Source organism: Vipera berus, assembly GCF_964194415.1.
Source record: "Vipera berus genome assembly, chromosome: 12".
Lineage (NCBI taxonomy): Eukaryota > Metazoa > Chordata > Lepidosauria > Squamata > Viperidae > Vipera > Vipera berus.
In genome coordinates, this window is record NC_138215.1 from 13,896,915 (window position 1) to 14,151,736 (window position 254,822).

Genomic DNA, 254,822 nt, shown 5'->3' on the forward strand with positions numbered 1-254,822 from the left:
CGCGCAACAGAGTGAGCGCCTGTTACTCGTCCCAGCTTCTGCCAACCTAGCAGTTCGAAAGCACGTAAAAATGCAAGTAGAAAAATAGGGACCACTCCGGTGGGAAGGTAACAGCGTTCCGTGCGCCTTTGGCGTCTAGTCATGCCAGCCACATGACCACGGAGACGTCCTCGGACAAGCGCTGGCTCTTCGGCTTTGAAACGGAGATGAGCACCGGCCCCTAGAGTCGGAAACGACTAGCACGCATGTGCGGGGGAACCTTTACCTTTACCTTTACCTTTACCTTTAGGGTCATACGTTGAGGACAACCTGTACAAAGAAAGTAAATTGTTTTTTTAAAGACTGAGTTGTGATACCATTGGTGAGAGAAAAAGATGGACCACCAACACGTAACTTGGCATCCTGACAATTTCAGGATTTTCTTTCCTTGCTTCAAATGTCTGATCTCCGTTTACTTTATTCTCTGCACTTAAATGTTGATGGTGGGGTTCGTTTTTTTTTAATTATTAAAAAAAGGAGTTATTTAGAAGCCACCGTTGTTTTACAAGCCCCCTACACATCTCAGGACTGTTGTTCTGCTCGCCCTGGCTGTAATTTTTCTTGTCTTGTGGCCTGTGGTTTTGAAGGTGACCTTCACTTGCTCGCCTATTCAAAAGGCAGGAAAGGCTTAACAATACTGCGCATTGTGCTAGCTAGTGAAATATTTATAAGCCACCTTTCGGTAACAAATCTATCCAAGCAAACAAAGGAGAAGGATAAAAATAAAAACAGGGCATTAATGATTTATTCTAGGACCCATTTAAAATGTCAAATATGCTAGACCTCCTCCCTTGTCCTTCCCTGGGGGTCCTTCTCTGCTGCTTCTTAGTCAACTCAGCTGACAGAAGAACATCGTCCCAAATCTTCCCATCCTTCTTTTGATGGCTGAAATCCCAGAAGGCAGAGGAGGGGGCGGGGGTGGGAAGCAGCAATTCAGGATCAGAACCTGGAGGGATGTTGCAAAAACCTTTCCTTGTGTCCTTTCAGCTTTTTGGGTTGATCTCTGCTTTGTGTAAACGGTTGGTGGTGCAGGATGTACAACCGTGGCAGAGGATTAAATATGATTTGATTTGATAATGTGCCCTGAAGTCCTCCTTTCAAGAGCTTCTGCCCTAGTTTGGTCCTTCTGGTCTTCCAAAGATCCATCACCACTGAAACTTTGCCGCTGGTCCTCCTCTCTTCTCTTGCCTTCTGTCTTTCTCAGCATTAGCGCTTTCTCCAAAGAGTTAGGTCCTTGCATAATGTGTCCGTAGTAGGATAATTTGAGCCTGGTAAATGTATGTCTCGAGTGAGAATTCCTTTTTTCAGCTTGATGATCCATTGGTTTGTTTTCTTGGCAGTCCACGGTATTCTCCGGAGTCTTCTCCAGCGTCGAAGCTGACCGTATTCTTTCTATCCTAACAGAATAACAAGAGTTGGAAGGGGCCTTGGAGGTCTTCTACTGCAGTCTCTGCTCAGGCAGGAGAGCCTAGACCAGGGGTAGGGAACCTTGGCTCTTTTATGAGTCGTGGACTTCAACTCCCAGAATTCCTGACTCAGCATAGCTGGTTCAGGAATTCTGGGTATTGAAGTCCACGAGTCATAAAGGAGCCAAGGTTCCCTACCCCTGCCCTATACCATTTCAGACAAATAGCTGCCCAGCTTCTTCTTAAAAGCCTCTGGAGATGGAGCACCCACAACCTCTGAAGGCAAGCCGTTCCACTGGTTGATTGTTCTTACTGTGCAGGAAATTTCTGCTTAGTTCTAGGTTGCTTCTCTCCTTGATCATTTTCCATCCGTTGTGTCTTGTCTTGCCTTCTGGTGTTTTGGAAAAAAAGGTTGCCCCCCTCTTCTTTGTGGCAGCCCCTCAAAATATTGGAACACTGCTATCGTGTCCCTGTCAAGGCTGAATTGCTAAGATGCCTGCTAACTTCTATTGCTACTCAACTTTCCACACAGGGACTATGAGAGCCAAGGTCACTAACGCAGGTGTCTGACGGAGATGTGGACCGTTCTCATAACAAACCAAAGAAGTACAGTATGATTGGGCAACATGAACATTTGATGGGTGGGGGGTTATGGAAAGCTATTGTTAACTGGGCAGATTTTCGCGCGGGAAAACCGGAACTGGTTTTGCTCCTTCAGTACTGAGATGTGCCTTCAATAAAGTTTATCTTTTATGGCACTTCAAAGCCTTGAAGATTCCTTCATTTTGAATTCACTGTCCGGATGGTTGAAAGTCACCTCTAGATCTTCTTCTCACTAGAGTAGACTAGACCAGTTGTCCTCAACCTTGGCAACTTTAAGACTTGTGGACTTCAACTCCCAGAATTCCTCAGCCAGCAAAAGCATCCAGTGGCCAAAGATACTGTGCAATAAAAATGGGAAGATAAGAAAACCCACCAGAGGAGATGCAAATGACAAAAGTAGACTTTGGGTTTCTGTGCGTTCCATGCACACCAGCATGCATATCTTTGCAGTCCACAATTCTGATTTCAGAAAATAAAACTTTAGTTTTTCTTTTTTAAAAATTGTTGTCAAGAGGAACTCCGCTATTCTGATCCCTGAAGGTCAGTGCCCAGAAAACCACTTTAATTGCTTTTTAAAATAGAACATGAGATAGAAATATTTTATGTGAATGTTTAAATAAAATGCTGTGTAGGTTCAATTTTTTTCAAAATAATGGAGAGAGGTTAGAGGAAATGACTTCCTCCTTGGCACCGGCTTCTAAAAAAAAAACCCCATCCAGAGTGGAAGTGCTTGGAGTGAGTATCCTGATTTAGCACTCATTTGCATATAATTATATATAGCTGTTAAGGGCAATTCCAGGCATGTGGGAAGGACCAGTGCCTGCTCTCTCATACAGGGTTTAATTTGTCTCTTTTGGGTTCTAAAGGGGAGAAAAATGAAGAAAACGGGAAATCCTACTTTTCCTCATGGTTAAAAGGCATTATTGCAGAAACAGATGAGCTTCGGAGTTTGAGTAAGGGGAAGGGAACCATTTAATTCGGTGGTCAAGTCACGGTGGCTGAGCCAAGCCACTTTTAGGGTAGTTGTGAGCATGAAATGGGACAATCCCAGATGTCCGATAACTTGGAAGGAAACCATGAGGCTGGTCTGCTGCATAATCTTTATAGCCTCATGGAATGTCATTTCGATACCTTGGTGGCTTTTGCGCCATGTAATCCAAGTTACGCCTGTCCAAAATTTAGGATTTTTGGAAAAAGTTGTTCACAAAAAGACATAGGGCAGGAGACCATCTCCCTTGGAACACAGTTTCCAGTCACCGACAATATCTCTGTCCAGAGAAGAAATTTTTCTCTAGACCTCACCATGAAATAAATCTGCTAAGCATAAAATGTTCCACCATTCCTCTCCTTTTATTCCAGCAAATAGATTTGGCCTGGGAGGAAAGATTGGTGAACAAGGGTCTCTCTCTGCTTGAAGGTTGGTGACGTATAGCTAGTCCTTAACTTATAAGTTTGTTTAAAGGAAAAGGTAAAGGTAAAGGTTCTCCCGCACATGTGTGCTAGTCGTTTCCAATTCTAGGGCCCGGTGCTCATCTCCGTTTCAAAGCCGGAGAGCCACCGCTTGTCCCAGGACGTCTCCGTGGTCATGTGGCCGGCATGACTAGACGCCAAAGGCGCACGGAGCGCTGTTACCTTCCCACCGTAGCGGTCCCTATTTTTCTACTTGCATTTTTACGTGCTTTCAAACTGCTAGGTTGGCAGAAGCTGGGATGAGTAACAGGCGCTCACTCTGTTACGCGGCACTCGGGATTCGACCCGCCAAACCAAACCAAGCCACCATTCGGAGAATGCCGCTTGGTGGCTCCCAGGGGGAGAGCGTTCTCTGTGGGCGCGCCTGACCTATGGAACCATTTACTGGTTGAGCTCCAGATGGCTCCCGACCTTCGCTCCTTCCGACGCAATCTAAAAACATATCTATTTAAGCAATCCGGTCTGGTCTGATGGGTTTAATTTTAATTGTGGTTTTAACTTATCTTCTACATTTGGGCAGTAGGGCTTAATTTATTCTGAATTTTCTGTATTTGTGCATTTTGACATTTATGTCACTGTTCACCGCCCTGAGTCCTTAGGGAGAAGGGCGGTATACAAATCAAATAAATAAATAAATAAATAAATAAATAAACTGCTGACCTTCTGATCGACAAGCTCAGCGTCCTAACCCACTGAGCCACCGTGGTCCCTTCAGTTTGTTTAGTGATTATTCAAAGTTACAAGAGCAATGGAAATTCAATTACTGCAGGGAATAGAATAGAATAGAATAGAATAGAATAGAATAGAATAGAATAGAATAGAATAGAATAGAATAGAATAGAATCTGAAAGAGACCTTGGAGGTCTTCTAGTCCAGCCCCCTGCTGAAGCAGGAGAAACTATACCATCTCAGACAGGTCATTGTCTAGCTAGCCTCTTCTTAAAAATCTCCAGTGATGGAGCGCCTACGATTTCTGGAGGCAAGCTTTTTCCACTGGTTGATTGTCCTCACTCAGGAAGTTTATCCTCATTTCCAGGTTGTTTCTCTCTCTGATCACTTTCCAACCGTTGCTTCTCATCCTTCCCTCCGGTGCTTTGGAGAATAATGTGACCCCCTCATCTTTGCGGCAGCCCCTCAGATACTGGAACATGGCTATCATTTCTGCCCTATTTCTTCTTTTCTTTAGACTAGCCCAGGGGTAGGCAACCTCAGCTCTTTTATGACTCATGGACTTCAACTCCCAGAATTCCTGAGCCAGCCAAGCTGGCTCAGGAATTCTGGGAGTTGAAGTCCATGAGTCATAAAAGAGCCGAGGTTGCCTACCCCTGGACTAGCCAAACCCAAGTCCCGCAGCTGTTCTTCGTATGTTTTAGTCTCCAGTTAACCAGTTATTTTATAAGAGTTAAAGTGCAATAGATTTAATATTTTATTGTTGTTTGCATAAGGTAGACTATGATTGTTTGTATTTTTATACCCTGTATTGAGCTCTGGGAAGTCGGGGAAGGGGGAGGGGGAGGGAGGTGTTGGGGAGGTTTGGGGAGAGGGGAGGGGGTTGGGAGGGGTTTTGTCTTTTTAAAAAATGTATTGTGAAACTTTTCAATAAAAAAAAACACCAGTGGAACAGAAATTGACTTCAGAAGTTGTCCTGGAGGCTTTTAAGAAGAGACCGGACAGCCACCGGTCTGAAACGGTAGTGGGTCTTCTGCTTGAGCAGGGGGTTGGACTAGAAGACCTCCGAGATCCCTTCCAGCTCTATTCTGATTGATTGAAACCACGGATGAATTTCTTGGACTAGATTAATGAGCAGCTGCAGCAATTTGAGGAAAAGACCACTCAGTGATTTACCGGAAATCAGCATCAGCTTATAAAGGGAGAACTGTGGTTTGGTATCTGGTTTAATCCATCATCTTACACACATCTTGCAAATGATGTAATTTGAGCACCTAGGTTACCTTATTTGTACCCTTCGTGCGATCTCTTTAACATGTTATATTCCCTGTCCATGATGGTCTTACTCCTGAGTTTAAGGTCCCGAAATATTTCCGTTTTCAATAGCAAAAAAAAGTGTGTGTGCGTGCGTGTGTGTGCTGTTTGTTTGGTGTTACTTAGCATATTGAACCCTATCGGCCCTTGTAGCTGTCAACACTAATTTTAGTGAGTTCTCTGTTTTACATCTAGCTTACCTCTGGTTATTTTTCATTAAATCAGACGTGCATCTGTTAGCAGATTCTTCTCTGTGAAACCTTAAACTGTTGGTCTTTCAAGTGCCAATCACAACTGCTTCCCCCCCCCCCTTTTATAAACACTACAGCTAATTCTCACAAAATGATTGTCAAGGCTTAGCATCCTTAAACTGGGATCTGTGGAGGGAAAGGATCGTGTGTTAAACCAAATCCACAGCTCTCAGCTTCTCTATGTTCTTTTTAACAGCATATACATCTCGTAAACATATCCTGACTTGTAACCGAAAGCTTTTTAGTCATTCTTTTATAAAGGCGGGTTGTGTTTCTCATCTTCTCTTGTTGATACAGCAGCCTTTTTCTTTTCTTTTACCCTCCTCCTGCTGTAACCGCAGTACATGGTGGCATTTATACTCAGGGCCCGCGAATCTGTTTGTGATGCATCCTGCTGAGGAACTTAATCAAATGGCATTAAAAGGCTGTGTTCTTCCCACACTAATGGAGCTTATCAGATCCCCGATGAAGCTGAAGGGTTTCTAGGCATCTCTTGATAATAAGGCAGATTAGACTTAGCTCTGCCAGCTTCAGTCGTGATCTTGTATCTGTCAGGCACTTTTAGTTAGCCACTGAATTTGGATGACACACGAAAGGGCAGCCAAGTTGCTCTGCGGTTATTTTTATTATGTCGAGGCAGAGCTGCTAATGGGGTTTTCTGCCTCGTGTGCCAAACAGACCCGGTTCCTCCATTTGGCTGAGTTAATGCTTTATTAAACAAATCACCCTTGGACTGGGGTAACAGCATTGTAAGCCACGAGGCAGAATTCGCCAGATAACCGTTCGGGATTTAAACAACCCATCACTCCCAACACGATGATAGTTGACAGCTGCTACATGTAGACCACAGTTGAGCCCTAAATTTATGTTGCTAAGTGAGACAGGTATGTGAGTTTTGCCCCGTTTTACGACCTTTTGTGCCACGGTTGTTAAGTGAATCACTGCGGTTGGTAAGTTAGTAACCCGGTTGTTAAGTGAATCTGGCTTCCACACCGATATTTGCTTGTCAGAAGTTTGCAAACGTTGGATCACATGACCCCAGGCCAGCCGGCTCAGGAATTCTGGGAGTTGAAGTCCACCAAGTCATAAAAGAGCCAAGGTTGCCTACCCCCTGCTCCAGGCCATTGCAACCGTCATATGTATGAGTCAATTGACAAATGTCTGAATTTTGATCAAGTGGCCGTGGGGAATGCAGCAACGGTCGTAAGTGTGAGAAACGGTCCTAAGACGCTTTTTTCAGTCCCTTTGAAAGGTTGCTAAGTCAAGGATCTACCTAGCTGCGGCATTTGTTTTGCTTGCTTGGAGAATTCAGCTGAGTAGAACAGGAGGATGTTGAATAAAATAAATAAATAAATCCAGCCCTCCGTTGGGTGTTATTCTGCACTGTACATGCTAACCACCCACTTTGCTGAAATGTGAGCACAGGTATAATGGGACGCCGTTTAATTCTTAAACGAATTTCGCTTTAATGGAAAACCAAAAAGGGGCCTTCACAGAGCAGCAATGTTTTAACAATTATCTCCCTGTTTTGTGTGACATTTTAGCTTAATCGCTTGCAAATTAAACCGGAAGGGAAATCGCCCTCCGCAGATAAACACAGGAATAAGCCAGAGTGTAAACAAAATAAAAAGAAAACTGCAACCAGTGTTTTTTTTAACCCCTGTCATGACATATTACTGACGTTCATCACGGTGTTCCTCATTAGTAAGAAAACTAATCAGGACTCGGAGAAGATGGGCTCCCCTACGCAAAAGTCAAATTCTCCCGACGGCCCTGTATCCTTTTTAGCAAATTACAGATGTCAAAATAATAATAAAAAAAGCAGCCGAGTAGCAAACTCACAGCTTAGCTGCTACACCCTTGAACGTCACCGTCTCCTGACTTCTGGATTAAACGCATTGCATACAAACACATACAGATTTCTACGTGATGTACGGACACTGGAAACAGAATGAAACGAAAGTTGCCTTTGGAACCCTGCAGCGTCTCACTGCGAGGCTGAGACGCCAAGGCAGGCTGGCGTGCTAGTAGCGGCCGTACCGCGGCTCCTGGAAATAGGATCCGTAGCTGCGCGGCGGCCAGCCCTGTTGAGGAAAGGAAGGCTGTCCATGTTGGTGATGCTGGTAGTTAGCGCCGTAGCCCTTGTCGTGCCACTGATCAGACCTGTAGCCTCCCGGGTGGTCATAGCCGTGTCCCCTGTTTTGGAATTGGCGGCTGTCTCTAAATCTGTGAAAAAGGAAAGGCGGTATGCTAAGTCGCCGGACTTGTTTTCAGAGTCCGTCCCCGGCTGTATCCCAGCAGAGCGCATCCGTTACCAAGAAGGAAAATACCACAGGTAGTCCTTGATTTACCATCACGGCTGAGCCCAGCATTTATGTTGACATTTGTTAGGGTGAGTTTGGCCCCATTTTACGACCTTTCCTGCCACAGCTGTTGGGTAAATCACTGCAGCTGTGAAATTAGTTAACACCGTTGTTGTTACGTGAATCTGGCTTCCCCCCCATTGACTTTGCTCGTCAGAAGGTCGTAAAAGGGGATCACGTCACACACACACACACACACGGGACAGTGCAACGGTCATAAATATGAGTCAAGGGATTGGACTAGAAGGCCTCCAAGGTCCCTCCCAAGCCTTTTATTCTATATTCTTGCCAACTGAGACAGGCAGAAAAGGCAGTAACTTCAAACAAGCCTGGGAGGAGTTGTTGGGCAGGGCTGTTGCATTAACTGTGGCAGATCACGACCTGTTAGGTCTTCTCGGTATCTCAGCTCTCTTCACAAGAAAAGCTAACCTGCCCCAAAGACAAAGACAACATAAAACGCTATCTATTTCTGAAAGGCCACACCTGGTCCACCCTTCTTCCAGAGAGGCAAAGCCAAAGAAACAAGCTGTTCTGAAGACTTCATGGAACTTCTTGGTTGACGTCATCTACCCACCCACCCACCGGGTGCGGTAACACAACCAGAAAGAAGCCAACATTTTAACTTCTCTATGTGAGAACTTCTCTATATATCCAGAAGCACAAGAGAGCAGTTTTCCAAAGGAAAGCAATTCTTCTCTTATCGGAGCACACCAAACCACGCACTCTCCAGGCCGCAGAAAAACCTCTCTCCACGGAACCGGTCCCTGGTGCCCAAAATGTTGAGGACCTCCGACTTACACTGCTCAAGTTCCGTCTGGTGCCCAGGATCACCCTCGAGCTTGTCCTAGGACATGCGCACAGGAACACCTTGCAAAAACTAGGCTGCCTGACCTGTGCTACAGTGAGGCCTGGGCTGCGGCTGGCTATAGACCAGTGGTGGCGAACCTATGGCACGCGTGCCAAAGGCGGCACTCAGAGCCCTCTCTGTGGGCACGCTCGCCATGCCCCGGAGATGGCAACCGTCCCTCTTCAAGCAGCCACCCGCTAACTCGCTGAGGTCCCACGTGGCCGGAGGCAGCCTGGCATGGCTGGTTTTCCCTCCCCCCCATCCCATCCCTCCTGGCCTCGCATGCTCTCCTTTTCCTGGGCAAAACCCACTGCATCGCCTCCTCAGCTGTCGGCCGGCCATCCAGCTCGGAGGCGGCTTCTCTGAACTGCTGATGGCGGGTTGCGGAGCCCGAGTGCGCCAGTCGAGGGGCCGGCAGGCTGTGGCTGCTGACGGACACCGTTGGCCCCCGTGCGCTCGCTGGCCTCTGTGTGCGGGGGCCGATGGTGTCAAACAGCAACCGCCCCGGCCCTTACCTTGCCCCATGGCTATGGCGCCCCCACCCTGTCTCGCTTCACCCCGCAGGACGAGCCTCCTACCTACCGCCCTGCCTGCCAGAGACCCCCTGGATCTCCTCCATCCCTGCCCACCCCCCACAGGCGTCCCTCACCACAAGCAACATTGATGTGACCACGCCCACCTTGGCCACACTCACCCAATCTGCCATGACCACAGCCACGCCCACCCAGTGGGCCACACCCACCTGGCACCCGGCGATAGATAAGTGGGTTTTGGGTTGCAGTTTGGGCACTCGGTCTCTAAAAGGTTCGCCCTCACTGCTATAGACAATCCGGTTAGTTTCTTCAGACAGACACTCGTCTGAAAGGGTATAGGTTCTGCTGCTTGAGCAGGGGGCTGGACTAGAAGACCTCCAAGCTCCCTTCCCGCTCTATTCTCTTCGACCTTCTGTGACCTTCTGGCAAGCAAAGTGAATGGGAGAGCCAGATTCGCTTAACGACGGCGTTACTAATTTTAACAGCTGTAGCGATTTGCTTAACAACTGTGGCAAGAAAAGTTGTAAAATGGGGCAAAACTCGCTCAACGCATCTTTCACTTAGCGACAAAAGTTTGGGCCCAATTGTGGTCATTAAAGTCAAGGATTGCCTGTAGCAAACTTCATACATAGCATTTTTTTTTTCCATTTCACAATGGGGTCTCCACATTAAACTTCTCTAGAAACTCTCTCACACTTAAGCGAGGACTACTTCATGGTACTTTGCAGCCCAAGCACCCTGCGCATTGTGCAAATTCAGCCAGAAAAAGCACTAATACGGTGTTCATCTTTTTTTCCCATCAATGCAATTAAAAACTTTTTTTAAAATAATAATAATAATGCAAGTATAATACCGATCTCTGTATCGCTGGTGACCACCGGATCTATTTCGCCAGTCCTCTACTAAGGGAGGTGGATCAGCAGGGCGCTGAACATACTTCTGATACTCATCATCTTCTGAAGTGAATCGATGGGCAAACTTATTTTTGTAATTCTGGATGATCTCAAACACAGATGCCGCGCTTGGTTCGCTGAAACGTCAAAAGGCATCTCATGAAATGTCCGTAAAAGTTAAGAAATTAAAAGTTACCAACGAACTGGATTTCCAAGATGTCCTTTTTTAACAGAGGGCATTTTTATGGAAGAAAGGGAGAAGGCCAGACCCTGAAGATGAAAATCAAATACTTTGACCACCTAATGAAGAAGGACTCACTGGAGAAGAGCCTAATGCTGGGAAAGGTCGAGGGCAAGAGAAGAAGGGGACGACAGAGAATGAGGTGGCTGGATGGAGTCCCTGAAGCAGTAGGCGTGAGCTTAAATGGACTCCAGAAGATGGTAGAGGACAGGAAGGCCTGGAGGAATGTTGTCCATGGGGTCACGATGGGTCGGACGTGACTTCGCAACTAACAACAACAACAAAGTAAGGCCACACCTGGAATATTGCATCCGGTTTTGGTCCCCACATTACAAAAAAGATGTTGAGAGTTGGGAAAAAGTGCAAAGAAGACCAACTAAGATGATTAAAGGCCTGGAGACTAAAACATAGGAAGGACAGTTGCAGGATTTGGGTTTGGCTAGTCTAGAGAAAAGAAGGACTAGGGGAGTCTGAGAACATAGTCTCTGAACTCAGCCCCAATCCCTTTCAGCTACTGGTTCTAAAGCCCAAGCAGCCTTGCCAAAAACAACGCCATGTCCCAATTTACACACCACATGACACCACCGTTACTAAACGCTGGTTTGTCGATGAAGGCACAATTTGTTGAACTCACACATCATGCTAAAATAAGAGTCATCCCAAGCATCTTACACATTGTGTAAATTCAGCCAGAAAAAGCACTAATACGTTCACCTTTTTCCCCCATCAATACAATAAAAACCTTTTTTTAAAATAAATAAATAATGCAAGTATAATACCGATCTCTGTATCGCTGGTGACCACCGGATCTATTTCGCCAGTCCTCTACTAAGGGAGGTGGATCAGCAGGGCGCTGAACATACTTCTGATACTCCTCGTCTTCTGAAGTGAATCGATGGGCAAACTTATTTTTGTAATTCTGGAGGATCTCAAACACAGATGCCGCGCTTGGTTCGCTGAAACGTCAAAAGGCATCTCATGAAATGTCCGTAAAAGTTAAGAAATTAAAAGTTACCAACGAACTGGATTTCCAAGATGTCCTTTTTTTAACAGAGGGCATTTTTATGGAAGAAAGGGAGATAAAATGCAATCAATAAATATGCATTATACAGCTGAGGAAAATGGCTCGCTCGGACTTGGCTGAGGAACTGCTTATTTTGAAGCTGGAAACAACTTCTCAAATCATACAGAATAAAAACTGTACAATCTCTGATCCATCGGGTTGAATTAAGCTCTCCAGCCATCTATGGCACTTCACTCTTTCAATCTTCCGAGTATTTTATCTGCTTTGTTTACAGCCAATATACAGTATTTAGTTGTGTTCTTGCTGCAGTAAAGCAGGCTTTGCAAGTAATCACAGTGTGTCAATCTCCTGAAAGCCTGATTGATCCAACATAGAGCTGGAGTAGAAAACCTACACACACAGACACACACACACACACACAGAGACACAGACAGACACACAAAATCTAAAATGTATTTTGTTGTTTCCAATCAGTGGGACTCAGTGACATGTTTGACATTTAATCTTCTGCAGCTTTCAGTAATGTGAAAGAATATCAGCAATTGTGGGCAGGCTATTTATACAACTGCTACAGGAAACGTTTTCCTAGAAAACAAGGCTCCTATCCCAGTTTGTGACCAACCAGGTCATAATCTCTAGGTTATTCAGTTGCTTTTAGCTTATTGTAATCTTGTAAACTCATCCTCACGATAAATTTTCAAGGTAATTTATTTTACACACATTTTGGCTGATATTCGTGCAGGTACGTTTATTGCATGTTTCTTTATTCATTTATATCTCCCCTTTATTATTTTAGGGACACGGTGGCTCAGTGGGTTAGGACTCTGAGCTTGTTGATCAGAAGGTCGGCAGTTTGGCGGGTCGAATCCCGAGTGCCGCGTAGCAGAGTGAGCGCCTGTTACTTGTCCCAGCTTCTGCCAACCTAGCAGTTCGAAAGCACGTAAAAATGCAAGTAGAAAAATAGGGACCACTACGGTGGGAAGGTAACAGCGTTCCGTGCGCCTTTGGCGTCTAGTCATGCCGGCCACATGACCACAGAGACGTCCTCAGACAAGCGCTGGCTCTTCGGCTTTGAAACGGAGATGAGCACCAGCCCTTAGAGTTGGAAACGACTAGCATGCATGTGCGGGGGAACCTTTACCTTTACCTTTATTATTTTTAAAAATAATGCAGCGAACATATCCTCCTCTTGTTTTCCACCTCACCCTGAGAGGTGAGTTGGGCTGAGAGTAGGGACTGGCCCAAAGTCACCCAGTTGGCTTTCATGTCTAAGGCGGGACTAGAACTTAACAGTCTCCAGCTTTCTAGCCTGGTGCCTTAACTAATAGGCCTAATGTTGTTTTGCCCATGTATTGTATGGACCTAGCTACCTTGAACCTAAACCATTAATCTGTTTGCAAAGCTAGACTATTTCAGTTTATTCAAAAACCATGGATAAATAAGCCACAGATTAGTAGGGCGTCCATAAACATCTACAGCTGTTTACAGTTTTATTAACATTACCATTTATATAGAGGGTTTTTCCAATTTTTCTGTATGGAAATCCTTCTTAAAACTACAGCATTTGGAGAGCAGCTTACAATTAAAATGATTTTTTTAAAAGTAACCAAAATGTACAAACAGCGATAGTAAAGCAACAGCCATTGTGGTAAACATATTTGCCTTGGTGGAGCAGTGGGCTAATGCCTCCTTAAGTAACACCAGCTGCCTGCAATTAGTGCAGGTTCGAGTTCCACCAGGCTCAAGGTTGACTCAGCCTTCCATCCTTCCGAGGTAGGTAAAATGAGGACCCAGATTGTTGGGGGCAATAAGCTGACTTTGTAATAATGCCGTTTGGGGCCCCCCGAAAGCCCTAATAAGCAGGCATATACATAGAATGAAGGCTATTGCTAAGCACATTGGTTTGTGCTTAGATTGTAAGCCGCCCTGAGTCTTCGGAGAAGGGCAGGATATAAATGGGATTAAAATAAAACTAAATAAATATTTGAGGCACTATAAATAAACTAAGTTGTTATTATACCTATTATACAGGTCAGGAGGTAGCAAATACAGTTATTGAGAATTGTCTCTAATCTTAGACATAATATTTGGTCTCTTTGTCTTCATGCCCTTGAGCAAACAGAACAATGTGGGCAGATAAACTTTTATACTTCTCACTAGATCAGGGGTAGGCAACCTTGGCTCTTTTATGACTCGTGGACTTCAACTCCCAGAACAGCATAGCTGGCTCAGGAATTCTGGGAGTTGAAATCCACGAGTCATAAAAGAGCCAAGGTTGCCTACCCCTGCACTAGGCGATGTTTGTAAATCACTAACATAGTACATAGCCACATTTTTATCAGGACAGTGTGAAAGGAATTTGCATTCTGCATTTTGATCTCTCCAGCTATTTCGGGATGGTGTACACAAAACCCTGAAACATACCACAATTTAAGATAAATGGACTTTAACCACTGTAGAGGTAGCTCTACTTAGGTTTTATGGCTTGTTTTTCATCCTGCTCTCTGAGTTTTGGTTCTGCCTTTATGGTATCCACTGCGTAACTATGACGCCCCACGGATCCAACAAAATTTAAGATAAGGAAAATGTAACAGCCAGACCTGTTCATCCAGTCTTCAATTATAGGAGGTGGAATGGCAGAATGCTGAAGGTATTTCTGATATTCCTTATCCTCTGCAGTATATCGATCAGCAAACATGCTTTGATAATTCTGAACAACGTCAGTGGTAGAAGCCATTCTGGAATTCCTGAAAAGATATTTTTAAAAAACCCCACCATCTGTTATTTTCTGAAAAGAAAACACCTGTGTAAATGTTTAATTTGATATCGTCGACAATCTGGCTGTACAAAACCAGTTCAACATAAGTAAGCTTCTCTTTTCTATATTAAGTGATAGCCGTCCTTTAAGGATTGTCAGCCCGTGAAGCATATACTTAGTCTGAAAGAGTAACTAATGAACATACTGGAACATGCTATTTTGTTTCGAAGAAGAGCAAAACCAACAGCAGAGTGTTGTATACAATCTTCAGACACATTGCAAGCAGACAACAGGACAATCTTAAGAGGCATTTCAGAAAGTCAATTATCAGATTGTCATAGCTGCCCAACAAAAATAATTGAAAGTAACAGTCAAGAAAATGGTTTGAATCAAAGCAGAGAAGAAATTGAATAGAATACTCGGGCTGAAAGAAACACAGCTCTTGAGCCAAAGCAAAATACTTCATTTCCCATTCAACTATAAAAGGTAAAGGTAAAGGTTCCCCCGCACATGCGTGCTAGTCATTTCCGACTCTAGGGGCCGGTGCTCATCTCCGTTTCAAAGCCGAAGAGCCAGCGCTTGTCCGAGGACATCTCTGTGGTCATGTGGCCGGCATGACTAGACGCCAAAGGCGCACGGAACGCTGTTACCTTCCCACCGGGGTGGTCCCTATTTTTCTACTTGCATTTTTACGTGCTTTCGAAATGCTAGGTTGGCAGAAGCTGGGACGAGTAACAGGTGCTCACTCTGTTACGCGGCACTCGGGATTCGACCCGCCAAACTGCCGACCTTCTGATCAACAAGCTCAGTGTCCTAGCCCACTGAGCCACCGCGTCCCCTCATTCAACTATAGCCATGGAGAAAATTCTTGAGGTCTGTTGCCTTTGGGGATGATGACTTCACTGGATGCCCGTTCATTTCTGAGCAAATCTGTTCAGGACTGAACTTCAGAAGGGCAGGGGAAATATTTGCAGTTGCTGACACTAGAGCGAGAAGTCTAGCTGCTGGGAAATATCCAGCACCTTCTATTTTAAAAGTATGCATTGATCTAAGGATAGCGGTTAAGGCATCGGGCTAGAAACCAGAAGACCGTGAGTTGTAGTCCTGCCTTGGGGGCGAAGCCAGCTGCCTGCGTGACCTTAGGCCAGTCACTCCCACTCAGCCCTAGAAAGAAAGCAATGGCAAAGCAATTCCCCCCCCCAAAAAATGTCATGAAGACTGCAGGGACTAATCGAAAGCAGACTTGAAGGCACGCGCACGCACCAACATGCACATAAAATCTATGGAGTCTCTACCTATGAAAAAAGTACCTGTTATAAATGTTAATTCTGGAAAAAGCTTTGATGGCTACTAAACATTAGGGAGAATTCACTGTAATTTCTGCCATCAGAGGCAAGCAGGCTCTTTTAACCAACTGCAAAGGAAGAGAGGTGGGAGCAGGTTGTTGTTGTTGCCTGCCTTCCCTGTCTTGCTTTTTCCCCAGGATCTGTAGCTCGCTACGTGCTGTATAGGTCCAGAAATTACACAACGGCTCTGTCATCACACAATTACACAACGAGTCAGCGCGGGGGGGGGGTTGGGATCAGAGGGGTGGAAAAAGAAAGCCACCCTGATCTGAGCCAGATCCCGCTTCACCCTGCCCTTCCCTCTCCAAACGCTCTCCCGGGCGGGGGTGGGGTTGGGCAACGGCAGAATCCTTGCAAGATCCAGAGGACTAGCTCCTTGGCGCAAAAACCAAAACAATCCAGGGGGCGAAACATAAAGGAGACGCCAGTGAACGCCCGCAAGCCTGTTTTAAAGCCCCCCCCCCACACCAGGCTTTAAAATAAACAATTATTACTGCTGTTGTTATTATTCTTATCATCATCATTACGGTGATGATTGACCTTATTACCCACAAAGGGAGGTAAAGGGCAGAGATGACCCTCGCCTTCAGTCCAGTGCCGGGAGCCGCCTCCCTCCCTCCCTCACTTCCGCCCGTTCATCCCCGGACGTCCGGTTCCGCTTCGCTCCGCCTCCTGGAGGGCGGCCTCGAGTCGTCTCGGCGGGAGCGGGGGCGGGCCGATGGGCGGGGCTTCGGCACTCTATAAAAGGCCCGCTCGCCTCCCCAGAGCCTTGAGTTTGTGTTGATGCTGAGAGGGTTCGGTTGTTCCAGCTGTTGTGGGTCTTTTTTTGCTTTCTTTTTGTTTAAGCTGGAGGACTAGCTCTCCGTTCCAGCGAGGCAGAGGTGGAAGCAGGCTTCTCTTTAGGCAGTGGAGAAGTAAATCCCTCAGCCCGCTGGGCAAATTAGCCTCTAAAAGTTTACGGGATTTCCCTTCCGGATTGTGGTGGTGGTGTCTGGAGTTTGTCCTACGCCTCCCCTTAAAATAAGAAAAGGGACAGCCGTGCCCCGAGTAGGCTTGATTGGCAGGACATACTTGAGGTTAAGGCTGAGTTGGCCCTGGGGAGGGGGCAAAATTTAGGGGAGTGCTAAAATTGAAAGGACTGCTGAGAAGTGCAATGAAAAAAGAAAAAGCAGTAGTGATGCACGCTATGATCCAGTGTATTTCAGGCAAGGGTTGACGCATAGACCTTAACAATATCTACATACTGTGCAAAATGATGATGGGTTTTTAAATATGTTTTAATTTTTAAATTTTTAACTGTGTAGTTAATTTATTTTGGGGCTGTTATTTAATTCTTTTTTAATTTTTGTACTGTTGTTTTTTATTGTTGTTAGCCGCCCTGAGTCCTTCAGGAGATAGGGCGGCATATAAGTCCCATAAATAAATAAATAAAAAGAGACCAAAAAAAGGGATAAAAAAGAGACAAAAAAAGATCAAAACACCTCTTCGCCAGCAGTCAACACCCAGAGGAGCATAAGTCCAAAGTTAACAACAGACCAACAAGAAGTAAACAATACCTAAACCAAGGAGCAGCCAAAAAAGGTAACTGTAATCAGCTTAAAAACCAAAGAGTCCCTAATTCCCCACCCCAACATTGACAGGATAAGCTACTAGAATATAAACTAAGAGCAATTCGCATTCCTTCCTAGCACTGGTAATGTTGCCTAGTTTGGGTCATGAAATGTCTGCAAGAAAATAACCAAGCCCGAAGAGCACCAAAGACTCCTCATATCTTAGGACTGGACACCATACACCGTAAAAATGCTAACAAAATCTGGGGATAACTCCTTGGAAATCTTTGTTCCGTACAGGTGATTCTCAATTTATGACCACAATTGATCCCAAAATGTTACGTTGCTAAGTGAGACATTACCGTAAAAACGCTAACAAAATCTGGGGATAACTCCTTGGAAATCTTTGTTACGTACAGGTGATTCTCAATTTATGACCACAATTGATCCCAAAATGTTACGTTGCTAAGTGAGACATTTGTTAAGTGAGCTCGGCCCCCCTTTTACAACCTTCCTTGCCAGGTTGTTAAGTTGAATCGCTGCAATTGTTAGTCACACGGTTGGTTGTTGGCTTGTCGGAAGGTTGCAAAAGGGGATCCCGTGACCCCGGGACAAGGCCACCCTCATAAATATGAGTCAGTTGCCAAGGGTCTGAATTCTAATCATGTGACCTGGGGGATGCTGCAATGGTCATAAGTATGAAAAATGATCGTAAGTCCTTTTTCTCCAGTGCCGTTCTAACTTTGAACGGTCACTAAACAAAATGTTGTACGTCCTGGACTAACCTGTGTTAAATTACAGTCTCAGAACAGTTTTAAGGCTTCAATGTTCTCCTTATCCTGTAGCTCTGTCTGGACTCGATATTCATCACAAAATTGATATTATGTGTAGGGACTGGGAGTGTTACAATATCTTTTAAATAGACACTTTTTAAACAAACAAAAAATCCCCAGTTCCTGATAGACTGAATTTTCAAAACAATGCCTATTAGGAGAAGGCTTCTTAACCCTGACCTTTAAATGTTAACTCCTTGTGCTTGTTAAAAGTTGTTTTTATGCTGAAGAGCAGACATTTTTAAAATGCATTTCTGGAACCTTTGTTTTTAGAGATGAGTTTAACTCTTCCATAATATAATTCTTCCATTCCCTCTGCTTTCTAACAGTACCTTTTTTCCTTCCTTATAATGATGATTTTCCACTGGGGGATAGTATTATTAAGTTGGTATATCATATCGTTTCCCCGCATAGCGGGGAACTCTAATTCAAATCATTCTAGATTGAGATATTCTTACTCTTGCTGATTTGGGTACATTCCTCCAGTGTCAGTTACACCGTTACACCATGATAAAATCAAATTCAAAAAAGTAAGGGACTTCTTGGCATCTTGGCACCCAGATGAATCATCTATCAATAGAGATAAACCAGATTTACAACCATTCATTCAAAAGTGACAATAAAAAGTTAAGACTGTAGGCTGCTGGAGAAGATGTGTTCTGGTCTTCTTGTTCCTTAGGTTTTTTTTTATTTTCTCCTTTGAGTGGTGTGTAAATCTGCCTTATCTCTGTGTGCCTGTAGATGGCTATTTTGTCTAGGTGCCAAGCTTCCAGGAATTCTCTAATGTTCTTGGATTTAGCTTGGTCCTCAGCTGAAACTATGGTTGAGACTGTCCCTGTGTTGTGAACTTAAGAAATTCTCATGCCTTCTGATTGCTTGTTGGTGTTCACGGATGTGCTGTGTTGGTTTTATGCCTGTCTGTTACAATCGTTGCACTATAGATGTTCACTGATTCCTAGTTTTAGTGAATAATACAGTGAAAAATATATGTCATTTCACCATTAGACGGAAAGATTTAAGTCCCTGAGCTATGTTTCTATACATCCCTTCTCTGGATAGCAATTCCAAGGATCTTACTCTGACATTGTAGGGTTTTTCAATGTTTAAACAGAACATGGATCCTCCACTAAACAGATGATGCTCTGTAAGAGAGGATTTACACCTGTCAGTCTAAGCCTTTGTTCATTCATAGGAGGAGGAAGTTGTTTCAGATACGTTTGCCACTTTGCATTATTTATAAATAAATAAATAATAAAGGCAGAATAGAAATAAACAAAATAAATCCATCTAGAATCTCATTCTGGACCTGGAAACACATGAGCCAAATTCATGCAATATTTTTCCCCCATCAAGAGCAACTGTCTCTGACATGATGTCCTTTCCATATTTTGGAACAATAACCTCTCAGGGTTGCTGCCCAGACATATCTGGAAAACGACAGGTTGAAGGTAACTGACGTTGACTGTGTGTATAAGGGGAAAAGTCACGAGGCATTTTGGAAGTACATTTAAAACAGATGGACAAAGCAGCGGGAAAGCTGAGCCAAGTACATACCAGATGGACTTGGACGTATTTAAAGACTTGGGTGAACATTACTTTCCTACTCGGTGAACAAAAATCAAACTAACTTATCCTCAAATGATAATATGCAGACGCTGAGAAAGAGACTGTGAATTGTTCGCTTGCAGAAATCTCAGATATGCTTTGCGTTGTTTTGGGATAGAACAGGAAAAACTCTTAGTCTAAAAGACTAGGAATCCATACTAGTCCGTAACTGTAGAGTCTCTGGGAAAAGTGTAGAAAAGAGCAACAACGATGATTAGGAGGCTGGAGGCTAAAACACAGGAAGAACGGCTGCAGGAATTGGGGTTGTCTAGTGGAGGAGTTCCCAATCCCTGGCCTATAGCCCAGTACTGGGCCATAGCCTATTTGGAACTGGGCCACATGAGAGGTGGGCAGGCATGCATGCACAGCTCCACTCTCATAAGCGGCATGCCGGTGCACATGCTCAGTGACCCGCCACTAGCGTGAGTGGAGCTACATGTGCGTGCCAGCCCACAGCTTGTGCAACCTGGTTCCCCTCTCCCAGCCCCCCAGCCAGGCCACAAAGGTTGGGGGCTGCTGGTCTAGTGAAAAGGAGGAGTAGGGATGACATGAGAATAGTGTTCCAATGTTTGCGGGGCTGCCACAAAGAAGAGGGGGTTGACGTTATTTTCCAGAATGCAAGACAAGAAACAATGGATGGGAACTAATCAAGGAGAGGAGCAACCTAGAACTAAGGAGGAATTTCCTGACAGTGAGGACAATTAACCAGTGGAACACCCTGCCTCCAGAAGTTGTGGGTGCTCTTAAGAAGGATTGGACAGCCACTTGTCTGGAATGTTATGCTTGAACAGGGCGTGGACTAGAAGACCTCCAAGGTCCCTCCCAACTCTATTATTCTGTAAAGGATAATACTAAACCAAATGAACCATTGGTTTGACCTGGTATAAGTCAGCATGTAATAGGCCTGATATTTTAGCTCTCACAGGGTGTCAGTTGTGGTATCGTGTCTCCTCTTTCTTTCTATGCCATTTTCTTGTGAGATTTGTTTTCCAAGGCAAGGTTCTCTGCTTATTGTCTTCCAAAAATGGTGGCTGGTTATGGAACAGGGATGCTGTACTACAGAGGTCTTCAAACTCTGCCCTTTTATGACTCATGGACTTCAACTCCCAGAATTTCTCAGCCAGGCATGCTGGCTGAGGAATTCTGGGAGTTGAAGTCTATGAGTCATAAAAGGGCCGAGTTTGAAGACCCCTGCTGTACTAAATAGGCCAGGGGGTCTTCAAACATGGCCCTTTTATGACTTGTGGACTTCAACTCCCAGAATTCCTCAGCCAGGTGGAATTCTGGGAGTTGAAGTCCACAAGTCATAAAAGGGCCAGGTTTGAAGACCCCTGAAATAAAATAGGCTTTGGATCTAATCCAACATTCCTCTGTTATTGCCATTTAAAGAAGAAATACGGGGGTTGCCCGGTGTGGAAAAAAACAGTTGCAGAAATTAGTAGCTTGTTGCTAATAGCCATTTGGTAAGGACATGGGATTCATATTGTGACCCTTATGTTCGCTCACTACCAAATTGATCAAACCTAGGATATATTCTTCAGCCTGTTTGCTTAATAAATGGAATATACTAGTTAAAAGAATTGATTTAGACACGAAAGCCTAACAGTGCTTTTCCTAGTTCTTGAAGCCGTAATTTCAGCAATTGCCTCTTGCTTACAGTCCCTCCTATTATAGTCACCTTGTGCTTTGATTACTGCAGTGCACTATACATGGGACTACCCTTGGCAATCACCCCAAAGCCTCAGCTGGTCCAGATTACAACAGTGTGAGCAGTTACATATCTAGACCTCTGTTATGCGGATTTACCAAGGAACATCCACATACAGGTATTCAAGCTGTATCAATGTATTTTGGGGTGCAACACCAGGTCTTTTTCCGGAACTACGAAGCCCTTTGTGGCTCAAAGTCACGTTACTTGTAAGACAATCTACCTCCAATGACATCAGCCCATCCAGTAGGATCAAAGTTTTGATCCATCAGGATCAAAACTGACCCTGTGTAACAGTTTTGGAAAGCATTAAAGATCTGCCGTTGTTTTCAGGCATTTGATCTGGGATGATTTTTTTCTTTTGACAGCTCTAGGATTGTCTATTCTTCTGGATTCTTTCTGTTTTGTTTTATTGTGTGGTCTTTATAGATTTATTATTGTCATGGATCATGTACATCCTCCTCAAACACACGCTGAGGGCAGCAACAGAGATGGATAAAGATAATTAATGAATTGGTATTAAAAATTAATCGGTAGCATTTCAATTTGCAATACGCAGGCTTTACTGCGTGCAGGACGATGTCCCACGGAATTGAAAGAGGAAGCATTAAAATGTTAAAACTGTCTAGTTGGTTTGAAATATAAGCCTCTGTTCATTACATGAGTTTGGATTATGAATCTCTGATGACACAGAGATGGATATTTTAAGCAGATGTCTGCAATTTTTTTCTAAGGCATGGGGATTTGAGTGACAAGAGGCTGAGATTTCAAAATACTCAAATTACAGGCATATGCAAGAGGGAAAAAAATACTTTGCAGAATGAAATGGTTTTGTTATTTAATTAGCTTGGAGACGAGGCTGCCTTCTTCCGAAATTGCACAGCGTTGCTTTTCCTTTATAATATTCGATTTTGTTCTTCTGTAGTTTGCTGCTTTGTCTGTCAAAACATTCCAGACAACACACAGGCTGGAGAAGTTGGAAAGGCCTCTTAAAGAATATCATCCTGTGGGGCAACCTACTGAGTTTGCACAGCTAAGTGATATAATATGATCTCCTTGTTTGCATCTTGGCATGTTATATGACTCCTGCCAAATGGCTTTCTTCACTAAATCCAGGGTTAAATAAACTATGGCTTCGTGTGATGCTTGAACTGCATGTGGTCCACTTTGGCGACCTTCTGACAAGCAAAATTAACCGGGAAGCCAGCTCCACTTAACAACCGGGTTACTAACTTGCCAACTTCAGCGATTCACGTAACAACAATTTTTTAATTTAATTTTAACTGGGTTTTTTATTTTTCTCAGGGTTTTATTTAATCTTTTTAAATTTGTTTTAACGTTTGTATTGATTTTCTTTTAAATGCCCTGTAAACCGCCCTGAGTCCTTCGGGAAAGGGTGGTATATAAATCTAAATAAATAAATAAATAAACTGTGGCAAAAAAGGTCATAAAAAATGGGGCGAAACTCACTTTAGAACGGTCTCGCTTAACCACATGTTTTGCTCAATTGTGGTTGAGGACTGCCTGTACATTTGCCCCAAATGTAGAAGAATGCAACTGCTTTGTCTTAGATGCCTGTTTTTCAGAGTTTTAAGCAGACATTTCAGCTCCAAGCTGCACTTACAGAGTAGTGCTTGAAACCTCTTAAGGTTTTGTAACCCGAGGAGGGGGATGCAATTACAATCTGCGGCCTTGGTGATATGAAACAGCTTTGAACTTCCCTGGAGTGGTCTTTGATATCATGCCTGGGATAGAATTTCACTTTTAAGTTGCACTGTGAGTAGAATAGTTGCAACCCTTCTGTTTTAAGGTTGCATGGGTCTGATGGCCACAAGTGTGAGGGTATGCATTTAAAAAGCCGTCAAAAGGGCTTTGCTGGGAGGCAGGAAACAGTCATTTTGGACGGTCATAATGAAAAAGCCCACTTCTGCTCTCCTTGAGGCTCCTTCTGATGCCATCACTTAAATTTTGCCCTTCCTAGTCATTTGACTAATTGACGTGTTGCAAGTCACCCTAAAGCTGCCTCTTTTTAAAAACTGCATTATTTAAAGAGAAGTGAAAACCAATGAGAGAGAGAGAGAGAGAGAGATAGTAAACTACAGCTGCAATCCTAAATGCACTTTCCCAATTAATTGTCATTTTCCAGGCCTTTTTTTTTGCAGAACTATAGTTAGTCCTAGACTTACAAGTACAACTGAGTGCAAAATTTCCATTGCTACTAAGCGAGACGTTTGTTAAGTGAGTTTGCCCCAGTTTACCTTTCTGTCACAGTTGTTGGTGAATCACTGCAGTTAAGTTAGTAACCAGGTTGTTAAGTTGAATCTGGCTTCCTCCATTGACTTTGCTTGTCAGAAGGTCGCAAAAGGGTGTCACATGATCCCGGGGACACTGCGACAGTCATAAATATGAGTCAGTTGCCAAGCGGCCAAATTTGGGCCACATGACCATGGGGACGCCACAACCGTTGCAGGTCTGAGAAATGGTCATAACTCACTTTTTCAGTGCCGTTGTAACTTTGAATGGTCACTCAATGAACTGTTGTTAAGTCGAGGACTCCCTGTAATTCTTCCATCCCTAAACTGAATATTTCGTTGGTTGGGTTCGCGTTGCACGTAATCCCAAAGAGCGGACAAACTGAATCGTAATTTAGCATTGTGCATGAACTCAGTCTTTGGACTGAAAATCTTGGAATTCTTGAAGGATTTGACATTTGAAGTTTTTCTGAACTAGAGCCTCTTCCACCAGGTGTGCCCTAGCTGGCATTCTTCAAAAATTCAATCCTAATGGCTCTTTCTGTACTTTGAAATTGCCACTTGAGGCCCCGCCTAAATCAATCTCAAATATAAAGGTCGTGGGCTTTTAAAGCAAACTCATTCTTATATTTTACCCTGCTTGTCTTTATTTATTTATTTATTTATTTATTTATTTATTTATTTATTTATTTATTTATTTATTTATTTATTTTTATATACCGCCCTTTAAGTAGGGAATTCTGGGCGTTGGGGTCCACATCTATTAAAATTGCTGAAGTTGAGAATCCCTGATTTAGCCTAATGCATTTTGGCCCAGTGGATGATAGTTTCCTCACAGACAGAAATAATTTTGTCTCACACTTTTTTCTTCTGAGATGTCAAACTTTAAATAGCTTTATACGGCTGTGGTATTTCTAGATTTTCCTTGGGCAGCTGCTGCCTTTAACAACCGCTTGGTTTATTGTTTGCTGCCACATGATTTGGTATTGATTTTGTTTGTGCTTTCCCTGTGTGTCGCCATGAGAGATTCTTTTGATTGCAACGGGTTCCTACTGAAAAAGTGAATTTAAAGCAATCTTACTTACAAGACGTGATTTGCTGGAAAATACGTTTCTCTTTGAAACTTGGTTTCCTGCACCCAGGTGCTGTCCCTGCACCCCACTTCTGAAGCGTGGGAAGTTTTGGAGGGCCAGGAATGTACAAGGACTGTAGTTTAGAATTGTACTGGGTGGGGGGTAAGTTTGGCGATGTTTTTGTCGAACACCTCTTTAAAGTCTCCTTTGAGTCAAGCTGGATTCCTGCTGACCTCACCCAACAAGTCAGCACAGTTTTCTTGGCAACAGCATGGGACACGCTTTAAAAATTCTGAGATTTGTTGACTTTCCAAGCTAGCCTACAGCAACCTGACAATCCTCCCATCCAAATTCCAATCACGCCTCATTCTGCTTAGATTTCAAGCCTAAACAGGTTCCACCCCCTTCTGCTACTTTCATGGTGCACACAGTCTGCTGGTTGACTTGACTCAGAACATCGCCTCTCCCAATCCACATCTTCCTAACTGGATCCCTGGCTCTTTTACGATTTCTCAAAGGGACCAAACCAGCTCCCCCATTTCCATCCGTGGAATCTTCACTGATTTTGTTAGGCTCTGGGAAGAAAGGTGAGGAATCTTTGCAGGCGTCTCTGTTCAAGATCGTACAAGAATCGATTAAGAGAGGCTTGAGGCCATGAAGCCCCCTTTGTGGGCCACTCAATGCTCTGTTAAAGTGCAATGCAGGTGGGGTTGATTTAAGAGGATGCTACCCTAGTTGGGTTATGAAACTTCTGCAAGCAAACAGCCGAGCTCAGAGAGCACCAAGGACCCCACAGTTCAACCCCGAGCTAGAAATAGTCTCTTTTACAGATAGTCCCTGACTTATGACCACAACTGAGCCTAAAATTGCTGTGGCTAAGTGAGAAATTTGCCCTATTTTATGACTTTTCTTGCCCGATTGTTAAGGGAATCGCTGCAGTTAAATTAGCAATCGGGCTTCCCCACTGACTTCTCTTGTCAGAAGAGGATCACGTGACCCTGGGACGCTGCGACTGTCATAAATATGAAACAGTTGCCAGGCGTCTGAATTTTGATCACGCGACCACGAGGATGCTTTAGCGGTCGTAAGTGTGAAAAACGTTCATCCGTCACTGTTTCCAGTGCCATTGTAACTCCGAGCGGTCACTGAACAAACTCTTGTAAGTTGAGAGGACTACCTCCATTGGGGTTTACAGAAAGCCAGGCAACAACCAGCCTCGCTGCAGCCAGGACGAATCAGAAACCGATATAATAAATAAATCCTGAACCAGGATTTTGTTGATCCAGGATCAACCTCCCAAGAGCTTCCCTAGCTGAGCAAGGGAAACGCTGGCCACGAATCCTATCCGTCAGGGATCCGGTCCCAGCAGACCTGCGCAGTTCAGTTGACCAAAATCTCGGGGAACCACTCCACTATCCTGCTAGGATTTTGGGTGCTTTGAAGAGGTTGCTTTCAAGATGAAGAAAGAAAGGGAAAGGAAAGGAAAGGAAAAAAAAGAAAAGGAGAGTGAGAGAGAGAGAGAGAGAGAGAAAGAAAGAGAGAAAGAGAGAAAGAAAGAGAAAGAAAGAAAAAGAAAGAAAGAAAGAAAGAAAGAAAGAAAGAAAGAAAGAAAGAAAGAAAGAAAGAGAAAGAAAAAGAAAGAGAAAGAAAGAAAGAAAGAAAGAAAGAAAGAAAGAAAGAAAGAAAGAAAGAAAAAGAAAAAAAGAAAGGAAGGAAGGAAGGAAGAAAGGAAGAAAGAAAGAAGAAAGAAAGAAGAGAAAGAAAGGAAGAAAGAAAGAAAGAAAAAAGAGAAAGGAAGGAAGGAAGGAAGGAAGGAAGGAAGAAGAGAAAGAAAGAAAGAAAGAAAGAAAGAGAAAAAGAAAGAAAGAAAGAAAGAAAGAAAGAAAGAAAGAAAGAAAGAAAGAAAGAAAGAAAGAAAGAAAGAAAGAAAGAAAGAAAGAAAGAGCGGGAGGAGAGGAGGACAGAGAAAGATCGAGGAACTCATCCTTTAAGCGTTCATCTTCCAAGGCGGATTTAGTCGTATAGAATTAGCCACTAACAGCCTTGCCCGTCCAAAGGAAGGAAACCCGTCTCCGATTCCGCGCGCGCGCGCAGCGCCAAAGGGAAGGAACCCTCCCGATCCTACGCAGCAGCGCCGTCTGACACCAGCACCACCACCACCACCACGGCCGGGAACTTGCCAGCAGCAGCAGTTTCAGGGCGGCGGCGGCTCAGGATCGCGCGCAGCCAGAGCGCCCGGCTTGGCACGGCCCGCCCCTGGCCCCGCCTGCCCGCCGCCGCGTGCTGCCGGCTTCTCTCCGCCCTCTCGGCGAGTGGGAGGCGGCTGCGGGCGAAGCAGGTGGGACGAGCCGCTGGAGCCGCCGCCGCTGCCTGCCTGCCTGCCTGCCTGCCTGCCTGCCTGCCTGCCTGCCTGCCTGCCTGCCTGCCTGCCTGCTTTCCCTCGCCCAGCCGGCCCTTCCCGACCGCGCGGATCTCCCCGAGGCGCTTGGAGGGCCAGGGCAGAGCAGAGCGCAGCGCAGCGTCTGGCCAGGCCGTGGCCAGCCCGGGTGGCGAGCCCGGAGGACGCGCTCCTCTGACAGCTGGATGTGCGAGGTCGGGACGCGCCCCGCGCTGGCCGGCGGCGAGCGAGGGGGCGAGGAGACCCCGCCGGCCAGCGCGCTCTCGCCGCCCAGCTTCGCCGCCGGAGACAAGTGCCGGGAGATGGGGTGAGTCGGAGCTCCGAGCGCGCCGGGCTGGGCGCTCCCTCGGACGGAGACCCCGGAGCGGAGTCTCGAGGGGGGAACGGCAGGGCTGCCCGCCCGGCTGCCCCTTCCCTCCGGGGCAGTTCCGTCGGAGTTGGCGGGAGGCCGCCTTCCCCAAGCCAGGAACGCCGTCCGCGCCTCCTGGCCGTCCTTCCCCTTAGCTCGGCTAGCCGGACCGCCGTTGCCGTTGCTCTCAGCCAGCGGAGCTGCCCGGCCGGTGCTTCCCGGACGCCTTCCACTACAACACCCATCGTCCCGCCCGGAAAGTGCACCGTCCCCTCTCTCTCCGATCAGTTCAAGAGCGCGTCTTGTTGGGGCTGCCGTCGAAGGAAGCCCACCGGATCCCGGGCAGGGCAGCTGTGCGGCCCTCCAGATGTTGCGCCACCATCGCTGGCAACTCCCGGAAGAGAGGCCGGTGGGGCTTGGAAGGTCGTTCAACATCTGGAGGAGGGGACGCAGATCTCCCGCTGACGGTCCTGGGTGCTGAAACGTTGTCGGGAAGAAGGGAAGCGTCCTGTGATTCCCGAGGCGGCTGGGTGGAGGAGGCATGCCAGGTTTAGCAATGGAGAAACTTTTTTTTTTTAAAGGTGGTTTATCGTGTTGCCAGTTTACGGTTCAGCCAAGGCAGCTCTCCAAGGCGGAGGCTGTGCTCCACGAGGTTGGAGCACCCTTGGCAAGCTAGGACCAAGCCTGGTCTCTCGAACTGCGCCCCCCCCTCCCCTCCCCTCAGCAGATTTCAACCAGCAACCCTCTCAGGGGTTTAAAAGAGGGCTTACTTAAATCAGGGTGTTTTTTTTACCCTTAGGACCTGGAAAGAGCTGTGAAGAAGGCAAGCAGGTGTTTTCCTGAAAGCTGAAGCAAGGAGGGAGAAAAGGCTGTAACTGAAAGGGTGGGGTGGGATCCCTCCTCCCCCCACACCCCCAAATTTACAAGCCTTATCACAAACGAGTCAGCAGTTGAAGCGTTGCTAGATTCTGCCAGGAGGTTTTATGCAATGATGGAAGTCCTGGTGGGTTTCACTTAGATAAGAGAAAGGGGAGAAGGGGACAAATTGGAGTAACTGCTGCGTGAAATAAGGATAGCGGGCAAAGTCTGGACGCTCTCATTAAAATATCGATGCATTGGGGTGCGTTGTTCTTCCTCTTTCTTCCCTGGGTGTATATGACTCTCACGATGCCTTTGTAAAATAGATTAGGCTGAGAACCCGTGGCTGGTCTGAATTCACTCTGTGAGTTTGAAACAGAAGTAGATTTGGGGAGCCCTTACTTACTAGCTCTGTGTCCAGGCAGCGTTGAAGACTGAACCCTTCCTTTCCAACTCCCGTCCATGGTTGGCATTCTCATTTGAGGCAACGTCTTTCTGCAAATTCCAATTTAGCACTGCAGCTCTCGCTTACAGTATTTGTTTACCCATCCTAGTGAATTTTGTTGGATCAGACTGCCAGTTCCGGTACTGCAAGCCAGGATTTGCAGGGCTGGCTGTGAGCTCTGAGAATTGCATGTCCTCATGTCTTTTTAAGAATGCCAGCTTGTTAAAGACTGCCGAGCCTATTTGACTTCTGGAGTAGCCCTTGAATGCAATGGCGTAGGAATGACCGGTTCATGGTGCCGGACAAAAAAAAAAACCTAATTGCAGACTGTCACCCTCCAGTTTATTTATTTATTAAATGTATGTGCCATCTGCTTCACTATCCAGAAGGATTCTGGGTAGCTTACAATGGCGTAAAAGCCCAACGATGGAAACATTAAAAGCATTAGTTTTCATTAGGTTCTCTTTCGAACACTTGAGTTCCCCAATGGGAACTGTTTTGTCCAGTCTAAGCAATGCAGTTTCCAAACTTTTCGAAGTAGCTTGAAAAAGTAAGTAGGTGCGTGTGTCCATCATCCGTGTGCAAAAAAAGAAGAAAAAATGCATTTAGCCAGGTGTATCTGAAGAGTAGTTAGAGTTGTAGGAATTACATCCCAGGTAATTATGTCCGGGTGGGCACTTCTCAGATCTTGTGATCCTTTATTGTTACCCCTGCGCTCTATCTCTTTAGAAGCTTCTTCTGGTTCCAGACAAGGGTCTCAGGAGTTTTAAAACTATGAACCTGGACGCTCATCTAGGGCATTAAGGTTGTCTTGAATTAAGACTGAGGAGATGCTGGTTCAAATCCCTGACTCAGCCTGAAGCTCTCATTGACGAACTTTAACCAATCACCGAACCTATTTAATATGCTTAGCTGTGGTTTAAGGCAGGGGTCCCCAACACCAGGGCTGTGGACCTGTTCCGGGCCGTGACATGCTAGCAACCGGTCTGCGCAAACAAGCAAAGCCCCATCTGCAGGATATTGGCAGTGCAATAAACCAGGCCCCCTCCAGTCCACGGAAAAACATCTCTCCACGGAACCGGTCCCTGGTGCTCAAAAGCTTGGGGACCTCTGGTTTAAGTCTTGCATGAATCCAGGTATTGTGGTTTGTTTATCAGAATTCATGACTCAGTGTGTGATGCATAATGACTGTTCTCTAGGGGCTTTAGAGCTGAGAGTCTAATCTATTTCTGCCCAGAGCTCCTGGAACATAAATATAAGGACGTAATAAGGGGCAGCTGACAAATATATGGATTCCCCTTCCACTTGGATCAGGCTAACCCGTCAGGATAACGGCAATCATCTTCTGTTTTATGGCAGTCCTTCTAAAATAATGTCCCTTGATTAAGTCATAAAAATGACTGGTCAGTTGTAGTTTGTGTTATTTTGTCAAGTCCAGGCATGTGTTTCTGTTAGTGCTGAATTGGTTCCCAGGGCTACAAAAAAAAATGCCTCCCGAATATGGATTCTTGATGTAGACGTCAATGGCTCTTCAGATAATTGGATTGCTTGATTTTGCTGGCTGGTTGAATACATTGTTATTGGGGCTCCAAAGGAGCGCTTGGGAATTTGAGTTCAGGGGTCTTCAGACTTGGCCCCTTTATGACTTGTGGATTTCAACTACCGGAATTCTGGGAGTTGAAGTCCACCAATCATAAAAGGGCCAAGTTTGAAGACCCCTGTTCTAGTTACTTCGCTGTTTGCTAGGAATCTGCTTTCAAAGGCAAGTCTGTTGCAGAATCAATAAGATTTTTCCTTGCATTGAAACAAGCAGAGCGGTTCAAAGATTTTGGGATGTGAAGCCAACCCAAGTTGGAACTGCATTTCCGTTTTGGATGTAACGTCGGAATTTTGCAATGAAGAATGGGGTGGGGTTTTTTTGAATTTGGAACCATTGGGTTTCTAACATTTTTTTTTTTTAAAATCACCAGCGTTACATGGAATGGATTAGCTGGGGTTTCTTCTTTGCCCTCCATCTTTTTTTTCTTACTGTCAGTGAAAGAATACAGATATGACCTTGGGATTTTGAGAAAAGGAAGACCACATCCCCAGGGAAAACAGGGTGAGAAAGAAACTCAAGCTAGCCCCCTTTTGATTTTTCCTTAGTATAAGGTGGGACAAAATTTGTTGTTTTAGCTTACTACAATAAAAAGCATTCCTGCAGTGCTTACCAGGTCTGCTCCTTGCCCTGCCTACCTCAAAGAGCTGGTGTTTTTTCTTTTTCCCCTTTTTTTAAAAAAAACTTGTTTTTAAATACAGGTAGACTTCTGAATTTTGATCACGTGATCATGAGGATTTTTTTTCTCCAGGCCGTTGTAACTTTGAACGGTCAGTAAATGAACTTTTATAAGTCGAGGACTACCTGAATGTCCTAGAGAACAGGGTGTGTGTGTGTGTGTGTGTGTGTGTGTGTGTGAGTGATTCCTGTCTATTAACCTGTGATTCCTTCCTACTGTGTAAAGCCCAACACAAATGGGCAGGATCAAGGAAGCAACGATTGACACAGACTTCAGCTAACTTTTTCCAACTTTGGCCCTGAGATGGACATAGAATCCTGACACTTGTCAGAGAAATTTCCAACCCTCCTTTATAGTTAAGTCCATTAAGGTGGAATTTCCTTACAAACTGCAGTGATGCTTCACGCCTTTTTTTCTCACCTGGGCTAAGCGTTGACAGACTCGCTTTTATTTCTTGATTATTCGCGTCCCCTTTGCTTCTATTCCTTCCCAGATTCCCCCCCCCCGCAATCTCTTATTTGTTCTTACAAATGCTTCCAAGCTGTTAGAATACAGGTATTCCTCGGCTTACAACAGTTCATTTAGTGACCATTCAAAGATACAACGGCACTAAAGAAAAGGTGACTCATGACCGTTTTTCACAGTTGCAACCTTTTGTAGCATCGCCACAATCATGTGATCAAAATTCGGATGCTTGGCACCCTGGTTCGTAGTTATGACCGTTGCTTTGTCCCAAGGTCACGTAATCCCTTTTTTCAACCTTCGGACAAAGTCAATGGGGAAGCCGGATTAGCTGAACAACTGGGTTGCTAAATTACCAACTGCAGTGATCCACTTAACCAGTGAGGCAAGAACGGTCGTAAAATGGGAGTAAAGCCCGCTTAACCAATGTCTCACTTAACAGCATAAAGGTTGGGAATGTTGGATGAAACTGGCTCCAAGAAGGACGCCTCTCTGGTCAATGCTGGGGAAGGGGAAGGAGAAAGCATGAACTTTGCAAATTAGTGGACTTTGTGTGTGTCTGTGTGTGTGTGTGTGTGTGTGTGTGTCGTTGACCCCTTTTTCCCCACTGCCAAATGCAAGTTTTGACTAGTGTTTGTTCTTAGCGTTCTTTCATAGTATGCCCATGACTTAAAAATACAGGTAGCCCTCAACTTATGGCCACAATTGAACCCAAAATTTCTGTTGTTAAGTGAGACATTTGTTCAAGGAGCTTTGCCTGCATTTTACGACCTTTTGTGCCCACGGTTGTTAAGCGAATCGCTGCGGTTAATAAATTAGCAAACCAGTTGTTAAATGATTCTGGCTTCTTCCCCACTGACTTTGCTTTTGAGAAGGTCGCAAAAGGGTACCACGTGACACTGGGACACGGCGACCGTCATAAGTATGAACCAGTTGCCAAGCATCTGAATTTTGATCACCTGACCATCGGGGATGCTGCAAAGCACGTAACGGTGAAAAATGGTCATAAGTCACATTTTCCAGTGCCATTGTAACTTTGAACAGTCACTAAATGGACTGTTGTAAGTTGAGGACAACCTGTAATCTATAAAACTCAAAACACTTTAATGAGACGTTTGATGTTTGTATGTCACCATCCAAGTAGGGTATATTGGAATGAAGCCTAATGAATATAATCTTTACTCCCGATGTGAAAATCTTTAAATAACACTCCTGGTTTTATTAACTTGTGTCCCTGAGATAAATTATTATATTTTTTTTAAAAAAAACCCACATGCGCACATACCTTGACAAGCTGATAAAATAAAAGGTCATACAGGGATAATCCTTCTGAATAATTAAAAGCAACTTGGAAGCTACAGATTTATTTCAAGTTCCCTCTGTGCTTTAATTAGTTAATTCACATTAACTAATTGTTGCATTTAGACAGTTGGTTGCAAGAGCTATTTGCATGTAAGTAATCAGAATTCAGATGTGCGTTTTCCAGGGTTTTTTTTTTTTAGCCTTGAGGTCCTTAGGAAAGCTTCAAGCTTAATTAGCCTTCGTTGGAATTAAATTCCACTCTAGATGACAAAATGGCTTTTTAAGGACTGGATGCTCAACAGGATTATCCTCTCTCCTATCTTTCACAACTGGGCTGCACGTAGTGTTTTGCACGTAGTGTTTTGCACGTGACACAAACGCCATTAATCCTGCTCCTGTACAGGTGAGTGTGACCAGCATATTTGTAAATTCAGGAATGCTTATTGGAAACCCAGGGCTGGCAAGGTGTTCCTCTCCTGTGTACCTTTGAGGAACGCTATTCAGTAATGCCTTAGATATGGAACAATTCTTATGCTAATTGTTGGGCAGAAGTGTTGCATTGTAGTAGCTGAAGGAAGGAGAGATTGAAGAGTGTTGAACTGAAAGGCAGTATTTGATTTTTTAAAAAGAGGTTAGCTGACCAGTCGGTGAACAACATCTTAAACAAATAAAGGCTTATTTTTGGAGGGCACTGCTCTACTGTGAGGTTGGTGGGGACTGTTTGCTTCTATTTCTGCTGTCGCCAAACCATTAAGAAACCTTTATCTTTAACTTCGACAAGCAAAGCTTTAACTTGCTTTCGCTTTCAAAGGGCCTTGGGAATTTCACTGCAATGCCAGAAAATAAAAACAGCGGGCTTTAATTCTGCAAGAATTTGGACCGGTTGTCTCAGAGCAAGTTTTTGTAAGTTAAACTTTCCTTCTTGCAAGTTATGTCTCCTCAGTTGAAGTTGGTCGTGTGACTTGAGGTTTGAATAACTTTTGATTGTAATAAAGAGTTGATTTGATTTGAACTGATTGAAAAGGCAAAAGGTATTTTTGCCCAGTGTATAAAGCCAGCAGCTTGGTTTGAGGTTTCTGTGTGAATGGATAAGTTCTGCTTTTCATCCCATTTCTGTGGCTTTGAATGTTTCCCCCAGTCAGTGAGGATCCTTATGTTACACATAAAACAAGGGTATCCCCTAAAGTAGCATTTTGCAAGGAGCCGTGGGGGGGGTGCAGTGGTTAGAATGCAGTATTGCAGGCTAATTCTGCCCACTGCCAGTAGTTCGATCCTGACCGGCTCAAAGTTGACTCAGCCTTCCATCCTTTCGAGGTCTCTAAACTGAGGACCCAGATTGTTGGGGGCAATAGGCTAACTCTGTAAACTGCTTAGAGCAGGGGTAGGCAACCTTGGCTCTTTTATGACTCGTGGACTTCAACTCCCAGAATTCCTGAGCCAGCCATGCCATGCTGGCTCAGGAATTCTGGGAGTTGAAGTCCACGAGTCATAAAAGAGCCAAGGTTGCCTACCCATGGCTTAGAGGGTGCTGTAAAGCACTGTGAAATGGTGTACAAGTCTAAGTGTTATTGCTGTTTGGTTAGGTTGCAAGTGGATTTGTTAAAGGCTTGAGAAAAAGGAACACAGTTTGTTTCCTATAGTTGAAATGCTGTTGTACCCTGAAAGAGTCCAGCCTGTAATTATATTTCTGAATGTGGCAGGACAAGTGGCTTTGGCTTTCTTCAGCTAAGGCAAAGAAGCATTTAGCTTGTATTTCGGGACAGGGGGAGTCTTAATGTATAAAGAGCGAGTGAAAAAGATAATACTTGTGATATTTGTGAAGCCTTGGTAATGTGGCATTTTCAGAGAAAGATAGTGGAGACATTACGGAAAAAGCTGGTTGATGAGTTAATACAGACAGTCCTTACCTTTCAACCACAATTGAGCCCAAAATTTCTGTTGCTACGTGAGACATTTGTTAAGTGAATTTTGCTCCATTTTACAACCTTCCTTGCCATAGTCGCTCTATGAATCACTGTAGTTGTTCAATTAGTCAACCTGTTGTTAAGTCCATCTGGCTTCCCCATTGACTTTGCTTGTCAGAAGGTTGCCAAAGGGGATCACGTGACCCCTCGCAAACATGAGTCAGTTGCTAAGCACCTGAATTTTGATCACCTGACCATGGGGATGCTGCAACGGTCGTAAAGTGTGAAAACTGGTCATAAGTTAGTTTTTTTTTCAGTGCCGTTGTAATGGTCCCTAAATGAACTGTTGTAAATGGAGGACCACTTCTATCGCTTTGGTTCTCCTGGGTTTTAGGAAGGCTGGAAACGCGGGACGACTGGATGGATCGTTTGTGTGCAAAGGGCATCTGCTACTGTGCATCCTTTGGTTTGGAACGCTACTCAACATATGTCCTTAATCTTGCCAGTTCTGTTCTCCGGAAAATCACCCAGTTCACTGTGTTGAGCCAAAGGAGATACTCAAACGCGGAATTCCGTGCCAAAGGAAAGTGGCAGGTTGACAATCAGGATGACTTCCTCGTGACATTTTCCTTTGGCAGTTGAATGAGAGTCACTTTCCAGTATTTGAAGGAGGAAATAGTCTCTTCCTAAACTAAATGGAGACGTGTAAGGGACTTAATGATTTGAAAGCACTACGTTCCTCTTTCCTGTGACACATGTCGAGTGGGCAAAACAATATTGGTTGGTCTAAGTTCCTGACTGTGCTATCGTTCAGACCTTCAGATGATGGAGAGAGAACCTTTCGTAAGTGTCTGGAGTATTTTGGAGACATTCGGAAGGCTTATCTGCCTGGCCTCCAGAAGTAACCAGGATAGGTCTTCGGTAAAGTGAGGGGGAGTGGGATGTCTTTGCTTTTTCTCTGAAATGTCCTGAAATTTCTTGAGATGATGCTTAAGATGTTGAGAGTTTGTGGGGGGAAAATCAGAGAAGAGCAACTAAGATGATCCAAGGCCTGGAGTCTAAAACATACGAAGAACGGCTGCGGGACTTGGGTTTGGCTAGTCTAAAGAAAAGAAGAAATAGGAGAGACGCGATAGCAGTGTTCCAGTATCTGAGGGGCTGCCCCAAGGCAGAGGGGGGCAGGTTGTTCACCAGAGCACCAGAGGGAAGGACGAGAAACAATGGTTGGAAACTGATCAAAGAGAGAAGCAAGCTGGAATTAAGGAGAAAGTTCCTGACAGTGAGGACAATCAACCAGTGGAACAGCTTCCCTCCAGAGATCGTGGGCGCTCCATCACTGGAGGTATTTAAGAAGAGACTAGACAGTCATTTGTCTGAAATGGTATAGGTTCTCCTGGTTGAGCAGCGGGCTGGATTAGAAGACCTCCAAGGTCCCTTCCAGATCTATTCTATTCTAGATTTCACCTGATTGCAGTGATTTTGCTATTTTGCTATGAAATCCCAGGACACCTCATAGAAGGATGCTGAAAATCCATCGGATTTGGTACCTTACGAAATTGCCAAACTTCAGTAGCTGTGATGGTTCTTATTTGAAGGTTCACTGCCATGGGAGGAATGACACATTGGTTTAGAATGTGGTATTTCAGGCTGACTCTGCCCACGGCCTGGAGTTCGATCCTGACCAGCTGAAGGTTGACTCAGCCTCCTATCCTTCCGAGGTTGGTAAAATAAGGACCCAGATTGTTGGGGGGGTGTGTCAACATGCTGACTCTGTAAACTGCTTAGAGAGGGCTGCAAATCACTATGAAGCGGCACATAAGTCTAAGTCAGAGGTCTTCAAACTCGGCCCTTTTATGACTCATGGACTTCAACTCCCAGAATTCCTCAGCCAGGCACGCTGGCTGAGGAATTCTGGGAATTGAAGTCCATGAGTCATAAAAGGGCCGAGTTTGAAGACCCCTGGTCTTAAGTGCTATTGCTTTGTGTTAGCATAATGCACCAACTCTTGTGACTTGTCGACTTATCAGTTTCTGTCTTCACATCATGCATGAACCCAGCCAGCTGTGGCACACTCAGCAAACCATAGCTGGAACAGACCACGGCTTAGCACAGGGAGTCAACCCAGCCATTGATTGAGGGCCCTTCTTTCATAGATCAGCTTGAAGTAAATGAATGCTATAATGAGCCTGACAATATGATGGGTGGAATAGAGAGAACAGAAGTGTGTCTTTAGGACTACTCATCACCCAAGGCTGAAATTTATTTCGCCTGCCCATTTCTCTTGTTCCCAGCTCAGTCCCTTAACCATACCACGTTGGCTGTACCTCCCACCTGCTCATTCCAGCAAAAGAGGCTTACTTTGGATCCCGTCTGCCGAAGAACCTCAGCTGGCAGGGTCCAGGAGAAGAGCCTTTCCTGTTGTGGCCCCTGCTCTCTGGAATATTCTCCCACCGGAGGCGAGGTCCACCTCCACGCTCCTAGTCTTCCAGAAAACCAGTGGTGGGATTCAACCGGTTCGCACCAGTTCGGCAGAACCGGTAGCTAATTTTTTGTTGCCCAGGCGCAGAATGGACTTCCGGAAGTGGCATCCACACAGAGAACCGGTTGTTCCCATATTTGAATCCCACCGCTGCAGAAAAACCTGGCCTGAGGTTCTGACAACAGCATGCTAGTTTGAGGGTGGCTGACAGAGTAAAGAAGCTCCTTATCCCCAGGTCCTCCATCATCTTGGGTTTGTTTTAGCTTTCCAATTAAACTCTCCCAATTTTAGCTGTCTTGCACAGGCACGTCCCCGACTTACGACAGTTCATTTAGCAACCGTTCAAAGTTACGGCATCACTGGAAAAAAAGTGGCTTATATATGAGCGTTTTCCACACTTGCGACCATTTGCAGTCTCCACATGATCAAAATTCAGGCGCTTGGCCACCGACTCCTATTTATGACGGTTGCAGCACCACGCAATCCCCTATTGCGACCTTCCGACAAGCAGAGTCCGTGGGGGCATCCAGACTCCTTTAACAACGGTGCTGTTAATTTAAGAAGGGCAGGGATTCACTGAACGACGGGGGCAAGGAAGGCCGTCAGCTGGGGGCAAAAGTCCCTTGACAGATGTCTCGCTGAGCAACAGAGATGTTGGGCTTAATTGTCGTAAGTCGAGGACTTCCTTTGTCGCCTTTTTAAAAATTTGTTTGTTTGTTTGTTTCGGTAAGCTGCCCAAGAGTCACTGCGTTAGTGAGATGGGCGGCATAAAAAGTTAACAATCGATTAACAAGCAAACGGATAAATACTTGCGCTCTTCAAACAACAGCTGCCTACCTTGGCTGGGTTTTATGATCTGATGTTTACACAATTTACTCCCAGTTTCTGCACCGTCCAGAGTTACATTCCCCTTAAAATAAGCAAGGGAGGCTTTATTTTCTCCTAGCATTGCTAGGAACCAAAGAGCAAAGAAAAAGAAGGATTTTTCCTTTGGTTCTGATCTTTGCTAGGACTTCAGACTTCTTTCTGCCTTTTCTGCTCCTGTTATCTTTCCCTTGGGTCCCAAGTGTGGCTGGTACCTTACCGGTGATTCCGTGTTAACTCATCTGCTCGGAGACTTGCCTGTGAATTAGAAATATGCCTCTGCGTGGTTCTCCTCTTCTGCCACAGGCAGCCTCACAACTCTTGTGATGTGTCTGCCTTGGTGTTCTTGGTGCCTCTGCTGACCTAGGCTAGGTGGTCCTTGCTGGAGAAAAAAGACATATGGAAGCCTCCTACAGCCTTCCGGCTGAGTGGCATTATAACTCGCATCACCCCTAGTCAGCAAAGGGTGAGGTTGCTTAGGTTGTGATGGTGCACAGACATTTGTTTTAAGAAATGAGTCATGCCTGCTACTTGTCAGTCTGGCTTTGCATGAAATTGACCAGGGATCTGGGACATAGATTAAAAGCTGACAGCTTTTTTACGCAAAGCCCTGAGATGTAACTCATCTTTTGGCATGAGACAGCCTCCTCTGACTGTGTTCTAATCTACACAACTGGAACAACATTCCCCTTAGGCTTGCAGGCCCCCCCCCTCCCCATCTCACCCTCCCCGTCTTTAAAACAGTTGGGCTGAGAGAAAGAGGGACTAGCCCAGGGGTCTGCAACGTTGACAACTTTAAGGCTTGTGGACTTCAGCTGAAGGCCACAAGTCTTAAAGTTGTCAAGGTTACAGACCCCTGGACTAGCCCAAAGATGGCTTTCATGCCTAAGGCGAGACTAGAACTCAGAGTCTTCTGGCGATTGGCCCAAATTCACCCAGCTGGCTTTCATGGGACTAGAACTCTCAATCTCCTGGTTTTCAGGCTAGCTCCTTAACCACTATACCAAACTGGCTTATTCTAATGTTCTCGCTCGTCTAATGTCTGTCCCATGCCCAGGTCCAGATCTCAACTGAAAGAGATCTAGATCAGGATTTCTTAACCTCAGTAACTTTAAGATACAGTATGGAATTGGCTGGGGAATTCTGGGAGATGGAGTTCAAACATCTTAAGAGTTGTTGAGATAGATAAACCCTCATTTAAATTTCTTCCCATTCCCTCTGTAATCATAACCCAACACACCTCTACAACTTTACCTAAACAAGGTAGATTGAATGCAGAACAATAATGGTATGAATCAGCTTGAGGTCTTGTGGAGGTGTGCACCGACCCCATCTTCAAGGTCAACAGCATCCATTCATTCTCAGACTCAGGCAGTGGTTCCCATCCTGACCTCACCTAGATGGTGCCTTGTTGTCCTAATGATTGTTGGTTGGAATATCACCCATAGAGGAAGAGATAAGAAGGATTGCTCATGTCAATTCAGTTTTTTTAAAAAATTAAAAATGTATATGCATATTTGGGCGGAGTGCAGAGTTATTTTTAAAAACTTCACAGTTCTGTACATTCTTCATGGGAAGGGTTGCTATGGAAATGCAAATGTACTGGTTAGCATTTTTGGCATCTTGCCTGGTTCTTAGTCCAATAGTGCATTCATTCTTTGTCTATACCAAGATAAGAAAAGTGGGTGAAGATGAGGTGAACTTGGCATCAAACAGGAAGAGCACCGAGTTATAAATAAAAGACTTTGGGTCTTCTTTTAAAAAAATCTTGTTTGCACGTAGCATAACTGCAACAAAACCTTCCAAGTTTAAAACATAGTCAGGAGTCCTCCAGCATTTCTTGAACTGCTTTTCCAAAACTTGTTTGTTGCCAGAACCTGAGATAGGCAGTTGTTAGAAATGAAGTGTTTACTTCTTTCTTTGAAGAACTTTCCTTAAAGCTGACAGTTTTGCTTCAAGCGCTCCACATAATGATCTCAGGGTCAGGAAACGTGTAAAACCGCACCGGTTAATCAACTACAAAATTGAGCTGCAACTAAGATGATTAAAACCCTGGAGACCAACACATATGAAGAACGGTTGCATGATTTGGGTTTGGCTAGTCTAGAGAAAAGAAGGCCTAGCGATGGGGGGGGGGGAGGACATGATAGCAGTATTCCAGTATTTGAGAGGCTGCAAAAAGAGTAAGGGTCAACTTATTTTTCAAAGCACCAGAGGGCAGGACAAGAAATAATGGATGGAAACTAATCAAAGAAAGAAGCAACCTGGAATTAAGGAGAAACTTCCTAACACTGAGGACAATTAACTGTTCTGTACCAGCCTGCTACCGGCCCTGCAGAAAAAGCAGGGACAACCCCTTTACAAACGGCAAGAGGCTGGAATAGGCAAGAGGCTGCCAAATTTATTAACATAAAACAGACACCAACCATGAAACAGGAGCTATGAAACAGGAACTATTCAAGCGGTTGCCTTCAGCAAACCAGCCCTCCCACGCATTCCCCTTTTATACAGTTCAGGGCGTGGCTTCTCTCTGCCTCCTTCCGAGGTGCCCCATTGCCTTCCTCTGTTTACTCCTGATTGACTGCCTCCTGCGTCGGGCGTCCTTGAACAGGGCCAGCTGTGGGTCATCTTCATCCACGCTGTCAGGCTCACACAGCTGGGTCTGCGTCGTGACCAGGTGGGAGGGGCCTGGCTGAGGGCTCTGCGGAGCCTCAAGGCCATCATCAGCAAGCTCTCCAACACCCCCCCCTCCTCTGAGTCGTCCGACCCAACTGCCGAACCCACAGGCTGACCCTGAATCACAACATTAACTAGTTGAACAGCTTGCCACCAGAAGCTGTGAGTGCTTCATCACTGGAGGTTTTTAAGAAGAGACTGGACAATCACTTGTCTGAAATAGTATAGGCAGGGCTTTTTTTCTCATAGAACACTCAGAACGGAGTTCCAGCACCTTTTTTGGATGGAACCTTGTATGGTAGGCAAGGTGGGTTGTATGACATGTGTGAGTTCCGGCACCTTTTTCGTTTACAAAAAAAGCACTGAGTATAGTATCTCTTGCTTGACCAGAAGACCTCCAAGATCCCTTCCAGCTCTATTCTGATTGATTGATGGTGTATCCTAACATCACCTTTTCGCAGAAATAGAACATGAAACCTAGCTAGATCTCCATAAAGGAACATGTTACCATTCTAGTTCTAATTATTTCTCCAATTTTCCAATCGTCAGAATTCATCCATAAATAATAAAGAAAAAGCTGGTTTTTTTGCTTCAAAGAGTATACATCTGAATACCTAATCCAGACTACTAATTTTGTGGTGGGGGGGAAAAAGTGTACGAGGAAAAAAAAAAGAATTGAAAACTTGTGGCGTATTGAAATGTCAAGTTAAACTAAGACTTGCGAACTCTACAGCATATGCAGGAATTCTCATTTTTCTATTGATAAACTGAGCACTGGTGCACAATCTGTGGTCTGAGAATCAGATCCAGCCCTCAAAGTGTTTTTGCTCATTCTGTCAACCCACACTTCAGCTGCTTCCCATTTCAGTCCAGCAAATTAAAATTAAAACGTCGTGCTGTTAAGGCCAAATGGGATGGGAAAGAGTGGAATGGGGGTAGGTTAGGACAACGGTTTAAGAATAAGGCAGGTTTTGTGGTTTCTGTGTTCGACTCCACCCCTGCATTATCTTTTGCTCTGCCCACCTTTAGTATCTGCCCAGATTCACCTACTCATGCTCTCTCACACAATTAAGGCCTCTGTAGGGTGTAAGTTCCCTAATGTGAACATCTTCACACTCATCCCCTTAGTGTGAGTAAAACCTTAACTTAAGAGTGGTTTCTTTGAAATGAACTCATTTTGTGTAGGGTCCAATCTGGGCCGGTCACTCAGAAGACAAAACCTCTTGTCCCAGGTGACCGACCCGAATTGGATCCCACAACAATTTCCTGGGACACGTGCATTCACCTTCATTCATTTGGTAGGGTTTACTTTTCAATGATCCTTAAAATTCCCAGATTTCCCAGTAGAACACCACTTGAACACCACCGGCATTGACAAAAATCAGTCAATTGCAAAAGGCAACTTTGCTCAAAGTAGCTTACATCCTGCGATGATATCTGTAATGCCATCAAAGAACAACATCTGCCCTATCCCAGGTCCTTTGGAAGGACTCAATAGGTGGACAAAAATGCCAAATCCAGTCTAAACCTTTGGCTAGCTGTGTGAGGAACCATTCATTGCAATGATAGCAGAAGTTAAATGTTTAACTGCTGGAAGTTAAACAACTTTTGAATTTTGTCCTGTACAGTATTGTTTCTCAACCTTGACAACTTGAAGATGTGTAGACCCCCAACTCCCAGAATTCTCTCCCTCCCCCAACTCCCAGGGAATTCTGGGGGTTGAAGTCCACATGTCTTCACGTTGCCAAGCTTGAGAAACACTGCTGTAAGAGTTTTGTCTTCTTCTGTCCTTTTCTGCGGTCAAAACAGCTTCAGCATATTTTAAAGCATCTCCCAGCCTTACCTGACTGTGGAAATGGGATGAATGCAAATCTCAGCCCCCTCTTGGTTTTGATTTGTTTCCAAATGCATTGGAGCTGCAGCTGACCGCGCATTCAGGGAAGGGATTTGCTATCTCAGAGGCCATCACTTTCTTAGCCCTTCGCAAGCCCTGAGTCTTAAAAAAAAACAAAAAACGCCAAGCCCCAAATCCACACCGTGATCGTGGTTACAAAGAAGGGAAAACGAAGAAAGCAGACTGCCAAAACAGATGGCAGGAGAAGCGCAGATACTGTACTAACCTCCAAGGTTTGTTGGAACAGCCATGTTTTAGCAGTCTTCCGGAAGATGATTGAAGAAAAGATTTGGGGTGGGGGCTTATTCCAAGGAGACAAGGCAGCAGTGGAAAAATACTGTCCTCCCTGACTTTTCATCTCCCAAATTAAAGACCGTAGAAGCCACCTGTCCACAGCTTTGGAGCTACCTGCAAATCTATATAAGCAGTTTCCACTCCTTTTTAAAAATGGAAGGCGATCCTCTTCTGGGTTGTTGAGATAGAGGAGGAGGGATATTGGAGGATAGGTTGACCCTCCCCACCCCCACTCTTCTTTGTGGCAACCCCTTAGATAGCAGTGTTCCAGAGTGGGGTCAACTTGTTCTCCAACAGGCCGACCTGGACTGATGGAAGGGAGGTTCTCTTGATTTTGTTTTATTGTCTTTTTAATTGGACTATGTATGGGATGAGTCCTTTGGGAGATAGGGCGGCATACAAATCCAATAAATAAATAAATAAATAAATAAATAAATAAATAAATAAATAAATAAATAAATAATAAATAATTAATAAATAATAAATAAATAAAAAAAAAATTAAATAAACTTAAATAAACTTAAATAAAATTAAATAAAATAAATAAAATAAAAATAAACAAACAAACAAACAAATAAATAATACAGAAAGAAGGGCTGGGAGAAGGAGAAAAAGGGACACTTTCAGGGTGTCTTTGACTAAGCTCTCCACAACTTTCCCCTAACAGGCTTTTCTTTGAGGGTCCTGAGTTGAACCTTTTCTTCAGGGCTGTAGGAAACTGCCAGTCTGTTCTGAGAGAGTGAAATACGCCATTCGTCTCCCTGAGACGTGGATCAATTTGTAAGGGGCGAGATTTGCGTCCCTGGGCTCGGTGTCTCGCTGGTAAGGGGAAGGGTTGAATAGGTCTCTCGGTGTCTGTCTTCATCTGTTAGGATCAATATTTCAGAAGAAAGAGAGCCAAACCAATAATAATAATAATAATAATAATAATAATAATAATAATAATAATAATAATAATAATAATAATAATAATAAAAAATATAATATAATATAATATAATAATAATAAAATAATAATAATAATAATAATAATAATAATAATAATAATAATAATAATAATAATAATAATAATAATTAATAAACAAAAAGCTACTCTTCCCCCAGCCTCCGTTTGCTCTACTTTGACAGACTGGAAGTTTGCAATGCACAAATCAACGCTTAGGATTCGTCCGTTAAGACGGCTAACGTTGAAAGAATGCATTCTTGGCTGCTTTAAATCAGGACGCCGTAAAGGCCTTTATGCGTTTTTCCATAGCTTCGTAATGGGCAAAACTGTTCTAAATTTAGCCTCTTGTTCCGTGGCTAAACATGGGGAGAAGGTGATTGCTCAGAGGTGCAGTTTGCTTTTGCTGAAGGTCACACATCCACACTCTGGCCTCTGCAGGGAAGAATACAATCATGACATCCCCTTTTCCTCCCCCCCCCCCCCCGCCAGCATTTACCGGTCATTGTAAATCAAGAGTAGATACAGTTTGTTTCTCTTCATTTGTCTCAGTCTCTTGGGGATAGTCTTTTGCATGTCAAGATGGTCCTGGGGAGCTAAAAAAAAAAAAAGCAGTGAGGGCATCAGGAGTTAAATGCGACTATCAGGGAGCAAAGGCGTTCAGCCTATTGCAAAGTCATCATGAACATAATTTACGTGACACGTTTGCCTCCCAAGCTCAGACGATCATTTTGCTGCTGCTGCAGATTTCTTCCTTTGTGGGATGATGTCACGGCACACTGCGTTGTCATCTGATGTCACCCCGACGGCGCAGAGACGCCTTTGATGTGATGGTCTGATCTTTCTGACCGTCTTCTCTTGGGTTGCGTTCTTACAACCCCGTCCAGATTTAGCAGCTGCACATCTCTAAAAGTGCTGAGGTTGGATCGCGTCAATCTTTGTGGGTGAAGCTGCCCCCTAAGATTCATTTACGGTTTGGTGCAAGGATTCCTAATCGTGGCAACTTTAAGATGCGTGGACTTCAATCCCCAGAATTCCCCAGCCAGCCTGATGCCCTCACTGCTTTTTTTTTTTAGCTCACCAGGACCATCTTGACATGCAAAAGATTAGCCCCAAGAGACTGGATACTAGTGAAACACAAACTGTTTTTGTATTAAATGCCTCCATCTGGCTGACGATCTTACTATTTTGGGTGGTAGTAATTTATTAACTTCAACGAGCTTTTTCACTTTGTCCTTTAAGCAAAGGGTGTTTCTCCTCCCTTTCTCCCTTTTTTTTTTCTTCCCAGGCTTGGATAGGACAGTTACACTGAGCAGCATCCAACTCTGCATTAACAGTTTGCTTGCGTCAGTACTCTGAAGCATTTCCCCACCCCCCCACCCTCTTCTTCGTAGGATGCCTTTGAGTAAAAACTCTGCACAGGGCTAGCATACAGCTTAGAGTGTGCTTTTGTATATTTTGTTTACAAAGGTCTGTCCCGGGGTGGTTTGCCTAATGTCACGTAGCAATCACGCCATAAAAGCGACATTCTGAAAAAGCCCAGAGATCTGATCGTTTTCTTTTGTAACTGTGCGATGTGAAATTCAGGTAGTAAGTACAGATTGGCGTTACGATTATGGAGAGAAACCTGCATTTTGAGAAAGAATTGCTTTTAGTGGCTCAAAGTAACAGGGCCGGGTGTGTACAGGAGCGGGTTGATAAGTAAGGAAGCAAATAAGTTTATTGTTGTCACCAGAAACCATACCATGTGATCGTCAGTGGAGATTCTCAGTCATCCAGGTGGAGCTTGTCCCAAAGGTTCTGTTTTCAGGAAGCAACTGGGACTTTCTTGTTTTTCTTTTGAAGAAGTTTCGCTTCTCATCCAAGAAGCTTCTTCAGCTCTGACTGGATGATGGAGAAATGGAAGGATTTATGCTCCCTGCAGACAGCTGGTCATTTGCATCCTTTTAGAGAGTCGTTGAGGCCACTTGGAGGTTTATCTGTGTCCTCAAGGTCACCTGTGGGGTGCAAATGGGTGTGGAGCCTTCTTGGCTGCAGGATGTTTTCCACTCTGTGTCCCAGGCTCCACACACCTTTGCACTACTCAGGTGACCCTGAGGACGCAGGTAAGACTCCAAATGGACCCAAGGGTTCTCTAAAAGTATGCAAATTGACCAGCTGTCTGCAAGGAATATAAACCCTTCCCTTCCCCACCATCCAGTCAGAGCTGAAGAAGCTTCTTCCGATGAGAGGTGAAACGTCTTCAGAGAAAAAACAAGAAAGTACAGTTGCCTGCTGAAAAAGCACCTTTGGGACATAACATGTGAGATGCCGTAAAATACAATAAAACTCTGAATTTGTAAAATAAAGTTCAGATAGTCCTCAGCTTACAACTATTTGAAGTTGTAACTGCACCGGAAACAGTGACTTATGACTTATCCTCCACGGCCATGTTATCAAATTTGCATACTTGTGATGGCTGCAGCCTCCCCACACATCATGTGATCACCATCTGTGCCGTTCCCAGCCAACTCCCAACAAGCAAAGTCCGTGAGGGGCGTGGGATTAATGACTGCCGTGATTTACTTCACAAGCATGGCCAGAAAGGTAAAAATCGGGTGTGAATCACTTTTAACAACCACCTTGCTCGACCGCGGAAATTCTGATCTCAGGTGTTTTTTTTAATCCCATTTATATCCCGCCCTTCTCCGAAGACTCAGGGCGGCTTACAATCTAAGCACAAATCAAGTGAGCTTAGCAATAGCCTTCATTCTATGTATATGCCTGCTTATTATTAGGGCTTTCGCCCCCCCCAGCAGCATTATTACAAAGTCAGCTTATTGCCCCCAACAATCTGGGTCCTCATTTTACCTACCTGGGAAGGATGGAAGGCTGAGTCAACCTTGAGCCTGGTGGGACTCGAACCTGCACTAATTGCAGGCAGCTGGTGTTACTTAAGGAGGCATTAGCTCACTGCTCCACCAAGGCTCTTTTTTCAGTTCCAATGGTAAGTTGAGGACTTCCTCTATTCAAAGAAAAATTTAGATGTAAAAAAAAAAGGTTATAGCAAAATAAAGCCAAAGCTAGAGAGAAGAAAAAATAACTTAAAATATTGCTTTCTGAGTTTAAATAACAGCCAAGCCAAAAGAGCAACTTGGTTGCTGATGCGTCGGATCACATCTTCAGGAAGTTCATTCATGTGGATTTGAAGACGGTTCGCTTGAAGACAGGAGGAACTGGGGGTGAGGGATAACCACCCCCTTAAACCAAAATGGCGGAGCCTTTGGCCTTTGCAGCAATTTGACATCTTGCAATCTCCCATTTGGTCTTACAGCTTCCTGTCCGGAAAGCTCTGGGGCTAATAAAGGGAGATTTCTCTTGCTTCTGAAATAGTTTGGCTTTACTTGTCTCTTGCCGAGCGTTGCTAGTTGCCTGACATAGTTCCGTAGCCACCTCTTCTGGGGCGAACGAGCTCAAAGGATTGTGCTCAGAAAAGGGCCAGGGGTGTAGTTTAATTTGCATTTAGATTGAATTAAATTACACGAATTAAAGGCCGTTAACAGGGACACATCCTGCAGTGTCTCTAGGAGTAATCTCCTTCTGACAGATTCAAAAGTTGTCCCCAGACTGTAATTTGGTGGCAGCTTTGGTGGAAGAGCTTGGCGTGGGCCGCCTCCAAGATCCTTTTTTGGCCACGTGACTTTGGAGACTCTGATGGGGTGTGGTTTCGGGGGCGGGGGGGGCAACGACAGCCTTTTGCTGATGTATTCACAATTGGTGCTTTGAAAACTTCCAGAATTCCTCCTCTCCCTCAAATGGTTGGGTGGTTCTCCTGAAAAAGAACGGTTGTAGAAGCCTCCTGCTTCTGATCCTAAATATTTTTGACATATTTATTACATCGCCATCCTTCGAAGGAGCTCTGTGAGTCTCGTTTTATTTTATTTTTTTCCTTAACGACCACAGAATGACTTAGTTTTAGGCTGACAAATGTGTCCAGCTTAGGGAATCGTCCAGTGAGAATTTGTGACTCCTGGTGCTTAGTGTCCCAGTCAGGCTTGCTATATATCTCACTGCGAAGGAATTACAATTTTCATATATATATATATTTTCATCCTAAGCTACTATCTTCAGATTTTTTTTCCGTATGTCCTTCTTTTCTTTTATTTACATTCTGGGGCACTTGAGGGCAAATTCCTAAAGCTTTGGTGTCTTGGAACAATGGCTTTCAAGATGGCTGAGGTCATGCTTTATGAAAAAACAGGATATGGGTGTTTTAAATGTTTTTAATCACTCATTATTGATTAGGGAGATAGATGAGAATTTCCTCTGTAGTTTGACCAATATCCAGACCTAGTAAGCATGCATGAAGCTGGTCACTTCTGTGGCCGGGAGGTCTCAAAAATCCCTTCTGTAAGAAGGTAATAAACAGTGATGCAATTTTCAAAGAGGATCTCATTGTCAGCCTCAAACAGGAATTCTGGATGCATTCTGAAATGTACACTCAGCTGGTCTAGAGACCTGAAATGACTGGTGGTACAAAAATTCACGAGGGCATGAGTTCTGGGTGTTGTGACTTGCCCAGTAGTAATATAAGGGGATTTACCGCCCGGGCAATACCACATATTTAGTGGACCGATTCTAAAGATGGGCAGTTGGAAAAACACCACGTTCGGCTAGCTGGATGTGTGAGCTTCTTTGCATTGTGAAAGCTAAGATAAGAGAAAAACTGCATTCCAGGCCTTAGAAATTAATGAAGATAATCTTATACAAGGAAGGAAGAGGATACTTGCCGTTCAAAGACATTGTGAATTCATAAACAGCTGGGAGTTTGAAATCTGAGAGACAGAGCTGATATATTTATCTGTGGCATTTGGTTTCTCCTAATCACATGGGAAATATTAAAAAACTAGACGCATTGGACTCTCAGGTGTGGGCATGTCCTGGAAGGAACCAAAATCTTTGATGATGTCTCAGTGTAGAAGCATTGGCTCTTTTACTTTCACTCCTGACTTTTTATCCTGAATTGTTGTCTCCTTCCCATATTTTAAAAGGTAAAGGTAAAGGTTCCCCCGCACATGCGTGCTAGTCGATTCTGACTCTAGGGGCCAGTGCTCATCTCCGTTTCAAAGCCGAAGAGCCAGCGCTTGTCCGAGGACGTCTCCATGGTCATGTGGCTGGCATGACTAGACGCCAAAGGCGCACGGAACGCTGTTACCTTCCCACCATAGCGGTCCCTATTTTTCTACTTGCATGTTTAGGTGCTTTCGAACTACTAGGTTGGCAGAAGCTGGGACGAGTAACAGACTTTCACTCTGCTATGCAGCACTCGGGATTCGACCTGCCAAACTGCCAACCTTCTGATTGACAAGCTCAGCGTCCTAACACACTGAGCCACCTTGTCCCTTTCTCATATTTTAGGGTTGACTTAATCCGCGTCCATTGTTCAGGTATAGACTGCAGGCATTTTCATCTGTCCCAAACTCATTCCTCATTCCATTTCTCTTGTCCCTCCCTCTTCCAGAGAACAGCCCATCTTCACCACCAGAGCACATGTCTTCCAAATTGACCCCACCACCAAGAAGAACTGGGTTCCTGCAAGCAAACAAGCAGTTACTGTTTCCTACTTCTATGACGGCACAAGGAACAGCTATCGGATAATCAGTGTGGATGGAACCAAGGTAACCAGATAACCTCTGGCATGGCTTGTAGAACTGGGTTGTGGGCCACTCATCCATAATGGAACTCCCATGTACTAGTCTGCATTAACAGAGGGATAGAATCAAGATCACGTGGGGTGTTAATATCACCTTATAATGTCTTGGTAAGGCCACACATGGAATATCACATCCAGTTTTGGTTGCCACAATGTAAAAAAGGATGTTGAGACTCTGAAAAGAGTGCAGAGCAGAGCAACAAAGATGATTAGGGGACTGGAGGCTAAAACATAAGAAGAACAGTTGCAGGAATTGGCTATGTCTAGTTTAATGAAGAGAAATACTGGGGTGACATGATAGGAGTGTTCCAATATCTTAGTGGGGGCCACAAAGGGGAGGGGTCAACCTATTCTCCAAAGCATCTGAGGGCAGAACAGGAAGCAATGGATGGAAAGTGATCAAGGACAGAACCAACCCACAACTAAGGAGAAATTCCTGACGGAACAATTAATAGTGGAATAACTTGTCTCCAGAAGTTGTGGGTGCTCCAACACTGGAGGTTTTAAAGAAGAGATTGGACAGCCATTTGTGTGGAACAGTATAGGCCAGGGTCTCCTGCCTGAACCGGGGGTTGGACTTGAAGACCTCCAAGGTCTCTTACAACTCTTATTCTCTCATTCTGTTAGATTGATTAGTTGGAGTTGGAGATTTTAGGAGTCCCAGGAATGTAGACTTAACAGGGAAGTCAAGGCATCCCAAAATGAGACAGTGGCAAGCCATTTTGGTATTGCTGTGAAGAAAACTCCATCGATACACCCCTGTACTAACAAAAGAGTTGTTCATCTTGAAGTAAACTTTATAACATCCCATCTAAAGTTGGCACTTAGTCTGGAGGTTTTTCTGAGAGTGGATAAAGATAGATGTGTTTTGTGAGAATGATAGAAGTGGGCTAGATTATTTAAATTAGGCTATCATCATATTGTACATGAAAGGTTTTATAGTATTTATGTGAGTGGTGTTTTTTTTGGAATATTATAATTTATATGGCTGAAGGTCTTGTCTGAATGTGGGGGTGTACCAAATTAACAAATCAATAAACACATGTGATAAATTGATACAACTTTTAAAAATACCATGCGAACAATTTTGGGCAGTGGCCCTTGGTAAAGATCTCTGTATGTAGTTTGAAATCATAGTTTGCCCACTGCTGAATCCAGCAACACCAGGATTATGGGATTTAGGGAGAAATATATAAATGTGGAACAAGAAGAGTTCATTGGGTTATCTTTTTATAGTAGGATGCTCATGTTTTAGACAATAGTTATTTATCTTCTGGACAATTTTGTTTCCAACCTGGGGAGTAAATAGGTTGAGAATTGGTTTCCAGGTTACCTTTGGCTAACCAGATGATGCAACTGGTAGGCAATCTCTTAATGCAAAATAACTGTTCAGTGTACTTTGGCAGCCAGAATACACCTGTTAAAAGCAGTGGCATAGGAAGGGATTAAATAAGAATGTTTCTTTCTTGGGAATAGCATAGAATAGAATAGAATAGAATAGAATAGAATAGAATAGAATAGAATAGAATAGAATAGAATAGAATAGAATAGAATGGAATGGAATGGAATGGAATGGAATGGAATGGAATGGAATGGAGTGGAGTGGAGTGGAGTGGAGTGGAGTGGGATAGAATAGAATAGAATAGAATAGAATAGAATAGAATAGAATAGAATAGAATAGAATAGAATAGAATAGAATAGAATAGAATAGAATAGAATAGAGCTGGAAGGGACCTTGGAGGTCTTCTAGTCCAGCCCCCTGCTCAAGCAGGAGAACCTACACCGTCTCAGACAAGTGAATGTCTAGTCTCTTCTTAAAAATCTTTTAGAGAGCAGAGTTTTATCTTGTTGCTGTAGGCATGTGTTTACATTGGCTATTGGCTATAAGGAAAAACCTAATATAGTTATATCTAATTTTAATGGCTGCAGAGCAACTTCCTACATTTGTGGAGAAATGAATTCCAAGCTGGCTCAGGAATTCTGGGAGTTGAAGTCCACGAGTCGTAAAAGAGCCAAGGTTGCCTACCCCTGCCCTATACTGAATAAAGCAACTGAGGAAGAAGATAGAGGAAGACAATCAGAGCGTAGGGACTGGTTTGAAAATCCGCTTCCTGCATTTGATATATGATCCACAACAGCATACAGTAGTCCTTGACTTAACAACAGTTGGTTTAGTGACCATTCAAACTTACAACGGCCACTGAAAAAGAGACCGTTTTCCACACTTACGACCATTGCAGCATTCCCATGCTCATGTGATCAAAATTCAGACGCTGAATTATTATTATTATTATTATTATTATTATTATTATTATTATTATTATTATTATTATTATTATTATTATTATTATTATTATTATTATTATTATTATTATTATTATTATTATTATTATTATTATTTCTCTAGCAAGGCAAGGTGGATTTCCCCATGAGAAGCTTTGTGATGGGGTTGGCCTATTTGGGAAGTGCCCACTTGACCCTTACTATAAATTGGGGTGTTTCTAGCCCCAAGTAAAGACTTCTCTGTTTCCCCCAAACATATTAGGAAGCCATTGCAGAACCAATAAACGTGGCCTCTGTTGCCCGTTTTATTATATCTGCTATATTTGTTATCTCTACTTGTGGGGTTTCTTTAATCTCTCCCACACTGCTGCTTTTATTATTTATAATGTTTGGTGGTGTTGTGTCTATTTTTAATGAATGCATATACCCACCAGGAAGCTGTGGCTGTTAGGTGGTCTAGAAATCTGTTAAATAAATACATGAATGTCTGGTTTTTCACTGGGGCTGTAACACGCGGGAAAGGGTGGCTTAATCCTCCTTTCACCAGCTGTGGTCCAGAATGAAGCATTCCTGCCTTCGTCTTATTAGCTTCAGAGAAGAAGAAAAAAGCCGCAGGAGTAATTTGCATGTTGGCTTTAATAATCTCATCCCTAGGTAGTTGTTTAGAAGTAGGCAGCAGTAGAGCAAGAAGCAGGGCTGCGTTTGCAGATGTCAAAAATACTTCTGTACATCTTTCTCCTGGTAAGGATTTCAACAACAAGGAGTAGAAAAAAAAAGATTCACATAGGTTTGCATTAAAAAAAAAAGGCGATCAGGAAAATTACATTGGCTGTGAAAGTACCCGGTTGTGACAATTAAGAGAAAAGTACAGATCAGCTCATTACAATTAACCTAGATTGGAGTCCCCCTAGAATAACGGTGACCCAAAAGAATAAAGGTTGACTGAACGTCAGCAGTTCTCTTTTTCCCCCTCAAGAGGCATGCAAAGGTGAGACAACTGAAGCTTCTCCTTTTGTTGAAATAAGCAACTTGCAAAGCTGAAGAGTGTAGGGAGGACGCCTTGACTGCTTTTTGGTTTACTGTAGAACAGGTGGTGGTGCCATGGTTAGAATTGCAGTATTGCAAGCTAATTCTGCCCACTGCCAGGAGTTCAATCCTGACCAGCTCAAGGTTGACTCAGCCTTCCATCCTTCTGAGGTCAGTAAAATGAGGACCCAGATTGTTGGGGGCAAATATGCTGACTCTATAAACTGCTTAGAGAGGGCTGTAAAGCACTGTGAAGGGGTATATAAGTCTAAGGGCTATTGCCCTTTCCTTCCTTCCTTCCTTCCTTCCTTCCTTCCTTCCTTCCTTCCTTCCTTCCTTCCTTCCTTCCTTCCTTCCTTCCTTCCTTCCTTCCTTCCTTCCTTCCCATTGTGATGCAGTTCTTAGAATGCAGTATTGCAGGCTAATTCTGCCAACCACCAGGAGTTCAATCCTAACTGGCTCAAGGTTGACTCACCCTTCCATCCTTCTGAGGTTGGTAAAATGAGGACCCAGATTGTTGGGGATAATAGGCTGACTCTGTAAACCGCTTAGAGAGGGCTGTAAAGAGCTATGGAGTGGTATATACATCTATTACTATTGCTCTTTTAAAAAGTAGGCACAGTATACGTCTCTGTGCAAAGTCACATCCAACGGAGTGTGTTTGTACTCTCTTGTACAGTTCCAGTGGCTAGAGGGTGTTGAGTTGGCAGGCCTAGGATGTGCCAAGTGAGAATGTGTGAAGACCTTTGGCGGATCAGATTCATCACCTCCTAGACTGATTTTGTACTTGTGAGCTCTTACTCTCTTTTTCCCTCCTACATCTCACTTTGTGTACCAGCCACGGTATCTCATTTCTCCAGATGATGGAGGAAGCTGTGGAATATTCTTTTCTTCTGCAAGGACATTTATTGCTCACTGTTATAGTTCACTGGCGTTGTGCTGTGGGAAAAGTGACCTGATTTTCAATCCATAATGGACCTTGTTAGAAGCCAAAATTGTTTTACATCGTACAAGATGCTGAGACTCTAGATTGCAGAAAAGAGCAACCAAGATGATTAGGGGACTGGAGGCTAAATCACATGAAGAATGGTTGCAGGAACTGGGTACGTCTGGTTTAATGAAAAGCAGGACTCGAGGGGACATGATAGCAGTGTTATCTAAGGGGATGCTAGAAAGAAGAGAGGGTCAGTGTATTCTCCAAAGCACCTGAAGGCAGGACAAGAAGCAACGGATGGAAACTAATCAAGGAGAGAAGCAACCTAGAACTGAGGAGAAACTTCCTGACAGTGAGAGCAATCAACCAGTGAAATAGCTTGCCTCCAGAAGTTGTGGATGCTCCGATATTGAAGGTTTTCAAGAAGAGATTGGACAACTGGTTGTCTGAAATGGTATAAGGTCTCCTGCATGAGCAGGGGATTAGGACAGGAGCCCTCCAAGGTCCCTTCCAATTTTGTTACTCTGTCAATGCAAGTGTGTGAAGGAGAACTGTATATTTCATTCTTTTCCAAGGCAGATCGTAATGGGCCACCTACAGCTCTTCAGCTCGCCTAGCCTGATGCAGTTACAGATGGTCCTCGACTTATGGTTATTTGTTTAACGAGCATTCAGAGTTACACCGATGCCAGAAAAAGTGACTTATGGCCAGTCCCCACATTTAAGGGCTGCAGTCAAGTGATCAAAAATCAGGCACTTGGCAAACAGCAAGCACCTGACTTTTTACAAAGGTTGCAGTGTCCTGAGGCCATTTGCAAGCTTCTCGGGGGGGGGGGGTGTTTCCTACCAGCAAAGTCAATACGGGAAGTTGTGTTCAGTTAAAGACTGCATGATTTGCTTAACGATCATGGTGATTTGTTTAACAACTGCCACAAAGATGTTGTAAAACCACTCAATAACGGCCTCAGCTAGCAATGGAAGTTCTGGGGCCAATTGTGGTGATAGGTTTCCCTTCAAGTAGCCATGAACGTCTACTCCGGGGATCAGTGGCGACCGATCACCCGTCTAAGGTTGCCTTGGCTTTCAATGACTCCACTTCATTTATTTGTGTTACGAACAGATTCTTTGGGGATGCTGTGGAGGCTTCTGTTCTTTCCCTTCTACCAATTTACAACCTACAGAGCAAACAGAGTCTTGCTCTGTGTAGATGTTCTATCAAAAGATTTCTTTTTAAATTAAATTTTGCCTTATTTCTGTCGATTACCCTACTTGGCTGGAGCTCAATGTGGCTTCAGTCCTCCTCCTACGTTGTCCTGAATTTGTTCTCCTTGAAGGTATAGGAGCGACGTTTCGACGGAATCCCATCCGTCATCCTCAGGCTGGTGGCTTCAGCTTCCTTCTTCTGGGAGAAGCATGTGGTAGTGGCTGTTTGTTCCTCTTTTTTAAACTGCCAGAGGGGGTGTGTTCTGTGGGTGGAGGTGTGCTCTGATTGGGTGGGGGATTAGGTGTGTTCTGATTGGGTGGGAGTGTGTTTTGAATGGTGGGTGTATATATATGCACTGCTCAAAAAAATAAAGGGAACACTTAAACAACACAATGTACTGTATTTAATAGTAGGATGTCTTATCTTGTGTTCCCTTTATTTTTTTGAGCAATGCTGGACCACAACCTCCATCTCCCCCAGCCAGCATGATCGGTTGTCAAACTCACCGACGTAGATCTGTTCTCCATTAGTTGAATGGCATCAGACATAAAAGAAAACCTTATCATTATATTGGCGCATTAAAGCAGTTGTTCCAGGGTCTGGAAGATCATTCTTGGGAAAGATCCCTAGTGCAACTTCAAAAAAAAAAAAGTCTGTCAAATCCTCAAATAGTTTATCTCAGGTTTTATGTTTGGCAGTCAGCAAGCGCCACATGTTTTCATAATCGAAGAAGAGACGTGCTTAAAATGTGGATATAAATAGATAGTTACTGAGTGTTTGAGAACATGTCTAGTCCAATGGTGCTGGAGAGGACGGAGAATATATGTATTTTTAAAATTGATATATGTGTGTGCTGTGTCCTTGTCACAAACGTTGGTCGAATTCACCCATTGCACTAAGCCTCGATTTGCTTTAATGCTAGCACAGTTAGTCTTCGACAGTTCAGTTAGTGACCATTTGAAGGGACTTATGACCATTTTTCACACTTATGACCGTTTCAGCATCCCCATGGTCATGTGATTTACATTTGGATGCTGGACAACCGACTCACATTTATGACGGTTGCAGTGATCCCTGAAGTCATGTGAACCCCTTTTGTGACTTTCCGGGCAAGCAAAGTCCATGGGGAAGCCGGATTGACTCAACAACCGTGTTGCTAATTTAACACCTGCAGTGATTCACTCAACAAAGGTGGCAAGCAAAGTTGTAACATGGGGCAAAACTCCACTCAACACATTTCTCACTTAGCAACATCAATTCTGGGCTCCACTGTGGCCCTACGTCAAGGGTTACCTGTACATGGAAGAAGCTGCAGTTCAAAAAAAAAAGTGGGACTAAAAAAGTTCAACCAATCAATTCAAATATGCAGGGTAAGTGCATATCTCGCCTTGGCTCCACTCTTCAGTCAAACCCTGTTCTGCGCATGCGCACATGTACGCGCATGTGCACACATTTTTTGCGGCTCCCAGTTTTTCCTTTTGTGAGGGAACCGGTTCCGAGTGGCTCTTTCACTGTTTCAGGTTGCTGACCCCTGCCGCTTTATGACTTGTGGACTTCAACTCCCAGAATTCCTGAGCCAGCCATGCTGAGGGAAAAGGGAGAGTTTTCCAAGCTGAGCCATGCTGGCTCGGGAATTCTGGGAGTTGAAGTCCACGAGTCATAAAAGAGCCAAGGTTGCCTACCCACTAGGCCGCTTTATGACTTGTGGACCTCAACTCCCAGAATTCCTGAGCCAGCCATGCTGAGGGAAAAGGGAGAGGTTTCCAAGCTGAGCCTACCCATGTCAGCTAAACCAAAACCAGTCTGAAGAATTCACATGGATATTTAGTGCGTTGTCTGAACCCACCTCCTTTGTATGTTCTTTTTCCTACACCCACATGGGGGAAAGTCAGCATGACTTCTGGAAGCCAGGTCAACCTTATGACCAGGGACCGTTTTGGGGTATTGCTTTTAATCCATCCAGTTGCTTAATCATCCAGGACTAATCAAATTCTGGACAACAGCCTAAGCTTTGGGAATAGATGTGGCCTCATTCTCTCTTTTATAGTCTCTTGATTCTCCTCCAATCAGAATTTCCTTAATCGGAGCATGATCTCTCATTTGAGGACACGAATCACAGGCAAGCTATCCTGTGTCCTAGAATAAGCTGAATCAAATCATGGAAGATACAGCTGCCCACCCACCATCCAGAAATCAAGCAGAAATTTGATTTCTCTGTGATTTGGTCCACCTATTTTGTACGCCTGCCCTATCCAATGTGGCCTCCACGCAGATTCTCAGGTTGCCTTTGGTCATGGAGAAGTTATTTACACCCATTAAATCTGTTGTTGTTCCTTCCATTATCACCAATCCACAAAAGTCCTGCTTTTTTCCCCTTTGAGTTCAAACGCTGATTGCTTTTGACCACGATCTGTAGCTGTTTGCTTGTAATTACAAAGAATGGGTGTTGATTTTGCTTCCTCTGCTTTTTTCCTTTTTTTCCTACTTGCTAAATTTGGTTCCCCTGAATTTTTGAATTTCTTCCTTTTGCAACCCACAGGAAATCTTTTAAAAGCTCCTTCTGCTTCTTTGGGCAAACCACTTTGAAGTAACTTTAGGGGGGAAATTTTGAAAAAGCAGATGGTGGCGTTCCCCAAATCACCAGGCTGCCGTGCAAAGCATCCCTAAGCATCTCTTCTTGGTCCATGCTGCCTTTGTGTCTTTTGCTCTTCACAAAAAGAGGAGAGAATCGAGAACTCTAAAGGGTGAAACGGGGCTTATGTGAAACCATGATTTGAGAAGCTAAGTTTATGAGGATCTGGAAAACTTCTGAAACCATCTGATGTAATTTTATGGACTTGTGTATTCCTATGATAGGTACTTTAGATTACAGGGGTGGATTATATGAACAACAGGGCGCTTGGATGGCATCAGTGTTCCCATTTGAGGAGGGGGTCAAAATAAAGTATAAAATTTGAATGCACCACTTCCAATCCTTAACTGTCTTTTTCATCAGACAGTAAAAGAGAATCCAGCTGGCCTTTGTGGTCTTCCCTCCGAAGGAAGGAAGGAAGGAAGGAAGGAAGGAAGGAAGGAAGGAAGGAAGGGAGGGAGGGAGGGAGGAAGGGAGGGAGGGAGGGAGGGAGGGAAGAAGCAGAGGAAAGAGGAAAGGGAGGAAGGAAAGAGGGATGGCCTGCCTTTGTTTTATTTGAGTAAAACATAGATTCTAATGCATTAAATTTGGGCTGGAAAGTTTTTGTTTGGTTTTGTGCTATATATATATATATATATATATATATATATATATATATATATATATATATATATATATATATATGTATGTATATGCTATATATATAACTATATTGTCATTGTTCTTTGAAATCTATGCAACTGAACAAGGGCCCTTTTTGTTTTAATGCAAGTTTAATAAAGATTCAATGGGAAGAGAGTAAATAATGTTTTTCCAGTGGGCGAGGGGATACCTTATTTTATGCCCCATTTTTTTTTTGTATTGACATTGCCTTGGCACAGACACATTTGCAAACTTGGAAACTTTGCATCATTTGGAAGAAAGTGGCAGAATTAGCAGGAAGGAGGTGTGGTGGAGCAAATGGTTGGCTTCTCTCTTCTCCAGTAGCTTTGCACTGATCCACAGACAGCAATTTCCAGAACTCAAATCTAGAGATTTATTGCAGAATTCAGGCCTTCTTCAGCAAAACCACCCCACCGTACAACTCTTGAGTTGCCTTCAAAGAGGGCCTTGCCTTGCCCTGCATCAAAATGACAGCATTTTGTTCTCCTTGGTGACTTACTCAGATTGCACCTACCAGAATGTTTGTTCCTGAAGAGTTATCAGTGATGATAGACAAAATGTGGAAGGAACACCGGCCAGGTTGCCTTATGAGATTTTTATTGAACGATGCTAATTTTGTGCTGCAGCCCCCGAGTGTTAGCTTTACAAGGTCAAGCTCTTCAGTTCATGCAGCTTGATGTGATCCAATCTATTTCTGTTTATGTTGGGTATTTCTCAGTGGTCTGTCCAGCTGATTTTTTTTATTATTATTATTTTATTTTAGCGTTGCTGAATCAGTCACACGTAGTAAAACACAATATAAAATAAATGAAGAATCCTGCAGTGCTCTTAAATTTTGAATGCTGCTGCAGTATTGAATTTCGTAGGTGTTAAGTGAGCAACAACATTACTGTTTAAAATTAACAGTTTTCCTTCTGCCCCAAGAGTGTTCACAATGGCAAGCAAGTAAGACAACTTTTTATGAACATGCTTAAAAAAAATCATCAGTAATGATGAAGTGAACATTTTGTTGTGGAGTTGCTTAGATTGAGTGGCAATTTCGTGAAGAACATTTGAGGATAAGATTTTCATCAATTTGTATGAAAACAAAGCAAGGTCCGACTTCCAAAAAGATATTTAATTTCCAAATCAATCTATTTGTTTCCTTTGTTAAGAAAATTTATTAGAGTTCTTTTCCAACTGCGGTTTCCTTCAAAGAGAAGTCAGAAGTTGGCAATTGGATTCTACCACACAGAAGCATAGTTTCCAGATAACTATATTCAATCCTGATTCGCACATTGTTCTAAGTCAGAGCTTCTCAACCCCAACGACTTGGACTTCAACTCCCAAAATTTCCAGTCATCATGCTGACTTTGGAATTCTGGGAGCTGGCGTGCACACATTTTATACATTGCTGAGGTTGAGAAATAATGCTCTAAGTTGCGGACCAATTTGTTCATCATCTGCTTTTTGTAGCTTAATGCAATATGTGAACTTGACCAATGTGGTTGGTAAATCACAGTTGGTGACTTAATTTGTTATGCAAACCAGTCAGTTGGGGTCTAATGTATTTAATAAACTGTGGTTAAGCAAACTATTTCTCGTACTAATCAAATGCCCTTGTCATGTCGTTTTTCACAAGACCTAAAATATTTATACTATAAAACAGAGCAGGAGCTAGGCTTTCTATCTCATTTGATTCTCATTTTTCTCATGGCCAATAAATTTGTTAACACATAGATAAAACAGAAAGCCATTCCAAGAATGCCTCTTAAGTTCTGCTTAAGCCTCAGAAGGGACTTTAGGAAATAACCATGACAGCTGGCTGCAATGCAGAAGGGTGCCCCCACCAAAAGAAGTCAAAACAATGACACCAGTAAAACCTCACCAGTTCCTCTTCTGGGAAATGGGTATATTTTGACTGAAGCCTTACATTTTCTCAGCCCAAACTACGGGAACTCAATTAAGCAACAAACATATATTCTAACCAAGCAGGTGCTGAAATATGGCCAAACAGATGCATCCTGGTTGGTTTGGTGCCAGGCCACTGCCAACATTTATCTCAAAGAATGAATGTCATTTGTAAATTCCACCTTTCTTTGCCCTCACGCAGCTTCACAGAAGAATGCCAGGGAAAACAAATGCGAGCTTCTGTATATTAGTTAGATTTCAAAGGTCAAGACTTTCTCCTTTCTGGTAGATTCTGTGATTGCTTACGTAGACTATTCTTTGGGGTGGAACACAGTACGGGCATCTATAGTTATGGCTTGGCTAGGTGAGCAAGATTGACTTGATCTCCAGGCTCAATGGCTGGACATTTCATTGGAATCAATCCAAGTGCCATGGAGGAAAAGAACATCTCCAACTTCTCCAGACCCGATTCTTCAAGTCAGATATTAAGCATGTTGGCGTGGGTGGGAAGCTGGCTTGATTTTTCAGTCACTATATTTAGTTACAGTCTTAAGATGGCATTTTAGAAAGAAGCAGATGTTGTTTGTTAGCCATCTGCTAGCTTGACTTCCTTCCCCCATTTTCTCCAGATAAATACAGGGTTGATCAGGAAAGTTGAACACCTTGACCACGAATGTGGGTTGCTTAGCTGTGGTGGCACAGTGGTTAGAATACAGTATTGCAGTCTAACTCACTGCCCACAGCCAGGTGTTCGATCCTGACCGGCTCAAGATTGACTCAGCCTTTCATCCTTCTGAGGTCAGTAAAACAAGGACCCAGATTGTTGGGGGCAATAGGCTGACTCTATAAACCGCTTAGAGAGGGCTGTAAAGCACTGTGAAGCAGTATATAAATCTAAGTGCTATTGGTACTGCTATTAGTGCTGCCTCTTAGTAATATTGGAAAAATATTACTAAGTAATATTTCATCTTGCATGCAGTAGTCAATATAACCCCAACATAGAATTCCTTGTTTCCAAATTCCTAATGTTGCCTCCTTAAAAAGAATCTGGTTCTCTAAACTTGTTCCCGATCAAATTAACATTCAATTCAAATTTTATTTGTACAAGTACTTTTGGAGCTTGTATTGTATTTCTTTCCAAAACTTTATTTTTTTGCCATGACTTGTAGTAAAATGTTCCATCTTTCTGATGGTGCTTTCAGCATTTCTTGTTATATGCTTTGTCTACTGTAACAATCGTAGATGGAGTTACATGCTACCTGTAAAACATTTTGTACCAAGTTTTCCTTAAATTGCTTGGAGTAATTTTTTCCCCCGTAGTCCTTCACATTGATCCACTGAAATTACCTCTCTCTAATTTTGTATCTTCTTTCTCTTTGAATTTTTAATTCATTCCTTCTTCATGTCATATTTCAGTAGATCATCTTTGAATTCGTTGGTCTTGTGTTACATCTTACGCTGTAAATACAAGACTTCTACTAAACAGAGCCTGCAGCATAATTAGTGTTGTTTCTTTTTTTTATGTTTTAGCAGAGTTGTGGAAATTGGTATTTGTCTTTCATTTTCAAATCGCTGCAGATTCTACTTGCATATTCATTTCCAGTGTAACTTCTATAATGCTCCCAGCAATCTTCTCATTGCTGATTCTTCACTAATAATAATTGCTATTTGTAAAATGGTTTTGAGTGGTTGCATAGATGACATACCAACCTGAAAAGAAGGGTGATGTTTTATATGTATTACTGGTCATAATACTAAAAATAGGTCCTTACCAAAGGTCATTTCATGAGAGAATAGCTGGAGGTGAAATTTGAATGGGGACAACTTATATTTTCCAGTGGCTCTTTCCCAGGATTTGGCACTCTCTGCCAAGGGATGCCTAGCTAATTTCATTTCTGCTTGTACTACTTTTGTCAGTCACAAAGGTTCAGGAGAGATGTTGGCCTTTCATGCACCTTTCTGGCTGATCTAGCTTTTTTAACTGATACTTTAACTGCTTCCTCAAATGATAACGTTATCCTCTGTGAAATTATATATTCTTTTATTTCAGATGACAAGGGGCCTTCTTAAGCACCCAAAGTAGGAAGGCATGATCTACACTGATAAATGATTTCCATCTATGCATCTCGGGAGGTTACACGAGGCTGGCTCCTAGCAGTTATCAATGCCTCACTGAGTGAGGGGTACTTCCCTGCCGCCTTGAAAGAGGCGGTGGTAAGGCCCCTCCTCAAGAAACCGGCATTGGACCCAGCTGTTTTAAACAACTTCTGTCCTGTCTCCAACCTTCGCTTCCTGGTGAAGGTCGTTGAGAGCGTGGTGGCATGACAGCTCCCTTTGAACCTGGAGGAAGCTGAATATCTAGATCCGTACCAATCGGGTTTCAGACCCGGGCATAGCACGGAGACGGCATTGGTCGCGCTGGTGAATGATCTCTGGCGGGCCCGAGATAGAGGTTATTCTTCTGTCCTGGTCCTATTAGATCTATCAGCGGCTTTTGATACCATCGACCATGGTATCTTACTGCGTCGTCTTGAGGGGCTGGGAGTGGGAGGCACCGTTCTACGTTGGTTCTCCTCCTACCTCTCGGACCGTTCGCAGACGGTGTTGGCAGGAGGGCAGAGGTCAAGCCCTAGGCCTCTTAATTGTGGAGTGCCTCAGGGTTCGGTGCTCTCGCCCCTCCTGTTCAACATCTATATGAAGCCGCTGGGAGAGATCATCCGTAGCTTCGGGGTGAAATATCATCAATATGCTGATGATACCCAGCTATTCATCTCCACCCCGAACCAACCCAGTGATGCCCTCGATGTGATGTCCCGTTGTCTGGAAGCGGTACAGATTTGGATGGGAGAAAACAGGCTTCGACTCAACCCGGCCAAGACTGAGTGGCTGTACATACCGTCATCTCGTTTAGTCCAAGAGGTTCCATCTCTGACTATAGGAGGAGAGATGTTACCTCCCATTGATAAAGCACGCAATCTGGGCGTCCTCCTAGATTCACGACTCAGTTTTGAAGATCACATCGGAACCGTGGCTAGGGGGGCATTTGCCCAGATTCGTCTTATATACCAATTACGCCCCTTTTTGGACCGAGATGCCCTACGTACAGTCACCCACGCACTCGTTACCTCCCGTATTGATTACTGTAATGCTCTCTACATGGGGCTGCCCTTAAAGACCACCCGGAGGCTTCAGCTGGTGCAGAATGCAGCTGCGCGGGTTGTGATGGGAGCTTCCCGATACTCCCATATTACACCCCTCCTGCGGGAGCTGCATTGGCTACCAGTTGCCCTCCGGGTGAGATTTAAGGTGCTGGTACTTACCTTTAAAGCCCTACATGGCTTAGGTCCGGGATACTTGCAGGACCATCTGCTGCCGGGAACAAATTCCCATCGTCCAGTACGCTCACACAGAGAAGGCCTCCTCAGGGTACCGTCAGCTAGGCAATGTCGGCTGGCGACCCCCAGGGGGAGGGCCTTCTCTGTGGGAGCACCAACCCTATGGAATCAGCTTCCCCCTGAGCTTCGGATAGCCCAAAACCTCCAATCCTTTCGCCGCGGCCTCAAAACACACCTGTTCCACCAAGCTGACCTAGACTGACAGGCATCTTAATTAATTTATATTTAGTATTTTTAATTCATTTTTAAATTCTCTAATTTTTTATTGCACTGATGTTCTCAATTTCATTTATCTTGATTTATGCACTTATTATATGTTTTATTGTGAGCCGCCCTGAGTCCTTCAGGAGATAGGGCGGGATATAAATCCCATCAATAAATAAATAAATAAATAAATAAATTTAAAAACTCTCCTAGGGATTAGGGAATCCGAAACCACATCATATTCATTGTGATAATGGACTTTTGGACTGAACTCCCATTTGTAAGAAGATAACCAGATATCACAAGCAGAACAAATCTTGCTAAATCTTTCCTTGACAATTGGAACTCCACTGTGCCAGGAACTTCCAGCGCAATAACTGGCAATACATCTGGGAAATGGGAGATGGATATGAAAATCCAATAAAGCCTAACCTGAACGCTTCTGTCATTTATCAACTGTATTAAGCCCCAGAATAGGTGGGATGGGAAGAGTTCTGCTTTGCTGAGCATAGCGTGGGTTTCTTGGAAATGCCTCTTTGCCGTTCACTCTGAAAAAGATCTATTGGTATCTTCCTTTTGGCAATGAATAAAAATATGCCATTCCTTCATATGCTCATACGGGTAATATATTGGCCAATCTGGAGTTTCACATAACTGTCAGCACCCATGGGTGGTATTTCTGCCTTCTAAATGCTAGGCATTATTTGGCAACATGGAGAATATTTTCTAGATATTAAATAAGAAAAATAACAATAGCGCTTAGGCTTATATACCGCTTCACAGTGCTTTACAGCCTTCTCTAAGTGGTTTACAGAGTCAGCCTATTGCCCCCAACAATCTGGGTCTTCATTTTACCCACCTCAGAAGGAGGGAAAACTGAGTCAGCCTTGAGCCAGTCAGGATCGAACTGCTGGCATTGGACAGAGTTAACCTGCAATACTGCATTCTAACCACTGGGAAGGACGGAGGGAAGGAAAGTAGCAGTAGCATTTAGACTTACGTACCACTTCACAGTGCTTTACAGCTCTAAGTGGTTTACAAAGTCCTTCCTTCCTTCCTTCCTTCCTTCCTTCCTTCCTTCCTTCCTTCCTTCCTTCCTTCCTTCCTTCCTTCCTTCCTTCCTTCCTCCCTTCCTTCCTTCACAAGCAATAGCACTTAGATGTATATACTACTTCACAGTGCTTTACAGCCCTCTCTCAGTGGTTTACAGAGTCAGTATATAGCCCCCAACAATCTGGGTCCTCATTTTACTGACCTCGGAAGGATGGAAGGCTGAGTCAACCTTGAGCCAGTGAGTATCAAACTGCAGGCAGTGGGCAGAATTAGCCTGCATACTGCATCCTAACCACTGCACCAACACGGCTCTTAAGCTCATTGTTTGGAAGTACGGTGAACCCAAAGGGGCTTTTTCCAAAAGGCAGCTGGACTGTCTTGGTTATTTCCGTTGAAAATGTTTCGCTTCTCATCCAAGAAGATTCTTCAGTTCTTAAGAACTGAAGACGTTTCTTGGATGAGAGGTGAAATGTTTTCAGAGAAAAAAACCCCCCAAAAAAGTTCAGTTGACTTTTAGAAAAAGCCCCTTTGAGACAAACATGACCTGGATGATTGAGAATCTCCACAGACATGTATTCTGGACATTTTCTGTGAAATGTCTCTGCATTAAGTGGGCCAGATATTTTTATACCTTGCATACGGGTTTGTCTTCTAGGTTCTGGAACATGCTGGCTGGGGAATTCTGGGAGTTGAAGTCCACACATCTTAAAATTGCTAAGTTTGAGAAACACTGCTCTAGAGTAACCTTTTCTATCACTGGCCCTCTCCATAAAGGTAAAGGTAAAGGTTCCCCCGCACATGCGTGCTAGTCGTTTCCGACTCTAGGGGCCAGTGCTCATCTCCGTTTCAAAGCCGAAGAGCCAGCGCTTGTCCGAGGACGTCTCCGTGGTCATGTGGCCGGCATGACTGGACGCCAAAGGTGCACAAAACGCTGTTACCTTCCCACCGTAGTGGTCCCTATTTTTCTACTTGCATTTTTACGTGCTTTCGAACTGCTAGGTTGGCAGAAGCTGGGACGAGTAACAGGAGCTCACTCTGTTATGTGGCACTCGGGATTCGACCCACCAAACTGCCGACCTTCAGATCGACAAGCTCAGCGTCCCAACCCACTGAGCCACCGCATCCCTCTCCATAGGTGAAGAGAGTTCCTAGAATTCTGGACAATCTAAAATCTTGGTTTTTCTCTCTCTCTCTCTGTCTCACGCTCACGCACTGGTTCAGCAGATTCAGATGGAACAGACCAAATCTGGATCCATACATCTAATGTAATCCAAAAATTACATAGATTTGATGGACATCCCACACTTTTCTTTCCTTCGTTTTGGATCATCTAATTTAAATTTCGCTGTAAAATGGTTTCTGGGTTTTAGTCTCCATTTCAAATTATTTGAGTCTCCTTTGATAAAGACTGAAAAGGAGCAGAAGGGGACAATAAAAACCTAATTTCTACAAAAAACAGAAAATGCCATCTTGTTAAGAATGCTACAAGGCTTTATTTAAAAAAAAAAAAACAACACGCGCACCAAAGAAGCATCCAAACTCCCGCAAAGCAATTGCCTTTGTTTTCAGCAAAACTGAAAAACATCCAGTACTGTAGTCATTTGAAACGCATCAGAAGACGTACAGAAATTATTATAGCAGCTGGGGCGTGTAATATATACTTAATTTTGATGTCTTCCTGGAATGTTGATTCCGATTCAGGCTTTGCACATCTGTTGGTAACCAGGGAAGTGTATTAAAGAGAATTATGAGCCATTTCCTGGCAGGTTTGTAGAATGCCGTGGAGCAGTTAATCCTTCTCTGAATGAACGTGGTAAAGAGGACGGATGTATATAGTTGGGAGCCAGTTAATTGAGAATTAGTTGAAGTAGAAGGGAGTCAGCTCAAGCTAGCTCAGGGGTCTTCAAACTTGGCAACTTTAAGACTTGTGGACTTCAACTCCCAGAATTCCTCCTGCTCCTGCTGAGTTTACATACTAGCCCCTTAAAGCATCCCCAGGGTCACGTGATCAAAATTTGGACGCTTGGCGATGGGCTCATATTTATGAGGGTTGCGGTGTTCCCAAGTTCACGGGTTTGACCTTTTGTGACCTTCTGACAAGCAAAGTCTGACAACAACGGTCTTACTAATTTAACCGCTGCCGTGATTCACTTAGCAAACGCCGCAAGAGGAGTCGCGAACCGGGGCTAAGCTGACTCAACAAATTTCTCAGTTAGCAACATCAATTTTGAGCTCAGTTATTTCAGGGTTGTGTTTTCTGTTTGGTCATACCTGGTCATACCACCTGTGCAGCCTTTCCCATCTCTGTTGCAATAGGGGTGCAAAAGATTCCCGTCCGATTTGCTGGAGAGCAGCTGCTGGAGGGTTGGCAGTGTAGTCCTGTCCACGGAACACATTGAATCACATGAACTAACCGTCTATTTTTAGTTAGCTGTCAAGGTGTCTTTGCAAGAGAGTATTGTTTTGTTTGTTTTTCCCCACCCTCCTTTCTTACCTTCTTCTCTTGAGGGACAGTCAGCTTTACCACTTGTGTTGGCACTAATAATACTACTCAGTTCATCCATCTCAACCCCTGGCTAACTAAATGAGGATACTTTTTTTATTTGGTATAATGCCAAAAAAAGACTAATAAACAAAGCTTATAGTCGACTTTGCATGTAACAACAGCAGCAAGAATTATATTTGCGCAACACTGGAAAAATGATGGAATATACTAAGTTGATGTTGAATTTAATTACGGCAGCAAGACTTTTGATAGGATAGTATTGGAAAGAGGAACTGCCGACCATAGAAGAGTGGATTTTAAAGGTTTCCGATTTGGTCGAAATGGTGAAGATTTCGGCCTATTTGAAAGATTACTCGCAGGAACGCTATATTATGGAAGGGAGAAAATGAGAAAATAAGTATAGGGTTAAGAAGTTTTATATTTGAATAAGTCTTCTTTCTTCTTTCTTTATTTTTTTTTCTATATTGGTTTTTTTTATATATATATATATTTATGTATATTTAATATTACTAAGGTTTGTTTTATCCTATATAAGCTAGAGAGTGATAGATTTTAGAGTTTATGGTTGTTAGTATATGGTTGTTTATGATTGTTTTTTTTATATATACCTTGTACTTAGCTCTGGGAAGTCGGGGGGGGAGGGGGGAGGGGGGAGAGGAAGGGGGGGAGGGAGAAGGGGGGGGAGGGGGGATTTTTTAAGGGAAAAATTGTATGTTAAAACTTTTTAATAAAAAAAAAGAAAAAAAGAAAAATGAAGGAATACCATCAGATGAAGAAATAATGTAAAAAAAAATACTCGAATGTGCAGAGATGGACAGATTGACTATGAGACTGAAAGAAAAAGAAGAAACGGACTATTATCAAACGTGGGATTTATTTTACCATTGGTTGGAGGAAAGAAGAAAGAATTAGGAATTAAATATGTATTAGCATGTAAACCCAGACAGCATGTTGGTTGAAGAATTATTATTGTCAGTGCTTTTTTTGCAAAAGAAAAAGGTGCCGGAACTCACACATGTCATACAACCTGCCTTGCCTACCCTACAAGGTCCCATCCAAAAAAGGTGCCGGAACTCCGTTCTGAGCGTTCTATGAGAAAAAAAGCCCTGATTATTGTAAATAATATTGTAAAAGAATTTTAAAAAACCCTTATAAATGAGGATACTGAAGTCCTGTCTCATTGTCTGTTGCTGGGGAGATTTGGATGGGGGCAAAAGAGATTCCAGCTGAACAGCAGCAAGACTGAGGGGCTGTGAATTTGTGGTCCAGCTCGATGCCAAGAATATTTGTCTTTGTAATTCAGGATTGGATAATCGCGCTGCCCCAATCAAGAGTTGTCTTCAAAATTTATCTGAATACTTAACGCTTTGCAATCAGTTCTTTGGGGAATTACTGCTCCTGTGACAAGATGCAGGTCTGACGTTCTCGTTCCAATAACATGTTCTCTGTATGTTGTGTCTGTATTCCCTTTTCTCAGGTGATTATAAATAGCACCATCACACCTAACATGACTTTCACAAAAACATCCCAGAAGTTTGGCCAGTGGGCTGATAGCAGAGCCAACACTGTCTTTGGCCTGGGTTTTTCTTCTGAGCAGCAGCTGACAAAGGTAGGTAAATTAGAGTTTCCTTTTTTTTTTAATACGTTTGGGGGCGGTGGTTATTGTTGGGGTGTTTTTCCCCCCTCCTTTTTGGGAAGCTCTGCAGTAATCTCACCAAATTAAAAGAACAGACATATGGATCTAGTGGGAGTCTTACTGATCAATTTGAAGTTCTTCCGTTATTATTTTTTTCTTAATTAACAAGCAGCTTCTCCCTGAGAAGGTGATTAATTTCCTATAATTAGCTGGTGGGAAGTGGCTTGTGGGTGGTGCTAATGATCATTTTTCTATTTTAATTATTTGGGGGAAGCGTAATACTCTTATCGCTGCTTTGGGATAATCCCCCCCTTCAAATCGCTGTATGTGGGGCTCTTTATTTCTCTAGCCCATCCCAGGATGGATTCATTGGGGTAGACTTGATTATTTTAATTCTTCTCCCTTCAGTGACTACCAATAGAAAACTACCAAGTAGTCTTACTCCTCAAGCCAAGGAGATATTACTTGATTCATTCTTTTAGTTAGATCGCTAGTCCATCTTTCTTCCAGGAACTCTCATACTTCCTCTGGTGAGTGAGGTTTATCTCCTGAAAGCTAACACAATGGACTGAGACGTTGTTCTTTGGCCAACATGCTTTTTTTTCCCCCTGTATGTTTTGCATAATTGGCTGGGCTCAGACACCACACAAAGCTGAGTATCTCAAAACTCCAACCAGACCAGCAACAACAACAAAAATCTCATGGCTTAGCTTCACCCATCACAGGTTAAAGATGATGTGTTGAAACCAATAAGGACTGACATTGACCATCATCTGCAGGGCTGGCATAATACAACAAGTGGCAGGTAAATTGGCAAGAGAAGAGAAGAGACCAACTTTCCCTCTGTTGTTTAAGCAGGAGGGGACAAGGACGTAGCCCAGAAAGTAAAGTGCATTGGTTATTGTGTGGCTATAGCCTTTTTGAGTGTTTTTCAAAAGATGTCAAAGAAAGATTACTCTAACAGAGCCAAGTAATTGAGCAACAGCAGTTTGGTAATGAAGCCCTATGCCAATGATGGCGAACCTTTTAGAGACCGAGTGCCCAAACTGCAACCCAAAACCCACTTATGTATCGTCGGGTGCCGGGTGTATGTGGCCAATTGGATGGGTATGGTCCATTGGGTGGGTGTGGCTGAGGTGGTAACGGCAGACTGGGTGGGACTAAAAAATTCAATCAATTAATTCCAACTTTCCAAGATCTTTTTTTTCTCGCGAGAAGTTGAAAATGATTGATTGATTGAACTTTTTTTTTGCCCACAGCAGTAGAGGCCTAAAGCAAAAAGGTTTTATAATAGCCAGCTGAAGGCCTGGGACTGGGGCGATGGTGCGTGTGCCCATAGAGAGGGCTCTGTGTGCCACCTCTGGCACGCGTCCCATAGGTTCACCACCATGGACTTAGGGTTATCTATGTTTCCTGGTAAAATACATGGGAAAATCCCATTGGAGGAAAATTCCACTTAGGGTTAGGGTTAGGTCACCATGAACTCATAGAGCAAAATGGACATTGCCAACAAACCCGGAGTGCTTGGGTATGGTTAGGAGGACACTGACTTTACTAAGCTGTCTTATCTATGTTTCCTGGTAAAATCCCATTGGAGAAAAATTCCACTTAGGGTTAGGTCGCCATGAACCCATAGAGCAAAATGGACATCACCAACAAATTCGGAGTGCTTGGGTATGGTTAGGAGGACACTGACTTTACTAGGTTGTCTTATCTATGTTTCCTGGTAAAATACATGGGAAAATCCCATTGGAGGAAAATTCCACTTAGGGTTAGGGTTAGGTCACCATGAACACATAGTAGAGCAAAATGGACATCGCCATTTTTTTTGCACAGGGTGGCTGAGGCCTAAAGCAAAAAGGTTTTATAAAAACCTAGCTGAAGGCCTAGGACTGGGGCAATGGCAACAGAGAGGGCTCGCCACCACGGCCCTATGCTTTCCTTTTCTGCCTTGAGACAAAACTCAAAGTGCTTGTCCCTGCTCTAAAAGAGGCACTTATCTTGACACACAGTAAACAGGTCCTGTAAAAAAATGCAAAGCAATCAGCCATTAACAGCCTGAGATTGTATGGGCTCCCTCAATGAAATGCCCTTGAGCGTTCTAAGAATTCTCTGTTAATCATGCCATTCTCAACCTTGAAAGCTTGAAAGGCTATGAGATATTGGAGCAGAGGCCACACTGCCAGCCAATTCAGCTGCAACCTCCCCTATTTGATGGGGAGGGGAGGTCTGGTTATTGCACAGGCCAAAACTTTACGGAGTTTGCAGCCTTCCCGTGTGTGAATCAGCCCCTGCGTGCCTCAGATTTCCTTCTTTTCCTTTTTTTTCTAATTAGGAACAGGGGAGTCACTTTGTGGCTGAATGTATAATGCCTTCCCCCCCCCCCCCCCGGCAATGTTTTTCCATCTTTAGCTGTGATGGGAAGAACTGGTGACTGTGTCCTTAAACTATAGTTGACTTTGTTCACATTTGCACTTATTTTTTTTGATTTAATTGAACATGAAATCCATGACCATATAGTCCACAGGTCTGCAACCCGCGGCTCCGGAGTCGCATGCAGCTCTTTCAGCTGTCTCCTGCGGCTCCCAGTCCTCTGCCATGTGCAGTTCAAAAAAAAAAAAAGTGGGACTAAAAAAGTTCAACCAATCAATTCAAATATGCAGGGTAAGTGCATATCTCGCCTTGGCTCCACTCTTCAGTCAAACCCTGTTCTGCGCATGCGCGCATGTACGTGCATGTGCACACATTTTTTGCGGCTCCCAGTTTTTCCTTTTGTGAGGGAACCGGTTCCGAGTGGCTCTTTCACTGTTTCAGGTTGCTGACCCCTGATATAGTCAGTGGTCACCTATTTAATTATTTCCCTCTTCCAAAAAGAAAAGCACGGCAGTTGGTTAATAGTTTTCAGAAGACCCTGTGTTGTGCCATTCCAAACAGTCCAACATCTCAGGAGCAATTTTGAGTGCAAAAATGTTGACCAGGAGAATCCGTGTTTTACTTTGGGGCTGTGTCTGCTTTACTCCTACTGAAATGGGAGGGGGAAAATCTATGGAATCTCTAATGGAGAATTGTGGAGTCCTTGATGCTCTCTGAGCACGGTTGTTTTCTCGTAGGCATTTTGTTGCCCAACTTTGCCCAACTAGATGTAGTTAAATGCTTACAAGAAAACAACCAGGCTCAGAGAGCACCAAGGACAGTTCCATTTTTGAGCTTTCTCGTTATTCCCATCAGAAGCAACTACAAATTACAAATGTACAACATTCAAGACTGAGTGGGGGAAGGAAGATCAAAGGACAATCTAAGAAAATGGGGCTATGGAAGATACTCTGTGAATGTGGAGAAGAACAATCCATCTCACGTATGGGAAGGTGCATACGATGTCCTTCGATACGTACGATCACATGCTGGCGAGAGAAGTCTTGACCTACAAATATTCTTTTCTATCGGTAATGGAGAATTCTCAAAAACGTTGAGAAGTAGCAGTTTCCAGAATTCCTTAGGAAAAGTGAGCATTCTTCAAAGTGGGTGAAAAGCAGAGGTTTTCTTCAGGCTATTCTTTCCCTGAGAATACTGTCTCAAGACTGTGGAACTGCAGCTCCCATCAGCCCTGCTAATGAAGACGAATACTCCAATATAGCAGTTTGGGGAAAGCTGTTGAATAATTTCATAGTGGGCTGTTTAGTGACTGCAGAACAGAAGTGCAAGGCCTTGGTTGTCCTCTTCAGAGGTGGAGTTGATAAGCCTCTTAACTGGTTGCCTGTCAGTGAATGTCTTGGGGTCATTGAAATGCAGGCCTGCGATTCAGGGCTGGGTGCGCATCGGCAGTGTGCTTGTGCATATTTACAAAGCCAGTTTGGACTGCAGTACAACATTCTTTCTAATTTTTTCATTCTCGTCAATAGCTTTTCCAGTTTCACTTTGAGGCATGTGACTACGGTATTCTCAACTAATTCTTCTTAGGCCCTTAACCAGAACCACTACATTTTTCCCCCCATTATTCTCCCCCATCTGAGACTGATGAGAAAGATAAATAAGCTCTCACGGTTTTGTTTTTCCTCCAGAAAGCCTGAAGAAGGCTTCCCATTTCATCTGTGAATGGATCGTGGTACTTTTCCAAGTGAGTTCATACCGTCTGGCCTGGCCAAGTTGCTGGCGATCCCTCTACTGCTTGTGAAGCAACCCTGTGTGTGGCTACTCTGAAGGAAAGCCCCCTTTAGGTTCAAGCGTGTATAACCCCAGAAAATAAAATATGGGTGGTTGCCCGATTCTTCCTTCAAAACGAGAGGTTACCTGAAGTGTTATGTATGGGGATAATATAATATAGCAGCAGCTCATTGTGACCATCAGGTGGCACTGTACTGTATCTGGATTGGCTGGTAAGCGCTCGGCGGGAAAATCCAAATAAGGGATTGGCTGCCAGTGCACCTGGCCAAGTATATAAGGGGGTACAGGTAACCCCTTTGTTCGCTTCGGTACTGCTACCAATAAAGAGCTGCCATGCTGAGTCCATTGTCTGTTGTCTGACCATGCGGCCAAGAACCCACTACACAATATGAAGGAAATGTGTAATGATTTTTTTAGATGCCAGAAGTTGGAACTTGAGGACCTCTCAAGATGTTGAAACGATCTCTCAAATTCCTAGTAAGAATCTCCTGACGGATCTGGAGATTTTTAATTTTAATTTTTATTTTTTGAGGAAGATTGCTGTAAGATACCTCAAAAATAGTAGAGATATATCCGTAGCTACATATGGGTCGTAAAACCTGCCTTCCCACAGCTGTCAAAAGTCACCACCCGATGAATGTTCAAGATGACCCAGAAGGAAAATGATCAAACGTAGGAAAGTGTAATAAGATCCTTAATGAGCCAGCTTCATTTAATCGTCCATTTCTTGCCAGTTGCTTTTTGCAGAGATAATGGTGGTGGGGGAAAAATATTTTTTTTATTTTTTATTTATTTTAATTCCATTTATATCCCGCCCTTCTCCGAAGACTCAGGGCGGCTTACAAACTTAGCAGTAGCCTTCATTCTATGTATATGCCTGCTTATTAGGGCTTTCACACACACCCCAAGCGGCATTATTACAAAGTCAGCTTAATTGCCCCCAACAATCTGGGTCCTCATTTTACCTACCCCGGAAGGATGGAAGGCTGAGTCAACCTTGAGCCTGGTGGGACTCGAACCTGCACTAATTGCAGGCAGCTGGTGTTACTTAAGGAGGCATTAGCCCACTTGCTCCACCAAGGATATGCGTTTCCCTTTTCTCTCTCCTCAAATCTAGCAATAACTTTCACTAGATGGATTACACAAATCTAAGTTTTAAATGCGATCTCAGCCGCAGGGTAACTGGAAGGCTAACTGACAAATTATATTCACAGCCAGGATTTATAACTCTGCTTTCAAATGAATATTTATCCCCATTTTCACCCTGCCCTGTTACAGCCAAGAAAAGGATGCTTTGGTGGAAAATTGGAGGGGTGGGAGGGGGCCACAACCAAAGGGAGAGGGGAGAAAAAAAATAATGGTAATGAATGTTTGCACTTTCAGCTGAAACAAAAACATCTTTTTGGTTTCCTTTCTGCATTTTATTTGCTCTTTTATTGCTCTTCCTTCTCCCCCTCCCCTTTCTCATTTGCTGGGCTAATTGTAGGTTAGCGTGTGGGTGATCCGTAAAATGATGGGCAGTAGATTAAATCTTCCTTCCTTTGTATTTGCTCTACGTATTTCTCCTTCCACTTCCTCCTCCTCCTCCTCCTCCTTTCACCTTCATTTCTCCCCCCTCTTTCTCTTCTCCCTCCTCCTTCGTCTTTCTCCTTTCCTTCCTCCCCTTCATTTTCAGCCTCATCTCTTCCCTCTTCCTCCCTTCCTCTTCCACTTCTTCTTTCTCCTCCTCCTCCTCCTCCTCCTTTCTTTTTCTCCTCCCATTCATTTTCACCTTCATCTCTTCCCTCTCCTTTTCCCCTCCTTTCTCCTTCTCCTTTTTCCTCCTTCCCCCCTTCATTTTCTCCTTCCTCTCTTCCTCTCTCTTCTTTCTTTTCCTTCTCTTTTTCCTTCTCCTTCTCCTTCGCTGACGATGTTACCTAGTTTGGGTAATGAAACGTCTGCAGGAAAACAAACCAGCTGAGAATGAATATCAAGGACTTCTCCTCCTCCTCCTCCTCCTCCTCCTCCTCCTCCTCCTCCTCTTCCTCTTCCTCCTCCTCCCCCTCCCCCTTCCTCTCCTTCTCCTCTTTTAAGAAGCTTCAACTTCATTTCAGCAATGTACTGCACACTTGTTTTTGCCCCTCTTCATATTCTTAAAATTAGAATTATCCAGTCTTGTGGCAAAACAGAGGTCCACTGGTATCCATTAGAATACAGCTGGAGAAGTGGTTCTTGGACTTTGCATCCAAATGGTTTGGCACCAGTTTGCATCCAGATGTTATCTTTCAGCAACCCTGTTCTTATTAGTATAAAATCTTATGGCAAACCCCACCCCCCCCCAATAGTGTGCAGCACTCTGGAACCAAAGGTGCTCCTTTTGTTCACATGGGGGGGGGGAGAGGCAGTGTGTGACTCCTTGCCAAGTGCCAATAGCTGGAAAGAAAATAAGAGTAGTTGGTAATGAACTGCATGGTTTGTAGATTTTCGGGGTAGGAGTGGGAAATAGGATTTGCTGAACAACTGCAGGTGTTTTTGCATATAATAAACCATGAAGCATGGTTTGCAAGCCGCCAGCTAAGCAGGATTAGCTTGTTGGGTGAATTCTTAAAAGCCAGCAAATGCTACGTTAAAATAGTTGGACTCTAAGGCAGACGTCCCCGACCTTGACCACTTTATGACTTGTGGACTTCAACTCCCAGAATTCCTCAGCCAGCTGCTGGCTGAGGAATTCTGGGAGTTGAAGTCCACAAGTCATAAAGTGGCCCAAGGTTGGGGACCCCTGCTCTAAGGTGCTTTAGGACACTTTCTTATAGAGAAACAGAAAGTGCATTTATCTACCTTTTTCCAATGTCTGAGTATTATTTTTTTTCCTTTCCTACTCTTTCCTATTCATGGAGAAGAATTCAGAATTGGAGCAAGCTAATATATCTACTGAAGTCTTATGTCTGTGTATGCCTATCTTTATTGCAGTCTGTGACCCCAAGACATAACCCAATGTAAAATGCATTTTTTTTCCAAGTTCCATAGCTCTAGATCAGGGGTGTCAAACTCAATTTCATTGAGGGCCGCATCAGCATTGCGGTTGCCCTCAGGGGGCCGGGTGGGCGTGGCCTACTGGGTGGGCGTGGCTAGAGTGTGTATGGCCTACTGGGTGGGCGTGGCCAGCTCTACATCGTTCGCATCAAGGGTGCCTATGGGGGCCTGGGCAGGAGTGGGACAGATCTGAGGGTCTCTGGCAGAAGGAGGGTCTCTGGGCCAGGGCCAAGGCAGTGGGGGACGTTCCCTCACTGTTTCCAGGATGGCTTCGCGGGCCGCATGAAACCACTTCGCGGGCCGGATCTGGCCCCCGGGCCTTGTGTTTGACATGCCTGCTCTAGATAGAATCTCAAAATTAAGGCAATGTTTTGGTCCTTGTGTTCCCATTTTTAGTTTGCTGAGAAATTTCAGGAGGTGAAAGAAGCCGCCCGACTAGCCAGAGACCGGTCACAAGAAAAAATGGAAACTTCCAGTAACCATTCACAAGTAAGTCATGATCTGACACCTGTCTGAAAGGATACGGGGGTCTCCTGCTTGAGCAGGGGGCTGGACTAGAAGACCTCCGAGGTCCCTTCCAGCTGTATTCTGATTCTGTTTTCTGCTCTCTATTCAAGGATGCGGGAATGACTGATTTGTCGTATCAAGCTTGCAAAAGGCAAGACCGGCTTTTGACTGAAAGCTTGAAGAGCTTGAAATACATTTTAATAATTTAAAATAAAGCATTGGCTGAGAAAAAAAATAGATTTCCTGTAGATTGGCTGATTTTAAACATCGGGCTACAGTGTTCTTTCATCATCAAATTGTGATTTACTGCTCTGTTTGTGAATGCAGTCTTTGGCTTCTGGAGGTCAGAACTGAAGGTGATACTATGACATATGTAAAAAATCGGGGGCCTTGGTGCCCTCTGAGCTTGCTTGTTTTCTTGCAGATGTTTTATTAGCCAAACTAGCAAGAAAACATCAGCAAAAAAAAACAAAAAACACCAGGCTCAGAGAACTCCAAGGACCCCTCGTTTCAACCCCGAGCTACAAATATTCTCCTTTATTGGCATGTAAAAAATCACAGGAAGAACACGGTTGCTTTTGACTACAAAGAGGGGATCATATTGAAGCGTTTTAATCCTCCCAGCTCAGATTTAACTCTCCCCGTATTAAAAAAAAAAAGTTAACATTTCCTGAGAAAAAGATTCTCAATTTGTCCTCCTCTTCCCTTCTCATTTGCATTTCTTTACATACTAGGATTTTTATTTTATTTTATTTAAAAAAACAACAACACCTGACACTCTTTTTGTTTTGGGCTCTGAGCTGGCATGAATATATATATATAGAGAGAGAGAGGTTAAAACAACTGCCTAATGTGCAATCAGCCCAGGTTCGAATCTCAGAAGGGTATGGCTGACTGATGAGAACAAATAAGTTTGAAATGCATATCAGTCTCCCTTTAATTCTTTGTTAGCAATCCAAAAATATTTACACAAATATGAGCTGTCACGACTGTGATCACTGCCTGTGGATGGCCTTGGGTTAGGCTGAAACAGGAAATAAGATTTGTCCCATGTTTGGGGCCTAGCAAGGTGTTCTAAATACTTAACAAACACTTAATAACATGTTTGTGTGTGTGTGTGTGTGTGTGTGTGAAAGTACCTGAAAACCTGGCTTTGCCATCTAGACTTGGACCCCGATGAGGGCAACTACCCTAAAGGTGGTTAGTTAGTTAGTTTATGCGCTGGCCCCTTTTTAAAATGTAGCTTTCTGTTCATTTTCAATGCTTTTATTCTTACTGTTGAATGTTTGAATTTTTTTCATCGGTTTACATATGCTTTTACAATGTTTTGTAAGCCGTCCAGGCTTGCTTGACAGTGAAATGGGCAGCATATCAATTTAATAATGAAGATTTTAAAAATTTTAAATATTTTCAATAAGTAATAAGGTATTTTTTTTAAAAAAAAGTATTTTAAGGATTAACATTTAATACTGAAGATTTTTCCGGAATAGCGGGAGGGTGTGGATCTTGAGGGTGAGAACTGGGCTCACTCCAAAGATGATAAGAGGTGCTATTGTATGTTTTGCATACATCATCATCATCATCATCATCATCATCATCATCATCATCATCATCATTATTATTATTATTATTATTATTATTATTATTATTATTATTATTATTATTATTATTATTATTATTTAACACACCAAGAAGCGGAATGCCTCCGTTTTGATGGTTCTTCTTGCCCTCTTGAAATCTCCCCATGCAGGAATCTGGCCGTGAAACTCCGTGTTCTACTCGAGCGTCCAGTGTGAATGGAACGGATGATGAAAAAGCCTCACATGGGGGTCCGGCTGACGCGCAGCTAAAAATGGAAAACGACAAACTTAAGATTGCTCTGGCCCAGAGGTGACGCAATCTTCATGTCATGGCATGAACTATGGGTGACTCTTGTGACAAGATGTGGCAGCATTAAGAGGGAAAAAAAGAGGGAGAAGGCGACTACTCTTTGCAGCAGCAAATTTGTCCTCTGTTTAAGGACATGTTCTTTTCTCTTTTGTAAACTTAAAAATGAAGAGTACGATGATGGTGATGTTTTTCATTGTTGACCTGGTTGCTTCTGGGCTGAGAGTACATTCCTTGAATTTTACTGAACAAGAGTGTATTTCCTTCTTTTTAATGTGGACGTAAGAGTCGTCCGACTAGCGAGAAGGGTGGTATATCAATTTAATAAATAAATAAAAATATTTTAGTGAAGAAATGTTTTGCAAAGCTAAAAGAGGAACATGGGAAGGAAGGAAGAAAGAAAGGAAGGAAGGAAGGAAGGAAGGAAGGAAGGAAGGAAGGAAGGAAGGAAGGAAGGAAGGAAAAAAAGCTATAACAAAGGAAAAAATATTTAAAGAAGTGATTTTATTGCACTTATAGACCATCAATCTCATTTTCCTCTGTCAAAATTACATAATGTAGTTCTCTTTTCCCCATATGCATTCCCTTTTAATTGATAAATCCAGAAATCTCCAGTTCATTCTTCTCCATCTTCACCAAAAAGAAATGCAAAAAAGATTTTCAGTCTTTCATAAAAATAGTTGTAGTTTTTCTATCCCTGATCAAGCAAATCAAGCTAGCCATTTTTGCAAGTTCTACTATGCAGAGAAGACATTTCCCTCTGCGGGGATGGATAAATGGTGCGATCCTAAAAATCAAACAAAACGGTGCAATTGGATCGTATCCATTTTTGCTTCCGATGCCGCCGTTGTAGGGAGATAGTTATAACTGTAACTCTATGATGTGATCATGTTTTGAATTATAAAAGCTTCTGCTTCTTCTAAGAGCTTTTGAGGACCAAAGAACATCCAGCATCTGGTGGCTACATCTGGTGCTAGACAAACCCAACATAGCAATTTTTTTCAATTTGTTTTCAATTTTTGTCCTGGGAGAAGAGTCATGTCTTACATACCGAACAGATTCACACATTTCGCTTCATACCAGATTTATACAAGTTTAGGGCACATTTATATACCTCTTTCACGAGAATTCTTTTCAACCAGAAGTATGTAAAATAATTTACAATGCATAAAGCAAATTGTAGACATGTTTGGATAATGCTGATTCTTTTTGCAGCTTGAGAGGACTAAACAATATTAAATAATCATGACTGTGCCCTCTTTTAATTTGCAAGAGTGTAGGAATGCAACAAAGCGAGGAACCTAATGGCGATGTAATTTATTTTGTGTACCCTGAAGAATCCAAGGTGGAAGAGGGAGGGGGCGTTGTTCTTTTTTTGCTCCTTTTGAAAAAAAAAGACAAATCACAATTAAGCTTGCACTGACAAATTTCAAGAGTGCTTATGTGTATTTTGCCTTCCTTAGTACCTCCAATGTGAAGAAATGGGAAACAGAACTGCAGACGCTTAGAGAGAGCAATGCAAGACTCACAATGGCTCTCCAGGAATCGGCAGCCAGCATAGAACACTGGAAAAAGCAGTTTTCCATTTGTAAAGACGAAAATGATCAACTGCGGATCAAGGTATGGGATGCCATAAAATGAAAGCATCTGGGGTGTTTTTTTTGGTGTTGTTGTTTTTTTGCTATTATGGCTAAGACCCTCATTAAATCTGTTGAGGGTGAAGAGCTTAAAACTCTTTAAAGATGGAGGTTGCTTTTCTTCAGGTGTCCATCGAAATTGAATGGGTAATGATAACTTTTTCATTAGCAATAGCAATAGCATTTAGACTTATATACCGCCCCCTAGCGCTTTAGAGCACTCTCTGAGCAGTTTACAAATGTCAGCATCTTGGCCCCAGCCGTCTGGGTCCTCATTTTACTGACCTCGAAAGGATGGAATCTGGGTCAACCTTGAGCTCCGTCAGGCTTAAACTCCAGGCTATGGGCAGAGTTTGCCTGCTATACTGCGTTCTAACCACTGTGCCATCAGGACTCATTGTAAGAAGGGAGATACAGAGTCTACTTCAGGTACAAAGTTAAAGAGGTCATGTGTTTTCTTTCTTTAAGATTGAGGAGCTGGAAGAACAGTGCACTGAAATTGATAAGGAGCGCGATCGGAACGCACAGCTTAGCAGGCGTCTTCAGGAGCTGGAAACGGAACTTCAGGATAAAGAGTTGGTAGGTAAAGGCCACACCTGGAATACTGCATCCAATTTTAGTCACTACATTACAGGAAAGATGTTGAGACTTTGGAAACCGTGCAGAGAAGAGCAACTAAGGTGATTAAAGGCCTGGAGACTAAAACATGAAGAGCAGTTGCAAGATTTGGGCATGGCTAGTCTGGAGAAGAGAAAGACTAGGGGGTGATGTGATAGCAGTGTTCCAGTATTTGAGGGGCTGCCACAAAGAGGAGGGGCTCAATTTATTTTCCAAAGCACCAGAAGGTAGGACAAGAAACAATGGACGGAAACTAATCAAGGAGAGAAGCAACCTGGAATTAAGGAGAAAGTTCTTGACAGTGAGGACAATTAACCAGTGGAACAGCTGGCTTCCAGAAGTTGTGGGTGCTCCATCACTGGAGGCTTTTAAGAAGAGACTGGACAGCTACTTGTCTGGAATGGTATAGGGTCTCCTGCTTGAGCAGGGGGTTGGACTAGAAGACCTCCGAGGTCCCTTCCAGCTCTATTCTGATCGATTGAAAGCTGTGAATGGAAAGGAAGAGCTATCAGTTGCATGCTTGGTCAAGATGAATCTTTGGGAAGATAGAGATGCAAGGGGAAAGAATTACTGCATTGGGTCATCCTCATTCAGGCATTTGTTCACTCATTTCTGTTTTACTTTTGCCTTTAGAAGCTCAGAAAAGGCATATTTGCTCTCCCATCCTGTGAGGTAGCTTTGGTTAAGAGAGTGAATTACTGACTCATAGCCTTCCAGTAAGAGAGAGAGAGAGAGAGAGAGAGAGAGAGAGAGAGAGAGAGAGAGAGAGAGAGAGGGGCTTTGGTATACAGGTACTCCTTGACGTATGATGGTTGCTTAATGACTGTTTAAAATTATGATGAATCTGCCTAGGGCAGGGGTGTCAAACTCAATTTCATTGAGGGCCGCATCAGCATTGCGGTTGCCCTCAGGGGGCTGGGTGGGTATGGCCAGGGTGGGCGTGGCCTACTGGGTGGGTGTGGCTAAAGTGCATATGGCCTACTGGGTGGGTGTGGCCAGCTCTACATGGTTCGCATCAAGGGTGCCTATGGGGGCCTGGGCAGGAGTGGGACAGATCTGAGGGTCTCTGGCAGAAGGAGGGTCTCTGGGCCAGGGCCAAGGCAGTGGGGGCCGTTCCCTCACTGTTTCCAGGATGGCTTCGCGGGCCACATGAAACCACTTCGCGGGCCGAATCCGGCCCCCGGGCCTTGTGTTTGACATGTCTGGCCTAGGGGTACTTACAACCTGGATTTGTTCTTCTGCTGGTCACCCTCCTGTAGGAGATGACCAGGCTGAGCCTGAGGGTGGGGTCAAGCACATCATCAGTCTGGAGCCCCTACGCTCCCAAAAGAGATCTAAGTCCAGCTCCCCTTGAAGTTCATTGACTCTTTTTTTTAGTATAAAGATTTTATTATTTTTCTCTTACATACATGTATTAATTTTTCAACCAACGTGCTGTCTGGGTTTAACAATGCTAATACATATTCAATTCCTAATCCTTCATTCTTTCCTCTAACCATTGATAAAATAAATCCCAAGTCTGTTTCTTCTTTATCTTTCAATCTCATAGTTAATCTGTCCATCTCAGTGTATTCCAGTATTTTTCTGTTTATTTCTTCCTCTGGTATTGCACAAAGGTTATTCTTGCTGCTGTAGTCACATGTAAAATCAAATATAAGCTTATTGGAAAAAGATACATGCTTGGTTAGAAAAAAATATTAGGAGAACATGTTGATTTTAAACCTGAACTTTTCTTATTAGGTATAATGCCAGAAAAGATTAACAAATGATGTTCATTGACTCTTTATCTGGTACCAATTTGCCTTGACCATTAGCAGGTCAGATTCTTGCCGTACGTCGAGGACTTCCTGTACACCCAATCAGTTCAGACTAATAGAGGTTGACGCCCAGATTCAAACGTCTTCTGCCCATAAGCCTCAAAGGAAAAAGGAAAAAAAAAACAAGCCTTTTTCACCCAGCCTTCTCCACGGGCAATAGCACTCATAATAGTATTTCGTAACTCTCCAGACTTGTGAATAGGACGAGCTGCCTTTTCATTTGTTGGCGAGACTTTGCCAGCAGCACCCTGGGGTTAGCAAGCCCCAGCGAGTGCTAGACGAAAATCTAATTTTGCCTTTGCAAGACGGAAGCCCCGGTGTGAATTCCCCTCGGAAAGTGTGAGACGGGGGGGGGGGGAAGGAGCACCTTTGGAAATTTTCTGAGTGGGGATGCAAGGCCAGAAGGAGAGAGAGAGAGAAAAAAAAACCATTGCTTTTCCTCTTCAGCTGCAGACTATTCTTTTATATGCTGTTGTGGAATGGGTATGCCTTGAAGACAAGATGGGAAACAATGGGGGGTTTCTGAGTTCCCCCCTTTACACCCAAAATCCCCTCTTACAGGAAGCAGAGCCCTGTAGAGATTAATAAGCAGCAATATAGGCTTATGAAAATGCCACCTTTGCTAAATCAAGAAATCCTTGCTCTACCCAATTTGCTTCATTATTCCCCGCCCACAGTGGCCACTGAAAAGAATACCAGTTTGACCTAGTCATTAAGACATTAGGCTGGAAATCCAGAGACTGTGAGTTCTAGTCCCATCTTAGCCATGCTGAGTGATCTTGGGCCAATCACCAGGAGACTGTGAGTTCTAGTCCTGCCTTAGCCATTAAAGCCAGCTGAGTGACCCTGGGCCAATCACCAGGAGACTGTGAGTTATAGTCCTGCCTTAGCCATTAAAGCCAGATGAGTGATCCTGGGCCAATCACCAGGAGACTGTGAGTTCTAGTCCTGCCTTAGCCATTAAAGCCAGTTGAGTGACCTTGGGCCAATTACCAAAAGACCAGGACACTATGAATTCTAGTCCCGCCTTAGCCATGAAAGCCAGCTCGGTGACCTTGGACCAATCACCAGGAGACTGTGAGTTCTAGTCCTGCCTTAGCCATGAAAGCCAGCTGGGTGACTTTGACTCAGTCACCAGGAGACCATGAGTTCTAGTCCCACTGTACCCATCAAAACCAATGGGCTCATTTTGGGCCAGCCTCTCTCTTTCTGCCCAACCCACCACGTAGGACTGTTGCCATGGGGCAAGTAGGAGGAGGAAGTTATGTTGGAGATATTAGCTGTCTTGAGTAGTTTATAAAAATAATAAAGGCAGAATATAAACAAATGGGAAAAAATATATATTCCCCAGCTATTTAAAAATGCTATCTTCTGTCTTGCAGTTATAATGCTCATTACTCCCCTGTTAGCTAGTTGGCGCTGTTCTCTTGGCTGGTGCTGATTTGCTATTTTTAGGAAGAGCTTCTCTGGAACCAGTCCATCCCAAAACTGTCCCATTGGTGATGGAGGAGCTATTTAATGAAACCCCTTCCCCAACTAGTCTGGTTTTCTTCTTCAGGATGTTGCCTTGAAGGCTAAGAATCATCCTATTTTGTATCGAAGTCTTTTCTCATAGTGGATGTTGCTATTTTAATATATTCTCTTCCCTCGCACCGCCCAAGGGTAACACAACCTTTTAATGTATAAACATATCTATGTATTTGGACTATTTATTAAAGCAGAAGGTATCATTAAATGTTGAAATTATTGCTACGTTTGCAGTAAAGCACAGCAATAAGACATGTTTTCCCCTTAAGTTAACATTTTAATGATTCATTTCCTTCGACAGTGGAAAGTTCCCCAAACGCTCAGGTGCCAATGCTTTTTTCTAATATTTTCAATATATATTTAAGAAAGTGGGAAGGTGAGGATGTATATGATTATAATTTCATGGCATTCACATTTCTCTAGGAATTGGAAGATCTACGGAAACAGGGTGAAATTATACCTCAGCTCATGACAGAATGTGAAACGGTTTCTCAGAAATTGCAGGTATGAATAGTTATTAGTCCTTGGTAAAACACTTTGCGGCTTAAATAAAAGATTGCTTCAAACCTACAGCCAATATCTTTTTTTTCTTATGGGCAGGAGACAGGGCCAATGATTCATTCTGATATAAGTCAGGAGCGTGAAATTGGCTCTTAGTGAAGCCAATTCCAGGGATAAGGATTGAGAGCGGATAGTGCCTTAGGCATTGCTGAGCTATAATTCCCATCATCCCCCACCATTGGCCCTACTGGTTGTGGCTGCTGGTGGTTGCTTGTCATTCATCAATATCTTGATGAATGACATATAATGAAGCAGTGCCTGGCTGAGGAATTCTGGGAGTTGAAGTCCACAAGTCATAAAAGGGCCAAGTTTGAAGACCCCTGCTCTAGAGGGTTACAGATTCCTCACCTCTACAAGAAGTTGTGGCTGCTGGTGGTTCACCTTATTTATACATATAAGCTGTTCTTCCCATTCATGATTTGAAAACGTTCTTCCCGTTTTGAATGGAAATCACACAAACCGCCAAACTCACAAGGTAATGTCTAATCATCAGTGGTACGATATACCACTATATAGCATACGAAGAACAGTTAACAGGAATCGGGTATGTCTCGTCCAGGGGTAGGCAACCTTGGCTCTTTTATGACTCATGGACTTTAACTCCCAGAATTCCTGAGCCAGCCTGGCTGGCTCAGGAATTCTGGGAATTGAAGTCCACGAGTCATAAAAGAGCCAAGGTTGCCTACCCTTGGTCTAGTCGAATGAAAAGAAGGACTAAGGGAGACGTGATAGCCGAGTTGCAGTATATGAGGGGGTCGCTTCAAACTTTCTTTCTGTCTTGCCAGGTGGCTGAGAAGAGGAATAAAGACCTTGAAGAGAAAGTCAAAGCTTTAAGGACGGAAGTAGAAGAGAGCAAACACAGGCAGAATTACCTGAAGACAGAGCTGCAGACTTTTTTAGATGTCCTAGATGGAAAGATAGATGAATTGCAAGATTTTCGGCAAGGACTCTCCAAGCTGGGTGTCGACAATTAAGGGACAGCAACATTTTCCCCACCCCAAAATATTTGGCGTGCGTGTGTGTGCGTGTGTGTGTGTGTGTGTGTGTGTGTGTGTATGTGTATATGTGTTTTAAATCTAGGTATATGTTTCTACCAAAAGTGAAAAGATGGGTGTTCTTCCTTACAATGTGATTTGTACATAGAGGCTAAAGTCTTTTGTTTTTCACTTCTTTTTTTCCCCGTTCTAAAAATTACTCCTTGCTTCTTCCTTCTTTTCTTTAAGAAAGAGGTGACAATTTATTTATTTTTTAGATCTTACTGTTCTCGCCCATTCTGGGTTTGTAAACAAAGAGGGGGAGTTCTCTTGTCTCGGGAGATCTGGACCTCAATTTACCTTAATGTAAAGTTGCAGTTGCAGTGGGTGTTGTATGGAGATTTTGATTTAAGGCCTGTTGCAACTATAGCATTTCCAAAATGCTCAGCTGCTGCCAATTTATGCCTCATTTTATGGTGCAGGCAGCAGTGAAGATGGAACAGAGATTTTAGGAGCAACCACAAGGTAGCTCCCCTCCTCCTCCTCCTCTTCTCCTTCTCCTCCTCTTCCTCTTCCCCCTCCTCCTCCTTCTCTTTCTTCTTTTCTTCTCTTTTTCCTCCTCCTCCTTGAAATACCTGTGATGCCTTTTTCTAGAGGATTTGCCATGTTCCATGTGCACTTAAACCCACCCACCGACCCCCTTTTTTTATTGCAACGTATTAAGTGACGGTTCCCCTGTCACTTTTGGCAGAATGAATGTGCACTTTATGATGCCCTTGGTGAGTTTTTCTAAAAATGTGGATGATACGTTAGCTATTACACTATAGAGAAATTGGACTTCTTTTAACACATCTCACCCCAAATAATGATGGTGGGACCAAAAGGTACTCTACGGGAGTAGCCCAGTAGCCACTGTCTGTCACAAGAGGTTGGTGCAGAATTTTTGTATTCGGGATAGATGCATTTATTTTAAAACATTCATGATCTGCCTGGCTTGTAACAAGTAGATTTACTTGTGATGATCTACAATATATATAATAAACATCAGAGCAACAAAATGATAGGAGCCAGGTAAAATAAGGTGGTAAATTGAGTACTGGGTAGTGCATATGGTTCAAAGTACTACCATAATTCTGGATGAGGTTTTATTTAACAACAACAAAAAAAATTATTGGGTTTTATGTGGTGGCCTAATAAACGGGGTGAGAAGATATGAGATTTGAACATTTCTAGGTGTAATAGTATAAACATGTAGGATTTGATGGCTATGAGCAAAGAATAAACTGATTCTGTTCAGTTTCCAGAGCTAGCTTTCATCTTAAAACCTAGTCCTACCATCAGCAAAATCAGACAGTATCCTTGCAATTAAGCATAGATCTGCATTGTCCTAGATCAGAGGTCCCCAACCTTTTGGGCACCAGGGACCGGTTCCATGGAGAGAGGTTTTTCCACGGACCAGAGGGGGCGTGGTTTTGTGTGCTGCCTGCATCTCGTGGATGCAGGCTTCGCTGGTTTGCATGCCACGGACCAGTTCCGGTCCACGGACCAGGGGTTGGGGACCCTTGCTCCAAAGGGAAGATGCCAACCTATTTTGAAGCTTTGGCCTCTGGGTTTGCAAACCCTGCTTCATAAATCCAAACGAGTAGGGGCTGGTATTGCTCATTGCGGAGTGAAAACAAAGTAGCTTTCTTCATCTGTTCAAAAAAAGTTCTTCATCGTAGAAAAAGGAGAGAAGACAAAAGGATCCCAGGGTAGAGTACAGCCTCAAACTAAGAAATATGCAAAGATCCCTGTGCTGCTTTAGAGAGATTTTGAAGCATTGCCCTGATTTTGGTCATATATATGAATCCACAGTCCTAAACGATTAAGTCCATCCTTCATACCGCCATATCTATGAAATTAGCTCTTGTGCCCTTGATACAGAAGTCAGAGGGTCCTTGAATGTGCTCGGTCAGTCTAATGTTTTAGGTGAGGGGTAGGGAACCTTGGCTCTTTTATGACTTGTGGACTTCAACTCCCAGAATTCCTGAGTCAGTATGGCTGGTTCAGGAATTCTGGGTATTGAAGCCCACAAGTCATAAAAGAACCAAGGTTCCCTACCCCTGTTCTAGGTCAGTCAAATCTCCTTTGATTTTATGGCTTCCACGTTGCTAAAGCTGTGTTTGAATCCTACTAGGATCATTTTGTACATGCTTGCGTGCATAGGATGCCATAAGCATGGAATGCTTCCATTGTTCTGAATAGGTTGATACATCTTCATTCTAAAGATGTATATCTTAGCATCTTTAAGATGCGAGTCAAGTGTGATAGTCCTGTTTCCTCATTTTCCAGTGCAAAGAACGAAAAGAAATAAATCTGGCGCTCTTACATTTGGGCTTCCATCCTTGTTGACTTCCATTCTTGCTTAGAAGAGCTCGTTCGGCAGAAGACATAAAAGTCCTTTGTTGCAAAAGCTCACGGTGACTTTGGATTTCCCAGTTCTTCTTGAAACAACCTGTATTGAAAGCACTTTTCTGGAGGTGTTTGAACCCAATGCTTTTTTTTTTCCTTTGAAAATGTCAGCTAGGCACGTTCCTTTGAAAGCAATTATAAATCAGGTTCAGCTGAAGCCGAAGAAAGTTTTTAAAAAGTCGTATCATTTTTTTAAAAAATCTTTCTCATCAATTGTCTCAGCCATCGTAGGCTTTCTATCATTATTAGGTATGTGGATTTATAATGGAAAACATAGGACTTTTCTTTACGAGACTGGTGTTTTGTCACATTGATTTGCTTTATGGGCTTGCAATCTGGGTCAGATTATTTATAAAGTTGGCTTAAATGTTTATGACATTCGGGACTAATAAAATCTCATAGGTGAGAAATGATACTATAAGGCATCGGATAAAGAGCATTAGGAATATGCAGCTAATAATAACAGTCAACCTGGAGAGGGAAAAACGAGATTCTAAGCTGCTTATTCAAATATCCTCACAGATCACAGAATAATTTTATACTTTGACCTATTCTTGTGATCAGACCAGGCTGATCGGAAAGTAGCTTTTAAAAACAAGGTGCCTAATAATTGAAAAATGTTTATATGTGCATATCTGCATTTTCTTTTTCCTTGTTCCTTAGATTGTTCCTTGTTTTGGAACCTTCCCTTGTTTTAAGGAGATTAAGCCAGATTTTCTGTACAAGCAGAGAAATCAAAAGAGCACAGATTCTTAGAAATACAGGTAGTCCTTGACTTACGACCACCGCTGAGTGCAAAATTTGCATTGCTAAGTGAAACAGCTGTTAAGTGAATTTTGCACCATTTTTACGACCTTGCTTGCCACAGTTGTTCAGGGAATTAGGCTTCCCCACTGACTCTGCTTGTCAGAAGGTCCTAAAAGGGAGATCACGTGACCCCAGGATGCTGCAACCGTCATAATGTGAGTCATTTGCCAAGCATCTGAACTTTGATCGCGTGACCCTGGGGAGGCTGCAATGGTCGTAAGTCTGAAAAGCGGTCATAAGTCACTTTTTCCAGTGAATGGTCACTAAACAAAGTGCTGTAAGTCGAGGACTATCTGTAGGTCTAGAAATATCAAGTGGAATATCAGGTGATCTGTATCGCCCTTTAGCTTGACTCAGTTCAAATTGTTGGGTGGCTTCTATGATTTAGGGACATGAATGGGTGAATCACCTTATTTTCTAATACGGGTCAGCAATAATTTTATTTAGCCAAATGTTATCCAAGAAGATATGGTAGGATTGTCGGGAAAAATAAGGTGCACGCTGAATTCTCAATCCCGCATACAACTGTCTTGAATAAGTTACCTTTGGGAGCGACAGCACAGTCAGAATCCTGGGGAAAACAACCACTTCCATCTTTTTTTGTGTGTATTTTAAAATTGCGTTTTCACACACAGTGCATCAGCTTAAGGAAGTACTATATCCCTTCCTGGTAATTCACAAAGACCGGAAGATTTTAAGATGATCCCGAATCTTTAGACGTTACTACAGGTAGCCTTTGACTTACAACTGCAATTAGGACTGGAATTTCCGTTGCTAAGAGATGCAGCCATTAAGCGAATCACACCCAGTTTTATGACCTTTTTTTTTGCCACAGATGCTAAGCAAATCACTGCGGTTGTTAACCGAGTAATGTCATTAAATGAATCCGGCTTTCCCAGTTGACTTACCTTGTCAGAAGGCCCCTGGGAAGGTCACACCTGGTGCTCCAGGTGATCCAGGAAGCTGCAGCCTTTGTACAATACATGCCAGTTGCCATATTTGCAAGACCACAGTCACAACTATGAGGACTCGGTGTAAGTCACTTTTTTCAGTGTTGTTGTAACTTCAGTCACTAAATGAACGGTTATAAGTCAAGGACTCCCTGTATATAACTTTAGTAATCAATTTAGAACATGCTTTCCTTTTTACTGCTCAGAATAAAGTTTAGTAAAGTGCAAATTAACAGATGATCAGGGGAAATGCTATGGAATAAAGTGTATTTTTATCCAGATATATACAATATGGTTAATCAACCTGAAGAAATTATTTCAGGCTTATTGGAGTGAAATTGTCTTACCTTTGTTATCTGTTTGCTGTAAGCAAGGGAGGTTTTTTGTTGTTTTTTCTATTTCCATGTTAATTAATTTTCAGCACAGACTGATCTCTGAATTTCCTATGGTAGCAGTAAATCCTGGGGTTTTATATATATATTTGAAAAAAGCAAAATTTAAGGCAAAAAAAAATGACCTTTTGTGATTTTTATCTGATTTTATTGTATCATAGAGCTGGCTATGTAAATATATATCTATATAGTTTTAAGTTAAAAAAAAACCAACCAACCAACCAAACTCGTATACCGGTATTTATTCTGTTCTGGTTTAATCACTTTTCGATTTTTTTCCTGAATTACACATTCTTGGTGTAAGACAAGTTGGGGAAGTTTTTTTTTCTTACTAGCAAATCTAAGCTAGGGTTTAAACTGTTGCTGTAATATAGAACACACCTTAAGAGAGATGAATGCTGCATTTTTTTTTCTCCCTGGAAATATTGTTAGCAGCTCCTTTGCACAAAAATAACATTTGACCGAAGGAGCTTTTAGAGGGAGGACCTGTGTATTTGATCCAGGCTGTGAATCTCTGATTATCCAGTCTGTTAAGGAACAAACATACAACCACAGCTGAGACCACCATTTCCATTGCTAAGTGAATTGGTGGTTAAATGAATCATGTGGTCATTAAACAAACCCAGCCTCCCCCATTAAGTTTGCTTGTCAGAAGTCAGCTAGGAAAGCGGCCAGTGGTCATCAGATCATAAATACATACCAGTTGCCAAGCGCCCCTAACAGCCATAAGGGCAAAGGCTGGTCATAATTCATTTGTGTTCAGTGCTGCTGTAACTTCGAAAGTTTGCTAAACAAATGATTGTGAGTGGAGCATTAAAAAGGTAAAGGATCCCCCGCACGTGTGTGCTAGTCGTTTCCAACTCTAGGGGCCGGTGCTCATCTCAGTTTCAAAGCCGAAGAGCCAGCCCTTGTCCAAGGACGTCTCCGTGGTCATGTGGTCATGACTAGATGCCAAAGGTGCATGGAACGCTGTTTACCTTCCCACTGGAGTGGTCCCTATTTTTCTACTTGCACTTTTTACGTGCTTTCGAACTGCTAGGTTGGCAGAAGCTGGGACGCGTAACAGGCATTATCTGTGTACAAAAGATAATAGCTCAAGTAAATTGAAGTTAGCTATATGTCCATCCTTTTCACAGAGAGAGACCTTCCTCAATCGGGGACTGCCAACATAGAGAAGGGGTAGGAGGGAGACCCAGATAGCCATAGAAATGAGTTTATCCCTCGCCCGCTCATTCACCGGGTTGATGTCATGATGAAGGTCCTAGACCTGGAGGGAGAAGTCCCAGGTGCCACCCTTAGCTGCAGAAACTCCAGGATGCTTTTGCATCTGTTGCTCTTTCAGCCTCAAAGCCGGTGACCATCCAGTCAGAGCCGACGAAGCTTCTTGAATGAGAAGCGAAACGTCTTCAAAGAAAAACAAAGAAGTCCAGTTGCCTCCTGGAAAAGCATCTTTGGGACAACCAGGACCTGCATGACTGAGAATCTCCATAGACCTTTTTAGATCAATTGTACTTTTCTGAGCCCAGTCTACCACTCAAGGTTTCTCTCATAGGAAAAATGTTTGGTGGTAGATATCTATCAATCAATCAATCAAACAAACAAACTTCTTAACTGCCCACCTTCCTCACAGAGGGGATCTACATGTTTAGCACTGCAGTCTTTAAGATTTACCAAGACTTTCAAGAAGTCCTCTGTTTTTCTTGGCCCAAATTATTTTAGCAGGCTGCTTGCCAATGCAGGGAATTCTCTGGGCTGAGGCTGAAAAGGGTTGTTTTAATTAACCATGGCATAAAATCTTTTAGTTCTCCTTTCCCGCACCCTGAAGTTTCCTAGCAAATGAAGATGTGATTCAGAGGTTTTGTGTCCTGTCAATGTGGGCTGTGCACCAAAGGCAGACTAACAATGAAGCGGCTGGAATTCAGATTTGGGAAAGAAAAAAAAACAGTTGTCAAGAGAGAGATTGGATTTTGTGCGGTAAGTACCGTGTTTTATTGGCTAAAATTTCATTCTGATCCCACTCTTCTTCCCAAACTTTAGAGCCACAGGGACAATTGCATCATCTTTCACAACAGTTTGTGAAATTAGATTGCAACAGAGATCCAGCTTTTCAGTAAGTGTTGAGATTGTCTAAAAACACGTTGTATTGTAGATATACAAATGTGTGTGGTTCTGTCAACTTCTTGGATCAAGTTCCAATCATCGGTGTACAGGTCTATATCTGGGCCACATGTGTTTTAGGATCTGAAACAATCATTGGGTGGAAATCTACAATCCGAGGTCTTTTGTGAAAAAGTATACAAGGAAATGACTATGCTGCTTTTTGGCATCACAGCTTACTGTTTTTATTTTAATCGGGGGTGTTTTTATTAAGTTATGTCTAAATCCATAATAAAGATTTGCTCATGAACACGCAGGCAACAGAGTTTCATACCCTGAATTACATTTTTTAAAAAAATTATAAACAAAGCTGAAAGGACAAGTTGCTCCTTTGATCATCAATGGTAAAATAGTTAGGATGGTTAGTGGTAATGTAAATAAGCTGGCATATTTCACTGGACAAGATCTGTGAGTTATTTACTATTAGCTGCCTTTCCCTAAAATTTCATAACCTTTTTTCAAACCTACTTCCCTTTTTTTTGTAAAAAATATTCCTTGGTAATAAACCAAATTGTACTCCTAAATGTTGAGTAGGTTGTGATCTGATTCCCTTATTTTGATTTGGAAACATAGAGATATATTTCTTGATTTGACATAGCTTCAGCTGTGCCTGGGAAAAATGAACAGGCGTACCCTGAGGCCTACAAAGGTTGTTGAACTGTATCTCCCAGTGTCTGGCACTATCAGTCTTGCTAGTCAGAGTTGGCTGAGAGTTGTATTCCTCAGCAAAGTGTAGGGAGACAGGAACGCATTGTCTCCCCATACCGTAAAAATTGAGCTTAAAATTATTCTTTAAGAGAAATGAAATCCTTGCTAAGTGTGATGTGTGCTGGGAAGTGCTTTCAAATTTCATTCCAGGTGTCCCCGAGGTATGAGGATCCAATGCGTTCCTGTCTCCCTGACATTGCTGAGGAATACAACTTTCAGCCACCCTAGCTAGCAAGACTGATCGTGCCAGACTCTGGGAGATCTAGTTCAACAACCTTTGTAGGCCTCAGTACGAATGTCCTTTTTCCCCCCAGACACAAGGACAGTGTGTGTTTCATAACAGAAGCTTGTCTGACTAGCCCAGTGGTAGGCAACCTTTGCTCTTTTATGACTCATGGACTTCAACTCCCAGAATTCCTGAGTCAGCATAGTTGAAGTCCATGAGTCATAAAAGAGCCGAGGTTGCCTACCCCTGGACTAGCCAAACCTTTGCCCAGTACTAAGGCTAGAAAGTTCAGTCTGGAGCCCCTCTAGGGACAGTAAAGAGACATTCCAGCTTAGAATTGGTCTAGGGGAGCAAATATCTGAAGTCAAACCTTAGGTCTATATTTGTCGTTTCCCAAGGGAAGGCAAAGAGTTTGGCAGGATTCTTGTAATATAGGTAGTCAGCAATAAACTATTTGTGCCTGTTCATGGCATGATTTTTGTTGCTTGTACCTGACAGGCTAGTCTTCAACCTTAAGTCGGCAGTGTGTAGCTGTCTTATGTTTACAAGCCTTCCATGCAAATACGGTGGTGGCCCTTAGCACATCCTGGAAGCCATTCTCAGCCATTTCTCCCTGCCAAATGTTGCGTGGTTGAGAGTTGGATCTCAGCATCCCTAAGTGCTGCATGCCTAGCTGGAGGAACCAGTGGGGTTTCCACATCATTTACTTGGCTGTGATGACAAAACAGAATTGGAAATGCTTTCTTTTCCCTCACTTGGTGCCTACTGGTCTCTTCTCTTGCATCAAGCATCTTCTCACTGCTGTCACCAAGTCAGCAATCGCCTTGGGGTGGGGGGGGGACACGGCATCAGGGAGAACCCCCTAAAGGGTTCGAATTGGAGAGTGCTGCAGGAGGAATCCAGGCAACCACTGTTACTATGGCTACACACTACTGGGCGATGGTGTAGGCCTCAGGAACAGTTCTGAAACTGTCTCCTAATTATAGGATGCCAAGTCACCCCCTCAGAGCAACAGCTACCAAGTAAGTTTGACGGAAGAGGTCTCTCCCTTAGAAAAGCTAAACAGCTGCAAGGCAGAAGCCCTGCTCCCCAAACCACTCAAATATTTGTTGAAATGGATGTGTTATTGGAGATGACCCAACAGCCATACAGCCAGACACACAGCTTGTAAAACTATGCTCCTGGGCTGCTTTTCCTCTCTGAAGCGGGCCTATTCCTTTTTCCATCCCGGCCACAGAGGTATACATCATTTGGAGAAGTCCCAAGAGCTGGGTTGAGGTAGAAGAAGTAGGCCTATGGTAGCCCCAGGGTCAGGTCTAAAAACCAAGTTCGATCCATGGCTCTAATCAAGTCGCATCCTAGCACCAGAGTTCACTGAGTTCTTAGTTTGCATGCAAGCATTTTGGGGGTGGGTGAGGGAAAACCACCGCTCCCAACCAAATGATATTCAGGTTGTTCTGTGCCTCTCGATCAATTACGGCTCTTTGGAAAGGGCTTCTCGCTGTGTACTCCAATGCTAATTTTAATTGGCTTATTGGGAGGAGGAGGTGGAAGAGGCTGTGTAGGTGAGGAGAGCAGGGGAGCTGATAATTTGCAGTGCCTTCTTCTACAGCTCCGGGCCACTGTTATTGGAGCTAGTCTGAAGAGCAAGTTAAGACAGCCATGACTCACCCTTTAATGATATCGATTGGAACTAGTGCCAGCTGTAGCCTCGTAATGAAGAGCAGGGAAGATCGGGTCCCTACCTGACAAGATTCAAAAAACCCTTTTCCTCCCACTCTGGAGCCCAAATGCACAGTTGTTGTTGTTTTTTGGCTAAGCACCAAATCCGGTAGCCTCTCCAGGATTCACCCCTTTTCTTAGAGCTTTTGTGATAAGCAGTCCATTTTATCATATTGCTTTTTTCCCCCTCCTGTTTTCTTGCAGTAAGGAGGGTCCTCTTACTCGTCTGGGATTCCCGCGGCTGCCTAAGTGGGCCTGAGGTGTCTGCTGACTTCACACGTCATTAGAGTTCACTCACTTTGCCTTTCGTTTAAAAGCTACTCTCTTTGTAAATGGATATATGCTGCTTTCACTTGGTAGGCATTACTGAGACAGGAAAGAAGACACATTTCCTTCCCCTCGAGCAGGCAGTCGGTTTCACTGCTAATCCATTCCCGCTGTGAGGAGCCATTTCTAATCCTGCCTTCACTATTTCTAAGACCTGCATCAGGAACAAGCCTTCAGAATCTCTTTCAACCTGGGTGTCGGTGCAGATTCCCCATGCAAAAATTGGCAGAGGGTTATCTGGTTGGTTGCCTTCAGGAGGTTGGGGATGCCCAGTGCTTTTTTTGTAAAATAAAAAGGTGCCGGAACTCACACATGTCATACAACCTGCCTTGCCTACCCTACAAGGTTCCATCCAAAAAAGGTGCCGGAACTCCGTTCTGAGCGTTCTATGAAAAAAAAAAGCCCTGGGGATGCCCCACGGCAGGAGGTGTTTAAAAAGAGACTGGACAACCGTGTGTCTGAAATGGTATAGGTTTTCCTGCTTGAGCAGGGGTTGGACTAGAACAGAGGTCCCCAACCTTTTGGGCACCAGGGACCAGTTCCGTGGAGAGAGGTTTTTCCGCAGACCGGAGAGTGTGTGGCTTTGTGTGCTGCCTGCATCCCGCGGATGGGGCTTCACTTGTTTGTGCGGACCAGTTGCTGGCATGCCATGGCCCGGTACTGGTCCATGGACTGGGGGTTGGGGACCCCTGGACTAGAAGACCTCCAAGGTCCCTTCCAACTCTCTTATTCTGGAGTAAGAAACAACCAGACACAAAGATAAATTTTTCCCTATCACTATCACTCTGTTAAACAACTAATTCCCGCAACACTGTCTATGCTGTGGGATGTCAAACAACCTAGAAGGGCTGAATTACTTACTTACCTTCTCATCTGTCCTATTTCCTTAGATCCTTATGACTATAACTTGTTATATCTCATGATTTATGTTGATTGCTTTTATTAAGTATCCTATTGTGATTTATGTTGATTGCAATAGAATAGAATAGAATAGAATAGAATAGAATAGAATAGAATAGAATAGAATAGAATAGAATAGAATAGAATAGAATAGAATAGAATAGAATAGAATAGAATAGAATAGAATACTCTAGAATCAGAGCTGGGAGGGACCTTGGAGGTCTTCTAGTCCAGCCCCCTGCTCAAGCAGGAGAACCTATACCATCTCAGACAGGTGAATGACTAGTCTCTTCTTAAAAATCTCCAGTGATGGAAAACCCACGATTTCTAGAGGCAACTTCTGTTCCACTGGTTGATTGTCCTCACTGTCAGAAACTTTCTCCTTAATTCCAGGTTGCTTCTTTCCTTGATCAGTTTCCAACCACTGTTTCTCGTCCTTCCCTCTGGTGCTCTGGTGAACAACCTGGCCCCCTCTGCCTTGTGACAGCCCCTCAAATACTGGAACACTGCTATCACGTCTCCCCTATTTCTTCTTTTCTTTACACTAGCAGCTAGCCAAACCCAAGTCCCGCAGCTGTTCTTCGTATGTTTTGGTCTCCAAGCCTTTAGTATCCTATGACTACCACTGAATGTTACATCTATGATTTACGATTTGTATTTTATGATTATGATTATCCCTTGTTGCTTGTATGTACACGGAGCTTATGCACCAGAGACAAATTCCTTGGGTGTGTCCAATCACACTTGACCAATAAAGAATTCTAGAAATCACTGCCAGTGGAGCCACATTTAGCAGACCCACTTCTAGTTTTAGAAATGAGGTGAAGACTTTTCAAGCTTAATCAAATGTTTTAGTGATTAGAAGACCAATATCTTTGTGAAATATTCTGCCCGCGGTTTGATCTTTCGTAACTATTTTCATTCTTTAGGTTTCAGTTTAGATTTTCCGTACTTTATTCTAGAATTACTCAGAGCTGCCCAGAGTTGCCTCGTACCACTAATGGGAGGCATACAAATTTAATAACTAATAATAAAAAATTAATAATTACGGTAGCCACTATTCAGAAGCTGTGTCTGAAGCCAAGATTTGGAGCTTAGAATGGATGTGATGCTTCATGAAATAATAAAAACAATGATAACCTGTGCAGACATTTGTTTTTTTCTTTCAAGATTACAGCATTTTTAAATTACTGCATCTCTCATTAGGAGCATCAGTATCAGCATTTCTTGACCAAATATATATTCATAGAAATGGGGCAGTTGAAATCCTAAGGATCATCCAGAAAGTATGGAACAAAATTGCTTTTGTAAATGGTCTAATGCTCATATTCCTCTGTCTGCCTCCTGTTATGATTAATTCAGTATCTTTGCCTGGTAATTCTGTCAAGGAGGAGGTTAAATAAGGCTAACATTTGTTCTGTATTCTCTGCTTTGGCTAGGATGTGTTTCCTAACAAAACTGATTTCCCCCCACCCCCTCAGAGTTGGAGAAATGATTTACATTCTTCATAACTCCCCTCCCAATGTTGCCACTGAATTTTTTTAAAAAAATAATCCCCGATCTTCCAGCAGGGCATTGTGAAGACTTTCTGCCCTTGCAGAATTTTGGAAATACCAAAATGGAGAAAGAAGGAAATCATTTTCTTGTGGTAAAATGGCTTTTTACATGGAGTAGCCTTTTCTTTAAGTGCAGAGAAGAGCAACAAAGATGATCAGGGGACTGGAGGCCAAAACATATGAAGAACAGGTGCTGGAATTGGGCATGTTTCAATATCTCAGGGGCTGCCCCAAAGAAGAGGGAGTCAAGCTCTTCTCCAAAGCGCCTGAAGGCAGGACAAGAAGCAACGGATGGAAACTAATAGAGAGAAGCAACCTAGAACTGAGGAGTTAGAACAATTAATCAGTGGAACGACTTGCCTCCAGATGTTGTGGGTGCTCCCAACACTGGATGTTTTAAGAAGAGACTGGACAACCATTTGTTTGAAATGGTATAGAGATGCCTGCTTGAGCAGGGGTTGGACTAGAAGACCTCCAAAATCCCTTTCAACTCTGTTATTCTGTTATTCTAAGTAGCTGCTGGAGTTTCAACCCCATATTGGGTTTCTACCAAGTATTTCTAAGGCTATCTCATTTCTATTTTAAACCCTCAACTTAAATAACCTCAGCACTTACTTCTGTCACTGCTATCCTTCTGGAAAATTGCATTAGGCACTCATTTCTCCGAACCAAAATCCGAGACAAGCAAAACAAGAAGAATGGATGGATGTAGACCCACGGCAGTGGAGGAAAAGTCTTGTGAATGCATCACGAACTTGTCAAAGTGAGTGAATAAAATATCTTTAGAGGTACTCCATCTCTCAGGTCTAAAAAGAAAAATCAGCAATCGGCAGCAGTTTTCCGAATACAGAAGAAAGATTTGTAATGGAGCAAACCAAGGCCTATTTTTCATGTGTGTAACGATGCTAGCTAGACACCAGGGCTTTTTCAGATCTGTCTTTATCATTGCAGTTGCCTTTTAAGAATCAAAATCAGAGATGCCCGTGACCTGATCAAAAAATAGGTATATAAACTCCACAGAACAATTTAGTTCTCGCTGCTTGGAGGTTGTCCTCAGGTTATGTCATAAAACTCATTCAGTTACTGTTTGAAGTTACAATGGGGCACTTATGAGTCTGTAAACCTGTGGCTGTTGCAGCACCTCTGCAGCCAGGATTTACTTGACCACCAGGTCCCAGTCATGACTTGTGTGATCACCATTTGCAACCTTTTCTGCTGACTTCCTACATGCAAAGTCAAGACAGTCACAGTGGAGAAGCTGGTAGGAGAAATAACAAGTTGAAGCTTCTCCTGAGGAACCCTGGTTCAGAGTACAACAACCCAGGGACCTTGTACTATGCAGCACCTTCCCACCTGCCGATCCTCTACAGCTGCACTTAACTTCCTGTCCTCAAGTCTCACCCACTGGCCTATTCACCTAGGACTCTGCTCATTTCAAGTCCTCTCTTAACAACCCGTGTGGTCTCTTAAGTTACAACAGTTACCGGGACTTCTCTTGCAAAGCAATACGATCATGACCTCATCACTTATTAATGGAAATGAATTAATTTGCCTAATTTGCCTCATTCAATTGACTCAGGACAATATACAATATAAGCCAAGGACTATTCTAGACGAAGGTGTCCCTTCTCCATTTGCTTCCAAAATAAGCATGGACTATAAAACTAGGACGCGGTGGCTCAGTGGGTTAGGACGCTGAGCTTGTCGATCAGAAGGTCGGCAGTTTGGCGGGTCGAATCCTGAGTGCCGCGTAGCAGAGTGAGCGCCTGTTACTCGTCCCAGCTTCTGCCAACCTAGCAGTTCGAAAGGACATAAAAAATGCAAGTAGAAAAATAGGGACCACTGTGGTGGGAAGGTAACAGCGTTCCGTGCGCCTTTGGCGTCTAGTCATGCTGGCCACATGACCATGAAGACGTCCTCGGACAAAGCGCTGGCTCTTCGGCTTTGAAACGGAGATGAGCACCGGCCCCTAGAGTTGGAAATGACTAGCACGCATGTACGGGGGAACCTTTACCTTTACCTTATAAAACTAGATTTTATTTTCTACCTGGAAGTGAATTGGCATAGGTTTTATCATGTGTTATCCACCCCTACAGGAAATACCATATAAAATGCTAGTCCTATCATCTACCTGCTTGGAAAGCCAGGAATGCTTTGCTCGCCTACTCAAGCTCTTGCTTAAAATCTCCAGTGCTGTCTTGTGACCACCTATGTAATCTTTGGACTGGTCCCTAATGAAGGTAAGTCACCATGAAAAGTAGCATACGTTGAGTAGATACATTGAGCTGTACATGCCACAAGTAAAATGCTAAGAGTAAAATGACTACACAGCTGCCAATAATTCCCAAGGAGTTCAGTGATGCTTACTCTTGAGTAGATACACACAAGCACTGTATGTCTCCATCTGAGCATCCTGTTTGACAAAATACTATGCTGAGAACAACATAACACACATTACTCCAGGGTCTTCAAAGATGGAAGTTTATCACTGGCAATGTAAAAAAAAAGCACCACACTAGTATGTTTTAACCATATTGGGTCTTAAACGTGATTATTGGTGTACATTTTTTTTGTAAATTTAGAAACAAATACACATTATGAATTGGAAGAAAGTTTACAAAGATCTGAAAGGATTTTTTATCCAAGTTAAATTGGAAAGCTTTTTATTACAAGGTAAATATATATATTTCATTAGTGCCGTGTCCATGATTTTAGCATAAGGCAGAGGTAGGCAACCTTGGCTCTTTTATGACTTGTGGACTTCAACTCCCAGAATTCCTGAGCCAGCCATGTTGAGGGGAAAGGGAGAGGTTTCCAAGCTGAGCCATGCTGGCTCAGGAATTCTGGGAGTTGAAGTCCACCAGTCATAAAAGAGCCAAGGTTACCTATCCCTGAGGTAATGCTTAATTAATACACTGAAATGCCCTTAGGCAACCTTGGCTCTTTTATGACTCATGGACTTCAACTCCCAGAATTCCTGAGCCAGCCACGCTGAGGGGAAAGGGAGAGGTTTCCAAGCTGAGCCATGCTTGCTCAGGAATTCTGGGAGTTGAAGTCCACGAGTCATAAAAGAGCCAAGGTTGCCTAAGGGCATTTCAGTGTATTAATTAAGCATTACCTCAGGGATAGGTAACCTTGGCTCTTTTATGACTCGTGGACTTCAACTCCCAGAATTCCTGAGCCAGCCATGTTGAGGGGAAAGGGAGAGGTTTCCAAGCTGAGCCATGCTGGCTCAGGAATTCTGGGAGTTGAAGTCCACGAGTCATAAAAGAGCCCAGGTTGCCTACCCCTGGCATAAGATATTATGAGAGCTACAGTTGAAAACCATCTAGAGAACTAGAGATTCAGTCATCTCCTCTTGTACATTAGAATACTTGACGGATATAAACAGACATGTGTTAGAACTGTTGGAAAACGGTTAGTTTTACAATCGTTGGCTTTTGGGATGCATTAGAAATACTGCTAATTTAAAAAAAAGATTTAAGAATTCATTTTAAGCCTTCTGGTACAACTTAATACTGACATTGCAAACAGATGGTAAACAACAGATATTGGAGAGAAGTCTCGACACAATCAAGCTTGGAACATTCTGACATAGATCAAGAATATATTTCACCACATAGAAGAGATTTCGCATTTGGCACACTGGCAGGGTCACAAGAAATATTCAGAAATGCGAAATGTGGCAAAAGAGATGAGATATGCCATTTGTTCTGACGGGAAGTTGAAGTTCATTTTCGACATGGCTGAATTTAAGATTCTGGCCCTTGCAGACGAAGCATACATTAAATAATACGCTACTTCTGATCTCAGCCAATATTCCTAGTCAGTGGGATGGCGGTGAAGGTAATAAAGATGGGATTTGGCAAATGCAATAAGCCTGATGCAAATAAGACCCTATTCCAGGGGTAGGCAACCTTGGCTCTTTGCTGGCTCAGGAATTCTGGGAGTTCAAGTCCACGAGTCATAAAAGAGCCAAGGTTGCCTACCCCTGCCCTATTCCTTCATTGAGGTAGCCAAGTATAATGTGTAGACCAGGGGTCTTCAAACTTGGCCCCTTTATGACTTATGGACTTCCAACTCCCAGAATTCCTCCCAGAATGCCTGGCTGAGGGCCAAGTTTGAAGACCCCTGGGGTAGACGCTTCCAGGAGGGTTTCTGGTGTGGTGACATCACCCATCTCAGGATGCCTTGCTCTCAGCAGCTGAAGAGGATCCTAGATCCTTGAATGCACTCATTCCATACTGATGGGAAATTGATGATCTAGTTTTTTTTTGAAGAGATGAATAATCTGGCCAGTGTTGTTTTGAGAATTATTCCTACAGTTGAGTGTGTGTTTGTGTGTGTGTGTGTGTGTGTGTGTGTGTGTGTGTGTGTGTGAAGGCTTGGTGCTCTCCAAGCTTGGTTATTTTCTTGCAAACATTTCATTACCCAAACTACCGGTAAGTAACATCATCAGTGCTAGAGTAGACTAGTGCTGATGATGTCAACTAGTATGGATAATGAAACATCTGCAAGCAAACAACCAAACTCAGAGACCACCAAGGACCCCTTATTCCAACCCTGGGCTATAAATATTCTCCTTTATTGGTACAGTTGAGGTCCTCATCCACCAAATGAAACTAGCTTGTAGAGGTGAAATTATCCTGGAAAAGGGAAGCAGACTATTGATTGGTGATTCTTCATCACAGTTAATGATGGAGCTGTTCAAACAAGCAGGAGTGCCCAGCAATTGTTTGGGTTAGCAACCCCCACTTCAAGTCATAAGCTCTAACCTTCTTATATAAGTACTTTTGATATTTTTTCACAGACAAAAGTAAAAGCAGATACACATTTTGAAAGTATAGGATCATGGAAATAACCATAAAGGTCGTCTAGTCCAAATCCGTTGCTCGAAGCAAATTTCACTAGGACATTTCTGATGACCAACCAACCACTGCCTGAAGATCTCCAGTGAAGGAGGCCTGGATGACAACTCATAAAGTCTGGAAGTTCTTTGGTGTCTAATCTAAACCACCACCTTGCTGTTTTAACCACTGGTCCTGCTCTCTGGAGCAACAGAGGATAGGGCCACTCCCCTTTCTATATAACCTTCTTCAAGTGTCATGTCTCATTTGCAGCTAACCTGTTGCCATGATGGCACAGTGGTTAGAATACAGTATTGCAGGCTAATTCTGCCAAATGCCAGCAGTTCGATCCTGACCTGCTCAAGGTTGACTCAGCCTTCCACCCTTCCGAAGCTGGTAAAATGAGGACCCAGATTGTTGGGGGCAAGTTGCTGACTCTGTAAAGCACCGTGAAGGCTGTAAAGCACCGTGAAGCGGTATATAAGTGCTATTGTTAGTGCTAAACATACCCCAGTCTTTTACCTTTTTCTCATGGAGCTTTTTTTCTGGACCCCTCATCATCTTGATAGCTCTCCTCTGATCTATTATTTTTTTATGGTCTGAACTCTGTACTGAGACAAATCAGTACTTTTCTTTTTAAGGATGCATCACACTGCTGGTTCGTATTTTCCTTGTGGTCGACAAGGGCACCCGATCCCTCCCACATATATTACCAACAACTCAGGTCTCCCTGTCTTGGCCATGTTGAAAGAAGCCATTTCCATTTAAACTAAAACCCTTCTAGTCAGCAAATATTCGGTGTAACCAGGTCCATATTTTCATAGAAAAGAAAATATCCAAAGAGCTCACCTTTCACTGATCTAAGAATATGTAAAAGTTTTTTTTTTTCAAATGTGTCACGTGGCAATAATTTATCTCTGTCCCATGCACCTGAGGAGTAATTTCTGAGAATTCATTCATTCTCCTAGGACAATTTTAATGATGCTTTTGGAACAGGCTTAATCAAATGAATAGTGTTTCCATACAATAGTGTAAGTTTGGGCTGGGGCCAAGAGGGATTTTTTTTTAAATTAAATTGTCACTACCCCTGATCCCCTAAAGGGGTGCTGTGACCCCCTTGCAAAAAAGAGAAAGACAGAAAATGTGCAAACTTCAAAGCACAAAGCTCGGTGACAGTAAAGGATTTGTCCTAAATTTGCTTGACAGCTTGGAAACGTCTGACATTGATCAAGGAGCATTTCCTACACTTCTTCAGCTGCCCCAAAACTCCACAAGCGTTGCTGAGAATTCTGGGGTGCCCAATTCATGCAGGCAATAGCCAACTCGTTGGGCCACAAACCACTCTTGCCGTTTGGCATGCCTTTTCGGTTAGCTGTCTTCTCACCCAAGATTCCCTCATGAGCTTCTGAGGAGCTCTTGACCAGCCAACTGCTCTGTTAACTATTCCATTCCTCGCTGCTGCAGTCACCATTTTCATCCTCATCGGAGTCAGCTGAGACCTTCTTAATCCTCTGGATGGCTGCCTTGATGCTTTGCTCCAGTTCATTGCCGGAACCCTTCGCCACGCCTTCCTTGGGCTCTTGATTGACCTTCCGTAGTTTAACCCCTTGCCTAATGGCAGCAAAAATGCTCTCATTGAGAGAATTGCCACTGGAGGGTGCCTGTATGGGCAGATCCACTTTGCGAAGGAGGACTTCGCCACGCTTGAGGGAAGCCAAGACCTCATCCATGGTCCCTGAGGTGGAACAAGTTAAAACAATGTCATTCTTGGATGAAGAAAAAAACAACCCGAGGAGAAGGCTACCTAAGGCAGCCTTAATGTTGACTTCCAAGCCTGGTTTTTGTCAAAAACAGAGCTGCTTACTGGTCTATAATTTCCCAGAGGTAGCATTCTGTTTTATTTTACAGTCAATTATTGTGGAATAAATTTTTATTGCTTGTTTCTTTTGATATTCTATTTAGCGGGCTGGGGAATTCTGGGAGTTGAAGTCCACAAGTCTTAAAGTGGCCAAGTTTGAGGATCCCTGACTTAAGGGAACACCCTAGGCGAGAGACGCTGTGTTGCACACAAACACAGCAGCTTCAACCAAACCTTTGCATTTTATTTGCTATGCAAACGAGAGTATGTTGGATCTGCAGCTTTTCGAACTCCATTGTCCTTCAATGAGAACTCGGGCACGAATTTTTCTGATATTATGTGATAGAATATAATATCCGCTAATGTTTCTACAGGTAGTCCTCATTTTACAACAATGCATTTAGTGACCATTCAAAGTTACAACAGCATTGAAAAAAGGGACTTCTGATGATTTTCAATAAGGTTTTAATAGGTTTAATACTTATGACCATCGCCGCATCTCCACAGTCAGGTGATTTACATTCGGATGCTTGATAACTGACTCACATTTATGACGGCTGCAGTGTCCCGGGGTCACATGATCCATCTTTTGCGGCCTTCTGACAACAAAGTCAGTGTGGAAGCCAGGTTCACTTCACAACCGGGTTACTAATTTAACAACTGTAGCGATTCACTTAACAAAGGAGGCAAGAACAGTCGTAAAATGGGGCAAAACTCCTGTCTCCCTTAACTATAATTTTTGGCCTCAGTGGCCATAAGTTGAGGACTACCTGTAGTGTGTGCGTGCATGTGTGTGTGTGTGTACGGAAGAAAAAGAGCGCTCTATCCCTTTACCTGCATAATTCTTGGTTGGGCATCTGGATGCAACATCTGCTTTCTGCAAGGAAGTCTTGTCTTTAGCAGAGCCTTCGCACCCAAGAGGCCCCGGTTTATCTTGGGCGCCTGTGCTTTTGAGGCAAGCAGTCTGGACACTAGGCAGCGGTGGGGCTGGAGGAGGAAGAGGAGGAGGAGGAGGTGGGGGTGGGGGCACAGAGAGGGGTGCCCCACCCCCTTTCTTGGGAGGCTCCGGGCCATGTGGTGGCACAAAAATCTGGATCGGAACATCTCTGGAAGGCTTCCGACATGGTGCTTTGGAAGTCCTGACTTGTGCCGGATGGAGATTCCTGGATTGTTTGGCAGCTGGACCCTTCCGGATTGAACCAGCCTGGGGGGGAACTGCAGGAGGTCGTCGTGGTCCAGCCTGCTTGGAGTTGACGGGCTGAGAGCGGGAAGTCTTCAGCACAAACTCTGCAGGGCATTTCTGCAAGGTGAGAAGGTGTCAGTTTGGGGGAACTGCCCCTGACCAGCAGCCCGATTTGAAAACGGCAGGTGAGCTGGCTGCAATTAGTCCACTGTGGCTATCAAACCCTTGGACGTCTCAAACGTGCTTTTTCAAAAGGCAATTGGACTTTCTTGGTGTTTTGGGTTTTTTCCCCCTTGAAAAACGTTTCACTTCTCTTCCAAGAAGATTCCTCAGTCCATTGAGAACGGAAGAAGCTCCTGGGATGAGAAGAAAAATGTTCTTCAAGGGGAAAAAAAACAAAGGCATCCAGCTGCCTGTTGGAAAACCACCTGTGGTGCAACCATCACCTGGATGATTGAGACTCTCCATAGACAAACCCACAGACGTGTTTTCCGTATCCCATAGGTCCCTAAGAGTCGAGATGGTCTTCACGTAACATGCTCAGCCAGCTCAGTGAAAAGCCTAACAGTGTCATCTGTTTCGACATGGAAAGCTGGATGAATTGTTGACCTGGAGGAGGTTTCCCTCTGGCTTAGTATGATTCTTTCAACCCAGCCCTGTCTGTTTAGTTTATGATTTGATGTTTAAAAGCAAAGAGGGTCCAATCAGCAAGGACTTAGCTACTGTGCCCCTCCACCCACTTCTCCTTAACTCACAGTTTTGTAGCTTTTCCCAGCAGCCTCTGGCAGTTTAAAAGCAAAGAGGGTCCAATCAGCAAGGACTTAGCTACTGTGCCCCTCCACCCACTTCTCCTTAACTCACAGTTTTGTAGCTTTTCCCAGCAGCCTCTGGCAGTTTAAAAGCAAAGAGGGTCCAATCAGCAAGGACTTAGCTACTGTGCCCCTCCACCCACTTCTCCTTAACTCACAGTTTTGTAGCTTTTCCCAGCAGCCTCTGGCAGTTTAAAAGCAAAGAGGGTCCAATCAGCAAGGACTTAGCTACTGTGCCCCTCCACCCACTTCTCCTTAACATGACTGTAAACTAGGTGGAGCTTCAATCTGTTCTAGCAAGTCTCTTATTTAGAGTTATATCCAGAAGGCATGACAGCAACCCAGCAGCAACTAGAAAGACCTCATTTCCCCACCACCACCTCTGTGAAAGCAGCTCTTTGTGTCGAAAGATGAGCTTTATCGTTTTCCTGTACGTGCCACTTCCGTTGCGCTCTCATTCCAATATTCTCTTCCTAAACCACAGGGGCACAGTTGCATCAAGGTGACACGGATTAAATTCTGCGCAAAACCTATGGATGCCCTCCTTGTGGTTCCTAAATCCAGAGTTGTTATCTCATGACTGATGCTGTCCTTGCGGCTGACCAGGCCAGGCTACTAATAATCAGTCCTTGTGTCAGGACCCACCCCAAATCACGTCTTAGGAAGACAAAATTCTTGGAGTCAAGTCTATTCCAAAAAGAATCTTTACTATGACATGCTTGGTTGTAGGAAATGAGACAGGACTTAATATTATTCCATGAACTAACCCTTATATAGAGTTCCCGGTTTAACCCCCCTTAGCCCCATTTGGTCAGTCCCGCATCCTTTATCTCGTATCATCCCTCTCGTGGGAAAAAGGAACTTCATGTTTATTGCTCTCTTCCATGACACAAGCCAGATGCTAGCCCCCCCTTTTGTTTCCCCAGTTCAAAAGGCTTCTCCTTTCCTTTGAAATGCCTAATACCGGTTCAATACACATCCATTCTCTTCTCTTCGGGAGATGGCAGAATCCATGGAATAATGTTTTAAACATACATTTATGAATATGATATAAATGGATTCTGACACCTTGTTTCTATTTTCCGAAGCAAAATGTTCTGCAAGAGTGCTGAAGAACGAGATAAATTGTGATACTTGCCTCCTTGAATGATTTTAGCCTCTCCAGAGTTTTCTGCCGCTCCTCCTTTATCCAGGCTTTTTTCTTTTTCTCATCTTCTTTTCTCTTCTCTCTTTTCTGCGGGTTGAATGACAACCCTTAATGCACACATATAGAACTCTGTTTCCAGTGCAACTAAGTAGCTTCAAACATTGCAGTGTTAGATTATGGAATGGGCTCGGGGAAGGGAGAAGAGGAAAAAGGAGAGAAATTAAGGGTGTTGTGCAGTATTTCTGATCTGATATCCAAAAACCGCTCTGGAATCTGCCACACCTGAGTGCCACACCTGAAAGCAGCTGTGAAAGGCAGATGTGCAAATCTCAGGAAATGGCGTGGCTGCTTTAAGGAGTTACTGACAGATGCTATATTTGCACTCTTGCATGAAGCATTAACACACACAAAAAAAGTGATGCCCAGCCCTGGAATTTATATAGCATTAATTATGTCTACATAAATACCTCTTCCCTTCAACAGTTGATTACCTTGTTTAGATTCTCGTTTATTGGTCTGGGACCATAAATAAATGTTGTCATTATAGTTGTTGTTGTTAGGATTTCCCACGAGACCCACCCGCCCGTAAGCAATCCTAAGGTACATTTGCTTGGAGAAAACCAAAGCGCACGGCATGAAGCTTGCTTAGAAATGGACAGAAAGTAAGACTGCGCTCTCAGCTCCAAACTCCAGAAAACTGAAAGTCTGTAGCTAAGAGCAACATATAAACGGCATCACTCTAAAGAGGCAAAGAGGTCTCCTGTCCAGTTGTGTTCGACTCTAAAGTGCAGTGCACATCTCTGCTTCTTGGCTGAGGGAACCAGCGTCATCCCAAGACATTTCCATGGTCATATGAGCAGCATGACTCTATTCTGAAGTGCACAGAACGCTGTTACCTTCCCACCAAAGTGGTACCTATTTATCTACTTGCATTTAATAATAATAATAATAATAATAATAATAATAATAATAATAATAATAATAATAATAATAATAATAATAATAATAATAATAATAATAAAAAAGTTGGAAGGGACCTTGGAGGTCATCTAGTCCAACCCCCTGCTCAGGCAGGAAACCTTATACCATTTTGGACAAACGGCTGTCCGGTCTGTTCTTAAAAACCTCCAGTGTTGGAGCACCCACAACTTCTGAAGGCTTGCCTTTCCACTGGTTAATTGTTCTAACCGTCAGGAAATTCCTCCTTAGTTCTAGGTTGCTTCTCTCCTTGATTAGTTTCCATCTGTTGCTTCTTGTCCTGCCTTCGGGCGCTTTGGAGAATAGCTCGACTCCCTCCTCTTTGTGGAAGCCCCTGAGATATTGGAAGGCTGCTATCATGTCACCCCTAGTCCTTCTCTTCATTAAACTAGACTTACCCAATTCCAGCAGCTGTTCCTTGTATGTTTTAGTCTCCAGTCCCCTAATCATCTTCAAACTGCTAGGTGAGCAAGAACTGAGGCAAGGAACGGGAGCTCACCCGTCATGCGGTCGGGTCTCAAACCCTGGCTGTCAGCTCTCCAGATGAATAGCTCAGCATCTTTAACTACTGAGGCACTGCGCCAGTTTATACCCCGCATATACCAGTCTAGGGAGGCGGTGGCTCAGTGGGTTAGGACACTGAGCTTGTCGATCGGAAGGTCGGCAGTTGGGCGGGTCAAATCCCGAGTGCCGTGTAACAGAGTGAGCGCCTGTTACTCGTCCCAGCTTCTGCCAACCTAGCAGTTCGAAAGCACGTAAAAACGCAAGTAGAAAAATAGGGACCACTACGGTGGGAAGGTAACAGCGTTCCGTGCGCCTTTGGCATCTAGTCATGCCAGCCACATGACCACGGAGATGTCCTCGGACAAGCGCTGGCTCTTCGGCTTTGAAACGGAGATGAGCACTGCCCCCTAGAGTCGGAAACGACTAGCACGCATGTGCGGGGGAACCTTTACCTTTACCTTATACCAGTCTATATCAATCTATACCCCATCAAGTTGTCAGGTGCTACAGCTTCCAATGAACGGATGCCTTTCTGGTTTTGAAATAGCAGTAGCCATCCTGTATTATGAAAGCTACCTAGACTGCCTTCAAACTAAACTAAACAAAATAAAGTCTGCATTTTGTTGCTTTTTTGACACAGAGCACACTGGCCCCTATTATCCCTTGAAACAGAACGCTCTCTCTACTTTCCACTTCTCGATACATACAATCTGGATGCTGTGATGCTGTTGGAAGTAGCGTGTGGTCTCCTGTGCCTGCTGGAGCCTCAAATGCCGGCTCTCTTCACATTGGTCCTGGAGAGGAAAGAAATCAGTGTAAAAAATTCCACTGGCCGAAATCTGAAGATTCAGGCAGAAATTATTTACCATTGAATCAGAATGTCAGGTTCATAGTTTTGCAACTTTCCACTTGCCCTGAACTTTCTAAACAACAACAACAACAACAAGTCAAGCCCCCGTGCAAAGGATTACGGGAAAAAGTCATAACTTAGAATCATTTGCAAACAAAATTGTTCCAGCCCTAAGACCTGCCATCTCCAGGTAGGGTTGGAATACACCCTTGTTTGCAATTCTGGAGAGTTTCTCCCAACTGGTGATAATAAGGAGCTTGGTGGGGCAGCATCATGTTGGGGGGAAAAATTCTAATGGTCACTTCCAGGCAAGAAAAACGGATTCTCAACTGACTCTCATTAGTTAGATCTACTGCATGGGGAAAGGGGTTAGATTACGTACAGACTCTTGCTAACTGGTTGCATGTACTTTAGCCCCTGTTTATCAGCAGTAGGTTAACCCAGGGCCTCCTTGATGCCTTTGATCCTCTCTCCTGACCCAAGGGAGGCACTAATCCCCTGCCCCCACTTTGCTTAATAATTATTCCTTAATAAAAGGAATAATAGTGCAAGCAGCCATCCCCAATACCAGGCCAGCCTTCTTTTTTCATAGCTCTACAAATTCCATGCAAAAAGAATCAACGTTTCTGCCCAGATTCCCACATCCATATTTTTTAGACTGTTTTCTAATGTATGAATTATTGTCATAGTGTTTAATTTACACACTTTTTTTAGGGGGAAAAAACAACAACAACAGGAGCTACAGGGTCCGAAATCCTGGAGTTATGGATAACAGGGCTCCAAATTCATCTATCCTCAGACAGCCTGTGATCCTCCAATCTTATTGGTTGCTTTGGTTCCCGGGATCTTTCCTTCATCGCAATATGGGATGGTTATGCTAGGAGCTGTACTTCAGCAACATCTGAACTCCATATAGTTTAGAGATGTTAGGTCTAGCACAGGGGTGCCCATCCCCCGGGCCGTGGACCAGTACCAGGCCGTGGCATGCCAGAAACGGGTCCACACAAACAAGCAAAGCCCCATCCGTAGGATGCTGGCAGCACACAAGTCATGCACCCTCCGATCTGCGGAAAAACCTCTTCACGTAACTGATCCCCGGTGCCCAAAAGATTGGGGACCTCTGGTCTAGGAGATTCTGTTTTCCCAAAGTGGGAAATCCACCGCCTAAATTCTGGGTGTATTTTTTTCCAAGAAGAATCCAGAAGCATCCCAAGACTCAACAGATGTGCCACGTTTGTCCAAGGTTCCTCTTTCTGAACCAGTTACCTTTTTATTCCTGAGATACGCTCTCCTGGAGCAGATAATGCCCCGTTTTGTCTCCAGCTGCTGGGTCTTCTGCCTGAGCCGTGCCACCTCGGAAGAAGAGGCATGGCTTTCTTCCAGGGCCTGATCCATAGCTTCTAATTCCTCAGAGTTTTCACAGGTGTCATAATAGATCACTTCATCTTGGATCTCTATAGAAGGAGCAAGGATTTCGGTAAGTAAAATATGCACACGCACACACACACATCCTCTCCTGCCAGCTTTACTGCCTTGCTGGAAAACTCAAGACATTCGCTGATAGTTGTGGTCCTTTAATTCAGCTGAAGACTTGGGGCTTAGAGTAAGCAACCAGAAGTCTTTCACATACACTAATTAGTATCTAGTGCCTAATGCAGGGGTAGGCAACCTTGGCTCTTTTATGACTCGTGGACTTCTACTCCCAGAATTCCTGAGCCAGCACAGAGAATTCTGGGAGTTGAAGTCCACGAGTCATAAAAGAGGCAAGGTTGCCTAAAGGTAAAGGTAAAGGTTCCCCCACACATGCGTGCTAGTTGTTTCCAACTCTAGGGCCCGGTGCTCATCTCCATTTCAAAGCCGAAGAGCCAGCGCTTGTCCAAGGACGTCTCCGTGGTCATGTGGCCGGCATGACTAGACGCCAAAGGCGCACGGAGCGCTGTTACCTTCCCACCAGAGTGGTCCCTATTTTTCTACTTGCATTTTTACGTGCTTTCAAACTGCTAGGTTGGCAGAAGCTGGGACGAGTAACAAGCGCTCATTCTGTTACGCGGCACTCGGGATTCGACCCGCCAAACTGCTGACCTTCTGATCGACAAGCTCAGCGTCCTAACCCACTGAGCCACCACGTCCCCCGAGGTTGCCTACCCCTGGCCTAATGGATCATTAGGAGCAATGACTGATTTTCCATATGCATCCACTGTAAGTGGAGAATAGTGGCATTTGCAAAGAGCGGGCACAATGGTGATATATTTACAAAAGGGGCGGGGCTTCCGTCGTGACAGTTCATCTCTATCTTGCCTGTTTCAACATGCTGCTGGAGGAAGATTTATTTTGTTTGTTTTCCAGATTGGTATCTTCTGATTGCATTAGTAATACCTGGGGAATTATGTCTGTGGAGATTCTCAATCATCCAGGTCATGGTTGTCCCAAAGAGGCTTTTCCAAAAGCAGCTGGACTTTTGGGTGTGTGTGGGGGGGTGTTCCCTTGAAAACTTTGCATTTTGCATCCAAGAAGCTTCGTCAAGTTTTGAAGCGCTGTAGAAACTTCTTAGATGAGAAGTGAAATATTTTCAAAGAAAAAGAAAAAGAAAGTCCAGTTGCCTTATGGAAAAGCATCTTTGGGATCTGGGGAATTAGATAATGCAGTGCCTTAAGGCCGGGCTATAATTAAGAGATTGAAAAATTACAAACCTCCTTTTTTGCACTTTCTTTTCTGTGCTTTTTAAAAGAATCTTAAATTTGGAACAGTCAGATTTAAATGGTAGATTCTGTAGATAAATGTTACCTATTTTCCACTGCAATTTTCTCTGACATGTTTTTCCCCCCAAGCCTTTACCCCTCCCTCCTCCATAAATGCATTTATTGCATTGCAAAACTTGGAGAAATGCAGCAAAGGAAGAATTCTCCTGTTTTAATTGAGGGCCAACGAGAAATAGCGGGGCCGAGATTAAAATGCAAAGCATAGGCATTATCCTGTCTTCAGTCCTCACCTTTGATTTGCCTTCTCAAGGTCTCCAGCTGCGTAACCAACAACATTTCTTCATTCTTCAGTATTTCAAACTGTACCTCATACAGCTCCAACTGGGTTTCATAATACTCTAGTTCCAGTTTTTCCACCTGAGCCACGTCATTGTTCTGCTCACCGAGTGTCTCCATCTTGGGAAATTTCCAAACAAAACAGGAAACATCTTTAAGGCAACAAATATTACATGCAAAATGACACATTTGGGAGAGGGTGGTTGAGATGATAATGATGGGCAACTCTGTAGCATTCTAGAAGATGTAGAATTATCTGTATCCTAATTTTCATTCCCAATCCAGATCCAGGTATAGGATAGATGTGGCTTTGCATGCTCTCCTAGATGACACTGTTGGCACCTCGAGGGAGGTCGCACACTTTTTCTGATCCTTTTAGACTTTTTGATGGTTTTTGATATCATCAACCATGATATCTTGCTGGACTGCCTGGAGCAGGCGTCTTGGAATTCTGGGAGTTGACGTCCACAAGTCATAAAAGGGCCAAGTTTGAAGAGCCCTGGATTAATCCATCACAAATGCAATAAGGAAAATCTAAGTATAACCAAGTTCCATTGTCCCAGTTTGTTTTTTTCTAACATTTGACTTCACTGGTTGGTGTTCTGCCCATTTTCTTTTTCAGCTTCAGCGCTATTACAGTAAATGGACATGCTGTGTCAGAAAAAGCCTCTTGTCATATACTCTGAAAGCCTCTTATCACACTCTTATCAGAGTATGGATGCATATGGCAGAGGGGAACAGGAAGTGAGAGAAATATCCTTACCTGCTTTCTGATATCGACTCTTTTGTGTTTCAGGCACAATTCTCTGGCTCTCATATGCTGAAGGGTTTCTTTTGCTAGCAGATATTTTAAGTTTTCTAATCTTGGAGACACAGAGGCCCAGGCAGCTTGGCCAAATCGCTTTCGATCTTGCTCCATCTGTTTGTGCATTGCTGATGAACAGGTACGAAAGAAAAATGAAGCACAAGTAAGTCTCGGCTTGGCTAAAAAAAAGAATCTTGCACTTCCTTCTCCAGGAGAAGGAAAACATGTTTAAGGTATATAAAACGGGGAACGATATGGCCCAATAAAGTACTCTAAACAACTCTAAGAATTCGTTTTAAACATTTTGTTATGAATGGAATATACAAAAAGAGAAGGTCAAAGAACACAAGGCAGACCCAGAAAAAGATGGAAAGAAATTAACTGTGGCTGAGGCCACAAGAAGGACAAGAACCAGAACTTTGTGGAGGAGGAGGAGGAGGAGGAGGAGGAGGAGGAGGAGGAGGAGGAGGAGGAGGAGAAAGAAGAAGAAGAAGAAGAAGAAGAAGAAGAAGAAGAAGGAGGAGGAGGAGGAGGAGGAGGAGGAGGAGGAGGAGGAGGAGGAGGAGGAGGAGGAGGAGGAGGAGGAGAAGAAGAAGAAGAAGAAGAAGAAGAAGAAGAAGAAGAAGAAGAAGAAGAAGAAGAAGAAGAAGAAGAAGAAGAAGAAGAAGAAGAGCTTTGTGGAGGAGGAGGAGGAGGAGGAGGAGGAGGAGGAGGAGGAGGAGGAAGAAGAAGAAGAAGAAGAAGAAGAAGAAGAAGAAGAAGAAGAAGAAGAAGAAGAAGAAGAAGAAGAAGAAGAAGAAGAAGAAGAAGAAGAAGAAGAACTTTGTGGTGGTGGTGGAGGAGGAGGAGGAGGAGGAGGAGGAGGAAGAAGAAAAAGAAGAAGAAGAAGAAGAAGAAGAAGAAGAAGAAGAAGAAGAAGAAGAAGAAGAAGAAGAAGAAGAAGAAGAAGAAGAAGAAGAAGAAGAAATAACGAACGGAACTAGGAGTTGCTGAGGAAAGCAATTGTTACAAGTTGCTAAGGAATGGATCATCTCTCGATTTCAATATATTTAGGAGAAGGTAGCAAACAGATTCAGAAAGCCCCGATTTTCCATAGACCATACCTCGGGTTACCTGCTCTCCTACCCCTGGCCTATATTGCCACCATGGCCACCACTTTAGATTTTCTCAATGGAAGTCTGTTGTGCTCGTTGCCCTCTCACCTGCGAGTGCAGTCACAGTTTCCTTGAAGTAGCCAACTGTGATGTTTTGAATGGAGCACACGGCTTCCTCTGCCCGATCGGTCCATTCCTTGGCCTCTTTCTGCAAGGCTTCTATCCTTCTGGGGCCCAGTCGGTCCGCTTGCAAGGATTTCTGCAAGGATAGATATTTTAACATTTCTGTTCAAACTGGGGCCGATCATCAATTCCCAAAACCAAGAGGCTCCTCTTACAGTGGCACTCATCTCTTAACGCAGCTTCATTCCTCGCTATATCTTATCATCCGGGTCATGGTTGCCCCAAAGTTGCTTTTTCAAAAGACAAGTAGACTTTCTTGAGGGTTTTTTTCCCTTTGAAAACATTTCGCTTCTCATCCAAGAAGCTTCTTCAGTTCTGACTGAATGGTGAGGAACGGAAGGATTTACATTCTTTGCAGTCATCTGGTTGTTAGCACTCTGAAGGTTGGTTGTTAACTCTCTGGGAGTTGTTGAGGCCATTTGGGAGTTTACTGGTATCCTCAGAGTCAGTCAGAACTGAAGAAGCTTCTTGGACCAGAAGTGAAATATTTTCAAGGGAAAAAAACCAAGGAAGTCCCATTGCCTCTTGAAAAAAGCACCTTTGCGAGAAGCTTGAGAGAGATCTAGTCAAATTCTTGTGGTCCATAAATTGCAGCTGAACAGATTGTCCAAGAAAGCAGAAGTCATACTGTTTGAAGTGAACATGTGCAGCCCATGTGTTAGTTTTCAAGAAACAAAATTTAGTTTTCTCACACACAAATGAGCTTGTTCCCACGGGATTTTTAACTTTATCAGGAGGGTGGGTTAGCGCATGTTGGGACCTCTATAAATTAATCTCCAGGGAAAATATTGCTCAGCAAAACCCAAAGGACACAGAGTGCCTACTACCCCAAATCAAACTTGCATTTGCTGCTAATGCATTGTAAGCCCCAGTTGTTTTTTTCTGACATCTGCCCTGAATTTTTAATTTTGTCGGATGAAGAATCTCAAAAAACTCAAAAGCAGGATAGCGAGATGAAAAGATGATATCACCTTTTTGGCACTATTACCTATTGTACAAAAGAGGGAAATTCTGAAGGGATATTTTATAATATGAAAAGCTACGGTGATTGAAATCTGTACATCCTTAAGACTTGGAATAATTGTTGTTTTTTTTTTGAAAGAGTAAAAACTTACCCGAATCTCAAGTCTATATAATGTGGCCAGTTCTCTCATGTCTCGGAAAGGTAACAATAAATATTGATAGAATTCAGTTGCCACAGTGACCAGCTCCCAATAAGCTTCCTCTTCCTCCTTGTACAGCTCCATTAAATCTACCAGCTTAACAGCATCTTTGTGCTTGTGGAGAACCTACCAAGATGATAATAAAGTTTGAGAATAGAATAGAACAGAACAGAACAGAACAGAACAGAATAGACAGATTGTAGAATAGAATAGAATAGAACAGAATAGAATAGAATAGAACAGAACAGAACAGAACAGAACAGAATAGAATAGAATAGAATAGACAGATTGTAGAATAGAATAGAATAGAATAGAATAGAACAGAACAGAACAGAACAGAACAGAATAGAATAGAATAGAATAGAATAGAATAGAAAGTTCATTGTCACTTTAAATGTAAAGTAATCAGCATACATTAAAATGAAACAGTATTGCATTCAACTCTCAAAAAATACCATTATCCACATACCACACACATATATGACACAGAAAAATATCACAGTCTAGAATAGAAAAGAGCTGGAAGGGACCTTGGAGGTCTTCTAGTCCAGCCCCCTGCTCAAGCAGGAGAATTCTGGGAGTTGACGTCCACAAGACATAAAAGGGCCAAGTTTGAAGAGCCCTGGATTAATCCATCAGAAATGCAATAAGGAAAATCTAAGTATAACCAAGTTCCATTGTCCCAGAACCTATACCATCTCAGACAGGTGAACGTCTAGTTTCTTCTTAAAAATCTCCAGTGATGTAGCTCCCACGATTTCTGAAGAAAGCTGTTCCACTGGTTAATTGTCCTCACTGTCAGGAAGTTTCTCCTTAATTCCAGTGTCACAATCCATTTATATCACATTCATAAATGTATGTTTAAAACATTAATCCCCCCCCCCGGATTCTGCCATCTCCCGAGGAAGGAGGAGCGGATGTGGATTCAGGCTGCCTTAGGTTATTTCAAAGACCAAGGGAAACCTTTTGAACTGGGGGAACAAAGGGGAGGGGTAGGGAAGAAGGCATCTGGCCTGTGTCTCCATTTGAATCTGTAAAGGAAGAAGGCAATAACCATAAAGATCCGAAGTTCCCTTTTTCCCACGAAAGGGATGACACGAAGTAAATGATGGGGGGCTGACCAAATGGGGTTGAGGGAAGGGGGGTTGAACCGGGAACTCTTTATAAAGTTTCAATCTGTAAAACAATACCAGGTCCTGTCTTGTATTTCCACAACCAAACATGTCCTAGTAAAAATTCCTTTTGGACTAGAACTGACTCCAAGAGTTTTTGTTTTCCTAAGACGTGAATTTGGGTGGGTCCTGACATCCAGGTTGCTTCTCTCTTTGATCAGTTTCCAACCATTGTTTCTTGTCTTGCCCTCTGGTGCTTTGGAGAATAATTTGATGCCCTCTTCTTTGTGGCAGCTCCTCAAATATTGGAACACTGCTATCATATCTCCCCTATTTCTTCTTTTCTTTAGATTAGCCAAACTCAAGTCCCACAGCCGTTCTTCGTATGTTTTAGCCTCCAGGCCTTGGATCATCTTAGTTGCTGTTCTCTGAATTTTTTCCAAACTCTCTACATCTTTTTTGTGATACGGTGACCAAAATTGGCTGCAGTATTCCAGGTGTGGTCTCACTAGGGCTTTGTAAAGCGGTACTAACACTCCGCGTGATCTTGATTCTATGCCTCTGTTTAAGGCAACCCAGAATGGTATTCGCTTCTTTTGGTTGCTGCTGCACTAGTTTGAATGTATTGCAAGAGAGGCTGGATGCTGAGACCAGATGGCTGTTTTTGTTTTTGTTTTTAAGGAGAAGACAGTGCCAGGCTAACTTCTCACAGGCATGGAAAAATCTCATGGGGAGAAGGTACTGTAGAAGTTTAAATAAAACGATGTGCAAAGTGAAGCTTCTCCGCTCACCCCTTCCCCGAGAACATTGGCTCTTGTGTTGAAAACTGGCCAGAGACTCCAGAATAAAAGACTCTTTCGACATAAGCCAAGATGGGGTGCTGGCCAGCAAAGAGAAGGAACTGTCCACTGAAAGAACAGATGATGTTTTATGCTTTATCAGGTTCCATGTTCAAGGGCAGTGGGTCACCAGACCACGCAGTTCTACAGAAATGTCCCTGTTCAAGGAGCCTGTCAGGTTTTTAAGAAGAGACTGGACAGCCATTTGCCTGAAAAGGTATAAGGTTTCCTGCCTGAGCAGGGGGTTGGACTAGATGACCTCCAAGGTCCCTTCCAACTTTTTTTATTATTATTATTATTATTATTATTATTATTATTATTATTATTATTATTATTATTATTATTATTATCCATTTATATTTCATTTCTCACTGTGCAAATCTAAATCTCACCCCCTTTTACTGGATGCTGCCATTTTCCAAGGAGGGGAAGAGAAGGCAGGGTTGTTAAGAGCCATCTCTATCCCTTAGATGCAAAGTTTGTTTATTTAACCTGCCTGGAGGCCATCACAAAAGACCAGGGAAGAAACCCTTTGAACTACGAAGAACAAAGTAAAAGGGTGAGGGGGGGGAACTCTGGGTTGTATCTCCGACTGGAATGCGAAGGGGAGGAAGTAACAAGGTTGCAAATGTACTGATGTTTCTCTTTTCCCACGAGGGGTTTTGACACCTGAAACTTGACTGATCCGGGACTGACCAAATGGACTGAGGGGAGGGGTTTTGCTCTGCGACATTTTAAAAGTACCGACTTGCGAGACAGTTTCCAGATCCTGTCTAGAGTATCCACTGTCAACCCCATTTTAGTAAAAGTTCCTGTTGGACAACCTCGTCTCCAAGAGTTCTTCTTTCCTAAGATGTGGATTTGGGGTGGGTTCTGACAGAGCTATTCAAAACATCACCACGTCCAAACCAACCTTCTGTCAGATTGAGTTGAGGTCAGGCCGTCCCCCTAAATGGCTGCAGTCCTTCTTCTCTTCCCCCAACCCTATGCTCTCCCCACAAATCTATGGGGACGCTGAGGATGAAGAGGAATTAAAAGTCAAAAGGAATCTGATGAACAGGGAGGCTGGACTGCCCTCTTAGCTGCAGACTTTGACAAAAGTTGAAGTCCTGCGCTTTCTTTGCTTTGGCTTGTTGTCTGCTTCGTAAATGTGCTTTAAGGCTTACAGCAGTGTTTTTCAAGATTAGGAATTTTTATGATGTGCGGACATCAATGCCCACAGGCTGGGGGATTCTGGGCGTTGAAGTCCACTCCCCATAGACTTTTCTAAAGCTCAGAAACCCTGGCTTGGAGCAAAGGAAAGGGCAAACCGGCAGTACTCCAGAGGTTGCTGAACTACAACTGCTGGCATCTCTGGGGCATTACTCAGTATTCCTAAGGATGCTGGGAACTGTAGTTCAGAGGTCAGGAAGAGACTTTCCTGGACAACAGGACCCACCCATCAATCTCAGCTGGCTTAGTTTCAGCGCGGATTACTTTTTAGCCCATCTGGGTAGGGTGGGGGGGGGGTGTCTCCAAACTTGGCCGCTTTAAGACTTGTGGACTTCAACTCCCATGGCCGGCTGAGGAATTCTGGGAATTGGAAGTCCACAAGTCTTAAAGCGGCCAAGTTTGGAGACCCCTGGGGTAGGGAAACCAACCAACCAACCCGAAAGCTCCTGACTATAAGCCTCCCCCCTTTTTGAGGGGCTTTTTGACGCTTTGCCAAGTCAACCCCTCCCTCCCCTTCGCCCTTCCACGCCGTACCCCTCTCAAGGTCTCCTTGGCCGCGGTCAGCTGCCGCTTGAGGTTTTTCCTGCGGAACGCCTGCAGATGTTCAAAATACTCTTCCTCCTCCTCCTGATCGTGGGCGAAGAGCGAATCCAGGAGCGTCTTCCGTCCGCAGACTTCCAAGGCCCAGCCGAAGTAGGCTTCCAAGCGCCGGCACAGGCTCTCCAGCTCGCTCTCCCCCAAAACCGGGCAGCTGGGGAACAGCAGCGCCCAAAAGCCGCTGGGGGGGCCGGTCAGCGCAGGGGGCAGCGCGGGGAAGCAGGGCTCCAGCTGCTGGCTCAAAGCCGCCAGCTGCCGATGGACGCCCACCAAGGCCTGCGGGGAGTACAAGCCGGCCCAGCTCAGCCGCTGCTGGTCAACGGCCTCTTCTTCTTCTTCTTCCTCCTCTTCCTCCTCCTCCTCCTCTTCCTCCTCCTTCCCTCCGTCCTTCTCCGCGCCGGCTTGCTCTTGCAAAGTCCGGTTGTGACAAGTCACCGCGAACTTGCTCTCCACGGCGTTCCAAGCCACCAAGAAGCGCAGCTTGTGGGGGGGCTCGGGCCGGCCGAAAATGTCCTCCTTGATGGCCACCCAGCCTTCCAGGCTGTCCGGCTGCCCCTCCTCCAGCTCCATGGGCGGCCCCCGGGGATGCCCTTCAGCGGGGGTGGGGTGGGGTGGGGGGAGAAAAAAAAAGGAAAGGAAAGAAGGCGCTTCTTCCACCCACCGCCCCTCGCGCGCCCCGGGGGAAGGGGAGACTTCAAAGGGGTTCCCCCTCCCGCCGCGTTCTAGAACGCTCAGCAAACTTCGCTTCCCTTGGAACGAAAGGGAAAGTGTCCAGGATTGACAGCCCTGTTCGGTCGGCTTCCTCCTCTGACGCCACGCGCGCCTCTCTCGGCTCTTCATTGGCCGCCCAGCTTCGGAGAGGGTGGAGGGGGAAGCGAGCTGTGTACTGGCCGGGACGCGTGACTCCCTCGTCGGTCAACGAATCCCGAGTGGTCAGGGCAAGGCTTGGAGAGCTGCCTTTTCGGGACCACTGCCAGAGACGCCCGGCGCGGTCTCTTGTCTCTCCCACGCCCTTTTTTTTCTTTTTTTTTCTTTTTTTTTTTTTTGGCTATGATTTTAGGATTCGGTAACAAAGCCAGAAATTGTGAAGTACTGGAAAGCAGAGATTTTTCGTTCTTTGCTATCCATGAATAGAATTAGAAATAGAAATAGAAGTAGAAGTAGAAGTAGAATAGAGTAGAGTAGAGTAGAGTAGAGTAGAGTAGAGTAGAGTAGAGTAGAGTAGAGTAGAGTAGAGTAGAGTAGAGTAGAATAGAATAGAATAGAATAGAATAGAATAGAATATGAACAGACCAGACCAGAACAGAACAGAATAGAATAGAATAGAAATAGAGAAATAGAATAGAATGGGATAGAATAGAATATAGAATAGAATATAGAATGGAATGGAATGGAATGGAATGGAATGGAATGGAATGGAATGGAATAGAATAGAATAGAATAGAATAGAATAGAATAGAATAGAATAGAATAAGACCTTGGAGGTCTTCTAGTCCAGGAGACCCTTTACCATTTCGGACAAGTGACTGACTAGTCTCTTCTTGAAAATCTCCAGTGATGGAGCGCCCACGATTTCTGGAGGGAAGCTGTTCTGCTGGTTGATTGTCCTCACTGTCAGGAAGTTTCCCCTTAATTCCAAGTTGCTTCTCTCCTTGATCAGTTTCCAACCACTGTTTCTCATCCTTCCCTCGAGTGAACAACCTGGCCCCCTCTGCCTTGGGGCAGCCCTTCAGATACTGGCACACGGCTATCATGTCTCCCCTATTTCTTCTTTTCTTTAGACTAGCCAAACCTCAGCCCCCCAGCCGTTCTTTGTATGTTTCAGTCTCCAGGCCTTGGGTCATCTTAGTTGCTCTTCTTTGAATTTTTTCCAAGGTCTCAGCATCTTTTTTGTAGTATGGTGACCAAAATTGGTTGCAGAATTCCAGGTGTGGTCTCACTAGGGTTTTATAAAGCCGTACTGAAAATTGGTTCCACTGGGTCTTGGATCAGATTTGCATGAAAGGGAAAAAATATGTCCTCCAGCCATAACTGCAAGAGCAGTGCTGAATACATTGGAAATGAAACACATTGTGGTTTTAACGTGCTCATGTGTCGCAAGTACATCCCCCCCCCTTGCTGTAATAATACTCATTTTGAGTTTTGGCAATGATACCAAGCAGCTCAATTTTTCCAATGTTAGAAAGTGCAAGTTCTTCCACTAATTTACCTGTGGTCCTCTAAAGCAGGGGTCTCCAACCTTGGCAACTTTAAGACTTGTGGACTTCAACTCCCAGAGTGTCTCTTGGGATTCAAAATTTCCAGGCCACGATGTTTTCAATAGGATTTGGATGTGACATTTTCTTCCGTGACATTTAAGAGAGATTTCGTGGCAGGTGCTGATCTATCTTTACTCCCTTGCTAATAGTAGGCATGCTATTCATGTGGGGGGGGGGAGAAACACCCCTTGTCTAATGTTACAGCACTAAGTTTTCAGTTACAGAAAGATGGCAAGATCTTAAAAATCAAGTCTTGATATGGAGGAAGCGAAATGCGTCACTATCCTTTCACCATAAGAAGAAGTTATGGATCCTTAACCGAAAAGGCAAGTATTCTTTTTTAAGAACATAATTCCTCACTTTCAAAAAAGATGCAAATTTTTCAAGCTCAGCGGCTTAAAAATGCTGCCTCGGCGTTTGCGTGGAGTTATTCCCAATGCACAATCTTTCTTTAAGATCTCATAGCCGACTGAGTAATTTCAATTCAGGGCAATTGGACAACAGTGTTTCCTTTATAATACACCACACACACACACACACACACACAAAGGTATTTTCCCACATGCCTGCCGGAAATATTTTGAAATCTCTTCAGCATTTAGTTTTATAGATTGAACTGAAAGAAACGCTTGACTTTAGACTATAGAAGGTTGCTTAATGTTCCTTTGTCTCATCGATGCAACCTTGAACGGACACACTGCTTGAAATAGAAGAGGGAAATTTTGCTCTCTATTTGGAATCGATCTGATCTGTACTGTTGGAGTAGGTCCCTTGCCTTTATTTACTATTATTGTCTTTTCCTTGAGGTCCTCCGAGCAGGGAGAGGACTCTCATGGAGCCAGGCCTCTGACTTTGTCACGCTAAAATAGTACACATATTTCAGTAATAAGGTTAGCCAAATGTTTTCCTTGCTGTCCTTGACAGCAGACCAAGTTCTGAGACTCCCCCTTAGACCACGATGGCTTAAATCTGGTAACACAATTTCCTATCGTTCTGAAAGAGGAAAAAAAATTATATACAGGTAGTCGTTGACTTGTGGCTATAATGGAGCCCAACATTTCTGTGGCTAGGCGAGGCAATTGTTTAAGCGAGCTCTGCCCCTTTTTACAACCTTTCTTGTCACAGTTGTTCAGTGAATCACGGCCGCTGTTGTGAGTTAGTAACACTGTCGTTAAGCGAGTCTGTCTTTCCCCCCCATGACTTTGCTCGTCAGATGTTCACAAAAGGGGATCACATGATCCCGGGACACTGCGACCGTCATAAATATGAACCAGTTGCCAAGCATCTGAATTTTGATCATGTGACCCAGGGGAGGCTGTGACGGTTGTAAGTGTGAAAAATGGTCATAAGTCACTTTTTCCAGGGTTTCCCACTGTTTGTAACTTCAAACGGTCATTAAATGAACTGTTGTAAATTGAGGACTACCTGCATTGGAAGCCCAAAATAATGTAATAATAATAATAATAATAATAATAATAATAATAATAATAATAATAATAATAATAATAATAAGAAGAAGAAGAAGAAGAAGAAGAAGAAGAAGAAGAAGTTGGAAGGGACCTTGGAGGTCATCTAGTCCAACCCCCTGCTCAGGCAGGAAACCTTATACCATTTCAGGCAAATGTATTTTAAAAAGAAAAGAAATCCGCCAAAAAGGAAAGAAGCTAAACATACTAGGTCCATCGGCGTATATGATAGAATTTCTCCTACATAATACCATTGTTCCACTCCAGCAACCTCTGACTATCAGAAAATTAACTGGTGTTCTATATTTTTTTGATCCTTATTATCTGTATCCCAGGCATCCAGATCTTCCATGATGCATCCTGATACATCTCTGCTTTTTTCTTGACAAGAGAATGGAAGTGGGTTGATGTTACCTTCTTCCCAAAAGTTTACTCCAATTCCCAGTATTTCCAGTCTCACTGGATTTCCCTGGGGCCTCCTAATATGAATCAACCTGATCCTTCTTAGCTTTTTGAGATGTGAAATATATATTCCACTGTATGTTGTACTTTTATTGTTCTTACAGGGGTTTGATAGCAGAAAGTTGGCAGGCAGCCCACAAGGCCTTTTCTTGGCCTGTTGACTTGGTGTCCAATATTCTTTCTCCACAATGGACTCTCCATTGAAAAAGAACGAGCCGGACAGTCCCAGAGTTTATCACTTGGAACTTTATGATTCCCTTGAAGATTTCTTTCCTGAGGAACCATTTAGAAGGCGAGATCTGTCTGTGTGTGAAAACAGGGCCACCCAAGATGTAGAGCAGCAACGTGCACGTCATGTGGCGCGTCAGGATCAGCAACTCACAGACGATGGGAGAGAAGAGAATGACAAGGGTGACAATAATGTTCTCGAGGATAAGGATGAAAGCAGACAGTCCTTCCAAGGGAAAGAACTATATTGTATTACTTGCTGTGTTCCAGTGACAGCCTTTAATGGCAAGTGTAATAAACATCAAGAGCACGAAGTCATGTCTCTTGCGGCGGTGGTGGAAATCGCAAAGGTGAGGATGTTGTAAGCCGATCCTGGTTAGGAAGCAGGAAACATTTGGCTAAGGCAGTATTGCAAGATACCTAACCACGTTTTGTTTTGAAAGGATGAGCTTCAGAAAAACATTGGCCGGTTGGAAGATCAAATCGCTCACCTGGAGAGTTTTGCTAGCCACTTGGAGGAAATCTTTATTACTGTAGAGGTAAGATGCTCTCAGGAGCTAAGTTCATGGTTCTAAGTGAACTGGCAAGGAAGGTCCACCTTAGAGGTCCATCAGCCTCTTGCCATCTCATGCACGGATAAAGAAGAAGGTGTTATGGTTTGTTTCTTAGCAAGACAGAGATCTAAGACTTAACTGTTCAAAATCTGTCATTTGCCATCACAGGTCAAAATGTCACAAGGAGAAGCAGAGATGGTTAAATTGATCCCTTTGTCCAAAGAAGAGAATATACATACAGTAATTGCATTTGGAAATTGCTTCTGGATCTGTGCTTGCAATGGAGAAAAAAAAGAAACTTTGATTTTTGTTTTTGCTGATTAGATAGGCTTGTTGCTATCGAAATGGCTAATATACAGTGTATAAAAGTAAAAAGTTGAGGTTGTAATGTTATCTTCAACTATGCTAAAGGGAGTTGGAAGTCGGTGCTTTTTTTTTGTTCTTTTTCCCTTTTACTCCATATTTTCTCTTTTTCCCTCCTCCCCCCAAGTTTTCTATTACTTTTTAAAATCTCTCTTTCTCTTTTATACTTTGATAAACTAATAAACACGTAATAAATAGGAAAAATATCGTTAGCTCCAGGAATCCCAAGTTGCTGTCCTGTTCTGTTAATACCTCTTTACACCTTTATTCCTACCTGGTAGCAGGAATCTGTACCCTTTTTAAATATTGTTACTAAATATTTTTTTTTAATTCCATTTATATCCCGCCCTTCTCCGAAGACTCAGGGCGGCTTACAAGCTTAGCAGTTTATTAAGATATAATTGGCTCCTTACTTGCCATGACAGCATCTTACTTCTGGTAGATTTGTGCGTATAATCAGAAACTGGAGCCAGACAAAATCAAATGGAAAACTATCCAAATGAAAAACTATTTTGGTGAAAGTAATATTTTCAATATATTATCCCAAATAGGGACTACTACAGGACTATAAAAAGGGACTTTAATGAGTACAGCCTAGAGACTTCTCTAATCTAGCCAGATATATTTGAGTGTCATTGCCATAGCTCCAATCGTCATTAAATCTCTGGACGACTGTTTGGTAATTCCTACCTTAAGATATCCTTTTAATAATCCTCTAATACAGTGCTTCTCAACCTTGGCCACTTTAAGATGTGTGAACATCAACACCCAGAATTCCTGGGTGGCTGGGGAATTCTGGGAGTTGAAGTCCTCACATCTTAAAATGGCCAAGGTTGAGAAACAGTGCTCTAATATTTCTCTGGCAATCCAGCATTTTCTAATTTCTAGAATTTAGCAGAGTTCCATGGATTCTTTGCAGGAATCCAGGAGGGTTAAATTGGTGTTATATAAATAAAAGTGTGTATGTGTATATATATATATTTTCTTCCAGGAAAATTTTACCAGGCAGCAGCAGAACATTGAGAAGCATTACGAGGACATAATACAGATCCTTGAGCAACGCTATGAAGAAAATATGCAGGCTTTGGGGGAGGAGAAGAAAGAAAAGCTGGAAGCTTTGTACAAACAATTGGTCGACTGTGGAGAAAACCTGGATACTTGCAAAGATCTCATGGAAACCATCGAAAACCTTGACCAGGGTGAAAAAAAAGTGGAAGCCATCAAGGTATAGGAGAGAAAGAACCCATGACAAACTGGGTCCTTCAGTCTCAAAACAAATTGCTTTTGGGTTTGCTGAAAAGGAAGCACATAAGATAACATTGGTGGTGTTAGGAATACACTTGTTTGGGCAAAAAAGAAAGTTCAGTTACAAGAATGAACGTACAGTGGTACCTTGGTATCCAACAGCTTTGAAACTCATCAAATTGAGTACTCAACAAATTTTGATGTGAAAATTTTGTCCTGGTACTTATCGTTTGTTTGGTATTCAACACACAAGTTAGAACTTGTCTAGCTACATTATTCTTTGTGGAGGAAAAATTGTTTGGTACTCATCGCTTTTGGTACTCATCACCCCTCCCAGAACCAATGAATACCACTGTAGATCCAAAGCTTATATAGTGTTGCATCTAAGCCTGGTCAAGTATGAGCTTATGTTGTACAGGTAGTTCTTGATTTACAACCACAGTTATGATCAGAGTGACCCAGAGCACCTGACCTAAACCAGTGGGTCTCTGTAAGAATCACAGTTCTGGATTCTCTACTAAAAGGGCTATTATTTTGTCTTTCTTAAATTTGGAAACTGGTCAAAGAGAGAAGCAACCTGGAACTAAGGAGAAACTTCCTGACATTAAGGACAATCTACCAGTGAAACAGCTTGCCTCCAGAAATCATGGGCATTCCATCACTGGAGGTTTTTAAGAAGAGGCTAGATAGTCACTTGTCTGAGATGGTATTCTACTGCTTGAGCAGGGCGCTGGACTAGAAGATCTCTAAGGACCCTTCCAGCTCCTATTCTATTCTATTCTATTCTATTCTATTCTATTCTATTCTATTCTATTCTATTCTATTCTATTCTACTCTACTCTACTCTACTCTACTCTACTCTACTCTACTCTACTCTACTCTATTCAAATTATACCGTGCTGTTTGCAGTGGCCTTCTGAGATGGCATTTTATTTTACCTCCTCTGGGTTTGCATTGCTAGAGATATATTCTGCCATTTTATCAGATGACTCGTGGCATTTATGAAGACATTATTTCAATCTCTGCTTTGTGATTTCAATTCTCTAATGCAATTACTTGGTTAGACATATCAGGATATACTTTTGAGGAATCATGCCTAGGCTTTTGCCATGAAAATAATATAGCAATTTTAATCACGCATCTTGGAGAAAAAAGTCAGTGCATCATTATTACAAGTGTGTGTGTGTGTGTGTGTGTGTATGCATATGTCTCTGTGCATATGTAACATATTAGTGGGATCACCAATCTCTCTTTCTTCAACAGACTGCAGTTGCAACAATTCACAGGTAATACTGAAATATGAATTTTTAAGAGCTTTCCTTTCTGTAGTCATCCTACCACAGTGTTAAATTTGGCCTTAATGCTAGTTTACTCAGTAAACTACTCTTGAGAGCAATAGATATAATTTTACCTATATAAAATTATGGAAATACTTCTCTTAGTCTGATTTGGTACTAATTTGGCTTTCATTTCAGTGACAAGCAGCTGGCTTTCCATTTTCCTGTGATCTATATTGTTTTTAATTTCTGTTAATAATTACATAGCATTCTGAGATCTATTGATATGGGGTAGGGGAGTTACATAAATTAGCAAATAAATTCAAGTATGCTGGTGTCAGGCTTGCCATGAGGGTCAACAAGCAGAATGTTTCCCAGTTTTCAAACATTTACTACTGGGCTCTGTTATGTTTGGGATTATTAACTCCATATCAGCCTTACATACGTTTTAAAATTACCATGGATGTCAGTATTGAAACTCGCTGAGCAAATGGGCACATCCCACACGGTGATCTTGATGGTGACGGACCCTGGTGCTGTGGAGATTTGCCTAACTTTTCCCTATAATCTTTTAAACAGAAACCAGAAACTTGCTTACTTGTAATTGTAGTGGCTCAGTGGGTTAGGACGCTGAGCTTGTCGATCATATGGTCGGCAGTTTGGCGGGTCGAATCCCGACTGCCGCATAACAGAGTGAGCGCCTGTTACTCGTCCCAGCTTCTGCCAACCTAGCAGTTCGAAAGCACGTAAAAATGCAAGTAGAAAAATAGGGACCACTACGGTGGGAAGGTAACAGCGTTCCGTGCGCCTTTGGCGTCTAGTCATGCCGGCCACATGACCACGGAGACGTCCTCGGACAAGCGCTGGCTCTTCGGCTTTGAAGCGGAGATGAGCACCGGCCCCTAGAGTTGGAAACGACTAGCACGCATGTGCGGGGGAACCTTTACCTTTACCTTTAACCGTTCAGGATGAAGTGGTCAACAACAGATTAAAACAGTACAGCTTCTATGGGAAAAGGAAAGACAGAATTGACAGCCACTTGTCTGAAATGGATTAGGGCAAGGGTAGGCAACCTTGGCTCTTTTATGACTCGTGGACTTCAACTCCCAGGGGGTTGGACTAGAAGACCTCCAGGGTCCTTTCCAGCAATATGCTAGGAAACACTGTCTTATTTGAACTTGCCTGTATCCTTGAACTACTTTTTTTAAAAATTACATTACTTGGAAGTCTGAGGTTCTTAATGATCATATTTAATTTAATCTGGGCTTTTAATACTGTCTACTATGAATATTTCTTTTGTAAATGGATTCCATATAGAATAGAAGGGTGCGGCCCATGCGTTCCATCTATAATATAGTAGAAATGTTTTGTAGCAGCATAAGTCTTAACACGAGCCATCTCACGCTGATTTTTGTGGCATTTTCAGAGTGCACACCTTCTTGAAAAAGGATGTGAGTATAGATCTCTCAACTCCAGAAGAGTTTGAAGACAGAGTCATTGATTTCTCAGACATTCAGGAACTGTTGAAGTCCGTTAGCTTTTCCCCAAGTAAGTCCATTAGGATACCACAGACAAACAGTAGGTTGAGTTGGAAGCAGGTGACTTTATTTCCTAGACGATATGCTTTCAATGCATAATTTAGACTACTCAAACCTCTCCAGTGAAAAAACAGATCCAAATATATATCTTTATATATTTGGAGGACTTTCTTCTGCTTGAGAGACTCCTGGAGAATTTATAGTAGAGTTGCTCCAACTTCATACATCCAAGGCTTATATCATTCTCAGCATATCAGCAAATCTGGACAATCCATCAATTTGCAGAAAGTTAAAAAGAAGAAAGCCTCATAAATGAAACTTCCATGTCCTCAGCTGGCTTCAAAATTCTATCAGGGAAGGAAATGAAGAAGACATGTCCGGAATGTGCAACATGTTTCATCTAAAACATCTGTTCATGGTAGGCCTTGGATGATGTGCTGGAAGCCACACTCCAAAAAGTAGGCTAGGTTAATCAAGTAATTTTCGTCAAGCAAAAAGTAGACTTGGTCAAGAAAAATCAAGTAGGTCTGGTCAAGACAAGAAAAAAATAGTAATTTGAGTTAATAGACACTGAAGTTGGATGAAACATAATAAAATAGTAGAGTAGAGTAAAATAGAGTAGGGTAGGGTAGGGTAGGGTAGGGTAAGGTAGAGAATAGAATAGAATAGAATAGAATAGAATAGAATAGAATAGAATAGAATAGAATAGAATAGAATAGAATAGAATAGAATAGAATAGAATAGAATAGAATAGAATAGAAGAGAAGAGAAGAGAAGAGAAGAGAAGAGAAGAGAAGAGAAGAGAAGAGAATGCTTTATTTGGCCAAGTCTGGTTAAACACACATGGAATTTGTTTGTTTGTGACAAATGTAGCTAATACGATTTCTCGCTCAAAATGTGTGTCTCACAGAAGGTCATGGAAGTAATATGGACATTGGTAGAAATCTTCTCAGTTAAATCCCTTCCTGGTGCATAGCAGTTTTCACCAGTGAGCAAATGCGCAAGTCTAGTTTCCTGTCCTTTTCTGCAAATCTTAAAAGAGATTTCTCCCTTTCTGATTTCAGTCTCTACACCCCCTTGTGCACCAGTGATGAACGCTCAGGATCCCAATTCAGCTACTGGGACGTCTGTGAAAATTTGCTGGAGCTTTTTCTCAGACGATATTGTGGAAAGCTACCAACTCTATTACAAGCGAGTGAGCAATGACACATCAAGCATGGAGCAAGAAGGTAAAGAGACCAAAGCCAGATCAGGTAGAATGAAAAAAAATATATGTCTCTGACTAAACTCTTAATGACAACATCTGCCTTGAGGTAGATTTGCAAAGACAGAAATGGAGGTGGCATTTCCATGCTGGCAACCTGCTGATTTTATTGTGATTTTATCTGCTGCTTTTCTGATCAGCATCCTGATTGCTCTAGTAGTTAGTGGAGGTTTAATATATTTTACTTGTTATTTTGCCCCCAGGCCCTTAAATCTTTAGAATGTGAGCTCTGGAAATTAGCAAAGTGTCTATCCGGGAGCTACAAAACAATTTGTGGCTTGTTCGGTCCAAGCCTAGTTTAGAAAAAGAAAGACTGCAACATAATATGCTGTTATTCCAGAATGAAATAAGCTGTTACTTAAGAATCTGTGGCAGTTTCAAAGAACCCCTTAATTTTTTGTACTTTTCCATTGCAGAGTTTGAGCTAAATGTGAAAGAAAGCTACTGCACAGTCGCTCAACTGGTGCCTAACACACAATATGAATTTTGGGTAAAAGCAGTAAACAGAGCTGGGGTCAGCTCAGCGAGCGAAAGAGCCGTGTATATGACAGGTAAATGGCTTTTCATGTTATGTTTTGATTTAGGAAAACAATAACTTTTTATTGACCTATGCAAAGTGGGGACCAGGCTACCCAAAGCTCATTTTTTTTCCTAAACTGTGGGAGAGAGATTAAGATCACAATCCAATACTTGAAGGTTTATCCAGATGGTGCTGACTTTAGATAATAAATATTTCGCAAAAAGTCATGCTATTTAATTTGTTAACTAATAGTTTATTTTTTTAAAAAAAAGTTTCACCTTAATTATATAATAAACATGATCTATGTCCTCTACAGTTGTCTGTCTTTAGTTATGTCAAATGGTGGGGAAGAAGTTTAAATCAATATCTAGCTTTTAAACTGAATTTACTAAATTTTTAATTAAGTCATTTTAGGATGTGTTGTTGTTTTTTTAATTCCATTTATATCCCGCCCTTCTCTGAAGACTCAGGGCGGCTTACAAGCTTAGCAGCAGTTTTGAGTTGTTGGTTGCCTTGAATTCTCTTCCCAGCTGGAAAGGTAACCTAGAAATATTTTATTAGTGATTTGAGCCTTTGCTACTAGTAGACTAGATTTTCACTCAACGAAAAACAGCTTTCGTTTGTCAGTGCTTCAGAGGACTCCTGTATGGTGTGTGTTTTTAGCTCCTTTGCCACCTGTTATCAAAGAGAAGGTGATTCAGAGCTGTGAAAATGCTGCATTGGTGCAATGGGAATGTGGAAATATTAATCCAGTGGAATCCTACACTGTTGAATTATTTAAGATGGCTGGTGGAGATGGAGGAGACATTCTCACTGAGTAAGTTGCACAGGGTTTGATATGCACCTTTTCTACCCTATCATGACTTCATGGTCATTTTCAGTGATACTCTGGATCTTTTTAGTAGAATCATACAGTACTTGGGCACAAGGCTATGAAGCAGCCCTATTGAAAGCTTTGGGACTGCAGGTCCTAGGGAGCTCAAAAGAAACATTCATCCCCGTCAATCCAAGAACTACTTTTGCTGTGGTTATTTCCAAAATATTGCACTTGCCCAATAGGGATCAGCATTACAATGTAAGATCTAGAGTGTTTAGAACGTGACCAGGAAGAATACACCAAATTATAGATGAAATAGGTTTTTTCAATGGTTTTTGTTACCAAATAATGACTGCTCCAGGCCATTTCCTTCCTTCCTTCCTTCCTTCCTTCCTTCCTTCCTTCCTTCCTTCCTTCCTTCCTTCCTTCCTCCCTCCCTCCCTCCCTCCCTCCTCTTTTTCCTTCCTTCCTTCCTTCCCTCCCTCCCTCCCTCCCTCCTTTTTTCCCTTCCTTCCTTCCTTCCTTCCCTCCCTCCCTCCCTCCCTCTCTCCCTCCTCTTTTTCCTTCCTTCCTTCCTTCCTTCTTTCTTTCCCTCCCTCCCTCCTTTTTTCCTTCCTTCCTTCCTTCCTTCCTTCCTTCCTTCCTTCCTTCCTTCCTTCCTTCCTTCCTTCCTTCCTTCCCAGTGTGATGCAGTTCTTAGAATGCAGTATTGCAGGCTAATTCTGCCAACCACCAGGAGTTCAATCCTGACCGGCTCAAGGTTGACTCATCCTTCCATCCTTCTGAGGTTGGTAAAATGAGGACCCAGATTGTTGGGGACAATAGGCTGACTCTGTAAACTGCTTTCTTTCTTTCTTTCTTTCTTTCTTTCTTTCTTTCTTTCTTTCTTTCTTTCTTTCTTTCTTTCTTTCTTTCTTTCACTTTCTTTCACTTTCTTTCACTTTTCTGTCTGCAAACACACATACTATGTTAGTAAGAGAAATCAATGATTTCCTATTTGCCAATCTCTCAAAGGAAGCAGAGATTGGGGAGGGGGTGGGGTTCCTAACTCCCTCCCACCATTTCCTTGGTACTTTTGTTTTTCTCTGGTCAGTTTCATAATCCTTTGGGCAATTTCACAGACAGAAGATTGCTGTGATGTTTCTGCTATGCATGAGGATGGTCAACTTAGCCAGGGAGGCAAACGACCAATAGAGATTTTCAAAGGCATCCGTAGTGGGCTGTGCACTGGAGTAGATTTTCCCAGGTGGAAAAAAGCTATGATCAGTTAGCAAGTTTATGACTGAGCCAGTAATCATACTGATACCTTGTAAAGCTTGTTTAGCTCTTTCTTTCATGTTAATCTCTGATCTCGAATATGGTACAAAATAGAATTGGGAGGTAGCTTTCTCTGTTACTTCTCAACCCTTTCCGAGGTTCCCAGGATCACAAATAATTTGTTCCTCCTTTCAAAAGCGACTGTACGTAACCATGTTTTCCACTCCCCCACCCCCAGATCTGTTGTTGGAATTCCAAACTGTGAGGCACTGATTCAGCTGGAGCCAAGACAAAATTACCTTCTCTTTGTGAAGGCCATCAATATAGGAGGATCTAGTGAAAGGAGTCAGCCAACTTCTATCCTTAGCACAGGTAGGTAGTAAGAATGGACTCTTGGCAGGTACCCTTTGCAAATGGTGGCATCCTATTTTGCATTGCTTCCAGCAGTGCTTTTTTAAAAATGATTTTACTTCGTTTCCAAAAATAAGCAGAAGGTGAGGGGGGAAATCGAGAGATGCTGTGTGGAAAGAGCAGTTTGCCTGGCTTGTGAGGGTATCTCAGCACCCTTTGAAGGGAATCAAATGCTGTTCAAATAGGGGGGGAAAACAACAAAGTGGGGAACAGTTTGACATATACCTCCATTTCTTGCCCACCCACTTCCAAAAACACGTTATTCATTTTGGAATAAAACCACCCCCCTCTTTAGTAGTCTGAAAAATGGATGGTGAAAGCTGGAATGATGATATTCTTCCTCCAACTCTTCATTGCATTAAGTTGGCTCATGTTATAGTCAATATTGATAATTTACATAGCATCTCCTATGTGTCTGGAAGTATCCCGAAATGCCTCAGAGGAAGCAGAAAAAAGGAGAAGCCAATGAGGACATTAGGCTTATGCAGGTAATCTTCAACTTACAACATGGTTCGAAGTTACAATGGCACTGGAGACTTATGACCATTTTTCACACTTACAACCATCGCAACATCCCCATCGTCAGGTGATCGAAATTCACACGCTTGGCAACTGGCTCATATTTATGACGGTTGCAGTGTCCCCGAGGTCACGTGATCCCCTTTTGCAATCTTCTGACATGCAAAGTCAATGGAGAAGCCAGATTCGCTTAACAACCGCGTTACTAACAGCTGCAATGATTTGCTTAACAACTGTGGTAAGCTAGGTCGTAAAATGAGGCAAAACTCACTTAACCACTGACTCACTTAGCAACAAACGTTTTGGGCTCAATTGTGGTCATAGGTCAAGGACTATATATGTATGCTTTGACTAAGAGGTAGTCTAATCCAGGGCTTCCCAACCCCCGATCCGTGGACCGGTACCGAGCCACGACATGCCAGCAACCGGTCTGCACAAACAAGCAGAGCCCCATCCATGGGATGCAGGGAGCACACAAAGCCACGCACTCTCCAGTCCATGGAAAAACCTCTCTCCACAGAACTGGTGCGTGGTGCCCAAAAGGTTGGGGACCTCTGGTCTAATACAAGAGAATATCTATAACTCAGGGTCCTTGGTGCTTTCTGAGCTTGGTGGTCTTCTTGCAGACACTCCATTACTCAACTAGGAAGCATCAACAGTGCATTAATACTGGGGCATTGTTTACTTCTTGATTGTTGGTCTAGAGTTGCTCTTGGGGTTAATTTCTGCTATTCTGGGTGTTCTAGCACTGGTGATGTTACACAGTTGGGTAATGAAATATCTGCAAAAGAAAACCAACAAACTCAGAGAGTACCGAGAAATTTGCAGGTAGTCCAATCTGTTTCAAGGCAATACCTTGACTAGTCACAAAAAGCTTTGCTGAAAAAGTTAGTTTGGAGGAGGGCGGTGGGACTCTGCAAAAGTTCCAAGGGGAACTTCTGAGCACAAGGAGTAGTAAGCGAGTCCAAGCACTGAATAATTAGAACACGATTTCATTTCTCCGACAGGAACTGTATTTACCCTCAATGAAAGGACAGCTCATCCCTCGTTGTCCATCCTGGAAGATGGGCTGACACTGGTCTGCCACAAAACCAAGAGTGCCCCAAGTGACACACCCTTTGGTGAAGACAGTTTTACAAGGTTTGGGATCTTTATGCCTAGTCTGTGTTCTTTAATCCCATTTTATTGCTTCACTCTCCTTTCTTTTGAAAGGACCCAGGACCTCTGAAAATACACTTTGGACAGTGCAAAACTGCTTGCAACTGCTGAAAGCAAAAGGTGACCAACAGTTATAGGGGCTGGATTTTGTTTCTTTGCTTCTGTTGTTCTGATTCTGACTTGAGATATTGCATCTGTAGTTTAAAGGCAGCATAAATCTATTCTAAATAAAACAAGTAGTAACTATCATGGATAATAACATCAATACTGCTACTCCTAATTGATCATATAAGATCATCTCTCCAAATACCTTCTGGCTCGTGGCCAAGATCAGCTGTGAAGGCTGTCTTATTACCCAGGTCAACTCCTGTCAGGTACAAAAGTTCAGGACCACATGTGAAGTTTTAATTAAACTGATGCATTTACTAATCAGGCACAAGAATCTACTAAAAATAGTTAGGACAGTCTTGATGCTAGATAAGGGCCAATGGAATTCAAGAGGGATTGGACTTATTCCTCTTGTGGCTACATAGAGACTCTACGCTGATTCCTCTTTTGACTCCACCTCCAGGAGACTCCTTCTCCTACAATTCCAGGTTCACCTTATTTTGGAGTTGAAGAGCAGGATTTCTTCACGGCAGCTCCCAAGTTAGGATCTTAGGATCTTTCTCAAAAGGAAGAGAGTTGACTGCTTGAGTGGGGGGGGGGGAATCCTACTCCAAGCATATAGCCACATTCAATATCTCAAGCTGCACCTGTCCAGCTCCTGTGATATTCCGGGTTTCCTTATTTAATTGTCACTCTGCCATTTCTTCCCTGGAAATCTCAAAAATCCAATCATTTTATCCACAACTTAACTAATGCCCAAATTGGGGGATAACAAGATAATCCAGAAGATGACTCAATTCCATCAATAAAGGGAAAGTCTTGAAAATTGACCCATGTTCCCACCCACCACCACCCTCTCTTTTTTTTGATAGATCCATTGCTGTAATGGCATACCCGATCCCATTCCGAGGAAAACATTACTGGGAGGTCGACGTTGATGAGAACACTGAATATTGCATTGGGGTGGCTTTTGAAAATGTACCAAGAGATGATTACTTGGGAGCAAGCCATTCCTCCTGGTGCATGAAGCACACCATTGCGTCCTCCAGGTACAGCTTAATCTTAACCCTGGCGATGCCATTGCAACCAGCTTGCAAGATTTTATACTGCAGCTTCCCCTTACTTTCTGTGGATTTCCTAAACAGCTGAGGGCCCCATCCAGGACTACAAATCTCATAAACTCAAACAATGCTGGGAGTTGTGCTGCAGAGCCCCACTTCCCCACCCATCTTCAGAGATGCCTCCTAAGAAAAGAAATCAGGGGCTATTATTATTTGCCTTCTGCCTGACGAATTAGGCATAACTTGACCTGGTTCCATATGATAGGTAGGATCATCCCTTATCTCAGGACAAAAGATTAGGGCATTCAACAATAGAAGTATAGTACAGTCGCCTTGTGATCCAGTTCTTCTGAATTACTTTAAGCTCAGGGGCCAAAGAGGCTCAGATATGTATATACAGACACAGTTTCTCCTAAAGAGAACAAGTTGGTGAACATCTCAAGGTTTGGAGTACAGGTCTATAGTAGTAGGTCCTTCCCTGGGAACCCTTGTGTCAAGACTGATTTGCACTTCCACCTATATTCCGCTTTGCTTGCAGCTTGACAAAGAAAAGGGAGCAAGCATGGGGAGGGGGATTGAATCTGAACATTGTTGGTTCCCGGGAGACAGTGCTCCAGCCCAAGGACACATCGAGAGGACATCCTAGTGTGGCTCGCTGTTTCCCATAACAAAATGAACAGAAGTGATTGGTGGACGTAATGGACTGGGAGTGGCTCACAGAGAAAGGTGGAAATTAACTATGCTAGCTTTTGTGCGGAAAACTCAGAGCTGGTTTTGCTTCATCTGTGCCAATATAGTTTATTCAGTAAAGTTTATACTCTTGGTAAAATAATGTCCCAGGAGTTTTTTTTCCTGAATCTGCCAACTGGACATTTGACACCTTGTGGGCTATTAGAGTTGCCAAGGTTGGATACCCATGATTTAAAGCTTCTGGTGTGAAAATCTCTTTTTCCTTATGCAGCCACGTCTTTGAATTTCTCAATGATGGGATAACGCCCAACATCAAGATCACAGTTCCTCCTGAGAAGATTGGCCTTTTACTGGACTACGACGAAGGGACTCTCTCATTTTTTAATGCTGAGATCATGCAACACCTGTACACCTTCCACAACAACTTTCAAGATTTTGTGTGTCCCTGTTTTGCGGTGAAAGGCATTGGTGTGCTCAGGATTCGAAATGGTATCACAGTACCTCCACAAGTTGCTTTGTGATTCAGGATAGCAAGATGCAGCACACTTAATAAGCAATGTGGCACACTTCCAGCCTCCCCCTCCCAACCCTTTCTCTTTCTCCCCCCCCCCCAAACTTACTGTATTATTTATTTATTAATTTGATTAGTGTGGGAAACAGGACCGTATTGTTCATAAAGTAAATGCCGCTGAATACTTTAAAATGTGTCTCTTGCTGTTTATACACAAAAAACCCACTTAATCTGACCAGCTGGAATCCTAACAGCTTCATTTACACAAATGTTAATTAACCTGATGAGTTGTGAGAGTTGTTTTTTTTTTCATTTCCTAGTTTGACTCGCTTTGCAAACCCAGCCTGTTAGGCTAAATAATGACATTGGGTACTGCACATTCCAAGAAAATACTTTCATCTAGTATGCAATGTAAACATTTTGGATCAACATGTGACATACTTTTTCTTTATACTGTAAATCAGTGGTCCCCAACCTTTGCGGCTTGGCAGCCTGGCGGGAAGGGGCGGGGAGAGAAGGGAACTGGATCGCATGAGCGGTGGGCTGGTGCATACACACACAAACACAAACACACAAGTGCACAAGTTGAGCTGTGCACACTGTGCACATCAGCTTACCACTTGTGCAGCCCAGTTCTGAATAGGCCAGTGGTCTTCAAGCCATTCAGCCATTTCTGACTCTTGGCGATCCTATGGGCTAGGTCTTTCCACATCTTCCGATCTTGTATTTTGATTTATTCTATGCTCTAGCTGGTGTCAACTTTGATGGTGACCAGCCATCATGTTCTTTGGCAGCCTGGTTTCCTTTTACCGCTAACTCTTCCGAACATAATTGCTTTCTCCATTGGATTCCCTTGCATGGCGTGGCCAAAGTAAGCGAGACCCAGTTTTGTGATTTTTGCCTTCCAGTGACGTGCAATGTAATTCAAACCATATCCATTTCCCCTCTCTGCTCCTTCTTTGTTTAGCTCTTCAGCCATTGATTAAGTATAGAGTTTTTCACAGCTTCCTGTTGTTAATATATATTGCAGGTTTTAGTTGAGGGAAAACATGGATTAACCTGTGTCTGTAATAGTACGTCAGATGCCACTGTGAGTTTTCAAATCCACCCCTGTCACAAAAGTGCTTATCAAATACTGTTCTCATACCAACCCCTTAAACAAAAAGAAACCCCTTCAAGCATGGGTCATTTAATCATAAATAGGTCTCTTCCTTGCTTGCTACAATGCTTATATTTATCCAAGGACTTGCGCTAAGCTATAAAGTGATTTATCTGGTGTGTGCTTAGCATGGGAATAGAGTAGCTGACAAGGAATTGCATTTTTCAGCTAGCTGGAGAAAAATGAAATCCAGCCTCTGTTTCCAATTTAAAGGGCTGAAGCCAAAGATCAGTGTTTCAAGTTGGAAAGACAATGTGGCATCTTGTTGTAATCACACAATTCAAGAAGAATAAAGCTGGCGGGCCTCAAATAATCACAAATGTGTTTTTCCAGTGCTGTGTCTCCTGACTAAGCTGCTTAGGGACTAAGATGGAATGAGATAAAAGTATGTGTGTATACTATATGTGTTCAGATGAGTTTCATTGTGCGATTCCAGAGAGAATTGTGGCAGTAGAAGAGGGAAAATGGCTTTTCATCCATGCTTTCTTACTATATATGAAAATGATGGGTGACAGAGAGAGACAGAGAGAGAATAACTGTGAGTCAGAGAGAGAGAGAGAGAGATTGAGAGAGATAAAATTATATCTTATGCTGCTAAATTCTGAAATGAAAAAAAATTATAATCACAGAACTAGATTGGGATGGGATTGGATTCATAGGGGCAATTTTAGTGTTTAACGTCCTGACTGGTGAGTCACCGAATGCCTGAAACAGAGAATAAACAATTGTCTTTCATTTGTAATGTTTACAAAATCTACCTCCATGCCTGGCACTGAGTCGCTTCCAACCCTTATGGGAGGAAAGGCAGATGTCAAAAATGAGAATCTGATCAGATCAGCTGGATTTTAAAGGGAACTGTATACAAAATGCCTTGAAGTATTTTTCTCCCCCCCTCTTATTTAAATTATTTTCTGAAGAGGCAATATCATTAAGAAATAATGGCCTTCTTAGTGTCGATGGAGTTTCCCCACAATTGTATGCCATGCGCAATATATTACCATAATTGAGTCTAATATTAAAAAAGGAAAAATTGCCTTAAAAAAGAAATCAAATGGGCAAAATAGCATAAACAATCTAGATTTTCCAAAAAAAAATTATGACTGGGATTTAGTAGCCAAATATTTTCACAGTTTTTTGGTGTCTAACCTTTACTTGTCTAAAAAGAAAGTGCATTAACACCAAAGCACGGAGAATAATATAAGTGGCAAAGTATTATGCACTTAAATGAATGTGTCTTTGTATACCCATGTTTATTAGTGATAGTGAGCCAAAGATCTTACTTGGAGCCCGGCGATGGGGTGAACCCATTTTTGCCATCTTGATCTTGCTCTCTTTTGTGGTTCAAGGTTGACTTAGACTTCCATTCTTCCGAGGTTAGTAAAATAAAGAGCCAGATTGTTGGGACAATATGTTGACTCTGTAAGCTGCTTAGAGGGCTGTAAAGCACTAAGAAGCGGTATATAAGTCTAAGTGCTAAATGCTTTTGTTATTGCAGGCTAATTCTGGAGTTCGATGCTGACTGGCTCATGGTTGACTTAGCCTTCCATCTTTCTGAGGTCGATAAAAGAAGGACCCAGATTGTTTTGGGGGGGGTCAATATGCTGACTCTGTAAACTGCTTAGAGAGCGCTGTGAAGCGGTATATAAATCTGTGCTATGGCTAGAGCTATTTTTGTATTAATGCTGATTTCTGCATTGTGCAAAGCAGAACAGTAGATGGCAGGAGAGACTTGAAGTTCAGACATTGTTGAAGGCTTTGAGTTCTAGGCCCCTGGTTAGGTGTCAATATTCTTTGGATAAATAAATACATAGAAAGAAGTTGACTCAGTGACATGCATAGGTCTCCTGAAATCACCCTCCTAAACAAAAATATAGGAGAGGGTCTGTCTGGAAACCATGCCAAACTCAGCTTACCAAAAACATTTTGGAAGGTGCTAGATCTCCAAGATTTGCTAATAATCAACCCAACAGGGCAAATGAATTTTTCTTCCAGCGCAAAGAGAACAATTTCATCCTAGTAAAACTTTTAAGAATGTTCCATTCTTTCTCCAACTTCAGTGCTGGAAACCTTGGGTTAAATTGCTCCTCAGCAACAACTGTACAACCTCTGGCTGAAGATTTCCAGCATGGGAGAGTGAATCCATTTATTGTGCCTCCAGGCCATAGATTCTGTTGCTGACTTTCCTTTATCGTCTCCTTTCCTCGAATATTAAGGTAAAATCTCCCCTTTTGTAATGCAAGCTTGTTGAATTGAACCTTATCATTAGGTTTTTCTCTGCAGGAATTAAAACAAAATTAAAGGAGAGTTCAGATTTCTCCTCAAATGATAGTAATGGAGCCTGGAATTTCCAGTTGTAAGTTGAGGCATCCACAGAACCAACCTGATTTTGCATCTTTTTAGTGCTGATTGTATATTGTTTATGCCCTGGTTATTAAGAGAATCCATGCATTCGTATGGGTGTTTTTTGCCAGAAACCAGAAAAGGACATCATAAATTGCAGTCACATGATCACAGAATTTTCTGTTGCAACCATTCTAGAATCTAGTCTAATCTACTCTACTCTAGTCTATTATTATACTACTCTCCTCTACTTCCATTCCATTCCATTACTATTATTCATTACAATTCCACCGTTTCTTGTCATCTTTCATAGAGTTCAGATGCTCAGATACCCAGAGTTCAAACACTAATAGACACATGCAGCCCTTATATGGAATCTCTTTTGTCCTTGCGGATTTTGTTTCCTAAATATTTTTTCTACTTCTGCAAATCCTTTCAAGCACAATAGTTTCCCAGGACCCTTTTTAAATTGCCTAGTAATATCTTAACTCTGCACTTCAGTTTGCCCTTCAGATGTCCTAACTATAACACCTGTCATCTCCCTATGTAAAGATGTCCAAAAGCACCAGGTTGGAGAAGGCAGATAGATGCAGTCTGGGACCAGGGGCTAATTCTTGTTGAATGTCATGAATTACATACTTACAGAACCTTCATTGTTCACGAAGGACCGAAGGTCAAAGAAGAGACTCCTGAACTTTTGCACCCCCTGATCCAGCTGGAGTTCATACTTTATTCTTGGAAATGTCCCTTATTGACCTAGAGAAAAAGGCAGCTGTTCGATTCCCATATATGTAATCAACTGGCCTAAGAGACAATGTGTGAGCCAATTCTGCTGAGCCTCAATCAAATTTCTGAGATTCTTGTGTGGGAAAGGGCTTCTGTCAATGGCCAGATTTAAGGCATTCTTGGTTGATTGTGACTTAACAAAAGCCATGTTCTGGACTGCTGTTTCTCTTAAATTCCTTGTGTGTCTAACTACACTTGACCAAATAAAATATTATCCTACTCTACTCTACTCTACTCTACTCTACTCTACTCCTTTCCTTTCCTTTCCTTTCCTTTCCTTTCCTTTCCTTTCCTTTCCTTTCCTTTCCTTTCCTTTCCTTTCCTTTCCTTTCCTTTCCTTTCCTTTCCTGCCCTGCCCTGCCCTGCCCTGCCCTGCCCTGCCCTGCCCTGCCCTGCCTTGCCCCGCCCTACCCCACCCAACCCCACCCCACCCCACCATACTCTTCTGTTTTGTTCCCATTCCATTCCATTCTAGCACAGCTATCAAATGTTCAGATCTGAAACTTACAGCCTGCTCCCTTGCTTTTTATTCAGTTCCTTATCACTCATCCCAGGTTAGATGCCTCCTTTGGATTAAACAAAAATCAAACCGGTCTTCCCATCACTGATGTCTTTCAGACACATTGGTCTTAAACTCCTGGATACAAACATTTGGTTTCTAGCAATGTCACAGTCCAACTTCCAAATGCACCAGATTTCTTTGGTACTTAACAGTTCTTTCCCCAACCTATTTCCCCAACCTGAAGACCTATTTATTTGAACAAGCCGGTCTGGCCTGATGGGGGATGTGTTGGGGTTTTTTATTGTGGTTTTTTTACATTATTATTTATTGTTTTAGCTCGGGCTTTGTATTTAATTCTCTTTTTAACATTTGTACCTTGTATTTTATATGTGCCCTGTTCACCGCCCTGAGTCCTTCGGGAGAAGGGCGGTATACAAATATAATAAACTATAAACTATAAACCAAAACTAAATTTCAGCTTTAAGGCAGATTAGAAGAAGGGAAGATGAAAACTAGAATCTCTCTTCACATTGGGCCCCCAACTTCAATGGAACCATTTCCCCCTTATTGCTCTTAAATCTTATAGTAGCTACTTCAGGTCAAGGAGAACCAGGTGTCATCCAGAGTCACGCAAGAGTCTGGAGAAGGTCTTCCAGTTGGGGAATCCACAAATCAACCAGTTCTGTGCTCCAGGCTCCATACCGTTCATCTTGAAAGAAATGCATCAGTTCAGCCACCCAAGTCGCCCAATCGGGTGATGTTCCAGCTGCATATATGAAGGGGGGTCGAATGCCAACGTTCGTTAGTGGTTAATGTATAATGTTGGACTTTTCAGCTATAAGCAGCGCTACATAGTATCGTGAATAAATTCCACACTGTAAATATTTACAGAGTCAATACTGCATGTGTCAGAGATGTTTAATTACCTTGGGCTTGCGGTCTGTTGTGGTTCAAAGTAAATTTAGTACTAACAGTTCAGCTTGGCTTCTATTTCTCTCAGCCCCCATCCTCTCTTGCATCCACCCAAGCTGATGAATCAGTTGGACTTATTTAATATTTGTTTGGACTTGCTCTACACGGCGGCCCTTTTTTTTTCCTTCCCTCCCCCACGTCTTGCTAAATGACGTTCCGCTAATGAAGAATCAAAGCGTTTTTAATTCATCTGGCACGCATAACAATCACCTCACTCTATTTGGTTGTGTGTTCGTACCCAGTGTTACCCAGGTCACATGCTACGATGGTACAAAATGCTAAATCCTGATTAGTTTTAACCTTTGGTTAGTTTGTGCGTGGTTTTGTGGGATTCAGCGGCTGAGCTAAGTCAGTCAGTCGATGATGCTACTGTGTCAAGCCAGAATGTCAAATCAATTCGGCAATCAAGTCTGTTGTGCAAACTCAGTTGACTAGGTGTGCATGATTAGACATGCAGTTTTTAAAGTTGTAATAGTTTGGGGTCTCTACTCAATACAAATAAGCATGCAGAATGCTTTTAAAAAATCTGTGTACAAAATACTGAGCTTGTCAACCCTCCCCAACTCTCAATCATAATGAATATAAAAGGACGACTAGCATCAACCATTATAAAGAAAGCCAGTTTGGTGAGGTGATCAAGGTGCTGGCCTAGAAACCAGGAGTCAGTGAGTTCTACTCCCACCATAGGCATGAAAGCCAACTGGGTGACTTTGCCAATCATAGAAGAGGGTGAGTTCTAGTCCCACCTTAGGCATGAAAGCCAACTGGGTGACTTTGAACCAATCATAGAAGATGGTGAGTTCTAGTCCCGCCTTAGGCATGAAAGCCAACTGGGTGACTGAGCCAATCATAGAAGACGGTGAGTTCTAGTCCCACCTTAGGCATGAAAGCCAACTGGGTGACTTTGAGCCAATCATAGAAGACGGTGAGTTCTAGTCCCACCTTAGGCATGAAAGCCAACTGGGTGACTTTGAGCCAATCATAGAAGAGGGTGAGTTCTAGTCCTGCCTTAGGCATGAAAGCCAACTGGGTGACTTTGAGCCAGTCCCTCTTTCTCAGCCCAATCCACCTCACAGGACTGTTGTTGTGCAGAAAACAGCAGGAGACAATATTTTGTACACTGTCTTGAATCATACAAATAAAATATGGTTAATTGTTGTCCTGTTTTCTTGACTATAATAAAGAGAAGCAAAAGAAGTATTTGGCGACACACAATGGGGCATTTCAGAATTTGGTATCAGAAGTATTTGTAAAATTCCTCATACAATTGGTACTGTTTTAGTGGTTTTTTTAAGGAAAGTCACATCCAGAATTAAATACAAGTAGAAGGGTAGAAGCAAGAAAAATCCTTGATGATTTTGTTTGCCTTGCTTTGTTCAACACCATTGGCTATTGCTGCTTTGTGGGATGGGAATGAACCCGGTTCAAGAGCACAAGACTCCATTTGTATGTAGGACATCCCAGATTCACGTCACACGCAGCCAAGTGATCAGCAGTGCTCCCACAGCATTATCAGATGATACCCATGGGAGCCCAAAAATTAATTTCAAACAAAGAGGTGAGTTTGTGAGATGTGGTCATTTAATGAGATTTTGGTGGCATTTAATATTCTTGAGGCACCTGATAATTCTAAAGGCTGCTGAGCCCTGATTTTCAGGACATAAAAAGCCATCATCTCTGTTTACAAACCATAATGAACTCAAGTTCCAAAACACAATATGCCTTCAACAAAGATTTATAAATCAGGGGCTGGGTGTGCATCCCAGATGGTGCAATGAGTGAATTCCACAAATCTAAGACAGTTCTGTGCAGAAGAGTCTTACAGCTGCATTTCTGCTTTGCAGACTTGTTGAAAAGGCAGAAACGAATAATCCCAAACAACTCCAATTAGTTATTTCAATGAAGGGCGGGAAATCACATTAGTCAGAATGGGCTGGCCCTGCAACTTTGAGGAATAAATGGCACACATACAGTATACTTTAGAAGATCCATACTGTAAGTTTCCTGTATTTATTTCCTGCAGAGCTTTAATGTCCTTTCCTGTTGCCCATGTGATTCAGCTGTCCAGGAATGCTTCCAGAGAAATCAAATATTGATCAGGCAATGCTGAAATATTAACTACCATTTCGTTATTCATCATTTATGTTATTACTCCTTTCCTTTCTGTGTAATTCTTAGAGACAGGAAAGAATAAAAAAAAATAGACTCATCAACAAGAGATTTCTTTAAAAAATGCTGTCACTTCACTAAACTTCTAAGCTGCAGAAAGGTTTTAATTAAGGCAACCTGTCAGCCCATTAGATTAATTTGCTTAGGGAAATGATGCCACATTGCTCGGAAAACAACTCCGCAAAAAACTTTATAGTCATGCTGCTATCTCCAAGGACAGAAGAAAATAATGAGGAAGTCATGTAATTGCTGGAATCCTGATGCCAGTAAAAGGTTTGATGCCAATTTTTTTTTTACCAGCCAAGGATCAGTTCACCAACAGGCTCAAAAGTCGCCCTATTGGCTGAATAGGAAAGAGTTCCCTGCCTTATTACTGCTTTACGAATATTTGTGTTTGCACTGAACAACTCAAGAAGATTGAAGACCACTTTCAAGAAATAGGTACCCCGTTTTTTCCAGGCTAAAAAAAAAAGAGATCAAATAGCCCTGCAGTATCCTGTACCTCTACTTCTGACTATAACTCAGCCTTGGGAAAGGAGAAGAAATGGAGGTAACAGCGATTGCCTTATCTCCCATCTTGACTATGATCAAGGAGCGATGGTTCCATCAAGATTTATTGCAGGATTGCTTTGCCAATGATAGCAGCTTGATTCTGGAGGAGCGAAGGCCAGGTATTTGCACTGAAGTCACTACTCAGACCGGGGATAAGCGTCTGGGGCCCACTGATAATTGGACTGGAAGAACCATGCCTTCTAAGAGTAGAGGTCTTAATTTTTGCCACGGTTACGGCTCTGGATTCAGACAAGCACCTTTTGTGTGGAAAAACCTTTGGCTCAAGATCTAATCTTACAAGCTAAATCTAACTTCAGCAGTTGGGAGTCTTAAAAAGGAGTGGATAAATGGGAAAAGCCAGTTTGGTGTAGTGGTTAAGGCAGGGGTGTCAAACTCAATTTCATTGAAGGCCGCATCAGCATTGCAGTTGCCCTCAGGGGGCCGGGTGGGTATGGCCAGGGTGGGCGTGGCCTACTGGGTGGGCGTGGCTAGAGTGCGTGTGGCCTACTGGGTGGGCGTGGCCAGCTCTACATGGTTCGCATCAAGGGTGCCTATGGGGGCCTGGGCAGGAGTGGGACAGATCTGAGGGTCTCTGGCAGAAGGAGGGTCTCTGGGCCAAGGCAGTGGGAGCCGTTCCCTCACTGTTTCCAGGATGGCTTTGCGGGCCACATGAAACCACTTCGCGGGCCGGATTCGGCCCCTGGGCCTTGTGTTTGACATGTCTGTGTTAAGGCATCAGGCTAGGAACCAGGAGATTGTGAATTCTAGTGCCGCCTTAGTGCAGAGAAGAGCAAGAAAAAATGATTAGCTGGCCGAAAGCTAAAACATATGAAGAAGGGTTGCATGAATTGGGTATGTTTAGTTTATTGAAAAGAAGGATCAGAGGTGACATGATAGCAGTGTTCCAATATCTCAGGGGCTGCCCCAAAGAAGAGGGAATCAAGCTGTTCTCCAAAGGACCTGAAGGCAGGACAAGAAGCAATGGATGGAAACTAATCAAGGAGAGAAGCAACCTAGAACTAAGGAGAAACTTCCTGACAGTTAGAACAATTAATCAGTGGAACAACTCCAGACGTTGTGAATGCTCCAACACTGGAAGTTTTTAAGAAGAGACTGGACAGACATTTGACTGAAATGGTATAGGGTTTCCTGTCTGAGCAGGGGGTTGGACTAGAAGACCCCCAAGGTCCCTTCCAACTCTTGTTATTCTTAAGCACAAAAGCCAGCCGGGGCACTTTGGACCAATCACCAGGAGACAGTGAGTTCTATTCCCACCTTAGGCATGAAGCCAGCTGGGTGAACATGAGTCAGTCATTCTATCCCAGCCTGGGAAGCCGGCAAGGGCAAACCACTTCTGAAACCTCACCAAGAAAACTGCAGGGGCTGTCTAGCAATCCAAAAGAAGAAGAAGAAGAAGAAGGAGAAGGAGAAGGAGAAGGAGAAGGAGAAGGAGAAGAAGGAGAAGAAGGAGAAGAAGAAGAAGAAGAAGAAGAAGAAGAAGAAGAAGAAGAAGAAGAAGAAGAAGAAGAAGAAGAAGAAGAAGAAGAAGAAGAAGAAGAAGAAGAAGAAAAGCAGAGTTGATGGCACGCACAAATCAAACAAATAGAAAAAGAGGGAGGCAGAGGCCCCCATGGAAAAACATAAGAAATCTGCAAGAGGAAAGAGAAATGACAGCTTTAGACCACATACCTGAAAATAATGGTTCCTTGAGCCAAAAGGGGAAAAAAACCCTTTTTGGGAGGCTTAATTTCTCTAAAATTAATAGATGAGAGTGTGGAGCTGATTCAGGGAGGGAAAGAATTTGGAAGTTAGGATATTGTAGATACAGACCCATAAATTTCAGACCAATTTCCCCGCTCCCGTGGAAACCTATGCATTTCAGTGCTATTAATATATATGCATGTCCAAATCTGGAGTAATGGAAAGTTTTTGGGTTTCTCACAACACAGCTGAACACAACGGGTGTCTGACGCAATTCAACGGTGTGTCCTACTCCCCCCACCCCTAGTTTGCCCAAGGAATGAGGATTAAGAAGGAATAAACATTAATAATAATAATGATTTTCAAAAGTCAAGCTGCGTCAGTAGACGTACGTGAAGAACAAAGCAGGGAGAGAAGTTTCACGGTTTATTTTTAAAAGGAAGGGTTCAGTGGCCCATGAAATAGTGTGAGAGATTTTAAAAATAAATAAGGGGGAAATGGCTGAGAGGGAATGGCTAAAACTTTACAAAATATACATTTTTAACCCCACCTTTCCAGCCCACCCCACCCCTCCACCCCTCTTCTGCTCTCTGCTAGAAGAGTCTAGTCAGATTGCAAACATCTTGGAAATGTAGCATTTCTATTGTGTTGTGTTTTTTGTTTTGTTTTTTTTCATTTTTCTTAAAAATAAACTTTCAAGGCAAGAGCAGACATTTCTCAGGATGGGAACATAGCATACACTTCAAAGCAAGCCCATCATCCTCACCCCACACCCCACCCCCACTGGGCCTCTGGGGAGTACCTTGTGTAGGGTTTTGCAGAGTTATGCAGAAATCTGCCCTTTGGGGAGGTCTGGCTGATTTAAGTCTCAGAGACAGCGGGGAAAATGATAAAGGATACTTGGTGAAGGACAGCGGAGAACATTAATGATCACCGTACAACAGAGGCTGGGGATTTTCTAAGTTTTTTTTTTAAAGAATGGGCTGAGAAAGTCAATTAACCTGAAGAGTGCCTGAGTATCTACTGGCCACTAGTTGGACTTATTAGGTAAATGTAAAGGTTCCCCCGCACATGCGTGCTAGTCATTTCCGACTCTAAGGGCCAGTGCTCATCTCCGTTTCAAAGCCGAAGAGCCAGCACTTGTCCGAGGACGTCTCCGTGGTCATGTGGCCGGCATGACTAGACACCAAAGACGCACGGAACACAGTGGTCCCTATTTTTCTACTTGCATTTTTACGTGCTTTCAAACTGCTAGGTTGGCAGAAGCTGGGACGAGTAACAGGCGCTCACTGTTACGCAGCACTCGGGATTCGACCAGCCAAACTGCCGACCTTCTGATCGACAAGCTCAGCATCCTAACCCACTGAGCCACCGCGTCCGTATTAGTTGGACTTATTAGCCTGAGTCTAATATCCACAGTGGAGACGTAATAACAGAGCAAAGTTGTGTAATATTTTAAGTTTCTCACACACGTGTCTGATGAATGAGGCTCTTTTCGTGAATTGTGTTTTAGCTCAGCATCTTCTTTGCCTTCTCTGGGGAGTCCTCCACGACGTATTGCCACAACAGAGCCCAAACTTTCCGTTGTTAAGCAAGACAGCTTGTTGAGGCAGTTTTGCTCCACTTTTCTCGCCCCACGAGGACCACTGCAGTGAGTAACAAGGCTGTTAAGCAAATCCCCCACTGACCTTGCTTGTCAGAAGGTCGTAAAAGGAGATTGCCTGACTCCGGGACACTGCAACGGTCGTAAATGAGAGCCAGTTGCCAAGTGTCCAGATTTCGATCACGTGACCGTGGGGACGCGACAATGATCGTTAAGGGTGAAAATGAGTCGCTTTTTTTCACTGGGGTTGTAACTTTGTACGGTCACTAAACAAATGGCCGTAAGTGGAGTGGACTGCCCGTATTAGCAATTGCCACAACTCGGTTATCTTTACGAGCAGCCTGGTGGCCTTCCTCATTTTTTTCTCTGTGCAAAGGTCAGAGAAAAAGGGAGCCTCTTGCAAAAAAAAAATAATAAGGGGGCGGGATGTGCCTATTGAATCCACCATGCACGGATGCCCTTATTTTGAACTACTAAGCCAGCAGACAAGGTAGTCCAGAACATCCCCTTCGACCTTGGATAAGAACTCAAGACTTAGTTGTAGGTAGTCCCTGAACTTACAACAGCAATTGAGACCAGATTTTTTGTTGCTAAGTGATACAGTCGTAAAGCAAGGATGGGCAAGAGGGGTCTATGACAATTCACCACAGACAACTCGCTGCGGCCAGCTTGCCACATGTCCGTGGTCTACTTGCCACGGTCAACTCACTGCAGGGCGAGAGTTATACCGATATCAAAGAAACGGTGGAATAGAATCATCGAAGACAGGATGCAAAAGGAGGGGCAGAATGAAATGTGGATGGCCAAAATCCAAACGTTTTATTTATTTATTTAAAATAAATAGAATTGTTAAATTGTCCCACGGCGAGTTGCCCGTGGTGAGTTGTCCCATTCCATGTGCAAGAGGCGCCGGTCAGGAAGGGAATTGCAAAGGCTGCTTGTAACCATTATTCAGGGGCACAGTAACTTCAAAGGCTTGCTAAACAAATGGTTGTAACTTGAGGACTTTTTCTAATATAAAACCAACATAGCCATCAATTCCGCCCACCCACCCACCCACCCCTGCTTCCCATGTGCAATAAAAGGTCATATTCACTGCCCGCCCTTTTTGCAATCTGAGAAGAAAATGCACAATGAGTTAGGAATCATGAAAAACCGTTAACGGGTCTAGAGGTTGGCTTTGGCATTTATAGTCTTTATAAATTTTATAGAAAATATTCAACATCTAACAAAATAAATAAAACATATTTTAATCAGAGGGGCCTAACGATCAGCTTCAGAAAATCTACAGGGCAAGGGGGAAGGAGAGGCGTCCATTGGTTTGCTTCCGTTTGCGACTAAATTGTGAGAGAACTCTTTCGCAATAGTGCTCGGGATGCAGTGACCGCCCTTTCAGCGACGTGAAAAAATACAGTCAAGTCCATTTCAGAAGATTTAAAAAAAAGGAGAGCTCCTTCAGGAGGAGTTCGTATTGTCAGTGTCGGATTGTTCCATGTACCTGTTTCAGTTTTTATTGTATTGTTTTAGTGCTCATGATAAAGATTCTCATAACGTTTATGAGTTCCACACGGTGAGGAGCGTTTTTCTTCTCCTTCACTTGCTCTTCTAAAGAAACCATATGCTAAGAAGAGGGTCTCTCCAAACATCACCTCCAAGCATGCTGATATTGCGAGCAATTAGGCCCACCCTACAATTCTCTCTGAGGCGGGCATCCATCCAGTGTAATTCAGCTTGAAAAGTAGAGTCACCTCTTCCATTGCTAGATGATGGATGGAGAAGAGGGTCCTTCTGACCTTGAGGCTCTTCAGATTGTCCAACCTCCCCATGGCGGGGAACAAAAAAGGTCTTGGTGTCATCCCGAAGAGACCAAACCAATCTGAAAAATCGCAACCAAAGGCAAGTTTGAAGGAACCAGCTTCCTGAAAGACGATACACATGTCTGATGGTCTGATAGCTATTCAGGGGGTGCCCGAAGAGTCCTCAGCTTCTTCTCATCCAGCCCCTTCCAATACTTGAAGTTGTTGTCTAGGTGTTGCATCAGATTTGGTAGATCTGCAAAAGCTAGAAAAGACAACGGTAAAGTTATTGTCACCTTTGGTAACGGGTCCAAAGATTGGGAAAGTTGGGGGCTTGTTTTCTTAATTGTGAGGAGTGGGGGAGGCTATGGACCATCTACAGCTTCAGAGATGCAAGCTGTCCCTCCTTTTTGGTACCCCAGCCCCCCCCAGAGCTCTTCTTGATCATAAGGGCTGAAAACAGATGGGTGCCCATTTTTCATGATTTTGAGCTAGAAAGTAGCGATAGCAACAGCAATAAGATTTAGACTAATATACAGTCCCATAGCGCTTTATAGCACTCTCTGGCTGGTTTATTTATAATTATTATAAATAATAATAAATATTTATTATGTGCATATTGCCCCCAACAATCTGGAACCTCATTTTACTGCACTGGGAAGCATGGAAGGCTGAGCCAACTTTAAGCCCTGCTAGGATCAAATTCTAGGCTGTGGGCAGAGTTTTACCTCCACGACTGCCCTTTAATCATTACACCACAAGTGCTCATGAAACTTACCATCGAATAGAAACCATAAGATGGTCATGCTTTCTTAAAACAACAAACATCATTCCATACATTCACCTCAAACTCAATCCTATCCAAATGTGTATCCTCACCCTTCTCTAAAAATATTAAATCTTAGCTCTTGGTTATTACAATACTGAAAACAGAGTTAAGATCGTTTAGATTTGATATCCCTGTTTTTATGTTTCCCACCTGAAAACAGCAGAAAGCAACCTGCCAATTTTTAGTAGTATGTCACCAAGAGAGATATAAGATAAGATAACCTTTATTGTCATTTTTTTTTTACTATGGGCACATTGGCACACACTAAAAATGAAATTATATTGCTTGCTCTCAAAAGTGTACACATACATAACACGCATTTAAACGTGCTATATACAACATATCTACAAACCTACATCCTTACATATAAATATTAATCACTGTCCGTGTGGAATACATAGCAGAAAAAGGAAGCTTTAGAGTTCACAAAGTTAATACTGTATAGAACAAAACTGTGACTGAATTCAGAAGGAATTCAGAATAGGTCACACAGACACACACACACACACACACACACACACACACAAAACCTACCATATTTTCCGGCGTATAAGACGACTTTTTAACCCATGAAAATCATCTCAAAAGTTGGGGGGTCGTCTTATACGCCCAGTCGTCTTATACGCCGGAAAATACGGTATCCTGGAGCACAGGTTGCCCACTCTTGTCCTTGAGCAACTCAATCAGGACCATATGTTTCCCTCCCCCTCATAATCCTTCCGCAATCTAATCAGTAATGAAGAATAAGCAAAAGATGGACAGTTCCTACTGGTAGGTCATGAAAAAATGTTTTTTTCTCTCTCTTTCTTCTGTGTCAGGGAGAAGAAATGGCTTACCATCCCAAGCATCAAACATGTCCGTGATGAAATAATCAATGAATGACATTTGAGATTTAGGGATACTGCAAGTATTCCTGTCAAAAACCGGCATCACAACAGGTAAACCTTGCCTCTTCTCATCATCGGTCTACAAAAAAAAAAACAAAAAAAAACCCAATGCACACAATTATTTGGTTTATTACTACTAACAATATCTCCTCTAGTCCCATTAGTGCTGTGTATCTGAAACCGACAGGGAAGGAGCAAAGATCCACTTGTGTATTTGAGAAATACGACAACATGGCAAGAAACTGAAGTGTCATTGTTCGATTGAACAGGGCCACCAAAGAGGTTTAGAGGCCAGGAAAAGGTTCACCTTCACCTCCATTTTGTTTTTCATCTCCTGGGAAAAATGAAGACCGACATCCAGCGGGAATTTCTTCAGCTTTCTATCTTAGCTCACCTGTGCAAAATATTCCTCTGAGATGCGACCTGCCCACTCAATGCACTGTTCCAATGGACGGCAGGGGTTGGAAACATCAGCACACTTAATTAGCATCCTTTTGATCAGGATTCGATTCTCAGGAGACGTCAGGACATTTTTGATGGGATCACCATCGCCATTTGAACTCTTAGGAAAACACAATTTACAAATATTATTGTCAACTATGCTTCTCTCTCTCTCTCCCTCCCTCCCTCCCCGTCTCTCTCTCTCTCTCTCTCTCTCTCTCTCTCTCTCTCTCTCTCTCTCTCTCTCTCTCTCTCTCTCTCTCTCTCTCTCTCTCTCTCTCACCATAGATTCAGAATAGCTTTTGTCCAACTTCACCTGGCAATTAAGCTTCACTTTTTGGCACTGCAAGATGGAGACCAGGAACTGGCAAAATGGCGGCCTTAGATACTAAAGTGATGGTAACAGTTCCAGAATAACAGTTCTAGAATCATAGGAACATGAAGCTTGAAGGGCCACTATAAAAGCCAACTTTCTCCTCACTGTCAAAATTCAAATTATAGCATCCTTGATTGAACTCTTTTGCCCAAACACATCCAGTAAAGGGAGTTCAGCCATCAGTTCTATGGTTGAATGGAAACCTTGTCATTGAACTTTATTATTCTACTCTGGAACTACAAAGTACAAACCTTGATGCTTTTCTATACTTCAAAAGCGTCCCCCCAAGTCTTCTTTCTCAAGGTTAATCAACATATCCCGTACCCCCAACATTTTGTAGGGACTAGATTTCAGTTCCTTAATTATCCTTGTAGCTTTTCCCTGATCCTGGTTCAATCTATTCTCATCTTCCTTAAAGTGTGATGTCCAAAGTCATACTGCGATGGAATTTATTCAAAGCAGAATCAAGCAGAATACCTCTGTAACCCGGAACACGATTTTGTTTTTATATCCTTGTTTGTATTTACTGTATCAGATAGAGCGGGCTGGGTAAGCAGGTAGATTAATTTTTGATTTGCTTAAGCAATTCAGATGGGCGCACATTGATATTTACTCCAATTTACCTTTCCATTTCTGTAGAGAATCTCTGGAGAAATGTGTGAATTTTAAAGGAGGCTCATGAACGGGAAAGGTTGCTACACGCACACCCTACAAAGGGAGCGGTCACAGAATCTGGGCATCTCAGTTCCCATCCTAAGCTCAGCCTCTTCATGAGGTCATTTTTTTCCCCTCCCCAAATGATGTCTTCAAGAGCTTTCCAACATTCATCCAAAAACTGCTGGGATAACTAAAGGAATTGGAACTTCAGTTCCTGTTTTAAAATACTTGGGCCTGATCCAGTTTTTTGCTGAATAAATGGAAACAGTTCATGGATCTCTCAAAGAAGCTCTTTGTGAAGAGTGCAGAAATGCTTCTGCAAAGGCTGCTAAAAAGCCCTCCCAACACAGAGGAAGATTTCAATCCACCAAGCAAAAGTAAACAGCAGAGGAAAGGAAAAAAAAAAGCAAGAAAGGCTAAAGGGACCCTGAATTTTCAGCACGTCTTTTTCTCCCAGAACTTCAGAAAAGGCAAAGATTTCTTTCGCGAAGGAGATGAACTCTCAAAAAAGCATCACAGCATCCATTGGAAAAACGTCAAGTTAATTCTTCGGGAAAGGGTGGATCCCTGGTTTTTAAAATCCCAAATTTAGAAACTTCAAAAATCCCAAATTTTGAAAAGATTTCCTCCTCAGCTGTTGGCAGGAATGAAGTGGCAAACAGACCAAAAGCCACATCTTCCACAACACGGCACGTAGAAGTAGTAAAAGGCATAACTATTTCAAATTGGAATGAAACGAGTAAAGGCATTACCCTCCTCTTTTGTGACTCTGTGGTTTTAGGGTTCTAAGCTACCTTGACAAAAGTTACAGGCACATCTATGTAACGTAATGAAAATAAGCCAAGCGTGGCTTAATATGTTGTGGAATATGTTCCTCAGAGAATTAGGAGACATACTAACTAACAGCTTGTTTCAAGAGTACCTACTCTATTTGCTTGTTTACTAGATGTAGGAACCGGATGAGAGATTGCAGTTATCCCAAGGAGAGCCAATAAAATGTTCTGATTGAAGAAGAACTTGAACTTGGATTTTTCTGCTGAGAAAAGGAAATTATCTCCTTTTTGCAAAAGGAACACGGTTCATTCCTGGGTTCTTAGTCAGTCTTTGATCAACCTGAAGTAAGTCGAGGAATTCATTTCTAAATGTATAAGAGCCAGCTGCACTTTTGCTTTCCAAATCTACTTCTTGGTAGGACTGCTTACCCCATTGTCTTCAACGGCAGCCAACGGCTTGTTTATACTGTTGACAAATTTGTTGACGTGCTCAAAATGTTTGGTCATTTCCGTGGCCAAGACCATGTCAATAATGGCTTGTCGCAGTGTTCGGTATTCATTTCTAAATAAAGAAGAAAACGGGGAAAATAGGGGCAGGGTTTTAATATTTAACGGTAGGGTTTCAGGCAACATTGCGAAGAAAAAACCAACCTGACATTTAAGCCAGGGCTGGATCCGCTCTCGTTTCCTACGTGTGGCCCCTAAAACTTATCCAAAAGGTGTTCCTGAATTGTAATGCCGAATGCAGTGTTTCTCAACCTTGACAACTTTTAAGATGAGTGGACTTCCACTCCCAGAATTCCCCAGCCAGCTGAGGAAAGACTTGGAATTATGGGAGCTGCAGTCCAAAAGTCTAGAAGCCAATGGGGGAAAGTCTGGACCACGTCATTAATTGGACTCCATAGTTTTGCCTACAGACTGACTTCCAGACAGATTACTTTTCCTTGCTCCTTCCTACAGATTCCACCACGCTGATCTAGCTCTGGGCTGTGTTGCCTCCTGTCTCATTCCAACTCTGAGGAATGTGCTCCCTTGTTCCTGGGAAAGTGCTACTTCGTTGTAGTCACCACACATCTCCCCCTTCACAGGCACAATCCTTTCACAGATCTCCAATGAAAACATTTCCCTGCCTGTGGTAAATTAATTCTTGGAAAGAATTCATCTAGTCCAACCCCCTGCTCAAGCAGGAGAACCTATTACCATTTCAGACAAATGGCTGTCCAGTCTCTTCTTAAAAACTTCCAGTGTTGGAGCATTCACCACTTCTGGAGGCAGGTTGTTCCACTGATTAATTGTTCTAACTGTCAGGAAATTCCTCCTTAGTTCTAGGTTGCTTCTCTCCTTGATTAGTTTCCATCCGTTGCTTCTTGTCCTGCCTTCAGGTGCTTTGGAGAATAGCTTGACTCCCTCTCCTTTGGGGCAGCCCCTGAGATATTGGAACACTGCTATCATGTCACCCCTGCTCCTTTTCTTCATTAAACTAGATTGTCCAATATCCCTCTGCAGTATTTCTTTTTACATTGAAATTTTAAAAAAAAGATCCATCCTTTGCATTATTCTAACTACATGTATAAAATAATCCACATTCATTACACCTTTCCCCTCGAAATACTCTTTCCCCCCCTCCGTATTCTATCATCATGCAGTCAAAACAGATCCTTTTCAAAACTACGCCGGCAGTCTAGTTTTAAAGAATCGCGGTATTTTAGGAAACCTACCTCTCCATGTTTTTAAAAATGTTGCATTTATCATCCCGGGTGGTGATTTGGAAAGCCAGGGCTGCATGGTGGCTTTCCAACACAGCCGTGTCATTGTACAAAATGGCCAGTTCGCTTCCTGCATTGCACAGGAAAGAATTGGTTCGCCCCGGATGATCCACATCGTGGACGGTGGCAGCTATCAACGCAGCGACTTCATCAATGGGATCCAAGGTTTCCTGAGAAGAATAAGAGGGAGAGGCTGGGAGAGGCTCAGGAAGAGAGAGCCTAACGTCACAACGATGGATGCTGTAAGAGTTGTAGTTCAAGAATCTCCCCTCAGGAAATTTCAAGGCGCCTGGGGTGTGACTCATCAGTCACACCAAAAGTGGTTAGATGGTTGGCTTCCTTAGATATTGAACTACAGGTAGTCCTTGACTCAACGGCCACATGAGGTAAAATGAGGTAGTTGTTAAGTGAGTCTTGTCCTGTTTTACGACCTTTCTTGCCACAATTGTTAAGTGAATCCCTGCAGTTGTTAAGTTAATAACACAGTTGTTAAATGAGTCTGCCTTCCCCATTGACTTTGCTTGTCAGAAGGTTGCAAAAGGGGACCTATATGACCCCAGGACACCGCAACCATCATAAACATGAGACAGTTGCCAAGCACCTGGATTCTGATCACATGACTATGGGGGGGGGGGTTGTGGCAATGGACATAAGTGTGAAAAATGATCACACAAGTGCTGTTGTAACTTCAGTCACTAACTGAAAGGCTGTAAGTCAAGGGCTACCTGTATAACACCGATCCTATTGCAATTCTGTGGCATCCTAAATAAGGCAATTTTGTTATGGATTTACCCTAATTTTTTTCTCCTCTACTGTATTGTCCACACACACACACATATATATATACACACACACACACACACTGCTCAAAAAAATAAAGGGAACAGAAAATAAGGCATCCTACTATTAAATACAGTACATTGTGTTGTTTAAGTGTTCCCTTTATTTTTTGAGCAGTATATATATATATATATATATATATATATATATATATATATATATATATATATATATATATATATATATATATATATATAATAGGGACGCGGTGGCTCAGTGAGTTAGGACGCTGAACTTGTCGATTGGAAGGTCGGCAGTTTGGCGGGTCGAATCCCGAGTGCCGCGTAGCAGAGTGAGCGCCTGTTACTCGTCCCAGCTTCTGCCCACCTAGCAGTTCAAAAGCACGTAAAAATGCAAGTAGAAAAATAGGGACCACTACGGTGGGAAGGTAACAGCGTTCCGTGCGCCTTTGGCGTCTAGTCATGCCGGCCACATGACCACGGAGACGTCCTCGGACAAGCGCTGGCTCTTCGGCTTTGAAACGGAGATGAGCACCGGCCCCTAGAGTCGGAAACGACTAGCACGCATGTGCGGGGGAACCTTTACCTTTACCTTATATATATATATATATATATATATATATATATATATATATGTGTGTGTGTGTGTGTGTGTGTGTGTGTGTGTGTGTGTGTGTGTGTAAAATTTTTTTTTTTGGATTTATACAAATATGAGCTGTCACTGCTGTGACTACTGCCTGTGGATGGCCTTGGGTTAGGCTGAAACAGGAAATAAGATTTGTCCCATGTTTGGGGCCTAGCAAGGTGTTCTAAATACTTAACAAACACTTAATAACACACATATGTATGTGTGTGTGTGTGTGTGTAAATTTTTTTGGATTGCTGACAAAGAATTAAAGGGAGACTGATATGCATTTCAAACTTATTTGTTCTCATCAGTCAGCCATACCCTTCTGAGATTCGAACCTGGGCTGATTGCACATTAGGCATATACACATACACACACACATACACACACACACAGATAAAAGGGACACAGTGGCTCAGTGGGTTAGGACGCTGAGCTTGTCGATCAGAAGGTCGGCAGTTTGGCGGGTTGAATCCCGAGTGCTGCGTAGCAGAGTGAGCGCCTGTTACTCGTCCCAGCTTCTGCCAACCTAGCAGTTCGAAAGCACGTAAAAATCCAAGTAGAAAAATAGGGACCACTACGGTGGGAAGGTAACAGCGTTCCGTGCGCCTTTGGCGTCTAGTCATGCCGGCCACATCACCACGGAGACGTCCTCGGACAAGCGCTGGCTCTCCGGCTTTGAAACAGAGATGAGCACTGGCCCCTAGAGTCGGAAACGACTAGCACGCATGTGCGGGGGAACTTTTACCTTTATATACTGTATATATATATATACACACACACACACATATGTTTTTTTAGTGTTACATATCAGTGATCACATGACCTCTGTAGATGTCATACACTAAACAAAACAAACAAACAAATAGATAGATAAATTCCTCACACGGACCTGATATAAAACCCTGAGGTTCATGGACAAGATGCCTGAATGCCAAAGTATCCAGAAGTGTAAACCATCTTAAAGGCGGCAGTGGGGAACAACTTAGCAATAGGGAGGAAAAATTTCTAAAATAGCTCGATGAGAAATCAGCAGCAGCCACAAAATGCTATCTGGCAGATGGAAAATTGGAGGTTGGGAAAAGGAGCAGAGCATGAGAGGGAGCACCCTAAAATAAAGAGATGGTACGTTGAACTTTGACATTCCATCCATTGCTGCTTCCCATAAGTTATACTTGCGGATGGTTTGTTCCTGATGCAAGGAACAAACTCAGTGGAAGCTTCCTTTTTTTTTAAAAAAAAAATGCATTTCTTAGGCCACCCGAGCAGTTTCCTTGGAACACGATGCTTACGCAAACCTCAAATCTTGCTGATTATTTTTTTTATTTTTTTTATTTTAATTCCATTTATATCCCGCCCTTCTCCGAAGACTCAGGGCGGCTTACAAGCTTAGCAGTAGCCTTCATTCTATGTATATGCCTGCTTATTAGGGCTTTCACACACACCCCAAGCGGCATTATTACAAAGTCAGCTTATTGCCCCCAACAATCTGGGTCCTCATTTTACCTACCTGGGAAGGATGGAAGGCTGAGTCAACCTTGAGCCTGGTGGGACTCGAACCTGCACTAATTGCAGGCAGCTGGTGTTACTTAAGGAGGCATTAGCCCACTGCTCCACCAAGGCTGGATCTCCTGGAACAGTGATAGCCCAAGCGCTGTAAGATACATACTTTCTTTGGGGTTGTCCAGGCTTAGGAAGAGTGGATGCTGCAGATCCAAACTGATCTGAAGCTTACCAGCAGAGAATCCACTCTCTGCCTGCAGTTTAAATCCCAAATATCTGCAGATAGAAGCCACTGGTTGCAAATGGTGGGGAAACAGCTTTGCAAGGGACTTTGGGTTTCCTTATTCAGGTAGGCAACCCAAGGCCAGAGGAGGCAATAATCAGCTAAGGTTGTTTCCGAGTTTCTTTTCCTAAGCTACCAGAACTACAGGATAACAGAGTTGGAAGGGACCTTGGAGGTCTTCTAGTCCATCCCCCACTCCCACTAGGCAGGAAACCCTATACCAGGGGTCTTCAAACTTGGCCCTTTTAAGAGTTGTGGACTTCAACTCCCAGAATTCCTCAGCCAGGCATGTTGGCTGAGGAATTCTGGGAGTTGAAGTCCACAAGTCATAAAAGGGCCAAGTTTGAAGACCCCTGCCCTATACCATTTCAGACTAATGGCTGTCCAACCTCTTCTTGAAAACCTCCAGTGTTGGAGCACCCACAACTTCTGAAGGCAAGCCTTGCCACTGGTTAACTGTTCTGTCAGGAAGTTTCTCCTCACTGTAGTTCTAGGTTGCTTCTCTCCTTGAGTAGCTTCCATCCTGTGCTTCTTGTCTTTGCCTTCTTTTCCTGCCTGCTCTGGAGAGAGGCTGACCTCCCTCTCCTTTGTGGCAGCCCCTTAGACTTACTTTTGCTCTTTCCCAGACTTACCTTTACTCTTTCTTTAGAGAGGAAGTAGGCCGTGGCATGCAGCACGTCCGCCGAGTGGGTTGAATTGTGGTAAGAGTTGGAGAAGTGATAATTGGCTTCTATGACTTGCAACCAAGACCTCAGAGTAGACTCGGAGCAACCGAGAAACTCACAGATCCGAAAGCGGGCAAAGAGTTTGAGGCCAAGATAAACTAAAGGCCTGGAAGGGGGAGAAACAAAAGGGGGTGCTTCATTTTCCCATATTCTTACTGCATCAAAAGCAAAATAAACAGTAAGAGAAATAAGAGCCTGCGCCCAGGAGATCAATCTCTTCCAGACTGCTCCTACTCCTGTAACTTTCTTTGCTTCTCCTACAAACCTTTTATGAGTTGCAGCCTCCAATTCGAAAATATTAAAATCCCAATCTTCTTCATTTTCCATTGCTTGAGCTATGCTGGGCGGGATGTCGTTCAGGGAGATGGGCGAGATCAAACTGCCCGGTACTTGATGGGTTTCTAAAAAAACAAAGACACAGGGACGGAAGTATTACAGGCGCACCTGGAACTCGAATGAGAAAACAAAGCCAGGAAAGAGTAAGAGTAAGAGTAGGGATAGGAATAAGAAGGGGAGGGAGGGGAGGGAGGGAGGGAGGGAGGGAGGGAAGGAAGGAAGGAAGGAAGGAAGGAAGGAAGGAAGGAAGGAAGGAAGGAAGGAAGGAAGGAAGGAAGGAAGGAGGGAGGGAGGGAGGGAGGGAAGAAGGAAAGAAGAAGGGAGGGAGGGGGAGGGAAGGAAGGAAGGAAGGAAGGAAGGAAGGAAGGAAGGAAGGAAGGAGGGAGGGAGGGAGGGAGGAAAGAAAGAAAGAAGGGAAGGAGGGGGAGGGAAGGAAGGAAGGAAGGAAGGAAGGAAGGAAGGAAGGGAGAAGGAAGAGAGAAGGGATAAGGAAGGAAGGAAGAGATAAGGAAGGAAGGAAAAGGAAGAGAGGAAGGAAGGAAGGAAGGAAGGAAGGAAGGAAGGAAGGAAGGAAGGAAGGAAGGAAGGAAGGAAGGAAGGAAGGAAGGAAGGAAGGAAGAGATAAGGAAGGAAGGAAAAGGAAGAAAGGAAGAAAGAAAGAAAGGAAGGAAGGAAGGAAGGAAGGAAGGAAGGAAGGAAGGAAGGAAGGAAGGAAGAAGGAAGAGATAAGGAAGGAAGGAAAAGAGAGGAAGGAAGGAAGGAAAAGGAAGGAAGGAAGGAAGGAAAGAAACCCTATACCATTTCAGACAAATGGTTGTCCAGTCTCTTCTTAAAAACTTCCAGGGTTGGAGCACTTAAGAGCAACTTGATACAGGTAGTTCTTGACTTATGACAAACAGCTGAGCCCAAAATTTCCATTACTAAGTGAGACGGGTGTTAAGTGAGTTTTGTCCCACTCTAAGACTTTTCTCACCACAGTTGTTAAGGGGATGGCTGCAGCTGTTAATAACACAGTTGTTTAAGTGAATCTGGCTTTCCCATTGACTATGGCTTGTCAGAAGGTTGTCAAAGAGGATCACGTGACTCTGGGAACATTGCGACCATCATAAATGTGAACCAATTGCCAAGCTTCTGAATTCTGATCACCTGACCGTGGGGATGCTGCAATGGTCGTAAGTGTGAAAAACGGTCACGTCATTTTTCCCCAGTGCCTTTCTAACTTCGGTCATTAAATGAATGGTTGTAATTCAAGGACGATCTCTGTGATTCTCCTCTTCCCACTGGAAAGACCAACTCCATTAGCTGGAAGGTTTTTTTTGAGATGGCAAAAATGGTGAAAAATATGATCTGGCTTTTGTCATCACTTAGAGCAGAGGTCCCCAACCTTGGCAACTTTAAGACTTGTGGACTTCAACTCCCAGAATTCTGGGAGTTGACGTCCACAAGTCTTAAAGTTGCCCAGATTGGAGGCCCCTGACTTACAGCAGCTAAGGTGATGGGATGTGTCCTTATAAACACTGAAAAACTGGAGACCACTTTCTAGACCAAACGGCTTTGCTTTAGCCTCAAGAACTAATCTCCATATTCTTTCTTTCCTCCTCCTTCTGTTTTGTCTATTAGGTCTGCAAGCTGGCCTGCTATCTTCAAAATATTGACGAAACTTTAAGCTTCTTAGCAAACGAGATACCCTTTCAAAACTATATGCCTCTTTAAGATGGCATATTTAGCTTGACCAACCAGGGTGTGATGACACAGCAGCAATTACACAACCCTGCACATTGCTTATTATTTGTTTGTCTCTCTTCAAGATCATTTTTTTGGCTGTGCTACACCCAAAGTGAAATTATGGAAGGTCACACCTATTGAGTATGGTAAAGAGCGCTACTTACGCTTTGCAGATAATATGTATTCGTTCCCTGATAATCTTCGTAGTCCATCCTATTGAGTAAAGTTGAAAAAGAATGTAGAATGAAACCAAGACCCTTCTTTAATTTACCCTTTGGGGATATGTAACGGCACAAGGGGAATATAAATAGAGAAAATGTTGTTTGAACCCTCTATCCATCTCCATCTAGTCTAGAAGCAAGAAGCAGACTCTCAATTGGTTGAAGCGAAGCAAATTCTATTATCACTGATCCTAAAAGAAATGTGCTAATTATCACTTTTCCCCCTTTTAAAGACCCTGGAATTCCCTGCATCGGAGTGGACTTGGGGCAACTGGATGGAGCTGAGCATTTACTGGCCAGATGCCCTTCCTAATGCCTATGCGGTGTTCATAGCAATTAGTCATTGCGCCCAGAGAGACAATATCTGCTGCTACCAGGGATCGAACCCATAGCCTCCTGGTGGTGAGGTGGGAGCTCACCACCATACCACTCCTATGCTAATTATCACTTAACTGGCCTTCAAAATACCATGTGGAAAGCCCAGTAAAGTAGGTGGCTATAAGATCTAGGACAACGTTCACCATCTGGTACCCATCAAATGTAGCGAATTCAAATTCCACTGCCTTATCCATGAGGAACTTGGATGAGGAACTCTGGAGCTTTCTAGGTAGCAGAATTCCATTTATTGAGTTCCTTGGCTAAACAAACCTGCATGATCCAATTTTATCTATTTAAAAGAAGAGAGGCAAAATCAGGAGTGTTTCCAAGCAAGAGATTGCCTAATACTCCAGATTGGAAACCAATAAGATTTTCGTTTGTTTCGACTGCTTACTGTATTTTATGCTTATTTATTTATTAAATTGCCATGTCGCTCATCTCCCTTACAATGGGACTCTGATAAAAGCCTCCGGTGTCTTGGTCAAGAAGCCATCCATACATTTAAAAGCAAATTGAACTTTATGCATCTTCAAACTAAGAGTTTTGTAAAAGCTTTTTTTTTAAAAAAATAATAATAATAAGCGGGTCTTTCTGCTGAGCAGGCAAGCCGCTCATCAATTTAAAATAGGCTGGGCTTATCAGCAAGACGTTTCTAAATTATCCAGCTGAAGGCTGAGCTGATTTTCCACCTAAAACCGGTTTGGCTGATCAATGGAAGCCGCAAGAAACTCTTGTCAATATATTTGCAGACCTGCAGCTTGCACAGAAGCGACAGGCCGGGGATTCACTATCGTTGCAAGCTAGCTGCAGTGAGCAGATTTGAAGGCCATCAGCCTTCGAATATTTTGATTTTAATTACCGTCATCAAGCCACCGACAAGGTCATTTGTGTGTGGGTCTTCGTCTTTTGTGCCAAGCTGTGGAGAATACAACTCAGTAGTCCTCAAGATCTCCAGGACTCTATCCAATGCTTCGGCCACTGGCATGGGACTGCTTTCTTGAGCAGCGTTGATAATATTTATTACCTAAACAGGGGGGAAAAAAGAAATAACCCTATATTTACCTAAAGGGAATATGTTTTCCCTGAAATCATTTATCTTTCAAAAGTATGGGTCATCTAAATTTGCTGAGTATTATTCATTGATTGATTGATTGATTGATTGATTGATTGATTGATTCATTCATTCATTCATCCATCCATCCATCCATCCATCCATCCATCCATCCATCCATCCATTCATTCATTCATATCCAGCTTTTACTATTTTTACAAATAACTCAAGACAGCGAAGATATCCAATACACCTTCCTTTTCCTATTTTGCCCACAACAACAGCCTTATGAGGTGGGTTGGGCTGAGAGCAACACCAGGCAAAGACATGGGAGTTTTACAGCTGGAGAATTAAAGTTTCCAACAGATTGAAGTGACCTCACACAGGAGTGCCTTACCTTGGTTATAGGTGCCTCAATCGTCATGGAATGTATGCGGGCCATGGACGAGTGCCTCCTCTGAGAACCTCCTATGTGCGGAAAAAAATGAAGGGGCCCATGAGTTGGTGGCATTAGCTTCCCCAAACTGTTGCTCTTCTTACTGAATATTAGAGTTTTCTGCTCGCTGAAATATTTTACATTGCAACATAAAGCCAGCAAGCATCCTGTCCAGGGGCAAAGAATCAGGATCACATGATAGCTTTCAGTTAAACTAATTTAACTGCCTAGACCAAAGAATTTAGGCAACTAATGGTCAGAACTAAACTGGTACTAGATAAGAATCGATGGAATTTAAGATTTAGACCCGCTTGTGGGAACGCAATGATTCCAGGCTGATTGCTCCTTTGACTCCACCCCCAGGCTCTGCCTGATCTTGTGCACATCCAAATTTCACCAGCTGAGTCTGGCTGAAGTATAAAAACAGCAGCTGGGGGAACAGCATGCAGGCATTTGCCTAGCTAGACACCCAAAGTTTACATCACTGCAAAAAAAAAAATCCCCAAATGAAGACAAGCTTGTGTCATGGGTTTCGAAGGAAGCAGGAGACCCAAAGCTTCTGATTATTGAGAAGGTAATTTTTTAAGGGACATGGTGGCTCAGTGGGTTAGGACGCTGAGCTTGTCGATCAGATGGTCGGCAGTTTGGCGGGTCGAATCCCGAGTGCCGCGTAACAGAGTGAGCGCCTGTTACTCGTCCCAGCTTCTGCCAACCTAGCAGTTCGAAAGCACGTAAAAATGCAAGTAGAAAAATAGGGACCACTACGGTGGGAAGGTAACAGCGTTCCGTGCGCCTTTGGCATCTAGTCATGCCGGCCACATGACCACAGAGATATCCTCGGACAAGCCCTGGCTCTTCGGCTTTGAAACGGAGATGAGCACCGGCCCCCAGAGTCGGAAACGACTAGCACGCATGTGCGGGGGAACCTTTACCTTTACCTAATTTTAAAAAGGTAATTTTACAACAACAAAAAAAGCTAATCATATACCGTCACTGCCTCGAGAGGTAGTGGATCGGACATCAAGAGAGCCTTTTCTCCTGTCTTTGTGTCTGCAGGTCTGGATATCTGTAAAAACAAAGAAATTAGACCATGAGAAAGAACAGCTCTCTTCGCAAGAGGCGGGAATTCATGGCTGATCGTTCCTGAAGCTGGCCCCAAATTGTTAATCTTTTGACTTGGTCACTGGAAGCGGTTCTACTTGGTTCTATCCCGATGATAAGATTGATTCAGCCTTGAACTAAGAACATGAAATAAGTCTGCTGCAGGAAGCCCTCAACTTATGACCACGGTTGTTAAGCAAAGTGGTGGTTAAATGAATCGCACCTGAATTTACACTCTTTTTTTTTTGACATTGCTGTTAAACAAACCACTGCAGTTGCTAAATGGTTCATGTGGTCATTATGAGAATCAAGCTTCCCCCACTGACTTTCTTGTCAGGGATCAGCTGGGAAGATCGCAAAGGGTGATCCTATGGCTCTAGAACAGTGCAGTCGTTGTATGCCTGCTGTTTACCAAGCACCCAAATTTTGACCGCACAACTGTAGGGATGAGGTGATGGTTCTAAGTCCGAGGACTGGCTGAAAGTTGCTTTTTTCAGTGCCATTGTACCTTCAAATAGTCACTGAATGAAATGTTGTAAATCAAGGACTACCTACATTTTGTTGCTCCTTTTTATCCTGGAATAAACTAGCAGGAACAGAATTTGTACGTTTTTCTTTTCCAAAAAGTAAAGAAGTTCCTGACAGTGAGGACAATTAACCAATGGAACGGAAGTTACCTCCAGAAATCGTGGGCGCTCCATCACTGGACATTTTTTAAGAAGAGGCTGGACAGTCACTAGTCTGAGATGGTATAGGTTCTCCTGCTTGAGCGGGGGGCTGGACTAGATGACCTCCAAGGTCCCTTCCAGCTCTATTCTCTTCTAAATACAAATCCATCCAGAGGCTGTTTCTCCCCATGCAGCTTTTCCTATAATCACAAAAAATGTCCCACCCCATCCAACTCCTGAACGGACCAGTGTTTTGCTTTGGGGGGGGGTTATTATTTTTCTCTTCAGATTCAAAGAGAACAAACCTTACCGAGCCAAACTTTATTTCCCAAAGTGGACCAGATTAATGAAATTAGATTTTGTCTGACCTTACAAATACTAAATACAGTATCTACAGCCTGTCATAGCAGCAGCCAAACAAACATGCCCTTCGCAAGTTCTATTTCTAGCCAGGGTACAATTCAACTTCTGCCCTTTGATATATTAAATCTAAGTTATTGAAATTTTATCCATGATTATTACAGGGGGGAGTAAGCTAAATTGGAGTCCTACATAATGTACACATTGAAACAGTCAAGGTTTCTTCGATTCCCATCAGTTTTGAAACACAGCTGCCATTATTTGTACTTATTTAGTCTCCCTCCCAGGAAAGCATTATATTGCTATGTAAATATTATTGCTTTTCTTGAGCAGTTATCATCTCTGCTTCAGTCTCCTTGCTACAATTCCTACAGTCCGTGCATCGAAAGCTTGAGTTCTCAAACCACGGCTGCGTTCACACAATTTGCTGGGCCCAAACAAATACGTTACTTTACACATTAATGCAAAGGTAAGCTTAGTTCAGCCAACAAGCTAAAATTCCTGCAACCACAGAACCTCAGATAATTGGAGGGATTTGTATTAAGGTTTTCACTGTTAATATCTCTGATTCCAAAAAAACCACCCATTTTTTAAGAGGGAAAAAAGAACCACATCGACACAAAGTCAATTAAGAAAGAATAACAAAGCAATTATGGAAACGCAACCAATTTTGTGGAGTGTCAACATTATACCTGTCTGGGACTCGGCTTGCACCCGTTCGCAGATTTTTTCCGCCTATGAACGAATCAGAGCAAAAAAGGTACAATTAATCCAAGTTGTAAGAATCACCCCGGAATTACTTTTGTTTTTAAATTGTAAGGCACCAACAGTTGTTGAGGGGTTGAGTAGCCTTGAAACTGATTTGATTAAATAAATAAATCTATTATGTTTTATTATTATTCCTATTTAAGATTTAATCAGTTTGATTCACAGTTTGGGACTGGTAAAAACTTAACAGTTCAAGTCCTAACTAAGGACCTAAGAGCTATTAAGCTAGCCTTTAGGTATATAGGTAGTTCTGAGTAGGGTGGGGTTTTTTTGCAAAGTCAGGATATTTTGGTTTAATAAGTTCCCTTTGGGTATTGAGCTTCTATTACAGGAGTGTCAAACTCGCAACATCACGTGATGTGTCGCCACATATCGTATTTTTTCCCCCTATTGTCGGCAATGGGGTGGGCGTGGTTTTGCCATGACGCATGCGGCCCATGGGCTGGCAGTTTGACACCCCTGTTCTATTACTATGATTTCTTCCTTCACAGTCACTCAACTTCAATTTGCACATCATAATTTTTTGTTATTTTTTTTCTGCCTGTTTCTCTTCAATTCATGCATCACCTGGCATTGCAATAATAATGAACCAGACTTTTTTCTATTATTATTATCATCATCATCATCATCATCATCATCATCATCATCATCATCATCCCTTACCTTATTGTTGTCATTGCACGGTCTACTAAGTGACACGTAGTGTCTAATTTTTCTGCAGGAAGGAAACAGAAAGAATGGAATGAGAATAATTTTGGTCTCCAACTTGTCAGTGACTCCACTAGTCCTTTGCTCACAGCTAAACCTTGACTGCACAACAAGACTTACCCTCCCTGTCCAACAACAGGTATGATCTTCACATTTTGTTGTATGCTCTCGCCATTTTTCTTTTTGGTATAGTAAGTTCCTTGCCATTCCTGTAGATCGAGAAAGAGGAATGTTGTACCTTAAAAGATGGCCCATTCAAAGCAGATCTCTGACTCCTTGGCCCGCACTGATCTAGGATGGTTGCTTAAAGGAAAGCACTACTTGTGTGGGTTAGCAAACTAACTCTACCCTTTCCTGGCGTCGGCACAATGTTGTACCGTCTGCTACAACCTCCTACTGCGCTTCTGTTTGACTTTTTCTGTTGCTTAGCTCAGATGTTTCCCCTCTTGTCTGTTACCCATTTGGCATCTAACTGGAACCTTCTGTCGTATACATTACAGCTAATTACCCCTGAAGGCCACCAACGTTGAATTACAATTCTCATGAGATTTCCAGCTAGAGGTTGAAATTTTGGGAGCTATTAGCACCTGCATGCTGGATGCTGTTCAATGCTTCTTTAGTTCTTTAGTTCTGAAAAAAAATGGAATGTACTGATCCAAATAAAGCTCCCCCCGATAATTTGTAGGGTTGAAATGAGGGGTCCTTGGTGCTCTCCTCCTTGGTGCTCTCCGAGCTTGGTTGTTTTCTTGCAGATGTTTCATTACCCAAACTAACTATCTATAGACTAGCACCGATGATGTTAACTACTTGGGTAATGAAACGTCTGCAAGTAAACAAAGAGCCTTGGTGGAGCAGTAGGCTAATGCCTCCTTAAGTAACACCAGCTGCCTGCAATTAGTGCAGGTTCGCATCCCACCAGGCTCAAGGTTGACTCAGCCTTCCATCCTTCCGAGGTAGGTAAAATGAGGACCCAGATTGTTGGGGGCAATAAGCTGACTTTGTAATAATGCCGCTTGGGGTATGTGTGAAAGCCCTAATAAGCAGGCATATACATAGAATGAAGGCTACTGCTAAGCTTGTAAGCCGCCCAGAGTCTTCGGAGAAGGGCGGGATATAAATGGAATTAAATAAAATAAATAAATAAATAACCAAGCTCAGAGAGCACCAAGGACTCCTCCAAGCTCTACCCTTCCCTTCCCACTTCCATACCATCACTTGCAGTAATGGACTGCAACCTTCAAGTAGGGGGTGGCCCAAAAAGACCCATAGCCATGCTTCCCAACAGAGTCCCAAACTACAGCCAGTAACTTTGATCTATTGTAGACTAAACCCCAAACAAGTAATTTAAAAACAAAGAAGAAATATCAATAAATTCTCAGTGAAAGGCTTCTGCCTTACAAAGATATATTTTATCACCTTTCCTCTTCCCAATGAGAAAAGGCTAGAAATAAGAGACGGGCAGTTCTAGACCCACCTTTGGCCCAAACCCAGCTGGGGGAGCCATGGGCCAATCACTTTCTCTCGGCCCTAGGAAAGAAACAATGGCAAACCACTCTGAATAACCTTGCTACACAAAAACCAGGCCCATGCCTACCTTTTCAAACTTGATGCAAGAATTTATAGTGTCAAGGAAATCTGCTTTTTTTTCATTTGCAGGCACTTCTGTTAGTTCCTTTCCTACTAATTCGCCTTTCTGATAGCCCATTACCGCTTCAAAGGCAGGATTTACATACTGTGAAACAGTAAGAAAGACGAAACAAACGTAAGTGAGAATGTAAGAATTTCACTTAATTCATCCTGAGCACTGATCCAGTATTCAGCCTTGATGCAGGGTTTTTTCTAAACTGTCTGGAACTGTTTTCACTAAAGCAGATCCTGACACGGATCTAAGGGCAGAGGCTGTCATATTACAGGGAACCCTTTTAGCGATGGAGTTGTAGTGCTTAAATAAATAATTAAACAAGGCATTTAGTGAAAAGGTAATCCCCACCCCACTCTCAGTGGGACTGTGTAACACACTTAACCATTTCTTTAAAAATCTATTGGCTTCATTTTTGCATGCTATAAACTCTGGCAATTTTGTGTGTGTGTGTGTGTGTGTGTGTGTGTGTGTGTGTGTGTGTGTGTGTAACTCGTTTGTTTGAGTGAAATGTTGCATGAATCTAGCCTGTTTGGTTGGCTTACGGTTCAAGATATTGTAGAATCTCAGAAAATGAATGAGTCGGTCAACCAGATAATCAAGCCAGAGTCCAATATAGCTTGTTCCCCTGTATATGATTTTTTTTCAGCAGAGTCCATGGGTCAGATTAACCACAGAACATCATAAATGCCAGAATGGGTGGACTTCAACTGCCAGAATTCCTCAGCCTGCATGCTGGCTGGGGAATTCTGGGAATTGAAGTCCATCCATCTTAAAACCACCAAGGTTTGAGAAAGAATGCAATAAGGTGCTGATGGGAGAACTGAAGAATTAATTCAAGATGGATTATGGGGTAGTGGAGTCCACCAGCGGTTATATAAAGATATTGAAGATCGAAACTTAGCCTGCCTTCTCTTCCTAGCAGTCTTAAAAATCAAGCTTTTCTCTTAAAAACTGTGCCGCATGACTTCACGTCTGCTAGACCAAATCTAGCCCTCACTGGCCAAAACTGGTTTCAATTGTGAACCAACTGGTCTTGCTACCTTCCAATCCCACACAATCTCAATGGCCCCCTGGATGTGGCAGAATTATTAGTTACCTCAGACATCATAGGCAGGAATGCATGCTGGGAGATACAGTTTAATCTCACCAAGAAAGTAAAATGAAAGCATTTTGCAACCATGCCCGTTGTTGGGAGCATTAGCCAACATTTGTTTGGGTGATGCTTCGAACTGAATTGCACTCTGATTCTGCTAAAAATCTCCCATTTCTTCCACCCAAAAAGAGATGCATAAAAGACACAAGGATCTTATTTTTAGGACCTGCTAAACTTCCTTCTCCCTCTGAAATGCATACACCTGGCTTTTCAGACAAGCAAGATAAACATCACTAAGCTTTTTAATGACTTTGTGCTAAATACAAACTGTCATATACTCCTGGAGCTTTGTGAAGATAGAGTCTACAGAAATAAATGCTTATCTAAAAAGGTTTTGTTCTTCAAATGGATTTTTTCCTCTCCATGGAAAGGTCAGAAAAATATGCACAGCCTTAAGGACAGATTCTAAGGTGATTCAATACCCACAGGTTTAAATGTTTTAGGTCTGTAAATGCCTATCTGTGCACATGAAGTGGCCAAAAGAATAAAATCATAGAAAACCACAGGACAATATCTGACACTCATTAAAAAAAAAAACAGAGCATACCTGTATTACATGGTCTTCACTTGTAATCTCAGTGGCTTCTTGACTTTTATCTAATGCCGTAAATATCGAATTACAAGCCCTGAAATGCAAATGAGTGGAAAAAGAAGCAGAGGCAATTAAAATTAAATCACACGACTTTTCAAGATCCAGAAAGAAAAGAATGGCTTAGAACTGAAGAAGTCATAAAAAGAGAATAAAACAATGGGAAGGTGCCATGAAATCATGCAGGCTGAAGAAGATTGGACAGTCACCCATAGGAGATGTTTTAATTCAGTTTCCTGAGCTCAGCAGGGGATCAAATTTGAAAGCTAAAGAGCTGTTTTCAATTCTACCGTAGGATTCGGTCTTTCCAAGTGGAACCTTTCAGTCATTCCACCTATTACCTCCAACCCCTTTTTAATCCCCCACTAAACACCTAATGCAACTCCATATCCAATGGGTACAATCCTTCTTCCCAGACTTTTTGCCTTCCAGGTTTGAATTCGTCGGATGTTTGGAAGCCTTGAGAAGGACGTTGAAACTTCCTTCCTTTATTTATTTCAGTAATTTGCATGCCACCTGTTGGTGAGAGCCTAGCTTGGAATATATTTATTAAATAAATTTATATGGCCGCCCAACTCACACGTTAATGTCATAGGCATGCCTGAAAGCCATTAGGTTATGTAGCTCTGGCTTACACAATAATTACGGATTATACACCACACATAAATCTCCATAAATCAGATTGCTATATACTTTGTATGTAGCATTATACGTGTGGTGGCGCAGTGGTTAGAATGCAGTACTGCAGGCTACTTCTGCTGACTGCCGGCTGCCTGCAGTTTGGCTGTTCGATTCTCACCGGTTCAAGGCTGATTCAGCCTTCCATCCTTCCGAGGTCAGCAAAATGAAGACCCAGATTGTTGGGGGCAAATATATTGACTCTGTAAACAGCTTAAAGAGGGCTGTAAAAGCACTGTGAAGCCGTATATGAGTCTAACTGCTATTGCTATTAAGAGCTGTGATGGGCAGTGGCTAGAGTGCAGCACTGCAGGCTGACTCTGCCCGCTGCCAGAAGTTTGATCCTGACTGGCTCATGGTTGACTCAGCCTCCCATCCTTCTGAGGTTGGTAAAATGAGGGCCCATATTGTTGGAGGCAACAGGCTGACTCTGCTTGGAGAGGGCTGTAAAGCACTACGAAGCAGTATATAAGTCTAAGTGCTATTGCTATTATACCTATATAACGATCTGATTTTCTCCACCCTAACCCATGCTCAGGGACAGACTATGGAGAAGAAATGGTCTGCTTTTTCTGGCCACCCCAGGCCAGTCCCTCAATGCACCACTGTAGACTTTAAAAAGGTAAAGGTTGTGTCTGACTCTAGGGCTCAGGGCTCATCTCTGTTTTTTGCCCAAAAAATCCAGAGTTGTCCGAAGATATTTTCCGTGGCCATGTGGCCAACATGACTATCTCCAAAGGCTCATGGAATGTTGTTACCTTCCCATCAAAGTGGTACCTATTTATCTACTCACATTTGCACGTTTTCAAACTGCTAGGTTGGCAAGGAACAGGAGCTCATCCTGCTGCACAGTGTTTGGGTCTCAAACCCAAGCTCAGCATCTTTACCCACTGAGTCATTGCACCCTTACTGTAGACTTTAGCAGGAATCCAAACCCAACCAATTCCTGTGTTGGTGAGGACAGTCTTTTCCTGCTCCAAGAATATTAAAGATTAGATAGGCAGCATTACCTTAGTTTAAATTGTGCCTGTACTTCTCCAAATTCCAACTGTATGAGTTCATTGTAACAAGCCATGATGTTCGTGTTTTCAATGTATCTCTGGTTGTGAAGAAAAATAGACGTCAAGATCAAAAGAACCGCTGCATTCCATTCATGTATTAATAAAAACTTGACTTGACAAAAAAGGAGTTTTTCTTATTAAAGGAACATTTATGAGTTATGAGCAACTCTTCCTCCTTGCTGTATGGAATGTTGCAGAAGATAGACATTCTTTTCATAAGCAGAGGTAGGGATTTTTATTATTATTTTGGACTTTTTAAATAAACAAACCCATTTCATCCTCCTAAAATAGATCAATACTAGTAATCCTTGAGCATCATTCAAACCTACGATGACCCTCCCCATGGGTATCTATGGAAGTTCTCCAGGTCACAATTATCCCACAGGTGCTTTTTCAAAAGCATCTTTCTTGGTTTCTTTCTTTGAAAACATTTTCCTTCTCATCCAAGAAGCTTCTGAAGAACGGAAGAAGATTTTTGGATGAGAAGTGAAATTTTTCAAAGAAAAATCCCAGTTGCCTTTTGGAAATGCACCTTTGGGGCGGGCTGGCTGATCAATTTCTCTCTCCTTGAAGGAGGCAAATATTTTAGTCAAACAGCCTTAGCGATAAGTCTCTGCCCCTGACCTGCTTACGATGGGATCAGAAAAAGCTACGCTTGAAGTCCAGTCGAACAATAGTTGCCTCCGATCGACAAAATGGCAGAGCCAACATCTCATCATGCCCTTACACCTTTTATACTGACACCATTTATGCCAAGCTTTCTATGATACATGCCTTTTCGTGAGATCTGAGGACCTGCCTTCAAAGGTAATGAAGAGATTTAACCAGGGCCTCTTCAAAAATCACCATTTCATCTGTTTGGATGCAGAAAATTAGACCATCACAGACCCCTTCTAAATAATCCCTTGGGTTATACTTGGTGGTGCTAAGAGTTCATCCTTTCTTATTAGCAGATGCCTTGACTGGCCACCGAAATCCTGCTTTTTCAGCCAAAGAGTCAGGCCAGTGTGAATTCACCATAAAAGTCATATAATTCTGTGCCAGAGCCGTTGCAATTAGATGGCAATTGGTTTGACTTGAGTAGCTAATCTAGATAATTCATTCTGATTGACCAATCCCATGCTTACATATTAACATATATTTCCTAAATACACGATTTGTGCACCCTGTTGTCAAATGCCAGGAAAAATCAGGAGAGCCAGACAGTTCAAATAGATATAGAGATTTATTGCCAGCTTAAGCTCTCTACCAGAATCTGAACAAACTAATGGCCAAGGGAAATTAGCGGGAGATAAAAGTAGAAGGAATTCAAGGTGGGCTGGATTTAGATCACTTGTGGTTGCGAAGGGACTCGTGACTGATGATGTATTTGACCCCTCTCTTGGGCTCAGCCTACATCTGTCTCCCACTCCCCCCCTTACTCTTTCAGCCTCTCATCTATCGTCAATAGCTTTCATGTGATCTATGATCTATGAAAATCTATCTGCATGGTCAATCACAGCTGACAATAACTTGATGACCTGTCATCAACCAATTATGATGGTTATCCTCCCACCCCACACACACATTTTCTCCCATTAGATTTTCCCTAGAGCAGACAAATATAAAACTAAGCAATCTGCCCCAAATGGTTAGGGCTGTTCCTAACATGCTGTCAGTAATCTCTGAGCTTGTGTTCAAAAAGTGGAGAAATATTTTTCCCCCAGGCTTTGGCAAAAGCATGCACATGTAATTCAGGCATTCAGTCAATACAGTATACGTGTGTGTGTGTGTGTGTGTGTGTGTGTGTGTGTGTGTGTGTACACAATATATGTAGGAAAAGCTGACTATAAATAAATTGACATACCCTTGTGAAGCCTGCAGAAAGAAAGGGCAATAAGGACGACTCTTCGCGATCTGCATGTCTGGAGGAAAGAAAAGGAAGAACGGAAAGATGTTCGAGGACTTTATTTTCCCGGTTAATCTTAGAAATATTATTATCCCCAGACAATAGGCTGAAATCAGTAATAAATAAGCAGCAGTCCTTCAAACGTGAAAATTCAGTGGCTTTTGAAAGGCTACAGAACTTCAGAAGAGAACAGAGGGCCATAGAATTCTTTTCAACTGGGAGAGCTTACGTTCTTTTTCTCCTCTGTCTATTCCCTCCCATGGACTCTGTCCCCTTCTTCTGGTTTGCTCTCTTTTGCAGGCTGTTGTTATGGTTATCACTGGTTTGCAAAATCAAATACTCCAATGTGATCCTTCTAACTGGGCTCTTTCACTGCACCGGCCTTTTAAATTCATAACTTCTCTAGCCTCTCCTGCTTAAATCACAGCTATGAGACAGCAACAGTTCCATGGTTTTTTTTTTAAAAAAAAATAAAGATCACACCCAAACAGTATTAAAGCAAAGGTCAGGAGCGCTAGCGGAGAAGACAGGAGAAAATGTTAAACACTTTCCCAGCCACTAGTTTTTACTCCCTAAATTCAGATATTTTTTTTTCTCCCAGCCAGGATTTGAATTTGGAAATGTACTTGGCCGTAGAAGAACTTTTATCTTGGCAGCAAATGCTCCATGTTTCGCAAGAACTGCAGATTTTTCATAAAGGCACCGCATTTGCTGGACTGATTTAGAGGGCGCATATCCAAATATAAATACAGATGCTAAGTCACCACAATCAACATGAGCAATGCCACAGATCCCTATTTATGAAAACAAGATCACCGTGAATTATCCCCAGCTGGAGCAAACGGGATGGTTTGATGGAAAATTGCACCATTGGCTGGCAAGACCACGGCCCTCGGCTTTGAGAACGGAGGGAGGAAGGTTAGGATAAGAGATGCAATTGCGGGGTTCATGGGAAACAGAATGCAGGAACAATTTAGAGGGGATAGCTTTATTTACCCATCTGCATGGGCACCAAATATGAATAGAATAGAATAGAATAGAATAGAATAGAATAGAATAGAATAGAATAGAATAGAATAGAATAGAATAGAATAGAATAGAATAGAATAGAATAGAATAGAATAGAATAGAATAGAATAGAATAAATATGGAGGAATAGAATAGAATAGAATAGAATAGAATAGAATAGAATAGAATAGAATAGAATAGAATAGAATAGAATAGAATAGAATAGAATAGAATAGAATAGAATAAATATGGAGGAATAGAATAGAATAGAATAGAATAGAATAGAATAGAATAGAATAGAATAGAATAGAATAGAATAGAATAGAATAGAATAGAATAGAATAGAATAGAATAGAATAGAATAGAACAGAACAGAACAGAACAGAATAGAATAGAATAGAATAAATATGGAGGAATAGAATAGAATAGAATAGAATAGAATAGAATAGAATAGAATAGAATAGAATAGAATAGAATAGAATAGAATAGAACAGAACAGAACAGAACAGAACAGAACAGAACAGAATAGAATAGAATAGAATAAATATGGAGGAATAGAATAGAATAGAATAGAATAGAATAGAATAGAATAGAATAGAATAGAATAGAATAGAATAGAATAGAATAGAATAGAATAGAATAGAATAGAATAGAATAATAGAATAGAATAGAATAGGACCTTGGGGGTCTTCTAGTCTAGCCCCCCGCTTAAGCACGAGAACCTACACCATCTCAGACAAGTGATTGTCTAGTCTCTTCTTAAAGATCTCCAGTGATGGGCTCCCACAATTTCTGGGGGTAAGCTGTTCCACTAGTTAATTGTCCTCACTGTCAGGAAGTTTCTCCTTAAATCCAGGTTGTTTCTCTCCTTGATCAGTTTCCAACCATTGCTTCTTATTTTAAGAGACTAGAGGTATATCTCCTTCATGGATTGTTGCCTTGTTGTGGCAAAGAGGCTTGTGCAGCTCAAGGAAACTATGAGCTAAGCCGTGCAGGGCCACCCAAGACAGACAGGTCATAGTCTGACAAAACATGGTCCATTGGAGAAGGAGATGGCAACCCACTCCAGTATCCCTGCCAAGAAAACCCTATGGACAGTACCAAAAGATATAATGCCAGAAGTTGAGCCCCTGAGGTTGGAAGGTGTCCAAGATCAATAAAGGTGTCCAATATGTTAGTGGGGAAAATTGGAGGACAGTGTGCCATGGACCATGGGCTGCAAATAGTCAGACAAAAGTTAACAACTAAACAACAATATGGTCCATAAATATGATGGCATCTCCAGCTAGAGTGAGGGGAGGAGTGAAGACTGGTGAGCTTGGAAAGGAAGGGATAGAGACCGGAGCACCCCTTCTTTGCCTGAGAATTTCTGAATTCTTTACCTGGCTATTCTCAAGAGAATGTTATCAGTCTGGTGAGATTCTTGTAAATAGGCAGGCAGCAATAAAGAAGCAACTCTGATCAGCTCAAGGTGTCATTCTGGTTCTTTGTGCCTGACAATAATCCACAGCACCTTATAGTAGGTGGGGAAAACCACTGTCCTCTTCCCCCAACTCTCATATTTTAGCAGGCACCCAATTCAGAAAACACGGATCTTCTTTCATCACGTTTGGCTCCACCCACAGCTGCACATCCATTCTTGAATTATCTTCAGTCACTCTATTTTTGTCTTCTCTGCCTACCAGCCCCATTCCTAAAATTCAAAAGGCCAGGCTGCGCAGCTACATAGTCAGCTAAATGTCAGTAAAAATCAGAGAGAACGGGTCTTGATTTCCAGTTGCAGGCTTCCAAGCCTGCCTTTTTGCATTTGTATATATTTTGATAGGAGGCTGCAACAATATTTCTCACTTACCTCCGCACGACCCCAATAATAACAGTGTTTTCAGATGGTTTTGTTGTTCTAATGGACCTTTTAAAAAAAGTGAAGGTAAAGAAATTGAGGTGGGTTCCACAACGTGCTTGAAATCAACACAAGAATATTTCACTGAGGTTCATACATGTCTAAATCAGAAGGAAAAAAACCCAACTCCTAGCCATTAAGAAAGGCCAAGAAACTGTTAAGAACTAGTATGATGTAGTCATGAAAGTGGTGAACTAGGAGTGGGAAGACCCAAGTTCTAGTCCATCCTTAGACCCAAAGGTTTTCTGGGTGTCTGACCCCATTGCGCTCTCAGCCCACACCCACAACTCCAGGAGGGAAGCTGTTCCATTGATTAATTGTTCTTACTGCAGTATTAGGTGTGCCACTGATCTCCTGAATGAAAAGTCAGATTATAAAGTGAATGCACAGAATACTTCCAACATTATTTGGAATGTAGACACATCTGAAACGCTGAGGGGAAAGTGAAGGATCTCCACACCAAGAGTGGCCAGATGCCAAATATCAAACACCCCCAGGGCATCATGACCTTGTCAACAAGGCTGATTAGTAAATCCCATATTACAAAAGGCGATTGCAAAACAAAAGAACTCACCTGCATAGCGTTTCTGCATCAAAGTATCTCGAATGCCTGTGATCAATAATGATGATTTCATGGTGTTTATCCAAAAAACACTCAAGGGCAGATTCAGGTGTCCTGGCAATGCTGCAGCGGAAGCCTGCTTTTTCACAGGCCCAGCAGAAGCCATTGCTCTGGTTGTCTTCTTTGGCAAACACTAAGAGTACCTAATTAAAGGTAAACAAAGCAGAAAGAAAAAGAGAGATGGAGAAAGACTCTTATCAAGAATCTCAAATCTTTTGCACATAACTTTGGCCACAGGATTCATGGACCCTAAGTCCTTATTAAGAGGTGGCTGGATGGAGTCCCTGAAGTAGTAGGCGTGAGCTTAAATGGACTCCAGAAGATGGTAGAGGACAGGAAGGCCTGGAGGAACGACGTCCATGGGGTCGCGATGGGTCAGACACGATTTCGCAGCTAACAACAACAACAAAACCTTACATATCATGGCATATCCTTACAATCCATCAAATAGACACAGCAATAAAGCGAGATCAAAGTAAAGAAAACTTTTTTAAAAAAATTAAAAGAACAGCAATCAGAACATATAAATGAGGAATCCAGTTTGGAGTAGTGGTTTAGGTGCCGGACTAGAAAAAGAAAGACCTTGTATTCTAGACTTGCCTTAGTTACAAAGCTCCCTAGATAACTTTGGGCAAGTCCTTTTCTCTAAATCCAGCTTTAACTTGTTGTTGAGGGGAGAAAATAAGTGGAGAGAGGACTATGTATGCCATCTTGAATTCTTGTACATGAAAGGTAGGATATCCATCCATCCATCCAACCAACCAACCAACCAACCAACCATCCAACCATCCAACCAACCAACCAACCATCCATCCATCCAACCATCCATCCATCCAACCATCCAACCATCCAACCATCCAACCATCCAACCATCCAACCATCCAACCATCCATCCATCTATCCATCCATCCATCCATCCATCCATCTATCCATCCATCCATCCATCCATCCGTCTATCCATCCATCCATCCATCCATCCAATAATAGAGAGGTACTTTGAAAAAAAAGAAGCTACTGATGAGTCCAGAATGGAAGAATAAAAGGCCAGATCTTCACACCACAAACAAGATGGAGGAGGCCAAAACCTTTGACAGAGAAGGTCCTCTCCTATATGCCCCTTCATTCTCCAAAACCATAGAGGACACCAAAGTCCCTCATCTCTAGTATCCAGTCCTGATGCCACAATTATGTCAATGTGATGCTCCGTACAGCAAGGCGATGCCACTGAATGTCACATGGCACAATTTTGCAGGGAATGCAATTCGTTTCACTTGCGTCCTGAAGCATGCCCTGCCACTTCCCTCCCTCTCTGCCTCAATGATAACCGCATTTCCCAGGAGAAGAGCAGATGGATCTCCAGCTTCTCAAGAGAAAAGGATCGGATAGCCGGAGTAAGATCTTCATCCGATACCTTTTTTTAAAGTAAATATTTTATTAATTTTCTAGTTTTATAATCGTAAGTACTTAATATACAACGTGTTGTCCTGGGTCCATTAGTAGTTCAGTGTTACATATTAACGTCTTCAATCTAGGCCCAATATTACACCATCCAATGCTTCCTCTCTTCTTCCGGTAGTACACATTTTCCCACATTAGGCAAATACAATTCTTATTGTTGTTAATACACATACAATTGAATATCCACATCTTTGTTCCATTTTCCTAATCATATCAATTGTGTCGGTTTAAAATATCTTTTCTAACCCAAATATATCTTAATTGCATTTGCACTTAATACCCATTTGTTCAATTAATATCCTGTTTTTCCTGCTTTTTTGTTTTTAATTTTAATTTCCCATCAGTGTTCAAAATGGCTCTGTCGCTTATAATTTCTCATAATAAGTTATATTTGGGTAACCCAAAGCTTCCCTTATTCAAACCCTTTTATTATTTTCATATTTCCCTTCTCATACCAAAATATAATAGTCTAGTTACAAATCCTATCTTTCTAGTTATAATGATGCTTCTATTTCTAACCATTATCTATTCTCAGCCGTGTTCAAACGTCTGATTAGTAGAACAATATCCCATCTAATGGGGTCAAAACCTCTATTTTCTCCAGTCTTACTGTATCTTTCTTCCATTACCAACCAACTTTCCAGGTCAAGGCGTTTGAATCGTCAAGTAATTCTTCCGATCAGATACCTTGAAGAACATCCCAGGCAATCCTTGACTTACGAACACAATTGAGCCCAACATTTCTGTGGTTAAGTGAGACATTTCCCCAGGGTGTTTTGCCCCATTTGATGACCTTTCTGGGCACAGAGGTTAAGGGAATCACTGCGCTTGATACGTTAGTAACCCGGTTGTTAAGTCAATCTGGCTTCTGCATTGATTTTGCTTGTCGGAAGGTCGCAAAAGGGGATCCACGTGATCCTGGGATAAAGCAACGGTCATAAGTATGAACCAGTTGCCAAGCATCTGAATTTTGATCCCAGGATCATGGGGATGCTGCAAAGGTCATAACTGTGAAAGACGGTTAACCAGTGGAACAACCTGCCTCCAGAAACGGTGAATAATAAGAAGAGACTGGACAGCCATTTGCCCAAAATGGTATAGGGTTTCCTGTCTGAGCAGGGGGTTGGACTAGATGATCTCCAAGGTCCCTTCCAACTTTTATTATTATTATTATTATTATTATTATTATTATTATTATTATTATTATTATTATTATTATTATTATTATTATTATTATGTTGCTTTTTTCAGTGCCGTCATAACTTTGAATGGTCACTAAATGTTGAGGACATCCTGTACCTGGCTTGACAAGCAAACTTTTTATCCCAGCAGAAGGCAGCTTCTGATATTTTGCTGGCAGGGCTACTGTCAGTATACCAATCAAATCCACCTGGGCTGTGGCTATACCGATACCTTTGGGCCATTTCACTGGTGGGATTCAGCCGATTTGCACCACTTCGGCAGAACCGATAGCTATTTTTTTGTTGCCCAGGCCCAGAACGGACTTCTGGAAGCGACATCCACACGGAGAACCAGTTGTTCACCTATTTGAATCCCACCACTGGACCATTTCAATATTCAGCTCAGTCGAATATTCTCCAAGCAACGCTTAGCTTTAGTTCCTACTTCTAAGCAATTCCAGGCATTCCAAATGTGCTTATATTTGGATTAGGGCTGCTGGAATGTCAATAAATCTCAACATTTACACCTACCTGTAGGCAAACACACACAGAGAGAGACACTGTATTCTGACCTGCCAGAATGACAATCAGTTTCACAATTTATATCTACGTATAGCTGATACATATGTGCAATTGCACAAAAGCACCAACAACAACAACCTGAATTAATTTGGGATTTCTCTTTATTAGCTCAATGCTCAGTGAAATGGGCCGTGAATATTGGCTCTAAAAGGCACATTTTCACACGGCTTCGTTCCATTCCTTTTTACTATAGGATGATAAGGAAACATTTCAGCTGGAAAGGCTATTGGAGTAGCCAGCAATAAATGCACAGACATTTCTTCATTTAGGTAACCAATTCCTGGACAAACCAAGGGATGCATTTTTAACAGAGGCTTACCTGAAGTTGTTCTCGGTGAAGCCTCATGGGGCCAAATTGCACGTCGGTTCCCACTGCCTAGGAAGAAGAACGGGACAAATTTAAATGATATTGTGGGAGAAGAGCAGGCTGAACTGGAGGGAGTGGTTAAATGTGTCATCAGTTTGGAATCTCTGCATTCCCACACGAGACCCGAGTCCATTTCCTGTGAATTTCCACCAACCCTTATCCAGAGGCTATTTAATTTTGACCATTAGTTGACCAGATTCTTCTGTACAGCTAACAGTGATAAAGGCTTCTGTGCTTTGAACTCAACAAATGCTTCCGGTTATTTGGGCCAAACAGATATTTATTTTTTATTTATTTATTTTTATTTTAATTCCATTTATATCCCGCCCTTCTCCGAAGACTCAGGGCGGCTTACAAGCTTAGCAGTAGCCTTCATTCTATGTATATGCCTGCTTATTAGGGCTTTCACACACACCCCAAGCGGCATTATTACAAAGTCAGCTTAATTGCCCCCAACAATCTGGGTCCTCATTTTACCTACCTCGGAAGGATGGAAGGCTGAGTCAACCTTGAGCCTGGTGGGATGCGAACCTGCACTAATTGCAGGCAGCTGGTGTTACTTAAGGAGGCATTAGCCCACTGCTCCACCAAGGCTCTTGGTATATGCTGCATCTGGGTAAGGAAACACATTCTTTGCTTCCTGGCTTCATCCTAACTCAGAAACATCAACTGTCAATTTCAACACGGCTCGGAATTTGCAATCAGTTACGACGAACTCTAAAATTTAGAGTAAATGAATCAGTTCATTCCAAAGCTTTTTGGCTGGCCATTTCTTCAGTGGACTAAAATAACAATAATAATTAATCATGAAACTTGCCAAGAACGTTTGAAAAGATGTCCTTTCAAACCAGCCGGATGCAAAAAAAAAAAGAATTTAAAAAAATAGCAAGAAGGTTTCTTTCTATGCTCTTAGCTTTTTCTTTGATATTTTTTTTTCTTTCCTCTCCTTACTTTATATTAGCCCTTGTTAGTTTTCAGTTCCCTTTTTAAAAATTTTTTAATCAAAAGTATATAAAAGAACAACAACCTGACGCAAGCAGAATGGGGAAACAGTGCATTTTATTTACAGTTGGACAGGCAATATTGTGTTTTTTCCCCCTACACTGCTGTTTTGGATGCACGGAAATATGTAACAACAATTTAACAAAGAAACAGTGGGGTGATGTTATGCTTAACAGCTTAAAAGGGGCTTACACAATTTAACTCTGGAGTGCTACAGAGAAACAGAAATGAGTATTATAGTTTTGCCAAGCTTCTGAATCTGAAAAGGAATTGATGGAAGGAGAGCACAGAAGTAAATGGAGGGATTTCTGTCTGATTTTGGCTGACTCCAAACATTTTGTTGTCCGAAAGAAAATGTAGGATGATAGCTCTACATTTTTCATGCAGAGGTTGAGTGGCTGATCAATACTAACACCAAGACATTGTCCACTATTACAGTTGAATATAAGATGCTCAAAGCAGAGATATCCCCAAAAATGTCAATCATGACTGTTTGATTGAAAGTTCGCCCATCCCTTGACTTACAACCGGTTGCTTAGTAACTATTCAAAGTCTCAACCAGCCCCCCAAAGGGAACTTATGACCTAGATTATAGCATGAGCCCTCTACAATCACATGAGATAAAACTATGCCCATAGCAAACCACTGATTAGCTTAATGATTAGGCTGCATTATCAGAGGGATAGAATCAAGATCATGTGAAGTTTTGATACCACTTTACAAGGCCTTGGTAAGGCCACATTTGGAATACTGCATCCAGTTCTGGTCACCACAATGTAAAAAAAAGATGTTGAGACTCTAGAAAGAGTGCAGAGAAGAGCAACAAAGAAGATCAGGGGACTGGAGGCTAAAACATATAAGGAACGGTTGATGGAATTGGGTATGTGTAGTTTAATGAAGAGAAGGGTAAGGGGTGACATGATAGCAATGTTCCAGTATCTCAGCGGCTGCCACAAAGAAGAGGGAGTCAAGCTATTCTCCAAAGCACCAGAAGGCAGGGCAAGAAGCAACGGATGGAAACCAATCAAGGAGAGAAGCAACCTAGAACTAAGGAGAAACTTCCTGACAGTTAGAACAATTAATTGGTGGAACGACCTGCCTCCAGAGGCTGTGAATGCTCCAACACTGGAAGTTTTTAAGAAGAGATTGGACAGCCATTTGTCTGAAATGGTATAGGGTTTCCTGCCTGAGCATGGGTTGGACTAGATGACCTCCAAGTTTCCTTCCAGTATTATTATTATTATTATTATTATTATTATTATTATTATTATTATTATTATTATTATTATTATTATTATTATTATTATTATTATTATTATTAACCACTGCAATAAAAGGTTGTAAAATCAGGTTGGTCACGTGTTCAACTCATGTGGTGACCATTATGACATACGACCATAACAAGCAAGTTCCATTACCGTTGTATGTTGAGGACCACCTGCATTCATTGACAAAGCATCAACCAAGAGACAGGCTTTTGTCATGTAATCAAGGCTCCCATCTTGAATATTTTGACACCCGCCCATATACAAAAATGTCCCTTCATTCTGCCATGGGCTACGTAGTCCTCTACACTGCAGCCACGACTCTAATCCTTAACCCTATTTTTCTATTTACACCACGACTCACCACAAATCCCTGAACAGTGTTCCTAGGAACAACTTGTAGATTTTGCTTTATCTTTAAATTAAACTGTATGGAAAGGATTTTGATAGCGCAGCAAAGGCAGGATTCGAAGCACATGCATAGGATTTATTATAAATGGATTCTGATGACTACGAAAAAGGAATTTTTACAATGTTATCTTTCCCAGGAAAACCGCAGGTTGTGATCAGATTTAATCCTCCAGCTGTCCAGAACTTGAGTACTTATTCCAATGAGTAATTTTAAAGAGTCAGCAGACTATCCCACCAACCACATAAAAGTCTGAAAATTACACGCTTTCTCCCCAGCTCCATCACTTGGGGCACTACCAACCTTAAGACCCTGAGATGTCTTTTCATTTATTACTTTAGAAATCACCCATTTAATTTACATTTTAAACTGAAACTTCGAAGAGGGAGATAGGAGGGAGAATACAGAATAATACCATGGGAAGAGACAAATGGTCGTCCAATCTTCTCTTAAAAACCTCCAGTGATGGAGCACCCACAACTTCTGAAGGCAACCCATTTCACTGGTTAATTGTTCTAACTCTCAGGAAATTTCCCCTTAGTTCTAGGTTGCTTCTCTGCTTCATTAGTTTACATCCTTTGTTTCTTGTTTTGCCTTCAGGTGCTTTGGAGAACAGCTTGACTCCCTCTTCTTTGGGGCAGCCCCTGAGATATTATAAGACTGCTATCATGTCATCCCTCATCCTCCTCTTCATTAGACTAGACATACCCAATTCCTGCAATCATTCTTCATATGTTTTAGCCTCCAGTCCCTTGATCATCTTTGTTGCTCTTCTCTGCGCTCTTTCTAGAGTCGTGGAGCTGTTCCATTGCTTAATAGATCTGCAAGCTCAGAAACTCCTCCTCAGTTCAAGCTTGAATCTCCCACTGTAAATCTTGTCACTCTCGTTGGCTTTTGTCTTAGTACACATTCTCCCTTCCTGTTTGTGAGGATTCAGGGGCATCAACTTTACAGAGAAGGCTACCAACCATCTGCAACCCAACTCAATTCTTGCACCGTGCGAAGATTTGATCTGTAGATTGCAGCAAAAGATGCTACGGAGAAAGGTGCTTGGCCAGCTTCTGCCAGCTCACTATGAGGCTTCTAAGACACTTTTCGAGTTCTCCAAATAAAATTCACACTGTTGTTTTCAGCCTGTTTCGGAGCTGTTTTCCCATAAACACATACAGAGAGAGAGAGATAAGCACACACATAGCCCCCTTCATGTTATGTATTGTTTTAAAAAACAGCAGGGTGATTTTTTTTTGTAATAATGACAGAACAGTTACAAAAGCCCTTCTCCTTCGGCCACCAAAAATACATGTTTTTCATGCAGGAAGAAGAATTTGTGAATTCTTAAAGTACATGAAATATCTCTCTCTCTCTCTCTCTCTCTCTCTCTCTCTCTCTCTCTCTCTCTCTCTCTCTCTCTCTCTCTCTCTTCTTGCCTGTCAAAAGGGTGCCAAGTTAGTCAATAATTTTGTGTGCATGACTTGCAAACAGAAAACATGCCCTGACCTAAATGACGTTGGCTTTGCGTTTTTCTTTAATTTTTTTTAAAGAACAACTTGGTTACCAAATTGGCCAAGTCAGCAAAAAGGAAAAAGAGCAGACAACGTAAAATGCCACTTGTATTCAGCAGCATTTCCAATTTAAGCTGTTCTCAGCTTAGTTTTTGAACAACTTTGGCTTCCATGCGGTTATGTCTCCAATTTGAAGAGAGGAGACCCCCTATACCATTTCAGACAAATGGCTGTCGTATCTCCTCTTTAAAACCTCCAGTGTTGGAGCACCCACAACTGCTAGAGGCAAGTCGTTCCACTGGTTAATCGTCCTCACCATCAGGAAATTTCTCCTTAGTTCTAGGTTGCTTGTCTCCTTGACTAGTTTCCATCCGTTGCTTCTTGTCTTGCCTTCTGGTGCTTTGGAAAATAGGGGTGGGGTTAACCCTCTTTTTTTTTTTTGGCAACTCCTCAAATATTGGAACACTGCTATCATGTCGCCCCCTAGTCCTTCTTTTCACTAGACTAGACTGTCAGTCACGTGGCTTTCTGGAGACTTGAGGGCCAATCCCTAGCACTCAGCCAACCTCACTGGGCTGTTGCAGGACAAGGAAGAAACATGTGATCTAGATTAATCATCAACAGCAGTAATGGAGGAAAGGACCACTCATAGGATAAAATATTTGCTCAAGGCATTCTGGAGCTGACTCTGTTCATTGGGGATTTTTCTGCATTATTCATCAAGGAATGTTTTTATAAGTGGGAGAGATTAACATCTCCTTTCTCTTTCTCATCCCTTCTTCCTGTTGTGTCCATAGCCTGTCAGAAAAAAACACCTCAGCCTTAATTTTTGTACCGTGCCTAAAGATCTTTCAGTATTCATAAGCAGAAGTAGGCAGCTTTCCTAAAATTTGGGGGTTTCAACTCTCTTCTGACCCAATATGAGGAAACGTCAAACATCTACCTATCCAGGCTTCCAATCCTAGTCACTTTAGGATAACCTACTCAAATACGGGTAGTCCCTGACTTATGACCACAATGGAGCCCAAAAATTCTGTGGCTAAGTGAGACATTTGTTAAGGGGGGGGTTGCCCCATTTTACAACCTTTCTTGCCACAGTTGTTAAGTGAATCACTGCTGTGATTAAGTTAGTAACACGATCGTTAAGTGAATCCACGTTCCCCATTGACTTTGCTTGCCAGAAAGTAGCAAAAGACGATCACCTGACACTGCGACCATCATAGTCAACGGCCCGGCGTCTGGATTTTTGATCACGGGACCGTGGGGATGCTGCGACGGTCGTTAAGTGTGAAAAATGGTCATAACTCGCTTTTTTCCAGTGCCGATGTAACTTCCAACAATCACTAAATGAACTGCTGGAAGTCAAGGACTGGCTGCAGAAATTATTACCCCTTCCCCACAATTCTATCCCCTCTCATTCTCCAGTTCAACTGCTTGGAAACAAGCTAGATACTCTTTTTATTTACCATCCAATTAAAAAAAACAACCCAGTAACATAGGTTGGAAAAGATCCTAAAATAGTTATGGCCAAATGGGCATGACTGATTGGAATCAAAGGGCAAATAAACTAGACATTGACCTGACATAACCCATAAAAGCCCTTCAAGTTTCTCCTCTTGGCCATGACTCATTCTGGGCCATCCAGCCACAGCCACAAGCTACTTGTGTGCATGTCTGTGTAAGTCTAGTGTTGTTGTTTTTCCCCCTTTCCACAGAATCCAAAAGCTCCCAATGGCCTCGATCTCCAAATATCAAGAGGGAGGGAGGGGGAGGTGCAAGGAGAGCAGAGCTGCTGGGCAAAATGGTCTGTGTTTCAATCGCTGCTTAATCCGAAAGCTGGAGAGGAGAGGAGAGGGAGAGGAGAGGAAGAAGGAGGAGAGGAAGAGGAGAGGGAGAAGGAGAGGAGAGGAGAGGGAGAGGAGAGGAAGAAGGAGAGGAGAGGAAGAAGGAGAGGAGAGGAAGAGGAGAGGAAGAAGGAGAGGAGAGGAAGAGGAGAGGGAGAAGGAGAGGAGAGGAAGAAGGAGAGGAGAGGAAGGAGGAGGAGAGGAGAGGAAGAAGGAGGAGAGGAGAGGGAGAGGAGAGGAAGAAGGAGAGGAGAGGAAGAAGGAGAGGAAGAGGAGAGGAAGAAGGGGAGGAAGAAGGAGAGGAAGAAGGAGAGGAGAGGGAGAGGAGAGGAAGAGGAGAGGAAGAAGGAGAGGAGAGGAGAGGGAGAGGAGAGGAAGAAGGAGAGGAGAGGAAGACGGAGAGGAGAGGAAGAGGAGAGGAAGAAGGAGAGGAGAGGAGAGGGAGAGGAGAGGGAGAAGGAGAGGAGAGGGAGAGGAGAGGAAGAAGGAGAGGAGAGGAAGAAGGAGAGGAGAGGAAGAGGAGAGGAAGAAGGAGAGGAGAGGAAGAGGAGAGGGAGAAGGAGAGGAGAGGAAGGAGGAGGAGAGGAGAGGAAGAAGGAGGAGAGGATAGGGAGAGGAGAGGAAGAAGGAGAGGAGAGGAAGAAGGAGAGGAAGAGGAGAGGAAGAAGGGGAGGAAGAAGGAGAGGAAGAAGGAGAGGAGAGGGAGAGGGAGAGGAAGAAGGAGAGGAGAGGAAGAGGAGAGGAGAGGAAGAAGGAGGAGAGGAAAGGGAGAGGAGAGGAAGAAGGAGAGGAGAGGGAGAGGGAGAGGAAGAAGGAGAGGAGAGGAAGAGGAAAGGAGAGGAGAGGAAGAGGAGAAGAAGAAGGAGAGGAAGAAGGAGAGGAGAGAAAGAAGGAGAGGGAGAAGGAGAGGAGAGGGAGAGGAGAGGAGAAGAGAGGAGAGCTGAACAACCAATTCGTCAAGGGGAGGGGAGGAGAGGAGAGGAGAAGGAAGACAGCAAGGGAAAGCACCATGAGCCCTGATGATGTTATCTACTTTGAGTATTGAAGAAAACAACTAAGCTCAGAGAGCACTAAGGGCCCATTTCAACCCTGAGTTACAAATATTCTTCTTTATTCCTCCTTTTGTCCCAAATAGCATGCTTATTCTTTATCCAAGCCCACCACCACTACCCCTTACCCTTTGCAAGTAGCTATTTCCATTATTTTTAAATAACCACCCTGTCAAACCCACAAGCCACGTCGAATATTGCAAGCGCCGGGAACAACAAAGTGAGTGTTCTCCATCTGGCTTCTTGCCTCTTTTTTACAACCAGTTGGTGCAATTTAAGCTAACGGGTTTACAGCTTCTCTTGATACAAAAAGAAAAGGTAAAAGAAAAGGTACCAGATGACTCTGCTCCGAAGGTTTAGAGTCAACAGTCATCAGAAGTCAGAACAGCCAAAGAACAAGGAGTCCCACAGCTAGTTTGCTTTCCTATGCGCCCGATTAAAAAGGACAAAGGTACAAGTTTTCCCAGAGCTCACACGGAACCTGCTAAACATGAGACCGTTTTGACTCATAAGTGACTTTCTGCTAGAGTTACAGAGCAGGCCTAAATCTCTACACCTATTCTAACTGTACTGTGAGGAAAACTCTTCTTCGTTCTAGGTTGGTCTTCTCCTAGAACAGAACAGAGAGAAGGGAAGGGAGGGGAGGGGAGAGGACAGGAGGGGAGGGGAGGGGAGAGGAGAGGAAGAAGGAGAGGAGAGGAGAAGAAGAAGGAGAGGAGAAGAGAGGAAGAAGGAGAGGAAGAAGGAGAGGAGAGGAATCAGAGTTGGAAGGGACCTTGGAGGTCTTCTAGTCCAGCCCTCATACACACACACACACACACTTAAGACTTATGGATTGATTCATTGCCCTCCAATGTATGTAGGATCATTCTTCTTTAAATCTAAATGATTTTTTTTAAATTTCAGCTCTGTTCTTGTCCCTTTAAATAGTAAAACTCAACTGGTGACTGCCAGAAGCAGCAACCAGTTATAAGCTTATGTGCACATCCTGCAAACAATGGCATGAAGTCAGCCTACTAACATTTTTGAAGACATATCCTTGGGATGCAATTTACTGTCTAAAGCTGGTTTACCGCAAAAGGGCTTTAAATTAGTCATTCATTGTTCCAGTTTTTTTCCTTCTGCTCACTTGAGAATCGCTGGACAAACACAATGCCTGAGTAGTCTTCACAAAGTGTCTTTAGGCAATCTGTGAACACCTTACAAACCGGGATCCAGCGTTCCTCTGAAAACTACAGGCAGCTCTCGACTTACGGCCAAAATGGAGTCCAAAATTTCTGTCACTAAGTAAAACGTTTGTTAAGTGAGTTTTGCCCCCAGTTTACCACAGTTGCTAAGTGAATCACTGCACTTGTTAAACCGATAACAAGGTTGTTAAGTGAGTCTGGCTTTGCTTGTCAGAAGGTCACCCTCGGGACACTGCTACGGTCATAAATATGAGTCAGTGGCCAAGCGTCTGAATCACATCACCGTGAGGATGCTGCAGCAGTTGCTAAGTGTGAAACACGGTTATAAGTCACTATTTTTCAGTGCCATTGAAACTTTGAACAGCCACTAAATGAACAGTTGTAAGTCAACAATTACACCTGTATTATACCTGTGTTTAACATGAATGGTCTTTTGGCCAATGTCCATGTTGCAAAATATAAATTTAAGAGATTTAAAAGAGAGAGAGAGAGATCTTCATTTGGCTCTTTTTGAATTTAGGTAAATCTGCGTTTTTCAAGCTCGCTTATATATTACCTTAATAAAAGTCATATTGCTGAAGGAAATATTACTCTTTCTCTCCACCGCTGTTATTTTTCTAGGAATTTGCCTTAGGTGGTGTTAAAATAGATTTCTTTCAGCGAAGTGATATTGGCGCTCTAAGCTTTAATTGATTCAAAATGAGGAGATTACACAACTGAGTTCATAAATCAGTGGAGCCAAGTGTGAATTAGTGAAGCTAAAGTTTAATTAGATGAACTTCTCGTTTTTTAAAAGTCTCTGGTGCTTTTTTTATTTTTTTGTACCTTGTCATTTGCTGAAAGTACAAAAAGAAATCAAGAAACATTTGATATTAAAGTTGATTAGTGCAATAATAAATAAAGGCCTTGGTGGAGCAGTGGGCTAATGCCTCCTTAAGTAACACCAGCTGCCTGCAATTAGTGCAGGTTCGAGTCCCACCAGGCTCAAGGTTGACTCAGCCTTCCATCCTTCCGAGGTAGGTAAAATGAGGACCCAGATTGTTGGGGGCAATTAAGCTGACTTTGTAATAATGCCTGCTTGGGGTGTGTGTGAAAGCCCTAATAAGCAGGCATATACATAGAATGAAGGCTACTGCTAAGCTTGTAAGCCGCCCTGAGTCTTCGGAGAAGGGCGGGATATAAATGGAATTTTTTTAAAAAAATGATAAATACAGTTGTTTTTTTCTTTTAACGACCCTGTAATCCCTTCATCGGAGTGGTGTTGGGGCGATTGAATGAAGCTTGAGCGTTTACTGGCCGGATGCCCTTCCTAACGCCTGTGAGGAGTTCACAGCAGACAATTACTCATTGCACCCAGAGAGGGAAATATCAACCGCTACTTAGGATCAACCTCACAGCCTTCTGATTGTAAGGCGAAAGCTCTACCTCTAGGCCACCACGCTGCTCCAAACGATAAATAAATAAATAAACTTGCAATAATGATCAACTGTTAAAGATCTCAAGGGGAAAAAAAATGGTTCTCAAGGCGGAGTAAAGTGGATGCATTAAACAGCTAATGACTCTTACTTACGAAGAGAAACATAGCCTTAGCTGTTATGTTGTCACCCTTAATGATACTCGGAGTACCAGCATCTATAGCAACAGGGTTCTCCGAAGACCAACTTTCCCCCCAGGAGTTCTTATTTTGAACAAACAAATCATGAACAAAGAAAACATTTCTTTGTTTGCCGGCAATGCTCAAGCTTGCTGGCATTGGTGATGTTTAATGTTTAATGTTTAATAAACAAACATCACTAATGTCCCAGAGTTTCTTCATTTGCACCAGGCAAGATATTACGGTCATTCCTACCACTGGTTCTAAGTAGATTGATGTTTCTCAACCTTGGCAACTTCAACATGTCTTAAAGGTGAATACACTTCAATCCCAGAAGTCCCCAGCCAGCCATGGCAGGCTGGGGAATTCTGGGATTTGAAGACAAGACATCTTAAAGTTGCCATGGTTGCGAAACTCTGTCCTGGAGGCTTAAATATATGAATATCTGGTGGAACCCTTGTTCTTCTCAACGTAAGGATCCCAGTATGACATGGCTGCGTTTGTGGTGTTGTCCACTCCGCTCAGTATTATGCAGGATTTATTTTATTTAATTGGTATTTATCTAAACATTTTGGGAGGAAAATCCACAATAAATAACTATAAAAAAGAAGAAAAGGAAAAAGGCAGTGGATAAATGGATAAAACGCCAGTGAACAAACTGGAGTGCTTACAAGTGCCATAAAAGTTTAAAGTTCAGTATTTCATTCGTTAATTGATTGGATAAAACTAAGTATACTGCATCATAAAGCTACAAAGTTCTGGGAAGTGTGTGTGTGTGCGTGTGTGTTTGTGTGTGCGCCTCCAGCTACAACACAGAACTTCCTGAATATTTAAAGTAAATACATCTAAAGGGCAGAAGGAAACAAATTTAACCCACCTAAAAGAAGAAGATAAATGCAGGTAATCCTTCATCTTACCGCCACAACTGAGTCATTAAGCGAGCCTTGCCCCATTTTGTAACTTTTCTTGCCCCACCTATTAAAGGAACCACTGCAGCTGTTAAGTTAGTCACACGGTTGTTAAGTGAATCGGGCAGCCCCCGTGGACTTTGCTTGTCAGAAAGTCGCAAAAGGGGATTGCATGACCCCGCAGCCATCATAATTAGGAACCAGTTGCCAGTTTTGATCACATGACCCTGGGGATGATGTAACAGCTATAAGTACGAAAAATGGCCCACAGTGGGGGGGGGGGGTTTCCAGTGCTGTAATAACTTTGAACCAATGGTTGTAAGCAGTGGTGGGATTCAAAGAGGTGAACCACCGGTTCTCTCTGTGGATGCCGCTTCCGGAAGTCCATTCCGGGCCTTGGGCAACAAAAAATTAGCTTCTGGTTCTGCGGAAGTGGTGCCAGCTGGCTGAATCTCACCACTGGTTGTACGTCAAGGACAGCCTGTAACTGTCAGAAAAAGAAAGACGGGAGACAACGAACAGTTTTGGGAGATGCTTTCTGCAGATAGAACAAGATCCGAGAGGCAGAGATACGAGTATTCAAGCAAAGAAACCGCAGGAAAAGCTGAAGCTTTGTGCGCTGAAAATCAAAACCTAATGCTAACAAAAGCAGATTAAAACACATACAAGCTCCGTAGAGCGAAGCACAGCTGCAAGCAGTGTTTAAACGGCTTGTTTAAATGCCCCGAGTGGATAGATGAAAGCTGAGCGCCTATTTTATTGACTTAGAGATGTTGCATTGAATCACATATCCTTTCTTCCGAAGGCATCTGGCCTGGTGGACCTCCTTTGTATGCAGCCTGGATGGAGAGGGTGGCCGGGGTCCAGTTGTTCCAATCCCACCATCCCAGATGAACACAACAGGAAATTGGATGAAAATGTTCAGTGAGATGACGTTGGGAATGAGCAATACTGAAAGCTGAAAATCTCCAAAGAAGAACGGAGCAAGCTAGTAGGTGAGCCTGTAGGCTACCAACTCACTCTTGGGCATCAACGTTTTCCCAGAGATGGTCAGCCTGTGGCCTTAAGGTTATGACCAGCCCTGGGCTTAGTTTCACACATCTCTGGGCCTAATCCATACTACTACAAGGTAAAGGTAAAGGTTCCCCCGCACATGCGTGCTAGTCATTTCCAACTCTAGGGGCTGGTGCTCATCTCCGTTTCAAAGCCGAAGAGCCAGCGCTTGTCCAAGGACGTCTCCGTGGTCATGTGGCCGGCATGACTAGACACCAAAGGCGCACGGAACGCTGTGACCTTCCCACCATAGTGGTCCCTATTTTTCTACTTGCATTTTTACGTGCTTTAGAACTGCTAGGTTGGCAGAAGCTGAGACGAGTAACAGGCTGTTACGTGGCACTCGGGATTCAATCCGCCAAACTGCCAACCTTCTGATCGACAAACTCAGCGTCCTAACCCACTGAGCCACCGCGTCCCTTATCCATACTACTACAATGCCTGAAAAGATCAATTTAGATGCCTGCTAGGAACAACCTCTGTGGTTTGCTTCAGCCCCATCTCTTACGGGCTTCCAAATTATGTCTCTCTGAGAAAATATGGCCCCTGATATAAGCAGGATTGTGCACATCTGACCTTAAGCAGCCCAGAGTCACTGCGATGGGCAGTATACAGGTAGTCCTCAACTTACAACAGTTCATTTAGTGACCATTCAAACTTACAACGGGACTGAAAAAAGGGGAGTTATGACCGTTTTTCACCCTTGCGGTGGTTGTAGCATCCCCACCTGTTTCAAAATTCAGACACTTGGCAACTGACTCATATTGATGAGGGTTTGCGGTGTCCCGGGGTCATGTGATCCCCTTTGGTGACCTTCTGACAAGCAAAGTCAATGGGGAATCCAGACTCACTTAACAACCATGTGACTAATTTAACAACTGCAGAGATCCACTTAACAACTGTGGCAAGAAAGGGTGTAAAACGGGTGGGAAACTCATTTAACAACTGTTTTGCTTAGCAACGTAAATGTTGGGCTCAATTGTGGTTATAAATCCAGGACTACAAGTATGCATTAAATGGATATAAGATAGATAGACAGACAGATAGATAGATAGATAGATAGATGGGGGGGGGGTGGATGGATGGATGGTTAGGTAGGGGTGGGGGAGTGGACGGAGGGATAGATGGAGAGACAGACAGTCTTGAATAAGCAAAAAACATTGTCCTATTTAGGATTGCTCTCAAGAGGGAATACTAATACACTGGATAAAAATTCAGCAGAAAAATGAACATTTACCCAATCTTTTATCGCCAAAAAAAAAGGAATACCACTCAATTTCAGATTCAGAATCAAATCTCTGTCCCAAAGAAATCCTTCTCCTATTTGAAAGGAAATTGTCTGCAACTGGGGGTGGGGAAGGGTCTGAGTGACAGAATGCAAAAATCCTAAAATTAGCTGCACCTATCCTTCATTTCTCTACAAAGCAGAGTGTGTTGGCTGAGCAATTGCATCACAGTGGTGATCTTTGTTTCCACAGAGATTATGACGTATGGTCAAAGCCAGACCTTAAATTAGAAGACTCTTTTAAGAGAGAGAGAGAGAGAGAGAGAGAGAAGGGGGGGGAAAGTCCACGCTGATCTTTTCGTGAAAATGAATAGGGCATTCAGTATGAAGAAAGCGCCCGTTATGTTTCTGTCCATCTTTGGCCCATCAATGTCATTTCCGAATATCGCTTTTGTGTAATTTTAAGAAGCAAGTAAGATCAACCGCTGAGAATGGGTGCCTTCAGCCCCTAATATCTCTACCATGCTTAGAATGTTGCATGATTTTTACCAAACAGATTCCGGTTATTGTTATTACTATTTTTTACTCGGAAAAATAGCCAGTTCTACATTACTGTTATTATTAAATCTCTCCTGTAAATATTATTTCTTCTGCTGCTCCTTCTACTACAGGTCCTACTAATAGTTATACACATACACGACAATAACAGAGAATTCCTGAAATGGAAAATTATCTCTACTCCACTTGGCATGCGTTGAATATTTTGTAAAATGAAAAAAGAAATACTGTAACAGTTTCCTTCAGTATAAAATCTGTAAAATAACTTACAGGATTCTCCATAATCCTGCATTTGATAGTGGGAATTTCTATTAAAGGCCCTTTGGGATAAGCTGGAATTCAATCGTAGACATCAATCCCAAAACCTCAATGCATAAATTTTGCTCCAAGTTCAAGCCATTATATTGGCTAGATGCTGACAATAATAACAACAACAACCAACAGCAAGCCACCAATTCAAAACAAAACTGCTAAAATACCCAAAGGCCACCAGTGAATTGAAACCTTTACACAAGACATAACAGAAATTACAACACAGCCCCTTAAACCAACCAAATTACAACACCCCAAACTAATTCAGCATGGAATTCCACAGCTATAAAACTTACTCATGCAAGAATTCAACTACAGGAAGAAATCAAACACAATAAAATGCCATAGGAGAGAATAACTGTAGCTCAGGGTCCTTGGTGTTCTCTGAGCTTGGATGTTGGCTTGCAGATGTTTCAAATACTGTAAATTATATGACCACCATCAAAGTGGTGGACTCAGTTACCGTGGTAACTGCATCACTGGACACTTAAGGATAGTAATAATATAATAATAATAAAGTTGGAGGTCATCTAGTCCAATCCCTGCTCACACAGGAAACCCTACACCATTCCAGACAAGTGGATGTCCAATCTCTTCATAAAAACCTCCAGTGTTGGAGCACCTACAACTTCTGGAGGCAAGTCGTTCCATTGATTAATTGTTCTAAGTGTCAGGAAATTTCTCCTTAGTTCTAGGTTGCTTCTCTCCTTGATTAGTTTCCATCTGTTGCTTCTCGTCCTGCCTTCAGGTGCTTTGGAGAATAGCTTGACTCCCTCTTCTTTGTGGCAGCCCCTGAGATATTGGAACACTGCTATCATGTCACCCCTCGTCTTTCTCTTCATTAGACTAGACATACCCAATTCCAGCAACCGTTCCTTATATGTTTTAGCCTCCAGTCCCCTGATCATCTTTGTTGCTCTTCTCTGCACTCTTTCTAGAGTCTCAACATCTTTTTACATCGTGGTGACCAAAACTGGATGCAGTATTCCAAGTGTGGCCTTACCAAGGCTTTGTAAAGTGGTTAACAACACTTCAACACTTGAATGAACAGATTAGAGAAAATTACCTATGTGATCCCTAGGAGTCGAAAATGACTTGATGGCCCATCAATTAATCAACCAATCTAAAATTATTGGGCTGCTTACGTGCTAAGGGGGCATTTAAGAATAGCAATGGGATTTGCACTTTTAGATAACCATTTATATTTTCAGAGTCCTTTAAAATGCCACTCCGTTATTAGGGATTCCAAAAATGCCTCTTCTGCAAACTTTTGAGGGACCAAGCTACACTCAAGGTAGGGAAGTATTATTTTTGGAGGATTTGTATTTATTTCGTGTTTCTTTTGTTGTTTTAATTGTATTTTGTGTATGGTTATTATAAGACAGATTCTATGGACTGGAGCAGTGTCTAAATTGCAATATATACACGAATAAATATTGTAAATAAAACAGTTATCCCGTCCTATTTCCTACAGCTGGTGGCCCTGTTCTCAGTACTTAGTGCTCAAGGACTTGTATTTTAAAAACTAACCATTATTTAGTCCTGAAAGTATTTATCAAAGCCTGAGAAATTGCCTTGACAAAGAGGTACTTAATGCATCCCTACAGGGCAACTACTGTCCACTTACAGAAAGGAAACAGAATGATATTCAATATTTGTATTTATATTTACACACAGGGAAGGACCACTCAGCTGAGTTTTTGATACCCAGCTTCCTGTGGGAAGGGAAAATATGGGGAAACTCAATTATGCATTGACTTCCTCTTCTTCCAGTCTAAAGGGGGCAAAGTCCAGGAACAGGATGAACATGCATCAACAGCCGTAATATTTGTGGCATCACTTTTGTGTGTGGTAATCTGAATTTGGACCCAGGATTTCAGGGGATACAAATGCTGTTGAAAACAGTACAAGATGACTCCTTGTGAGCAACATGGTTAAATAAGACTGAGTCCTACGTCAATAGCCCTGAGGATGCTAGATGATGCTATTAAGCTCTTAACGGTATAGAAACAGCGTATAAAAATAAGATGCCCAATTTAAGAAAAATAAAATAAAGTGCTAAGATTCCTAGAGCATCCTAATCCTTAAATGTAGCATAAACATACACACCACACAAACCACAGACGCTGAAGCTTCTGACGACTCTGTTGGCAAAATCACTTTGATAATGTTTCTGAAGGCTCATGTGTTACTTCTAAATTGATGTCAATTGGAGATAAAAGCTTTTATACTCAAAATGCAGTAAACTCAGTCTCTGAATGTCTTTATGAAGAAGGCAAATCTCAGAGACGTGAACGAATAAAGAATAAAGTGCAGTTTGGGTCCAGCAGAAAGATTTACAATATAAGAATGGCATCAGATCCAGATGGGCAAGTGATGGTCCTTCATCCTAGACAGAACAGCATCTGCAAGCAATATGGCCAGACAACTGGGATGCAAGATGGTCCTTTAGGTCAGGGGTCCCCAACCCCCAGTCCATGGACCAGCACTGGGCTGCAGCATGCTACAAACTGAGCAATGCAAACAAGTGAAGCCCCATCTGTGGGATGCAGGCAGCACATGAAACCATGCACCCTCCAGTCCATGGAAAAACCTTTCTCCACGGAACCGGTCCCTGGTGCCCAAAAGGTTGGAGGCTTCTGCTTTATGTCACTGATAATAAGAAAATTATCCTTAGGAAAAAAAGATTTCTCTCCTTTCTGCTGACCTAAAGCAACCAACCTGCTTGCACACTGCAGCAATTAAGCAAGGTAAGGAAAAGAGCTGTGTGTGTTTGTGTGTCTGTGTGTGTGTGTGTGTGTGTCTGTGAAACGGTGCCAAGAACTTCCCCAGAGCCTGTTCGTGCCATCTAATTTATTCCAGCAACTTCCAGTTCCATTAACAGAGAAGATATCTTTACTGTTAAGCACCGGTTTCTCAGAATATTGAAGAGGGGGAAAAATAGGCTTTTTGCCTCGTCCTGCCTGGAAGACCCACCGGCTTACATTTACGTAAACATGCAAAGAAAAGTAAAGCATGCAGTAATGAAAGATAAGACTCTAGAAAGAGTGCAGAGAAGAGCAACAAAGATGTTCAGGGGACTGGAGGCTAAAACATATAAGGAACAGTTGCTGGAATTGGGGATGTCTAGTCTAATGAAGAGAAGGATGCAGGGGGACATGATAGCAGTGTTTCAATATCTCAGGGGCTGCCCCAAAGAAGAGGGAGTCAAGCTGTTCTGCAAAGCACCAGAAGGCAGGACAAGAAGCAATGGATGGAAACTCATCAAGGAGAGAAGCAACCAGGAACTAAGGAGAAACTTCCTGACAGTTAGAACAATTAACCAGTGGAACAACCTGCCTCCAGAAGCTATGAAAGCTCCGACACTGGAAGTTTTTAAGAAGAGACTGGACAGCCATTTGTCTGAAATGGTATAGGGTTTCCTGCCTGAGCAGGGGGTTGGACCAGATGACCTCTAAGGTCCCTTCCAACTTTATTGTTATTATTGTTATGTATGCTACCTAAGCGCCCAAATTTAAAATAAAATGTAGCAACGGGACCAATGTGCTTGATGAATTGAGCATCAATGATAAGAAATAGGTTTCACGGTTCTTTTCGACTTTGTAAACAAGAGTTGGGCAGTTTCTGATGACTGGGGACTACGATTAATGTACTCCAGACTTGGCAGGACCCCAATTACAAGGGGCTTCTCTCTGTTCTCCCCATTTCCAGCTTAGGAGATTGTCTTAGATTTTTGCTTTTTAAAACTCAGGCCTCTTTCCCACATTTAGGCTGCACATACAGGCAGTCCTTGACTTAGGACCACAGCTGAGCCTCAGATTTCTGTTGCTAAGTGAGACTTTGTTAAGGGAGTTTTGCACCACGGTACGGCCTTTCTCGTCACAGCTGTGAAGCACTGCAGTCATTAAGTTAGTAACACGGTTGTTAAGTGGATCTGGGCTTCCCCGTTGACTTTTCCTGTCAGAAAGTCTCACAAAAGGGGATCATGTGACCCCGGGAATACTGCAGCCCATCATAAATACGAGTCAGTTGCCGAGCCTCTGAATTTTATTCCCGCGGCCGTAAGGAAGCTGCAATGGATGTAAATGTGAAAAACGGTCGTAAGTCACTTCTTTCATTGCTGTTGCAACTTTGAACAGTCACTACGCGTCCCTGTATTTGGGACTGGAACCTTCTCACTTTATCCTCCTAACACTATGGGGCTCCTCTTTTGGTGACGTTGCTGCTCTTGAATTGCATTGCAAAATTAAAGTACGGCACATTTCAAACAATAATTAAAGTTCATCTGACATGAACAACAACAACAAAACCTAAATGAGGACTAAGTGAATTTCTGTTGCATCTCTGGCTATAGTGTGATGCCCTCGATGTGATGTCCCGTTGTCTGGAAGCGGTACAGATTTGGATGGGAGAAAACAGGCTTCGACTCAACCCGGCCAAGACTGAGTGGCTGTACATACCGTCATCTCGTTTAGTCCAAGAGGTTCCGTCTCTGACTATAGGAGGAGAGATGTTACCTCCCATTGAGAGAGCACGCAATCTGGGCGTCCTCCTAGATTCACGACTCAGTTTTGAAGATCACATTGGAGCCGTGGCTAGGGGGGCATTTGCACAGATTCGTCTTATATACCAATTGCGCCCCTTCTTGGACCGAGATGCCCTACGTACAGTCACCCACGCACTCGTTACCTCCCGTATTGATTACTGTAATGCTCTCTACATGGGGCTGCCCTTGAAGACCACCCGGAGGCTTCAGCTGGTGCAGAATGCAGCTGCACGGGTTGTGATGAGAGCTCCCCGATACTCCCATATTACACCCCTCCTGCGTGAGCTGCATTGGCTACCAGTTGCCCTCCGGGTGAGATTTAAGGTGCTGGTACTTACCTTTAAAGCCCTACATGGCTTAGGTCTGGGATACTTGCAGGACCATCTGCTGCCGGGAACAAATTCCCATCGTCCAGTACGCTCACACAGAGAAGGCCTCCTCAGGGTACCGTCAGCTAGGCAATGTCGGCTGGCGACCCCCAGGGGGAGGGCCTTCTCTGTGGGAGCGCCAGCCCTGTGGAACCAGCTCCCCCCTGAGCTTCGGATGGCCCAAAACCTCCAATCCTTTCGCCGCGGCCTCAAAACACTCCTGTTCCACCAGGCCGACCTAGACTGACAGGCATTTTAATTAATTTATATTTAGTATTTTTAATTCATTTTTTAAATTCTCTAATTTTAATTTATTGCACTGATGTTCTCAATTTCATTTTTATCTTGATTTCTGTACTTATTATATGTTTTGTTGTTAGCCGCCCTGAGTCCTTCGGGAGATATAGGGCGGGATATAAATCCCATCAATCAATAAATAAATAAATAAATAAATGCTGGCAGGGGACTGCGGAAATACTTCGCAGCACACAACCAAAACAGTACGTCATTAACTAGTGTGTGAAATGGCAAGACAGACACTGCACTGTGCCTCCCTCGCCAGTTGCAAGAATGTATTTTTGTCTGTCTTTAAGATCAACACATCTACGAAATCTAGGGGTAAACTTGGAAACACCGCAATTATTTTGACATCCGATCTGCTCAATTCTAAAACGCTTCCCCAGAAAACCGTTTGTAATTTTGCAAGGACAGAGATGGCTATATTTTTTTTTTGTATTTATAGAAATTCTAACAGCAATGTTTGCTAGTCTGATCCGTAGTGAAATATGAATGGTTGTTCAAGAGGAAGACTGAATGAGTTGTGAGTTGTGACCCAGATATTATTCACATTGCAATTCATTAAATCACGAGTCCTGGCTGAAAATGATTTCAAAGCCAGAAAGTTAGAAAAAGAGATGTGTGCCTGAATAGGTTTAATGACCTGAACCACTGTATATTCTCTTACTGTTGGCTTTTGCTCTCTGGAATTCTTTTTTATCTATACTAGAAATGTTTATTTCCCATATGGCTCTGTTATGATCTGAGATTAAAAGCTGCATTTTATATTTTTTATGTGCAAAACCTACAGTGGAATGTGTAAATATAAAGAGAAAAAAATGTGGTGACTTTAAGTGACAAGAAACCAGGGAGGCGCAAGGGGGCTACACAGATTTGATTTTCCATATCTGGAAACTTAAACAATGCCATTTTAAGTGTGTGTATACACACACACACACACAATTGATAATTGTAGCAGTTGGTGGTGGAGTGTCGATAAGTGTGTTGTTTTTCTTGACTGTTTCATTTGTTAAACCAAAGTACAACTTTTTCTAAGCAAAAGCTTACATTTTGCCTAGGACTGCACTTCAAAGAATCATAGTTGTGGCCAGAATCAAAATAAATAAATAAATTTGACTTCATTTCATTTAGAAAATGATTACAATCATGCATTTGATAATTTCCCCCTTGGGCTTACTGAAGCTTACAATTTAGCAGCAACTTTTGCAGATTTCTAGGGACTGCATCAATTCTTTTTAGCTGAACCTTTTTAAGGCCAAGGGTATTTATTTATTAATTGTGCTCCAATAATTGGGAGTTCTCGGAGTGGCATCCAATCAGTTTAAATATTATTTAATCATTAGCAAGCTACAAAACCAGAGAAATGGTGGGATGAAGAACGGAATGTACGGTCTGCTATAATCAGAGATAGCTGATTAAAAAAATAATAATTCCGCATTGCTTTATTCAAACTTAACCGCACCGTTGCCAAATAAAGCTGTACTCAGAAAACCCACAGCCTAGGAGAAAAAAACGCAACTTACAGTATAAATACAAAGAGATACGGAGAGGAAATCAGATTGTGTTACAAAAGAAATTAAGCATTCTGTCTAAGTGTACAAAACTACCCAGATGATCACAGTTCACTTTGGCATAGTTAAATGTCTATGGAGATTCTCAGTCATCCATGTCATGATAGTCCCAAAGGTGCTTTTTCACAAGGCAACTGGACTTTCTTTGTTTGTCTTTGAAGACATTTCACTTCTCACCCAAGAAGCTTCTTCGGTTCTGACTGGACGGTGGGGAATGGAAGGATTTATGTTCCTTGCAGACAGCTGGTCATTTGCATTCTTGTAGAGAGTCATTGAGGCCACTTGGAGGTTTGTCTGTGTCCTCAAGGTCACCTGAGTGGTACAAATGGGTGTAGAGCCTACCTTTCAACAGTTTCAAGAATGCTCCACACCCATTTGCACCGTTCAGGTGACCTTGAGGACACACATAAATCTCCAAGTGGCCTCAATGACTCTCAGAAAGAGTCCTAACAACCGGATGACTGCAAGGAATATAAATCCTCCTCACCATCCAGTCAAAGAGACTGGACAGCCATTTGCCTGAAATGGTATAGGGTTTCCTGCCTGAGCAGGGGGTTGGACTAGATGACCTCCAAGGTCCCTTCCAACTTATTATTATTATTATAAAGCTGAAGAAGCTTCTTGGATGAGAAGCGAAACGTCTTCAAAGAATAACAAGAAAGTCCATTTGCCTTGGGACACTTCGGTACTTGTTCTGCTAACCCTTCATCGGAACAAAAGAACTAAAAATTACTGGCCTGTCACCAAGTGTGTCACAGAGATTGCCTGTAGACATTGATGAAAACAACCCAAAGACATTGTTCCACAGCTGCTCATATCATTCAAGGCTTAAAGCTGATTAATGATATGCCATCATGTTGGTGTCAATTCTTAGTGACCACTTAAATTTTCTCCATGGTTTCCATGACCTGATCCTTCACATCGCCCAACCAGGCACCCAACACCACTGTAATTGAATCCATCCATTGTGGTGCTGATCATTGTCTTCTCTTTCCAGAGAAGTTAGGTCCTAATGTGTCTGAAGTAGGATCATCTGAGCCTGATTATTTGTGCCTCAAACGAGAACTCTGAGTTCATTTGTTAGTGATCCGTGAATCGTTTCTCTAGCTGTCCATGACATTCTTAGACAGTCTCCAGTACCAAAGTTCAAAAGCATTGATGAAGATGTTATCCATTCATTCATATCCAACTCTGGGCGATTGTATGGACATTCTCTATGGATTCTCTCTTCTGATCTTGCACTACTTCTTTGAGTTGTTCTTTGCTCTGGCTGGTGTCAGCTTTGATAGTGTCCAGCCAACGTTTTCTTTGATGGCCTGGTTTCCCAAACTCTCCCAAACATAATTGCTTTCTCCAGTGAATTCCCACGCACGACATGGCCAAAGTAAGTGAGACCTAGTTTGTGATTCAAAGCATTAGAACCAGCTTTACTATCCAATTCTCACTTCTATAGAGTCCTCTGGGGAACCACCGCTTCTTGCATTAGTCTGGTCTTAATTGGTGTAGGCACATCATGGCATCTAAATATTTTTCCCAAAGATTTCATGGGTGCTTTACCAAGTGCTAGGCTGTGAAGTATTTCTTAATTGTTTACTGTTAATGGTTAATCCAAAAAGACACAAGCTATTTATTTTTACTGTCAATTCTAAGGTAGCCTGTTGTCCTTTAATTTTCTTTATCTTTTAAGCTTAGTCCAACTTCTTCACTGTGTTCCCTGACTTTTATTACTAGAGCTTGCAGATCCTTTAATAGGTTGCATTAAAAGACGAAATGTCCCTCTTTTCTAGGAAGTTTGAGCTAAACCTCAGGGCTTCATTAGACCAGTTTGACGGGCTTAGTCGAAAATAATTCTTTTTGCAAAATGAAGGAGAGAATGGAAAAATGGAATCTAGCCCTGATTTCTCAAAGTAAATACCAGTCCTTCGCTCTCATCTCAACTGGCTCTTGGGAGACAAATGGGTGATGCTTAAAAGTCCATTTTTGTCCCTGGAAACTATTAAAAGACCAACCTCACCACAGCATTTGGAGGAGACCAAGTGTTTTCCTTACATTTCAGAAAGTGAGTTCTTGAAACAGCTACTGGCATTTAAAATCGACGCAGGAAAGTTTGACTTCATTTCTTTTGTTGCTGCTAACAAAAATGGACCCCGGGGAAAATCTGTATGTACAAGAGAATGTTTAGAAACTTATTTGTTTGCCCTGCCCTGATGGACCAACTGCATCAGCTGGTTGGCCCTAGAGGAGATTTTCCCCAAAGATCCTTTGTTCTTCTCAAGGCAATAAACACAGTCAACTCCTTGTCACAGCAAAATAACGCAGTGAAAAACAACCATTATCACCGGGAAGAAGCAGCACTGAATCATGGTCACCGTACACAGGCAGTCCTTGACTTATGGCCACAATTGAGCCTAACATTTATGTTGTTCAGTGAGACAATTTGTTCAATGAATTTTGCCCCATTTGATGAGCTGTCTTGCCACGGTTGCTAAATGAAGCATTGCAGTTGAGAAGTTAGTACGCCGGTTGTTAAGTGAATCTGGCTTGTCAGGAGATTGCAAAAGGGGATCACATGACTCCAAGACACTGCAACCGTCCTAGGTACATGTCAGTTGCCAAGCGTCCAAATTTTGATCACGTGACCAGGGAGATGCTGCAATGGTCAGAAGTGTGAAAAACCAAAGTCCTTTTTTTTCACTGCCGTTGTAACTTCAAACGGTCACTACGTGAATTGTTGTAAGTCAAGGGCTACCTGTATAGTAACAGGCTCTTGCAATTCTGAGTGTCCTTCCCATTCCCTCAATATCTCTTCATATAAAGGAGGGAGGGTCTTATCTGTGACGTTTTCCCATGTTACTTTCTTGGCCCAGGCTCAAATCCTTCTTATCTGCCCATTGCCTTGATAGCAGCTCTTCCTCCTTGAAGACCATTTTTCCCTCTGCTCTCTATCGGAAAGAACCAATGCGAGGAACATCCGATCCAAATCCTCATAATGCAGAGCAGGGATCTCCAACCTCAGGAACTTTAAGACTTGCGGACTTCAACTCCCAGAATTCCCCAGCCAGCAAGATTGGGGACCTCTGATGCAGAGGAAGAAAATGTAAAAGGAGCTTCACCACAAAAGATACTCCTTCCCACAACACACACACACACACACACACACACACACACACACAATAAGTCATTGGAAGCGACTGTAATATCCAAGTTGATTTTCAAAAATGTTTTCATGTTTTTTTTAGAAATACCATAGAGCTTCTGGAGATATTTCCAGGGGACGCAGTTCTTCCTGTGGTATTACAGTTGGCGTGCCACAAGAACATTGCCCAATTGTTTCAACAAAACACACAATCCATTAAAAAAAACCCAGGGGGGAGGGGAGAAGAGAATCCTTTCCTTCACGGGTGGAAAAACCCCCAATTCTTCACGTTAAGGAGCAGAGAGCAGAGGGAGAAGGATGAAATAAAAAAAAATTATTTCAAGCAAAAATAGAACTATCTCTTTGGTTACATGAAAGTTGATTTCCTATTTATCTCTGCAAATTTACATCTTTTCAGCCAGCGGGTCTGTGACAAAAATACAAAGTTTGTAATAAAAAAAAAAATTAATGGGTACATTGATCAAAAGAAAGTACATCTGGGAGCAACCTGAACTATAGAAGTTGCATAAATTCCATTTCTATTTTGTTTTGGCTCCTATAAGGAGCTTCGCTTGTTTGAGCTAAAGGGAGAAGATGGAATAACAGAATAGCAGGATTGGGAGGGACCTTGGAGGCCTTCTAATCCAGCCCTCTGAACAAGCAGGAGACCTTATGCCAGTTCGGACAAGTTGCTGTCCAGTCTCTTCTTAAAAGCCTCCAATATTGGAGCCACCACAACTTCTGGAGGCAAGTCGTTCCACTGGTTAATTGTCCTCACTGTCAGGAAGTTTCTCCTTAGTTCTAGGTTGCTTCTCTCCTTGATTAGCTTCCATCCGTTGCTTCTTGTCCTGCCTTCAGGCGCTTTGGAGAACAGCTTGACTCCCTCTTCTTTGTGGCAGCCCCTGAGATATTGGAACCTTGCTATCGTATCACCCCTACTCCTTCTTTTCACTAGAGTAGACAAACCCACTTCCTGCAATCATTCTTCACGTTTTAGCCTCCCTCCCCCTATTCATCTTTGTTGCAAAGTCAAATGTAATATGTGAATTAAAAATCTCAAATGACCCCCACTCAAGGCACCCAATGATTACGGAGAATCGGACCGCCAAAGCTGTGAAAGCATCAACTGGGTAGGAGATATATATGGCTTGATGACGTGACATGGGCATCAATGTTAAATCTGGATGAAAAAATAAGGCCGTTAAGAATTAGCTTTTATTTCAGTTAATCTAATGGTGCAAGCTCCTTGTTGAGAGAGAGAGAGAGAGAGAGAGAGAGAGAGAGAGAGAGAGAGAGAGAGAGAGAGAGAGAGAGGGAGGGAGGGAGGGAGGGAGGGAGGGAGGAGAGAGAGAGAGAGAGAGAGAGAGAGAGAGAGAGAGAGAGAGAGAGAGAGAGAGAGAGAGGATAGATGATTGATAGATGATATAGACAGACAGACGGTGCTCGGAATTCCAAACAAGCTGTAGGCTAGATATTCTGTGAATTTTAGCCCTTATTCACCCGGAAATTACACATAGGGTTATAAATGTAGCTCATAAATATAATTTAGGATTCTGATTTCGCTAGCTCAGCTCTATCTGGCAAATAACAGGGAACTTTCAAGGACTGTAATAAAGCAGGTTCTTCAAAAGCATATGACTGTGCTTTCCCTATAAGTACACATTCAATCTATAAAACCGAGGTAACTTTTTTTCCCCTGTAAAAATAAATAAATAGAGGACATCCCAAGACTAAGCTTCTCTTTATGCAGGAATTCAATTTTCATTCTACTCCCATCTGGATAGTCAAACTCTGCTTCCAACAACGCAAAAGAACCAAGCCAGTGGCCACTTTTGTTCTAACGGGTGGAAAGCAACGGCAGGAACCAAATGCAGAAATGCTGCCACCTTTTAAGAATCATTCTGCATTTCCAAGAAGGATGTTAGACAGATTAAATTTGGCTCATTGTTCATAAGAAACCATCTATTTCCTGATGCTGCTTTGACAACTCTATTTCCTGTTGGAGAGAGCATCGCCTTTAAAAGATGTATTCAGACAGAATCCTGTATATCTTCTCTGGTTAACTGGATGCACAAGTGCAATCCGTTGAGGCATTGCCAGATACATGCCAGGGCACCTGGGCATCTTTCATCCCCTTAACCAGGGCCTGCAGCCTTCTTCCAGATGACTTCCAGTATTTGAGAGGTTGCCACAAAGAAGTGTGTGTGTGTGTGTGTGTGTGTGTGTGTGTGTGTGTACTTATTTTCCAAAGCACCAGAAGGCAAGACAAGAAACAATGGATGGAAATTGATCAAGGAGAAAGGCAACCTGGCGTTAAGGAGAAATTTCCTAACAGTGAGGACAATTAACCAGTGGAACAGAAGTTGCCTTCAGAAGTTGTGGGTGCATCATCAATGGAGGTTTTTAAGAAAAGACTGGACAGTCACCTGTCTGAAATGGCATAGGGGGTTGGACTAGAAGACCTCCAAGGTCCCTTCTGGCTCTGTTCTGATTGATTTAAGAGATAATTTAAAAATCTTAAAACAGCCAATGTATCAAACTCAGATGTAGCTCTTGGCAGAGTTTACCTGTTACACCTAGTAGGAGCAAAATGGTGTGTAGTTCAGGTCTCTGGTCTTAACCTGAGAACTTTACCTCTCATTTGCTCACTTCGGTCCAAAAACCAGAGATAAGAGACCTAGAAATGAGCAGCTGAGATGTCCAGAAATAAAGCCTGTGATGGTCTCTGCAAAAATCATTCCAGGGTAGAAGTCAATTGTCAACTCACTTGCAGGATCAAAAGAACGTCCTTCGCTAAGCATCATCACCATTGGTGAAGGAGAATATTTGTAGTTCAGGGTTGAAATGAGGGGTCCTTTGGAGGTCTCTGAGCTTGGCTGTTTTCTTGCAGACATTTCATGACCCAACTAGGTAACATCATCAGAGCTATCGTAGCACTGATTATCTTACCTGGTTTGAGTAACAAATGGTCTTCAAGAAAACAGCCAAGCTCAGAGAGCATCAAGGAGCCATCACCATCATCAAACCAGATCATTTTTACTCCCTTCCTTTCTTCACCCCCTCGTTTCCAGGCTAGTAAATCCACTGGCAATTAGAGACTCGGGATTTGTGTGATATGAACAGTAATCTCAGTCTTCCTGTGGCCAAACGTTTCTTAGCTCCACAGAGTTATGATCTGAGCACAAGGCTGTATCAGGAGCTTGTGGGTTCTTCAAGGTTTTTTGCTGAAGAACAGAACAAAACAAAAAAAATTTCCGCAAGTTTGCGGGAAGCTTCGCAGAGATACAAAAATATTTTTAGGCAAACCTAAAAGTGGGAAAAGAAACAAACTGGAGTTGGCATGGCTGGTTAGCCAAAAGAAAGCCCGCGGTGTCTTGTTACAAGTCCCAAGCATTTCCCTGTCTAAAAACATTTTTTAATCACTGTCCAGTTTTTTCAAAGTGCAGCTTTGAGAAGCAGAGCAAATCTTTTGCACGGAGAGAAAAAGGAAAAAACAAACAAACCATGGTGTAACTCCTCCCCAGAGAGCAGGCAACATCATGTGACTGTGTTAAAGATGAAAAAGAGCATTTCACGGCTTGTTGGTTTGTTTGGCTATCGAAAAAATGCAGCTGAGTTTAAACTGCACATAAATCTACTAATCTGCCCATGAATCAAAGCCTTTAGATGTCTAAATGCAACTGTTTTAATCCAGTGTTGGCTTCTGTGGGTGCGCAATTCATAAAAGAAGTTAACATGAACAGCGAGATGGAATTGCATCCAGGAAAGCATTGCAGCCAAGATCACAAAAAATTAGGGGTGTGTGTGTGAGAGAGAGAGGGGGGGGGAGAGGGAGGGATGGAGGAGGGAGAGAGAGGGAGAGGGAGAGAGGGAGGGAGAGGGAGAGAAGGAGGTAGGGAGGAGGGAGAGAAGGAGGGAGGGAGAGAGGGAGAGAAACCATTACAGTATTTTTCTTTCTAAACTTTATTTTGGCTTGTGAAAATCTACAATAAAACAGGGGCTTATATTTGCCTTCATTTTTCTAGAGCCATTTATTTTTTAGAAGATGTTGGGAGAGGAATGACTTACTGATCCAGTAAGGAGTTGAGAGCTTTGTTTTGGGGTGCTAGGTTTAAACAACCCACAACACAACCCCTATCCCCCTTTATTACACAAAGCAGTAATTTTGCTGTTGAGGAGCCTGGTGATCTGAGCATTTCCGGGCGGGAGGGAAAAACAGTTCCGAATCTACACACCTGTGCATTCTCCCTTGACAGTAAATCTTAGGTCTGGAGGAAACCACATTTTCACAAATGTTATACAGGTAGTCCTCAACTTACGACCATAATGGAGCCCCAAATTTATGGTGCTAAGTGAAACATTTATTAATGTGCTTAGACTAGGCTGCCAATTAGCCAATCCTTAAATATTTACCTGGAAACAAAAACCCCAGAATGCAATAGTCTTCCATAATTATGTATCCCTGTATATTACTCTCTACAGGTAGTCCTCAACTTACAAACATTCAAAGTTACAATGGAACTGAACACAATGACTTTTTCACATTTACCACTGTTGTAAATGTCACCTGATCGGAACTGAGATGCTTGGCAACTGGCGTGTACTTAAGACGGTTGCAGTGATCACGTGATTGCCTTTTGCAACCTTCCGACAAAGTCAATGGGGGAATCCAGATTCACTTAACAACCAAGTTACTAACTTAACAACTGCAGGGATCCACAACAACTGTGGCAAGGAAGGTGGTAAAAATGGGGCAAAACTCACTTAATCTGTCTTGCTTAGCAGCAAAAACATGGGGCTCAACTGTGGTTGTAATTTGAGAACTACCTGTACGTAGGTTTAGGCGACAAAAAAAATGAAAATATTCAAAAGCATTTGAGGGTAATTTCTACATTCATTTTAAAAACACATTCCTAACGCTTTTCATTATTCCTGCAATCACACTTCAAGAGTTTACTAAATGCAAAATGTTATGAAAACCCCATGAAAAATGTAGTTGTGTGTTACTTCTGGAGTACTTAAGTAGTCCTTAAGCGAAAAATTTCACCAGGATATTCATCTAACTATCTTGTTCAAAAGTGACCAGAATGCTATTCTTCTCAATGGTTGACAAGCAATAGTAATTATTCTAAGGTCAAGTTAACCTTTAATTGTTGAACTCGGAGTTTGGAAAGAAACATTTTTATATCATGTTCCCTTTGGTGTTTAATATACCTTACCAAGAAGTCTTAGGAAAATTAAAATACAAGGAAAACCTCTCGTCATAACTACAGTACACACTGACAGCTTCCAAAGAATATGCAACAAATCTAGCCCAGAAACTCAGATTTCATTGACCTGTAGGTGTACAGGTAAAATGGAAAAAACAAAACATTTATTTATTTCGTGCCTATTCAGTTGAGCTGGGAGAGGTGAACCTCAAAGACACAGTCTGTGCTGATCACTCTTTAAATTCATTCCTTTGATCTTTCAGGTAGAAGCAAACTAAAGCCAACTAACAAAAAAGTATGTTGGAAACATTACAGGCAGATACTGGATATTTCTAGTGCTACTTAGCAAAGTTACCCAGCATTTCATTTTCGACAGAGTAAGAATTCCATTACCGTATCAATCTCATGTTATTAATATTAATAATTTACCATCTGAACTTTTAAAGCTTCTGTACTTTTATAAACAAGACCTTTTACAGAGATTCAGACTAACTGAGCGATTATTCAGCTAATTGCTGGCTCTTTATCGGCTAAACGCAAAAACCTGTTGCTTTTCTAAAGGTATCTGGAATAAAAAGAGCAAAAATAATTATCTATAAAAGAAAACAGGCCCTAAGCTGGGTTTGATATATACTATATACTAAATTCTACTTGTGATGCGTTCGTCTAAAATTACAGAATGGCAGATCGTGACTTATGAACCCAGTTATTGCTATTTGTAAACAAGTGTTAACGCTTTACTTTGATCCATGTCTTTCCTTGTACTCTGAATCATACAAAATGTTGGCCATAAACAACCATTAATGTTATTAAACAATGGTTTTATTGTATGAGTGTCATGCAAACCAAGCTAATAGTGGTTTATTATGACAAACACATTTCCATCCATTAGTGCCTAAAATAGTAAATCCCTAATATACAGTATTAATCTTCCAGTAATGATTAATCTTGGCATGGCTAGCTGGCATTAATTGCATCAGTTTTATGACTTAGGTCAATGTGTTTGATCATTTAAAGTTCTATCTCCATGTTGATTCTTTCTCGAGTTTTATTTCCAGAGTTTGAGAGAGTTTTTGAGGACGTATCCTTTCAATAGGCTGAAACACAATTATTATTGTTGTTGTTGTTGTCGTCTATGGAGATTCTCAGTCATTCAGGTCATGGCTGGTTTAGGGTCATTGATTTCCTGCAACAGCTACTGAAGAATGACAGCGCTAGCAAAAGCCCTTAGACTTATATACTGCTTCATAATACTTTACAGCCCTTTCTAACTGGTTTACAGAGTCAGCCTATTGCCCCCAACAATCTGGGTCCTCATTTTACTGACCTCGAAAGGATGGAAGGCTGAGTCAACTTTGAGCCCCGTCGGGATCGAACTCCTGGCAGTGGGCAGAGTTAACCTGCAAAACTCCATTCTAAACCACTGCGCCATCATGGCTTTTAGTGCCATTGACGAGCCACAATACTATCGTCTTTACCCTGGGGGAGCCAATCCATGCATATAGGGACTCCCCCAAATCCACGAAGAACTCCACTCAGACCAATTGTCCATCATTTACAACACTGTAAAACATCTAACCATCTTATTAGCTTCTCTGGTCAGCAACACCACCCATCATATCAACAATTCTATTATTATTATTGTTGTTGATGTTGTTGTCGTTATTTCTCATAATGGTTGAGGTTAGAAGTTTGCAGAATGAATCCCTAGGAGCACCTAAGGTCTCCAGAAGAAGAAGCATCTGCAAGAGGAATCCGAAAGGCAACGTAACATCCCTAATCTCAAAACTCCACCCCTTTGAAGGACTGAGAAATGTTGACACAGGTACAAAAGTTGTCACACAGTTGTGGATGCCCTCTTGACTTTTTAACGCTCTCCCCCTCTCCTTTGTAGGAGCTCCTGCCTAGAGAACTTCTAAAGTTGGAATATTTGGTTTCCTTTGGGGACGATTTAAAAATAAAATAAAGTCAGCACTTTTCAAGTATCAGAAGATTAACCTATCAATTTTACTTCTTATTTTGCCTCTCCTGCTCAAGATGAAAATTATATGGCTGTTACATGGAGCCGACTGCTGAATTTCAAGCATGTAACCTCAGAAAGAAGCTCTTGGGTTTGCAGAAAAGATCAGTTCCTCCCTCTGTCTTGTTCTTTCTTTTCTTTCTTTCTTTCTTTCTTTCTTTCTTTCTTTCTTTCTTTCTTTTCTTTCTCCCTTTTTTTCTTTCTTTCTTTTATATGTATGTACATATCTATCTATCGTCTTTCATCTATCTAATTTATTGGCTGCCCATCTTACCACATGGTAACTTTATCATGAATGATGGTGATAGATCAATTTATCCTATCATCCAAGTGCATTCACTCACTGCCCATGAGATTTACATTCCCACAAATAATACACAATAAAGTTATTGGTATCCTTTACAAAATTGCACACATCTACCGAGTGCTTTCTCCCTCTGTACACTTTTTCAGAGAGAGAGGTGGGGGGGGGCATGCCAGCAATCAGTCTGAACAAACAAGCAAAGCCCCATCCACGAGATGCAGGCAGCACACAAAACCACACACTCTCCGGTCCGCGGAAAAACCTCTCTCCACAGAACCGGTCCCTGGAGCCCAAAAGGTTGGGGACCTCTGGTATAAGGTTTCCTGCCTGAGCATGTTGTGATTCAGGGTCAGCCTGTGGTTCCGGCAGCTGAGTCGGATGATTCTGAAGAGGAGGAGGAGGAGGGGTTTGGAGAGCCTTTGGTGTCAGAGCAAGGTTCTGATGCACTGTAGGACTCTCAGCCTGGCCCCTCCCATCTTGTTCTTCATCAGACTCAGCCATGTGAGCACGAGGGATTGGAAGAAGACGATCCACAGCTGGCTTTGTTCAGGGACGCTAGGAGCAGGAGGCAATCTAGCAGAGCAGAACAGAGGAAGGCAACGAGGCAACTTGGGCGAAGGCAATGGGACTGCTGATAAAAGGGGAAGGTGTGGGAGGTGCTGGTTGCTGAAGGCAACCGTTTGAAGATCTTCTGCTAGAGTCCTGGTCTGTTATTCTTGTTTAACTCTTGTTTGAACTTTTGTTTTAACTCTTGCAACTTTTCATTTAACTTTTGTTTGAACTCTTTGTAAATAAATTTGGTTGGGTTTTTTCCAGCCTGTTGACTATAAAAAGGGGTTGTCCCTGACATTCAAACAGGGCCGGTCATAGGCTGGAACAGAACAGAGCAGGGGGTTGGACTAGAAGACCTCCAAGGTCCCTTCCAACTATTATTATTATTATTATTATTATTATTATTATTATTATTATTATTATTATTATTATTATTATTATTATTATTATTATTATTATCAACCCACCTTCTGTACAGCAGCTCAAAGCAGTGGACATAGTGCTCTTTCCTATAAAGTCCCTGCAAGTGCAACTTTAAGAAATAGTCTGGGCTGAGAGAAGGACAGTATGAGTGGCCCAAAGACATCCATGAGCTTCTATGGCTGAGAGTGGACTAGAAATTGGGCAGACGTCAAAAGTGGTGACAAAACCTCTGCTGTATCCTAAATGTAGCCACCTTTGGAACTCAGATAAAAAGATCTCTAAGATAGCAGAAAACGTTGTCCGCTCATCCCAGCTCCTTTCAAGCTGGACCAGTGCCAATAAGATACTTTGCCTTGAAGTTCTACCATAACTTGGATGCATCCCCATGACAGCACATGTCTTTGATTTCGCCCAAAGAAATCCCTCACTTGATCATCAAGGATTGCATGAACTGGCCTCATGCAGTTCATATGACTATCTTCAAGGAAGCTTCAAGGATAATCTTCAAAGATGATTAAGGGGCTGGAGACTAAAACATGAAGAACGGTTGCAGGAATTGAGTATCTATAGTCTAGTGAAAAGAAGGACTAGGGGAGACATGATAGAAGTGTTCCAATATTTGAGGGGCTGCCACAAAGAAGAGAAGGTCAACCTATTCTCCAAAGCGCCTGAAGGCAAGACAAGAAACAATGGATGGAAACTAATCAAACTAAGGAGAAATTTACTGACAGTGAGAACAGTTATCCAGTGGAACGGCTTGCCTTCAGAAGTTGTGGGTGCACCATCACTGGAGGCTTTTAAGAGGAGACTGGACAGCCATTTGTCTGAATTGGTAAAGGGTCTCCTACCTGAGCGGCGGGTTGGACTAGAAGACCTCCAAGGTCCCTTCCAACTCTGTTTATTCTGTGTTCTATGAAGCTACCCAAATAAATTGCTGGAACCAAGAATCGAGTGTTGTTATGTATGTAGCCTCAGAAAAAGACATCTCTTTGAAGAAAGCCTGATATTTTTACAGGCTTTCATTCACACATTCCCAGTTAGGAACTTGTCCCAAATCCTGCCAGTAAAAGAATGGCTCCGGTAGATCATCAATTTAATTCCAAATACACTAGTTTCTTGTGTTTCTAATTAATAAATTGAAATAATAATAATAACTAGGTATTCTTTCAAAGGAGAAGGAATGCAGAGTGCCAATAGTAGGCAGAGTACCCAATTTTCCAAGAAGATAAATAACAGGAATAGTGGCAAAGTGCTATTTTATTTGCAAGGGCCCAAGCAGAGTTGTGTATGTCCAACTTCCCCTTCCACTGTGTGCAATGGGAAGAGATGGAATATTTCTGCTGTGGTTTAGAACCAGGTCCAAAGTTTCTAAATATGCTCCTATCACACAGCAGGGGAAGAAAAGAACAGAGGAGTTGAAGAGCAGATGAGTCAGAGAGTCATTGCTGTTGCTGATGTTTTTAAATTTTTTTAAAAAGTTTCTATTCCTCATGAAGAAAAGCCCGACAGTGTGCTGGCAATATCAACTTGAAAACTTAAGAGACAGATGAAAAGGTATTTCTGTTCTAGTGCACTTGTGTCTTAGTGCAAGACTGAGGTTTCTTTTAACCTGCGTTTAAGGCAGAATAAATTCTATCTCTAACAAGAAAGTAAATTGAATCTAACCAGGCTTATTTTGCAAAATAAGAGCAATGAGCAAAAGAACATACCAACAAACAAACAAAGAGCAGAGTGGATGGAGAATCAAGCCACTCTACCTAAACCAAGGATCTGCAGAAATCCATCCAAACGCAACCGAAGTATTTTAAAGCAAGTACATTGCTGATGAAAGAAAACATTCGAAATGCATCAAAACTGAAATGCAAAGAGGCAGATTGTGCGAATCACTGGATCTCACTATTCTCCGCTGCTCCCTCCCCTCTCCGCATGGGTCAGTCTGCCAGTGCACTAACATCTCAAATCCTTTCAGGACTTGGATGGCATTCAACCCTCAAATATTTTCAGCCGGGCTGAACCCACAGCACAGCCTCCATTCATCGGGGCGAGTTGACTCAATGTACTTCTATAGACAGGCATCATCAGCAAGTTTTCATTTATTTATTTAGCATTGGGCATCAGCAGCAAGTAAGAGGCTGCTGTTGTTTGCCCCCCCCCCCTGGGTTTAACTGGATTTTGATCACGTGACCATGGGACTGCGTTCACAAGTTACTTTTTTCAGTGCCAATGTAACTTTGAACAGTCACTAAAGAAAGTGTTGTAAGTCGTGGACTTCCTGTATTTGATAAGTCCAACAAAGCTGAAACAACCATTTCTCTCTCTCTCTCTCTCTCTCTCTCTCTCTCTCTCTCTCACACACACACACACACACACACACACACACACACACACACACACCAAAAACCATAATTAAAAGATAAAGGTAAAGGTAAAGGTTCCCCCGCACATGCGTGCTAGTCGTTTCCGACTCTAGGGGCCGGTGCTCATCTCCGTTTCATAGCCGAAGAGCCAGCGCTTGTCCGAGGACGTCTCCGTGGTCATGTGGCCGGCATGACTAGACGCCAAAGGCGCACGGAACGCTGTTACCTTCCCACCGTAGTGGTCCCTATTTTTCTACTTGCATTTTTTACGTGCTTTCGAACTGCTAGGTGGGCAGAAGCTGGGACGAGTAACAGGCGCTCACTCTGCTACGCGGCACTCGGGATTTGACCCGCCAAACTGCCGACCTTCCGATCGACAAGCTCAGCGTCCTAACCCACTGAGCCACCGCGTCCCTATAATTAAAAGAACCCCCCCATAATAAAGAAGAGCAGTCTCATAGGACTGATAGCTGCAGGATGTGTATTTTTTTATAAAACAAAGAGAAGAGCAACTAAGATGATCCAAGGCCTGGAGACTGAAATATACGAAGAAGAACGGCTGCGGGTCTTGGGTTTGGCTAATCTAAAGAAAACAAGAAATATGGGAGACATGATAGCAGTGTTCCAGTATCTGAGGGGCTGCCACAAGGCAGAGGGGGCCAGGTTGTTCACCAGAGCACCAGAGGGAAGGACAAGAAACAATAGATGGAAACTGATCAAAGAGAGAAGCAACCTGAAATTAAGGAGAAACTTCCTAACAGTGAGGACAAATAACCAGTGGAACAACTTGCACTCCAGAAATCGTGGATGTTCCATCACTGGAGGTTTTTAAGAAGAGGCTAAACAGTCACTTGTCTGAGATGGTATCGGTTCTCCTGCTTGAGCAGGGGGCTCGACTAGAAGACCTCCAAAGTCCCTTCCAGATTCTATTCTATTCTATTCTATTCTATTCTATTCTATTCTATTCTATTCTATTCTATTCTATTCTATTCTATTCTATTCTATTCTATTCTATTCCATTCCATTCCATTCCATTCCATTCCATTCCATTCCATTCTGTTTTAACAACCCTTGTCTCCAATCCATCACACCTTTGTAATCAATCAATTCTCAAGACTCTTTGGAAAAAACTAAGTTTTTACGGCTTTCCAAAATACCAGTCAAGTTGAAGATAATTTGTTGCCAAAGAAACTGCCCCTCGTTTCGCCTCTGCTGGTGTTTGTTCCAGCTGAGGAAAGAGCATTTCATTTCAGCAGTGAGTTTCTCTTGTAGCCCTGATGTTCTTGCAGAGATTCAGTTTAAAGGGGATCATTGAGCGGACCAGTCTTTCACTAATAGCCTTCCCTGGTTTCCACACTTCTGTTCCTTTCCAGGAGAAGACGTGGTGCTGAACTTCCACCTGCGTTGCCTTTTCAGATTTGGAGAAGCCAAGGAAGCGTCAAAGAAAGGAAAAGATGGATTAATGGGAAACAATTCCATTCCATCCTCATCGTCGGGAAAGGAGGCTCGAAATGCCGCCATTAAAAATAAATAAATCTGGAACTATCCTGAGAAGAAGATAGTAGAACAGAACTAGCAGAAGACAACTTTTGAGGAACTGGTTGCAAGTTGCATCACAACCCACTTTGATGGACCAAAGGGAGAGAAAGATTTAAAACCTCTAGGGCATTCAGTTTTCTAATTAAAAGTTTAAGAATTTTAAACATTGTTTTAAAATGCTTCGAAGTCTCAAGATTTGAACTGAGGCAGAGATATCAGCCAACAGCTCAAACATCTTTGGCCACAAGCGTTATCATCTGCCTAGGATAGCACTGGAGGCGATCCTGGACTGCATTCACACAACCTATACTTGCAAAAGAGGGATGCGATGGCTCAGTGGGTTAGGACGCTGAGCTTGTCGATCAGAAGGTTGGCAGTTTGGCGGGTCGAATCCCGAGTGCCGCGTAGCAGAGTGAGCGCCTGTTACTCTTCCCAGCTTCTGCCAACCTAGCAGTTCGAAAGCACGTAAAAAATGCAAGTAGAAAAATAGGGACCACTACGGTGGGAAGGTAACAGCATTCCGTGTGCCTTTGGCATCTAGTCATGCCGGCCACATGACCACAGAGACGTCCTCAGGCAAGCGCTGCCTCTTCGGCTTTGAAACGGAGATGAGCACCGGCCCCTAGAGTCGGAAACGACTAGCATGCATGTGCGGGGGAACCTTTACCTTTACCTTTTATACTTGCAAAACAACGTTAAGTTTTCATACAGCCAGAAAAAGAACGAAACCAACAATTCTCTTCCTTTCTATTTTCTTTGAATCCTCCTTTGAACAAAACATCTCCTGCCCTTTTTCAGGCTATGACAACTGAAGGCATAATGCCGAAAGCCTTTTTTTTTATTACAAATATTTTTCCTATTCAGCATCATAAAGGCAGAATCACACTATTTCCTTGGAAATCATCTGGATTGGCATGCTCCCAAAAAGAATTTCCCTGACTTTGCTGCTTCTAAAGGTGGAGACTTTCCAGTGGGGTTTGGTTAAAAAGGGAGAAAGAGAAGAATTAGAAGTACTCCACAGCTTTCTATTTTTTTTTTTACCTTTTTTTTTTTTAGAATTTGCCAGTCCCCCAAAAAAGTTGCCTATTTATGATTGGCTTGGAAATCACTGTGATAAGCAGTTACCCCCAAACAGTTTGTACTGAAACCGCAAAGGCCTTGAAAACGGGAGATGGAAGCAAACCACAAACTACCAGAATTTGGGGGTGTATTATTTAGTATTATGAGTCACATACAGTAAGTCTCATAATATCCAGAGCCAAAGGCTTCAGAGAATGTAAGCTGGTAGGAGAAGGGCTGAAAATGGAAGATTAGATCCTTGAGACCCTTTTTTTTTCACTTTCATCAGGACTAATGGTATTGCTTACAGTTAGTCTTCAACATTTTTTACACCTAGGCAGGAAAAATCAAAGGGGACAAGTACTGAGTAGGTGAAACCTGGCTCAAAAAGAGCAACTGCGAGAGAGAGCTTGGAGTCCTAGGCAGACGATCCCTTAAACGTGAGCCAGCCGTGTGCGGCGGCAGCCAAAAAAGCTAATATAATCCTTGGTTGTGTAAACAGAGGCATAGAATCAAAATAATGCGAAGTATTAGTATCGCTTTAGTAAGGCCACACCTGGAAGGCTGCATCCAGTTTTTGTCACATTACAAATAATAATAATAATAATAATAATAATTAATAATAATAATAATAATAATAATAATAATAATAATAATAATAATAATTATTATTATTATTATTATTTTATTTGTATACCGCCCTTCTCCCGAAGGACTCAGGGCGGTGAACAGGGCAATACATGTTAAAAACAAGAATACAAAAGTTAAAAGAGATTAAACAAGATGCCCAAAAACTATAACAATAAGTTAAAATACATAAAAAGCAATAAAACCCAAACCCATCACCCATCAGGCCAGGCCGGCTTGTTCGAACAGGTAGGTCTTTAGATCGCGCCGGAAGGAGCGGAGGTCGGGCGCCATCCGGAGCTCGACCGGAAGACGGTTCCATAAATCCGGCGCGCCCACAGAGAAGGCCCTCCCCCTGGGGGCCACCAGTCGGCATTCTTTGACCGGTGGCACCCTGAGGAGGCCCTCTCTGTGGGAGCGTACTGGGCGGAGGGAAGTTGACGCCGGCAGCAGGTGCTCCCCAAGGTATTCCGGACCCATGCCATGTAGGGCTTTGTAGGTCATTACTAACACCTTGAATCTCACCCGGAAGACAACTGGGAGCCGATGCAGCTTGCGGAGCAGGGGTGTAACATGGGAGTATCGGGAGACTCCCAACACAACTCTCGCGGCTGCATTCTGCACCAGTTGGAGCCTCCGAGTGGTCCTCAAGGGCAGCCCCATGTAGAGAGGCTGAGACTTTGGAAAAAGTGCAAAGAAGAGCAACTAAGATGATTAAAGGCCTGGAGACTAAAACATACGGAAAACGGTTGCAGGATTTGGGTTTGGCTAGTGTAGAAAAAAGAAGGACGAGGGGGGACATGGTAGCAGTATTCCAGTATTTGAGAGGCTGCCGCAAAGAGGAGGGGGTCAATTTAATTTCTAAAGCACCAGAAGGCAAGACAAGAAACAATGGATGGAAACCAATCAAGGATAAAAGACAACCTGGAATTAAGGAAGAATTTCCTAACAGTGAGTCAAGCAGTGGAACAGAAGTTGCCTTCAGAAGTTGTGCGTGCTTCATCCCTGGAGGTTTTAAAGAAAGGACTGGACAGCCACCTGTCTCAAATGGTATAGGGTCTCCTGCTTGAGCAGGGGGCTGGACTAGAAGACCTCCGAGGTCCCTTCCAGCTTTATTCTGATTGAACATGTAGGAACCCAAACTGCTTTTTCTAAAAGCATGGGATCCAGCAAGCAAGTTAACTGGACCGTCAAACAAGGTTGAACCAGGTCACCAATTTCTGCGTACCCTCTTTGCTCACACAATTGTGTACAATTGTCTTCAAGGCTACAAATGAGATTCTTTAAAGTGTCTAGGCGTAGAAAGTGTCTAGGTGCCAGCCCTACAAAGGCAATTTGTCAAGGCAATCCAGCTGAGCTACAAGGACATATTACGCTTCTCAGCGGAAATCACATACAATTTCCACCCCCACCCCCACCCACCCACCCCGCTCCAAGCAGAAAAATGGCACATCAAATTCTGGGATTATGCCTCACTGTCTAAATTCACTTTACATTTGGAAAATAAAATTGACTTGAAAGTTAGCTCAGCGTGAAAACCATTGCTGGATCATCAGTTGCAACACTGATCTGTACCCCATCTAAAATGTGGGCTCCTTAACATTGAAGTCTTTAATCCTTGTTAAATAAGAACAAATCCAACTAGCCTATGACTGGAGGCTAAAACGTATTGGGAACGGTTGCTGGAATTGGGTATGTGTAGTTTAATGAAGAGAAGGGTGAGGGGCAACATGATAGCAGTGTTCCAATATCTCAGGGGCCGCCACAAAGAAGAGGGGGTCAATCTATTCTCCAAAGCACCTCAAAGCAGGACAAGAAGCAATGGATGGAAACTAGTCAAGGAGAGAAGCAACCTAGAACTAAGGAGAAACTTCCTGACAGTTAGAACAATTAACCAGTGGAACAACCTTCCTCCAGAAGTGGTGAATGCTCCAACACTGGAAGTTTTTAAGAAGAGACTGGACAGCCATTTGTCTGAAAAGGTATAGGGTTTCATGCCTGAGCAGGGGGTTGGACTAGATGACCTCCAAGGTCCTTCCAAATAATAATAATAATAATAATAATAATTATTATTATTATTATTATTATTATTATTATTATTATTATTATTATTATTATTATTATTATTATTATTATTATTATTATTATTATTATTATTATTATTATCTTCCTTCTTTGCCTCGAGTTTTGTCCTTTCTTGATACTGGGCTTCCATATTAATTTGATTTTAAATGTAAAGCACTCTTCAGGTTTAAAATTGGTATCAGTGAGCTAGCTGTGTAAAAACCAAACTAACCTAACGCCGAACGGATCCGTGCAGAAGAGTGCTTTGTTAAACCACATTACAGATCAACTCCCTACGTATTCCAATGAAAGTTCTCTTTAAAGTTTAGAGTAAACTAGCACTAGATTTGCAAGCAAATCCATTAAGTCCTTGCCTTGCAGTTTCTTATCTTTACCCAAGCAGGCAACCCGTGGAGTGGCCTTGTGCAATAGAATAGCACTCAAAAGTTAACATTCTTATGTTTGATGATATGTTTTTCCCAAGCACAGCTAAACTACAGAGGACTAATAAGACCACTGGGACCTCGGAAGGCAAAGTACTTCTGCAGGCACAAAACGCAATTAGCCAAGTTAGTTTACAAAGAATATAACACCCCAGAGAAAGAATTCCCAGTGAAATTATCAAATCACTCCTATCGGCTTCATGACAGTCGCAGCATCTAATCCATGTTGACTCTGTTCTTCTCAACAGCCCAGTCAGACTGAAATTAGATACAGATAGTCCTTGATCTAAAACCACAACTGAGTCCAAAATTTCTGCTGCTGAGAGTGTTGTCCCATTTTACGACCTTTCTTGACACAGTTAAGGGAGTTGCTAAGTTAGTAACATGGTTGTTATAAGTGAGCGTGACAGAAGGTCACCAAAATGGATCACATGACCCCGGGACGCTGCGACCGTCACAAATATGAGCTGGTTGCCCAAGCATCTGAATTTTGATCATGTGACCCTGGGGATGCTACAACGGTCGTAAGTGTGAAAAACAGCCCAAAGTCACTTTTTTCAGTGCTGTCGTACCTTCAAACAGTCACTAAACAAAGTGTTGTAAGTCAAGGACTATCTGTATTTATCTAAGAATAGGCCTCAATGTAGCCAAAGGTACTTATTTTGCCTGGTTGACATTGCATGGTAACCTTGTTGAATAAATCAACCTTGGCTGGACTGCTATAATATATTAAACCTGTGTTTCACAACCTTGGCAACTTCAAAATGTGTCAACCACAACTGTGCATGCTGGCTAGGGAATTCTGGAAGTTAAAAATCCCCACTTTCTTAAAGTTGCCAAAGCGCAGTAAACTCTAAATGACGGTTTATAAAACTCCAGTGGTTGGCTTTGCAAACCATGTTAAGTCTCATCCAAACAAAACAAACTGGGGCTTAATGCAATGGACACATTAACCCTGTTCTTCTCTGCAAGATAAATGAAATATGGCGTTTTCTTACAGGTTTGTCTTCAGTACCTTATGCAAGCAAACGGCCTAGTAGCGCATGATTGTGGTTCGGCTTTGCATCTCTCGCGGAAACCACATCTGAGCAACGGACTACACTCCAAGACAGACACCATGGTTTCAAAACATCATTTCCATTCACCCCAGTTTTCCCTGGCATCCGTACTGAGAAAACCATGACCAAAGCGGATTCCTGGATTACTGAGCTGAGCATTTTTCCCTGAGCCTAGTTCAAGGAACAGATATTTCTGATGCTCTCACCCTTCAACGGAAAACAGGACCTTGTGTCTTCTCTAGGAATTTCTGCCCAACACACTGGGCAACAGGACTCCCACAGCATATGCAAGATATTAAACTAGACCTTAATTAACTCAGACAGGAGATACGTGATTCATAGGATATGAATCACGGCATTCTCAATGGAAAGAAAATATTGCCTTGCACATATGTACATCGGTTAGCATTTTGCTAGCATGGCATTCAAAGGCTACCAATTACGGTAAGTTGCCCATTTTTTCCCCTCTATCAACAGATCATGGCTCAAATAAACAGATTAGGTGGCATAGCAAGCTTTAGCCCTGCTCTCTCACCCACAGTGTGGCTGTAAAAAAATGAGAAAAGACTGCTGCAAATGCTCATTTGGTGAACCTTACACAATCTGCCTTGAATCGTTGCCTAACTGACAACAAGGCACATATTTATCTCTGTATTACTTGTTACATAAGAGCCATGGTGGTGCAGTGGTTAGAATGCAGTACTGCAGGCTAGGTCTGCCGACTGCTAGCGGTTCGATTCTGAACAGCTCAAGGTTAACTGGGTCATCCATCCTTTTGGTAAAATGAGGACCCAGATAGTTGGGGGTCAAGATGCTAATTCTGTAAACTGCTTAGAGAGAGCTGTAAAACACTGTGAAGCGGTATATAAATCTAGGTGCTCTTATTATTATTATTATTATCATCATCATCATCATTCTTTATGTCAGTAAATTGAGGACACCAGCTCAGTATGATTAAGGCAGCATTCATACCAATACTCTCTCAGTTTCATTCTTAATTCCACTTGGGGGATAGATGCAAATGTGCGTTGCCATGAGGCACAATCAGGTGCAACGGTCTGTGCAAGTTAATGTAAATCAAAGTGGGAAAAGCAGAGGAAGTAAGAGACACTCTCCAGGAAACGCCAGGCAAGGGAAAGCAAGTCTGTTCGAGTTGTGCAATTTATTTATTTTTTAGCTTGGTTTTGAAATAAAGAAGCTGTGTTAAGAAACCAGGAAGTGGAGTGCAATCTTTGCTCGTTCACTTCATGTGGCATCCACTATGTTTCTACCTTGCTTGCAGAACTGCAACCAATTTAAGGGATGTCCTTTGGGCTTAAGTCTTCCTTCTTCAAATCTACCACCTTGAGCAGAGGTTACAGTTCCAAATTTCCCACCAACATGGCCCTTTGCTCAACACATCCACAGGGTTCCAGGTTAAAGAAACTAATCAAAGTTAAGATTAGGGGTAAATACCTGGTTGTTCTTTCCAAAATCCAGTCTCTAAGATCAGGACAAAAGTTTAATTTGACCTGATTGACACTTACATTAAAATGTGACAATTCACCTGTGTCTGAAGGGGATTTAAGTTGGGTAGCCTGTAACACAGTATGTAATCTGTAACCGCTATATAACACAGACTTTCCCAGTGGACAAAACTTTTGAAAAATAGGTCTTACAAATATTTTGCACAATTCGCGCAGGCTTGCCTCGTCCCTCACTTTCTGACCAGTATCTTCTCCACTTGGATTTTAACAGAATAACAAAGCTGGAAGGGACTTTGGAGGTCTTCTAGTCCAACCCTCTCTCTGCTTGAGCAGGGAGTCCTCAACTTACAGCTGAGCCCAAAATTTCTGTTGTGAAGCGAGACAGTTGTTATTGCTGTCCTATTTTGCGACCTTTCTTCCCACAGTTCCTAAGTGAATCACTGCAGTTGTGAAGTGTTTTTTTTTTATTAAAGAGTTTTACAAAAACAAAATTTTACAATATGTCCCCAAATCCCTCCCACCCCAAACCCCCCCACTTCCCCCCCCCACTTCCCAGAGCTAAATACAGGATTATAGTTACAATAATCATATTCTAAATAAAAAATATGCATAATATACAATTAACCAAATTCATAATGCGCTTTAACTCTCTTTTAACATAACTACAAACAACGTACCAATAACAATATCCCACTAAAATCTACTCATAAGCTAAATGATACTTTTTAGTCCCATATTTGTTTTGAATATAATTTATCCATCTCCTCCAAACTGAAATATATCTTTCCTGTGAATGATCCTTCAGATAAGCAGAAATCTTAGACATATATTACAGTTGTGAAGTTAGTAACCCGGTTGTTAAGTGAATTTGGCTTCCCCATTTACAAGGTGGCAAAAGGGGATCACGTGATCCGGGGATGCTGCAACCGTCATAAATATGAATTAAATGCCAAGCGTACGAATTTTGATCACGTGACCGCGAGGATGCTGCAACGGTCGTAAAGTGTGAAAAACGGTCCTAAGTCACTTTTTCCAGTGCCATCGTAACTTTGAACAGTCACTAAATGAACTGTTGTAAGTCGGGAACTACCTGTTGTAAGTCCAGACAAGGGACTGACTGTCCGGTCTCTTCTTAAAAACCTCCCGTGTTGGAGCACCCACAACTTCAGGAGGCGAGCCGTTCCGCTGGTTAATTTACGATTTAAAATAACCCTGAGTTGAAAGTAACACAATGAAGTTGGAGGAGCTATTGCACCTGGTTGTGGACGGGACAGATAAGAATCAATACTCTACTACAATTTGCTGCTTCTGGAACAAAGGAACACTTCCAAGGACTTCCACAAATGTTTCCATTGAAGGCTCTATTATTTATTACAGAGCACAGCCTGGGGTGAAATAAACCCTTTGCCAAGTAAAGAAATGTGCAACGGTCCAGATGGGGAGAGGGAAGCGCCCCATATCTTAGCATCAAAGCCCTTTTGCAGGACCGTCAGCAGATGATTAACTTCCTCTATCTGCTATATTACAGAGCTCAGCTTCGGGCGGCGGTGCAAAAGACAGGAAATAGATCCATCGCCTGCAATACTAGAGAAAGCTAAAAAAAAAAAAAGTGCAATTCGAAAACAAAGAAAACAGTGGATAAGCAGAGAACCCCTTTTATCAGGGCTGGATTTTCACAGGGCAATCAGACAAACAAATAACAAGAAACAAGAAAAAGTAGATTTCTTTTTTAAAAAAAATAAAATACGCAATACGGGAAAAGATCAAAGGAGTAAACGTAAGGAAGCGGTCAGATGCATACAAAGGCTGCATCTTTACCAATGAAGTATGCATCGCAACCAAAGCACGCTTGTGCTCATGACACATCTAGGTCTCCCAAAAGAAGTATAGGAAAACCTATCCCAATAGATTCCAGGGTGGAAACAGACTGAGATGGGACATCTTAAAAAGTGGGGTTCTTATTGCTCTCTGAGCTTGTTTTCCTGCAGATGTCTCATCAGATAAGAAGGTAACAACATCAGTGCTGGAAGAGAGTGGGGCTTGTGGAAAGGAGGAGGAGGGGAGGAGGAGGGGGAACGTGAGGTCCTTGGGGGTTTCTGAGCTTGATGGTTTTCTTGCAGACATTTCATTACCCAACTAGGTAACATCATCAGTGCTAAAAGGGAGGAGGAGGAGGAGGAGGAGGAGGAGGAGGAGGAGGAGGAGGAGGAGGAGGAGGAGGAGGAGGAGGAATATGACTGTGTGATCCCTTGAGCTCACTGAGCTTGGTTGGTTTTTTGCAGACTTTTCACTACCCAACTAGGTGACATCTTCAGTGCTAGAAGGATGGGGGAGGAGGGGGAGGAGGAGGAAGGGGAGGGTAAGGTCTTTGGTACTCTCTGTTTGGCTGTTTTCTTGTAGACAGTTCATTACCCAACTGGGTAACTAGATCTTGCTTTAAATCCACTAAAACACCACACAAATACACACACACACACACACACACTGAGCCCTTGCCCACTATTGGCACTGTTGGCATATGCTGTTCTATGCACACTTATCTGTTGGGTGTATTGGGATTTCACTTAAGAGAGTAGTTGGTTTATTTGGATGCATCCCATCATGTGAACACAAATTACTGCAATTTGTTAAACCAATTTTAGGGCTGAGCATGTCGTATGAACCAACTGTTGTTGCTTTTTAAAGCCTCCTAATGGCATCGTATGGGACACTCTTTCCCGAGCAGGGAAGGGTTTTATTTGAAAGGAGACTGATAAATCATATGCCCTTATTTGCCGGATGAAAACCGTATTGTGCAAGTTAGAAAAGACAGAAAAAGTCTATTACTATAGATCTGATTTTCTCATCACACACACACACACACACACACACACACACACACACACAGGGTGGGTGGGGAGAGACAAAGATACAGAGAGACACACAAAGACATGCATGTATGCATACACACAAACTAAGCTTTCACATAACACAAAAAAGGGGAAAAATGAAATTTATTTGTTTGTTCCACAATTTTTAAAAAAGAATGGGATAAAAACCTGGGAGTTTAATTTTAAGGCCAAAAGTTCAACTGTCAGCCAAGAGGAAGATCTGGAAGAATACATACTTCAAACCCTGCTATTTATTGCCTCCAATTCGTCAGACGTTCGTATCAGCCAGAATTTATGATGCTTTTAAATTGCAATTTTAATTCCTTCCAACTGAATGCAAAAAGCCAGAGCTGTAATAAATCGGTCAACTTTTGTTCCAGGAATCATGTCTATACTGGTTTCCTAGGCACAATAATATACAATCTAAATAAGTCCACACATGTGGGTTTTTTTTTCCTATTGGGGCTTACATGGGTTGCATGAACCCTGGCATCGTGGTTTGCATAATCACGAGATTTGACTTCGCATGATGAGAGAAACAGCCAGCCAGGTAGTCCTCAACATACGACTGTAATGGAGCCTGCCGATTCCATGTTGTAAAAGAGATCTGTTGTATGACCCAACTTGATTTTAATCACCTTCTTTGTGGCAGTCGTTACACAAACATGGCAATCGTAAAGTGAATGAAGCAGTTGTTAAGCTAACCAATGCTTTGCTGTAGCTGGAGTTTATTTCTCTGTTTTTAAAATAAAATGTTTATTTGTTTGTAAAATGTATTGGCCATCCACCTCACCTCAAGATCACTCCGAGCATGCTAGAATAAGTGTCATAAATGGAGCCATGTCGTTGAGCACTCGAAATTGAATTAAATAATTAAATTTAATTTTAAAAAAGAATCAAATTGAGGGCGATGGTTCGTTCTCCACGTTTCTGGGTTGGTTTCTGAACGTTTCGTTACCAGCCTAGGTGACATCTTCCCCTTAAAACTCCGCTGAAGATGTTACCTAGCCTGGTAACAAAACATTCAGAAACCAACTCATAAGCTTGGAGAACGAACTCGCACTCTCATCCTAACCCAAGCACAACTTGTGTCAGTTGTAAGTCCCCTTTTTCAGATCAGTCGTAACTTCGAACAGTCACTAAGCAACCCATTCGTAAGTCGAGGATTACCTGTCCTCAGTAAACCACTGACTGTAACATGCAAACCAAAACTATGAAACAGCAAAAGGATCCGATGGTGAGAAAGGCCTGTGAGTAAAGTTACTCAGTGTTCCCTCAGTTGTTACTCTCCAGATCTGCTAAGGCTATCGATTCCTGCACGGTCATTCTGAGTAGGATTTGGGGCACATATAACACCGAGTTCTTTCAAAGGGAGCCAAACGTGATAAAAAGACAAGCACGATATTTACTTTTTTTTTCCCTTATCTTCAACAACTCAAAAATGTTTTCAAAAAATCCTTTATCCATATGGTGCATTACTGTACATAATCCACACATGGCAAATGGGTAATGTTACAGGAGGATGTTTTTTATTATTATTATTGGTTAAAAGCCAATTAGGTGAAAAGCCAATTTATATCTTTCATACCTGAGGCCAATTTATCCAGGAATTTTAGAGTACAATTAACTCAGCAACTTTCCACATAGATCACGTTTTAGAAAAGAGAGACCCAGAAAGACATCAAAAGAACACAACCTTACACAGTGGTAAAATTCAAGAACGGTAAAGTTCTGAAGCCTGATCTTCCAAGCATATTTTAGAAACTATATATTATATTTATATTTAGCAGAATATAAATATAATATATAGTTTCTAAAATACGCCCCAGTAAGATGGGACACCTCGCGCAATTATTATTTTTATCATTGGTTTTCACCACTATTTCATTCCAGATAGCCTCTAAGGTACAGTTTGCTTAACCACAGTTTAAAAACACAAGCCAACATTGGCGTTATCATACCACATGAAATCAGAATCAAACAAAAATGCATTATGGATGAACACAGTACATGAATCAGGTTCACTGGCTGTGGTTTACTATGTATTTATTTGTATCCTGTCCTTATTATTTTTACAAATAACTCAAGGTGGATTGGCCTGAGAGAGGGAGGAACTGGCCCAAAGTCACCCAGGTGGCCTTCACGGCTAAGGCAGAATTTGAACTCAGGATCTCCAGCTTTCTAGCCTGCTGCCTTAGCCACTAGGACCACATGGCTCTCAACATGACTGATACGTGAATGCCAAACTCTCACGAGCAGTTATTGCAATAATCTAAAAGGGAAGCGCATGGGAGTGATACATTACTTTCCAACGTTTTTAAATTAACATTTCCCCCCAAAGTTACCTTATATATTCTTATTTAGTTGCCAGTTTAGGGCTCTTAGACTTAATTGGATTTTGATTTCTACTTATGTTTCTTGGGTGTTTTTTATTATTATTATTATTCTCGCTGTTTTATCACATACTGTTTTTATCACTGCATACTATTCTGTGTTTTATGTTTGTAATTTACTTGCATGCAACTCAGGGAAGCCTGACCATTAAGCAGTTGAGAAGGAATAATAAGTGAATTAATTATGGCTCCTACAAGGCAAAACATTCTTCCCTGGCCATTAAAAAAATAGACTTGAGTGACTTGGTAAGCTACAGCCAAGTATGTCTCTTCTTGGTAAGCTTTGAACAAAACCTTTCACAAATAAGAAACTCCAACCTGGTTATTAGAAGAGTTAAAACTATGAGCTTTAAAAAAAAACACCCCAGGATATGAATCATGAACTGGCCATAACATCATTCCATTTATTTATATGTGGACGGATTACCCAAAAACACAAACGTATTAAATTAATAGATACCCAAAAGGGGAAGGGAAAGCTCATTCACAGTCTTCCTGTATTCCTCCTGTTTTTATGGCTAAAGTCCTTTTCATCCGTTTGTTACCTTATAGTGCCATGTCATGGAGGGCTTCCATTCCAAGTGGGCAATCATTTGGTGTAGATCCATGCACCAAAATTCAGATGCACTTGGTAGGAAATTTGCACGTGTAAAAGTGCACAGGACTTTGCTAATGTAACTAGATCAAAGCTCTCCTCTTTTTTTAAAAAAAAAAAATCCAACAGGACTTTACTCACCTTTGATCACTCAGCCAGGAGCCAAACTTTTTCACCTAATAGAATTCTACTTTAATTTATACTTTTCCACAAAGAGGAAAAAGGCGGGCAGCGGACCGATCGAGAGTTGTTATTGCCAGATGTCTAATTTATAAAACGTCCGGTCCTTGACTTACAACCCATTCATCTAATGACTGTTCAAAGATACAACGGCATTGAAAAAAAGTAGCTTAGGACCAGTTCTCATATTTAGAACCACTGCAATATTTCCACATGCTCAAACGTCAGCTGCTCGGTGACCGGCATTTGTTTACAACAATTGCAACATTTCATTTCCAAACTTTCCTAGGGAGCTTCAGACAAGCAAAGTCAGTGGGGCAAGCCAGATTGGCTTAACAACTGCATGATTCACTTAATAACTGTTGTGATTCGCTTAACGACCTCAGCAAAAAAGGTCGTAAAATGACTCAACTGTCACCCTTAGCACAGGAAATCTTAGGCTCAATTGTGGCCATAAATTGAGGACTGCCTGTACGTTTCCCCCCCACCCCACCCTACCCCCCACCCCCAATATTAATACCAGGCTTTGACAAAATAGCAAGAAATGGTTAAAACTACTGTAAGCAAGCATAAGAAGTATATAGCACACAATTTTGCCCGGGATTGAAAAGGAGACAGGCTCACCAAGAAATCTCAAAGATAGTTCTAAGCAAAAAGAGCTGCAGAAATCCTGGCATTGAAAAGTGGATATACAAAGAAAATGGGCATGTGCAGTTTGTGTTTTTGAAAGGACAAAGGAGAACTGTCTCTTTTTGGAAGGGTGCACATATGCCGAACGCTATTCATCGTTCTCCAAACTGTGCATGCTCTTCTCAAAAGTCTTGTGACCAATTTCTTCCCATCTGAACCATCCGCGACAATCAGAGAATGTGTAAATGAGGCAGAAAAACCCGGAAATGTAAGATGACAATTGTCATTGCTGAGTCCACTTAGGGCATCTCTCTCTTCTAAGAACTTCTGAAAGGCAGAAGAATCTTGCGGGGGGAAACGTGGCAATGACCTCAAGAAAATTAATTGGGTAGCGAGTTCATGAGGACCACAGGAGGCTCCCTCATACAGTGTCAGATGGCTAGGTTTTCAACCTCAGTAGGGACAATGGCGTTTTTTCCCCCTCACTTTAGCAACTTCCAGATATGTGGGCTTCAACTCCCAGAATTCTCAGCAAGGACCACATTGACTGGGGAATTCTGGGAATGGAGATCCACCTATTAGGAAGCTGCCAACAGTTTCTCTACAGGGCTTCAGACAAGAACCAAACTCAGATCTACTTAAGAGGCACATGAAAGATTTCAAAGTTCAGTGAATGTTTGGTCGGGCTTTATTTGTTTTGATAGAAGCATTTATGGATTACCTACATCTAGAGAAGAGATGACGCCGACTCACAACAACAAATAAAAACATTAAAATAAAATAAAAAACCTTGATTGTCTTACGACTGAAGCTAGCCAACTAGCAGCACGGACTTCACAATTAGTTTTTTAATAAAAAAAGAAAAGAAAGAAAGGTGTTTTTGAACCAATAAAAAGGTCAGTCTTTTAAAAGGCTTTTTTGCTGGTTTTAAATTCCTTTGGAAGAAAGGAAGAGCCAGATAAGGAACTCTGCTTGGAAAGTGATGCTTAAAAATGATCAAAAACTCAAGCGGCCCATTGAAATACTGATGTTGGTGGGTAACTATTAATGGCCAAGTACTACGAAGATGACAGATGGAAGCAGTTCTTCCAAAAACATACGATATGAAATGGAAGAAAGATTGCAAAAGAAACAGAGAATAAAATCCTTTTTGTTGTTGTTGTTGTTGTTTTGCATACAGGAATTCATTCTAACCCCAAGTTCTCCATTTTTGATACCCACAACCTCAGTGAAATCAAATAGATACGAACTGGGCTGGCGTATCTAACTGTACCATATGAAGATCAGTCTATGCTCAGAATATTAATATGGTTACAGGTAGTCCTCAATTTACAAAAGTTCATTTAGGGACCGTTGGAAATGACACCCGCACTGGGAAAAAGTGACTGTTGACCATTTTTTTCACATGACCGCTGCAGCCTCCCCGTGGTCAAGTGATCAGAATTCAGACGCTTGGCAACTGAATTATATTTATGATGGTCACAGAGTCCCAGGATCGTGTGATCCCCTTAATGCCACCTTCTGACAAGCAAAATCTATGGGGGAAGCCAAATTCACTTAACAACCATGTTACTAACTTAACAACTGCAGAGATTCACGTAACAACTGTGGCAAGAAAGGACGTAAAACGGGACAACATTCACTTAAACAAATGTCTTGCTTAGCATCAAAAAAAATTGTACTCGGCTGTGGTCCTAAATTGAGTACTGCCTGTATCTATAAATGAACAAGTGGGAAAAAAAAGATTTGGAATTCAAGCTATCTTTTCCTCTGCATGTTTGGGACAGTTTTAGCACAACACACAAAACACTGCGTTGGCCTAATGTACCACTGGAAGATTGTAAGCCATTTTCTATCTCAGCCAGTCCTACCTCATAGGAGTGTTGTAAAATAAAAGGCGGGGATGGGGGGAAAGAGCAGGAAAACTATACATGCAACCCACTTGATGAAAACGTGAGGTGGAAATGAAGCAAAATAAAACTAATTAAAGTTTATCCAAATACACCAGGGGCACCTAAATTTTAAATCCAATCTTTCTGGAATTTTATTATTATTTTTATTATTATTATTATTATTATTATTATTATTATTATTATTATTATTAATAATAATAATAATAATAATAATAATAATAATAATAAAATTATTATTATTATTATTATTAATTATTATTATTATTATTATTATTATTCTGGCTCCCGTGCATTGATCTTTCTACATTTTGAGGCAGCCTTCACATGTAATAAACACATTTGCCTGCAAATTATATCCCATCCTAATCCTGAAACATTTTACAGACACCATATGCCTGTCTGCCAGCTTCTTTGATCAGAACTCCATAGTCCAAAGGCTAATTTCCTCCATTCTAAAAAATAAAAAATAAAAATCACTTTTAAATCGTTTTAACTTCTCATGATTTGTCCTCCTGTAATGTTTTGCTTCTTAAATCAGCCCAGGGAAATAACTCATAAATCTTTTGCAGACCTTCATGAAAGCTGCAATCCCGTATATGTACATTAAGAAGAAAAGGCAACAGTATTGTGTCCAGGTTTCTATTCTGTTTCTGCTTCAAAACAAACTTTCACTTATGTAGACAAGGAGGTAGAGAGGGAAATGCATATATCCCTTGCTGGCTTCCACACTGATTTTGGACTGATTTTGCACTGATTTTGCAATATTGGCTGATATACACACCTACAGGCCCAAGGTGGCAGTTGAGGGGGGTGGGGGTGGGTGGGATAAGGAGAGCATTAAGAATAATTTGTATTCCAAATAAATCCGAATTCTCTTCTCTTTTTAGACCGAAACAAAACCCACAGAAGAAAGGGAAATATACAAAATCCCTACAAAATCTTTTTCTTTTCTTTTTTTTTAAAGAAAAAATAACAGTAATGCTTATGAAACTGGCTGCTCACCAGCTTAAACCCTCCAGCACCTACTAACGGAGCCTAAATGGACTCACCAGTGACCTGTTTGGTGTGTCAATATTTAAGTCTCGGTTGATACTGCAAAGTTAAGTTCTCCCCCACCCCCCACCCCCAACAATCCGGTCCCAGATTCCCAAAGGACAGAGGCTTTTTTTCCCCCCAATTACCTTCACGCTGGATCGCTTGGTCCTTGATTCTGCCTCCATGTTGTCCCGAGTGTCTTTCTTACTTAGGTTAGTTCTCAACTTGTACGAGGTGGTGTTGGAAGATTTAATGAATAATCCAGGGACAGGATTCCCTTGCTGAGACGAATTGGAGTCCTCCGGATCTTTGTTACTGTGATAAACCACCCGGCTGTCAGATATATGAATGCTGGGAGCACAACCCATGGCTGTTTTCTTTGCGTTTTTTTTAAAGCCGCTAGATCTCAAGGTTACCTCTCTCTCTCTCTCTCTCTCTCTCTCTCTCTCTCTCTCTCTCTCTCTCTCTCTTTAAAAAAAATCCTCGTTTGGGAACGACGTCTTTTTTCAAAACCGGGTTAATAGGCAGTTTCTGCTGGGTAGCCCAAGGTCCCAATAAACACCGTCAGCTGTTTCTCGGGTACAGCCCCCCCAAATCTGGAGAAACATCATTCCGGCTCCTCCGAAAAGCGGCGGGAATTCGGTCTCGGTCGGAAAGCGCAGTGGGTGCGGCGAGGTAAAAGGGGCTTGAAATACCGGCTGTGCAGTTAAATCATGTCATTCTTTTCTCTCCCCCCCCCCCCTCGCCTTCACGCAAAAGGGGAGATGGAAAAATGACACCCCCCCCCGTTTTGGGGGATTAAGAGGAGGGGAGGAGATGCATCACTGGGCGGCGCTTCCCCAGAAACCCCCCCCCGTCTCTTAACAAATAGAGCTACTCCGGTTTGGGGAAGGGGCAAGGGGGGGGGCAAACAATCGAGATCTTGCAAGTAAAAGGATAGGGGGGTGCCTTTCGACTCCGACCCCAAACCCGACACCTCGCCTGGCACACCTCGCCCCCTCCTGCCTCCACCCGCTCTCTCTGCGCACATAGGCAGCCCCCTCCCCCTCTTTCCAAGCTCCTAAACGTGGCTTCTTAGCCGGGCTGGGAGGGGGTGGCGGGCCCCCCCTCCGGGGTTACGCTCCCGCCTTCATCAAGCGACCGTCCGAGTCATCTCCGCGGCCAGACCCTCGCGGCACCCCACCGCCACCACCACCACCGCCGCCACCACCCCCTCGCCCGGCCCTCCCTTCCCCACCTCGTCGCTTGCACTCCCCGGGAGCCGGGGAAGCGCATTCACACGTTCTCTCCCCTTCCTTCGCAAGAGGCTTCCCTTCCGCCGCACCTCGCGCCGGTCCCAGAGATTCCACACGACGAGGGCCTTCCAGCAGATGTGCCACCCAGTTGCACTTTCCCCCCCCCCCACGACGCCAAAAAAAAAAGAGGGGAGGGGGAGATAAGACGGGGGGGAGAAGGGGGAGCCGTGCAAGAGAGGAGGGACGGGGGCAACGCAAAAAAGGTGGGACGAGGGTGGAGCAAAAGGTGTGTGTGTGGGGGGGAGGAAAGCTAAACTTTAAAAGGATCCAGACGAAGAGAAGGGGATCTGGTCGCCGGGGGCGGTGCACCCCCCCGCCGCCGCCGCCGCCGCCGCCGCCTCCTCTTTCCCCAGCACCGTCGCTCTGCGCTTTTGGTCAAACCCTCCCCGAAATGTGCCGGGCTTCTTTGGCACCGAAGCGCTGGCAATTCCAAGCCCCGGAAGAAGGGGTGTGGGGGTGTGGGTATCTAGGGAGGGGAGGGGGCGTCCGATCTGCGCGGAATGAATTCAAATGGCGAGGCGGGGGGGGGCTGCTCGGAGCACACACACACACACACACACACACAAAAAGAAGGAGAAGGAGAAGCCAGCAGGGAACGAAGCGAGGCGAGGCGCGGCTTCCAGGCGCCGGAGCAAGGGCGCACGGCAGCTTCTCGCGCGCTCCGGGGAGGCTTGGCTCAGCCCGGGCTCTCCGGCTTTGCAAGGGGGATAAGGAGGGAGGTTGCTGCTGCTGCTGCTTCTGCTGCGGCTCCGGCTTCTGCTTCTGCTTCTGCTTCTGCTCCCGCCGCCGCCTCCCCAAGGAGAGCCCCGCCGAGCCGTGCAACTGGCGGCCCCAACCTGGCTCGCTCGCCCGCCAGTCCGCCCCGGAGTTTGACAGCCCCGGCGGGCGCAGGAGCGGCGCGGGCGGTGGCGCAGCCAATAAAAGTCCCCGCCAGGGCTGACCTCCAGCCTTTAGTGGCGTCAATGCAAACGCGCTGCCCGGCCCAATACGGCGCGACCGAGCGAACTTCAAACGCGCCTCTGCTCCGCCCGGCCGCCCTGCAAAGAGGCGGAGGGGAGGGGGGGGCACGGATGGGAGCGCGCCCCGAGCGCCGCTGGCTGCCCTGCTGAGCAGCTTCGGGGGAGGGAGTCCGGCGTTTGTTTTGTTTTTTTCCCCACCTACCCACCCCCGGTCCCTGCCTTCCTCTGCCCCGGGAACTCCCCGCGACTGGAAGGGGCAGGCGGCTTGCAAGCCTTTTGCTCCGCCTAGTGGGGTGTCCCCCTTCCTGAAATCCGGAGCTAAGCGGAGCCCGACGGGAGAGCCCCAACAGACGACGACCGGGTTTCCAGGTGGACAAATCTTCAGAAATCCCGGAAAAAGGCAAGAGTCAGGAAGATGTTTGGATGCAGAAGTCGAGCGCCCACGTACAGAGATACATAAGCACAGAACCAGATACACACACACACACACACACACACACACACACACAGAGAGAGAGAGAGAGAGAGAGAGAGAGAGAGAGAGAGAGAGAGAGAGAGAGAGAGAGATCTGCCCTCCTTCAGACGCCTTGGGAATCACTTCCATAGCGAAATTCCTGGAGCAGCCTAGAGGCGCTTCCAATCTTGCAGAATAGATTTAAGCAGATTTTTGTATAGTATTTATAAATCATTATAATACCTGTCACCCATTTGTCCCCCCCCCCCCCCCGTTCAAGTAATGAGAGAGTCTCAGTTAAATGTGGAGCAAGGGATTGAGATCCCTGAAAGAAGGGGTGTGGGGGCAAGTGAATCGTTTAGCCTTCCGGGTTTATTTTAGGCGATTAGAACTAGACTATAAAAATATTTCGACAGCTAGTCAGCCCAATTAATGCAGCCCAGTTTGGGCTCTTAACTATTTTAAGGAACAAGGTCTCTTTAAATTCTTTCATAATCCACACTGACTTTCACTTTTGTTTTCTTTGGGGGTTAAGAAAGTGAGATTTCCTGGCCCTTCCCAGCATCAAAACAAGAATACTTTATTGAAGCGATCAAGGATGTTCTGCGGGGGGGGGGGGGGTGTTTGTGGTAATCCAAAGAAGTCAAAATGGGGTGTATGAGATCATAAGCCCTCTCTCTCTTTGGGTCTTTGCTGCTGCTGCTGCTGCTGCATCTTTTGCAAAAGGCCTTACTTGCCAGAAGACGCATTACTAAATTAGAACGGCAAAGGGAGAGAGGGTGGCCATTTGACGCCAGCAGCGTTCCTAAAAAGCCACATTCAGGTGCCAGTAGTGGCAGCGACAAGAGATAGTAAATTTCAGAGCGTGAAGCACCGGGCTTTTAAGACAAAGAACTTGTACAGAAGAAATTTCAGTCACCTGGGACCCGGCCATATCTACCAAGTCAGATCTGGCCCACAGCCGTTGAGAAGGCCTGGTGGGGGGGATCTTCCAGAATCCCTGCTTGGACTGTTAATTTTTATTTCTTTCCCCATTCATCACTGGATCTGTCCAGGACCAAACCGCTGAATGTCACGAGTCACCAATTTGGGGGAGGCAATGGCTGCAACGGATGGGAAATGACTTGGAGTGATTTGAGAGGGCTCCAGGATACAAGGCCGTCCTCATTTGACGGCCACAACTGAGCCCCCAAATCCGCGTTGCTAAGTGAGACGCTTGCTAAGCGAGTTTTGTCCCATCTGACCACTTTTCTTGCCAGATTTGCTAAGCGAATCACTGCAGTGGTTAAATTAGTAACACGGTGGTTAAGTGGATCTGTTTTGCTTGTCAGAAGGTCACAAAAGGGGATCACGTGACCCCGGAACACTGCCACCGTCATAAATGTGAGTCAGTTGTCAAGCATCCGAATGTACATCACCTGACCCTGGGGATGCTGCAACGGTCGTAAGTGTGAAAAATGGTCATAGGTCATTTTTTCACTTCAGTTGTAACTGCGCTCACTGAACTGTCGTAAATGGAGGACTAGCTGTATTTGTTTGGTTGTATTCTGGCCCTTCGTGCTTCTTCTCTCTTCAATGTCCTGAAGCCTAGTCTAGGGTGTTTATTTATTTATTTATTTATTATCCAGGGAGATCAGATAATTTTTATGTGAACCATCCTCTTCAGGAGTCTAATCCAGCCATCCCTCGTGCAGTAGCCAAATTTTGTGCTGCTGTAATGATAATAAGGGGGGGAAATGGTTAAAGAACTAAAGATCCTTATTTTTTTATCAATATATTGCTTAGTTATCTTCTTTTAGAGGACAGCTATTTTAATGTACAGTCTTATTATCTTAGTTTCATTAGCGTGCGATAAATAAACACGGCACCATTGTAACAAGGTGTTCAAAGTATACCATATTCAATTTATTTGACAGTGGCCAATTTTTTAACTGCGCCTTCTTCTCTTGGTTGATCCTGATGGTTTATCTCTCTTTTTGTTGAGCCCAGAAGTTGTGAATGCTCCAACACTGGAAGTTTTCTCATTTGTCTGAAATGGCATAGGGTTTCCTGCCTGAGCAGGGGGTTGGACTAGGAGACCTCTAAGGTCCCTTCCAACTCTTGTTATCCTGTATTATTTTATGTTGCTGGTCATTGACCAAATAAATTAAAAAAATATACATTTCAATTTCAAACTTCAATTTATTTATTACATTTGTTTGCCGCCCACAATGTTGCTGCGAGGCAACCTTGTGTTTGGCAAGCTTCAAAATGGGTGTACTGGAAGCTGCAAAAAAAAGTACTTTCTATCTGTGTGTGTGTGTGTGTGTGTGTGTGTGTGTGTGTGTGTGTGTGTGTGTGTTGTTCCTGTGGCCTCAGGGTGCTCACCTCTGAACTAGAGAAAGCAGCTGTAAAAGCATAAGACCTGGGGGGGAACCATCCCTGTTAGATCTTTACCTGCACACCTATTCCAGTTCTTGATGTTTAATGAAGTTTAATGACGCCACCCAGAGATATCATGTAGGGTGGCCTACAACTTTAATAAATTCTTCAGTTGGGGTTGGGTTTTTTTTTATCCTTCAGTTCAATCATGTCTGATTCTCGGAGAGTTGCGTGAACAAGTCTTCTTGCAAAGCTTTTTTTTTAGAAGTGGCTTGTCATTGCCTTCTTTCTGGGGCTGAGAGAAAGCGACTGGCCCAAGGTCACCCAGCTGCACTGTGCCTGAGCAAGGGACTAGAATTCACAGCCTCCCAATTTCCAGTCTGCTGCCTTTACCAATTACACCATGCTGACTCTTCTCAATTAAGTTGTTAACTTATCCTATATCTGCTACAGCAGTGAAGAATGTCTTCGGTAATCTTTCCAGAGTTTGCTTTACTTAATTGGGAATAATTGCTGTCTCCTTTCATGTTTTGATCTGAGATAGGTGCTTGTGGTTAGGCTTCCTGGGAAGAACTGCATAACTAAATCCTTGTTGTTGTTAGCTGCGAAGTCGTGTCCGACCCATCGCGACCCTATGGACAACATTCCTCCAGGCCTTCCTGTCCTCTACCATCTTCTGGAGTCCATTTAAGCTCACGCCTACTGCTTCAGTGACTCCATCCAGCCACCTCATTCTCTGTCGTCCCCTTCTTCTATTGCCCTCGATCTTTCCCAGCATTAGGCTCTTCTCCAGTGAGTCCTTCCTTCTCATTAGGTGGCCAAAGTATTTAATTTAATTTAATTTAATTTATTATCATTTCTATACCGCCCTTCTCCCGAAGGACTCAGGGCGGTGTACAGGGCAAGAATAAAACACAGAAATTTACAAAAATTAAAAAATAATTAAATGCATGCCCGATTAAAATACAATTGATACATAATAAAAACCCCAATAAAAATGATAAAAACCCCACCAATCCCCCCTCAGGCCAGGCCGGCTTGCTCGAACAAGTATGTTTTCAGATCGCGGCGAAAGGAGCGCAGATCCTTTCAGTTTCAGCTTCAGGATCTGGCCTTCTAAAGAGCAGTCAGGGTTGATCTCCTCTAGGACTGATGGCTTTGATCGCCTTGCAGTCCAAGGGACTCGCAGGAGTCTTCTCCAGCACCATAGTTCAAAGGCCTCGATTCTTTGGCGCTCAGCCTTTCTTATGGTCCAACTTTCACTGCCATACATTGCAACTGGGACGACCATAGCCTCGACTATACGCACTTTTGTTGACAGGGTGATGTCTCTGCTTTTTAGTGTGCTGTCTAGATTTGCCATGGCTTTCCTCCCCAGGAGCAAGCGTCTTTTAATTTCTCTGCGGGCAAACTAAATCCTAGAAAAGCATTGATGAAGGTGAGCAGGGCAACCAGTTAATCAATAGCAGCAGTAGCATCCATTAAACAACAAGTAAAAGTGACCTAAACAATATCAAAGCAGCTACGCATGAACAATATTACTTGCAAGGGTTTTTCTTTCCTTTCCCCTGCTTAAATGGTACAGAGGAACAATGTTCGGCTTAAACATTCTTGTAGCTTTGCATGATTTATAAAGCAGCCAATCACACGATGCGTAAAATCAACTATTTTTCCTTTTTTAAAAAAAAAATTCCATTTATATCCTGCCCTTCGAAGACTCAGGGCGGCTTACAAGCTTAGCAGTAGCCTTCATTCTATGTATATGCCTGCTTATTAGGGCTTTCACACACACCCCAAGCGGCATTATTACAAAGTCAGCTTAATTGCCCCCAACAATCTGGGTCCTCATTTTACCTACCTGGGAAGGATGGAAGGCTGAGTCAACCTTGAGCCTGGTGGGACTCGAACCTGCACTAATTGCAGGCAGCTGGTGTTACTTAAGGAGGCATTAGCCCACTGCTCCACCAAGGCTTCCTTAGCACACTGTCCAAGCCGAGCAAAATGGATTGAATCAAGCAGGGTTCAGTTGACTATGGCTAAGGAGCTGTGCAAAAACCCAACTTTTGTTTTTAGCACAAGTACAAATGCGGCAGAATTAAGGGGAGGGGGGGGAACGTATGCAGCTTTCCAAAATTTATGGAACAGTCAGCATTTTTTCACCTAATAAACTCATGGTTTCTTTCTAGTTCCTTTATAAAGACATCTAATTTGACAACTACCAAACTAACAATGGAGATGATGCTAACAGATTTCTCTCTCTCTCTCTCTCACACACACACACACACACACACACATATATATTTGGATTGCTAACAAAGAATTAAAGGGAGAATATATATATGCATATATATATATATATATATATATATATATATATATATATATATATATATATATATATATATATATATTCTGACTCTCTCTGTATTCAATCTGAGTAATGGTAGCAACAAATCTCAGTGTATAACTTGATGCAACACGCTAACCCATAAAGCACAGTTTATAAGCCACAGGGTCCACATATTGCACTAAGCCCAATCCATGTAATAGTGAGTAAAGCACTGAGTTAGGATGCAATGGTTACCCGTCATTTATAACTTGCATTTCTTCTGTGGCACTCAAGATGGCGGGAATTCTAGAAACAAGCTCTCATCCAAGGTTATTCAGATCTGGGGTTACTAGCAAGACCCTTTCAGTCTCTAGGCCTTGGTGCGGTGGATTCACACCAAAGAGACTGCAGCTTTTGTAAAGTGGCTGATGGCAAGATTGAAGACTGCAGTCATAGTCAACTCTGCAACCTTGTGGTAAGCATGGCTTACGACTGAAATTCCCATCCCAACTGCAGTCGTAAATCGAGGACAATCTGTAGAAAAATCCATCTCTCAATGCAACTTCAACATGTACCAGAAGCAGGTAAGGAGACCTCTTGTTACTAAATCCCACCCCCACCCCCGATATTTTTACTTCCATTTTGTGTATGAAACAAGAAAAAATAGGGGCAGGTTGATAATTTGCTGCGCTGCAGTGTCCTGGATTTTCTGTTTAAATGGTGGTAACCGATGAACAGGAAATCAGAGTTTTTAATAGTTTCTTAACCCCCTCCCTATAATAAATAAATAAATTAGACAAACAAATAGCTTTGAATAATTCCAGAAAATTAATATCACTTACAGACCTCTTGTCAAGGGCAGTACCAAAAACGTTGTTTTTCCTGTTTAAGGTTAAGAAGTTCAGAAATGTTGAGTCAGCTTTCTCTGCGGGCAAAGTACAGGTATGCAAGAAAACAGCAGAGTGGAAGAAGGAAAAAAAGAGCATACAAAAGCCATCAGTACTGAACTTGCTACATATTTAAACTAGGAAAGGATATAAATATGTATAGATGTATAAATACACTATACACATATATTCGCTCTACTGAAAGAAAATCCCAGTCTTTCGTAATTGGACCTCGTTCTTCTCCAGCCAGCAACCAATATATAGGGTGGGGAATTGGACAGATTGCAGTGCAACACATCCAGAGGAATGAGGAACTTCTCCAGGATGTTTCGACTTATGAACCTGGTTTCTCTACTATCTTTACAACCCAAAGTTTCCATAAGTAGAATGGCCGTATACTTTGAGTCAGATCTGCCTATACTAATGTGTACATCTGCACGATAGAGATGATAGATAGATAGATAGATAGATAGATAGATAGATAGATAGATAGATAGATAGATAGATAGATAATAATTATAGATTAGATAGATGGATAGATGATAATTATAGATTAGATAGATGGATAGATGATATAGATAGATAGATAGATAGATAGATAGATAGATAGATAGATAGATAGATAGATAGATAGATAATTATAGATTAGATAAATGGATAGATGGATAGATAGATAAATTATAATTATAATTGGATGGATGGATGGATGGATGGATGGATAGATAGATAGATAGATAGATAGATAGATAGATAGATAGATAGATAGATAGATAGATAGATAATTATAGATTAGATAAATGGATAGATGGATAGATAGGTAAATTATAATTATAATTGGATGGATGGATGGATGGATGGATGGATAGATAGATAGATAGATAGATAGATAGATAGATAGATAGATAGATAGATAGATAGATAGATAGATAATTATAGATTAGATAAATGGATAGATGGATAGATAGGTAAATTATAATTATAATTGGATGGATGGATGGATGGATAGATAGATAGATAGATAGATAGATAGATAGATAGATAGATAGATAGATAATTATAGATTAGATAAATGGATAGATGGATAGATAGATAAATTATAATTATAATTGGATGGATGGATGGATGGATGGATGGATGGATGGATGGATAGATAATTATAGATTAGATAAATGGATAGATGGATAGATAGATAAATTATAATTATAATTGGATGGATGGATGGATGGATGGATGGATGGATGGATGGATGGATAGATGATAGATAGATAGATAGATAGATAGATAGATAGATAGATAGATAGATATATTAGATAGATAGATTAGATAGATGGATAGATAGATGATAATTATAGATTAGATGGATGGTTGGATGGATGGATGGATAGATAGATAGATGATAGATAGATAGATAGATAGATAGATAGATAGATAGATAGATAGATAGATAGATGATAATTATAGATTAGATAGACAGACAGACAGACAGACAGACAGATAACCACAACCAAAATGGTGAAAGGAAATGGACAACTTCAGGGACTCGTATTCACAGGGAAGTTCCAAAAAAAAAAAAGCAAGAAAGTGGCCACAGCAAATGAGAGAAGCCTTTTTCTTCGCATTTTCACAAGGCAAGCCTTTTATTCTGAAAGAGTTATATTCCTCCATGGGGAATTTCAACATAGACAAGCTTGTGTTTCTAAACTAAGCTAAACTAAATTTCCATGGGTTTTAACTGTACCATTTCCATGATCCATGCACTTAACATATTTACATTTCAGAGGAGACGATGGAGAATGACCATCTATGGCAATATACTATAGGTTTCACAGAGAAATAAAAATAACACATGAAATGCATGTGCAAAACCCAGCATATGTTTTCCTCGCACCTCCCCCCCACACACACACACACCGCCCCAGGCATTTTGAGTGATGCCTAATGGGTGGGGAAACTGAGAACAGAAAATACACATCAGGACAAAACCATGGCATATTTCATCATGTGATCTCAGCAAGCTGGACAGGTTCCTATCCAGAGGCAAAAAAAGGAGAAAAGCTACACCTGTTTAGAGAGGTACAGGTTTGGGATATGACCCTTAAAGGGTAGGGACAACAGGAAGCTGAAGGGAGAAATTTCTTAAATGTAGCGTTTCATTTACAATATCTGAGTTCATACGGTGCCCTAAACTTATGGTAGTTTGCCTGAGCTGAGTTGAGTGAATTGCAGATTGAAATTCAAACTTTATTGCTTAACTGGTTGGGAGAACTGTTTAAAAACCAACAGGAAAGTTGTCCTTGATTTCTGTTATGCTTTAGAGATCAAACTTGCATTATCGTTCCATGGAAGAAAGGAACTAGTAGCTTCTGGTGAGGCATAGATATCCTAGAATTTTGCAAACGCTGAGATGATTTCATAATATTGTGTCAGGCCACAAAGAATCTGGTTCACACCTGAAGTTCTAGTTAAGCTGATTTATTGCTCAGATTTATACACAAGAATCTAGTCAATTTAATGGTCAGCACTAAACTGGGGCTAGATAAGAGTTAATGGAATTCAAGAGAAGTTGACTTGAGACCACTTGTGGAAACGTAATGATTCCAGGCTGATTCCTCTCTTGACTCTGTCTCCAGTCTCTGCCTATCCTTCCTCCTACATTTTGTGCCTTCAAGCCAGACTTGACTCCTGGTTGCAACAGGAGACGTCCCTGCCATTTTCTGGATCAGGTTGCGTATGCCACTTTGTCAGAGCATGCACAGTCTTATTGCACGAGATAACCCAGGAGTAAACACAGTAAACAGTGGTCTATAGTAAATGGTGGTTTATCTTACACTATCTACAATATTATACACCAGAAACAATATACATACATGAGCTAATACGGCAGGATCCAATAAACCACAGTTACAGCAGGAAATGGAAGAAGAAAGAACACATCACCAGAGCCTTCCCTTTATACAAAAGCTCTTAAAGAGACACAGACCCTGCTGAGCCCTTCTCATCATTACATACATTACATAAGCTGGTTAGCTGTTAAATCAATATCTTAACACACCTTCTTCCTAGGGCTGAGACAGAGGGACAAGCCCAGGGTCACCAAGTTGGCTTTGTGCCCAAGAACTGTTGGAACTCACAGTCTCCTGATTTCTGGCTTGGTGCCTTTCAAATGGCTGGGAAGAATACCAGAAACAGGGTGTGTGAGCCCTATACATAGGACTACAAGAACCTACATCTTCATACTCTATCTTTATATACTCTACAACATACACCATGTTGCCATCTTTTCCCTCCTGTCTTTAGGACAATGCCCTGCAAAACAGCAGCCTTATTTAACAGGGAAAGAAAATGAGCAGGGTGAGTTTTGCCGTCTAAATCCAAGGAAGTTATCACTCCCACACAGCAAACTTGCCAAAAGAGAGCCACATCAACTGTTCCCAAAAGAACGATACAAGGATTAAGGCTGTTGATTTTCTTCCATATTTCAAGACCCTTGGGGAGCTGAAGACAAAAGAATCAGCTTTTTCTTGGGAGTTATTTAATCCCACTTTCCCATACCATTGGGACTCTCCTAAAGCAGTGTTTTTCAAACTTGGTACCTTTCAGATGTATGGACTTCAACTCCCAGAATTCCCCAACCAGCATGCAATCCTGGGAGTTGAAGTCTGGACATCTTAAACTGGCTGGGGAATTCTGGGACTTGAAGTCCAGACATCTGAAAGTCACTCCATTTGAAAAACACAGCTTCCAAAGCTCACAGAAAGCTAGACCGTATCTGATAAAGCTCTCCTACATCAATATGCCAAGAAGGCATGAAAGTAAATCCAAAGAAAACAAGGAATTCCCAGTTGTCGAAACTCAGGTTTTGTGGAGAGTTTAAAAAGTGCTTTTGACAAGGTACCAGACGTTCCCTGAATACTTTGAATGTGCCTCAGTTAAAAGCTGCTACCAACAAAAAATGTCTTTAGGTAGCTTCAAAGCTGTTCCTCTCAAAAACAGGCAGATCCTTCAACAAACATCTCCAATACCCTAACGCTGAAACAGTTCTGGCTACTATGAACTAAAAAAGGCAACTTTTAAGCTTTGGGATAACTTGGGCCATGTCTGCTTTTTGCATAACAAGAACCTGGAAATGACCGCCATTTTGTCTTCTGAGAACATATCCCAGGTAGCCATCTAGAGCAGGAGTGTCAAACTGCCAGCCCACGGGCCGGATGCATCATAGCGAAACCGCGCCCACCCCATTGCCTGCAATGGCAAAAAAGTCATGATACGTTGCAATACATCGTGTGACATTGCGAGTTTGACACCCCTGATCTAGAGCAACCAACCTTGGCAACTTTTAAGACTTCAACTCCCAGAATTCTCCAGCCTTGCCCCTTGACCTATCAAAAATATTAAGTGCAGCCTCTAACTAGAATATCTAAATCCAGTAGTGGGTGAATTTCAGTGCTTTGACCATTACAATTGAGTGGAGCCAGAATTTTAAAAATGTATTTCTTGACAGAAGGGAGACAGGATTATATTTAAAGGAAAGTTGAGCATATTTTATATTTCATTATTCATACGCTTGGGAAACTATGCTGCTGAATTTCAGCAACAATGATTGTCCCATATTCCAGGGGTAGCCTTGTAAAGCATGTGTGATACAACCCGTTTTGTAATTACTCAAGCTTTAGGGAACACAAATTGGGGGGGGGGGAATAGTTATGTAACTAATAATGTAGCACAGTCAGACTTTGCAGGAAATGTTGCAAAGTTAATCCAAACAATGACCTATAACCAAGATGCTGTTGTGATGCATCCTTTTCACGTTCTCATTCGAATGGGGATGTAACCAAGCTGGTGAAACTGATTTTATCAACTAATTTACTTTGGACTGTTTATTTATTTATTTGCCAGATTCCACAGGTGTCTGAGTCACAAATGTGAGATGGATGGTGATTGCAGTCAAATAAATGAATAAATAAAGCAGGGGAAACTTACATTGGCTGGGGAATTTCCTGCAAAATTTGAACCGACATAGGATCTTGTAAGAAACTTGATTAATACCATCAGAACAAAAAAGAGCTACAGCAGAGCCTCAGATACAAGCTTGCCAGGCTAGAGAGATTCATCTCATCACTCAGCCTATTAGTTCCAAACTTGAAATGTTTGAAACTTGAAACTTGAATTGAAATGTTAAATTATAGATAGAATTACCAACCAGTTTACTTGAAAAAAAACATTGTGTGTCCAATCACACTTGGCCAATAAAGAATTCTATTCTATATAAAAAAAATCCATAAGAAGAGTGACTTTGGGGAACATGAACCTTGTACAAATGATAATTTTTTTCTCCAGTATTATATTTTTTAAAAAGATATCTCTACATATTATTATTGTAAGTGTCCGTGTTTGGCACTGGTAACATAGGATGGAGAAGAATATGTGCTCCATCGCTGGAGGTTTTCAAAAACAGAACAGACAACCATTTGACCAGGATGGTATACGGTTCTTACCGTGTGTAAGGGGTTGGACTAGAAGACCTCTGAGGTCTCTTCCAGGCTTATGATTCTAGGAGAAATCTAAGATGCTATTTTTCCAGTATCATCTCAAAACTCTCTTTCTTATTCTTCCAACTTGCCCAAACTAAGTCATCGCCTCCCTTTTTCAGGAGCTGCCAAAAGCATGTTTACATTACTTGCACTCTTTTTTTTTTTAAATAAAAAAGCACCACTCAATTACACCACGACAAAGGAGCAAACAGTGCAATTGCTTCCTGCAATTGTTCGGCAGCAGCTTGCAACTAAGACAATCATCTGTTGATAAAGGTTGGCCAGCCCATTTACTATCCCTTTTTTTTTTTACTGTCCAGTTCCATTAGGTGAAAAGAGGCACATTTCACAAATGCCACTGCTAAAAAAAAGGGGGGGGGGAATTCTTACTTCAAAGCCTTGTTGACAGAGCTGTTTACTGTCTAGCCACCATCAGTAGCATTTCAAGAATCAAGTCAGCATGTTTTTTGTGGGTTTTTTTTCAATCCAAAAGGTATAGACTTCCAGCTAGGAAGTGGCCTTTCATGAAACAAACAAAAAAACAAACCAACCCCAAACCCCTCAATAGCTAACGATTGCGTGTCTCGGCAATCCCATCAGTAAATTTGCATTTTGTGCAGGGTGCAGGCTGCAGGAGCCATTGTTTTATTCGTTAGCTGTATATACTGCTTTTCTTCAAGAAGTCTAAGGTAAGGTACCTTTTGCCCTCCCCTCTGATTTCATGCAATAAATCTGAAATCTCAGCTAAGAGAGAAGAAGGGTGGCTGCCCCCCCCCAATCCATCCGATCTAGCAATAACAATAGCATTTATGTTTATATACTGCCCCATAGGGCTTTGCAGCAATCTCTGGGCAGTTTACAATCTAAACATTGTTTGCATATTGCCCCCAACAATCTGGGTCCTCATTTTACTGACCTTGGAAGGATGGAAGGCTGAGTCAACCTTGAGCTGGTCAGGATCGAACTCCTGGCAATGGGCAGAGTTAGCCTGCAATACTGCATTCTAATCACTGTATCGTCATGGCAATGGAATGGAATGGAATGGCAAAGCAAAAGCAAAGCAATAGCAATAGCACTTAGACTTATATACCGCTTTACAGTGTTTTACAGCCCTCTCTAAGCAGAGCCAGCCTATTGCCCCCAACAATCTGGGTCCTCATTTTACTGACCTTGGAAGGATGGAAGGCTGAGTCAACCTTGAGCTGGTAAGGATCAAACTGCTGGCAGTTGGCAGAGTTATGGAAAGGAGGGAGGGAGGGAGGGAAGGGAAGGGCAATAACACTTAGACTTATATACTGCTTCATAGTGCTTTACAATGCTCTCTAAGCGGTTTACAGAGTCAGCCTATTGCCCCCACAACAATCTGGGTCCTCATTTTACCGACCTCGGAAGGATGGAAGGCTGAGTCAATCTTGAGCCCCGTCAGGATCGAACTCCAGGCTGTGGGCAGAGTTTGCCTGCAATACTGCATGTTAACCACTGCACCATCAGTGTTCCTGGTGAGAGTTACTTTGGATTTGAGCCTTCCTGTCCAACTTTCTACCCGATACAACTCAATTTGCAGCAGGCAAGTCTTGGTTAATATGCAACAACTGGATGAAGACACCACAAACCCTGGCTAAAGAATTAATTAAATAAGTAGTTCATGCACAGAATGGTGGGGAAACCCCTTTAGTCTCCTGAATTCCATTTCTGGTTCTCCAGCTGTCAAACTAATCTTGTACAAACGTCCTTCCCACTAGCCTTAACTTCTGTTGAGCTTAACATTTTGGAAATCTTCCAAGGCGCTGGGATAAATTAGCTCATCCTGTATGTTCTGTGGGTTTGTTCAAAGAGGATTAGATCAGCTACTGGATTTTCACCCCTTGGATTTGAACAGCTGCCCTATGCAAACATCCATGATCATAAATGTGAATTTAATTTTTTCAGGCTTTGAAAAACTTGTGTGACAAGAGAAGGTAAAGCTAGGGGATATAATATTTCACAGACATGAAGGTCTATGAGCCACAGAACTGTTTGTACAATGATCTAAGTCATGGTTTATTGAATAAACCCCAATGGTTGGCTTATCTAGCAGGTTTATCAAACACACCGCATTACTGTGGGTTAGTGAGATACATAAAATATATTGGCAAGCAGTAGCTATCTCATTAGAAACACCCTTAGTCACCTCAGCAGGTTATGAACAGACTTTTTTATAGAGCTATGTTCATAGGAATACATTTACATAATCAAATTAAACATCAAACCAACCCAGAAGATGTAAAACCTTGATAACAACAGCCAAGAACAAGTCAGACATTACCCAAGAGGGGGGGAAAAACCCTTTGGATTATTGGCAGAAACAACATTAAGAAAAGGAAGACCATTAAATCTGTTGACCAAAGAACTAAATTTGAAACTCATATAATTTTTTTAAAAAATAGTCCTGGCAAATCTCCAGGTAGAAAGTCCATTTGGCTGCCTGGAATGTAAAACCAACTGTCAATATTGCATTTTCCTTATCTAAGTGTTGACAGAGAGTGACCGAGAGAAAGAGTCTAGAATAGGGTTTGGCAAAGAAATCTTGGGTTAGATCTCAAACTGTCCGTGAGGTTCTCCAATCAACAGGTCTTCTCCTGACTATTGATTTCAACTCCCAGTATTCTTTCCCTATAGAAACAAATCTTTATTCCATCATTCTTATTGGTCATAGGACCAGCCTAGCCACCTCAGTACCTAGGAATTCTGGGAGTTTCAATCCTGCTACTTCTGAGAATCCAGGTTGGAAAAATGGGTCTAGGCCAGGGGGTCTGTCATGCTGGCTGAGGAATTCTGGGAGTCCACAAGTCTTAAAGTAGCCAAGTTTGAAGGGCCCTGGTCTAGGCCCTCAATTCCTTCTACTATGGAAGTAGAAGAGAAGAATCCATTGGCAAAAGCCAGAACAAAACTTGACCATTGGGCTTTTAAGCCATTCATTCTCCAATAAGTGGTAGAAATAGAATGATCTTGCTTTATTATTCTTCAAGATCAGCTATTTCAGGAGGTAAATCACTACACGTCTTATTGCCCAATCTGAAAGTTCCTCAAGTATGTAGTTAAATTCCGTTCTGTGGGGTGCACCACTTTCAACATGGAGTTAGTCATCAGATGCTTTGGCTGCATGGGAGTTTAAACACAACCATGTGGCTGCCTTTGAATATGACCCATAAACTGGACTGGATACTAAATGGGGAGATCCACATGTCACACACAACACCAGTAGACTTCCAAATACAGTTGAAAGTATTACGTTGACCTATGAAGCTCATGATATCCAAACAACATCTGTGTCAAGTACAATCTGCTTGTCCAGTCCATGGGTGCCAAATAGATACATTGGGGGGGTGGTTTCCCCCATACAGGGAGATAGGTGGGGAAGAACCAATGCTTCTCAGTAAAGGCTGCGTCCTTATGGGTCAATGTTTCCTGGAGGTTTATATGGTGCCTGGTTTATATTGTGACCTTCAGAGAGATAGTGAAAGTCCCTGTTTCGCAAAGCCTTTAATGGCTGAGATGAAGGTTGCATGGGGAAACACCAATTAATCTTTAATATGGTGCTCTTCAGGCCTCCAAATAACACAGTGGCTGGACACCATCAAAGCTGGTGCCAGCCAGAACATAGAACAACTCAAAAAAGTAACGCAAGACCGGGAGATGTGGAGAGAGACCTGGTCCATAGAATCACCCAGAGTCGGACACAACCAAATGGACAACATCACCATCATCACCACCATCTTCACAGTGCTTTTGTTTTATTTGGTGTGTGTCAACCTAGTCCAAGATGCACGTCCAGATGAACTAATTCTACTTCATGGTAAAGCTACATTAACAGAACCTTGCAAGTCTCAAAGTACAGTTCTCCCATCATCTCCTTCACAGAAACTAGAAAGGGTTTTTCCTGACACTTTTGCCCGGCCCAGTATCCAGCTGCAGGCTACGCTGTCCCTTATCTGATCATTCCCCAGACAATGTTTCAATGGCACATTCTTCCAAGGTCTTTCCCACATATTGCTACAATCTGTTATGTTCTGCTGTTTGTTTGCTTTTTCTTGTTTTTTATATATTTTTAACATACATACATTCATATGTCCTGGAAGGCACGATGACTCAGTGGTTAAAGACACGGAGCTCGTCAGCTGGAAAGCTGAGAGCCCAGGTTTGAGACTCAAGTGCTGCACAACGGGGCGAGCTCCCGTCACTCGCCTCGGCTCCTGCCCGCCTAGCAGTTGGAAAGCATCCAAACGTGAGTAGATAAATAGGTACCACTTCGGTGGGACAGCATCACTGCATAGCAGTGTATAGCCAGCGTGCCTGGCTGAGGGATTCTGGGAGTTGAAGTCCACAAGTCATCAAAGGGCCAAGTTTGAAGACTCCCTGGTGCATAGACATGCCAGCCACATGACCATGGAAGCATCTTCAGACAATACTGTCTCCCTCAGCCAAAAAACAGAGATGAGCCCCTCCCCCCCCCCCAAAGTCAAGGCAGGGGAACTCTTTGCCTTTAATATACATTGTACCTTGCAGTGAATCTTCTGCTAGTTGGTGGTATAGAACTGTATCACACAATATAATATAAAAGGTGCGTGATTCCCGGGCTGACAATTTTCTTGCAAAAGCCATCCAGTTCAGAAATCAAACATGCTTGCTGTTGACTTTGGTCTCTTTCCACTTACAAGCAAATATGTGGGGTTTTTTTTTCCTTCCCTTACTTTTCAATCTTTTTTTTTAACACTGGGTTTTAGGCCGCAGTGTATTTTTTTTAAAAAAAAATCATTTCATCACGATTTATTATTGTTACCTACTAAGCGTCGCAGGCTGCTGTTTTTAGTTTAAGCAGTTTTATCAGTTATTAAAAATTGCTGAGGGAAAATATTCTTTGGAAGGGTAGCATATAAAATTTTAAAATAAACAAAGGACGGTTTGCCAAAGTCCACACGAATTTTGACTGGAGGCTTGTTTGCACATGGGTTCCAAAGCTTCAGTGGGAACGCTTCCCAATTAAATTTTCATACCAATACAATTTTATCTTGGGCAAGATTTGAATCAGATTCATACTTAGCTATTGCGTTAACTTACTAAGTTGCTTTGCATAAGCCAGAGACAGTTTTGTGCCCAAAAAAAGAGGGGGGGGGACTTGGAAATTTGGTTAAGCTGTAACTTTGGACTAGCCTTGTGCTATTTATAGCCTTGATTAAGCTACAATTACAGATTGGTATTTGAGCAATATAACGTGTTTTATATATTATGATTATTTTGGCTATACTGCTTTATGATCTGTTTCTACAGCAATAAAGGTAACTCTTAGATTACCTTGCTAGGCCCCAAACATGGGGCAAATCTTTATTTCCTGTTTTCAGCCTTATCTCAAAGGCCATCGAACAGGCTGTAGTCACACCGGACAGTTAGTATATTTGTGTAAATTACTAAATTCTTT

General features: G+C 42.8%; 5 protein-coding genes across 8 annotated transcripts; 2 read left to right on the forward strand and 3 right to left on the reverse strand.

Annotated features, from left to right (window-relative positions):
• Nucleotides 1-7,193: 7,193 nt before the first annotated feature.
• Nucleotides 7,194-16,410, reverse strand: RAMAC (RNA guanine-7 methyltransferase activating subunit). 4 transcript variants are annotated; one of them, XM_081337329.1, is made up of 5 exons: nucleotides 16,310-16,410; nucleotides 14,254-14,400; nucleotides 11,409-11,585; nucleotides 10,349-10,525; nucleotides 7,194-7,978 (listed from the first exon to the last, which is right to left on the reverse strand). In XM_081337329.1, the coding sequence occupies exons 2-5, from the start codon at nucleotides 14,388-14,390 to the stop codon at nucleotides 7,777-7,779; spliced, it is 693 nt and encodes a 230-aa protein (XP_081193455.1). In that variant the 5' UTR covers nucleotides 14,391-14,400; nucleotides 16,310-16,410; the 3' UTR covers nucleotides 7,194-7,776. The 4 variants fall into 4 exon arrangements, with proteins under 4 accessions (XP_081193455.1, XP_081193456.1, XP_081193457.1 ...); XM_081337330.1 differs by having other exon boundaries at nucleotides 16,306-16,397; XM_081337331.1 differs by having other exon boundaries at nucleotides 16,298-16,316.
• Nucleotides 16,411-24,640: 8,230 nt separating this feature from the next.
• HOMER2 (homer scaffold protein 2) lies at nucleotides 24,641-87,710 on the forward strand. Its single transcript, XM_081337328.1, has 9 exons — nucleotides 24,641-27,483; nucleotides 49,422-49,578; nucleotides 68,880-69,011; nucleotides 76,608-76,700; nucleotides 78,469-78,608; nucleotides 80,069-80,225; nucleotides 80,711-80,821; nucleotides 84,628-84,708; nucleotides 85,551-87,710. Exons 1-9 carry the CDS (start codon nucleotides 27,362-27,364, stop codon nucleotides 85,737-85,739), a joined length of 1,182 nt encoding a protein of 393 aa, XP_081193454.1. The 5' UTR covers nucleotides 24,641-27,361; the 3' UTR covers nucleotides 85,740-87,710.
• A 12,690-nt stretch (nucleotides 87,711-100,400) lies between these two features.
• On the reverse strand, nucleotides 100,401-120,916 carry WHAMM (WASP homolog associated with actin, golgi membranes and microtubules). Its single transcript, XM_081337283.1, has 10 exons — nucleotides 120,089-120,916; nucleotides 116,344-116,517; nucleotides 115,154-115,304; nucleotides 113,910-114,079; nucleotides 113,101-113,266; nucleotides 111,378-111,565; nucleotides 109,969-110,055; nucleotides 107,771-107,866; nucleotides 105,475-105,940; nucleotides 100,401-104,517 (listed from the first exon to the last, which is right to left on the reverse strand). Exons 1-10 carry the CDS (start codon nucleotides 120,719-120,721, stop codon nucleotides 104,219-104,221), a joined length of 2,430 nt encoding a protein of 809 aa, XP_081193409.1. The 5' UTR covers nucleotides 120,722-120,916; the 3' UTR covers nucleotides 100,401-104,218.
• A 3,533-nt stretch (nucleotides 120,917-124,449) lies between these two features.
• FSD2 (fibronectin type III and SPRY domain containing 2) lies at nucleotides 124,450-138,030 on the forward strand. The gene is made up of 12 exons (XM_081337704.1): nucleotides 124,450-124,915; nucleotides 125,009-125,104; nucleotides 126,474-126,707; nucleotides 127,991-128,013; nucleotides 129,431-129,552; nucleotides 130,607-130,771; nucleotides 131,223-131,357; nucleotides 131,990-132,143; nucleotides 133,639-133,772; nucleotides 135,338-135,470; nucleotides 136,469-136,645; nucleotides 137,619-138,030. Exons 1-12 carry the CDS (start codon nucleotides 124,526-124,528, stop codon nucleotides 137,866-137,868), a joined length of 2,013 nt encoding a protein of 670 aa, XP_081193830.1. The 5' UTR covers nucleotides 124,450-124,525; the 3' UTR covers nucleotides 137,869-138,030.
• Nucleotides 138,031-150,723: 12,693 nt separating this feature from the next.
• PDE8A (phosphodiesterase 8A) lies at nucleotides 150,724-236,480 on the reverse strand. The gene is made up of 22 exons (XM_081337685.1): nucleotides 235,698-236,480; nucleotides 182,940-182,996; nucleotides 179,352-179,542; nucleotides 178,730-178,786; nucleotides 175,828-175,885; nucleotides 173,931-174,019; nucleotides 172,201-172,279; nucleotides 170,453-170,590; nucleotides 168,979-169,067; nucleotides 168,814-168,865; nucleotides 168,075-168,117; nucleotides 166,242-166,319; nucleotides 165,215-165,285; nucleotides 164,626-164,790; nucleotides 163,332-163,380; nucleotides 161,372-161,507; nucleotides 161,014-161,212; nucleotides 157,120-157,337; nucleotides 155,831-155,963; nucleotides 153,549-153,716; nucleotides 153,104-153,233; nucleotides 150,724-151,703 (listed from the first exon to the last, which is right to left on the reverse strand). Exons 1-22 carry the CDS (start codon nucleotides 235,917-235,919, stop codon nucleotides 151,597-151,599), a joined length of 2,529 nt encoding a protein of 842 aa, XP_081193811.1. The 5' UTR covers nucleotides 235,920-236,480; the 3' UTR covers nucleotides 150,724-151,596.
• Nucleotides 236,481-254,822: the final 18,342 nt, after the last annotated feature.

What these genes read in the sequence shown, in the direction of transcription:
- RAMAC (XM_081337329.1), bottom strand. Translation starts at nt 14,390, where the DNA reads ATGGCTTCTACCACTGACGTTGTTCAGAATTATCAAAGCATGTTTGCT. An exon ending in CACCAGCGATACAGAGATCG is followed by an intron (nt 10,526 to 11,408) that starts GTATTATACTTG and finishes TTGACGTTTCAG; the next exon opens with CGAACCAAGCGCGGCATCTG. An exon ending in CACCAGCGATACAGAGATCG is followed by an intron (nt 7,979 to 10,348) that starts GTATTATACTTG and finishes CCTTTTTCACAG; the next exon opens with ATTTAGAGACAGCCGCCAAT.
- HOMER2 (XM_081337328.1), top strand. Translation starts at nt 27,362, where the DNA reads ATGTGCGAGGTCGGGACGCGCCCCGCGCTGGCCGGCGGCGAGCGAGGG. An exon ending in TCAGTGTGGATGGAACCAAG is followed by an intron (nt 49,579 to 68,879) that starts GTAACCAGATAA and finishes CCCTTTTCTCAG; the next exon opens with GTGATTATAAATAGCACCAT. An exon ending in AAGATTGCTCTGGCCCAGAG is followed by an intron (nt 78,609 to 80,068) that starts GTGACGCAATCT and finishes TGCCTTCCTTAG; the next exon opens with TACCTCCAATGTGAAGAAAT.
- WHAMM (XM_081337283.1), bottom strand. Translation starts at nt 120,721, where the DNA reads ATGGAGCTGGAGGAGGGGCAGCCGGACAGCCTGGAAGGCTGGGTGGCC. An exon ending in GAGTCGATATCAGAAAGCAG is followed by an intron (nt 113,267 to 113,909) that starts GTAAGGATATTT and finishes AAATTTCCCAAG; the next exon opens with ATGGAGACACTCGGTGAGCA. An exon ending in AGCATCACAGCATCCAGATT is followed by an intron (nt 107,867 to 109,968) that starts GTATGTATCGAG and finishes TTCAACCCGCAG; the next exon opens with AAAAGAGAGAAGAGAAAAGA.
- FSD2 (XM_081337704.1), top strand. Translation starts at nt 124,526, where the DNA reads ATGGACTCTCCATTGAAAAAGAACGAGCCGGACAGTCCCAGAGTTTAT. An exon ending in AAATCTTTATTACTGTAGAG is followed by an intron (nt 125,105 to 126,473) that starts GTAAGATGCTCT and finishes ATTTTCTTCCAG; the next exon opens with GAAAATTTTACCAGGCAGCA. An exon ending in CACACCATTGCGTCCTCCAG is followed by an intron (nt 136,646 to 137,618) that starts GTACAGCTTAAT and finishes TTCCTTATGCAG; the next exon opens with CCACGTCTTTGAATTTCTCA.
- PDE8A (XM_081337685.1), bottom strand. Translation starts at nt 235,919, where the DNA reads ATGGGTTGTGCTCCCAGCATTCATATATCTGACAGCCGGGTGGTTTAT. An exon ending in GTGAAGACCATGTAATACAG is followed by an intron (nt 170,591 to 172,200) that starts GTATGCTCTGTT and finishes ACTGTTTCACAG; the next exon opens with TATGTAAATCCTGCCTTTGA. An exon ending in ATTTTTAAAAACATGGAGAG is followed by an intron (nt 155,964 to 157,119) that starts GTAGGTTTCCTA and finishes TTCTTTATTTAG; the next exon opens with AAATGAATACCGAACACTGC.